Genomic DNA, 277,534 nt, shown 5'->3' with positions numbered 1-277,534 from the left:
AAATCAATTCAGTTTCACAGCATCATAAGAAGTTCCACGAGATATATTTTCAGAGGTTTCTGCCTTGCTTCCAGGTGATGAGATTGAGTCTTAAAATTGCTTTACCTTGAAGATACAATGATTCACTGCTTTCTCAATCTGCCAGATCTATAGCTAGTATTTAGCGATCAGGACTGAGAGATATATGACGCTTTTCCTGCCTGTGCCTCTAGCAATCACTCCATGTTTCTGATCCCCATTTCCCTTCCTGTAAAAGAAGAAAATGATGTTAATCAGGAGTTAGACTGAAGTGTTCTTACAGACTTCACCCGTAGCCACTCATTAGACTTTTCTGTCACTTCCTTTTTGTGTCTAATGGATCTACTTTTCTGCAGAATGCTGCCTCCCCAGTGGTCTCCGTCTTTCCTTTGGGCTTTGCAGTAGTTGGCTCTGCTTTTCTTCTCTGTCTCTGCAGTCAGTGGGCTCCCTGGACTGCTATATTCCAGACTCCTTGACTTTTTCTCTTCTGGCGTGGGGCTGATGGTGCTAGTTCTCCTAGTTCAGATGCTTTTCTTGTTTCTTTTTTTCAGATGATAGAAAATACTGCTTTATTGATCTTCACCAGCTCTCCTTTCTACATACCACTTTTCCTTGGCAGCAGTACTCAGGTCTTGAAGAAACTCAGAAAGTGGAGTGATTATAGTAGATTAAGCAATGCATTAAGATGGCATTGCTGTTGGCAGGAGCCCTGGGAGAAGCGAGAGGCATTAGCCAACATGACCCAGACAGAAGGACTCATGGAGGCAGTGGGTCAAACAGCAACAAATGCACTGTTTTTGCCACTGTTCCCCTGCTAAGTTGCAGGAAATTCCAGCTTGACATTTAAACTTGTGTTTGCTTTTGATTTGTCACCACTGAATAGCCAATGGTAATGGCCACTGCTGGACCAACTCTGCCAAATCTGTCTTTGGAGTTCTCCAATACAGTAATAAATGGTTTGGTTGTGACATTCCTATGCTGGCATTATGCTGGCATAACGCTAGGCGTTGCCTGGTGCTACCAGGTGTAGCCTAGGAAAAGGCCAGACTAGAGGACTGTTTTGCCAGCATAAATTGCATCTCCTGATGTGTTTTGCCTGCACAATTACCCCAACAGATCTTTCTTCAGTGAAAGCTTAACCTCAGAGAGTCTCTATCTTGCAACAGAACTGTCAGAGAGGAAAGCTACTGGAGATGACTTCCAAAAAGTGTGGGCTCACAGTTTATGCCTCTGCCTTTGTAGGGTACCTTGTGAAATTCAGATGAAAAGGACAGTATTTTTCATAGGGTCACCATATTGTTAAGGTTGACCATAGAGTCTGAAGAGGTACTCTTGAAAATCACTCATCATGGAGATGCAGATACTCAGTAAGACATACCACATATTGGTCAACTGAGCTGAAGAGGCCATTTAAGAACTCAGCAACAAACAGACAAAATAACCTTCCTAGTATCCGAGACAAAAGAATAAAATAATATTTCACACCTACAGTCCTTTCTTTCTTTTTCAAATACTTCTCAGTGTCACAGTATAGGTTACTCTGGCTCAAGTGGGTTAGTACAAGAAAATCTGCTTTACTTGCACATATGCTGAACTGGTAATATCCTTGCTCTAGTTTATTCTTTCTGCTAAAAAAATGAGTGATTCCCTGTCTACTCCAATTTCTTGGATTTGTAAATCTGTGTGTGGAGAAAATCCACGTCCCAACTTCTCAGAGAATGTATTTAGTGAGGATTTCAATTGACTCTTTCAACCTCTGCCTCCTCATCTAACAAAGGTTCTTCTCAACAGAGAAGGATCAGGAGAGGTGTTCAAGGCTCAGTAATTTCACTCTGTGGCTTGACTACAGTTCAAGACTTCAATGGTCTTCAACTGCAATTTTTCTCCCTAGGCCTCCTTATTATTACAGAGCCCTTCAAAAGACAGCAATAGAATCTCAGACTTTTATAGATGCTGCATTCTCGAGAAACCAGTGTAAGGCACTTTTTTCTCCCCCACCCCATTTTTTTTTTGGTCTGACCAGCACATCGAGACAAAGAATGGAACATGCATCTGATTGTTAACAATTACTTACATTTAAAACTCAAATCATAAATTTTTCAAATTTATCGAGGGGCAAAGCATTATTCATTTCCCACGTGAAGCCCATATTTAAAACAAAAAGGTGTATACTATCAAAACCTCTAAAGAGCATTGAGAGCCCTTCATTTCAAGGCTTCTTAAAAGCCATTGTCTATTTTTTCTTCTTTATATAGGCCATAGTAACTCTCAGATTATGCCAAAGGTTACAGAAGTATTCACAGATAAAATCTTCACAGATAAGATCTTCTCATTATCCCTTCTCTCATTCATGATCACAAAACTTCCATGTAGCATCTTCAGCAATTCCTTACATGGAAGTATAAGCTTAGGAAATCTAAACATTTCCGAATACCTATAAAAGACTTTTTTTGTTAAATAACCTCGTGTTGCTCTGCTCTGTTTTCATACAATCATAAAAGATGTCTTTGAAATGTGGCTTCTTGCTAAGCTAAAGAACGTCATGTCCATGGCCTGAACGACAGCTAGGTATTTCAGGCTTTGTCCACACTGGCACACTTCACCCTTCACGTCAATACAACTATACAGGTATAATTAAACAAGCATAACCCTACCTGTGAACTCCTGTTCTAACATAAAAATATTTTCTCCAGTGCAACCAAAGCAATGTAAATCAAATCTGGAAAGGGCTCGCTTCTAGAGCATTCACATGAGGGACTATAACAGCATAATTATAGAGTATATTATATAATAACCTCTTTTGTTGACATGCTATGGGAAAGTTTATCCATGGTGTAATGAAGTTGCTTCTCCAATCTTTTTATTTAGCATTTCCATCAAATTAGAACTGAAACAGCAGGACCTTGTTTTAATGTTGTGCTTGTGATCCTTTCTCAAATAATTCATGCACCTTCTTTTCCCCTTTGGCTTTTCCTTTTCTCTCTACTTCCTCATAGCCTGACCCACTGTTTTTCTCCATATTTCTCCAACCATGCAGATTCTCTGCTTCCTTTTTACCTTTTTTTTTTTCTTTATATGCTTCCATATGTCTGGCTTTTCTTATCTCTCCGCACACGATTTCCTGAATTTTGGCTGCTGTGTCCAGTCAGCTGGTCTTTTTTTCCCCATCTTCTATGAGTATACAAAATGGACACGTGATTCCTTTTCCCTCATCCTTTCAGTAGGTATGGCGGTTACTTCTCTTCTCTCGCGAATGCCACTGCATTACCTCCTTCTCCTTATTTCCTGCTTCTTTCAGGCTTACAGGCTCTTCCTTGAAGTGTCTTGTGAAGAATGTCTGTGGAAGCCACTTTCTCTCAACAGACCAGTAACATAGCTAATGGTCTACAGCCTCACTGGTACATAGTCTGTAGTTTGAGAGCCACTATCTATTGCCTCAGTTGGGATAATAAAAATAGGAGCTCTCTGGACATGGCTGTACTACTTTTTATAGTGTAATTGGGCTTTAGGCATTATCACAATACAAACAAGACACAACAATATAATTGCAGAGATCTAATTTCTGTTTGGAGAGCTTTAACTTCTTTTTCAAACAAAACCCTATGTCAAAAAATACCTGTAGAGAACCTAGTTCAGCAAGGTTTCTACCAGCCCAGAGAGAGACACATGGCTGGCAAGAACCTAGTCATTTGTATATGCTTAAAGCAAATCAGAAGAACATGCCTCCTATCTCGGAATACAATATTCAAGGTGTCAGCAAAACTGTATAGCTCTGCAGCACTTTGGGTGGCAATCATACCACACCTGGGAAGGGTTGGTTGCAAAACTGTGGTTGAAAAAAACAGGGCAACGAACAACAGATGTCAAGGAGTCCTTCCTCCACCAAGTATTGTCAGGAGGATGAGTAGAGTTTCTTTTTCACTTGCTCTCTGAAAATTTGCAAATAAATTGCTATGCCCTCAAAAATGAGATTTACATTTCAAATCCCAGAATTTATATGTTGAAACTACAGTCAGTCTTTACAGGGCAGGCTGATGTAAGAGGCATATTCATAAGATTTTTTTTAAAAACAGCTACTAATGAAATGAAATATTGCCATTTTTCCTAGGACTTGGCTGGAAGGGAAAGCTGAGGTTTTACAAAAAGCAGAGAGATGTCTCCAGTACCACTTCTAAACTCTGCCACAATTATTTGTTTTAAACATTTGCTAACCTCAAAATATGCCCATCTATTTTTTGTTGGTATCACAGAAAGATGACACCACCCTTTTAGGTATACAGTGTCACACAGGACAAACAATGCAATATAGTCATCTGCAGTCTGGGAAATTGCAGGCTCATTTATCACACAGTATTCCACCAGTTTACCTTTTATTTAAACTCATCAGGCCTCACACACTGACTGCTGAAGTCAATAAGATTCTTTCCACTAGTTTAATCTATTTCAAGCCGAGCCAATGGATAGGAGCAGATTTTTTGGTAAGAAACTCATTACTGGAGATGCTGCTGCTTTCTGCAGCTCCAAGATTGCCATTGGCAGAATGCCGATAGCTGCCTTAATGTCTCAGTTGCATCCACATTCTGTATTGTGGCCGTGTTACCCAGGTATTGTGAGCTTCTTTAATTTAGCTGCCTTGATCTCCATTCAGTTGATGGTTCTTTCGCCTACTGTGAAATACTATTTTCCTGTCTCGTAGTTTCTGTACTATTGGCAGCTCTTTCTCTCTGCTTATCAGAAAAGCAAGAGAGAGGACAGCGTCACACTTGAATGACTTTTTATAAGGTCGGGATATACTGTAGGTTTCACAATAAGATAGCCTGGCCAGTGGAGTTTGTATATATAGATTTTTCAGTTTCTTTGCAGCTATGGGAATAGCTAGCACAGTAAAAGAAAAAGCAGAGATGGATTCTGATCTTGCCTTGGCATAATTCTATTGACTTCAGTAGGGTTACTCCAGATTTACACCAGAATAAAGGGAGTTCATAGTCAAGCCCAATAGATCAGTTTACCGTGCTTTTGGAGGTGTCAATGTACTCAGTCGTTTGGAAAATCTTAGTTCCCTCCTGCCAAGGATCCAGGACAATTCATAATTCTAATATATTTGGGAGTCTGCTCTGTAATGTGTAGATGTGTTTGCTTAACGGAATTAGGAATCTGTAAAGTAAACTTTATATACCAAGCCCTTCCCTCTCTTGTGCACAAGGGCAAAGTAGAGAACGAGATGGACAGGGAATTTCCTGCCCCTGTACAAAGACAGAAAGTTTATGAGTGCTGGCCTGCAGCAAAGCTGAATATAGCCTTCCAGCTAGTGATCACTTGTTCAGCCCTCAGAAGCAAATTCGAGCTAGATGCAGATCTGAGCACTCTCGTTCATAGGAAAAAGGATGCCATTTCTCCTCAGCCTGCTGTGAGAAGTCCCATCCTGACTGGTGTGATTTCTCAGAGCAGAGCTCACACTGAACAGCACCTTCGCGCCCCTTCACTGCAAGGACAAGATTCAGGTCTCTATTAAATGGCTTAATGCACTACTGTTGGTCTGTAATGAGACAGACTTAAGCAAGCCTATGGGTCTGAAAAGAAGGCTCCTTTTTGCTTAAATCAGTGGCGAGTACATTGAGTAAGCTTATCAAATTTGACCATACGCTACTACCACAATTTTTCTTTTAAGAAAAGGGACTCTATGGTAAGTAAAACATGGAAACGTTGCTGTTCGGAGTTTCGTTGACAGATTTTGTTGTGTTCCGCAAGGTGTGAAATCACACTTGGCAAAAAGCATCTGAACACTAGAACGTGTCATTTAGTGCCCTTGGTGTTTACGTCCAACCCCCTGCCACTGATGACACAGCACACTGCAAGAACAAAAGTCTGTTGGCTTGAATCTGAATTGGTTTCCTAAATCACACCTGTGTATTGGCAGACAGGCATCCATCAGTCACAGACTCCCCTGCATTCCGAGTTCACTATCATAGGCAGGGCTGAAAATATTTCTCAGAGTGTTGATGGGGGAGAGAGGGTAGAAACAGGACAGGAGGACAGTAAGAAACAACAGGTAATAGAATTATAGGAAATAGGGCTAGAGAGGATGTCAGGAGGCTGGATTGATTATACTTGTGTAATTCCTGACAGATGCGATTAAAAAAAATCTCCTTGAAAGGCATTATGGCCACAGAGCCACAGATACAATTTGTGAGAAACAAATCACTCTCTACATCTGCTAAATCTTGGACCACAGTTCCAGAATGGTAGACAGCAGCTTGAATCACTGCACAAAAGTTCATATATCTTGTTTTATTTGAGTATGTGTAAAGTAATTGTACAAAATATCTATCTACAGAAAGGAAGAATATAGGGAGTCATGATTTTTGTAATGCTCTGCCAAGAAATGGAATTTTACTAGAGTAAAACTTGTGCAACACACTTGCAAGTTGTGCTCATAACCAGCTTGTACAGCTTACAGCTTTATGGACGGATTTTGTGTTTAAGAGGTAGAAGTAAATAAAAGAAGAGAAAAAAAGAAAATGAACTCCTATGCAGCTAAATCATCTTTAGACAGCTATCAAGGTCAGGTCTCCTCATTAGTTTCTGTCTTCATTAGCATTGGAAGAACAAAGAACAGCATTTATTTTATATTCTAAAGATTAATTGAAATGGGGGATGAAACACTGAAATTGAATTAGTAAATTATTAACCAATTTCTATGTAATAAGAAATAATCTATTACAGATTCTATCCCTCCATATAGAGATTTGTCTTATGCATTTATCCTTAGGAAAGAAGGTGGAAGGAGTAACAGGACACAGACTAGAGACAATCCATCAAGTCAGCTACTGGAACATTAATAATGAAGACCTTTGAACTTGGCAAATCTTCCAGGTATCTCTCTCTTAAGTGTGACTTACAAATTGTCCCAGGGTTGCTGCTTAATCTAATGGCCTCTTTTTAATTTTTGCCCCCATGTTATTAGAAATGCCCCTGTTATAATCTCAGCAACTGACAGTGAAAGCAACAGTTAACAAAGCATGAATCTGGCAGCCTGTCAGCTCAGAAACTCCCTACAGCCTGCAAATAAAACTCCACCCACTCACATTTTCAGGAGACGAGTCTGGTGCCAAGGCAGCGTTGGCAAAGGTGGTGACTGGGGAAGTGGAGATTCTGGCTTCTTTGATTTCTGAGGCTGCCTATGAACTGGGTTCTTTCTTGTCTTTTGAGTTAAACTTGTCTTTGATGGCTGGAAGGTTTCCCCATTACTTATTTCTAAGATTAAAACTCTGACTTAATTTTAGAAACTGTAATAAGTAACAGAGCATCTGACCGAAACCAACAAACTTACCTCATGTGGCGTTCTGACTAAGAGGAAGGGTCTGGCTCACAGTAGGAATATTTGCAGTGGCCTTGTGGCACAAAGGTGTTTTGAAGCAGCTCACAAAGGGGGAGATTTTTAACTGTCACTCCCTCCTGGCTTGTGGTATACAGGATGCGCTTGCAGCTTGTGTGGATGGGAATGGAGAGGACGAGGAGAGGAGAAGGCATATGGGATACATGCTAGCACCTCCGTCTACCACAGCTGCCTAAAGCTATGACTGGTCTAAATTGTGCCACTACCCTATCCCCTAATTTGGGAAGGGTTAAAACGCTGGTGTAAAGCTCTGTTCCTCTCTGCCTACACGATGGTCTCATTCTGTCCTGCCTCATATAGCATTTCTCAGCTCACAGCTGAATACTCATGCTCCAGCCCGTAATACTTTGCATCCAGTCTCTGCTCAGAAGAACAAATGTGTTTTGTCCTACGGTCTGACTGTGCTCCACAGTCTATAGGGCCCTATGAACGGTCTTTTGGGGTTTTAGAGATGGGAGGGGGGAGGACTGAAGGATTTTTTGGAAAACTTCTACTCTGTGGTACCTGAGCTGTGCCAGAATTCCCTGGCTGGGCTGCAAACTCTGAAAACACACATTGCTCTCTCGCTGACTTTTGCTTAGGATTTGGTGAAAGCTCACAAGTAATGTACTAAACTCTTTTCACTCCTACTCCCAATCTTAAACGAATAGCTTCTTGACTCATTGTATCCTATGCTCAGCTTTAATTAATGACTTCAGCTCCAGGGGCAAGCCTTACTCCCCAGCCTCCTTCCTCGTGTGTCAACACCCCTCTTGCTTCCCCACCCTAGCCCAATTGCGCAGACCATCCTTCAGGCACTTCCAGGGCCTGCCAAGAAGGGGAAGTGGCAGAAGGACACAGGCAAAATTGCCCCCTGCTTGGGTTCTCTTTCACCCTAAGAGATGCTCCTCTTGAACCATTTTAGCTACAGCACTCAGCCCACATTCAAGGGAGGCTTCAATTCTATTTTCCCTCCTCCCCTCCCTCCGAATGAGTGTCGGCTGTGGTTTGTAAACCAGGAAACAGCTTCAGACCTCGAGGAGCTCATTCAGAGCTGCTCCGGAGTACACCCTGCCTCTGAGAGAGAATGACAGAAGACTTCTGGACTTGTTCTGCTCAGCTTCACTGGGTGAACTGGGCTTTAAAACGCACCAAACCTAAGGGCAGGCTACAATGATTGCATGTTGTCTGGCAACACTGGCTGGTGATCATGTCACAGCAGAGCTTTCACTTAGCAAACCTTACCCCTCCTTAAAAGGCTCTCAAGACCCTGTGTATGCAGCACCCACAGCAAATGTGCTTCGGATCTGTCCTCCCTCATCCCTCACTCCTGGAGTATACTGTGCAATCATCTGCTCATCCTCCTAAAACATAGACAGGGAGAGCCTGAACAAATTCTTCTGACTACAATGTATGTGGTGCCCTCTTTCAACACTATTCTGTATTCACTTTTCCTCTGTGCCTCAGGGGCAGCCTTACAGTATCCAAAAAATTCTGTTTTCTCCTCACTAGATCCCAAGTCTTTGTGTTAAACCATTACAAAGGAAGATTCAGAGATAGCAAAGGAACAAGGGATTTTCTTGTAATTTTAGCGTTTATTTCCTTCTTAAAGATGCAATTGTTTAAAATAAGTGATGTCCTGGCAAAGGCTAGCATTGTACAGTGCCAGACAATTTTATCATCCTAGACCATGAAGGCTCTAGTGTACAATATAAAGCTGCTTTGCTTTCTGACATGCTAGTTTTTGAATGATAGACTGTGTCCTCTAAAATGCAGAAAATGGTATGTGCAAATGGGCCAAATCTCAAAGCTTTTACTCAGCCAAAACTCCCACTATGTCAATTGGCTGCTGTTTTTTAAACTCACTCCTCTCACTAAAATCATGACCTTTCTTGGCACTGTCCCACACCTCTCCTGAGTTTTCTTCCCTTCAGTGAATAACCCCCAGTTGTGTGGCCAAATCACCACAGCCAGCCTCCTGCTTCTGCACTGTGTTTGCAGGAGCACAGCAAGGTAGGTGTACATACTGTCCTGTCAGGCACACGCTAGCCCAGCTGCGACTCTGCAACACAGCGTGGGGGGGGAGGGAGGGGGCCTGAGCCTAGCAAAGCCAGAACAAAACTGCGTCAGCGGTGCTCCCTCCAGCGTGACATTGGGACTGCCAAACCTCAACCAGTGCTGCTTCGCCTTTTCTTCTCAGAGGCCGAAGCCACCTTTGCTCCAGGGCTGGTTGTACCATCGTCACTCACGCTCATTGGTAGGGCCTGCGAAGGCAACGCCAACTGTGGGGCCTTCGAAGTCACACCACATAGCTGGCAGCTTGCTACGAGAGGCTGCAGGGGACCCAGGGTCCCTACCAAAGCCTGGAGCCTCCGTGGGCAGCCCCGCCGGGGAGGAGAAAGGCTCCCCGCAGCGCCGGGAGGCCCGGGGGGGTCCCGCCGGGGCTGGGGCTCCTGACCACCAGGCAGGAGGGCCAGCACCGCCCGGCGCCCTCAGCCCTTTCCCCGGCGGCAGGCAGCCCGGCTGCGGCCTCTACGCGCTGCGGCCTCTACGCACGGCGCCCCGCTGCGTGGCCCGGTCGCCGCGATACCCCCCGCCCCGGAGCGCCCGGGCCGGGCTAGGGCGCCGCCGGGTCCCGCTCCCGCCTGCCGCGCCGCCGGCGCCCCCCCGCGGCCATGAGGCAGCTCGCTTTGCCCCCTAACATGGCGGCGGCGGCGGCGGGTGGCGCGCAGGGAGGCGGGACAGGAGGGGGAGCTCGCAGCGCGGCGGCGGGCGGCGGCCCCCGGCCCGGGCGGCCCCGGCGCTGGGTGCGAGGGGAGCGCGGCCGGGGCGGACCCTCCGCTCACCCCCCCTCGCGGCTCCAGGTCGAGGCCCGGCCAAAAACCCCGGCGGCAGTTAGGGGGTTGTTCAGCAGCGCGGCGGAAACAGTCGCTGCGGCGGGGGTGCCTCTTCGTCCCTTGTCGCGGTGCCGGCAGGAGGGGAGGGGGGCTGCGCGTGGAGGTTAAGAGAAGGATCAGGGCGGAGGATTAAATGGAGGAGCGCTGGCAATGGCATAAATCAGCTTGCCATGAGCCAGTACCTATTCCGCGATCTGCAAGTGGGGTTTAGAGCCAATCCAGCTGCCGCTCCGACAGTAATGGAGCAGGTGAATCTTAATACATATTTACGGCGCTAGCAGCGATGAATAAGATACTTCAAACGATAAATAACGCCCTTGTTCTAAAAGACCGGGGCGAGTTCATTGCTGCTCTGTAGGCTCCACAATTCAGCCGAGGTAAATAGGGTTATATCTGCTTACGTGAATACTGAATTTAGCTGTATACCTACAAGAAGACCCCATGCAGGGATCAGTGCCGTGCCAGAGGAAAAGTCTTTGTTTCCAAAAATGAAACAAAAAAAAGATCAATTACATTTAACCAGTGTCATTGTAAAATCACAAGACCGAGGGACCAGGCTCTCTTCTTTCATTATGTCCGTGTGAATTCAGGAGAAGGATATCCAAGTCCGTGGCATTACATGGAGCTGAAGGGACAGAATTTGGCCCACAGTGCAGAAACTTTCTGCCCAGCCTTTAGGGCTGATGCAAAGCTCAGCTGTAGTTAACAGGAAGATTCGTGAAGTTAAGACGATTCCCTGAAATATGCCCCTCTGATGTTGGGGGGGCACCACCAAGAGAAATAAATGTTTGCACTTTTTTTACTCTTGGAGAAGTCAACTGAGGGCAGAATCTGGGAAAAATTCCCAGCCCGTCAAAGAACCTTCCTGCAGTCATTTCTCCCTAAGGATGCAGAGGAAATCACATCTCTCAGATTGCATTTGTCATGACAAAACTAACATCAGCTTTTATGGAACTAAGCCACAAGCAAAACTGGTACTGGTTTCACAGCAGCAGTGAGAGCAGGTTTTTGTGACAGAGTGATAAGACCCAAGTCCTGTCTACACCAGTGTACAGCCTACTGGGGCAGCACTCTTGATGAACCAGCCTTTAAAATGGACATTATTTTTCCTAATGCAGACAAATAGCCCTGGAGAAGGCTGATCTCCTAATACTGTAGTGATACTTTTGAGAGAGATTTATTTTACAGGCCCCTAAGTGCTTGCATAATTCTCCCATATGAATTCCATGGAAATTCCCAAATTTGAAATCCAGCCATCTTGCATGAGATATAAATCACAGGTTAAATATTTTCCTCCTATATGCAAGCTTGGTGAGCCTCTTTCTTACTGCAAGTTGAGTCTACGATTAGAAAAAAAAGGCCTACCTCTTCGGCCTGAGGAGAAAGAATCTAGCCTGGGTTCAAGATATTTAGAGTGTAATTAAAGAATATTCCGAGGAGCTCTCCCAGATAGCAGGCTGTATCTTCCCTTGCCATGGAATAGGAGCAGGGTTCGCTGTGTGCGCAGAAAGCCTATACAGATCTGTGACACACTTAAAACAAAATGAACCCGGTTCATAAGCCCTTCTGACAATATTAGTGGAATATCATCAACACTGACCTTAAAATGAAAAATGATTTGTACCCTTTACAGTGGTGTCTTTATCACAGTGCTGTAATTTAAAGTATTTTATCCACTCAGCTATACAATCTTACCATTCATTTGCAGTTGTCATTTTACCTACAAAGGAATTCACCTAATATTCTCCAAAGCAAGAGAAGCCTACTGAGTAGTAGAAGGGGGAGATTATTGCCAGTATATTATATAGAAAGGCTGTAAAGTTCATACAGAGGCAGTTGTGTGTGCACACCACGTTTCATGCAAATTGTGCTTAATAGTTTAACACTGTGTTATGTTTTGCCTCCTGAATAAAAATGCTTCTTTAGTTATTTTTCTAATAATCTTTGTAACTTTGGGGAACTAATTAAGGCAAACCATTTCAAATGTGCCTGATTAGCTACCTAAATCAGGTGGCCTGATTTTCAAAAGTGCTGAGTATTGAAGCTCTAATAGATCTTAGCATGTCATACTAGCTGGTCAATTTTTATATGATCTGTGTAGATCTGGGAGCCCTATACGAAGTATGTATGTGACCTTTTTGGCTTAATTATTTTAACTATAAGTCCTTAGCTCACAGTAAGAAAATCTAAGAAATATTTCTAGTAAGTTTATTCCTCTCCTCAGCTTTCCAGTTCAGCTGTCGTAAAAGGTGCTTACATGCAAGACTATCAATGTGAAGGTATTTCTATAGCTGCAGGAAAATGCTAATATTACTTCCTGACTGCAAAAGGACACGTGACACATAATTAATCCCTATATGGATGAGAAGATCCTCCAAGACTGGAGATGGAAAACTAATCAAGAGTACATATGACACAGTGGATCCAACACACGTGCTTAAATAGAACTTCTTGGCTGCCTCACATCTGGCTGGCTTGGAGCACAGGCAGAGCAACACATGACTGTCTGCCCTCTTTCACAGAGACATATGCTGAACTGAAGCCTTGCTGCGCCTGCAAGTCTTTAATTTCATCAGCTTAGTGAGTGCTAAAGTACAGTTTAACTTGCCTGGATCAGAGTTTTGAATATACTAATTTATTTCCAGCTAACTAATATTATCCAATAGGAATATTTTGAGCCCTAAACCTTTGGCCTTCTCTGCACAAAGATTTTGTACTGATGTAACCAGCAAAAGCACTAGCATGATTTATATATTTTTTTTTTTCAGAGACATCTCCCATAGAAGCAAGTCCCTGTTGGCAACTGAATTGAAAACTGCACATAGATTCTGTATTTTGAAGGACCAAAGTGACTGTTAATACAGATGCCAAATTCTCATTGACTTCAGCGGGAGATCTGCCTATGAAAGGATGAAGGTATCGTGTTTTATATCAAGTATTGACTTGTGGAAGTAGCTGTGATTTCCAGCTTTATGGAGAATTATTGAGGTCTCAGGTAGGATGCCAAGGCTCCCGTGGCTGAGCACCACAGGAAAGGTTTAGACTTGGTGCCCCAAGAATTTCTTCTTTCCCCAAAACATGGATGAACAAGATGAGAAGTTAATTCCTCAGTGCTGGATGTCATAGCTTATAGAAAGATTTACAGAGCTGTTTGTAGCAGGTGCTGTGGCTATGCTGTTTACTACTTCATTGACAGACCAAGCAAGATTTGTAGATTCCTCTCCCATAACATTTAATGAGCAATGTTTATGCTTATGTCAGAGGGATGCTTTGAGCCATGATTATTGGCTGCAATTTTGCAGTCTAATGCAATGTCCAACTTCAGTACTCACTGCTAGGAGGCACCATTATGAAGCAGCAGGCCTAGTAGCCTGCTCTCACACAAAACAGGGAGCAGTTATGGTTTGGAGGCTGGGAGGGTCTGTGAATGTTAGTAGTGAATTATAAAACTGTCAACTTTTTGTGTCTTCAATTTGAAAAGCAGCCAACCAAAGCAATATGCCTATTACATATATATGCATTTAAATATACATGCACATACACATAAACAAGACAGGTATGGAGACAAAATTCAACTCTTTAAGTATGGCCTGAATCAGATATGTGAAAACAAATCTTAACAACGTTGTCTCAAAAGCACCATAAAAATAGGAAAAGGCTCAGATAGGTTTAGTCCCACTAACAAAGTGCCTTGCATCAGCTGCTCTGTAATACCTCACTTGAGGTATCTGACTCTTCAGTCATCCTACTTCACTTTTACCATAGGCCAAGAGCTTGCAGAGGGATGGGTCCAATCGGCCGTCTCATAGGTGGCTATTTGTTAGGCCCCCATAACGCAGGCAGGAGAGTGAGCTCTATTTCTGAGGGAAATAGCTGACAGAAGGGTAGTTCAAAGGAAGCATAAAGGACAAGACCCAGGCAGGGTCAAATCACTTCAAGTATATCAAAGCTGGTGGAAGTACACAGATTTGCATCAGCTGAAGATGAGGGCTGGTACTTGGAGAACCCAGAGCCTTAGGGAAACACAGGTTCTCTTTTTATATAATCTCTTGCCTATTACAGGTCAGATTAAATGAGCACATCAAAATGCAGCTGTGGGATGAAGACTGCAAAAGAGCTTCAGGCAAAGACTTCCTTTAAATGCCATCTTGGTAGGACTGTATTCTTGGTAGAAAACTTCTGGAGAGGTCTTTACTTAGAAGACTTTAATTCCTCCCATGAAAAACAGGTGGAAGGAAAGTAGAGACTGAGCAATACTCATCCATAGCTTCATGAGAATGGGAGGAGGGATTCTCACACCAAGGAAATTGTCAGATCTGGAAAACAACTATCAAAAAGGACATTCAGAATAACTTACTCTGGGAGAGCTGTTCTTCAAACAAGGGTCTCTTGGGGCTGTATTACACAACGCTTTGGGTAGAGTTGGTGGTAAAGGAGTGTCAATGATCTTTGGAAAAAAAAAAAGTCTAATTTCCACTTCCCATTTTTGCCATACACTGTCAAGAAGGGTTGCACAGTGCTGCTAACACAGGTGTTGCATTTCTCTTTAAAGATGGATGAAGTAATGCTGGTAGATAGCCATCCTCTCAGTGGATCTATGACTATGAAGTGTGATGAGAATGGTCCCCACGTACATTGAGGAATCTAAGCTGGCCTGGATGCTTGCTCTTGCTGAATTCAGGAAATTCAAGTTTTCTTCCCTGGGATACGCCTGGGCTGGATTTTGATGTTTATCTCACAGAGATGGGTGGTGTTACTAACAACTTTCACTTCTGGATGGTTCCAGGTCTGGGTGAGGGGAAGAGGAGAAAGAGGAAAGCAGATGGTGGGAAAGAAGACTGCCTCCAGACTGCTGGAAACAAGATTTTTAATATCTGGTTCTAGCAACTACTTCCAGCACAGTTTTGGTTTGGCTGCTGACAGGCAACTGTTCTGTAGTGGCACCTACACTCTTTTAGACAGGAGACTTGGAAAGGAATTAAGGCAGTATTTTAAACCAGATTTCACTGGCTCTTGTTGAGATCCTCCTGACTGACGTCAGCATAGATGAGAATCTGACCTGAGGGCTTGTAAAAAGCCCCCACATTTCTAAATGAAGTTTTCTGTGTAATTAAAGCTGGCAGAGTGCTGGTGCTACCTCTGAGAGAACCGAATCGTCGATGTAGTTGCTTGGCCCCACATTCCTGCTTCTGGAGGCAGACAAATGACATGGAGAGGGGGAGGGAAGAGTTGTGATGGATGTGCTGCAAAAGCAACAGAGTGCAAGGAGGTGGAGGGAAAAGGCAAGCAATGTCCTGCCTCAAAGCACTACCCGAGGAAGACTTGTAGCACACACAAAGTGATGCAGCTGAGACTGTCAGCCCACATCTGAAGGAGATGTTTTGGGAGGCTACACTGAGCTGCTCAGTGCTCATCCCTCTGCACAAGCCCTGCTGGAGCTGCGACACTTGCATACCTGAGGTGGCGTCAGTGCTGTTGTCCTGCTGACAAATGGTCACAGCAGCAGAAGGGTTGTCCTGCTCAGGTTGTCCTCACGGCAGTAGCTGAAGAACGTATTTTATTGTAAGGCATCACCAGGTACATCTGGGGCTAGCGCATGTTACTGTTAGCTTTCGTTGTGGGAAGCCTGCTGTTTGCCTGGAAAGTGGACAGCTGTGTTCTTCTACGAACTCAGGATCTCCTTTCTTTGTTTAATGTAAAAGCGTTTTAGTGCCTGGGTGCGAATATTATGTATTACTTGCCAAGAATTATAAAGTCTCACAATCATTGCTTTATAGGGCCGACCGAATCTGCATTTCAGGTGCTTCCTTCATCTTAAGGGTATGCAAGAGCAAGTAATGGGACATCTCTACCTCTAATACACAACAAAGATGTTCCAGCACAACAGTGGACTGTGCAAGCTGAGGTGTTAAGAGGAGAGAGTCAGGCTCATTTGCACTGCTGTTGAAAACATACTCTATTTGCACAGTGTAAGGGACCAAATGTTAGTAGGAAGAATCAAGTATATTCAAGGTTCTTAGAGAAATATTAGAAACAAAGGAGAGAAAAAGGAAAGGTGTATAAAATGTATTGACAGTGTCTTTTTAAGTGAGTCGCCATGTGTTATTTTAGCCAAGTCTTTATTCATTTCTACTTAATGCTGTGTGCTAACGGTCTCAAAGCTCCTGGCAATACTCAGTGGAATAATTTGAGAGCAACCTTAATAGAATGAGCAGAATAAAGAACTGTAGAAATACATTGTAGCAAGATAGCTTTTTAATAGAACAAGTTATCCAAAGCACCAATGGCTGGGGCTTGTGAACGGAAAAAATCTCCCCTGTGTTTAATTACCCCATACTGTCTGTATTTCCTTCTTATAATTCTAAACGCAGTTAGCTTGTGCTGGACGCAGTCCAGCTGGAAAGTTGGTATTTGATCAACGGTGTGTCCTGTGCACAGACTGGAGGTCCAAAAAGGATCACTACAGTCAACCATCCTGTCTGACCTCCTGCATAATATAGGTTATAGCCTTCCACCCTCTAATGCCAGCAGTGGAAGGAATTACTCTTTGCCACTATTCAGGATTCAGGAAAGCGTTTCTATTTAGAACAGTACTTAAGCACACACTTAACTTTAATAATGTGCTTAATTCCCATTTAAACATGCAGTTAAGTGCTGCTTTGAATTTGAACCTTTGTGAGCAAACACTATGGGGTCCAGTAACTTGATCATATTGAGCAGTGTACCTTATGACTCCCAGTGCGAAGCGCAATCTTAGTTTATTCGGAAAAGTCAGATGGCTTGCTAATGTGTCTCCAGTGACCAGGTGACCTCCAGAGAGGTCTGATTTGCTTGGTGATTTTCAGGACTACGGAGATTCAATGGCATCTCTAGTTGCAGTATGACACTGCTGCAGGAAACAAAACCGATATTCCCTTCCATTTCACTTATTAGAAATTATATGTGAATCAATAATATTGCATTAATTCAGTAACAACCTCCACTAAACCTCTCAAAAGACAAGAAAGAAGAGAAGCTGATTTTGTCTTCATTTCCAAGTTTTTTTTTAACTTGCTTGGGGAATGGAAGAAATCTCTGCTGCACTATAATACCTTACTTAATTGAGCTCTTAGATTAATGTTTAAACTTCATTTGCAAGTCCATTACCAAATATAATCAGTTACAATGGTACCATTAAGGCAGAGATTTTTTTCTTTCTCAAATCCACTTTTAATTCAGAGTTCCCCCCAACAAGTGTCCAAGGCCCTGGCAGTGGCTGCAAGTGCTGGGTTATTGATGTTGTACTTGCATCAGGAGGGAAAAAGAGAAACCACAGAATATTTTCAGTGGAGATAATAATCTACAAAATTGTGTGGAGTTCATATGCTGGTATGAGCCCAAAAGGGGTAAGTTAAATCTTGAATCTACTCAAACTTTTAATTAACAAAGGAAAACAATACTAATACTTTAAATCATCTTTAAGGTTTATGATACCATCTTTGAGAAGGTGCTAGACTGATTGCACCTAGGGCTTTTGCCCTAGGTCCATTACCTGAAAGAGATGTGCAGCATGGTCGGCATTATCTGCAGCATCCTCCAGTGTACTGAAATCCTGGCTCAGCCCAAATGCTTTGGGTCTGCTTGATTTTCCCTGCTCATGTACTCCTCAGCCATGCTGCCAATAAATCCTTTTCACAGTGCTAGTAAAATGATCTTTTTGAGCTGTGCATCAATATAAGACCACCAACTTCCCAGTATGTGGGATAGTGGACAATATAAATGCTAGCACACAGCTGACCCAACTGCAGTTGAATGGGTGACTTAAAGCCAAAGATTCTCTCTCCCATTACCTAATCCCTGAGAAATCCAGACTCCCATCCCCATCAGCGCTTAAAAAGAATATCTGGATTTTATTTTTATAACTGTTCTCAGAAGATAAACAAAGCTGAAATCGAGATGTAAAAATCAGCAGCGTGATGTTATGCAGACACCACTACTTTCAGGAGAATAAAAATTTTGCTCCTGTGTCTGTGTAATCAGGGAACGTTTTGCCTAGCTAGGGTGGTGAGACCCCAGCTCTGGGAGAAAGGCCATTTAGAGGTAATTGCTAAGGAACTTGGGTTTAGTCACCTCTCCTAAATCTCCTGATGGATATATTCATTTCCTGACACCTCCCCCCGCTTGCTTTGCAGCCTGCTTACCCATTCATCCTAGTACACTGTATAGGCAGCATTCATTGGGAAGGAGTTTTGCAGAGTCTGGACACCAAAGTAACTGCTGCTGCAGCCCAGATAATCCACTGCAATGGCTTGTCCACTAACACAAGGAGTTCTGCTGCTCCCAGAGAACATTGCTATTAAAAAGGATGCCTTCCTGCTGCTGAAAAATGTCTCTGATTAAGGACAAGAGAGGCCTTTCCGCCAAGATGCTCAGATTAAGAAGCACATGCTAGATGGAAGCTGTGGGGTCCCTTCCCCCCTGTATCACTTGCCTGCTGCGTGCCCTTGGGTTTATCTCTTAACCTCACTTCTCTGATTTGACAAACAGGGATGATAATTGTAATATTAGCACTTACCTTTATAGAGCACTTTGAGATCTGTGGATAAAAAAGTGCTGTGTAAGTACTTTTGCCATCTGCATTTCTGTCTTCCTTCACTGAAAAGAACCGGAGCAAAGGAAAAAAAGAGAAGCAGGTAAGAATGATTAGTAAATATGCAGCCTACAATGACCTCTCTCCCAAGATAAATGTAATAGTGACAATGAACGCAGAAGAGGAGAGGGGCCAGTGAACAGGAGAAATTAAAGCGTAGACAATGCCAGCATTACATCCACAGATCGTTGTCTCCCTAGACTTCAGTCACTGCTGTGTGCTTTCAACTGGTCGCAAGAATCCCCAGTAGAGGTATCCAGCTGCACGCCCTTAACACAGGACCATTCTGCTGCCTTTAAACGTTAAGAAAAAGCAAGAGGGAGGAAGAGCCCTGGGGTTAAACGTCAATGCTATCTAAAATGCTTGGCATGCTGGTCCTGAAATGCCAGCTCTTAAATTATCAAGGCCCCTTTTTTTCTTTTTTTTTTCCCCCTGGTGCTCTGTATTTCCCCATGCAACAGCGTGCAAACGTTTTATCAGCAGATACTGGGGGGGGAAAAGTCGGCTATCTAAAGCTGATAAAGCAATTTGGTGCGGAGGCAGCAGCTATCACTTCTAAATGGATATGAGCTTTCTGAGGTTTAACAAGTTCCAGGGATAACATTTGGGGGATTGACTGCTCCGAGGGTGAATGGGAAGCTGTGCTTGCTCGCGCCGTGACATTTCTACCTGCTCCACTGCCCGTATTGCTGGGACCATGCCCTAATGAAAGGAGTTATACTGCTCTGCTGTATAGCAACAGTGCATGACACTGTGCTAACAGTATGTTTGGGGCCATTACTTAAGTGATAATCTCACTGCTCCTTTGTTTTATGAGGCAATAATCTGATTCCCATGTGCATAAAATGAGGCCAAAGGGTAAATAGTTTGTTATAATGAGGGAACAACATTAAGACTGATGAAAACTAGAGGTCAGTGTTATTATTTCTGTTATGACACCCATTCATTTAATAATCCTTGTGTTCATATCCTAACAGCAGGGATCCATGTCCTGGCTTTTCAAGGCAGTATCTGTCCCCTAATAATGGCAGATATTATCCTGCTGTCTCTCATATCTAACTCAGCTCTCTCTCGATGTGGTTCCTCATTACGACTAGATCTAAGAGACTCATAACATATCTATGTGGTACAGAACTACTGGAGGGGGACCAGAGGCACTAAAGAGAAATTCCCTGTGTGGTCTTAAGGCTAAGAGGTATCAGCGGCAGGACGGGCAACTCATTGCATGTTTTCTAATTCAAGGTGAGTTTCCCAGTTCCTGGACTCTCTGTCTATTCTGCTAGGTTATTTTTTCCCCAAAGTATTTGCTCTCTAGTGACAGCTTGTCATTCCCAGCTGAAAAAAATATCCCCTGGAAGAGTTAATGCCTCAGTGATGCATTTCTATAGGGCTTTTTTGAAGAAAATATAGAGAAGAAAAGCATAGCTGGTCTAGCGAGAATGGACCAGAACTTGGTAAAATTTCAGGCTCTTTTACTGTGGATAAGCTAACAGGGCTTTCTTAGTTACAGAATAAAATAAGCAATGCCTGCATTCTGAATAGATAAAGCTTCCTTATTTATTAAATATACATATGTATGTATGTATTTATATAGGTATGTAGTCTCATAAACCAGTTACATAAATATATCATTATTATCTGGAGACCTTAATATGTTATGAAGTCTCCAAATGCCCTAGATCTACCTGTTACCATCCTGTCCTCATGTCTTTCCACCCAGTTCGCCTCCTGTAAGGTAAATCCCTTACTGAGACTAATACATTTATCACTGTTACACATTTCTCTGCCAGTAGAGTGTTTCAAGTATGATTTTTAATGTGATTATTATCTTTATTATTATTAATTATATTACAGTGCTGGCTAGGAGAGTTAAGTATGGACCAATAGTATGCTGAAATAATGTACATGGAAGAGCAGATACTTCCTTTTCACACATCAGCTATAGGCAAGAACATTATAATAATAAAAACAGCCAGGTAATAGAAAACAACTGCTGCAGAATAAAGGCCTTTTCATATTTTTCTAACTCACCAAATGTACAATATTCAGGGTGGTTATTGCTTAACTCAAAAAATTCTTACCAATGTTGAGACAATTTGATCCATAGTTCCCAGGGAAATGAGCAGAAGTAAAGCTGGCTCCTATCCTTTCACATCCAGGTTCTTTACTTTGCTTAAATACATTTTCTTCTAGAGTACCTGAAGGCTAAGTTTTCAAAATTTGATGAAATAGGTGGTAATAAACTACATTTGATGAAGCAGGGAGGGAGGTATGACAGACAAAAATTAACATTCTGGGAAAAGGATATTTTTGTTATAGGAGCTAATTCGAAACTGTAGTGATGAATTTCCTTCATATCTTGTACAATATTGTCCCTGGCTTTTAGGGGAAACAGGGAAGTCTTCAGCTGAATTAGTGTTTAAAAACAAAGTTATTTGGTTGATACTGTGAAATTGAACTTTATGATGGAAGGCATTACTCGCCTAGTTATGGAAAAGATGCTCTCTCTAGAGTAACCTAAAGCCTGGCAAAACATAATTTGCTCTAGAAGTGGGTAACAGAATCATACGTGCCATTTAAAAAAAAAATTCTGGCTGGTTTATAAAGAAAAATGTACAGTGCACAGTTCGAAGCAATGCGGATGAGCTTCCCAGGTGTGCATGCAGATCTAAGCCAGTGTAGCTAAGGAGTATGCTACTCACTGGGTGCAGGTGCCATAAAACTGCGTAATGACTACGTGAATATCAGTGAACCTCATTAAACTTCCACTGGAAGAATTCAGGAGTGACTGTTGCTAATTTTAAAGGACTGTGGACTGGGCTTAGTATTGACTATTTAGGACTGATGATAATAGAGACCTGCAGATGACTTGCTTGTGGGAAGTACTCATAGGAGATATTGAGAGGGAAGGAAATAAGGAAACTTTCTGTTTTCCAAGGTTGCTGGTAAGAAAGAATTCAGCAATGGGAAATGCCACAAAAATATAAATTAATTTATTTCCCTCTAATGTTATTACTGAAATTTCAGAACAAGCTTCTGGTTGTTAGAAGCATCCTTCACTCTTTCCTGGACGCCAAAAGCACCGGTTCATCCTTTCCTAGTTGGCAATACTTCTCCGCAGTATGAGAATTCATTCCTTTTATTCATTGATGCACAGAGGTTGAGGTGAAAAGGGATCATTAGATCATCTGGTATAGCCTCCTGTGCATCACAGGCCATTAAATTCCATGCAGTTACGTCTGTAATGAGGCTAATAATTTGCATTTGGCTAAGGCGCAGCTTTATGCGAAGATGTCATGTGATGGAGAATGACCCTGTCCTTTGGTCATGTGTTCCAGTGGTTGATCACCTTCACTATAAAAAAAAGTCCTTAATTTTCTAATTTGAATTTGTCTGGCCTTAATTTCCAGCCATTAGTCCTTATTACTTTTCTCCACTACACTGCAGAAACCGTCTATTTTCTCCTTATGAAAAGGGTACTTATGTGCTGTAAGCCAGTCCTCTCAATATTCTTTTTGATAAGCTAAAGCACTAAGCTCTTACATCTCTTACAATGCAAAGATTTTTCTCCTTTTTGCAGACTCTTTCCTGTTTCAAATGTCCTTTAAACATGTGGACACCAAAACCTGATGTTGTATTCCACTGTCACTTGCCACAATGTTCTATCCAGTAAAATCACTTCCTTAGTCCTACTCTCTAATTATTGGTTTAAAAGTCCCAGGGTAAGACCGGTCATGTTTTATCACAGAATCGCCTTTAGAATCCATGTTGAATTGCTTTTCCACTATAGTCTTTTTCAGACTCATTCTTTAACAGGATGAAGTCTGTAGCTTTGGCTCAATTCCACGTTGCTAAATGAATTACTTTACATTTCACTGCATAGAAACACATTTTGTTTGAATGATCCCGGACTGCTAAGATCCTGGTCAGTTTGTGCGAGTGCTCTGTCCTCATCATTATCTATATGTCATCTCCAAATTTTATTAGCAGTGATTTTATATTCATTTCCAGAGCGTTCACTTGGAATGTTGAATGCTCTCAATGCTGATTTGTGCTGATGCACGAAGCCACCCGGTACCACGACATGCAGTGACTACTACTTTTTAAAAGTTTAATAATGTGTTTCCCAGTCCATTGTAAGGCATACTCTGGGGAAACTATACAGTGCTAGTTTTTAAACAGAATGGCATGAAGTACTATGTCAAACATATTAGCTGTTAAGAAAATGCTACATAGATGTAATAAATTCAGTTTGCTTGACAAAACCTGTTCTCTACAAAATCTGCAATAATTATATTCCCGTCCTCACATTTACTATCAATTGTGCCTTCTGTTATCATTTTCTTTTTCTCTTTTCTTTTTCTTCTCCCCTGGGACTGAAATCAGTCCAACTAGTCTGTATATCACATGGTGACCCTGGAACTTTGGAGAGGCAGCGCAGCCACTTTGCAATTTATTGTCTGATATGTTTGCAAACATAGCACAGGGCAAAGCTCATTTTAGACAAGTATTCATGAAGCAGCTGCAAAATTCAACTCTGTAGTGAGTGAACTTATAGGTCCTCCTTTCAGTCACTTCAGAGAGTTCAGTCACGGCTTACCATAAAATACCTAATGGCACAAGTACCAACCTTTGGGAAACCAACCAGGGCTGTAGCGTATATGGTCTTGGGATGCTTGCAACTGCTTACATGGGCCCATGTTGCAACTGAGATGGACTCTCCTATGTTGTCCTCGGACCCTCTCCAGCATCTGAAGCAGCCAGGATCAGAGGAGCATTTTGGTAGCTCTCTTTACCCATGGGCAAGAAGTCTTGTGCAGCTCCTTGCAGTACACCTTGGGTGAGTATTTCTGTCTCTGCTCTGCTTGACGCATAGAAGTTTTAAATGCTTGCTTTCAAGGCTGTCAGTTTGGCACTTTTCACTAGGGCTAAGATGATGCTTGTTCTCTGTCCTTCATCTCCAAAACAAGTGACACAAAAAGTTAGCATTAATGATGACAGTGTGCCCAAAGACATTACTGCCTTTATATAACTTTATACACATTATTATAAGACATATAAACAGTAGTCATGGATAACTGACAATATCTTTTGCCTTATCCTATCTATAAATGTTTGCAATTTTATTTCTGAGTCTCAGTTTCCCCACTTACTACATTCCCAATAAATAGCCATTAGCATCTGGGATAGTTTCATTCTGTGCTTGAGACAAAAATGTAGTGTTAAAAATAGAAAGTCCACACTAGGAAATAAAGACTGATGTAATTTAGTATATTGAATAAAACAAGAACTCTTTGGAGCTTATGCAGTGTGGCTACCTAATGTACCAAGAGTACGTTGTGAGCCTCCCTGAGCTCAGTCAGGGTTTTCCTGGTCTAGTTGGAAAGAGCAAAACTTTCTCTTTGCTTATAGCATATCTTCATTACTGGGAGTATCAAATTAAAACTGGTTTGGTCAAGACTGGTCTATTTACAATGTTACTAATGGAAAAGTTCTAACCTGCAATTAGGCCTGAAGCATGGTGGTAGGGAAACACCAAAAAGGTGGCCAGTTCATGTATCATACACCTCCCTAGAGTCTGTATAGCAACAGGAGTTTTGCAAACATTATATGTAGCTCCACAGAGGAGGCAAAACAAAGCCCAGTGGTTCAGGCTGAGAGATTAGAAAACTGGGTGGATAATGGTGAAGGGGCATATTCTACAGTGAAATAGCATACATAGTACGCTCCAGAGGATGACGGACACAACAGGAAGACAAGAAGAGAGCTGTGGCTGAAAGTCATCGGCCCTTATACCTCCCTCGTGTGCTGTGAGCTGGATTCTCTACCACCAGTCTCATCTGAGTTAGGCAACAGAGTTTCCTGTACTTTTAAAGAAAATATAAGTAGTAATATGGTATCACAAGGTCAGCTGCAATCATGTATGTTATCAGTGGTTATCTGGAAACCACATGAAACAATAATCTCTTTCCTCACACCAGCTCTGCACTGCATTCTTGTGAAGTGACAGTTTGCAGATGGGGGAGCTGAAAGTGGTTTTATTTTTCTTCCCTCCCCGGCCCCCCCCATGCAACTCTTTCATGACTTGCCCAGCTTTATGTCTTGCAAAGTAGCTGCAAAGCTTGTCCACTCCCCTGACTGCTTCTGAAGGCAATGTGGGGTGGAGGGGTGCCACTTTTAGCAGCACAGCTGGCCCGGCACCTTCTGCAGGCCTTAGAGAAGAATTCAATGCGATGGTTAGGCAGAAGGTGGAGAAAGGAGTGATGGTGGCATTCCTCAGCAACTTCATGCTGAGCTTCATGCTCCCAGACCCACAGGCATGGTTATAACAGGAGCACCTACCAGGCAAGATGTGGCCTGGACCTGCCTAGTGTTGGGCCAAGGTTGCCTCAAAACAGCAGAAATACCTTCCTGCCTTGGATTTCCTGCTCGGGCACAGAGACAAATCACTTTCTAGGGACAGCTAATAAACCATGTAAAGCATGCCCATCACCTTGCTTCACTGGGGGTAAGGGGAGCCCAGCAAGTATAATAGCTCTAGCTTCTCCTGGCCAACAGCTGTCCCTAAAGGTGAGACCAGTGGTGGGTGGTGGGGTTGCTGGCGCGGGCTTGCACACTGTCACGGCCTGTGGTTTCCGTAGGTGTGCAGCCAGCTCCGGGACTGCCGCAGCAAATTCTTTTCATGGGAGGGGCAGGAAACAGCATTTCTGCAGCACGGGGGAGAGCAAACCATTCACTGCCATCACTGTTTCATCTCCTCACAAATAAGATCTTCGTTTATAAATGTGGCTTTGTAGTTCTGTGAGAACCGTTGTGGTTCCACTTTCAGGAAAATAGTAATGATTAAATATGAATAAGTAAAGAAGGATGAGATCTTTGTGGTGCCTGCTGAGAGATAACAGCATTTTGCCATAGCTTACGTAATACAAAGCCCATGGCCCGCAGATGCTTACTCCAAACTTCCACTTGCATACAAATAAGGCATGCACTACATAGTTTCTCTTCAAACTTACCCTGAAAATTGCTCCCCCCCATGTATAATCCTGTGGATCCTTACCTTGAACCTCCCCTATCCAGAATCCTCCCAGTAAACCAGAGGATAAGTACTCAGAGATTTGCTCAGTTTCAGTGAATGGTGGAGTACACTTAATCTTTCCAGACTAGGGGTCAGTACTTGTTCTTTCTCTCTCCTCTCCAGCCTCACCAGCTGCTACAAAGTGTGATGCCCTATAAAATACTTCCCGTTCAATTCTGGTGCCCTCAGGTGCCCTTCACCTCCCCGCCTCCTTCCAGATGAACACCTGTGAGAGGCAGATGGTACAGATAATCCAGAATATATTTCTTGAGTCCGTGTAGAGAAGCTGCCAAGCTGCTGATTTTTTGGCACCATGCCTTGTGGCATCGATGGCTGGTGAGAGACACAGATGCCACCTGAAAATAACTGAGGAGAAAATTCTCCCAGTGTCTCCCGAGGTCTTGGGAACGTGGCTCCTGCCGTGGGGTTGGCAGGCAGATGGCCCACCGGCACCCCGAACGGCAATGCCTCGGAAGCAGACCTTTGTTGCTCACATCTCAGTCAGTGCTTCCTACAGCTCCTCTTCGATGCGCTTGGTGAGCACCACCTATCCTTCTCATAGGGAAAGAGGAGGCTGTTTTCAGTCGGACAGCACCTAGCAGAGGGAGTAGGGAGACTACAGGGAATTGGGAGCTGTTTTTATTACCTACCAAAGTTGCCTTCACACACACTCAGAGGTTGCAGCAGTAGATGTTTTTGTTCATTTGTTTTCATGAAAGATAAGTACAAGCATGCATTTATGTCTGCCCGACACATATAATATGCACCCTCTGAACTGCTGAGTTTTATCAGACTGGTTGCATGTTGAGGCTGTGTAGCTGTACATGCCTCAAACATACAGGTGAAAGGAGTTCTCAGAGCCCCACATGGTGCTACGTCCTTGAACACAGACAAGACCATCAGCCCTTTGAACTACAGTGAAGGGGTCCCTGGGACAACCACCACCACCTGCTGCTCAGCAAATTTGCCTCTGCCTTCCTGACAGGAGAAGCGTTTTTCTAACATACGATCGTATCCAGGAAGTAGCCTGGTTCAGCCATGAAGAAATTAACTCTAGGGTAAGACTCATGCCCAGGCATAGCTATGACATTCCCACTGCAATTAAGATATTCATCAGAACTTGTCACACTGAAGCTGGACTATTCCAGAGAAATCCTTAGGAAAAGGAGCTGAGGCCAGCTTGCAAGCACACAAGGCCAAAAATAAAAAATACCAAAAAGTCAATACACTGTGCTCTTTCTACTGTGTCGGACTTCTGGGCAATGTAAATCCTTAGTAGTGCATGGCCTGCTTTGAAAGGCATGTTCTTATTGCCCAGACTCTCCCAAAGACTTTCCAGACATGGAGCAGAGCACAGTCCTTGCGTGAAGGGGATGATGGCCAGTGACAGATCAGCAGTGAGGAAAAGAGAGAGACAAAAAATAAAAAGGCATCTGAGTGTTGGAAAGCGTGTGGTTTTCCCCAATATTTTGAATAGCTGGAAGGAAAATGCAGGTTCTTTTAAACACACAAAATTTCTCTCCACCATTTATTATTATTTCCATAATCTTCGGATTTGTAACCGAGGACCTGACATCCTTCATTCCCAGTATTCAGTCTTTTCAGGCACATCATTGTGCAGAAAAATGCCTCCTGCTCCTTGCCCTCCTTTCCTCTTCCTCCAAATGGGACACTAAGTGCAGCGCCTTAAAAATATGTAGGTGCTGAACCCCACTGGGATCGAAAAGGCTTAAGCAGACTTAGGTGCCTAAATACCTTTGAGGATGTGGGCTTTAATCTGCTCGTTTAATGAGCTCCTAAAGTCATAATGCACAAACAAGGTCTTAAAGCCAGTGGCTTTGCGACCTAGTGCAGAATAGGCCTTCCAAAGGCAGGCAAAGGGAGAGGGGAAAGTCCTGAAGAGCAATGCTGGGATGGAGGCATGCATCTGCCTTCTGAATTGTCTGCAGGATAGTCCCTCCTGCCCCTGTTTTTTTAAGGTTCCTGATTACTCAGTGAAATCCAGGTTTTCCAGAAGCAAGAAGGCACTGTGGAGAATTTTTGGCTACGCCAACACATTTTTGGAAAATATTTATTCTTGTTAAAGGGCAGAGGTTAAAAAAATCAGCTAACTGCAGTCACAAGCAACTTATCACAGTGGCACCGAGGAACTGATAGCTGTGGCTTCTCTCACTGCCTTACCACAGAATGAAAGAGCAGCTCCCTCATTTTATTAAAAAATTATAATGTTATTTGCATTACTACAGAGATCATGCACCAATCCCTTTCTGCTACAGAGTACAACTCTGCTAAGTAAATTATGAACAGAAAACAAAAGGAAAAAAAAGAAGAAAGAGGCGCCTTTTGGCTTAAGACATTTAAAAGAACAATAAAGGTATCAGAGAGAGGCTGTGAGGGGCTGTAGCAGCTAAACTGTAAATAAATTTGGGCTGTGGTATTTTTTTGGGAGAGTATCAGAAAAAGAGACCTTTTAGGGAGGTGTTTTAAAGGAAAATAGGCCGTTTTTTTCAGCCGTTCACAGGCAGCCTGCTGCTATGAAAACATAGACGATGGTGACTAACCAGTGCCATGCGATGAACTGTGGCAGTCTCCAGTCCAGGGCTCACTCTGCCACCCTGAGCAGATGGTGGGCATGAGCAGGCAACCACACATGTGCAGAGCACTGAGCGAGTTTAGGAAGTTGCCTATCTGCTACCTTGCTCAGGAGGTCTAACAGAGGCAATACGTACATGGTTTGTGCTTGGGCTGCTGTGTGTCTGGAAATGCAAACAGGTGTTATAAAAATATGAAAAAGTCTGGTATGCCTTTCACAGAGGATGTGGGTTTTGATAAAGGGAAATTATGAAAGGGAAATTATACATTATTCAGAGTATTTCGTGCCCTGTGGATTGGCTGACAGACTTCAGGAATCTTTTCAGAGTGGTGTAGGGTCTGGGACCTGTGGGTCCATGTCTTCAAGTAGCCCTGGACCATGATTGCAGTTTTGACTGTTAAGGTTAGCTAGGAAAAGCCATATCTTGGTATATACACACACGTGATCAGTGAGGTTAATATATAAGTGTAAGTTTGTGAGGAGGCAAATTAGCAATTTCTAAGTACAAGAACTGATTTCCACAGTAATCAAGGAAGATGATAAACATGGAGGCCCTGGATGATAGTATTATTTAGCCATGGTGAGTCACACTTGTGATTTGACTCCTCCAAAGCAATGATGTTAGACAAACTGGAGAGCTACATGTAAGCAAGGAAGTCAAACTTACAGCTGACAGAGAGATCTGGTGCTTCTCTAGGCTCCTCAGACAGGTCTGGACTGTAGAAATCATTTGAATAAGGACTGCAGCGTTACCATGACGAGAGAGTCCTCAGTTAAGCCAGAGCATGTTTGGTTCTAGTTGGGATCCACTTTTACTGCTCTTGACCATGACCTCAGAGAAGCTGCCTCCAGCTTTGGATTGCAGTTCAGCTTTAGGCTCAGGGTCCTTTCTAACCACGGTATAACCCTTCAGTACTGCCTGCTGAGCGTGAACGTGCTTCACTTTCGCATTCACTAAGGGACATGGTTTACGCGGGTTGGTGTTTTATCTCTGAGCAATGGGCCTTGGTCTTATAGCAGTGTCTTCAGTAAGACTAGAAAGAGACACAGAGGGCTGGGGCAACAACTGCTCTGTAAGTGATGGTTATTGGAGGAATCTCCATTTTATTTTATTCAGTTAGTAGTCCCCAGGCCTAGGACAGTACTGAGTTTCAGCAGCTGGCCTCCTCCAAGGCAGCTGTTTCAGAACTCCTTGAAGATTTCTTGGATTGTGCTCTATCCAAGTCTACTCCCCAGCACCCATTGCTCTTCTTAGCACCTAAGTGGTGCTAAGAAGAGTTCAGATCATCAGAGATGGAAAAGATTAACTGGCAGTGAGCACCTTTTCCCACACTCTTGTGGAAACACCATTCAGGCTACAACTCTATGTCAAGGACCTTCCTAGCTCAATTCTCTACCCTCCTCACGCAGCAACTTTAACAAGAGCTGTCTATGTCTTAGGATCCAGTTGAATCCTGCCACAAGGCCCAATTCTGTTTTGGCCCAAGAGGCAGGATTTCTAAAGTTATGTGGTACTGAAAGACCAGCTAGGCATTTTTTGCAAATCCTACTAAGTATCAGTGCAGCAGCAATGCCTAACTCTTGTTGAAATCAAGGAGAGCTGAGGACTTAACCTGAAAAGATATTTTTAAAATATGCCCTCTCTGCATTTTCAGGAACCTAGCCACCTTTGAAGATCTAGCCCCAAGGTTTCTTTACTTTTCTAGCAGAGCACAGGGTGTTAGGGAAATGTTGCAACATTTCAAGTGAAAAAAAGCCTTAGTGCAAATCATAATCAGGCTCAGGGATTCAAATCTTGACTCCAGATATGTTTGTGTGACCCTAGTTTCAGGAGGACCACAGCTCCAAGCATAACGTAGTGAGTTCTCTGACCCACCAGTGTCAAGATGGATTAGAAATTCAACTCAAGCCCAGCACAGCTGCATTGTAACCTACAGAGGAATCCCTGCGTACATGTTCAGCTTTTAGGTTAGCTTTCACTGTTATTAATTTCCTGTTATAATATCCGTTTCACGTTTATCAACCTAGGACCAGATTCTCAGCTGATGTAAATCAGAAGTGATCCATTACTGTTAAATGAGCTGCATTATTTTATATTAGTTCAGGGAATGGCCCTTAGCTATTAATTTTGCTTTGCTTCTCTCTCTTGATAGGAATAATCTCTTTTAGAATTTGAGATTAAATAAAAAAAATCACCCCTCAAATGGCTCAATCTTGTAATTCCCTCCTGGCCTTCCCTCTAATTGCTGCCAATAGAAATGAAGAGTACTTAGCACCTGGCAGGATCAGGCCTCCAGGCAGCTCAATGACTGTGCTAGCCCTCTAATTCTGAGGTAATGATAATAATCAGCCTTGCATATAGTGTTGACACATATTTATTAATTGCAAGGTGCGGCTGGCTTTGCACTCTGCTAAGACAAACACTGGCTGAACAATGTGCACAGAGGAGGCTGGAAACCAACCAGCCGTGTGTCAGCAGCAGCTGAAAGGGGAGGAAACTGCTAACTGTCCTGCTCAAGAATGCAGAGCACTGAAAACCCTGCGAGTGGAGGAAGGATCTCCTTTTGTTTGGTTCAGTTTTCCTTTCCGAAAAACCTTTCCTGTTTCACCAGAAACTCCCCGACTGCACCATGCCCCCAGCCACGAGTGACACAAGAGCAAGATGACACAGTCGGAGCCAGGCTTCATGCCAGCGCTGGCAGGGACTTCGTGACGTTCCTCGAGAGCAGGGGGAGGCAGGCCATGGCCCACGAGCTGAAGGTTATTTGTGCAGAGTCATATGTTTAAGCCAGCAATCGTGCAAGCCCCAGAATGGTAGGAAGGGGAGGGGAGACTGCCTGTCTGGGAGGCAGCTGGACAGGGAGAGACGAGGTGTGAATGCTTCCGGGGGAAAGAAACAGGAGTGCGACTGGGGCAGGGAAGAGTTTTCACTCTTACTTTTGAAACTAAAAAAGATAAGTAATAAATGACTCCACAGCATTTATTTACTGCTCTGTAGACGGTGCCCAGTGACTCACTGCCTTTAGTGCTTTCCTTTATCAGTAAGGAAACTACTCACCCTTGTGAGCTGCTTCTTTCCTTTCTTTTCCTTAGGCCTGTGGATTTACATACGGCGATACTGGATAAGCAAAGACAGCACAAGACTGCTCACTGCGTTCATACCTCCACTATGGCTGCGTTACGCCTGGCAGTACTGCAACTAGCTTCGATGAGTCTCTGGGACAGGGAAGAGTTTTCACTCTTGCCTCTGGTTGCTTTCCAGTAGGGCTGAGAGAACCACAAAGATGCACTAACTCATATCAGAGTGATTTTCAAAGCCCGCCTACCTTATCTGCCCTGACATAGCCATGACCAGTCTGGGACTAATCAGGGTGTTCAAGAAGAATCAGACAGTAACACATAGTCCCCCAAATCAGTGAAGAAAAGAAACTTCCTTTCTCCTTTTAAGCAGCTTCTGTGTGTCTAGAGGTGTCTTACAGAAACAGAAGCTATACCTGATAAAATGCCAGCATTAATCCATTTGATGTATTTAAGCGTGGCTGTTTAACAGCAACATATCAAGTTAATGCAATACTGATGGAATAAGAAATGGCATCAGAGGGTTTCAAAAGATTTCTTATCGCAAGGAAAAAAAGGAATTTGACTTCCCATTTCATTTCTCTGTGAATGAGAACACCTTTGCTATTTACATTATTTACTGCTTACTGTAGTAGAGTCACTACAAAAAAATCAAAGTGATTTGCAGAGCCCTGCCAGTTCTTTTTATATCTCCTTTGCTGACTCAATAAACATCTGACACGCCAGTATTGTAACTAAGTACTGCACTGATTCTACTCTCATTGAAAGCATCTTTCTAAGAGAAAGGAATTGTTGTTCTGCTTCTGTGAAAAATCTGATTTGCCTGGCGAAGCATTTGTAAAAGCTTTTTTCCAAAATGTTATTGTGGCAATTGGAAGTAGTTAGGCATGTACAGTAACTTGAGAAGCTATGTGAAATCTTCTGATATGCAAATATACTGCTATATACATGGCAAAGAAGAGCTTTGGGCACATTTACGTGAAACAGAGTTGCATTAACAGACAGTTCGCTTAAAGGCTATTTTGAAATAAAAGTGCCTTCTAAGAAATGAGGTGAAGTAAATAATCCAAAGCAGCTCTACTGATATGGGACTGATTCTGAATTTAGACCAGTTTTGCCACAGGCTAATTTTGTTTGTCTCAATACAATTACCGTAAATAAAATGGATGAAAATTGAAGCCAAGAATTTGGTCCAGGGCCTAGGGAAGTAAGAGACTGATATCAGTGGTCCATGACAGGGCATTTCAATTCTCAACTGTCACATGGCAGAGCCAAACTAGAAGGAGTAGGAAGTGGATGTCACTACATGAAAAAGTGGCTGTCCGATCTGACGTGGAAGTGCTCCATCTGGCCCATATCTGCTCTTGGATCAAATTTCGGGCAAAGAAGAGACAACAGGAAGCAAGAAAGAACAACGTAACTCAACTCGACAATGGTGTTCTGGATACCAGCCCTAGGCAAGTTTTCCAGGTGGGTATAAAACACAAAGGAATTTATAAGCACATAAATCATAGACGCTGAGGATGGGAAAGACCACTGGAAGACTAGTCAATGCAGGCCTGTTTTCAACAGGGAATTTCCCAGTGTGCTGACAGTTTTAAGAATTTCAAACAATAGGGCTTAACTTTCCTCTGGAAATGATTTAAGGTGTTTAGGCACCTGAATCTTTCAGTATCTTGGTCCATTTCATAAAAAAAGCCTTATGCAGCTTCCTAGCAGCTCTTACTACAGGCCTTTACATTCACGTTTCTTTTTGCTATTCATCTCAGTCTTATTCTATAATGCAGCAACTCCAGAAGTGAAGGTAGTCACTTCAGGGCTGCAGGTTTCTCCAGACCTCCTGCCAGGAAAATTGAGTCAGCAGGAAGAATAGCTGTAAAATAACTCCTCGTATGGACATTCTGGATTTGGATTACAGTGAACTGGGAAAATGCATCGCAATCATGGCACAGGGGCATCTGCATACAGATTTATTGTAGAATAGCTGCAGCACATTACAGTTACACCCTACCATGGAACACAAAGTCTTCTCTATGCAGCCCGTTCCCTAAGATTTTAGCCATTTTTACATATCCCTCCTTGAAACTTAGCCTAGTTTCTACAACACAGATCACACGTGGCTTTGCTGGTCTACACTAGGGCAAACTGTGCATCAGCAGCTGTTCCACAGCAAATTCCCAAAGAAGACTTAAGAAAGAAAGGGCACACACAGAAATCGAGGAAACTGCCTCTGCTCCTAACATCTGAGAGTAAGGCTGTTAGAGCAAGAACAGAGACCTGTTTGTGCTTAAATTCCACTTATATTCTCTATAGAGATGAACAAAGTCTGCTGGCATTTTGCAATGATTGCGAGGAACTTTAGTGGTTGATTATATCCTCTGTCTCTTGCGTTGCTATCTCTATGCACATTCACATGAGTCCTAAAAAGAGTTTACTGTTCAAATGACTAGGCGCTGGGCCAGAGAATGCATAGATAGAGTACTGTGAAACATCTCCTCATGTACTGTGATAAAATGCTCGTGGACATGCTATAAAGAGTTATGAGTATGTCCACAAAGTCATGAAGAATTATGTCATCAGTTCTATGCTACAAGTGCTACAAGGTTGTTATCTCAGAACGGTATATTGGCCGCAGTGGGAGACCAACAAACGTAAATGGCACCCAGCATTCACGAACTATGTCACCACTAGATGGTGGTACTTTCCAATCAGGTGTGCCAAGGGCAGTAAGGATGCGATTGACAAAAATATGAAGTTTAAAGTTGCCACTGAGTGCAATGAGAGAAGTAGAGGATTATCATAATGGGCAAAAGGAAGGAAATAAGAAAAGCAGGTGAAGGCAGGAGTGGCTGGGCTCAAAAACTCTCAGAGCAGTGATGTGCTTAACCATTTCCTCTTGCCGTAGGTTGGCTGCCAGTTTTCACGTGTGAAAGGGGAAGACAGTGGTGTGCCACTGTGGTGTGCCAGGTGAGACTCAGGAAAGGGGGGAGGGGAGAGGGCTGTCAGTGGGTGATAGTTTAGCCACAGCTAGAGGAAGATGGTTTGTGTTAGAGTATAGCTTATTTTAGAATTGATCACTTCCCTTCACCACCGCTTGAATTCAAATGCTAATAAAATTTAGAGAAGGACAGTTACTTCCTACTGAAGTCGCTTGCCCTGGACTGGCAGCCTGCATGCCCGTGCTAACGAGCAGCCTGCCTTCTCAGTACCTCTTTCCATTTTGGGCTGTAAAGGGGTCCTTGCTTCCAAGCAGAGCTGCTCTTGAGGCCTAGGAACCATGGGAAGTTGAGGCCTGGCTCCCTGGGATCCTGCCCTGATGAAGGGAGAATATTAAGCCATATATTAAGCTAAGTTAGAGAGCAGTTAAAAACATCCAGTGTTGAAATGGAAAGAGGAAGAGGTCTACCCCCTAGCTCCTGCCTGGCGTATGAGCAGTCTACAGTTAGGTCTGCTAACCAGCAAGATCTCTTCCTTATCAGAGACGCTGTCAGCCCCAGGGTCTTCACCAGTCTTGACTGACATGGGGCCAACATAATAAAGCTTAGTTTAGCACGGGTGACCCGTGACAAAATCCTCCCTTGCTCATCAGAAATTAGCAGGTAGCACAAACACCGCCAGAGTCTGACTTATTCCCTTACAAAGCACCTTCCCCTCAAAACTGAGGGCTGCCAGGTGTCCTGATATGTTCCTACTCAAACTCAGAAGCTGCGGCTTTCTGCAACGATTGCCATATTGCAATATTTCTTCAGGGCTTCCCGATTCTTTACCTTCCTCAGGAGACAAGGAGATCCAGGATGAGCACCAGGAAGGTGCATCAGGCATGGGCCAGTGCTGCAGCACAGACATATTCACAGCAGAGCATTGCTGCTGATTCCAGTAGTTTGTAGTTAGGAGAGAATTGAATTTCACAGCAAACCCACACTTAAACAGAGACTTGGCCATCTGGCCAACATGATTGCAAATTGGTGGAGGATGAGCAGGTACTGATCAGTTTTGGCATGAAATAGAAGAGAGCGGGAGGGCGACTGGGGGCCAATCAAACTAGCAGAGAAGTGATAATCCTCACTCACTCTGTGCTATTAGTGAGCAGAGCACAGATTGTCTCCTCAGTTAGCATGCACTGGAAATTGCATTGTGTGGGTCCAGGGTATTTTAGAGAGTCTAGCTGGGCTTGCTGAGACTCTGGTGCCAGCAGGCTCTGAGAGTAATAGCAGGTGAGGGGGAGTCAGGAGACATGGGTTTGACTTCTGTAGGGTTTCTTGGGCAAGCTGCTTCCTCGTGGCCTCTTGCCCTCCTTCCTGGCGTTCTCAAGTGGTAAGGCCTTTGGAGTAGGGGCTATCCCTTCAATTGGGTGAGAACGGTTTTGGTCCTTGAAATTATTTGGGTATCTTCATCTATACACAAGTTCCATTTAAATAACCATACTGAGGTCCTCTCTTGCTTAATCTTCCAGCTTTGCTAAACGCTGTTGGCATGAAAAACTACTGATGGTGGTTATGCCTGTGTATCTTTTGTCACAGTGGCAGGAGAAAGTGTGACAGGAAAGCGTTAATTTGTTGCAGGGTGGGGGTGGGGGGTGGCTGCAGAAGGGAGGAGCAGGAGAGTATTTCTGTATTAACATGCAGCTGGTTAATGCAGCTGAATAGCCCTGGCTCAGCTGTTACCTTTCTCAAAGCCAATGGCAAATGATGAAAAACCGTGGTAATATCTATTAAAAGTTTGTGGAAGGGGCCTGCTCAGTGGGAGCTTTTCCATCTCACATAGAAGTGATGATTTAGAACAGAGAAAGATCCCCTCGAGGGGATTTTGTGAACCATGCAATGCTAATTAACTCCATTGTTGTATTTTGTTTTGAACATAAGAGTCCCTCTGGGATTGCAGCACTCTTTCCTCCTGCAATAGATTTCCATTTTGCACCACTGTATAAAATCTCCTCCACATCCCATCAGCAAAGGGGATTAACAATAGGGAGAAGCATATGCGCATAGTTTTATGGGGTTCTAGGGAGAAATGACTCTCCCTTCACCTCCCAGATGTATCCTCAATGGGGGCCATTCTGTACATCCTTGCTTTCGCTGTTTCTTTAACCTTGAATTAAAAACAAGTGTTTATCAAACACTGGGCAGCATCTCCCTTTGATCTTCAGCATTTTCAAGCCACTTCCGAGCATGCTGTGCTGGAGTTTGTTTTAGTGGTTAGCTTGTTTGTGCACAAATGTTAAAAAAGAAAAGCACCCAAAAACAACAACAACAAAAATAATATTAAAAATCCCCAACACCCTAAAACCCCTAAAAGCCCTTCAGCACCAGGAGGGGAAACAATGGTCAAATACAGATTTACTAATTTAGCAGTTAACCCCAAAAGGAAAGGAAGAAAATGAAGGCTCCCATCTGCCTGAACCCCTTACTGTCTTGAGACAGCAAAATTATGAAGGAACTTGACTCACTCTGGGCTGAATCTGCTGTTCATCTTCTCAACTTCTGGTGTCCCACTTCAGCTTGTCCAAATGCTCTCTGCTTAATCCTTTTATGTTGAACAAAGCAGAGCCTGACTCACCCTCAAGCTCTGGTTGTTACAATGCAACATTGACTTCAGCAAGGCTAAAACAAGAACAAGAGCAAGGAGAACCAAGGTGTTTCAGGTGAATCAAATGACTTTCTTCTTCAGCTTCAGTCTCTAATCTCTGTCATTTCTCAGAAAAGTCCAGATTTACATGTGGTGTCTTGAATATTTGCTTTTCTATGCTGCCTTAAATTTCAGCTGTGCTTAGGCCAGTATTTACAGTGTGTTGATGGCCATCTTTTTGCGTTAGGCAATTTGGTTGTTTTCATGCTACAAAACAAAATTAACAAGCTGCCCCAAGGGAGTGGATAGCATACGAGTGTAACATTGACTTACTCTGGATGGAATTAGAGTTGCTCTGAGAGCTACCATGTGCTCTGCCCCACTAATGGTAATGGAGACTCTGCATTAATCCAACCAACGGGATCATGGACTCTGTGAACAGGAGACATTTTTCTACACCTTATGACATTGTAAATCCTTAGGTCTTAATTCTTAATTCTTGCTGGAATACATTTAATTATAATCAGGACAATTTTTGAAAATTTTGAATAAACAACAGGAAAAATGTTTAACAATATCTTCAGAAAAGTAAATAACACAAATCACAGGAGATCTTAAGCAATGCTTGCTTTGCGAGCATGCTCCCCTCACCTTGAACTATGCTGACCGTGATGCTGGGGGCATGACTCTGTGCCATCTCCAGATCCAAGCAAAGGTGCAGCCCATCGAAGAACCAATGTATGAAAATCAAATCCTCCCCCTCAGTCTTCGTCAGCTAAGCAGAATACTAGGCATATTAAACAAACAGCTTTCTCAGGGATACAGTGGGGATATTCACTGAGGCAGTAACGTCCATGGTATTATTGATACTAGACTGATGAAGTAAAATTTGTCATGTAAAGCTTCCTATTCCCCCTAGAACACTCCTTGCTTACTGCAAACTCCTCATTTCCTTTTTCTTTCAAAAGGAGAGGAATTTTTTCCAAAGATATTTATACTGCCTCTACCCTAAACCTTCCTGTACCCGTAGCAGGATAGATTTTTACCTCAGCATACAGCATTCAGTGATCTCAGGAGAAGGTGCTCCCGAGACCCCTCTTGCTCACACACTAGCACATTGTCTTACATTGCAGGGTCTTGAGGGCTTTTACTACAACACTGGGGATGTCTATCATAACAGAGGCCAAAGTAGGCTGTTGTGAATAAAACAACATACTGAAAGGATGTTCAGAGTCATTCTTTTGAAGAGGCTGCTAAATCTTTTCTGCTTGAGAGTTACAGGTCTGTACAAATACATTTTTTTTTCTTTTGAGTACCTGTATAAAAATTAACAGAATTAAGAAGGAAAAAAAAAAGTCAGGAGAAGGGAATTCCCATTCTAAAATCTTCAGCTTACTTCAACATCTTCTAACTCATGTCTGTATTATTAAAAAAAAAAAATCAGAGCAACTCCATAGGTTTACCCCAATCAACATCCAGAGAGAGAAGAGTAAGAGGCAGCCTGTTTTTAAGAAGTATTTCCAGTGCAGTGTTCTCAAAAAGAACACATTTGCCAAGTCCTGCTGTTTTTTTTTTTTCACTCTTTAACACATATAGTTACAAGGGAAGAGTTCTGTGAACAGAGCAAAACCCGCAACTCATTTTTCTAGTCCTTTCTGTAAGCTCATCTCCCTGGTGTGCTTGCTGATCACTGGCTGGCTAACATCATGGCATGGAGGGGGGCAGCAAATGTGCTATCAGCATCCTAGCTGTTACGTCACTTAAGATCACCTTCTCTATTTCTGTGCGGCTCAACACGTTAGGAGGCATTTAATAAGCCACTGCAGATAGCCATTGCCCTGAGCAGCTGAGTCTGGCATACAGCTCACGTCCAAAGGCCAACAAGTAGTTTCCTGGCAAGTGTGCTGTGGGGACACCAAATGCCACGTGAGAAAACTTGAGCCCTTTTATGATTACTGAGATCACAGTGAGCAAAAGTTCAGTGAGGGTTTTCCATAGATACTGAGAGCAAATGTTACTCTAACCCGATCTCACTCCTGGCACAGCGGGGGCTTTGTTCCCCTCACCCCCTCTCCCCTCGACTAAGTATAGAAGATACTTGAACCCTAAGAAGTTTTATTCCCACTCTGAGTTTCACAGGATAGCTCTAATCTAGCAATTTCATCTGCATGCTCTACCCAAAGAGGTCTCAGCTGACTCCTCTGGGACCCCGCAAGGGGCCAGCAGTTCCCTGGTATGCAACCAACAGCTGGGCCTATTCATCACCATTTTTCTTACTTCAGCAGCAGCATAGAGATATTTTTGTAGTTTCCATGATATACACGCTTAATTCCAACATCCTTTTGTCCTCTGTGACCTATATTTTTCCATACCCTTCTAGAATGAGTGAGAAGCAACTCCACTGCTATTTGAGCATCTTTCACACAGTGTTAGGAAAAGGCTAGGTATGGGGAAGCGGAGGACTGAAAGTGGGGTAGGGAGCTGCTTTCACAGCCAGTTTCTGAGCTTTGGATCAGCGCGAGAAAGTTTTCCCTGTGTGAGAAAGAAATGGGTGGAAGGGTAGTTAGCCCTGCTGGTCACAGGGAGCATATGTTATTTGCAAATATTATTTCAGCATGCCCCTTCTCTTGCCTGGCTTGCCCTAATATTTGCAGTGGATAATTTCTAAAGCCCCAATAACATAAGCTTGTGATTGAACATGCTTTTCCTGAATTAAACTCCACCCTGTTCCAAAGTAATTTCCTCGTCTCTTTGAACCTTGTTAAGTCCTTGTAAAAGCAGGGCCGAGATTTAACCTCCTTGTCTCACAGTCAAACTAAAAAGCCCCGCAGTTGCCCAAATGTGACTAGAGCTCTGCGAGCTGCTGTATTACATCAGAAGATATCTTCCGCCCATCCCTCTGCCCTCCACGGACATGAGTCAAGATCCGTTCTTTTCCTGGAGAATGCTAGTCCCCTGCCAAAGCTTGGCAACAGCTCAGAGCTCCTCCTGGTCAGGCCACAGGTCAAATCCTCAAACCACCCGAAATCTCCAAGCTCAGCCTGCCAGCTGCATGCCAGGAGGCAGAGGTGGGCGTCACTTTGGGATGCATTTCAAAGCCAAAGAACCCCTGTTCTAAGTCGGTTGCAAGCTTTGTGCTGTAACCTTTCTCCCAGAAGACTGGAGATGAAGCTTTTAAAATTAATTTGCATAATGGGATCTTTAATTCTTTTTAAATGGAAACTAAAATTGCACTGTTCTCAACCCAGAGACTTTCACAAAAGCCAAAGGATTGGTTGCAAGGTGGAGATGTGTCACTGAGGTGAAAATAAGCCTACATAAATGAAATTTAGACACATAGGAACAAATTCAGATGCCCGATATAGTGGTGAAACTGAGGTGACAGCACTGACTTCAGGAAAATTACTTCATGTTCATATCAGCATAACAGAGGATCAGTCCGCAGTAACACCTTTAACTTTTCAGCTCTGTGGTTAATTAGTAACCCTTTTAATTTATGGCTTTTTTTTTTAAACTCAAAAATTTAATAGATTAATAAATACTTCAGAAATTTTATAATAGCAGGACAAATGTTCTATTTGTGTAAAAGAGCAAGACATCATTTAAATCAATGCAACTGTGATTATTTAATTCAGCAGAAATTTTGGCCCACTGAGATATATTTAAGAGAGCTGTGCATGGAAAAAACAGATACAGTTCAGCTAGTGAAAAACTGTTCTCATATGCTTGTAAATGAAAAGCAATATTTCTAATGAAGTGCAACATATTTTACCTCCCAACCCCCCAAATTACATGTGTGGATTTATATGGTGTTTTCTCCTTAAAATAAAAACAGCAATTTGAATAGTCACAGTCTACCACACTCATTTCTAAAGAGATGTCTTTTATTGTTAAAAATATCAAGATATTGCATGGCAACGTATGAAACCATTCTCCGAAAAAGCTCTGTTTTCTCTCCCTCCTAGTGACGCTTCATTCCTTAATCAAATATGAAGTATCTTCATCAGAGTCCTCTACTCACCGGCAGTGTTAGGTAGCCAAAAAAGCCTCAATACCAGCTAGAGTCTCATGGCTGTAACTTTGTTAGCCTTTCCTTTAAAACAGTAGTGAAATAGAAATACCAGAGCTCAGGAGAGCTGACAGAATACAAATAGGGCATTTCTGTGACTCGTCAGTCCTCCTGGGTGCTCCAATCACTGCTTGTGCCATGGAAACGCAGCACAGGCAGTGCATGCATACCGCAAGTCCACGGTTAAATCCTGCTCTTGGGTACCCCCAGTGTAAATCCAGAACAACTCCACCAGAGCCAGCTGACTTAACTGGAATTTTCACCTGGACAACCAAAACGCCTAAAGAAGTTAGGCATATCTGGGATGTTGCAGATACTACCAGGAATAAAGATAAAGTGGACAAGGTTCATTGCAAGTACTGCTGCTCAGATCCAGACACAGTGGCGGGAGTGGTGAAATATCTTTCAGAGAGCTGTAAACTACCTAAAAAGAGGTATCAGTTTGTTTTTTTTTTTTCCTTTTTGTACTTTTTCAAGAATCCTTGTAAGAATAGAAACTATGCTGCTATAAATTAAAAAGCCTCATGAAGTACAGTGAGAGCAACACATACCACACCCGTGGCACTGGGGATGTGATCTGTTTTAGGAAACACATGGCTTTATGTTTAATGAAGGGAGCCTGTTGAAGGATTGCAGACCAGGAGGGCACACTGGATTTGTTGTTTTATTAGGTTCTGTGTTATGTACTTCTTTTGCTGTGTATCTGACAACATATGCCATTCCACTCAGAACTGAATGAGCTGGGGGGAGGAGGAGAGAAACAAAGCATTTATGAAGAACTGGACCATTTTGTTTTCCACCTTTTGAGAAAAGTGTTAAGGGTAAGAAAAAAAATTGAATCATTTCATTGAAAATAGAAACAGACGGAAAGAGAAATGAAATTTAAGTAGACAGAGGAGAATAATCACTCTCCACAAGCACACAGAAGGAATTGTTAGAAATATATAAAATACACTCACCAACATCCAGTTCGTTGAATTCATGCACTTAAGATGCAACAAAAATCCTCCAGTTTATCAGGGCCAGATCTTGAAAATACCTCACTGCTTTCAAGATGAATTGAAGGCACTTTTCATCACACATGGGATAATTTGTGGTTTATGGGGTCAGGCACTACAGGCCTATGACCACACTGTGCTTCTAGGTACAGCACTTGATGCATCATCTTTGGAATTGCCTGAAACTAGTGGGTAAAGTGTACTGCTAAGGGTGGTGTTTCATGCTACTTCTAATCCAGCATAATCATAGGCTACTGCTGGAAGAGTCAGTCCCAAATTCCTCTCTAACCTTGTTTTTCTTCAGTGACATGCCCTCACTACTTCCTTTATTTTGGATTTTGTGATCCTGCAATCAACATTGCTCAGTGTCAAGTCCGCTCAGCTTAATCTCTCAGAAAACTAACCCACCTGCCCTTTCCACCCACACCCTAGAAGCCAGTTGTCATCAGGTTAGCACGTTGCGCCAGTTTGCCTACAGCTGTACAACAGCTAGATCTGAGGCAGAGCAAGATGAATCAGAAGCCACAGTCAAGGGGCAGAGGGAAGGGCTGAATCACCTCTTCCAGCAGCAGCCCACAACTGCAAAGATGTCATACGAGACCACACTTCAGAAACACGATCCAAAGTACTCTTAAAAAAAACCCAGCCCTCCTGGGACTCGCATCAGTACAGCACAGAGCTGCCAGAATGATTCAATAGAAAATACAGACAACAGAGGTATCTATGAACTCCTTCCCTGCTCCCAAACTTTAATACTGGACAAGGGCTACAGGAAGGTTAATTTCTGCTTGTTTGAGATTCACAGCCCCAAATGGTATCCTGAAGAACATATGTGCATTCTTTCAACCTTTCAGATGATAGCCTTTCAGATTTAAGGCATTGAATCAAGATGCAGGGAGTCTTGGACTCAAATCCCTTCTAACTCAGAAGGGACTCAAAACCACACCTCCTGGAAACGCCCAAGCATTAAGGAATAGGTGGGAGGGAGGAGAGGAAAGCCTCCTCTTGATAGTCTACTAGTATGTGGCAAAGAATGCAATATTCATGGGGTTGGAGTAAGCAGAAGGAAGCATTAGATCTCTCCATGAGCATGGGACAGATGGAAGAGGGGAAAAGGATTTTAGTCTGTGATTCCTGGCCTGAAATTACTGTGGGCTCTGGTTGCTGTTTCCAAGATCTTCTATTTTCCATAATCATCTCTCATCACTGGAGGATCAGGCTTGCTTCTCTCCCTACAAAACTTGTTTTCATGACCACACAATGTGCTAGTATCAACAGAAGTGCGGGGATACCAGGAACTTGCAGGTCAAAAGCCAGAGGTGCCCGTCAAGTTTAAAGATGGTTAAGGGGCCTTCATTTCTCTGGCTGTTATTGTTACATACGTTCTACTTCTGCAAGAGATCTCATGGTGCTCAGTCTCCGCCTTTTATTTTGAATAATGGGCCCTATAGATCCAGAAAATAAACAGCAAACTATCTCAGGTCTTTTATAACACTGTACATCCTCATTCCCCACTTCACGACAGAGTTATAGATTAGGTTCCAGGTAGCCTTCAGAGGTGATTTTTCTTGCTATGTCATTATATCCTTCTCTCAAAACAGTTATGCAGAGCATTCTCCCATGTTAGTCTACTACAGCTCATCCACAGGAGAGAAACGGGTTCCAGTATAACTTACCTCTTCTCTACATGCAAGATCAACACCCAGATTTGCTCATCTCTTTGGAATAGCCAGGATTTCATACGTTCAGCACTTCAGTATTAGCAAAGCATTTACACTGGCATGATTTCATGTAATAATAGCTTTGTTATAGTACTCTAAGCCTGTTGCACAATGAAATCATCATTATGGCACTCTGGTTCCCCTCCACCATCCGTCCTCTGGTAGCAATTTTGTACACTTTCCACTCTTTCCACAAACCCCTTGGAGACTGCTTTCTGAACAGTATGGTATAAACATTTTGCACTGGGAAAAATAGGCTCCAGGATCTTAACAGCCAGGCTTTCTCATTTCCACACAATTCAAATATCTATTTATTGGATGTTAGAGCTACCAGATACCCTGGTGGACAGTGTCTAACAAAGCTCTGGCGTTAGTTCAGTTAATTGAGTCCCTATTTGCAGTCTTCCATTTTAGATCTATAAATAGGCTCAGGCTCTTGGAAGGGAGGACTTACCCCTCCCTGTCCCTGCCAAAAATTAATGAATAAGCTGGTCAGCCAGAAGTGCCGAGTGTGACTAAATCCTCTTCCTGGAGCTCCAGGCTCTCCTCACCAAGGGGAGTGCTGGAGCCTCCCTACTCCCAAAGCTCCCCTCGGCACCCTTCAAGAGGGGCACCTGTCCCACGGGATCAACCCCTAGGGGAACATACTTCCCTTTTCATGGTGGAAGGAGATTTCAGTTTTACCTTCCCCAGCCACTTTTTCTTGCTCAGAATAACAGACTGTATCTCTTCAGTGAGAGAACCAAAGTATTTTAGCATTTCCTTGAAAACGTTAGGAGAAAGCCCCAAACCCATGGGGTTGCGTTTATAATTGTTGCCAGGCTGATAAATCCTAGAGACAGAGGAGTCTATATAAACAAAAAGATTTCCAGTAGCACAGGAAAACTGTGCAATACTAAGCTCTCATCACCTTCTTGCAGACAAAACATTTCTAGTTTATTGTCAGGAGGACTCTGGCTGGAAAGCATTTGTCTGAGCTGGAGCTGACTGACCTTTTGCAGTAGGCACAATACGGCAGTGAGCATGGCTGAACTGTCAGAACTTCGACAATAAACCCAAATCCCTTTTGATAAGGGGAATCAAAAGCACACAGCATCTCATGACCTGCTAATAATGCCCCTGACCTCAACAGTGAGTTACAAATCTGATACATAGTTTGAAAACTGGAGGCAACACCTGCTTCCTGGCAACATCCTTTTGTTTCCTTCTGGATAGGTGCTTAGCAATTTAAAAATCAACTTCCCCAAGCTTTGGCTTCAGAGCTGTAGGAGAGTTTTCATTTCCTATCATGTTACTCCAGCGTGACCTGACCAAGGAGCCTCATCAATATTACAGCAGTAAATAGCTTGACAACTTCCTCATAAATAACACATTCCCACTCTGCTTTGTGCTCTGCATTTAATAGCACATTGGATATTTAGGAATTCGGAGACTCTAGTTGAAAGTATGTAGTTATGAGATAAATGTTTTGCCCATCAAGAGTCAAAGTGCACGTGCTGCTTACTCCTGGCACTTTGTGATTCACTGCGTACTAAAGAAACAACCCAGAAGAGACTCCAAATAAACCTGAAACATGTACCGTTGCTCTTCCCTCACATTGCATTAAAAGCCCAGTGTATCAGATTATGAAGTTTAGTCCTTGCACATACATAGCCCTACTGCAGCATCAAAAGAAACAATTCATTCAAATCTCTTGTTTGATTTGCATTAACAGGAAGCAACTATTATTATTATTTTCCCCATAAAGGTCTATTACAAGGAGGAGGGTTGCGGGGAAAAAAACCCTCAAAACTTAAGGGAAAAATAATACTAAACAAACATCCGTTGAGAGTGAAGTCACCAACATAGGCAGTGGACTTGAAATGCTATGAAGAACCCATGTCTAGGACCCTAAGCCACAAAACACCTGCTCAGCTGCCAACACTAGAGGAGTTGAAAAGCAAAAGAAAGGTTTGTTTTTTTCTGTGTTTTAGCTGTTCTCACAATTGGTTTTAACTGTTTTTTAAACATGAGAGTTCACTGTGCCACTCAGTGCTCACTATGCCAAGCTGTTTGGTGTCTTTCTTATATCTAAAGCCTGCTTCATATTTCAGTCATTCTTCTACCTGTGTGTTTATTCTTTGCAATGAGCCCAAATCATTTATTTGAATGACTGGATAAGGATTCCTGTCCTTATGAAATAAATATGAATTCTGGATCCAAAGAAGGCAGGAGTCCTTCCATGTCTTTGATTCAGGCAGTGAAATGATGAGTACAAGGCAGGCCCCTCTGTTTCACATTTTTTGCTGGCTAAGTAGAAAATTCTCCACTCAGCATGCAAATTTGCTGCAGTTTGCTTCAACACCAAGCCTCCATCTGCTGCAGCAAGATCATAAAACTCTTGCCTAGGGTCTGCCTTCTACCAGTCTTTAGCCTTGCTTGCCTTCTTTCCTTATCTGAGGAGAAGAAATGAAGTGCGGATAATAGCATTTTATTGCTGCACAGCAGGGTTGCAAAGGTAATTAAAGATTCTGAGGCTGAAGTAGAGGGAGCCATATATGTTCCCTAGATAGATATATTTATTTTCATTTAAAAATGTAAATACCAAAAAAATGTCTGGAACAATATACACTTCCCTCCCCCCGCCCTTGAACAACTGAATCTATTTACCTGTAGTTTGATCAAGTTACAGGAGAGCAAATCCCGTTCAGAAACGGGACCCTCTTCTCTAACCCCCACCTTAATGCTTCCCAAAGCAAAACTCCAGACACTTTGAGAGTCACATATCACTACCAAGTAAGTAGCAGAGTCATTGAACGGTGCCTCATAAAGGAGGCAGGAAACAGGAAAAGCTCAGAATAAAGCTGTTTGTAAATTAAACAACTAAGGAGAAGAATGGATAGGAAATGACCTCCTTATTTTTTCTTCAAAATTATTCTGATTAATGAGGAGAAAGATCAACAGCCTATCTGCAGCTGCTGTGGGAAAGAAGGGGCAAAGAGTGAATCCAGACCCAAGTATCCCCATGGCATCACCCCATCACATTGTGCAGAATTGCTATATAACGAGCTGCAGGCTGAGATCTCATGTAACTGCATTAGTTAGCTGTCTATCTCTTCTGCCCCTCTCATTATAGCTCAGTATGATCAGTTATAAGGTACCAGAAAGGAGAGATGCTTGACATATTTGTGAGCAGGCAGAGAGAGGATTACTTACATTCCTGTAATGCTGCTTTCTCCCTGCCATAACAAGAGACCCAAATACTCCAGGTTTCTCTGTGCATTGCTGGTGCATGCAGATCTGAAGTTATCTGCATGGTTTCCACCACACCTGGCAACACCCAGGCTCATGGCCTGGTGCAAAGCTTGCTGAAAGCAGCAAAGCATTCCCACTGATATTTTTGGACTTTGTTTTGTAATGAGGCCCTAAATGAAGTGCCTTGGATACTGTTGCTTCCTTTATTAATATTTGATTTTGCTGCTTTGTAATTCTGTTTAGCTGCTTTTGTGGGCCAGCAGATTCCTAGACAAAATGACCTGGCAGGCGGCTGAGGCCATGCCCACTGGTTTTGCAGCATTGTGTAAGGAGAGAATGGCTGTTATTCGGATGGAAACCCTGGATGAAACAACACGAGCCATTGAGCCATCGTGCTTCCATCCTCTTTGGCTTTCCCCAGTGACAGAGAAGACGTACCCAGCACTATTTCATTAAGATCTTGGCACGTTCCTTGATGGCACCGCTGGTAGCACTAGGCACAAAGGAAGCACTTATCCCCTGTCCTTTATGATCTGCAGCCATTCATGTGCAGATCTGCCCAGAGATGAATCCACACTGGCATGAGCGATAAGAGGCAACCCTGATGCAAGGCTTCAGAGATTACAGCAAAGCAGAGTGGCAGCAAAGTGCCATCTTTTTGAGCATCACCCAGCATACACAGCCTAGCAACACGATCACAGTCAAAATGCTCCAGACTCTGTAGGGTGCTGATGGACACCAGCCACTCAGATATATTTTGGAAGCAGTTTCTCCTTTCTAGGGCAAATGGGAACATATAAAGCAACAAATGGAATAAGGCAAGAGCCATAAAATGTAACTGATACACATTTGTAAGAAAAAACTGTTTCCATTCCCACCTCTCAAGAATAGTCTCCTTTCTGGTCCTGCTCCAAACAAAGGTTTAGTTTCTTTGCTGAAACAAAGGTTTTCAGCAGAAACCTCTCTTAACAAGAGGCATTGCTCCTTCAGCTGCAGGAGTGACTACCAAATAATGGGATGCAATTCTTCCTTTTAGGAGCTGTCTCCTTGACTATAAATACACATAACATTTTAGTCCTTCATGTGAGTATTTGTAAAACAAAGAAAAACAGCTACCCCATGCTCACATTTAGACTTACTAAGGAAAATGCTTTCATTTGCTAAAGCACTTAACAGTATCCTCACACTTGTGCTTAAGCCATTCCTAAAATTGGCTCAGGTTGCCACAAAACAACAGTTTAAACCAATTTAATTGCTGCCTGCTGCAATCCCACCCTCCTTCCCACCCCTGGTTGCACGTTTTCTGTCTCCTTCCCTACACCAGCTCTAGTGCTCGTCTAACCCTGCCCTGAGCAGCTTCAGAAGGCAAGCCAGGCACACACCCCCTGACACCTAAAAAAAAAAAAAAAAAAAAAAATCTGTTTTCCACCAATTTAGCATGCTGAAGTGACTCATCACAAGGCCAGAGGAACATTAGAGCCAGTATAAAGAAAGGGGTGGAAGTACACAGTGGAGGGTGGGCCTGTAGCAATGAGCAGTTCAGAAGTAAATTCAGAAACCTGGCAGCTCATTGCTGCTAAGAGAGGCCCTCCTGCTCCCTCCAACTACACTGTTTAATCCCAGGCCTGCTGAATTATGCCAAGCCTAACCTGACCCTCCTCCCTCCACACACACAATTGGTTTTTGCGAGGTCAGTAAATTGACTCAGCTCAGCAAGAGTCCTTTCCAGCATGGAAAGGCATGACTGGAGGTGAGAAGGACTGCTCCCTTTCCACACCAGGGAGCCATTAGATCAGCTAAGTGGTGCTGTCAAGCCGTACCCTGAGGCTTCTGCATGCATGTGAGTCTTTGCTAACCTAAGGCTGGGCATAGAGAATCCTAAACAAAGCTCTACAATAAAGCCGGCCAGCCACCTGGGGCAGCAGCAATCCCAACAGGAGCGCTGTCTCTCTGCAATGGCGTGGGGAGCACTAGCTACTACTCCTCACACCAGTTATCACATACGGCAATTCTAGTATCTCTGTTTAAGGGGAGGATATCAAGTATTAAGTGAAATTTTAAAAGGGGAGGCTATTTAGGTCAATTTAAGGGAAATTCCAAGACACAAGGTAGACACTGAGTAGCCAGTATCTAATAAAAAAGAATGAAAACGAAAAAAGCAAAAATACACAGCACAAAGACAACCACAGTATACCCTTGGCTCAGCGTTGATTTACAAGTGTTTCATGACATAGAAAGACTCTTAAATATGAGGATAAGCATTCATCCATAATGAAGTTTTCTGCATACATTATGTAGTGTTGTATTTTCCACCCTTCACATATAGCCATCTGTATCTATAAATAGAAATGCGGCCTCATGTGCATTATCATATATTACAACCTATGACAATGTGGTAAAGGAGAGGAAACGAGCAAAGGAAGTGGTGTGCTCTGCCAGAACATACAAATTTAGCCAGGCCCTGCTACGGCAGCTTCATGCAAACCAACTCTGTCAAATACTCCAAGAATGGGTGGAACAGCCAACTGATCATTGGAGAGAGAGTAAACCAATGGGTATGTTGTGTGGCACAGAACAAAAGACCAAGTAATCTTGTGGAAAGGATAAAAAAGCAAAAAGATTCCTTGCACATTTAAAGCCAAGATATTGCACAAACTGGCATGGGAAAGGGGGGGGGGGGGGAAAAAAGAAAAGAATAAACCAGCCAGAGCAGGGCTGTTCAGCACAACTCAAGGTAAGATGACAGATGGAGGAATTCCTGTAATGTTGAAGCAGAAGCCAGAGCAGAGCACCATTCTGCAAGATCAGAGCCTATAATTGCTGATCTTTCTCCTTTTTCAGAGTTTATCACCTTTGCATTGTTTTCTCTGTTCTCATACATTTTATGAGCTGCTGAAATATTCCAAAGATCTGTTCTCATCATTTTTTTTGTAACTTACAAATTCAGTCTGACCACTGTGCCTACAGGGCACAGGACTTCTTACTGGCAGTATAATTCAAGATATATTCAACAGCATCATAGCAGACAGAAGCGTTTTAATTAAACTGAAATAAAATTATTGCTTATCATAGAGTAAACCAGGAGCCCATGCTGAATAGACAAAAGTAAGCCTTCTGAAAAGGAAATCAGTGTCATGTCTAAGGGACTGGGAAACTGAGGATGAGTTCTTGGCTCTAGCAGATTTCCCACTGAGGCAGTTACTTTGGGTCAGAGGGCATTTTGACTTGCCTTTTGGAAGATGTGGACAGCTCACACTCTCAGCCTCCGAGAAACTTCATCTCTTTACTCACACTAAGATGGATTGACCAACACACTCCAGGTATCCCAAATGAGGCTATTTTTTATATGAGGCAAATGAGGCCTCATTGCTTATCATCACTGCCACTTTGTAATTCTCTCCACAACCTCATTTAATAGTAAAACTCAGAGGTCAGTCATGAAAAGGCCAAGCTAGAGCTGAGCTAGCTAGCATTATACTGGAAACCTATGATTTATGAGATCAGTCCCTTCTCTTCCCCTGGTTAAGGCTCAAAACTTCCTTTGACTTTAGGAGGAGTAATGTTAAACTCCCAAGGACTGACATTTTAATCAACTTCAGTTAATTCTCATCAGCTTTGAAAGTAGCATAGTTTTGAGCAAAGCAATCAATACTTCAGCACAATGCCCAATTCACTGTGGAAACACTATATGAAGAGATAGAGGAGGGTAATTAATCAGTTTCTCCAAGACAGAAATATCATGTGCAGGTATTTATCCACTGTAAACAGGCCTGGTAGCCAGCATCACCTATTAACATTGTACAACACTGTTCGTTGATACTATATCATCACTTCCTTCAATTTGGCAACTTTCACTGCTTGGCCTGAAAGCTTTCACTGGATGCCAGAAGTTCAAAAAGATGCTATTTCTAGCATTATCCAAAGCAATTCAGTTTTTCTTTGGCCTTGCCCAAAGACAAAAGAAAAAAAATTAACATCAAAAATAAGTGGAAGCCACTTATTTTTCTTATTGGAACCCAAAAATAAATCAAATATGAAAGAGCTAAGAAAATAAAGTTGTTTCATGATTGACAGTGTAGTCAATGTTTTATACCTTAATGTGTTCACAGTAATTGAGTGTGGAAGGTTGAGTCAGCAGATGATTTACACAACAACTGGAGCTGATTCAAGGCCACCATCATCTCAAGATGTTAATCTTACCTTTTAATTCAGATTAAGAGACCATGCTATTTTACAGGCATCTCACTCTTTGGGGATGTACCTTGGCTGCATACAAATCGCTCCCTTCTACCACCAGCTTTCTCCTGAAGCAGAAAACACATCCTACAGTTTTATTAACTGTCATATAACAATTGATGCACCTCACAAGGCCTCAGTTGCCAGAGCAAAACAGCTTTTATTTTGCAAAAAAGTTCATACATAAAAAAAATTATAATCCTTTCTTTCCCCCCCCCCCCCACCATATGAGAGATTGGAAGCACTGGTACCCTAAATAAGTTGCCTCCCAGACAAATGCAAAGTAAAGCTGAGAATGAACAATAAATCCAGCTGTTAGTAGAGCTGGATGGGGGGAATGAAACAGTAAATAAAAGTAAGGGAAAAGAGGAAATCTGGCAGAGAAAAAAAGCAGGCAGAAGTACTGACAGGGTTGCAGAAGAGCCCTGCAATGGAGAGGAATAGAAGAACAGCACTAGGGAAGCACAGGCTGCAGACAGAGGCTGCACAAGGAAACATAGCGCATGCACAGGGGCAGCAAAGCAGCCAAACCTGTGACCTTAACTGCATAGACAACTTCCAGCTCTTTAAAAGAGGATATCCCCTCCACCAAATTCACTTCAACTCAGGCAGCTACAGCATCTGCAGAGTGGCAGAAGGCATCCCTCCTTCAGCCCTCTAACCTCACCCAAGGCACACAGCCTTATAATCACCCATGACACCATCACCTAAATACACATCCAGAACACACTGTTTAAACAAAGCCAGCTGAGGAAGAAACAACATAAATTTAAGCTCAGAGAGCTAACCTAAAGAAAAAAAAATAAAAAAAAATTCTTACCACCAAATTCCTATAAATAAAAAGGGAATCATGCTTCTTAGCCAGCTTTCTGTAACTGAAGACCTTACCACCCTGACTCTATCACCCCAGCACCCCCCACCTTTCTGGTAGTGCCTTATTAATGACCCAATTAGCACAAGATGTATTCAACTGCATTCCCATTTCCCCCTCACCCTCCCACCTTCATGGCTGGGCGTGATGGCAATCAACACGTGAGAACAAGCAGCTGAAAAACTACTCGGCTCCCTCCTGCTCAACTATAAGATTTCTTCCTCCTGGCAGAGCGTAGCTACTCAGAGCAACAGTGCCAAACTGAAAATAACATGTAGTAAATCAAAAGATTTCTTTGCTTATGTTACTAATGACACCTCAGATTACTAACACTTAATTGAATTTACTTTTCAGTATGCTTTTTACATTCTGTGTTTCTATCAGCTCAGACAATAAAAATCAATTCCTGTAAGGCAATTTCATTTAGGTTTGTACTCTGCTTTATATTCAGTTTTCCAGTGGTGCAACAGTTGAGCGGCAAATCTGTGGAGGACTATTTATAAGAACTACTTTATGAAAATAAAGCAGACCCATACTGAGGGAAGGCACTTTAGCAGGCAAACTACTTTAAAAACAAATATGTACAAAGGAAAAACAACATCCTGGAGAAAAAGTGGTTTGGCCAACTACAATAGATTCATTAATGAGATCTCATATACACACAAGAAATACAGTTACATGTATAAATACTTGGAGAACTGATGACACAGATAAATATATTTAGTAACCATATTTTTTCTGCTGAACTTTGTATTAAGCTTTATATAAGCTACTGCTGAAATATTCCCCCAGGCAAAACTCTACCATAAGAAAGGTCTTGCTTCTGAAAAGAAGTCTTCATATGCTTAGCTTTATGGATCAAGATCAGTCACGCTGATCTATGCACGGTGCATAATGCACAGCACATGAATTTTAGCATGTATCAGGTGTGTTGAGACCTTTGGGGACAGCTTTTATGCTCATATATGGTGGAGCAGTGTGAGGGCTGCTGTATGCAATAAGGGAAAACATTGCTACCATGAGCTGCTACTTACCACTTTCCTGGAGAATTATTGACTTTATATGTATAAGTGTGCGTGTGTGTGCATATATGTATATGTGTGTATATATATTTATATATATATATTCAAAAGGATTTAATAAAGCTCTGAAGATTTTTTTCCTCACTTCTCAACATTAGGATGAAAATGTCAGTCTCACTTTCTGCTGTTGGCCAGAGGGAGGTGGAAACATTACAAAGGCAACAAGTGAAGAGCCAGGAGAGGAAGAGTAATACTCACCTGGCTTTGGTTTTTGGCTTTTGGCTCTCAGCGGAGCTAGGTGAGCCCATAACTTCAGGGTGGTGCACCACATCTCTAGGGGAAGCGGGTCATCCCTGTCCTGTCAAGGCATAGCGCCGCGCTCGACACGATGAAGCTTCTTTACACTTGGGCATATACATTGATGACAGTAAGGTGACATTTTGAGCTTGGATCCACCCATTTGCACAAGCTTAGGCACTTTAGATTTACAGAAGCAGTTTCCAGTGACTTTTCCCTTTTTCCTTCTTAGTGCTAAATGTCCAGAGCCAGTTGCAATTAGCATTTACCTGTATATATGGCCTCATCAGGACCACCTTTTTCTCCTCAGCGTCTCTCTCCTGCCATCCCCCTGGCCCGCTGCCTGCCCCCTCCTCATGCACGATGTTTGCCTGCCGGACATGCACGTCCCGCAGGCGATGGTGGGACAAAGAGGGGCCGGGAGAATAACAGGACCGAGGAGCGCTCTCTCCTCGCCGTCGTCCCCCAGCCGCGGACCTCGAGCGTCGTCCTCGCGGGGCCACATCTCCTAGCGGGCAGGTGTGGAAAAGGCTCCCTGAGGGACAGCTCATACCCGCGGGCTTAAACAAGCGTGGGTTTGTAAATAAGAGCAGGTACAGCATTACCCTTCAGAATACATGCATCCATTGGCTTGCTATACTCTAAGAAAAGACGGAGTATGTCCTCGACAAATCAGGTCCTGTTGTCTGGGTAAGTGTAGCGTGTTGTCTCAGGCAGGCTCTTGAGGAAAGAAACGTCCTGTTTCTCCATATTTTTCTTGCTACTAAGATTATATCTCCCTGTGCCTTGCCAAAAAGTCGGCTCTAGATCAGCGCTGCTTGCAGTGAAGACTCCCGGGTGCCAGGAGCGCCCGCTGCGGGGAATAACTGGTCCTTCAGCGCAGGCTTCCTCCGTGCTCACAGCTGCGAGAAGCAGGACAGGTGGGAAGAGGAAAGGCAAGGAAGAACTGAAGGAGACAGCGCGTGTCATATTTTTTGAAAAAGACAAAGCACTGCTTTACACCAACCCTCCCCCACAAATATTTTCCTAATGTTGCTTCTCAAGGCTAACAATTCTCCAAGTTGTGATGAGAGTGGGAAGTGGTGCCGCCGGGGCAGGGGGCGGTAGTCCGGCCCTCGCATGAAGACACGTCATACAGCAGAGAATTACGTATTAGGAGTTTTGTCTCTACAGAAACTGCATGTGGTTCCCAAATTCTGGAAAAGGCCTTTAGGTTCTGCACTACATGGAATTTGAATACACCAGAGATGTCATTGTTTTTCCAGAGGCTCAATTGAACCAGGGAATTTCTGCCTATGTACCAAAAATTAAGACGAGGATTACGTCTTCCTAGCTCAGTACTTTGATTTGGCCTGCATGGGATACTCTCTTGGCCTTGTTACTAAATTCTGGAGCAAAGGAATCATATTAGCCTTTTTTCTTAAATGTGGTCAGCGTGTAGCTGGCGACGGTCGGTGTGTTCGCAGTTAGCCTGTGCCCCTGTTAGCACCTGCAACCTGGAGCGCGATGGAGCAGCAGCAATAGGCTGACAAAGAGGACTCGTACACAGGCAGCCCTCTGCAGAGCTGTGGGGCAAGCAGCCGGCGGTTTTGCAGAGGACGCAAAGGAAAGCACTGAGAAGACAGCTTACCTGTCACTCTGTCATTTCCAAATACCGAAGGTGAGAAGGCGCGAAAGCTTTCAGTTTGGAAGGGCAATGGCTGGGGCCGCAGGAAAGGCGAACGTCCTGTTGTGCGTTTTCATTGCGGTAGCATGGTAACTCTGCCGAGGTTACGCGCTGCCTCCCCCTGCCCTTGCCCAGGCCGCGCGGCAGGAGGTGGCGGAGGGGGACGTCGGGCAGAGGTCGCCCCGAGGAGAACAAAAAGAGGGTTCCTGCCCCCAAACAAGCCGCGAGCCCGGCGTGAAGCCAGACCTAGGTACGTCAAATGGACAGAAGGAGCAGGGGTACGTGGCGGTAAAGCAAAAACACTGCGCTGGCATCCAGTTCGTTTTGCTTCATTGCAGAGTCAGCAGAAGCAATGTTAAGTTGTGGCGGGCAGGGGCAAGCAGAGCGCAGTTTTAAGGATGCGATTAGAAAGGAGCACAAGGAAGCGACTATGCCAGGGAATTCCTCCTGCACTTCTGCGACCAAGAACAAGAAAAAAGGTACAATTCTCTCCGCTTTGCTATTTAACAGACTAACTTCCTGGGGTTACATGTTTCCATGCGCAACTGTCAGCCTGTTACTGAGTGAGAACTGTAGGAAGCTGGCAAATCTGGAAGAGGTGAATCTTAGTATGTTTTGCTAAAACTCCTCAGTACACTGCCACTAGCGGAGTACATTTTGACCTAAGGGAGATGCTGCAGGATATGTAGATGAGTGGAGGAAATGTGCAGCCTGTAAGAGCAATGTTTATTTCTATAATTAATTTTTTTTTCATTTCCTCTCGGGGTTTGACTGCATCTCTTGTTCTTCTGCCTCCAGTGTTTCAGTGTCACTATTTAAAACTTAGATATAGATATGATGCCTTAACAGTTTTATCCAGAACACTAGCAGGACTCAAGTGGCTACTGTCATTTTTTTGTTTGCAGACTTTTCTCAATATTTTAAAGAAATTCAAAGAAAAAGGTTATAGGTAGGATTACACTTTTTAGACAAGTAAGTCCATGTAGTAATACACTACACAAGTAGCAGTCTTGCTCTTACACTAGAAACCTTTTGTGTAAGGTTATTCAAATCCATATTTATTTTAATAGATCAAATGGCAAGCTTACACAGTAATGAATACAGTATTTCAAGGTCTCTGGTGTATATTACAAAATAGAAGAGAAAGATTATTTCTTTAAGCTTAGCAATTACTAAATTATCATAAAAATGTACGTATATAAATATTTCCATGAGCCTTTCTGATTAAATTACTTTGAGATGATAGAGTACATTTTGATTATTCTTTGCTGCTTCGCAATAGGGATTTAAATTGTGAGTAGACTTCAGGAATATCTTCTTTTAAAACTGTAGCAAAAGGCAGTGGGGTGGACAATAAGTAATGAAGCAGAACAGGAAACACTAGAGACTTCTAATTCACAGAATTACTTTCTTGTGTAAAAGATGATAAAATTCCCACTGCACACAGATTTTTTTTTTTAAAGTTTCATTCCATTTATTTTGTTAAGTAACATTTAGGACATTTAATGCAAACCATTTTGCTACTTCTCATACTACTCCTCCTAAAAGACAAACAAACAATGCTGCTGTGGACCCCGAGACTGTAAGATCTGCAGATAATATCTGTGTCAGTGCAATTACTGAACACCGAAGGCATTAACTGTTCTCTCGCATGAGTGAGCATATAGTGTGTTTTCACTTCCTCTTTTTGCCCAGTGGTTGTAATCGCAGGTGCTGGGGCAGGCTTTCCCGGCTTCAGTGAGATGTCTGCGCCTCACGGTGGGACAGCTATCTGCTGTTAGGAAACTGAGGCAGAGGTGACTTTGTGGTTTGGTGCTGTCAGCAGGCTCGGCAAGAGGGTTTGGGGTGCGGAAGCTGGAGTGAAGAAGCAGATTTGGGGACTGGGGAGCAGCAGAGGAGGAGCAGGGATGAAGTACAGGGCAATCAGAGTGCACATGGTCCAGAGGAGGAGGGAAGGAACAATTTTGAAGGTTCTTGATGATGATTGCTAGTGAAAGTCTCTTATAATTGAGAGAGCTCTGAGAAATGTAAATGGGACCAGTCTGACCATGGGTAAGCACACAGCTAAGCTTTGCTGCAAGCAAGGTGTTTCAGAAGTGCAGTGGGCAAAGGCACTTCCTTTGCCCTGTTTATGACAAGCGGAGAAAGGAGCGGGGCTGTATTGAAATCTGTGTGGTAGGAGCTCCATTCATGTTAAGAGACTCCATTCAGGGGCTTACAAAGGCTATGAGTCAACTGGAGAGAAAAGAGGCATTTCACAGAAACCGAAGTGTGACCCTTTGTTTTTCTTGACCCCCAAGGTCCCCAGCTACACAAAAGGAGACCCTAGCACTGATTCTACAGCAACAAATGCCTGTTGTGAGTGAGTGTATTTGAGGAGCAGTGACAATAAGGAGTGACCTGAGGGGCTTGTTTCCACCCCTTGTTTCCCAAGGGAGGACTCTTGTGCAGCAGACAGAGGTGGGCGAGATGAGGCTCTCAGGAAGCTCTTCACCAGGGAGGCATTTCCCTAAAATGCCTCTCCAGAAACGAGTGATCCGACTGTCCCACTAGCGATGTTTACTGCTGGGACACTTGTGACAGCGGTTTTTTGGATCCAGTTCTGCACAACCCAAGAACCCAAATACAACTTTTATTTGATGATGGAGTGCAATTTTTCTAATCTGAGACTGGCAAGGGATTAGGATGGCTTAGTAGCCTTGTCTTTATTTCAGCCTTCCTTTAACCTGCGACTGCTTTTTTCACAATTAAAGTAGACATGAAAAGGATGTTTTCCTTTGCCTGTTTCATTAATCCTGAAGTGCTGCAGCTCCCTATTAAAGCTAATGATTGAATTAGGGTGTAGAGTGATGGATTTAAAGGTATCATAAAAGTCTTCCTGGTAAATAATAGTCCCCAAATATATTCCAGTTGTGACCTGAGTCAGGCTGCTGTCGGTACCCAAGCAGCCATGCACTGGTTCTGCAGATCGTTTGAGCTGAGGAAATGTATTTGCATATGGATCTCATGCTAAGAAGGTAGTGCAGCAAGGATTTCATTAGTGCTAATGACATCTGTGGGAGAAGTGATTTAGTATATAGGCCCTGCCAGGAGTGGCACAATGAGGAAGTATTTAATTTGTACAAAGTTCTTTTTTTTTGACCTAAAAAGCTGAGGATTTCAAGCAGCACTAGAAGGCCCAGTGTTATGTGACATGGTCTCTTTAGCATGGGAGGAAGAACAGAATCATGACTGAGGTGAGAGAAGGGGGAAGGAAGAAGCTTCAAGATTAAGTATTGATAGTGTGGAAGAAAGGATAGGAGTAGAAACGGAAGGAAATTCTGAACCTGAGAAAAAACTTCTTCACTGTGAGGGTGACAGAGCATTGGAACAGGTTGCCCAGAGAGGTGGTGGAGTCTCCTTCCCTGGAGATATTCAAAAGCCGTCTGGACGTGATCCTGGGCAATATGCTCTAGGTGACCCTGCTTGAGCAGGGAGGTTGGACTAGATGATCTCCAGAGGTCCCTTCCAACCTAAACGATTCTGTGATTCTGTGATTCTGTGATTCTGTGATTCTGTGTGAAATGAAAAGGAGAAGAGAAGAAAGAGCAACTGAGGAAGGCAAATCAGCAGGTACAACTCGCTCTGCAGGAATGATGGCTATCAAGGCTGGACAGTCAAGACTTTGGAGGTAGCAGAATTTTTACTTGTTTTAATGTGCCCAACGTGAAAAAAAACCAAGAAGGTGCGTTGGAACTGGTGCAAAATGTCTGACCTCAAAGAGAAATTTCTCAGAACTAGAAAGGAGAAAAGGACACCCCGGGATAATGCCGAATATGGAGTAACTGGGAGTTGCTGCACTGTCTGAAGCATCACATGGCATCTTCATAGCTCCAGTGGAGCTGTGTTTGCTTCTATTCCTGTAGTAGGCACTGCCTCAGGCAAGGGAGAGCAGAGAGGAGCCTGGGGGCAAATCTGAGGCATATTCTTTGGGGGAGGAAGAAATTATTATGCTCAGGCAACTTCAGGAAGAGCTATCTGAGCGGGGATCAGTATCTTGGGTGGCCTTTCAACTGAGAGTAATGAATCAGGCCAAGAGGAAAGCAGCCAGCGCGAAGGAAGGGATGAGTGAGAAAGGGGAGTAACTCAAAGGGATTAATGACAGTGATAAGCCAGCCAGCTCCACAGGGAGCATGCTACCTGAGGGGACTGGATCTGGCCCCTTACACTGAAATAGCAACCTGCATCATGCACTGCACCCAGAGCACAGGGCCACTGGCATTCTCAGGTTGTGGAGGAGCACTGTTAGGAGCACTGTAGGTATCCACGAGAGCTTATGTTGCAGACATAGCATTTTAAAGGCTGAGAGGGCCTGGAAGAGGGGCCCAGTTCTGGGAATTCTGGGGCCAGACACCTCTGATATTTTATACTTACATAATAGCCTTGCATAGGGTAGCAGGGAAGAAGGGCTATGAGCTGATGCCCATTGTTTGGGAGTGAGATAGCACTGTGTACCTATCTGTGGCACACAGTATGAAAAGCTGAAGAAAAATCTTTCAGTAGGAATTATTCCTGTCTTTCTGATGACACAGCAGCTATTTTTAATGCATTTTTAACTGTTTGGCTGTAATGATCCACAGTGCATGCTAACCAAAAGAGTTATGAGCTGCTAAAACTCACTCATGAAGCAGTCTCTGGAAATCACAGAATCACAGAATCGTTGAGGTTGGAAGGGACCTCTGGAGATCATCTAGTCCAACCTCCCTGCTCAAGCAGGGTCCTCTAGAGCATATTGCCCAGGATCACATCCAGACGGGTTTTGGAACTCTCCAGGGAAGGAGACTCCACCACCTCTCTGGGCAACCTGCTCCAGGGCTCTGTCACCCTCACCTGCGTAAAGAAGTTTTTCCTCAGGTTCAGATGGAACTTCCTGTGGTTCAGTTTCTGCCCATTGCTTCTTGTCCTGTTGCTGGGCACCACAGAGAAGAGACTGGCCTCATCCTCTTGACACCCCCCCTTTTCAGATACTTATACACATTGATCAGATCACCCCTCAGTCTTCTCTTCTCCAGGCTGAACAGGCCCAGCTCTCACAGTCTTTCTTCATAGGAAAGGTGCTCCAGCCCTCTAATCATCTTTGTAGCCCTAAATGCTGTGTTACAGGATGATTTTTGGGTACCTTAATTTAAGATGTGTTGTTCTATAATTTTCTGGAGAGAGAATCAGTTGGTTAGTTGGATGGGGGATGTGAAAGCCACTTCCATGATTACTGAATGAATAAGTACAGTCTGGAGAATTCTCTGACTTCTGCCTGGTCTGAGTTGAAATCAAAGGGTTATGGGGACAGCGACATTTAGCAGGAGTTACTGGAAACTAAATACTTGTTTACTTGATATTGCGGTTGCATCTAGAAAAGCTGTAGATGTCTTTATGGAACAAAAAACAGTTTTAAGCCCCAACAGAATATTGATATTTGATCAAGTGAATGCCTTTATATGCTGTTTTAGGACAATTATATACTACTGGATAGATGATTTACTATGATGTGTTACACAGTCATCAGAATGATCTTCATATGCAGTTGCAGGAAGGCAGCATGTGGACTTCACTATCTGTAAGTTAGAAAGAAGATGGTTCAGCATCAAAGAGGAAGCAGGAATCAGCTAAATTTGCAAAGGATTTGAAAAGCAAAGGCAGGACTGCTTAATGTGCAATATTTTCTAGACGTAAAAGAAAAAAAGAGACTATCCCAATATATTATTGGTCAGAGATGCTCCTCTGGCAAATTGGATTCTGTTGGGAACAGCTCATTTCTCCTTCTCAGCGACAACAGCAGGTTTCAAATAATGCTTCAGATTTCCCAGGTTTAGCAGATGAAGAAAAAGAACTACTTGGGAGGCAAATAGAGAAGATTTGCAAATAGAGGAGAATGTTTTATGGCCAGACTTGCAAACAGTTGACATCTGCAGACACCAGAGGAGACTGCATCTGCTTTAATCAACATAAGTTGATCCTTTCTGATTGTTTCTTTGAGATCCCCATGGTTCTTAAGGCAGTAGTTTTATATTATCTATGACAAAGCCACTGTTCAGCTTCATTCAGAGGGCAAGTCACCTGTAGATTCAAACTGTGCAGCTTTGATCAGTAAGGAAGGCAAGCTAAAGCTGATGGACTGAGAATAGACATTTATTAAGAATTCTGTGCTTCCTCCACTAAGGTACCTCAACTGTCTTTCAGTTACGTCTTCGTTAGTGATACATTAGGCTTGTCTGTTTATATTGCTTTTTGGGGTTTTTTTGGCCAAAAAAAAAAAAGATGGTAGTAGGAATTAAAGACTTATTTTATTTTAAAATGGATTTAAAATGTTTGTCTGTATTTCAGGGAAATATAAGTGGGAAATTAATGCATTCTGTTCAGGTAAGAGTAAATAAAGGCTGCAGAATGGCAGGCACTTAAAGCAGTTCATGGGAAATATCTGAAACTGGGCAATAATTGTTGTCTCAAGGGATACAGATCTTTCATGGCATGAATCTCTTTAGCAGATAGGATAAGGGAAGTAATGCAGTTACTGTACTGGGCAAAATATGGTTTTCCTTTTAATCTTTTTGCTTCTCTGTTGTATTTTTTCAGCAGATAGGTTCCCTTCAACTGTGGGAGTATGTTATGGTAGGTTGTAAGGCGGAAGCAACTTCTGAGGGAAATATATATAATAGATGTCCTCGAGAAGGTGTTCTGGATCAGTGGAGTCTGGGTTTTTGCAGAGGGTTGGGTCGTTTTTTAAAAAAATTGTTACTATTCTTTCTCATCAGCATTTGGGATCTGCCAGCCTCAAAATGTTATATGGCCAGACTTATAAACAGTTGGTTTCTGCAGACACCAGAAGACTCTCCATCTACTTTGATCACAACACACACTATTTTTTGAGATCCCCAGGCTTCTCAGAGCAGTGGTTTTATACCGTCTACGACAAAGCCGCTGTTCAGCTGCTCTTCGTACAGAGGACAACTCACCTGTCGTTGAGATGAGTTGTTCCATTATTAGCAAATGGCTGAAGGAAAAACCAAACAGCCTGGAAGAGCTGTGTAACATAGTGGCGTAGGGGACCTCTGAGATCACATTGATTTTTTTTTTAGTTTTCAGGACAGCTGGGAGTTGGGTTGGAGTGTATTGAGATTGGGTCTCCGTGTATCTTTATGCCGTCTCTATTTTAGCCTGACTTTTTGAAGTCTTCGCTTACTGAACATAAGAGAACAAGGAGAGAGGGAGAGGGTAGGCAACCACTGTATACAGCATCTGTTGCATTTAATTATATGAGACAGAGATTTTCCAGTATGCCTTTGCAACACAAAGAACATTTAGATATTAGCATCACAGTATATATTTTCCAAATCACAACACCCACACATTCCCTTAGCCAAGTAGAAGTTTTCCTTCTATGGCTGCATATCTAAAATTAGCCTGAAGGTCAAATCTGAATAGAAATACCCTTGCCATTGAACGTGCTGGGAATGATTGGTGCAATGGGCTCAATTTTCCATCAAAAACCTTCATTTATTTTTTTAAATAACAGTTGCTTTTACAATTAAAGATGTTGGAGAAAGCCAAAACGAGGCCTGCTGAATAAAATCTTCATCCCATATTCTGCTTTCATTGTAATGATATTTTTTACAGCTAACTATTTTAGATATAAGAAGATGGATATAGTGAAGCCATAATATAAAAGATGCAGAAAGAGGCTTCAGAGTATCTGAGAGCACCAGTGTGTGAAAGCATGGCCTTAAAATTTTGAAGATGTTTGTATACGAAAGATGTACCCATTGAGGAGTTCTGTGTTAAGAAATGTATTGTTGAGAAGAAATGAATAGTTCAGGTCTAAAAATAGTTGCTTGACCTGCAGTTGTATTATGTGAGGACAACAGCACACAGAGCTAGGCTAGTCTACACTGCATAAACGCAAAAGGATCGTCTTGCAAAAACTGCATTTATCAGCCACAGTGTTTTATTGAGTGCTTTAATAATACAAGTGTACATCAACTGATCCACAGTCAAAAGTGGCAGGTCCCTAAGAAATTTACAAGCACTTTTTTTTTTTAAGTAAATCAAAATACATATTAATTTGTTCAACGCAATAGCCTTTTGTGTGGGAAACAGAAGGCTAGTGATAAACACAGTCTTAGTAATGCACAGTGATTCTTGATTTTAAGCTTTTATACAAAACTTGTTCCCAGTAGCATGCACCCACCATTAAAGACTTCAGTACAAAAAAATAACCCTAAACACTACATTTAAGTAGAAACGAGATATAATTCTGAATTTGTTTGTTTTCCCAAAAAACACATGAAAGGAAAAAAAAACACACATTAATACAAAGCTTTGTGACAAAGCTCTATACTATTACAGATCCAACATTCTTTGCACTGATAACCAAAATTCCCTGTCTACATCTGAGGGAAACAGCTTTCAAGTTAACAGAACAAACAAACAAAAAACCCCCAAACAAATAAAAATAAAAATAAAAACAAAAAGAAAGTAAGGACAACCTTTTGTCACAAAATGGTTCAAAATTTAATAAAAAATAAGAATGAAGGGAAGGGCTATTGATGCACTTAGTGAATGTGCTTGCACAGGTCCAGCATATTCTAGAGTAGATTCCTATGTAGCGTATCGCTTGGTCCACTGTCTGGCCATTCTGTCATGCTCTGCTCTGTTAGTCATATACTGAGTGGCAATACTTCCAACCAGGGGGTCAGCTGAAAAGGAAACACAAGCCGTGAAATACTCGTCAGCCTTGGAAGGATCAAAAAACTCTTCTTAGATTCAGGTTGATGAAGTCCTCTTAGGTTTAACTGTAAGAATAAAGTGCCTATATATAACCATTTGTGTTTTGCAAGCAAGCATGCACACGGGAAGAAATAAACAAGAAGATGGGGAGGAGCTGGCTGGGCAATTAGCTGTAAATGTCAAGTAAATTTATAGCTAAAGCAGTTTCTTCAGATTCTGCCTTGCAGGTTTTAAAACAAATGTTCCAGTAATTTTATTCTGAGCTAAAAGTGGCGTACAGACCAGAAAGGTGATAGGAATAAACGTTTATTTATGGTATTAGATGTCCACAAATATCTGTGCTACTACCACCTAAAAAGAGGATGGGCTTTAATCCTAATTAGGTTAAATGGGTTTTATGAATACTTCTAGTTTTAAAGAAAGACCAGGAATTGGGGCAGTGAATACTATTTTCAAAGCAACAAAAGTTAATTACAAACTTTTACAATTGGTATTTGATTTATGGGGCTTTTCTGAGCCAGAATATGCATGAATATGGACAGAATACGGTATGGTTTGGTCTCGTCATGATATTTCTGTATTTCCAAAAAGAAGAAATAACCTGAAAAAGTATTTTTACATTAATTTTGATCTACATATTACTGCTCAAATAATTAAACAAAACAATCATCCCTCTCAGAAAAACAAACTAAAAAAGACTTTTCCAGAAAGGACTGTCTGTAATCAATATTCTTCTCTCTCAGACGATAATATCTTCTCAGTTTAAGACAGATAAAAATGTATAGATTTTTTTCCCTTTTTTGGGGGGCCCATATTCTTGATATTTCTCCTGCAATAGTAGATTTCCTGAGATCGTGTCACATACTGTGTAAGTTCATGTACAACCATGTACTGATACCATTTCTTTGTCAAAGGCTAGATGAACACGACCTCATATTAGATTCAGTTAATAATTAGTTTTGCAGTTGACTCAAGATGGTGCCATTGAACAATATGAATATCAAACTTCCACAGCACAGTTGTAATCTCAGTGTTGTGATTCCACAGCATTATTAACCACTGAGACCCCCAGGGCTAGATGCCAGGTCTTCTGCAAAGCAGAATGGTTCCAGGCCTTCTTGTTTTTCTGACGGTTAGAGTTTATGATAGGATAAATACATTTGTTCAGCCAAACATCGATCCATTGGCTTACTGCCCACATTAGTGAATGTTAGTGAATCATATCTAGTGAAAAAATCTTTTGCTTTGTATGTAACACCCTTTCATGAGCCTGTGGTTTGAATCCTAAATTAGAACCCTCTAAAGTAGTAAGGCAAGTTATCACTGTGAATGTGGTGTACTAAGTCCCCACAGTCTCAGTCCTGCAAACACTTACCGCATATGCTTAACTTTAATATCTTAATACATCCAGAGGAGGTCACTGAGGCGTGGACTTCACTATTTTTACATGCATGACTGTCAAAGAGGCATATCTAAGCTAAGATCCATTAAAAAAATTTCAGAATAGAAAGCGTATCACCTTTATCTTCTCAGCCAAGGAGAAGAACTATATAGGGGATTACTGGAAGGATTTTGGTCTGCACAAATAGAAGGCTAACAGTCTACTGCTATTTAACGAGTGCAAAGTTGTTCTTCATGACCGGAATAAGGTTTGAGAAGAACTGTAGGATTAATGGGTAACTTGGATAATGAGAAAGGGTAAAATGTCTCTAGGCAAAATTTGAGCGAGGGGCTTCAGAGAGACCTTGTCGCAGTGGAATGTAGCTTAAGGATGAGTCTGATAACGTTGCCTCCAGTTCCCCTACCTTCCTCAGGAGTGACACCACTGTGTGAAAAACACTTTCATAGAACTGCAGAGAAATGGAGACCAAAGGCCTGGACATGAAAGGAAGCAGCGGAGCAAAATTTGATGAACGTTTCGGGTTTGATGCTGGTGGGAAGGTGGGTTTTGGCCTCCAAGGAATCTGGTGGTGACTTGTTGCAAGGGTATGATGGCATTATCATCTGTGATAATGAAATATCACAGATGTGATAAATACGGCAAGTGATTAATGAGGTTTAGTGTGTATTTAAAGTGCTGCTGCTAAGATCTTTATAAAACCTTATATCAGTGCCATGAAAGCAATTTACTGTAGTAAATGTTTACCCATTTCGAATCTGAAAAAGTTTTATGTGCAGGGTGAATGTATATCTTTGGAAGGACTGGGCAGCTATAAGCTCTTTCTCTCACCTCCTCCCAGCAAGGGAAGGTGTCTACTTTCTTCTGGGGCAGAAATCAGTGAGAGGAGTTCTTGACAAGAAAGTGAGGAAATCAGTTGAAGCCAAGTAACATAGGGAACTGGGATGTGTATCCCACAGAAAGAAATCCCAGATCCACACATTCATGATGTCCTCCGTACTACTGAAGTGAAGATTGCGGTTCCCTACTGCATGTACATTTGAGAGGAGGAAGGAAGAAAATAAGCCAGTCCAAGGAAAGATAAGGCTCTTTCCAAAGCAGGGACTCTGTATGGTTCTTTAAAATCCTGTCTAAATTCAGGGCTTGGTGGTATGATGTGAAGACACAGAGAAATATTTAGTAGCAAGCAAAGGTCTTTGCAGTGTTTTGTCTGGCAGTTGGGGAAAGAGCGGAGGTGACTACGGGCAAGATGTTTGATGCCTATGTCGCTTTTGTTGCAGGTGATTCCCACCAAGAGAGCAATCTGGATTGGATTTGGCTACCTCCTCAGGGTGCTTCTCTGAAATTAGATCCCCGCTCCATCAGCGTCTGCCTGGGCAAAGGAGGAGTTCTCAAGCGAGGAGAAATACTTCCCTGCCATAGTGCGAGCAGCACCAGCTGCGCTCACAGCCAGCTGCAGCATGGACATTGCTAAAAGTTGCTCTCACTAATAACAACAATAACATTGTTCTTTACAATTTGGCAGTTTGTCTATAAATGTAATTAATTACAACAATATTAAATAAAGAACAAAACCACAGATTGTTAAAGCTAGTCTGAGACTCTAAACTGAAGGAGAAGAAAAATAGTTCTTGCCAAAGAGGCCGAGCCATTTCCCATCTCTGTCAGAGGGTCTTGAGTTGTGTTGTCCTTACATTCAGTAATGTATGAGGACTTTAATAAGGACTCTTCAACAGGTGTTTGAAGAGCTAGCCTATTTCAGCAGTTCCTGTGAAGCCATAAAACTATCAGGAAGCCCAACTGCTTTGGTTGGAAAGTCACAACTGCTGGTGCAGAGGAAATATTTTCCAATACTGAAGCAACTTCATGTTGCTTCTATGGAGGCAAATCCTTGCAAGCCTTTATACTAGGCAACTTACAATAAGGGCTTGCACCAAGTTCAGGGGTCCTACTGCCAAAGCTGTGACGGGTGATCGTGTTGGTTTGAGCAAAAAGCTATCCTGGCATTTGTGGATTTGGGAAATGCTCGCTGCGAGTAAGGAGACACTGAGGCCCAAGGGACGGCAGACTTGCCCATCGTGCAAGGGAAGCCGTGGGGCTGTCCTGAGCTGGGAGAAGAAACGACGCAGCAGAGAAGCACCAGGCAGAGGCCCAGAAGATCTTAGTATTAATCCTTACTTTTCTATGAAGCTGCAATGTTACCTCAGGGAAGTTATTTAACGGTCTGCCACTCTCTTCCTTGCTGCCTCTAATTCTCATTAATTTTAGATTAGAGTGATCCAACTGGTCACACACTGGCCAGTGCCATCCAGCATGCTGCATTTGCACTGGAGACACGAGGACAATGTGTGAACTCCAGAATACAAACTGTCTCTTTTTGCATCTGCATAAGGCCAGGCACTTTCAAGCCGAAGCCGCGTTACCCATGTTGGAGGAGGGAGCAGGACTGCAGGCACAAGCACACAGATCTCTCCAAACTTTATCCTGAGTCACCAGCTCCCTCAAAACTTATATCCTGAGTCACCAGCTCCGTGTAGTTCATGGGGATTATCAGATAAATTGAACCACCCTCATTAAACAAAGGTTTCATTCCCAATATGCTAGAGATATAGCATAAGCCTCCAGGTCCTAGCCTCCAGGTCCTAAGAAATGCCAAGTAGGAGGAAAAAAATAGTTCCCATTTCCTCCCCTATACAAGCAGCGAGTGGCTGAGCACAACCTCATTCTCAGCTGGGCTGCACAGTAAAACGAATATCGTGAAATCTCCATTAGTAAGGCCAAATAAGAATTTGTAAAACAATTGCTGCATAAAATATCTAATTAAAAAATAAAAAGGACCACTGAAGCTCAAAATCCATAACTGTACTTTTCTCATGTTTCCATTTCTCATTACTGTAAAACTGTTTCTTATTTTCCATTTGTATATACCTGTGGTTTTATTATTGTTAGAAATTTGTCTCCAGAACTAATAAATCATTCTTACATTTTCTTTTATTTTTTTAGGAGTAGTGTGATTCATCAGTGAATTACAGTTCATTTTAGAAATTTACTCCAAATGGGACTGTGTCCAAACAACAATGAAAAGCAGGAGATTGGAATATAAAGCTATGCCAAAAATGTATTATCAGAATAACTTAATGAAATAAATGAAACTAAAACCACAATAAATTAATAACAATTACAGTTACAGTTTTACAAAAACTAAACTATATTTCAAAGACACAAAAGCCAAGGCAAAATCAGAACAAAACATTGTTACGGAGAATATCCGCGCATATAAATCCAGGCAATGCCATTCCCTGAAACACGGACTTTTACAACAGTAAATATACCAACCATGAGAAAAGGTAAGTAGGATCCCACTCCTGCAGACACTGAACATGGACCACATTGTGGGACTACCAGCGGGGCTCAAACAGGGCTCCTGCTTTTCTCCTACTCGCACGTGGGGTGACTTTTTTATTGCCTAACTTGGTAACCTCCTCCTTCTGGGCTGGGTCATTCATCCCAAAAAGCAAGACCATATGCAAGTAAGCACTGCAGAGAGCAGTGACTGCTTAGACAGGTAATTCAGACCATCAGAGCAGTTAATCTCCTCCACTGAGTGGGAGATTCATTCTTCTGGCTCCCGCCTAACGCTTCCCCGTACAGGACTCGTGCATCCAAGCTGTTGTTCCCCTCCTGCTCCGGGACATCCCATCTCCTGCTCCGGGACATCCCATGACAGATGCGGTGGCTTGCTCTGATTTGTGTCTCACTGACCAGAAGCAGGACAGCAATTCAGCCTCCCAGTTGGAGGAACCATGCACCTCAAAGGCTTAGCAGTGCTTTGGGACCTCTTTTATCACCAGGTTCAATGTGCCTGTTGTGTGAGCTGTTGTGTTTGTGATGTGACACCACCAACACACAAATCTTCCTCTGTCATGGGAACAAGCACAGACATCCCAGCCTCCAGGACTGTAATAACTCGAGAAGCCTGGGCAATCCTGACCTCTCCTACCCTGCTCTCAGCACTGCCGAAACCCTCTGTGGCCTACCTTGACGGCAGCACTAGACATTGGGTTGCATATTATCAGCTAACCAGAGAAGTTGTGCAACTCTGTCGACTTTGAAAACTTTGAGATCTCATAATTTACTGTTCCTTCTAGTGCCTAACTCTCAGATCTAGAAATCAGCCGTGAGAGGCCTCTACAATGTTTAGCTTGTTTAAAGAAAATCTGTTATCCAATACTTGGATCAGTTCCATGTGAAATTGGAGGAGACCAGGAGGTAAAGCATCAAATTTTATGTCAAAAAAAAGTGCAAAGGTGATGAAAATAATAATAAGGAAAAAAAAAGTATGAAATAAAACAAGCATGGACAGAAGCTAAAATTCGGCGATGTAGAAAATGCCAATCAGGAGAACTAAAATATGAAGAAAAGCTGTTGTATCCTTCATAGGAAAAGTGTAGCTGTTCATTCCTCCCTCCACCTTTAGAAAGATATGTAACCCTTATGTTATATCAGTATTCATAAAATTACTCTGTGCTTACATGTAGTTTTGAAAGCTGGTCGAGGCGGAGTTCCTGCCTAGCTGAAAAAGGTTGGTCAAAAAAAGCTTAAAAAGGATGCTCTACAATGAGTTGTCATTTTCTTTTGCAGTCACTTAGTATGACTATATAAGGAAGAACATTTGTGTCTCATATCTGTTGTAAGGCTAATCAAATTTACAGCTCAATTCTAGGGAGCTAATGCTATTGGGGATTTGGATGAGCTGAGCTTTGGTCATTACAAAATTTCAGCTGTGTTTAATGCTAGTTATACTGCTTTATCATTCAGAAGACACTATAATTCTTCTTTAGAACTACTTTTCCCCCAAATAAATGAAAATATATTGCTATACTGTATTTTTCTCTGCTTGTATTTTTACAGTTATTTCTATGTCAGCAAATAGCAATTTCAGAGCAGAATTCATCTCTTGGGCTTTCCCATGCTCTTTTAAAAATACAGCAAACATACTCCAGTGAAATAAAAAATGGAGATAGTGTGCTTAACAGCTCGATTTCAATGTGCCTTCCCCATCAGCCACATGATATGGAATGAAATCCCAGTTGCTAGTGCCAACATGGTTAGAGACACACATTTTGACTTAAAATCTACATTAGGGGTGTTTGCATGTATTTTACACACACATACATATACATATATTTGTAAAAATATGTATATGCATATATATATTTATGAGCATTTATAAAGTAATATACCATTTCTATTGCCATATTTTACACTTTTAACAGAAAACTGCTGATGGAGCCAGTTATTACAGGATCACAAATGGGTTCTCAAAAAGATTTCTGGAGAACCTTAAAAACTAAAAAAACATAGCCCTACCAGATCTCACAGTCTCTTTAGCCAAATATTTACAACATACTTTTTTCTGGTCTGAGTTTAGATTCAGTTCTGTATCAGGGGGAATTTGGGAGAGCTGGCCAGCAGCTGAGGAAGCAGAATTAAACTGGAAGAATTTCCAAAGGTTAGATGCGAGTTGAAGGTCTTATTCTGGAGGCATCCCAGTGAGAAGCTCTATGTAATTACCTGTATAAAAATATTAGCCACCAAAAATTAAATTTGCTTTCCTTTCTTTGGACAGGTTGTGTGAAATGTAGAAGACAAATGAAAAAACCGTGATGTTTTAGCCATTTGAACTTCAATTACACATATAAAGTGTTTGCGGTCTATGGAATACTAGTTGGTTGTTTAGGCTGCCTCCCTTTCCAAATATTCTGCTGTATTGCTTTTGAATTAAACAACTAGGAGTGCTGGTTTTAAACTTTTTTAGGAAAAATCCAGGTCTTCTGTAAGTCCTCGATCGGATAGCTGCCTTGGAATCACCCTTATACAATGGCATAGGCAGGATTTGGTTACCAGAGTAAGTAAAAAACCCCCCCTAAATTAATATTTTCAATAACTACATTTTGTTTGGTGATTTCAGTGCAAATAGCAGTGCAGTACAGCCTCTATTTCCATATCTGCTTGCCAACTCCTCTGAATCAATTTTTGTGGTTTTTAATATTGTACCAACCTTTAAGAAATAGGTCCCCAAAGGCATGCTAAAAAAACCTAAGATCATGGAAAAAAGGAGACTAATAATTCACTTAAACACCAGTTTTTTTAACAGCAAATGCTGACAGCTTGATGCATGCCAAAAACATCTTTAAATTTAATTTTAAAATATATATTTTGTCTCCAATTATATTCTTTTTTGTTGTATTCAGTGGCATCAGGGCTAGTGTTATAAGAAGACCAGCCAGTGAAAACTGAACACAAAAGCAGTGTGAGACATTCTATACTGAATATGTAATAAAACAATTTAATACTCCAAGAGGAAGGGATTAAGAGAAGATGAATTGTTTGTGAGTAATTTTATTTATAGTGTCACTTTGCCTTAGGAAGTTCCCATAGCTTGCCACTTGTCACCTGTTTGTAACTTAATGAACTCTGAGACGATGAAGTCAAGGATACTGTGAGTCTTGTGGAAAATGAGGTATACGTGAAATGCATCATAGTATCCGTCAGTGATCTTACGGTAGCAGTGTTGCTCTCCCTTGCTATCATTAATAATAACGCACAGATGAAGTAATTCTTTGGAGATGGAGACAGGTGGAGTGGCACACTGAATTACTCCACTAACCTTTCACCTTTGAAAAGAGTGTTCAAAATTAGGGTATGAGCGAAAATGAGTATAACTAATCCCTGTTTGTGCTGCAATAAAACCAGTCTCGCGGCTGGAAGTCTGACCAACAAGAGCTCAGGGACTGCGACAGCAGAATGATTTAAGTGAGAACAAAGAGAGGTATCAGGACTCCAAATGCTTTGCACACCCTACAAGCTGAAGACAACTTACTTCTTACTTTCATAAGATCACAGTTGCAGCTCACCATATATAATGTAACTATCCATCTATAAGACTCTCTGAAAACTGTACAAAAGAAAGATTCAGCAATCAAGAAGTACTTTATGAAAGAAGTAGAAAAAATAAAATGAATTGTTTCATTAAAGAAAAAAGTAACCTTTATAGGAAAGGTCTAATGTTTACTAGGAGAGAAGAAGTCAATGAAGTTAATTTCCATGTTAGCAATTGTAATTTATAGGAGAAGTTGTATCAACCTAAAATTAACTCTGCTTCTCATTTCAGGAACTGGTTTTGCAGATTTGGTTAGGCGCATCTTAATGCTCGATACAAGAATGCAAATGTATATACGCTATGTCAGTGTGCTGAAATATCAAAATACACCTGCTTAAATTGCTTTGGCGCATACATATGTCATTAGGCTGGCTACTATGGCTGACATGGCTTTGATGAAGTGGGCAACTCTATGAGCTTCAAGGCTTGTTACCACCAAAGGAAAGTAACAAGAAATGTAGTAAGACATCCTTTGACATAGTTTTCTTAGATACGAGCTGATCTAACGTGCTAAACAGAGACTGCCTTGCTATCGTCACTTGTCAATTCCAGATGAAACCCTAGACTGCCTTTCCAGGTATAACATGAGAAATAAGGAAATATAGGGCAAATGCGTAACAACTTGAGACATTGTCTTTGGAAACACATCTGAATATTTACACTGAATACCTTTGTTACACCTCTGTATTTAGAGAACTAAGTGAAACTGTACTGAATACTGTAGCTTGAAGACTGTTTAACCTTAGAGCCTAAGTTTGCAAAAAGTGTTTGTCCGTACAGAGGATAGCTGGCCTAGTGGTCACTACGCTAACCTAGGACTAAACGAGACCTACTATTTTGCCTCCTATTAATCTATTTATGTTTCATTCACCAGTACATCCCACAGTTCTGGTCCTTCAGTTATCCTGTCCTTGGCTACCTCTTTAGCTATACACCTACAGGCTTTTTGCTTGGTAGAAATCAGGGTGGGTGCAAGAGGAGAAAGGGAAGGGGAGAAAAATGTTGGATCTGACCATCATTTCTGAAGGAGACCTCAGGTCTGTTGAGCTGTTGTCCAGCCAGGATGCTGCCAGGGTGGGTGCATGGGCATGTGAGCAGGGAGCAGTTATGCCGCACTGCTTGCAAGACGTGAAGCTCCGGAGTGGACTTCACAATCTAAAACTTCTTGGACTTCACAGTTTGAAAGTAGTCATGATGACCTAAAGAAAGTTATGTGCTCTTACTGTGGTGCCTTAGTTTCCCATCTGTAAAACTGGACTAATGCTTCTCTATCATGCACTTTAGTCTGAGAATAAATATGCTAAAAATTGTGAGGTATTTGCATACTCTGGTAAATGTGGCTGTATAAGCACCATAGACAGGTGTTTGCATGTATTGTGAAGAGACTGTTATCTCTGACTTGACTCTAAATTTTGAGTTCTACAGAATGGTCAGAAATGCATCTGACTTCTATTAGTTCATACAAGGACTGGAAAAGTTGTTACACAGACATTAAGGTTTATGTGACTTGATTCCAATGTCCACACTGATGTCTGGAAGAAAATGCTACCTATCTTCAAAAGTAAATGAGCTCTCCAAACCCAATTTAGAAAATATCCACTTACTAAAACATTCTGGATACGTGGAAGGAGAAATTCATCCCTCTGTCTAGGCTTGCATTTGACTGGTGTCAGGCTACCTACCACAGATCTGTGTGAAATATGAAGCTGCCTCAGAAAAAGATGTTTCAGAAATATGGAGTATTATCTGGCCCAATTTTATTAACATGGCTCTTAAAGGAAAGTGTTGGCAGTGATTCATCTCTATATCTTGCCAAGGGAAATCATTCTTGTTTAAAGAGTAAGGTTTTTTTCAATCTTCAGTTTTTAGCAGGGTTTCTATAAACTTCAGTGGTTGACTAGGAGTTAGCTGATGCAATCACCGATCAACGAGGCATAGTGCAGTGATCTTGAAGAGTTGTCTTTAATTAAGGCAGAACATGCACCTATTAGAAGTGCCAGCATGTTGGAACAATTAAAGTTCTGAAGTAACACTCTTTCCTTTGATGTTTGGATGTATCTCAAAATTAAAAGCACTGATACATTAGCAAAGTACCTGTTCTTCATAATAATGAACTCAATTGAGAAACAGTCATTGTTATCAGTAAAAAATTAGCAAAAGTGTTTGAGACAGCTAAGAACTTGATATGGAAGACATTACATGGCATAAGGCCTGATAAAATTTGCGGAGAATGCATTTACCTTATGGAAGATCACTGTGACTGGATGACCAGGGAATCAGAGCACTCTGATCTGAAAAAGCTCTCAACCAACCAAACTGCTAAGATTCATAATGTAACTAGCATATATGCATAGCTTTGTAACTATATTTTCAGAAAAACACTGTGCGTGCTTTTTTTTCTCTAGATTTACCTAGGGAGGAATAGATATTCCAAAGGAATATCAGTGTATTTAAAATTTCTCTTCTTTTAAAAAAAAAGAATCAGTTTTCTTTCAGATTTTTCCTTCTCCTGCTCCCACTGATTACATCTCCAGGCAAAGGAGTGACTTACGGGTCTTCTAGTCCCCAAACAAACCGTCTAATCCCAAAGCAACTAGGTGTAAAGGCATTCCCTGTGGCCATGCTTTGTATAGCGTTAGATCTCCTATAATCACATGTACCAAATGTAGATTACTCTGCAAGAAAAATGGGTGGTTCCATAGGATCCATTTATTATGTGGATTCCCAGGTAACAGGGAGGGGAGGAAGTGTTACAAAGCACCGTGTAGTCTGCTCTTTAGTGGTGTTTAGAAGTTGAGAGGAAAACTAGTGCTACAGGCATCTTCACTTTTAGAAGGGTTTGAACGTGAGTAACACCAAAATCTTGAACTTAGGCACACTGGAGTCATTTTAGGTCAGATGCAGGAATTATCTGAATCCTACTCTTGAATCTATCCCTTTGTTCCTCTGTTGAGATTAATCCATGGAATAACTAGAAAAGCCTACATACCCTATGAATGCTACTTATTTTGGTTTAATCTGATTTTCCCCTTCTTGCCCTATTAAATCATGCTATTAATTCAACTCATGTAAATCCAAAACTGTTATTAGGGATTTCATACAGCATAAAAGACTAAAACAAGCTTTTACTTACAAAAGGGAGGTGGGTGAAGAACTTTATTTCTACTGAAGGCCAGTAGGACTTTCATACATAGGCCAGGTCCTGAACTCCTTGGTTTGCCACACATTAACACACCTCTTAATGTGCCGCATCAGCAGAACCTGGGACACGGATCTGTGGGGTGAGTCTCACTGGTAAGGTGCAAAACTTGGAAGGGCTTCTGACAGTGCTGGCCTGGTGGACTCTTATCCATCGAGTACTGCAGAATTTACAGCAACACTGTCCTACCAAAAGAGGCATCCAAAGGAGATGCTTGCACCAATGCGCACTGGCTCAACAAAGTATGAAACATGGAATGCCATCCTGAAGATGTGCATGTGCCAGTAATAACAATATTTCTAAGAGCTGATCACTGAGGGGATGTGGAATATCATAAAAAAGAAGAGCTGTGCCAGCTCTGCGAATGATTGAGGAATCAGCAGCTGAGTGAGAAAATAACCTCATTTTAGTAACCAAATGGACTTCTAAATTAACTTCAGAGTATGAATATAATTAGGTTTAATTTAGAACAAGATCTAATAGGACTAGAAAGAAAAACAAGTTAAACAAAACAATTAGCATCCATCATGTAGGTAGGTTTAGCGCTAGGATTAGTTGCAGTGAAGTTACACGGCAACCCTGGATAAGGTTTGTATTTATGATATTTAGGGTGATAATTTCATATTTAGTAACAGGTTAAATAACTTTCCTTGGAAATCCTCTTTCTTGTATGATGGATAATACTGGCTCTGTTTTCAGGTCTGACTAAGTGATAGTCAACTTGCCAAGGGACTTCAGGCACTGGCTTAAAAAGTCCTAAGCTCGAGCTGTAGAAAAGAACCACAGAAAGTGGATGTGGAGAAGACAGGGAAGGCCATGCAGGCATTCCTTCTGCTAATATAATACAGTATTATTATTATAATACAGGCTTACAGTATTTTTTACCCTTATGCCACCTTATCTAATTGATATTATAAATACCCAAGTGATGAGGTTTCCAGTCCTTGAGAATTTTCCAAAATCTAACTCATCTGGAAGTTGCAAAAAGCTCCATTCCACAGCAGTGCCTTTTTTACGCCTTGTGCAGATGGAATACTCTACAAACAATTTACTAATCAGAGTTCTATTTCTGTATCTCATATGAATGTAAAATCTTACTGTATAGCCCATCCTTAAATTTGGGACAATTACACTGTACATATTGCTATTTAAGCAACTGTCTGATCCTCCAGCTAATGCACCTGAACCTGATTTGCTGTGAAAATAGGGATTCTGAAGCAACACTGCATATAATTTGTTTTATCTGTTGCTCTTTGATGGCTCTGCAGAACTGTAAAAAACAAACAACCATTTCCTCCTCCTCTGCTGAATAAAGTAGAAAATTAGCCATGCAAAATAAAAAGGACATGTCTTGCAGTAGCGTAAATCATCTCTGAAAGTAGAGTCTGAACCACTCAGGAATGGGAATTTCTGATATCTTACTCAAGAAAGTGAGAGATTAAATGATTTAATAGCTAGAGTATTTATACCCAGGATTATAAATTTTGTGTTGGTGATGATGTTTTGCAGGACTGACTCTTTACTGTTGTGAATCTGCTAGAAAGCCAAATGTAGCAAGCTTCTTTTCAGGAACTTAAAGAATATGGAACGGTGTGATTTCTAATGTGAATAAGAATAATTGTATTTTAAGAAGAGGAGGAAGCATCCTTAAAAAGAGTTGTACTAATCAGGATCTAAATGGGGTTCATACTGAATTAGAAACATGCAGTAAAAAATTTCAAGCTTTGTCCTTGCCTTCATGTTAAAAAAGGTACAGAGCAAAAAAAAAAAAGCAAAACACTTGGCAACATACAACAAAATCTACAAAATTTATAGACAGAATAAAAATTTAGACAGAACAAAAAAATACAACATGAAAAATTTGGGTGAAAGTCATCAACTGGAGTGATGCCAGCTGAGATTTGAGCTATCTGTGCTAACTGAGAATATCGAATATTAGATTAAATTATTATGAGATTAGAAAATTAAGTGTAGGAATACACTGTGATATCTAAAGTTATTTACTTTCTGGTTTTAGTTCTTTTTTCTCTTAAATATATGCAGTTCTTTCTGTTAGTGAGAAAATATATCCAGTAAGGAAGAGAAAGCATTTCTCACCAGTAGAAATAGAATTGGTTAAGCCCAAATGTGCTGTATTGACTTTATTCAAAACACTCCATTGTAATTAAGGAAGTGTCTGTATTGGTTAGACAAAACCTGCAGGAAACAAAGAAAGCCCATATAATGACTGTCAGTGACTGGAGTGAATTTTGAAAGTAGAAGTTATATTAAGCTAGAATTTTAATTGAAAAAATAGAATAACTAATTGCTTTATTCAAATATTTTACATAGCAATATGCAATATTATTATGTATTATAATTATAATAACATTATTTTGTATTTACACAGTAAATATTTTACACAGTAAAATATTTAAAATTGATGTCTTATTTTGGTCTTGGGTCTCGCAAAGATTTATCGTTTATTACATATGTTTACTGGAAGGAGAATGAATTGCAACCTTTTATACTCGTATCATTTTTCAATTAGGCTCTTTCTCAAGCACTTTTAACTTAACTATGGTTAAGATAGACCCCATAAAACCCCCCTATTTCTTGAACAGAGGTGCGTGAATTTTTAAAGACCTTGAATGTATATTTCTTGCATACCTTTCATAAAACTTTATGTAAGAAAATCGTCAAGAAGCAAGATGTATAATTTTTTCGGCTTGGTTGACATTTTTTGAGAAGACTGAATGTTCTATATTCTACATGCCGCTTTTGGTGTACACTAAAATTTAGGATCAGTTAAGGATAGTGAGAAGAATCTTTTCTGTCATGATTGCCATTACATCCCTTTACATTTAACTCGTCACTGATGTACAAATCCTCTTTACTGATTTAGATTTTAGTAGATCACTGACTTAATCAATTGCTATTTAATAAACTGAGGGTTGGGTATTATTATGCCTCAAGTTCAATTTTTCTCACCTAATCTTAAATGAAAACAAAACAGGAGTAGAAAACATATTGAAAAGGACAAGAGGCTATTAGCACCATTGTCAAACCTTTCTCATTTAAGGAATGATTAAAATCTAAGCTTATTTCTTCTGGAAAAATGGTAAAACAAAATAAGATGTGACAGGCAATTTTTTAAAGAAGATTATAAAAAAGTAAGTGGTCTTGCTCATCTTTTCCATAGTAAAAGAGAAACACAAGCAAAAAAACAATACACTTGGAAAAAGTTAAATGGAAATAAATGCTTCACACACCAACTAATTACACACATACATAGAAGAATATAGTGTGGGAATATTATAAAGTAATTAGTTTAGGAAAATTAAAAAAGGATTAAAAGACCCACTAGTCATGGCAGCAGCTAAGTTACCATTGCAAAGGCTATTACTGCTCATGCTTCAACACATAATCTGATCATTAGCTGTGGTTAGGAAGGAATTTCCTCTCAAGTATTACTGCATGAGTAAAGTGCTTTGAGGGAATTTTATACCCTTCACCGAACCACTGAGCAATGAGCAGTTACAGGCAACATACCTGATCGAACGATGTATTACTGTTTTTCTGCTTCAGAATTTCTATACTTCTCAACATTTTTAAATGATTATTGTTTGTAACATTAAAAATACATCAGATAGATAGATAAAAAAAGGATAGGGTAAGCGCGTGTGTGACGGACATCTGGAGCTGTATCTAATGACTACACTATGTCTTACATATCACAAAATCCAGCTTGCACATTTTATTTTTTATAAAGTAATCTGTGCCATTTACTTAAATTATATACCACCCACCAATATTCTCATGTAAATACCTCCAGATACTTCAGAGAAAAAAATTATTTAAACAGATGCTAGACTTAGGAAATCATATTACTGTCATTTTAAAATAAATATTTCCAAATAATCTCATTTCTTATAGTTGTATTAATCTTTTTCATGATGGTTTGTGAATTTTGAATAATATACATCTACATACAGGCAATGCATCAATGCTCACAAACAACGCTCTTCTGCCCATAAGGTGTTGCCAATGTGTGACTGAAAAGAGCAAAGATTTAAGCCAACACAAATAACAATCTTGATCCTAGCCTCCTCCCCCTGAACACATAATTAGGAGATATTCCAAGACATATTTTCTTGAGAACTACTAAAGGGATGACAGTTCACAAATGCTTTTCCTGCTGTTATAATAATCCCCACAATCATTGGTTCATGTTGAGGGGACTTAGTCAATTGGTAAGAAGAAAAACTTATAACATTGTTATCAGTTCTTTATAGCTACGCAAATTAATTCTCTTCCAGTACTTATGTATGTATAATTTTCATAATGTGATGCTGCATTGTTTGCATTTACATGTTTCATTTCTTATTTATAAATCCCAACCACAGAGTTGAACTCTGTGATAGGTGTATATCTGAAGATACAGGTATATGCTTCTGCAAATATATATGACCAGACATATAAAACGTTTTTAGCTGCCTGACAGTGCAGAGAGACTCCTAGCAGGACTTTCAAATGCCTAAATCCCATGGGAAGTACTGAAAACCTTGCCGGTTGTCTGTCTGTATCTTTAGGTGCCTAAGTGCCTTTAGTATATTGCTGCTGTGTGTCCAGCTCTTAATATGAGAACCAGTAAGTGATCCAAACTATAGTAGAGTAGTTAGTGGTAAAAGTCTCTTTTAGAAGGAGTGAAAAAAGAAGCCAGCGGTAGACTATCAAGGATCTGTAAATATCAGCTCTAGAATATATGATACAATCAGCCAAAATATGTATATAGTAATTCAATAAATACATAGCAGATTCTGCAGAACTTGCAGGGAAATATAAAGTATTTAAAAAGAAATAGGTACTTTCTGGCAAAAAGTGTGTTGTCACAATTGATCTGAGGGGTTTGCCCATGTGAACGGAATTGGTGCCGACGGGTTTTTCCCAAGGCAATCCTGTCTTTGGTGTTGTCATTCGGCAGCCACAGAGAGCACAACAAAAAAGATCAGTTCTGTGCGGCATTTTCCTTTCGTGCTCCTTTAGGACAACTTATTATTATGGCCTTTACGCAAAATGATCAGCCACATGCACCCATCCACTCTGCTTCTAGTCCAGTGTCAATGATAGAGCAGAGTGATATAGCATATTACGTTTTATAGTTGTTGAGAAAAAAACTACGGGGATTTATCTCAGGAGCTAGCTAATCTCACGTGGAGACCACCCGAGCGAGAGCTTTTAAAAGGGACAGAGAGAAGATTATGTTGTAACTTAGAACAAAACAAAAACATTACTGTACGAATTGACTCCTAACTCTTTTAACTTTTGCATACTGCCTCTTACTTGTCACCATGTTTGAGGGACAAGGCACAGAATTGTTTCCTGCTCAAGACACACAAAGAGCATTTCCCCGTGTGCCGAAACAAACTAGAAACCATCCCATTTCCTGATAGAAGGTAGTATACAAACTCTGAAAAAAAGAGAAAAATAGCTCCAAGCTAAAGAATATAGATAATCCCAGACAACCACGGAGCAATTTCATAGTTTACGTGACCCTCTGTTGCTTACAAAAAGGATATATGGCAAAATGAGATTATATTGTCATATGCCTGATAGTACTATCCTATGATGGTGCACGTGGTAGCCTATGGGTGCTAAAGAAGAATCGAAGTATCAGTGGTTAGCCAGCCTACTAAAACTGAACAAACTAAATATTGTTTTGCCAATATACAACTATATCAGTAATTTTCCAGCGCATTTATTATAGTAGACATATCTACTCAAAACATGCTGGGTTACTACTGAAGAAGCATTTATGTTTTTCCTGTTTTCTATCTGTTTTGCAAATAAACATAGTTTCATTATAAAACAGTACAAAATACATTTGGACACAGGAAGGATTAAAAGTCCTTTTTGATAAACTGTATGAAGCTAATAAACGGCTAAACGGGAAGGAAAAAAATTAGATTTGATTCTGAAGCAAAGTTTTTTGGTAGTAGCAAACTGTGCAGATTATGACTTTAAGGAAAAAAATTACAGGCATGAGGAGAATGAGAAGTGGCTCATCGCTTGAACTTGCTGTCATCCAGAGTTTCTAAATTCACTTCACAACTAGGGGAGAGGGGAAAAGAAGTCATGATAATTGGGAAGTCTAAAAAATTGCAGAAGCAGCATCTGACATGAACTGGCATTGACAGAAAGCAGCCTCTGCTGTGGAGAAGCACCAGATGAGGAGAAACATCATGCATGCTTCCTGTTAGATCTAGATAAATAGAAGAACGGCGAAAAAAAGACTTATCCAGCCTGCTCAGTGGCAAGGGACGTGGACCTGTTCTTCATTACTCAGGGCTGGATAGCTATTTTAAAGTTGGAGCATTGCAGCCAAACGGCAGAATTGTGACCACAAGTCAGCCAAATCCTTACTCAAAGCCAAATGTTCCAGCATGGAACAGATTTTATTTTTACAGCTATGTTACATTTTCCTTTATTAAGATGCCTTAGATTTATTTTTAAACTTTTTTGGACAGGCTAGCACTTTCAGTTCTCTCAGCAATCCTGAAAATAGACCTATTGATATAGTGGACACCTATTAGTACATTCAAACAGATACAGGTACGGTTGGAGCTTATCGGCTGAAAGGGTAGAACTATGGGGAATTTAAAGTGTTGACAATGCTTGCTTTGTAGATGGCCCTGGCAACTTTGGATGCTAATGCCTCTGTAGCGGAGAGGATTGCTCCTAAAGCAGAGTCAACAGGACGGAACACGTCAGTGGGCATCAAGTCAACGCCTAGTAGCTTAAACTCACCACAGATGCATTTTCCAGTGAGGGCTCAAATTAATCTATTTTACTTTGCCTGAGATGTGCGCAAGACCTCTTCCAGGGGCCGCACAGGTGGCAGTAGCCCCTGGCAGCAGGGCAAGTGGCTTCCTTAACTGGCCTATCTAGATCTACCACTGCCAACATCTTGTGTTAAATGGTAGCGATTGAGAAATTACTAGCAATAAGCATTTAGATGAAGCTCTAAATTTCCCAAACACCAACGCAAATTCAAAACGCACGGGCACTCCAGACTTTCCAAACACCAAATCTATCCATGACATCCATACTTTTCCTTGTATCCTGGGGACTCCCTCGAGGCATGCCAATATGCGCTAGGGCTGGAGAAACTCCAATGCTGAGCTCTGGGGAAGGCTACTAAAAGCAAACCTGCTGCAGGATGGTGCAGTGGCCTTGCAGCACAACACCAAGTTCCTGCGGGCCATAGACAGGATGAAAACCACCGAGAGGCTGCATCGCCTGCAAAGTGCATGCTGCTGGCTGAAAGGGATGGATGGCTGGGAAACCAAGCAAACAGGCCAATGCAGTGCTTTCCCTCACACGTTGTCTGACCTACAGCTCCCCACTGATTTCTGTTTCGCAAAGGTCCTAGAAAACCATAGCAACAATCCCACGAGCCTTGTGGCAGGGCAAATATCCTTCAGGCTTTTAGGGCTTGTATGCTCATGTTGAAAAGTCACTCTCCAAACTGCTGTTTCAGATCCCATTAAGGATTAAAGATATGCATTAAGGTACACTACTGAATCATTTTCTGCAAAGGATGATAATACCAGAATTGTATAATCCCAGGAAAGAAGAAAGAATACTGTAATAGCTGCATCCCATCTCTAAAGTTTTCCAAATACCAGCACCCTCATGCAGGTGCAGATAAGGGTGTTTATGTTTTTTGTCAGAAAATATTTAGGCATACCTAAATCCTGCCAAACCCCATGGATAATCTGTTGTTGTAACCAAAAAGTAACAACAATATGTTATCCACAATTGCCAACACCACCTACTCTGTGATGAGAACAATGACATTTCTGGTAAGGAGAAAAGCAAAACATAAAGGTGGCTCTCATAAAGAAAGCATGAAAGCATGTGTCCTATGTCCTCTAGTGAGACAAGTAAAAATCCCCATAACCTTAGGATGTTGTTCGACTTTGTTCATCCTTATTTAGGTAAATCTAAGTCACTAAAGTGTACAGCCATGTTACTTAATGGGGGTTAACAAGTATGAAACTATCCAGTAAAGTCACGATTCGTGGTAGTACTTGTAAAAACCAGCATATACATTTCTGAGGTATGTTACATTTGAATACCATACAACGCATGTAAGGTTTCTTAACATAAGCAGTCTACTTTTCAGAAGTGCTGAGCAACTGTAAATCCTATTAACTTTGATGGGACTCACACCACCGTAACTTAGTGGTATCTGTCCAACTCATTTATTCTTGTAAATACACTTACTGATAAGGACACGTATGCTTCAATCGTAAACGACATTCAAGGCAAAATTAAAATATATCACTGAACAAGCTCACACTCTCTGGTGTGTTTAAAGGATAACAAGAGATAAGCAGCTTTACACTGCTTATATAATACACCATTGAAGCATCGAAGAGCAGAGTCATACCAGCTAACCTGGCTAGTGCTGACCCAGGTTAAGCAGTTACTGCTGTCAGTTGTTTGCTCATTGCTTTTCCCAGAGATTGATGCCCCTCTCTTATATAAGTTATCTTCCTTTTCTTTTTTTTTTCTTTTAAACCTAGATCATTTCATGGAATTGGGTTAGAAAGCAGTCAGACAAACAGTGAAAATCACAGGGCTCAGAAAGAAATAACCTTTGGCAGGGCTGAGAGTGAGATAGGAACATCCAACTGGGAACAGTAAATATTTCAACCCAGATGATGGTGATCATGAGCAGGTTTGTCTAGCTGTGCGTCATGCACTGATAGACTCCACGCGAATTAGTCACGCTCAAGAACGATGACTTCAGCATGATGCAGGGGCAGAAAAGAGGCATCCTACAAGGATGATCAAAAACAGAGCGCCCAGTTAGTGTGCAGCAAAGAAAAGACCAAGAGGAAACAGGATGGCTCCTCATTAATGTATCAGAAATGAGTGAGAAGAAGAGAAAATGGCCATTTAGACTTTCTTAAAACCAAACGGGTATAAAATTCCCATGAATCAGTTTAGGCCAGAAATTAAGGAGAGGTTTCTAAACAGCACAGAAAGTAAGGTTCTTAAAGAGCTCCTCAGTCATTACTTTTATTGCAGCTGCCAGCCAAATGTTCAATGTAACTGGACACGTTTGTAGGGGGCGGGGGGAAAATACTATGGTTGCTTACAGTATCCAGATGTCCCTTCTTATCCCAGGTGCTGTGCCACTGTACAAATCCTAACCTGCAAGGTGCCGCGTACGGGCACCCAAGTGAAATCTCAGGAGCTCCCCAAATGGACACAGTCTGTCAACGCCGGTAGCGGGGGCAAGGGCAAGGCCTACACGGGGGGTTCGGTGTTCCTGGTAGAGAATGCCAATAGTACGATTAAGGGCAAAATTCTTACGAATTTTACAACTTATATATGGAAAAAAGGGTAAGCAACTAGAGGCAAAGAGTTGCACAAAAAGTGAAGTGTGGTGTGAGTGAGATTTAACAGGATTTGTTCTGCTGTCCTAATCAAGGCTTTGCCATTTGTTATAGAGCAGATGTAATTCTACACTAGATTGTTAAGACACCAGTGATAATCAGGCCAGCAATGTCCAAATTCTTAATGTGTGAAAAAGGAGGATATGCAAAGAAAAAGGTCCAGTGCAGTCTTGTTGGTGTTTCAATTTATTTCCTCTAAAGCATTTGCAAATGAGGGTTTTACCCAGGAACTGAGACCCCTGGGCGGAGCTGAGCTGGGAATGACCAACTAAAAGCAGTAAATGTTTTAACCCAGATCGTCATCAGCAGCTGTCTAGAAATAAAAGTAGTTATTTTGTTTTCACATTTCAGTCTCTGCAAAAATACTAAACTTGCAGGGCCATCTATACTTCAAAGCTATTTTAGATTAAGGTACTGTGGGAATTTGCATTCTCAGAGCTACTCTTGAATACTTAATGTACAGTCAACTTTTACTCCAGAATAAGACAGTTTTTCCTGACTTAACTTAATCCACTTTCAAAGAGGGGAGTCTCCACACATGGATTTAATCTGGAATAGCTACCCCATGTAGGCAAGCCCTAACAGCTAATATTGGAAAGTAAATTTGTTCTCAGTACTCGAACACATAGCCTACAAACACTCGCTCACATATTCAGTTTTATGCAGATGAACATAGCTATCAGATTTCATGGGGTTACTGGCACATGCCAAAATATTTACAAGACTGGGGCCCTGCTTTGTAGAAAGAGATGTATGGCGTGCCCCAAGAGTATCACCTTAAAGAAAAATACTAATCTCTAGACTGAATGCTAGCATATCCCATCATCTCCTGCATCTCTCTGATGCCATTCCAGTTGGCTCTCTTACATTCACAGATAATTCACACATGTTCACCCATACACAAATACTACATCAGCCCTTCCCCCTACTGAAAAAGTCAGCCAGCTGTTACAAAATTCAGACATTCATTAACACAGTTTACTGTCTGATACTGCCAAGCAAAATAGAGACAATTAATAATAATCAGGACTGAAGGGTCTGAGACAGCTTACGAGTAAAGGCTTGCATTAGTTGTTTAAAAAAGGACAAACTAGCTCCCGCCTTGAGTGATAGGGAACAAAGAGCGGTGATGCACAACCAGGGAGGAAGGAGCCTCTCTCCCCGGCTTTTGTAGATTAGCGGGTGAATGGCAGAAGCGGCAGGAGCAAATACCTCTTTTCATTTGCTCAGCCGGTTTGAGAAGAATAGCGACGCTTGCCAACGGAGCTGCAGCTGGGCTCCCGCTCCCTTTAATCACTGTGTATGACTGCGGGTTAATTAGCTGCCATTCTTAGTGCGATTTGTTGTTCTAATGAAGATTTGCATAAATGCAAGACTACTGGGTAACTGACACTTGATTTTTCCCTTCGCAGAAGCCGGGGGTGGAAAACCCCCCCACCCCAAGTGTTTATGTTTGTGGGGGCTTCAGTGTTGCCTTTCCATTTGACCTGATCTGCTTCTGCCTGCTGAACGGTGAACAAAGAGCTCGAAGTTGCTTATCAAATCAAGACCCCTGTTGAGTTTCTGCCCTTAAAAAGAGTCAGACTAGTTAGATGAGGAGAGGACAGAGGGGTTAGAAAATTACAACTGGCTGATAGAGAGTAAAATACATAAATGTATGTTTTTGCATGTGTGTGTGCGTGTGTGCGTGCGTGTGCGTGCGTGCGTGTGCGTGCGTGCGTGCGTGTGTGTGTGTGTGTGTGTGTGTGTGTGTGTGTACACACCTATATATGTGTGTGTGTGTCTACACACCAGATGTATCAAGATATTCATAAGTGTTTTGCCCACCGTGAGAAGGAGCAGTCAATTTAAAGCAGCATGTTCAATCCAGACGGCAAGGAACATCTAATCCAATAATTTGGTAATGATAACATTTCATAAAAAATAAAAGGGACAAGCAGTGCAACCAGACCAGAAAAGAATAGGCTCTAAGGTATTAGGCAATGCGCTGAAAAGTAAGAACTCCTAAATTCATGCAAGCCTTCTATTTGTACATCACTAAAATTCACAGCTAATAAAAGTAAGTATCTAGCAATAAACAAGCAAACTAAAAAGGAAGGCAAAAACAACTCAGTAGTTCACATCTACCTGCCAGCAGCCTCTTATATGAGGGGAGCTCACAACACAGAATAAGAAATTGCACGCATACCTCCAAAATTCATAGGAAGATTTTAATGTGAAACAGTAACAAAATTCACAACGACTATGTATTTACAGGGCATGTTTACATTGAAAATGAAATGTCATAAAATTGGTTAGTTTACTGCAGTCATGACAATGCTTATGGTTACTACCTTGAAGAGATGAAGGAAAAACATAACTTCCCATTTTTAATATGTTTACTTGTTGCATTTGATAATATTTTGTGGGTAGCTGTTTTCAGTGATCCTTTTACATACTCGGCCTACTTAAACTGTTGTTTAATAGGGTCTTTAAAATAGTCTTAGGGAAGGAGGAGGCAGAGGTAGTAAACTTCTAGATTTCAAATCACTACTTGAAACTCGCCACATTTCAGGCTGTGTCTGTTTAAAGACAGGTGAACACAACTGAACAGGTATGTATTTCCAATTTCTGACTCCCAGCACAGCTTTCCTGTTAACTTTGGAAACAGCCATTTTTGCTAGTAGGAAACTACCAATTTTACAGCAGTATTTCTGTAGCTTTTTACCAGTTCTCCTAAGATACCCGAGCGAGTATTCACTTCTTTACTTTAGCTTTTTGTCACCAATCTGCCTGACTTCATGTAGGTACTTTTTGGAAGTAGACGCTACATGAAGTCAATCACCTGTTACGTTAGCGCAATAAGCAGAGAACTTCCAACACACCTGCAATAACCATGCCTGAAATGGTAAGCCAGGTCTCTTTTGCAGCTCCAGCTCTTATCTGGTTATTAATGCTGTACGCAGTAACAAACTCACACAAAATAAAAGTCAGTTGCATTTTGGTCCACCTTCACCTTATTTTGAGCTTTGCAAGAATTTAGTCCTCCATTGCGGCTTTTTACTCAGCCACTGATTACACAAGAATCTCACATTCTGCCCTTTGAAAAGTAATTATTTAGGCTCTCTAGTTGGGGAGAAAAGTTTTAAAATAGGAAAACTTAAGATTTAAAAACCACACGGCAAATTATGAAAAGCAAAGCAAAGTGCAGAATAAACAAACCAAACCAGCAGCATGACTTGTAAGCTGATCACCTAATTTTTCTTTAATAATTCTTTCATGATTTCTATATACTATGGTTTTCCAAGGCTACATTCAGAATAATTCATTGGTAAATAGGGTAAGAGAAAGAGGAAATTACAAATCTTGTGGTCAGGAACAGAAAACAAATCTATAAGAGCTGAGGGAAGAGGTTAAGTGCTATGCTAGTTAATAAGAATGACAGCTTGCTTTGAATACTCATACTGGCTGTCCAAGATATTGAATAAACTTCATTTAAATTAATTTTCACTATTTGTAGAGTCTATGTTAGACATCTATCATTGTCAGTACTATTAACATTCTTTCCAGAGACCATATTATCAGCATATTTGAATGAAACCTTTCCTTTTCAATATTTATTAACTCATTAATATTTCTTGATACTAATATCCTGGTTGCAATATCCAAATTAATGACTACTGCAAGGTATTTCCTACTGATTTAATTTCTTGAATTAACAGATTTTTATTCTCAGGTACTAAAAATGCACTCGAGCTCTGAAAATTGTGCTTTCTTTCTATACAATGCATCCATTTAACTGGATGAAATTTAAAACCTACATTTTTGCCTTTTTTTCACTCATAGCGGTAAAACAGTGCACCAGCCAGGTCCTAATAGCCGACAGACTATGAAGCAGGTACGAACACAAATGTGAAAGTTGTTCATCTTACCCGGGTTGCAGTCTGTGAGAAGGGAGCAGATGGAGAGGAGAACTTTAGAAATGGTTAATGCTGGACTCCAGTTGTCTTTTAAAATGTCCAGGCAGATGACGCCTTGGCTGTTAATATTACAGTGATAGATTCTTGTCCGAAACGTTACCTAGAAAAGACAGTGTGTCACAAAGGTGTTGAAACCAATAATTATATGACTACTAGGCAATTAAAAAATTACATGAAAGAACACTTTGCTTTCCTAGCTGAAATGACAGTATTCTCCTACTTTCAGTTAAAGATGGAGCAAGACAGGAGTATTTATTAGAGTATAAACTCTGCCTCCTCTGTTTATGGCCAGCAGAGGAACTGGTCTGCACGAGATAAAAGCGGGACATGTTTCTCAAGCTTCTTGTTGCCTCAGTTTCTCCAACTTCATGATTTTGGCATGGGGCTAAGAAAGCTTTTCTATCCACTCAACTGCACAGTGTTGATGACTTTACACTTTTAAGGGAGGAAGAAGAAGACACTGTCTTCACCGTTCAGCATTTGATCCAGTAAATTGAGCTGGAAAAAGAACTTGCAGGCAGGCATCACACCAGTCACTACTAGAAAAAATAAAAATGAAATATCGTTGAGGAAGGCAGCTGAAGGAAGATAGTTTTACTTCCAAATTTCAAGTCACAGATGAGTCAGCAGACTTCCTTAGAAATATCGTATGTCTTTTGTGTTTTATTTTTAGGATTTCTCTAACTGTTTGGGGTCACATATTCTCTCCCAGGTGATCCTATACATAACAGAACTGAGGAGGAGACCATTTTACTTCTTTTAGCCTAGAATGGTGTGTTTCTGTTCAAGTCCAAAATATAGTCGAAAATTCTTTTTATTTTAAAACAATTTCAGCTATGAAAGTTGGTGTTGTCGTTCAGAAGAAATAGTTGGACAGGAAGGAGGAGTATAAAAAAATTACATCTTGGGGGTCTCCACCAAGGATTGATTTATCCACAGTTCTATTCAAATGACAAGTCAAAGCAGATGTTTTTAATGACATGTTCATAATACCTAAAATGAAGATGTACAATTTCAGTGGTCTGTCTCATCAGCAACAATAACTTCCTGTCTACAGACAGGCTGCTTAGGCACAAGACAGAGCAGACAAGCACATCGCTAGTCTTAACCAAGCGTCTTCTTCGCCAGAATTGGATAGTTCTAATAACTGGGAGTGCTTACGCACTCCTCCTTACCCCACCATGCCAATAAATTCACTTCAGGATAGGAATGGAAACTGATGATAAGCACGATCATATTCTGAATTTATTCAGTAACAAAAGTCTCAGTGATTTCAGTGGGATTGAGATTGACCATTTATCAGTAAGCAGAACAGAGGAAATAACGTAGTGCCTGTTTTACTTCAATTAAAAAAAAATTATTCTTTAACATACTGAACACTTCTGCCCCTTTTCATTACGTCTTTCAAGCAGCTTTTACAAAATAATGAAAAGAAAAGGTAGTTCTCTACGTAGGATTTCTGGTATTAAAACAGTACATGCAATAAAAAACACTTTTTCTCATAAGTACTTTTTCACATAGATCTGAGAAAGCACTTCTGGAGCCCTAGTGTCATGATCAGTGAGTTATGTAACAAAGACCCCAAAATAGCAGGTTCACCAGCTTTTAAATATTATCTGTGTGTAATAGGCTAATTGAATAGTTTGCTGCTCCATACCCTACATATTTGTAGGTTTTTTCTTTTTTTTTCCTAAAATTGTGGTTTCAATTACTCTTTTTCACTCTTAAGTGCTTTGCTTCTGATACCTTTGTAAGAATCTAAAATATTTCTGGCACAATGATCTCAATTCATCCAGTCACTACAGCCAGAAGATCTATTTTTCCCATTAGAACTCCAAGTACACTCAGCATTTAGAGGGACGAGTGTCTTTTGGAAGATCAAGAAAATAGTATTCAGTGAAAAAATTAAATGTTCGTCTACAAAGGGAAGTTACTGTGAATAAGGAAGGTTATAAATATACAGAAGTAGCAAACTGTCTTACAGAAATTGCATGTAAAGAGTGTAAAGGGAGCTGGCATGGAGGAGCACCCAGTAAATTGTAGTCCGTGCTCATTAAGTCCCCAGATAGATTAACTTTCAGGCGCTCTTAATACTTGAGACATAACCGAATTAGGAAATACTTTAAAGCAAGATGTCCCATGACTCAGGCAAACATTGAGCACCTGCTTGATTTTAGGTATTATAGGCTTGCTTTTCACTACATAAATAGAATAAAGGTTGTTTTGTTTAATTATTTGTCCTGAACAATGGTGCTTTCCTGTACCGATTAAAAATTCGAGAGCTTTTTCCAGTGGTATCTGAATACACTGAGTACTCCCATATATGACGTCTCTCTGAACACAATGGAAACAGCACAGAGTCCACGGCATGAATTAAACTATACCCTCTAACTTGGTTTCAGGTACTGGGTCAGTCTAAGCTTCTAGCTTGCTTATGAGAACACCATCAATTTGAGTCTGTATTTTAAACTGCAATTCTTTTATAATCAACTTAGAGGACAGACACATAGCCACATATTCCCTTGACTTAGTTCCTTTTAAGCACTGATGTTGGGACTATGGGAGTTTGACACGCTTCAGAGAGCCACTGGGATGAATGAAGGTAGCTCATGTCTTTCATAAACTGTTCAACACTCCTTTGTCATCTGAGGCTATCTGTCGGTGGAGAAATGCAGGTAGTATTTTGTCTGTTTGTAGCTGGAAGGCTATTTTTAGAAAATACTTGGGACCTGAAATATTGAGGTTTTTTAACTCTGAGTATATCTTAAACTCATGACATGGAGGAAGGCACCCACTCACAAGATAAGGTTTGCTGCTTATCATTGATAAATATGTCGCCCACTCACCAAACATGCCAGTGCACTTAAAAATGCCTGTCTAAACACACAGAGGCATTTTAACAAGAAAAAATCACAGCTTTATAGAATTGCTGAGGCAGCTGTATTAATGACAGCCTTAATACACTGGGGACTGACAGTAGAAGGCAGTTTTGCCAGCAGATGCCCCAGAGCTCCCTAGCCGATGACAGCAGCACGCACCCTGCTCCCAGGGCTCGGGTTCCCGAGGCGAAGAGAGGACCTCGAGGAGAGGAACACAAGCAGAAGAGCCAGAACTGGCTCAAGAAATTGCCATGTCCTGTGGCAAATGGGGAAATGCCTGCCCTCTACTCCCCTCCCCGTGGAGGCGGCAGGGCAGGCTGGCTTTGTGGCCCGAGTAGCATCAGAGGCGCTGGATTCGGCGTGCGAGGAAGCGAGGCACCTCGCCGCTGTAACTGCTTTATAGCGGCGGCAGCTATAAGGAGACCCGCTATGAAAACACCTAAACAATCCCATGCAGAGGCTCGAGGGGTGTGTGGGTGTATAGCAGAGGTTATCCTCAGACAAATGAATGGCAGAGTTATTTATCTTTTTTTCGAAGATAAGTGTCCTCTATGGATTTACTCTCTTATGATTCTGCAGTTTTAAGAGAGTATCTCATTTTTGTTGAATGCAAGTGCAGGTCAAAGAAATGTGAATTACAGGAAATAGGGAAAAATGGGACTATCTTCTGAAAACTATATCTAAATGTACTGTAAAGAAGCTTTTGAAAGGTAATGATAAGGAATTTAAATTCCATCACTTTTGGAAATAAATAATAGTAAATTCACCTGTTTAGCTACTCAGGGTCACTGAATGCCAACCCATCTGAGCACTGTGAAACAGAATTAAACAAATACGAAAATTTTATAAAGTCTCTGAGAAGAAAATGAGGTTATTTATTTAAAAGGAGAGAGAAAATGATTAGAGAGAAAAGCTATGAGCAGCTGTTTAGGACAGAGACTTTAGGACAGAGAAAAGACTGTTTTTAAAATCCAGGAAGGGCAAATTAAGATGGATTTCAGTTGAGCGATTGCAGGCAAGTGATTGTGGGCAAGAGAAATTGCACCTGGATCTGAGAGACTCACTTCGAACATCAGTTTTCCAGCATGATTTAGTCCCAAAGTCACTCACTCTCACTAAATGTTAGGTTTTGAACATAACATTTCAACGGTAGGTCTAAATGCATCGTGGCGTTAGCAGCCAGGCGTGTGACTTGCTTAACCTCTACTGCCAGGTTTCGGGCACGTCAAGGCACCGCAGCTCTGAAAGGGCTGGTCCCACAGGCCGCTCGTGCACTTTCAGACTCCCCACAATTCAGCTCGGAGCCCACCCGTTGCAATTCCCTTCAAAAAGGTATCTGGAGGAAGAAGCGATTCTCCAGTGCTCCCGCTAGCACACGAGGGCTTGCAGCCTGCGCCAGGAACCGCATCCGGCAGCCTGTTTGGGCTCAGCCCCCACCTCCTTGTCTTCATTCCTCCCAGCGAAGCCGGGCAACGGTGCAGAGAGGGACGAAAGATTCCCGCCGCCAGCAGGAGAATAAACAGAAACCAAACGCTTTTGCAGGGCCAGCCCTGGAAGCAGGACTGCCATCCCAGGGCTTTCAGTCCCGCAGCTCTGCGGAGCCTCCTTCCGAGCGCCCGCATTTCTTACAAGGGCGCAGTCCTGCAGCCTCCGCTTCGATGAAACTTCTGCACTGCTCAGACATGCCCCAAGAGCTCTGTTCTAATAAAACCGTGGTGGCACTACCTGAAGTGGAAGAAGTTGTACTGCATACAGAAAAGGTTATATATATATATTGAAAAATATGATGCCCTTTATAATGATGTTCATGGAGCTCAGGAGGGAGCAAGTAGTTCTCATCTCAGTTTTTCAGACTTCATGAGCAATAGATTTGTCTGCTTGAATAGAAAGGCAATAAAAACAAGATCAGGCCTATACTCTTCAGTAATATAAGAACAACTACTGTAAAACAACCTAAATGAAAAACGTCTATAGCTGTGAGTGACACAAAGTTCTCGCAATAACCTTTATGTTAATTATCAACCTTAAATTTCTTACAGAGTGCATGTCATTTAATCTATACTGTAGCCAGCACTGAAGCTGCATTTCTAAGACAAGGAGATCCATCTCTGTTTTCTAACAGAGAATTGTAGCACACACAAGAACAATCACTGAGATACTTAATGGATTATTATATAAACTGTAAAATAAATGACTGACCGTATGATGCACACTATTAAATTGACCTGGTTAAATATATGCCAAGAAATGAACTTCAGCCAGTTCATAGAAAACTTGCTTACACCTAATTTTGGTAGGTAAAGAGTAGCTATAGATTATTATATCAAAGGAAAATATATCTCATCTGCATTAGCAGGAAATGATAACTTGTAACTACTTTTATCCGACCTACAGAAAAATCTGATATGTAAACCATCCTAGGGTTTCTGTGACAACCTGGACCATGTGAAGCATAGCTCCCAGAAGTGATAACAACTTAAAAGGGTTATAATAGCATTCATGTGAGTTAAACTTTAATATTGTCTAAAATCAAACAGCATCCAATTTGAGTTATCACTCAGTGATAATTCATAATGGTGATTATGAAGCCAAACTTACACCACTTCTTTGAACAGACTGTTGCAGGAAAAAAATTTTAAATAAACAGAATAATGCTAAACATCTACTTTATATAAATATACTTGTAAACATACACGCAGACTTGAGAGCAGAAAAAGCAGAGAAGGATTTTGCTAATATGATGTACCTGAGAGGGCAGGTAAAAAAATTCTCTTAAGCTGTACCAAGTTGTCTGAAAATAACAGAAGAGTAGGACAGAACAAAGGAAATGGAATAGTGCCCAGGTTAGGGAGGCTCAGAACAGAAACAATATTGCAAGATCCTCAAAAACGTCAAAAGCTTTCTGTGACAAAATCAATTTAAATTTTTATAAAGTATTTTAACTTAACCGACATAATCTTTCCTACATTTAGTAATTCTGTATGGAAAGGCAGGAATAAAGTCAATTTATAGAGAGTAAAAATTTTAAAGATTCAGTTGTCATTCAAGTGTTACAAAGCAAATCTCCCCTTTCATAGTTTAAAACATGTAGGCTGCTTCTTCCACCATATATTTTCTTTTTGAGTTTGCCAAAGTGTTCCTTCATGTGCCGTTTAAAGAAATACCACTGTTCTCATCTAAATGTGAGTAAACATACCCCATAGCTCCAAGAAAACCTGGCTTTTTTTAATCCCCTAATTCAACAGCCGTTGGGTATTTGGGGGCTCACTATACATGGGGCCTTCCAGGCAGATTCACCTCACAACCGTAGTGACTTGTTTCTGCTCGTAATCAGTATGCCTTTTCTTGGTCTGCAGTAATAATATATATATAAAATTCTTTCTCTCACGTCTGTATAAATATATGCGTACCTGTGTGTGTAAAAAGGACAAGAAAGAACATTGATACGTGATGCATTTTTAGATCACATACGGATTTTATGCAGCAGGAAAAAGTGATATGATGGAATTAATGCAATTCTAAAAACACTGCCTATCCAATAGAAGTCATACATCGTCTTTTGAAAGCAAATTTGACAGATAGCATGCAAACCACTGCTGTGAGGTAGAAGATATCCCCTGCAAGATGCTGGGCCTCTATAGGGCTTTGGGGGCGCTTAAAATACTGGGTACTCATAGGAAATAGGAAGAAATGATGGAATCTGCTAAGTTTTGGGGAGGGGAAAGAGGAAGAGCGTAGCTGGACAGGCTCATTTTCATTAAGACTAAAGAAATAAATACAAACCACCGATATAGTTAGTATTTAAAAACAGAGTGAAAAAGAAGGCCATTCATTAGAAAAATTGGCAATTCGATTTGGCAATCACTAGAAGAATTATCAGATAACTGAATTCAAAGGAAATCTCAGAGATTTACAAGGTACTAATCAATCAGATGCGACTTCTACATTTACTGATAATAAAACACAGTTCTCGATCCTTTCCTCAGCTTTATATATCTCTGCTTGCATCTCTGTCCCCCACGTCACATCTCTGATTTCGTTATTTTGAGAGACGTTAATGTTTCTTAAGGAGTCATCTAGGTTCAACCTGCACCGAGCTCAACGCTGCACGCTGCCATACAGTATCGTATGTATTATTTGAACACACACGACCTATGGACCAGACAGAGTGACATAGCAAGTGGTGTGTGTGAGCACTGCCCGTAATGGGTTTAATTCCCAGTAAACAGCTATTGGGAAGGGCAGGATGAAGGCTGCTACCTCTGACACTCTCCTACCAGTGCTGGGTTGTTCATTTGTGCCTTTCAGAAGTTCCCACGCATCCCATTTCTGCCTCCAATCGTCCGAAGTTTCCATCGGCTCGGAAAGCCTGCCATCTCCTCTTGTTGTCACGGATGAAGGCTCCCCGGGTCGCTGGCAGCAAGAAGCCGCAAATAGCCAGGCTGGGCGAGGAGGGAGAGCGTGCAGGGGCACGGTGTGCAGCAACGTGGGAGATGGCGGGAGAGGGGACTGTGAGGACAAGGAGAGCGGGGAGGGCGGGAGGTAGCCGAGCAAAGCTGCGAGCAGTACAGCACGGCGGCAAGAGCTAATGGGATGTGACAGAGGCTACGAGAGAAGTATGATGAGGCAAACGCATGTAAGGGATAACCGTGACAGCAGACTATCATATCTGAAGGCAAGTCAGAGGACAGCGATATCTGGGGGGAGGGTGAGGCGAGACAGGCTGAAGCCACCAGGGCCGCCGAGACGGCAAGGAGTCGATCATCATATAGGCTGAACTTAAGGTTATTTTGAGATTGAGAGGTTCACATGTAATTTGTGTTAACAGTGACACAGGCAATTTAAAACAGGCAGAAGAAATATATTAAAGATGTGATTTTTAACACAAAGCATCAGTACTCTAAAAATAAAATTAGGAGGACAAGTGGAGGAAGAGGGGCTCTGCCTTCTGAGGTTGTTAGGTTAGTAATATCAAGGAATGCTTTTTTTTTTTTTCATGTGCCCTTAGGTAATTTGTAAGCACAGTTTTTCTATCACACTGTAGATAAGGAAAAATGTCCCTAACAGCCAATCAAATATAAAATAAATATGAAAAAGTAGAGCAAAAGCCAGGAATAAAAGGAACTACTGCTCATATTGAGACCCAATATACTAAAAAGGTACAAGATTTGTACTACAGGAGAAGGATTCCACACAATGGTATTTTGTGCATCCAGGTTAGTGTTACATATGACAATTAGATATAAAGCACTGAAGAGATGTTTACTATTGCCATCAAGACCAGATTGTACAGATACTGTGTATGACATTTACAAAGGAAGAAGACTCTCCTCACAGTCTAGCAGTTGATTTAAAGCAGCTAAGCTTGCACACACTGAGAACAATTTTTCAGTCATACATCAATAGACGTACGAGATTTACAAGGAGGAAATGGAGTTTTCTGTTATTCTAATTTTGATTTAGAGGTGATTTAGCATATTGCAGCTTTCAAGTCCTGCGAACAATTTTTCAGTCAGCTGAGATTAAAGTCCCTAGCAAGATTAATTGTAGAGTTGGGATTAAGAGATTTTATAAATCACTCAAATTCAAAAATAAAGCTAGCAGAGTACTAGGATAATGATAGACATATTCATATTGTATCAGCTACAGCTAAATTGAATTGACACTGTAATAGAATGAACACAGTCAAATATCTGAACAGAAGTTATTAATAAAGATTGTTCTTGATGAAAATGCAGACACCACCGCAGTGGCAATTCCTGGAGGGAGTGTTCACTTGAAGGGTATTCGTTTTTTCACAAACAACTGTATGAAAGACTGTGATATGGTTTCCTGAACTGTAAAGACTTCCTGTTCTGGAGGGACAGTATGGAGGATAATGAAATTAACCCCCTTCCTTTGACAATTATAGCGTACATAACGTTGCAGTGTTAATTTGTCGTGATGGCTGAACTTCAGAAGATCTCAGATCAAAGAAGTTTGCATACTTAGGGAATTACCGGTTTCTGAGGCGGACCAAAGATAAAAATATGGTGACTAAAAGATGTGATACAGCCTATCCATATGTATAGGTATAGGTATAGATACAGGTATATACCCACCCACAATAGACACACACATACATACAAAGGACATCTACCATGTATGTATAGCTACATACCCCATTCAATACCCTAGTGAAAGAGACAGAGTGAGAGCTTTCCTTTGTTAAAGCTAAAGGGAGAACTGTCTGAATCCATTAAGCATGAAAGGAAGAGAGTTAGCAGGAAAAAGAAATCTCAAAGGTATTTCTAAAAAAGGTTGAGAGGTCATTACGGCATTGGAGAAATATAAGGTTATTTCCTTGGCAGGCCATCTAAGTATTCTTGCTCATTTAAGTGGCTGCTCAAAACAGGCCACAACTTTCTCTAAGTCCACTGGACTACAGGGGAGACAATATAATTATGGGGTGAAGTCAAACCACACCTTATAAAATGTGTCCTGAGTTTGCGAGCCAAGACTGAAGTCTCATCAGCATCTGCTTTTAGCAGAAGGTGAGATCATGTGCATACACTGTGACTTGCTTTGTCTGTGGCACACCTTCTTCTTGCTTGGCATATCAGAAAACCAACGTAATGCTTTAAACATTAGAGGATACAACAGGAAGGAAAATAAGGATACTGTAGGCTGCTTGATTTCTTGCTGACTCAGCCAATTGGGTGCTCAGCTAATTTTCGCAGTGTTGCAGAAGCTTCCTTGCACTGGAAGCTAGGAAATGTTTTTAATTGATTAGAGCCTCCCAAAGAGCCACAGCTAATTTGTCAGTTCTCAGATGAGCTGTTCTAAAAATCTTGTTATCTGGTCATACAGATAAATTGCAGATAGTTTGGGATGACCCTCTGTCACTTCTCTTCAAGCTGCACCAGTCACAAGTACAGAACTTCTTTTAGAAGAAGAACTTTCCCCTCTACATGAGTATGCTGCAGTTGTGGGTGAGGCAAAATGCCATTGATTTAAAAGGAAAGCAGGGCTGAAAGGGTCAGTGACCTCTGGCTGGAAAAGTCTGGAGTCATGTTTCAAGGCATGAGACAAAGTTGAAAGACTGAAATAGATGGACTTCAAAGAGAGGGAAAAAACGAATATCATGAGAGCATATTATACCATGACTTACCACAGTTATTTTGTTGAAAAACAGCTTAATTTGACATTATGCTTATGACTTAACTTTAGAGAGAGGCTGACAGCTAAAGACAGACAGAAAGACAATTATTGATCTGCAGGGGAACAACTAGCTGGTGTGGACTAGAAGGGAAATCTGGTGGCAATGATGTTTAGGTGTACTAAACTAGGAACATAAAATGGACCACCTAGAGCAATTAGAGGATGTGAAGAACAGAGATAAAATTTTAAAATCTTAAGATACTGTTATGTTGAAGGCTAAAAAGGTGTAAAAAAATGAAGCAATCGATAAATAGCTTAAATCAAATTTTTGGATAGACATTTTTTCTTTGTTCAAAAAAAAAACCTGAATGGATGACTGATTTGGCTTCTTTTAAGTGATAAGGATAAGGCAGGAAAGCAAGTTAACTATCAAGAAGAATAAATGAAAATGGATTTCTAAATTTGTTAAAACCTCCAAATCATAGGTCCAAACTTCTTTTCTTCATGTGCAAACGTGCTCTCAGTTTTTCTTTAATTAAAGTTTTCCAGTATGCAACAGGGTGCCAAACAATCAGAATAAGTAACAGCAGGGTTTAGAGAAGGAAGGAGAATCCTTTAGAAAACATTCAAATCTTTGTATAATATAAACCAAATGATGGCTACACCATAAACATATTTCATTTATAATAATAAAAATAAAAGGCACTTAACATTATCCAGAGTTAACTTTCAATATATTTTTCTTACCTGAAAAACTATTTTTCCATTCCCGATATGCAAGTGCAACATACTCACATGACATACACATACACATACATGACAATGGAGTACACAACATCTGAGAATAGGTAAGGAAAATGGATTGTGGAAATCTTTCTGCTGATTTTAATAGGCTTTGGATTAGGCCCTGCAACAGTAACTGTGTTATGTGACATGGGCAATTGCCTTTGGAACCTTACGCTGGGTCAAGTAATTGCATCTGGGAAATACAGTTTCTGTTTCTTCCCAGGTCTTTGTGGTCACATCTTTGGAAGATCAATTTTGACAGTACTTATTTAAATGCTTCCTTACTTCATAGTAAAAGAAGGATAAAAGCGGTCCACAGAAATCTCAGGAGGAATGTATGAATTCAACCACAGCAACAAATTTGGGTTAGACTTTTTCTGTTACGCACTTACATGTTACCTTGCCAACATTCAGGAATACATTTTAAGTCTTTCTCAGTACATTCCACTGCTTTATATTTTTATCTCTAGGTTTTTTAAGATGATACAGCCACGACAAGTGGCAATATACTTCGAAAAAAATCTAAGATTATTTCTTCCCATGACCCTAAGAACTATGATTTTGAGAACAGCACCAAATATCACAAATCTGGCGGTGAAGTGGAAGAGATGTCAACACCCACTGACACAGATAGCACTCTACGGTGATTCCGTGTGTTATGTTCTACCTACTCAGCAAATTTCTTATGCTAGAAATAAGTGTTTGGAGAACATATGTAACTATCATTTTCCAACAATATTGACTGGCAGCAGTTACCTTATGACAAGTAGTCATCTTCCCACACTGGTTTATTCAAGGGACTTCCCAAAGTATTTTAGCTAGGAATCAATTTCATAGGGTCTGGAAAATACGTGTAATGAAATAGCAACAGTTTAGGAGTTCCTATAGCAGGTCTGAAGATAGGGGTTACTTACAGCAGTGACGTCAACCGACTTAAAGAAGAGTCTATGTGTACAAAGTATGTTAGTGAAATATTAGTTAAATCTGACACTAGTCCCCTGTGCACATGTGCTCCTTATTTTCTTACAGATAACAATTTCCCTCATCATAAATACTGGCCTTGTAATAATACAATATGGCATCAGCAACTCTCTTATTCTTTATCAAGCAATACATTTTTATATGATTTATATGCACACATTTCTTACAAAGACAGTTGGAATCAAGATAAGGGCAGACAAAAGATCTATCGCAAAGCAGGATAAGAACCTCCTCTTTGCTTGATATTTCATTAATAAGCAATGCACGGCTGCATTACTCATGTCTCAGAATAATACAGTCACCAAATGCAACTGAGTGTGGACTGCAAAAGTCTTTACCTCATGGTGAAAAAGCAAATTGGACCTTCACCTTCCGCTTTGAAAGGATGCCTATTGCATATGTTGCCTCAAAACTGAACAGCTACAACTGAGAGAAGGACAAAAGTTGCCCTTCGAACTTGTACTTTATATGTAGTCCTTTACAAATTAGGTTTGGATTTTTGAGAGAGCTTCAAGTTGTATTTTATAACCAATAAATCCATTCTGTGGATATGCCAATATCCACTAAATAATTCTCTCTTTTAATTTGCTGGAGGGCTGAGTGTAACTCTTGCACTGCAACTGCTACAAACAAACCAAGCCAAGGAAAGAGGCAAAGGAAAGAGACCTGTCAAGATGGAAATCCACACAGCAAGTGCGAAGGCCAAAATGGTGGGGGCTGGGAGGGAGGATCGAACAAGGCAGGGCAAGGGAGCATCGCTGGATCTCAGCGTACCCAAAGCTTTATCTAACCGAACCAGCAGCTAGGACTTATAAAGTCCAAATTAGTATTTCACTGTGCAATTACACTTATCTAAATCAGAGAATTTGTAGTCACCAAGGTGTACCAACCCCTGTAATGCTTGTCATGACCTCACAACTGCAACACCAGAAATGGGAAAAGAAGTTAGACCATCTCTAACACTGCTGGAGAATGCAGTTTCGTCCCATCTTTAGGTCACTAGTTGGGGAAGTGCAATTTATAGAACGGCAAATGTTTTGAATTCACATCTCTTTTTTGTTTTTGCTTTTTGTTTTTTAATTTTTCTGGCAATATCAACAATGTTAACTGCTATAAAAATTATTAATGCGGTATTAAAATTCTGTTTATAAATGCTTCTCTTTCAGTCGTCTACTCCCAGTAATTAAGTAGGAATCAACTATTCTCTCTTTTAACACAACCCGCTTCTGTCATAGGCAAACATGGCATATTAACCCTTTCCTAAGTGTGTCAAAAGGAATGTAATTTTTTCCTCCATAACTCCTCCTGCAGAACTGTCCCAGAACCTCACTCTCCCCACTTGTAAGATGATCAATTAAACTCTTTTCACTTTGTTTCAGAAGACAGGCCTATCAATTTATCTGATTCTATTAATAGCCCTGCTGGGTAAATTTTCCAGTTTCCATGAGTGTTACTGACCACAGATGTCAAGAATTGCACTGAGTGTTCTCGATAGAGTGCTACAAGTGTTTTGTAGATGAAACTGATAATTCCTTACATTTCCTTACAGGAAATACCACGTGATGCATCTTATGGCTGTATTTACCCTTGTTACAGATGAATTAGACTGGCAGTTTATAATAATCCTGTGATCAACCAATACAGCCCCATTTGACCCCCTCCTTCAGAAATTATTGCTACTGGTAATTGATGACACTTTGCACTACTACATTTCACCCCATTTCTGTTTTGCCAGCCCTTAAAATCCCTAGATTTCTCCTCTGTGCATTCTGAGCCTATCCCTTATGGGTGATGATCTCCCAGCTTCATGTCATTGGCACAGTTCTTTGGTACATTTCTACATTTGTGGTTACTGTCATTACTGACAGCCTTAAAAAAGGAAACCATATGGAATTCTACAAATCATTGTCTTTCCATTCAATTGCTTGTCTTTGCTGCTGCATTTCCGCAATCTTCAAGAAAAATGATGTAAAGCAATCAATTATAACTTCATGAACAGCAGAGTATTTTGCATCTGCAGAAGCAATTTTCATGGGGTAGTGCAAAAAGGCGTGTATTTTGTCAGACTGCCACATTCACATTGGTGAATGATAGGAGTCAACAGGAAAGATTAAGTATCATCAGCTGCTTACAAAGGGTGTAATTCAAGTAATAAATGCTTTCATACTAGAAACAAACCTAAATCAAGCAAATAACTGCTAGAAGTTATGTAACCATTCGCTAAATAAATCTGTACCTGTCCAAGCATACAGGAGACATGCAGGAAAATCTTAGGCAGTTATTCAAAATCTTTCCGTCAAAAAATACTCAGTTTAAATGTTCATTACCTCCTTCAGAGTCTTATATTTCAACCTACAGTTGTACACCAACATACACATTAAAAAATATCACAAGGAGTGGATTCCTAGCAGACTTTTAATATCCTCCTACTAACCTTAGGTGGTTTAAAAGGATAGTCCGGTGAAAAGGTAATGTCAAGGAAGAAAACTCCACCTTCATATACAGACCCTGGAGGCCCCAGTATAGTTGACCTCCATTCATAAATGTTGTCTCCTTTGGGTCCAGCACTAAAATAGAAAACAAAAATATAACATAACAACCACATACAAGTAAGAATATCCATCCATCAGTTATACGCTACTAATAGTAGTGCAACAACACTAGACGTTAAAATTACGTATGTTCATTAAGTCAGCCTGGGATAACACATGTAACTGGTGTCCTTAGCTCTGTCAGTGAACTGATACATTCAGCAGGAAAGAAGTATTAAAATCACTGATTCATAAATTATTCAAATAAATACAGAAAAAGTCCCGATTGCCTTATCTCAAATATTTTAGTGGGCACATGTGCAGTATTTACAGTACAAGGATACAGAGACTTGGCTGAGATATCTTGTCACTGTCTTGCCTTACAAGCTGGCCTATTTTCACCTACCTCCTCATCCACCTACCTCCTCAGTCAGCTGCAGTGTAATTGCACACATTATCATACAGCACATGCTGTACTAAACACTTAGCACTGTATAAATGACCTTGTAGCTGCACTTTCTAAGTCACTATCCTAAGCACTCCAGTCTCCAGTATAGAAGGCTGCTTTACTCTGCAATCGTTATACTAGCTAAAAAAATTATAAATAGAAAGCAGGTTAAACTGTAGGATTATGCTAATTCAAATTCATCATTTAAAAACACAGCACTGAAACAACATTTAAAATGTCCAAAACATAGTCCCATATGTGGAAAAAAAAATTATCTCTCTCACCTGCATTGTTAATTCCTGGAGAAAGCAAAATAAAAACTAATAAAGTTCTTGGGCATTACTCTTCTATAAGCCAAAACCGTCCTTTTTCACACAGTACAATGCTTGTCCAGGGAAAGATATATTTTACTCAGGGTGGCCTCTTAAGGAAACTGCAGATTTCTTTTCAGTTCCCAGCCAACTGATACAAGTCACTGATGCAGGATCCGAATTTTAATCAGGATCAATTGGGATGGTGACTATCTGGCTAATATTTTTCACAGGAAGGCAGTGTTGGTAGATTTTTCAAATAAATGATGCAGTATTTTCTTAAAGCATTTTTTGCGAAACAATTCTTGTTACGTTTGCGATAAAGATTTCCGCAGTATGCAGGGGTTTGTGAAACAACCCTGTGTGCAGAACAGATGAAAGCTCTTGGCTATGCTCCATGCCTCACAATGTACCCAAGGCATACAATTATTATACGACATCATGTCATGTTCACTGCTCAACTATTCATTTTGTTCACTGAAAGTTAATAAAACCCTCTTTCACCTGAAATTCCTTGGGCTCCCTTCATTAAAACTTCTGACTGCATGATTCCCTGCATACAACTGAGTGACTTAGTACTGTGCAGTGTAGTTCATTAGTCATGGTACCTACATCAATTTCCTATAATAGCTGTTAATGCTTCTTGGCTTTCTAAATGACATGCTTTCGTAACAAAAACGGGTTACAGAGAATATAATATTATGGAACATTCATTTTATATCAGCCTCAGTAACAAAACTGGCAATTGTTTTAAAGATAAAATCTGGCTTTTAAAGTATCACAGTGACAAAAGTGCTGCCATCCATTCATCCATCCACATTTCGCAGTGTCTATACTACATCAGGTTGCTAGCTGCCAAACAAATTTAATTTACCCAGCTCTCAGTTTGCGTTAACCTTTGAATAATAAAGCACAGCTCAGACTGCTGTAAGAAACAAACCAGAGAATGAATAATTAAAACACCTCCACTGCCTTTAGAAAGACCAAGCCCAAGTCAACAGGGAAGGTTTAATTGTGACTGAACTAGGCATTAAGGGGCTAATTGAACTCTTTATAAGCCCAGATGAATGCGGGACTACACCACTGCCATGGTATACAAGGTTCACAGAAAGTAAAGCCCTAAAAAATCAGGCAATTAATTCAAACAGAAAGGCAAGAAGTAAGGGCAGTCTAAATCTTACAGAAAAAACCCTATAATATGTGGAAGAAATCCTTTCCCATTTTCTGCAGGAAAACGTTCTAATACTTGGAGAAGCAGTGACTCGGTTGACGCCAGCAGGTTAAAATGGAAGGGATATAAATGTCAGTCCCAGAGAAATGGTTGGAAATAGCAAGTAACCAAAGAAATCTTCGTCAGCATTAGTATTCATTTAGCCAGCAGAGGATGGCTGGGCCCTTTATGGGATTGAGGGAGGTCGACTTTTTTGATCAGATGCTAGAACTGTCTCTGATAGTGGCATTTTCATAACTTATATTAATTTTATTTGTTTTGCCTATTTGTTTAATTGCATTAACATTTGAAATGAGCATTCATTAATTAAAATAGTTGGAAAACGCTCCATCTGCCAGTTGAACTGTTTCGGCACGTCCAGCTACAAGCCCAGTCTGATCACATTCTACGGATGCTGATTAACATTAATTGAAGGTTTTCTTTGCAAATGAGAGATGAAGCTTTATTAAGTATTATTATTAATTTAAAGAATAGCTTGAATTGTATGGAGTGTGGGAAGACTGCTGTTATCGATGTTTGCCTGTTAGAGTGCTTGCTGGCACCGAGGCTGTTCAGCCGATGCAAAATACCGATTCATGTGCGCAGTCAACAGCTGGTATTAAGGGCAACAGCATGCACAAGCGTAACATATTTTCACTTGCACATTAATAATACAAAAAGTTTGACAGGTGTGTTATCCTTGTTTCTCTTCTCTCCTAATTGTTAAACCTTTTATTTATCCACATTATTGGCAACAAGAATGACAACTCTTCAGGCTTCACCAGAGAAAATTCCCATACGTGCAAGCCCTCAGCCAGAGCCTTATTCTATAGGGTTTATAATGCAAGAGAATTTAATTGCCCATCTCGCTATATGGATATCTGCCCGGCACACTGAAGCCCAAATGTTTTACATTCAGTGTGATTTATATTCCAGCTCTAATAATGTTACTGGCAACTAAATCACAGATCTCAAAGAAAGTAAACTAAACATCCCAGTGCCTGAAATTATGTTATCTTTGGAAGGACAGATTCAGATATGCACCCGCTCGGCAAAGGGCAGACTAAATCTGTCTTGAACTGAACTGACCCAGAGCCGGAGCACATACGTGCTGCTCGCCACTAACCTAGTGCTATATCAGCCAGCTTCAGGGGGAGAAATAATGATGGCTCTAGCAGCTTCAGGTGGAAACAGCTGAATTATAAAGATAAGGTGGTTAGGAGAGGGACAGATCTGCTGTCAGATATGCTGGCAGATCAGCAGCTCGGCCTCCAAACATGAGCCCTGATTCTTAACCCCTAGCGACGGTGCAGAGTAAAGAAAACAATGAGCCAAATGAGAAGAAAGCTGTGTTATTCTGGAGCTGGTTCTCCAAACGTTTCCGGCGTATCTTTCAGGTGGGAATTGTAACATAGGACTGAGGAGGTGCAGCTGAGCATGAAGGCTCATGGGACAAAGTTATCAATGGCTTGTCAAGAGATAGCTCTCTCCTGTCATTAATCTCTTAAAACTGATGATACACTCCACAGAATACTGTCTATTTTACCCGTTGGGGGAGCTTTGCTCACTGGAAGAGCTGGGGGTGTGTGGACATCAAGCCAGTCTTATTCAGCCTCTTTTAGAATGACATCAGTGTGGATATACAAAACTAAGGACAAAGAAGTCATCACACGTAAAACAGTCCCCTTTGTATTTATTCTCCTTTGCACCTCCTAATATAGCTCAATTCTATCACTGCTTCCAACACATATAGTTGCAGGTGAAATGTATGCACGTGGGTTATAGTTAGTAGCAAAATACTTCAAATGCTACTATAACAATCCATTTTACTTTAAATATGCTTAATATATTGAGTATTTTCTATTCCCTCAACAACTTTTAGGCAGGCAGTCACTTGAAAGTAGTGCTGCTAAAAGCTGCTCGTCCAGTACAATCTTTATAAACACCAAGCTTTGACTGCATTTGGAGCATACTACAATACTCAATTTAAAATGACGTATCAGTAAATTAACAGCAGAGCTGTACGAAAACTACAGCATCTATGAGACATACTGTTAAAAAACTATCTAGAGAAGTAATGAAAACAGTGTTGATTTTTAGTTTCATCAGAGCTCTCATTTTTATAGAAACGTACTCAATTTCCAGAGCCTAACTCAAAAAAGTGAAACTACAAAAGGCCAAAGAAACATCTCACATGTTTATCAATAAGTCATATGGAATAAATTGATCAAAATAAAGAAATGGAAAGATTCTCCTTGGGCCAGGTGAGTTTAAGTTTATTTTCATCCTTCCCTTTTAGAACAAGGCGATTAAAGCGAAAACAGGATATTATATGGCATTCGTTTTTATTATTGTTTTATCTAATCTGAATTGTATTAACACACAAAAACACATATCAGACCTAGGGCTTCCTTGTATTAAGTGCAGCTCAAGGAGGATGCAGATCCTCTGAACTATCTACAGTAATACATGAAAGCAGAAGGAAGAGGAATACAAGGAAGTCTCTTCCTCTTGCTTTCCTTTTATTACAAGGAGCCTTGACTTCACGATTTAAGAGGTTTCCCTCTGAGGAGAGAAGCTCACCGCAGAATTATCTCCTTTTATACGACATACAACGCAATTTCTTGCAATCCTCTGTTTCTCGCACATCTAACAGTTATGCTGGAGCAGATCCTGCCTCTAGCTGCCCTTAGTGAATGCTTCTGGGAAGCCACTTGCCCAGAGGGCAAAGTAGATACAAAAGTACTGGAAGATGAGTGAAATAATTTAAGAGCCCAGCTGGTGAGGGAAGAGGATGGATGTGACAAAACAGAAGACTGCAGATTCAGGTTTCAGTGAGATATGTCTCCCGAGAAACTCACAGGAAGCCTCATTAAAATAAACCCAACACATATCCCTGCTCTCTGTTTTGAATACGTTGCCCATACTGAAACTGGTCCTGAGCAGGAGTGTGGTGGCTTTGGCTTGTACCACCAGCGTGTCTCAAGTGACACACCACCGAGGAGGAGCTCAGTGCTGTCCCTATGCCTGGGCTTTGCCACCCAACCAGCAGTGGAGCCGTGCTGGCAAAGTGGCTGCTGGATAATCTCAATTTGGGAAGAAGTCAGCCAGCAAGCTGTGCTGAAGCTGGCATCACGAGGTGCCTCTCAGACTCACCGGCACACCAAGGCCAATTGTGTTCAACCAAATGCACAAACAGTACCATTGGGAGGTACTGGCATCATGCCTCCATGAGCAGCTGGAGCTCCCACCATCCACTTTCCCCTCTGTGTCTCCTTGGCTTCAGGATAGATACAGGCAGCGCCAGCAACACTGGCCACCTAGCTAATGGTCACCTGTTGTGCTGCTTCTCCTCTTCTGCCAGTTCTCTCCTCTCTCCATTTTGGAAGCCCACTTGACCTACCACGTCTAGAGTTTTCACCCCCTTCTCTTCCCTTGCTACTGAGAATTCTTCCTAAAAGCCCTCTTTTCTCTTCCCTGCCTGAGGGACTCTCTCTCTGCATGGTGGTGATTCATTGGTCTTTCTTCACGGAGGACCCTTCGTCCCCTTGGGTACATGCAGATCTCTGTCCCCCTGACATGCCCTTTGTTTTCTCTCATCAACAGGTATCAATGCATTCTGCAGTTTTTTAGTCTTTCTCCAGAAAGGAGGAGGGTGTGGAAAGCAGTGCAGGGGGATTTTAATTCAGTACAGCAGTTTACTCATTTTGTTTCTTTCCTTCCCTGTTGCCCTTCTTCTGAGCCATAGAAAATGAAGAGCAAGCAGAGAAAATGAAGAGCAAGCAGAGCGGGTGCTGCAGCAACAGTGGGGTGGAGAAGGGAAAGGGAGTCACAGCTGCTTACCCAGATGCTACAGTGATATCAGTAGGTACTTTTATAAATGTATGTAATAAACAGTTGCCACAGCAGCCAAAGGAATACATTTCTACAAAGCAAAAACAAAGAGATAGCAGCAAGCACTGAGACTGCCTGTGGCAATGGGCACAGTTGTATGGCTAATAACACCTCTGCTATGAATAAAATTATCAGGCTAGTTTCTGAGCAGTAAAATCAAAGAACTCTTAAAAGAAATAAACTGCTTCAGAATTAGGGAGAAGTGCTGTAGTTTGGCTATAATATTGATGGCTTAAACCTTCACCAAGACACAACCCCCTACCCAAAAACGTCACTTTGGAATGTATAGCTTTTTCATTTCCTTTTTTCTTGAAAATCTTCTGAAAACTCCTAAAATCTTCTTTGCTTTTTTTTTTTTTTTTAAATTTATCTCCATCTCACTTCCTTCACCTACATGGTCCAAAAAGTGTCATTAAAAATACTGGAAGATGCTGACAGTTCTTACTGGTTTCCATCTAGACCAGAGCTGGAGATTTTTCAGCACCAAATTCTAGGCCCAAGAACTCTGAATTAGTCTGAGAAAATTATTAAAAAACATATATATTTTAAAAGACTTTTTCACTTTAAATAGATGTTATATGCAGTCCAGAAGCTTGACTTCATAGGATCTAACACTCTCAAATTTGGGTCTATGCTAGATCCAGTATTTTTGGTCATCCCGCAATACTACTGGGAATTTATGTTGTATGTATACTGGAATACCAGCATAATTAGAAGAGATAAGCATGATTTTGAGGTATGTATGCTTCATTAGACTTATTTTTCATAATGGAAACTGAGGGTGAAGTGATAGGTCTTTTTGACCTGTCACTCAGTCTTTGGCAGAAACACAAACTTCAGATAAATCCCTTATACCACTTAGCTTTCATTATAGTGACAGACTTCAGCTGAAAACTGTTGATCAGTCTTTCTTCCAGTTCAAGATTACTTTTGTGATTGAGAGACCACCTTTCCTCAAGAAACTTAAAAAACTAAGAACCTTTAGGCAAGCAGAGAATAAAGATATCAGGATGTTTCTCTAACTGATATTTACAATGCCTTCAAAGTGGTTATATCCTGCTTTCATCAAATGTTATTTACGGATGCTAGTCACCATTTTCACCTACACTTGGGAATCAACCTGTTTGTGGTAAACGCTGTCGGAAAAAAATCTAGGCCAACTGATCCCAATGAACTGTCAAGGGAACAGCAATGCATGACTATGTAAAACTAACTATTCCTTGTTATACTTACTAAGAGCAATTGATTCAGTATGGTATGGCCTTGTTTCATTGTTAGTCTTCTTTTTAGCAAGGTGTTTCTCAGAGCTACATTTGTCATTAAACTTGATATGCAGTTTATACTTTGTGGCTTCCTACCATTGTGACAAACCCACCGTACTCTAGGTCAATGTGCCAAAGGTTTGTATGAGGCAACTTCTCTTTTTTCTTGAGATTCTCCTTCTATGCCTGCCTGTTGCTGGAGCCATTAAAAATTATTAAGGAAATCTGAAGCACAGATTCTCTCCTGCTGAAGCTATGTTGTGTTTAAAATTCATGAGTTTTGGCCACAATAAAAATAACACATAGATTAAGAACAAAGTGAATGTCACTTAGTTGACTTTATTATTCACTTCTAAGCAATACCACTATAAATTATTAAAAGTATTCTAGCATTTTGGTAGACTGGCATTATTCAGAGAGTACTTCGAGGCTTTTATTCTCTAAAGTCCTGCCTTCAGAGCCTCCCTGAGATAGAAACCCTCATGAAGGGAACCATTTCTTAATACATAAAACAGTTATTTATATTATAGTATCTACAGCAATTTATTCATTGCAAACACCATTACACAGTGCATGATCACAGCATGCTGAGTATTCACAATGAGATTTAAAAATGGCAATTTTGTTAAGTATACTCCACTTTGTTCAGCTGAACAAAATTACATAAAACCCTTCATAGAACGCTTTCCTTGTTCTATACTGGAAACAATGCTTTGCCTACTGTTATGTAATATATCATATCTGTTGACCTGATTCCCTTTTGCCGTGTCTTTTTCTTTAAAAAGTAACCATCAGCTGCAGTTACATCTCTTTTACACCATCGGAAACAGACTGAATTGTTTAAATAAGACAAAATATTCATCTATCTGATTTGCTTCTACGGTAAATTCTTTCAAGCATGATTTATAACCATATTCTACCAAACTAGCAACTAGGAATGAAAAAACTACAAATAAATTAATAGATATTTCGGAGATCTCTTAATATGAATTCCAACCTTGCAACTTGTCCCGTGATTTTATTTCTTTGCAATTCCCAACTTGCCCCTCCTTGAATCTTTTTCCTTCTCAATATTATAAATCATTTGTCAAAATGTAATTACTTTTTAATTTTATGACACTTCTCCTTACCTGAAACAGCTGTAATCTAACATTATATCTTTCTAAGTTAAACAAAAAACAACACAAAACAGTGAGGTAACAATATCAGGCATTATATATTAAAATTCTAAAGGATGAGGTGACTGAGTGTGGACAGATAGCACAGAAACCCCATGGCAGCTGGAAGATTTAAGAGCTGTGGTAGGGAAGAAAGCATTCTTTAAAATAGAATTGCCTTTTTCGTTTCTGTGGAAACCTTAGAGGCAGCACAGGAGAGAAAGGTGGTCAGGGCTAAAGCAGACCAGCTCAAACATACTAGAAAGACTTGTAAATCATGTGTGCAATACGTTGAAAGCTTTGGACTTGAAATCCTTTTGATATGTTGATTTGATCATTTATATAAAAATGTTTCCAAATTCCTGCTCATCATCAGAAGTTATTTGAAAATATCACGGACAATGTATTAGCAATGGATGCATCAGCCAAACTGTAACTAATATCTCCTTCACTTTCTGATGAAAAAGTACTTACTCCAGGAATTCACTGCTAAGACAGCTGGAAGACCTCAGGTCAAGAGTTGGCTCGAGTTTTCAGCTTCTGAGGTGAGAGACTCCAGATTGTTTAAGCTGGGTGCATTAACACAGAGCACTGCATCCTGGCTCACTACAAGGGTAATGGGTCCTCTGCACATAACGGAGGTCAAGAGCAAGTAGACGAAATAGGGAAAACAAGGTACTCGTGTCACTAAAAATAGAGCACATCCTCAGTTTCGCATTATCTTAAAATTAAAAATTGTATCAGAAATATTATGGTATGTAATTTCATATCATCTGCTTCATATATTCATGAATATAGGTATTTTACAATAATATTTACAAAATGAGCTTTAGAGAAGAAGCACATCAGGCCCATTTTGAGGCCTATCTATAACATTTATATCTTGCCTGCCATTACAGTATCCAGTGGAATACAGACTGAGACTTTCACTCTTTTTCCATTTATGGTGACGGAATATAAAATGTGAACTGACTTTGCTAACTACTTATGTAAAGCTTCATAAACTGATTGACTGTTCAACTTTCAGTACTCCTGATTTTCTCATACAGCTTATACTTCGTTTGACATATAAATGACAAAGGATTTCCAGGCATGGGAATGGAATTGCCAGCTATTCCTATTATATATAAGCATACACATATATTCCTATAATATATAAGCTTATATATATATTCCTATATAAGCATAAAAAGGAGATATTTTCGTAAAAGTCCATTCATCGTGACTAAGTTAATATTCGCCCTTCTCTATGGAGGCCAATAGGGGAACCTTTTTATAAAGACCTCATTTTAGTAGTCTCCAGAAAACCTGGCGCATATCAGTTCAGACTAATAAGTCTATTAACTTTGGTGTCCAACCTCAGCACAAAAGACGATTTTATACTTTGTTTAATATATGCAATCAGAATATAACTATGCTTTTGGGGAAAATTATTATTTCTGCCACCTCCAATACATTAAAACTCCAAAAGATCTGACTTCCTTTAACATATGGATTTTTTTCTTCTTCTTATTGGCCATTAAATTATAAAATTAAGTAAACAAAATAGTTATGTTCCCATACATTTCTTTATTAAACGCAAAATTTCCTTAGCAAGGCACCATCAAATACTGGAAACATGCAAGGTGGACATATAAGAAATGTTTAAAGTCCTATACAAAAAAGACCTCTAAAGTATCTTACTTTAAAAAAAATTAGAGTAAGGATACTCTGGAGTACTCAGCCATTTCAGTAACTGAGAATTATTCATACAGGATGACTTATAACATATGTACACATACATATTATTATGAATCCTATAAGCAAGACAGTAATATTTGTCAATGTCTGTGTATTCTCTGTTCCTCAGGAAGATGGTTCTATGTCAGCACCAGTCCTTGTGGCTTTCCTCTTTTTTTGAAATGATTTTTCAAACTGCCCATAAAAAGGTTTGATTTGCTCCTGACTGTCATCTTTAATATCATGTCTATGGGTAGTTGCCTAAAGTAATCAAAAAAAGTGGCCTGATTTATTTGCACTTTATTCTGAGATTTCCTTCTGTGAAGTTTTAGAGAAGACAGTCTCTACATATAAGCTGCTTGCAAAACTCTCCCAACATATTAATGAGGGAAAGTAATGAGAAGAGAAAGAATTAAAGAAGTGAGTATTTACAGAGAGTTCTCAAACACACCGTACAGCCAACAATTGTAACCAACTATTCTCCTGCTCTGCCCATCCTGCAAACAGAGGAACAAACTTGAATACAGACTTCCCTAATTTTAGTAAGAAATTCACAACATGCTTACGTGCTAAATGCCTGCTTATATGAGGAAACAACTCTACATTATGGCATAGCTTAACTAACATGATGTTAAACACATTATAAAACAAGTCATTTCCTCCCAAGTAAACAAGCCTATAAAGCCAACAGGCACAGAAAAAGGAAATTTGATTCTGAAATCCATATACTTCAAAAGCAGATTCCTTTTATTTAGTCAATTTAGTTAAGAGGCTGTCTTATTTCTCCAGATCACTGGTAAACAAAAGAAAATGTATTTGGAAATTGTTGGCAAACTAACACACTTTCACATTTGTTCTCACAATTGGAGCCATAGATCCAAGGTGAAAGAAATCTTAGAATGTCTCAACTTTCTACTGAGACAGATCACCCATGCTGCAGGCTACAAGCTGACTTTTTGAAACAAAAAATTACTGGCAATTTTCTTTGCCATGTCTGCGTGGACTGACGAATTTATACCCCTGGACTAACTGCATTAAAGATAGGGAGACCTGGCAGAATCTCAGAGAGGGCTTTAAGGGAGGCTGTGACCCGAGATCGCGGACCATCCTACTTCACAGAATATTTTCAAGATGTTTCAAGAACCCCATCTCTTGGTGTGCGGGACTTATTTGGATCCACGACAGTGTAAACAGAAAAAATAACATGCAGAAGTTTCTCATTTTTTCAGGCTGGATAATTTTCTCATAACATCTTCTGAGAGAGGCTCTGAGGCCAAAAGCAGATTTACGTTGGATAGACCTTGGTATTGTCAGTAAGCTCAGTGTATCTGAGGTTGGGGATAAATTCTCACACACTCAGACTATGGAGTCACCAAGTGACCTTGTCAGATCTGCCAGCAGTCCCAGAAACCCTGACTATGCCACCGCCTTGGCTATAAGAAAGGTGGCTTTCTAACTTGTTTCTCAATAACGGTGAGGTGATTTAGGACAACTGAGGCTACACAGATTCTCACCATGCTCCCAAGATCAGGTCTTCTGATTAGAAAGACCCAGGCCTATTAACGGCTTATTTTCCTTCCTTGTTTTATTCAAAAGTATTAGGATGGAAAGCAGTTCTGGGAACAAAGACGCCAAAACGGCTTCAACAAAAGAAGAACGTTTGCTTGTTGTTTGAAAGTCATAACGAAAGTCTGTATCGCTTGAAGGGGTAAGTTCTCTTCCTTTGTTCTAAGTAAAGGGAACTTTGTGTAATCGAAGAGAGAGAACTGCTGTAAAAGCATCCTTCACGTTAGGACTAGAGTCAGGGAGAATTCAGAACGCTCAAAAATCTGTTTCTAAGTGATAGTTTCATTGCTTTAAGGCCTCATGTATGATCTATTTCAAAAATGATATGTTGTCTAACGAAGAATCAACATTTCTAATTAGCAAGCAAGAAGCAACATCCTAATCTGTAATCAGGAATCTCCTGCTCTATCACAGAAGAGGACTTTAATAATGCATTAATTATAGTTAATTATTACTGCAGTACATGAATCAAACTTCTTATATATAAGATATGTTTTTATATAACTGAATTGTATGTTCCCCACATTACGATGAAACAACAACAACATAGCAGAAACTGCCATTTTAATTTCCTTGGTAACATTAATTTGGACTCCGAATTCACACAGGTATTTTTGCATGATACAGGTTACTTTTATGTTATTTTCTTTCCTGTTTCAGATCCTGCTCATCTCCCTCGTTCAGCTGCCGAGGATACCTTCTCTCGTCACTGTTTATTCACTTGTAATATTACTGTTCATTGCATTAAGTGACAAACGACCACTATGAGTCAGAGCTCGCACTCCGAGACGAACCACAGAACATCATTACACTAGTCATTCTGAAATTCATAATGTGAAAATAACATGTAGCTTAACCCGTGAACATCAGAGTTACATTACTTATCTTTACAGTATGCTATTACTTATCTTTATTATCCTAATCATGCTCGTTTAATTTTTGTGTATTCAAAGCAAACAGCAGATAATTCCAATTACAGCAGTCCGGATTCAAAATAACATGGTTGCATGTATATAAATGATTACTTGCAATATACTCCAATCACATCATGGGATATAACCATGTTCTGCTACCCTCAGATTGCCTCCAACTTAAAGTTTGCACTTACATTAATTCAGAAAGATTTAAAAAGTGAAATTAAAATATGAATTTAAGAACGCGTATGTACCATGTGATGGGAGACTGAAGAGGAGGCAGGACAGAGAGGAATAGGAGTGTAACATTGGGAAACTAGCAAACTATAGGGATGTATACAAAAAGAGAAGGTGTTTCTTCCTCTTTGCGGTATTCATAGGAGGGTTAGTATGACCACACTTGATGGGTGTGAGCTACAGAAATGTCCATCTTGTGGTCTCTGGTTCACAGCTGGCCAGGATGGCTTCTGTCCAAATTCTTAGTGCTTGGAGGCTCTTTGGTGGTCTATGTATAATAAATAGGTTTATAAAAAATCCTTTTCTTAGTGGACAAATGTCCCCAGTAATATCATTGCTAATAACACTCTTGTTGGCAATTCTGACTGGGTGGAGGAAGAAACACTCTTTGGCTGCACGTGCTGCTTCTTGGTTGAGGCACTGAGAACGGTGTGGGAAAACACGCAGTACAGCTGCCTGTTCTTCCACTTATTTACAGTTTAAGTAGAAATGTATCTGTATCAATCTCTGTATTGGTCAGTCAGGTACTTTTAAGCAAAGTGTAATAGTTTTAACAGATGTCCTGCTTTTTTTCTAACGGCAGAGGGAAGGTATGGTGGAGATATTTAAAGCCCTGTTACTGTTTAAATAACTTGGATATAATCAAAATCAGCAAAGGTTCACTTGTATTATTTGTGATAATTGGGTGGAAATCTAGCTGAGAAATATTAAAATATTCCACTTAATATATTAAGAGGAAAAAATGCTTCTCTGTCATATACTGAATCACAAGAGTGTGCATATGTATTCTTGTCACACTTTCAGAACTTTTGCTGTTTTTGTTGCCTTCAAAATAATCTTTTTAAAAATTAATACACTTGCCAATTGTATATTCTGGAAGGGAGAGCAGCTGTTTCCTCACAACTGTATGCATAGCCCTTTGAAGAAAATTTTGTTTATTAATAGTAATCTGTTTTTCATAGCTTTGCAATTTCTTCGATAATAGGGCAAAACACAATTTTCCTTTCAGTACTCTGCATACTGAAGAGACAGATGCAATTGCAAGAGACTACTTACGCTGAGGGCAAAACTTAAAACTGCTTAATGTGACTTAATGACTAAAAAATGTATATCATTTATAGATGTCATGGAGTACTCAGCTAAGATATTATTATGGTCAAGGAGTTCTCTTCCCTGCCAGTTAGTAAAAGGGTTTGAAATTAAATCTGTTTTTATTTTACTTGTTCAAGCAGACATACTGAAAGCAACTGAACTAATCATGAGAGTAGCACAAAAAGGGATTTATCCCTTTTATTATTTTGCTCTTAATCTTCTTCTAGACAGAAGTTCACATATAACAACATATATTTTAATTTGAAACACAGAGCTGAGAGAAAGGGGGGAAAAAAAGGTGACTGAAGAAAGTCTATTATACAGCCATATAGACATATAAACACTTCCAGGAACCTTACTTAATAAGGCCAGCTGCTTTCAGCTCCAGCTCCAAACTCCAAGGCCTATGGCAATCTCTGCGTGACAGCGCTCCCTTCCACCCCCCAGGCATCACTACCACGTTAGCGCAGCTCCCTCAAAATACGTACATGCTTTATTTAAAGCTAAATGTGTAGCATATGCAGGACTGAAGCGACAGCCTGAAGAGAACGCATGCCCGCCCGCCCACCCACCCACGCGCAAGCCCTCCAGCAGGCTAACAAACGTCCCGATGAAATGTAACAAATATGACAGGGAAAATGTCAGCACACAGAAATTTCCTGTAGATTTTAACTCCTGTCAAAAGACACGGTTACGTAACACAGATATCACCACGGCTGTAACTGATCTTGAACTACCTTAAGGTACAATGTGCACAGTGGAACAGTCAACTCGGCAGTCTTTAAAACTGATGTATAAAGCGCTGTTTCCCTTATGCGCAACGTTAGACTTAACCTTTTCCCTCATTTTCCCTAAAAACACCCGAGCGATCTACATGTTCCTTTAAGGCAACCTGTTGCTAACCAAACTAGATGCGTTCCAGCACAGAACAAAGAAAATGTGAGTGACAACCAACTTCCCTAGTACGTGAAGGCTAAAATTCAGTGCACTCGCGCTGATCCCGTCCGCAGTGATATCAGCGATAAAACTCCCATTGCCTTCAGCACGTAGAAGCTCACAACCGCGGGCACTTATGAGCCATTGGTAGGCACATAAAACGTGCATGCCGTTGTGCTTCTAATTTTCAAATCTCCTTATTTTTGTTAGTCTTGCAAAAAAAAAAAGCCTTGCATGTGCAATTGCGCATGCAAATTCTCACTGACCTACTTTAAATTGTGTTCGGCTTAGCATGTTAGGAAACCTACTCTAAAATTGTATCCTCAGATCCCCCAAAAGCCCCCAAACACCCTCAAAACCAAAAAGCCTAAGCTCCCACCGAAGACAACTGAAACTAATGTAGCTGTGGAAAACATAATGTACAGGAAGTTTGCGCTAGAAAGCAGAGGCAAGAAGAAACCTGCACGGCCTTTTCAGTATCTCCTTTCTGTAATACTCTGTCACTCTTTCACTAGCAGCACTCTGAAGCTACGCCTCGTTCCCCTGCAACAATGGCAAAACAGGCTTAAAACAAGCACCTGACTGACACTTCAGGCTCTCCTAAGTTTCATGGTGATTCCTGAGAAGTCTGTGTGCAGTGAGAAGGGCAGTTTTAGTTAAAGATTTCTCCCCTGCTTTACTTACTATTAAAATGTGAACTTCACCCGCACAACGAGAAGGTGCGTTTTAAGAGGGCTGCTCATTACGAAGCTAACGTAGCGAAACGCAATTGTGAAGCAGCGGGGTGAACCATGTCTTCTACACCGCACGTTCATAACCAACATTTTAGATACTCAGGCCTCCAAGGCTCCGGGCCAGATCAGTCCTAATGCAGTAAAGGTGGCAGCAAATAACTAAGCTGTGAAAAACGCGGTGTGCTCAATGAGCCGTTCTTCTGCCCCGTGCTCTGCAGGAAAGCTTTGCCCCGACTGGAGGAGTTACAGGGCGATTTTATGCTTGTGCAAAAACAGGAACCAAACTTTTCAGTTGGCTTATATCACTACCAATTGTAAGAGGGTCTGAGATTGTGCATAACAATTTAAATGTAATTCTCTGAAAATCAGAACTGAAATGCCATTTCTGGTGTGAATATAAGAGAGCGCAGTAATTTGGGAAGTCTACCAACTGACAGAACTAGATTTAGTATGTTTGTTACCTCACAAGTTAATATTCTCTATTCAAAGAATATTTCTATTTTCAAGTATGCTTTTACATTTCTTTTCCACTGATCTTATTTTATCAGGGACAGGGATATTGTTAAATTAGGACTAAAATCTTATTACAATTAAGAAAAATCACAGTTCTACATGAATGTTTTCTCTGCAGAGGCAAAAATTCCAGCTGAGTAGCACTAGGAAATGGATTTGTAAGCCGAAGAAAGACAATTAGTCTGGTTCCCAGGCGAACCTCCTGGTATTTACTGTAGCGTGTATCTTCTTAACTTCCAAGAGTATGCTAACCCAACGCTCTGGCTTTCTCCAGAGTCAGTGAAGAAACAACACATAGATAGAAACAATGTCTAAAAATCACACATCTTTGCAGAAACTCAGCCCTATTCCTCAGTCACTTCCTCCTGGAAAAATCCTGGGAAAAGAAATAGGCTTTTTGTTGAAAATCAGCAAACTGCAGCTCGGGCAAACTGACAGGCGAAGTAAATCTACCTCCCTCAAAAACACGACTGTGTGAATAAGAGGTGGTCACACACGCGAGTGGCCAGCTGTCTCCTCGAACGCGAGCGTAATACTTCATTTAAATTCACAGCCACAATATTTACGCACAGAAATTACACACAGCGTGCCTGTCAGAATCTGCCTGCCGCTGTCCAGAGGCTGTTGTGGTAAATAAACCAGCGTAAACAATGGAGTAACAGGGGTTTAAAAATAATTTTATTTTTGAGACGTAGTACTAGCAGCATGGGCCAAAATCAACAGTTACTACCAGCATATTGATCTTGTTGCCTTAGTTTAATTGGTCTTACTTTAACTTCATAAAGCTGATACAAATTGTTTACTTCACCATCAGAGGAAACACGCAGAAAATAACTTTCTCTCACTTTACAGGCTTTGTAAAATATATCTGAAATATTTTAACATTTAGAAGCTCATACCTTTTAATGTATAAATAATTTTATGTCAGAACTTTCACCTATTTCCAGCAAATGATAGGGCAGATGTAGTGCAAGGTGGGTGGCACTGCCACAAATATAATTTCAACTTATGGTTATAAATTTAGGCAAATTAGGATTTCCCTACAATAGTAATCAAAAGCTTAGTATGGACATATCTCTTGTACAAGAAATCTATTACTTTTTCCATTCCTCTTCGTCTTTGTTTCCGTATAATATCCCCAAGTATTTCTCATTTGCGGGCTACAAAACATCACAGTTATTCATTACATATGGCATTGGCACACTTGTTATAGCTATCTAGTGTACCTTTCAATATCAAAAAAACATTTCCCAATGTAATATACTTCTAATGAATCAAGTAAAATTCAAGTGGTTTGGGGCTTCAACTGACACTGTCACTTATTACCCCAGCAATCGCATCAGGAGGAGAAGTGGCCTGGTAACTGCTACTCCATGCTCATGGAGGGTGTAGGGAAACTCACATAATATTCTCTAGTAACTTATTGCTCTATGGTTTAAAACTACTTCCACGTTTTAGAAAATGTTTCTCTGCATGTCCACTGATTCTACATTTCAGGACAGTTTCTGCTGTGCTAGCCAACACTGAGCCCAAAATAAACATCCAAAAAATATACATCCAAATATACATCTAAATTTTTTTTTTAACCCTTTTTAAACAAAAGATTTTGCTTCTTTAAAGTATTTTGTGCCAGAACTCCTCATTAGAGACTGAACCAGAACCAGACATTTGTAACTGGAGAGCGGGGGCGGGAAGCCTCCTCCTTGCTGAATAGATCGTCCAACACCTTGACAGCCCACGTTTAAAGCATTCTTCATTCATTCAATAACATTGCTTATACAGACACACTGAAGAAAAATAATAAGATCATGAGCAATGCTCAGTCCTATGCGGTGGGATTCTCACCCTTGTTGACAACAAAATGCGGACTCTGGGTGTTAGAGAATAATATTATAAAGTTGCCTCTCTGCACTCACACATACCAGGGCTTGCAGTCGTTGCACTATAATATTTAAAACTTAATAACATGTTGCTGCAAATACTTTCTACTGGGAGAAGCCAATGAAACTATTCACAGTACTATAAAGAGGAATCATTAATTATCTTCAGGTCTTACAAAATGTTACGGCCTCGTACCACAAATACATATGGATGTGAACAACAACATTTTGTGTGCGTAAAGCTACTCAAGGACGCAAGATTTTCAGGACCCAGACTTCTAATCTGCAGTTTGCAGTTTTTAACAACAAAGTGAAGTTTCATTCCAGGAAATACACTATTCTATAGCCTTATTTTTCATGCAACACACTATCAAGAGGCACTAATAAGAAAAGCCTATTTTATTCTGTTAGGCAAAGAATAAACTCAATTATCCAAGGACGGAATATTTCAGAACAAGGGCTAAGAATTTTGTTTTGGATTTTGGGAGGGAGGAAGGGTTAGTAGGCATCGAAGATGAGATTAGTAACCACTAATACAAGGCTTGTTATCACTTCAGCAGGAACATTACAAACAGGTTTTCGACTGTCTGGCAGAAGCTCAGATGTGGGATGTCCTGCGCTGAACACTCATCACACCACGTGACAGCAGCAAATCTCATCTAGAGAGTGGTGAGCAGGGACATACCTCTTCACCGCAGTACCGTGGTGTGCCACTGACAGACTGGTGAAACTGACTCTTTTTTAATATAAAAGCAGGTTCAGCCCCATTGCAATATGTCCTACAGGGAGAAGGAAATAAGGAAACAGACTGTGGTACCTCTCCTGAGCAGAATGCTACAGTCAGTATTCAGTCCACTTCACTGATTCGAAGGGATCTGTTTACTCTAAGCTGGGTGAGCAAAATCCGTCAATGGGCAGAATAAACACTATTCCGAGTGCAACCTTTTGTAATATCCCTTAACTGGCAAATTTTCTTTAATGAAAAATGTAACATCTTTCATACAAGCATTCTGCAGCTCTGTGATTTTTTGTCCCTATACTACAGATGTGAAAATTGATGCACGGAATAAATTCTCTTAATTACAGAGCTTAGGCTATATCCATTATCACCAGGGTCACACCTGTCTGCTACAACCACATGAATGCAACCAGGGCAAGAAACTAAACGTAAAACACCCACGTAGTTAAAACGAACACCTTTTCTTTAGAACATGTTGCAGTATAAAACATGAATCAAGAGTAACTCCACATTAATTAAGGAAAAAGCTCTCTTGAATAGTAAAAGACAGAAATTGTGTTTAAACTTATAATTCTTCTGCTACATGAAGGTATAGCCAGGGGGTTGAGTCAACAAAGAAGGGGTTATATATGTTTTTTGTAGTGGCTAAAGATTGGACAGACTGAAAACACCAACATGTCACTGTGGCTGTCCTTCAAAGGGCCAGTTAAAGGAGTTCTGAATGAATTTAATCTGCTGCTGGGAAAATGTAACTGGAAGCGATGAAGTCCACTAGACTGGGTGCATCCAGGAGCTAGAACACACTCTCACAGGAAACCGCGGGATGTTGAGCAGCTACAGTACGCAGTTTAAAATAACTGGAAAGTCTCAACTGGAGGAAGTCTTAATTCTTAATTTATCTTTTAAGGGAGTTGCTATATACTCCATTCTTCTCATTTAAATTGAGCAGTGTCTATTGTATACAGTCACTCTACATTCAAAAATAAACTGGACAATCATAGTACATCTGACTACAGGGATAGACACACTTCCAAGATTTCATTTTTCACTAGAATAAACGCCATGCATGTTCCTCAGCATGTTCTTATTAGAATATATACTCTTTCAAGAGTTTATTAGCACCAACTACAGATGCTCATAGCAGAACGGAAAAAAAAAAAAAGCACTTCTAATACGTGCATGCATAAAAAACCTCTCTTAAATCAAAGTAATGGGCCAAAATTGTCATGATGTAATTCACTGGCTTCAGTGGAGTTATACCAGCTCACTACAGAATTAAATTTGGCTCACTAAGTTTATTAGGAAAAAAATACTATGGAAATATTTTTTTGAAATCATGAAAGTGAATTGTATAAAATCACACTGGAATAAAAACATAAATACAGGCATAAACATAACTACACAAAACTCTGTATGGGCATCAAAACTGACATTATCACAATGTGGTCTGATGTAAAGAAACAAACATAAACTACCACAAAACAAGAATAAAATAATTTCTCACAGGCTCAAGTCAAAAGACATTTTCCCCTTAGAGCAAATTTTATAAAAGGCTTCCTCTCTTCAGAGAAGGCAACAGAATGGAAAGGAATGAAATGTGGCAGGTAAAACCTTTGCATCTCCAAACATTATTCAAATTCAAAGAATGAAAATGTTTCATTACAAGATGAGGAAAAAGACATACGTGCTCAGAAGTCACTCAACCCTCTGATTTATATCTTATCAAACTCCTAGGATCTGCAGTTTGTCAGCCTGCAGAAAGCACAAGGAAAGGTCTTTCCGTCTCATAAATTGGCAAAAAGTGGATGGTGTATTGATCTACCCAGCTCTGCAGGTACTTGGCACCATTCATCCTGGTTCTCACAGAACTAAACACATTTACCGTGAGCATGATTGCTATGTGGAGTTTATCAAAGTCAAGGCGAAAAGGCCTCATTTAAACAACTGATACGCCACAAGGGTGTAATGTCGCTCCTGGTCTAATTCCCTCACCTAGCCGGACATGGTGACCACTGGATGCTACTATCATAAACTATTCTGCAGCGCTGGGCACGGCAGAGCTAAAGTATAATGAGGCTGGATTTGTAAAGAATCATTAGGAAGACACATAGTCTTATTAAAAAGCTATGAGGAAATGATCTCTTGAGACCTTGTTTATGGGCTGGAGGTTTCTTTCAGCTTCCCTAATTATTTGCTGTTGAACTAACACCACTAAAAGTTGTAATATAGCACTGTCTTTGCACAGAAGCATCTAAAGAGACTGCTGTGTCTAAGCAGACACTAAAGGCTGAATTTGTCCTAGTAGTGTATTTTTCACATCACACGAAAAATATTCATCAAAAATAACTTCTGACAGAAGGTGTGTGCATAGGAAACAAGCTGTTTCTTCAGTAGGCTAAAAGAGATTTTGCAGTATCATGTGCATTCATTCATAGCTAAGTACTTATGTTGGCAAGATCTATGTATGGATTGCATGACTGGGCTGGACTGCAGACCGAATTCACTCCCCTTCATTACTGTAGGTTTGAACGTGACTGGACGATCTTTCCTGTTTCATCTCCCAATTAAAGGACTCCTTCACCACACTGTTTTTAAAAACTGCATTCACTTCAGTAAAAATACGTATCTTGAAGTAAACTCTTTTAAAATTGTCTTTCTAAAGTTTAAAACTCTGGAGCCTCTCTCCCATTTGAACTGGGCATTTGAAAAATACAGTCGCATTGTCTCCTCTCCTCCATCAGACTGTCATGCATACACATCGACAGTCAGGCAAACGTCAGACCTGTTGCTACGGAGGGATAGCTTGTTGCATATATTGTTTCAAAAATCAGTGCAACCGTATCGTACTTTCAATATGTATCACATCTTCAAAACAGACGTTGTAACCACAGACCCGCTGTGGGGTACGTTGTTTTTTTGTCTCTTGAGGCTTTTTTTTTTTTTTTAATAAATATCAGCATGGCCCAGTGGCTCTACTACATTAGCGCCAACTCTAAAGAGACCAGTGCCTGGCCACTGACCAGGTACTTTGACAGGCACCATTTTAAGGAAAAATAAAAGGCTGTAAGAGAAGATGCACCTGCTTTTTATTTAAGATTTCATATTGCCGCTGCACTGGTTTCTGCTTGCTGACAAGCAAACATATGACCTACTCATCAGCAGCTAGAATTACCTCCTTGTTGAAAGTATGCATTTGCTGACTTATATATTTACCATTTGTCACATAAACAGAGGAGTGACAAATATGATCTTCTTGTTCTTACTTAATAATTTTGTGGAGCAAGAAATGACTCAGTCATTTCTTCTTTACTTAACTTGTTCCTAACTATGGTAATGTGTCAAAAAAAATCCTCCACTCACCACCACTTCCCTTCACTAACACACAATGTCAAAGTAAATTTCCAGCTGGCAAAATTAAATGCAATGTTGATTAGGAATGCAGTATGTTTTAAACATTTGGCCTTGAAAGCACAAATACTTACATTTGAAACATAGTAAGTTTGTCACAAATTCACAAAGTCGTATCAAATCAGGAAATACAGTTGTAAGAGCTGATTAATGCTGACTTTGCAGTCCCTTGATTTTTGTATGTGTGTGTCACAGGCCTAATACTGTGAAAGCAACACTGCCAAGTACTTGACTTCCCAAATATGCTCTATTTTTAAACAGCTGTCCTCTTGTGGAAAGTCTTCCAATTATATTACATATAGCTAAGCTTTCTGATTTTACCTTCAAACTGACAAAGTGTACCAAAGCCAAAATTTGAGAACTTCCTATTACAAAATATACATTGAAATACATTCCAAGTCTTGCTATTTTCATGCGATTGATAATTGCTACGCCAGAAGTCATCAAATACTGAACTTCCTTCATACCATTTGGAAACTCATCCACTGAAATACAAGTTCCAGAAAGGGCTTGAAGACTTTTTTCAGTGCTGATAACAAACTGATTTGTGTGCTCTTAAATTGTCTGTCAGTTGCCTAACATTAGAAGCATAAAATAATGAAACATATAATATAAGAAACTTTTAATTATGTACCATTCGATCACTTAACTTCAACTTATTTCCTCATCCTCAGTCGCAGTACAGAGCATAGAACTATGGAATCAAATTCCATCCATGTGGAGGAAGGCTTATTTTGACCCTGTGCTTAACTGATTACTGCACCAATTAGCTCTTCTCAAGACTCCCTACCTGCATCTCAGGGAAGGGTAAAGGCAAAAAAAAGGGAAAAGATATCAAGTATGCAGAACTTTTCCATCCCTTCCTCTTGTGTTACAGGCAGGAATATGACAAATAGGGACTATGCTGATAAAAAAAGAGGTGCAAGACTTATCTTGCAAAGCCTGATTATGCAAGGGATAGGTAGAACATTATTCTTGCTGTATAATTTCCTTTGGTGACTCAAACATATTCTGGGATTAAGATTTTCTCCGTAGAGATTAAAAACATTCACATTTGTTCCAAACCTGTTTCTGCCAAAATTGGAAGGAATTTTGTTCTGACTTCAATGAAAACTAAGCTATGCTTATCTTGCACTTTGCCTAGTTGAATGCACAAACAACCTATATGCCCTAGAGGGGGTGTAGCTCAACTGTTTCTCCCCCTAGAACACGCTATCACAACTGATGCCAATAAGAAGACCAAGGAGTAAACGGGAAAGCTATGTAAATCTATGTGCCCTTAGAAAGAGAAGCTGAAAGGGGATAAGAGTTTCCAGAATGGAAAAATAAAAAAAGCAATAAGAAAATAAATGATAATTTCAAGCTTCTGTAACAGTATAATATAAGCTAAACAAACAATAGAACAAGTCATAAGTATATTCAAATGATTTCAGACTGAAACCTACTCTGTTAAGTATTTTATCTCAACAGTGTAAATATAATACCTATTTTGAATCCTGAAATTTATCACGCTAAAAATTCCAGCAATAAACCCAAGCATCATGTCATTCAATGAGTTTCTGCAGCAGAGCAAAATATGACATTGATCTGTTCTCCCTGAGAAATGATGATTAAAAATCTTACTACCATTACGCGAATCCACTCTAGTTGAACTGGAACAGTTGTACGACACTTTATTATATCCAAATTGGTAACATCAAATGCTGGTGCAGAAAATTCCCTCCCAAAAAATGGAACACACCTCAAGGATAGACAGGATATGCATTTTTATGTTACAAGGTTCTTGGCTGCTATCTAAACAACAAAGCCAAAGAAAATGTTTCAGATTTCCAAAATATGCTTCCAAAGAACTCCTGTTTCCAAAGAATGCTGACAAATATACAAGTTGTAGTTAACAAACAAGTTCAGGACAAAACTGAGTGCATACTGGGTTTCTGAGTAACTATATCAGTTTTTTTTTTATGTGAAGACCTCACAAATACCTTTGAGGCCAAGGTGTGGTTGCCCAGCAGTTCCAAAAATTAGACTGTTAGGTCATGATTCAAGAAAGCTCTTTAAGAACTGCTAAATTACTAATCCAAATAAATATGTTTTATTCTGATCTTCAAGTCAGACTCTGGAAATGGAGGCACCCAACAAAGAAAACTCTTTTTGAGAGTACTCCAGTCCAGCAAGTAAAGTATGCATTACAAAGCTTGCCCAGAAGGACACCTGATCAGTTGTTAATTCTGCAGAAGCTTTCTAACACTTCAGAGAAATATCCACATATTCTCAGTAACCAACTGTGGTACAGTGTAAGATAAAACAACTTCTACAATGTCTTAGGAAGTTAGAGCACTTTGTTATAGACTACAGCAATTTGTGTTTAAAAGGCGTAACACCCTGATACCATATGATTCTCTGTCAAGTTATTCCGATACTGTAAAGGTCAAATGAATTCTAGTGTTGAGTTATACACCTCTTCCCGCCCATGGATTCAAATGGAATCAAAGGGGTGTAATTCAGGACAACCTTAGCTCTGTCATGGCCTCTCAAATTGTATGAGGATAATCAAGATCAGATGAGTATGCATATCTGTTTTACCTACATGCGTAATGTGCTTTTTTTTTTTTTTTAAATATACATTGATTTTGTGCATGTAATGTAGGCCTCTATCAGTTGAAGAAACAATTCTAAGTTTACCTGTGCTCCCTGTATCTCTGTTAATAACATACATGTTAACCCCAAGAGACAGTCCTTCCCACATGCCACCCACTCAAGGGATGGTCAGCCACAGTGCTCCAAACATACAGAGAACTCCCTCTGTCCATAGGAAGGAGTCTTTGCCCAGTGTACACTGCACAGCAGCTATCAGATAGGTAAAGGCTTATAAAACTCAAGTCTACTTTAACCTCAGAGAAACCAAAAGAAAAAGAAAGAAGGAAAGAGGAGGCAACTCAAAAGTAAAAAGCAGAATTCTTTATTTTTTCTCACTAGGCTCAATAGACACAAGTTCTGCCTGACTAACTCTCTTAATCTCCCCAGTTGCTCCATTTTCCCTTTAATCTTTTGTAATTGCATACTCTCTGATAGTCCTCCTCGCTTCCAGTAAACTGTACCTTGCAGCTCACATGCTACCCTGAACAGATAGATAGAGGATCAAAAATAAAGGAGAAGGACCCCCCCTACTACCAGAAAAAGGTCACAGAGATATCTGGACCTTACATGTATATCCACAATAAGCACTTTTGAAGTGCCAGGAGATTAATTATATAATTAATGAAAGTCTTGACATCAAATGAGTTAATTTTGTTCTCCTCTTCATTGGGCATAATATAGAAATTTGAGATTTTTCTCTCAAATTATTAATGTTTCTAATGAGGATCATACTTCTCCCAGGTGAGGGAAGCTGAGCAGCACCACGTTCAGAGCCCAGCCACGCCGCTGCGTAACAAACTCCCAGGGTCAGCGCTGAATGGAGCAACGTCGCTGCCAGAACTAAAGCAATGGTGAGATCTGGGGCCAGTTCACTGCAACAGGTTTACGTGATACTTTTCTGGAACAAGCTGGACGTCAGCTGAAGTTCACTAACACGACGGTTGGGGGTAACGTGTGCAAAGGACACGCTCTGGCTTTACAGTCCCTGGCTGTATACAAACCAACCAGTCTGGATTGCGATTCAAGAGACCTGGGTTAAGTCCCTGCCTCTCACCAGCTCCCGGGTCAGCACGCAGAGCAGGAAAGTCAATTAATTTCCCCGTGTCTCATTCCTCCAGCTGTAAAACGGGAATATGAAGCTCCTTTTATTTATTTATTTATTTTTTTAAGAGGAGGGTAAAATGACGTGAGGAAATATTTAATGATGAGAAATGGAAATCCTTCCCTGAAACTAAGTTAATACACTTTCCGGAAAAAAAAAAAAAAAAGAAAGAAAGAAAGAAAAAGAAAAAGCTCTTACCATTAAGGGAAAGAAAAAAAAGCAGTATATATCTATTTTCCAGCAAAAACTACATAGTTTATGGAAAAAATATTTTTAATAAAAAAAAGGAATGGCAAATTTCAACTAGTTCTACTCACTTAGCATTACTGACAAGTTCAAGGTTTTGAAAAGATAAATCTATAATCTTGATTTAGTCTTTTTCTGACATACAGGCTGCAGTTTCATGAGCAACTTAACCTTATTTACTGCTACTGAGAGCAGCAGCCCTGCCCTCCGCGTTGTCCGTGATCGTGTTTTCCAGCTCCCTTGTTTGTGCTGGCATCAGTGCTTGGGCAGCTGTGCAGCTGGACTGAAAATTAATCTGACCAGAAAAAAAAAAGAAGATTTTTTTTTTCAGCTGAAGCAGCTCTCTGAACTGACAAGCTAGTGCTGACACAGAGAGGGACAGCGATGAATAGCTGAAGGATAAAGCAGAGGGAGGGACAACCTCCTTCAGCGACACGAAGGATTTAAATAGGCTTAAATCAATCATGAAACCACTTCCTCAGTCTTCTGTCCAATGGCCATAGGATCTCTTTATATCAATGTTCACGCAGAGAGAAGGCTAACAACTTACTTCCCACAGGTCCTATCTATGCACACGTAGTAAACGCAAAGCTATTCAGGACAGTTTGGCCTGGAATAAAATGGAGATAAGCGACACAGCATGTACCAAGGGGCCAGACTCTGCCCATGGTCAGGCACCACAACAGCATCTCCGGTGCAGCACTTACGTCCCTTTTGGTAAGATGTGTTTTTACACTGCAAAAAATATAGGATAACCCTATATAAACTATTATACATCTATTTTAAAGTGGGTTTTAAAGTTTTTAAAGTTTCAATGTTTCCCACATGGGGAAAAAAAGATCTCCTTGAACTCAAATTAATGCAGTAAAAGGGATCACATACCTGAATAAATTAGAAAAAAAGAATGTGTTTTGAATCCATACGAAATAATTTGCCCAGGGAAATCTGGAAAAGTAACATTCTAAGAGTAACATTCAGAACATCCTTCCAAGTGACTCCCACTACTACAATTACAGTTTTCCTAGCATTTTTCCCTTTGGAAAATTCCCTTTTCCCTTTGGATCTTTAATACAGTACTGATTTCAATACAAATACTAACATCTTCAGGATAATGCCATGCTTTATTTTAAAAAGACTTAATTTTCCTTAATAGTCAGTTTTCGTAATACACGCTTTGGTCCTAGACAAAAATGTTTATTATTTCTCAACCTCTGGTGAGAACTTAAAACGAGTCTCTAGTGACATTAGCTGCATATTCTTTGCAGAATTATGAAGTATTCTGTAGCAGAAACGCTAAAGAAAGTAGAGTTTCTTTTCATTAAAAATCAAAACATAATTCAGTAACATCTTCAACTTTAATTTTTAATGATGTCAATACCACATTTATGCTTGAGTCTTGTGTTGATTACGTTTCTAATACTCTTTTATGATCAGCTTAGAAATAAAAGAATAAGAGCAATATCTTCCTGTGATTTAAAAACCCCAACAACTGAAATGAATCTTCCTTCTGTGTACTGATGCTTAAATCAATTAAATAGATCCAGATCTTAGGAAAGTTCTCTAATTATACTTCAATTATTACCCAAGCTTTACAAAAGACAGCTAGAAAGAAAAAAGCTTCAAGTTATCAGGTGCCTCATCTTCTTTGTTATTACTTAGAATATGCAATGTTAAAAGACATCATATGTTAAAAGACACCAAATTGTGAGCTCTTCATTTACGCCAAGTGAGCTGATCACTTTCTTATGATGAAAGTATTTCTCTGAGCAGTAGCACTTACTTAAACAGAAATATTCACAATCTTCTTCTCTGGCTAATTAAAAGCACTCCTTCTGATTAAACATGAATCTGAGCAATGTTTTCCATCCCTATCCTTCCCTATTCCATTATATATCAGTGCTCTTGAGTGAGTTGAGGCTCTTGTTTTAAAGACTGTCCCTACACTAACTTTATTTTTATTATTTTAAGAGTTCTTAAAAGTAATAGTCAAGTGAAACATGATTTGGTCTTTGCTTGAAGGCATAACAGGCGTTTGTCAATTTATTGTTTCTAATAGTTTAATGAACGACCGCTTCCATAAAGTAAAAGAAATAACATTTTGTATTATCGCTGAAGAGTCATGTGGGCCACTTGTTAATTGGGAGGAAATTAGCTGACTCTGTTCACAGCGCGTGTGCTCTTCTCAGACCTCACGTAACAATTTGTCCTGCTGCTCAGAGTCGAGGGATATGACAAAGACTAGTTCGAGCAGACTTTAGCAAAGCCTCCATACATCACGCTTGCTTTGCAGCTCCTGTGACCCCTAAATAGATGGTGCTCCAGCAGTGATAGTTTTGTGACAGCCAGCACTGAATTAGGCATGCAATATGCTTTCAAAGGAAATGCTAGTCCATGTGAACAAAACACTACATCATCAATTCAGCTCTCTGCAAAGGGATGTCTGAAGATCCCGGCCCGCTAATGAAATCTTTCTAATCTTGCCCGTGGAACTTCCATTCACTTTATGCAGCTTAAGAGATGACTGAGACACACATCTAAAAAATATGATAATTATTACCTTTTATAAAAGACAGAAGGCATGACTACAAGATTAGTTTTTAAAATGCCTCCAGCAATCTGAATTAGGACTAACACCTTTGCAAGGGTAGGAGGTACCATCTCATAGTACCAGTGGCTGGGAGGCAAAGAAAGGAATTTAAAGGAAAACAGCAGGAAAATAGCTCCCCTTTTTTGAACTTGCAGCCTAAAAAGTTTTAGGTAATTGTAGAGCTAACAGACCATGTTTAATGTCTAAAAGGAGATTTGACAGATCAAACACAGAAGCTGTAAATTACCAGTAATGACAGTAATCTTTTCATTTGACTATCAGTATATAAAACCACAAACTCACTGATTGCAATAATAACTTAAAGATAGGAATCTAAGGAGATTTAGTCTGTACATTTATTTGGTTCTCTGGTATACTGTTACGCTGGAAGAGAGAACCATGTTTGGCTTTCTCAGCAATAATACAGACATAAAAAGGGGCTTATGCAAGAGCTAAAACAGTGCGTGCCAGAAGATTACATTGCCCAGACTTTATAGGTACAGAGCCTGGCCCGTTGCATTACTAAAGAGCATTTTGCGCAGGAACACCCACCTCAAGGGAGCAGCTGAAGGTATTTCAGCAGAGCTATCAAAACAAGAGGAAGCAACTCAAAGGCTGATCTCACCTGTGGTCCAATTTATGCTTCCTGTCTCATCCTGAAGAAAGTGTGAAACCATATATGATATCAAGATCAGTAGAGCTGGGACACCTGAGTAGCTGTACCACAGGGAGCATATATTGGCATATTAATGTTATTCAAAACTTGAGATGTGACCTCAGTACTTTCGAAAAAGGTTACTGGCATCATTTTTAAGCCTGGGAGTCTGGCCCGGTTTACACCTGAAAATGTTTCCTGTACAATTACTTCACTCTGGTGTGCATCATTTGGGTGCCAATGCACTTCTACTTGCAGCATATGGCTACAGGGCTGTAGTGATACCTGTTACAGTATAGCTGTTCCCTTTGCAAAAGGTGAGCATATATACAAGAGTAGGGGACCTTTGTATCAGTACAAGTGAACTACTTTATGGTGACTGTATAATTAAAGTGACATCATTTTATAATGTCAATTAGGCAAAAAATCAATGATAACTTATAATTTATGCTATAATGAAAATAATAAAAACAAGCAGTAAAATTGTGCGCTATTTCAATCCCAATTGCTTCTGTTGTGCCTGCCAGTGAAGCAGTTCTTACAAATGCTGCACAGTGTTAAAGTCTATAAAGGAGAATCAAGACTGCACAACAATCAAGATTTTATTCTTTTCTCTTTTTTTTTCTCTCCCTTGGATTTATTTGCAAAGCAGTATCCTCTAAGATCCTTCTGCATTAATCAGAGCCCAGTGATTGGAATCTATATATTACATTCTTCCTAAGGCATGAATACTGTAACTTTGTTTATGCACTTAACATCATACTACACGTTTACAAAGTCTACATTATTCTCTGACTGAATACCATATCCTTTTCCAATGGATGGGCTAACTTCTCTCTCGCCTGTTTTTCTTCTTATAATGCACACAACGCTGCGTATAGCTTGCGGCCAGTTTATTATTGAGTGAACGGGGATGTTTTCTGCAGCCACAGGAGATCAGCACGCGCTTGGCGTTAATCACGCCAAGGGCTTTCGGGCCCAGCAAGACTGAGGATCATTCCTTTTCATCCCAAATGCCCGGCATCCAGACTGGTCTGCCCAGGAGTGGGTTAGGTGCCTGCCCATGGGAGAATGAGATGCCTCAGAAAGGAATTTGGAGCAGACAGTAAAGCTGAGCGGGGAGCTGTTGAAACTAGCCAAGAGAAACACTGAAGAGAAGGGTGTGCCCTAAATTCTTCTCCTTTTGCGGCTTAGGTATCTTTTTATGGCCTGCAAGGCAGCGCCTGCGTCAGACAGGGTTTCACAGCCCCGAAACCACCCTAACTCCTTCAGGTGCTTAGCTGCTGCTTCTCAAAACCAAAGCACAATTCTATTTAAATACTGTTGTAGTGCTAGACTATGAAGGACATGCGAGCCCTGACATGGCTCAAACCTACTTTTCACTTCCCAGAAGAATGCTCCCACCTCATTACACCAGGGGAAAACAGGGGTGGGAGCAAGGAAGGGGACACGAACCCCTTTTTGCTGGAATTGTGCCAGTACTACAAGGAAGACAAGGTTCACAGATGGTACAGACGAAGCAGGAATCTTTAGTCCAGTAACGAGTTCTCCTGAATTCCCATCCCTGCACCCATGATTACTGCTGTATTTTATTCAAGATTGATTAGTGTAAAAGATATAATTAACAGAAAAGGCACTTTGCAGTAGTCTCTTTTTGGATAAAGTCTTTTTAAAGTATATTACCCTTTATTCTCATATTATTATTCCCTCAGTATGTGACAGTCTCTTGGGATATTTCACACTTCTTTTTAAATTCCAGGGACACACTGCTTAACAATGACTTTCAATTAGTTCTCCATTTAAAAAATAACTGTATATAATTGAATAGCTTTGTAAGTATTAAACACAGAAAATATTCATTGTTAAAATTTAAAATCTTTAGTTATATGCTTGGCATATGAATGGCATTGTTCACATTAAAATAAAATCAAGGGATTATAACATGGAGTGCTTATGTTTAGAAATGGATCATTTGCAACTTAAGAAAATAGATAACTTACGAAGTTTAAAATACAATACATGATTGCATTGTTCTAAGCGTTGAGGGCCTGAACAAAAGGCTTCCGCTTTCTTATCAGCATCAATGATAGCATGACTATGAATAATATGAACTGTGATTGAATCATTACTAATCGTTTTTGCAAAAATTTTTAGTTTCACTTCTCCAATATCACTTACAGTTTTATAAAAGATAAAATTATCATTCTCCTGGAAGCTATAAAGAGAAACCACAGAACTCGATCTGTGACAACTATTAAGAAGATGATACAAATGATTGCTCTATCCCTAAAATCAGTTACAGGTAACAAAACTCTTGGATCATATTTCTTAACCAGTGTCCTCCAGGCAGAAGGCTTTCGCTTCAGTTCTGATGAAGCCAGAACTGGGACAAAACATTTCTTCTGCAGTCTCTTAAGCTAGTCCTCCTTATGTTTTCAAGACAGTCGTGAATTTGGGAACAAGGTCTGACATATAACCTGGACACCAGTTTCTGTATTGGAAAAGCAGGGTTTGCTTGCTTTTCTGAGAAGCCATGGTTTCGTGGTTAAAGAGAAGCTAGCTGTCTTTTGTCATGTGCTACAGGGATGTACCCAGTTACACAGAAAACTGAGTAGCGTTTTGTGGGAGGATGGAAGTTGTGCTGTTTTATGTGTGTGATATAACCAGGCTGGGCACTGCGTTGTGATCTTATTAATATAAGGAAAGAGAGAAGAGTACTCAACTCTGTGTTAACTATGGAGCCAGCAGATTGTTCATCAGCTAATACTTCTTTTGTCTGAAAGGTGACTTGAAATGGTGACAGCACAAGATGATTACTGTATAAAAACTGCGCATTTCCACACCTTTCAAAGGTAAGCCTTAATTTGGACCAGGAAAAAAGATGAGATTAAGAGAATGTTACACTTAAAGCATACGGATAATCAGTCACTCAGAAAAAAATGTTTGATTACGAGTATTGTGTTACTTCAGCGCTCTTTGAAGGCAGATGAGATGAAATGTATGTTTAAAAATGTCAAATGTGTTCGAGGAATATTTTAAACAGCTATTGCACAGAGCTGTTTCAAGGAGTGGGCTCATGAGACTGAAGACTGGGGCCCTGATTTCAAAGTGAGAGACGCAGAGAGGCTGGACTTCAGACTGCATGAATCACTCCACACATGCGCATACGGTGACCAGCGACTGCACCACGGTCACTTTCCTACATTGTCAAGCATAGGTATTGCTTTTTCAAAAAGTTATTTAACATAGGAGGTATCTCAGCAAACTGAAGGAGTATGCAGAACGCAGCAGGAAGCAATGCAAAGACAGCGTTCGATAATGACTTCTCCCCCTATCTGCGCACTTACCTCTCTGAGGATCATCTTTTGTGGGGTTTTCTTTAGGGGAGTCTGGTAGAAAGACAGGCTTTTGTTTTTCTGTTCTCTGATGTTTATTACTTTTGTCATGAATCAAAGGGAGTACTGATGCATATAAATCAGTAAATGAAACCTAATGAAGGACAATGCGGATGTTTAACTGTAAACATCTGCTATAAATCTTTCAAGGATCCCTGAAAAATAAGGGGGCACAGAGACTTATCAGGGTCTTACTTGTGTAGGCATCTTCATTTGAATAAAACTAAGTGAGGCATGAAGGAAAGATTTGTGAGTCAAAACTTCTATTATTATGAGGAGGAGTTTTTTCTACTACACAAATAGAAAAGGAGTGATCAGCATAAGCCAGGTTTCCTGCTTTACTCAAATGAAAACAAAAAGTTTGGTTACTTGACCAAAGCATGGTTACTTGATCACCTTCCAAAGGAAATTTTATATGAAAGCTCCAAATTGCTTTACAGCACACGAAAGGATAAAACAGCCTAGGGGAATACTGAGACTTCTAGCACTCCCTGTAAAAATCACGTTAACTGTGTAAGACGAAAACATTTTGCAGAGTCCTGCATAGTGATAATGCCTCAAGATGCTGTATTGACAATCCCAGTCTACCACAGGAAAAAAAAGGAGAAACCCGAACCTAAGGACTTGCAGAGGACAAGGATGAAACTGATTATGGAGAGATGTTTTAAGCCCTATTTTACAGCACAACAAGGACACCACAAAGAACGCCTGGTGATCAGAATAATCGCATAAATAAATGTGCTGATAATCAGTCAAGTTTACAGCTAAATTACTATGGCTTTCCCGGGGAATTCAGTTGTTTCAAAAACTCAAATTATGGCAGATGGCTGTAGGACGTTCTCCTTAACAGGCCTGTGCTACCAAATGTGCAGTTAAAATACAACCTAACGTTAGGTCCTTCATTTAGATGTATCTGCCGTGGGAGCTGGATGGGATTCCCCTCCAACAGCTAGAGGCAGTGACACAGGCTCTTATTTTCCAGAGCGCTGTCCCCAGGCGTCTGGGCTCTATCCCGTTATTCACCATGAAACAGCCCTCTCCAAGCCTCCTCATGGTTAGCTCTTCTGTACGGCATTTTACTTCCGAATGTTGCTTCCCCGTTGTCCCACTGCAGGCGTGCGGTTTTACGCGGACTTGCTCATTTGTGCTGCAGCCTTCTTGCAGAATAGCTTTTGTAGGCGCTTATGAACCGCTGCTGTGTGAACTGGGGGGCTCCGGTGCGGAGGACACCCTATGGGATACTGCTTCCCACTACTTTCCGCGTACACTTCTGAAACCATAGCCCAGCTGTGTAATTTTCTTTCCAGAAACATTTATTGAGAGATTTTTCAACTATAAACATTCAGTCCTTCTTGGAACTCCTCAAGGCATTAGCTTCTTCAAAGACAGTTTTCAAAACAACTACTTAAAAAGGCAAATTTAGATATCGCTGTAGCCAGCGTCACCCCTTCGCACAAAGGTGCAGAGAGTCAGAGCTTCACCCCACAGCGTTGGCGCGGGCAGGCACGGACGCTTAGCGGCGCAGACCCCGGCGGTCTCGGGAGCGCTCGCAGGTCTCTCCTGCCCTGTGGTGCCCATCGCTCCCAAGGGCCCTGCGATGGGAAAGGGCCACGTGTCCCTGGGTTCCCTCTTCCGTATTCCTGAGTTACCATACAGCCCGGGCTGCTCAGCCCAGGCCAGTGCGTTAGGGCTCACTCTGCTCTCTTCTGCTTTTTTAGAATTTTTTAATCGCTTTCTGCACAATGTTCAGCTCAGTGCTAAGCAGAGATTGCAATGAAATTTTTGGCATGAATTTGTGGACTTTATCTCTTTGTCAGAGCATTCTTTTCTTTATAAAGGTAATGTAAAAATATTCCGTATGTATTTAATCCTTTTTTTGGAACAGTCCTTATTAATCTTAAGAACAACTGCACTGAACCTCCTCATCACTGTTTTCTTTTGCGGATAGAGTGCCACATGGAGATGTAATTTGGTTTTTTTTATATATATTTTTTTTCCCATAACTTTTAAACTGTAATGCTCAATAAATATTTAAGTGCCAGCATGAAGTGGATTATTGTTAACATGTTGCAGGAAAATTGCACAGTGCTAAAGCTTGCAATAAAAATAAGCAGAACGCCCACTGTTAATACACTGTAGTTAAGTGTATTAGCTGTTTTCAAAAGCATTAACTCCCACACAAATAGCAATGCTATTTTGTCCAATATATTACCGTCAGACAGCGAAAATCAGTTGGGGACTATCTAAAGCCTTTATGCCCATATGTATTAAAACAAAATTGTTTCACAAAATTAGGAAATTGTGTGGGGACAGCACTTGAGATTTTACTAGGTGTAAACAAATAATAATAATAAAAATTATGAAATTACATACTAGTCTTACAAATGACTCTTCTCTGTTCCCTACCTGATATTCAAAACCATTGAGAAAAAATTTCCCCCCCCACCTCTTGCTTCTGATTGTATTTTCTGTCTCATTAGCTGGTGAGACTTCATAAATTCTGAGCTCTTGTACTTTTCCCTTCACTGAAGTGAGAGAACTAATATTGGATAAAAATGATGTATAAAAAGAAGCAATTACTAATGATCTTAATGTGGCCCTTCATGAATGTGCTGATTATCCTTTCGTTTCTATTTCCTGTTCATGTGTCTCAACAGCGACATCATGAAAATAATAATAATTTTCACCCAGATTCTCAAAGAGGCTTGCAAATATTAATTAATTGAAAACCTAATTAAGCCTTTGAGACAGATTTTATACTCCTATTGTGCTCTGGAGACCTACGTGCATCTCTCCTTAAAGCATATTTCTTCTCCTTAGGGGCCTATTCAAAACCCTCTAAAGTTAAGAGAAAAAAAAAATAAAGTGGGGAGGAAGGGCAAAAAGGTGAAGGGGGAAGAGAGGGAGAAAGAGAACGCCCTTCTGTTATTAGGCATTGCACTAGGCTCTAACTACCTAAAACAGAAAAAAACCCCGTATTTTCAGAGCATTTTCTGTTGGTAACCGTATTAGAGAAGACTGTTTTGTCCTGAGGTAGTGTTATGTGATAAATATTAAGAACACTACTAAAATGGTAAAACTGTCAAACTATGTCTTAACTGTACACATTCTCAGATGACACCCATCATCTGGCACCCCGTCTTCTACACCCTACACAGCTGCAAACCTCTGCTTCCTGTCTGGCTGTAATTTTGGGGCTCAGACAATGCACTGAGCTGCAGTGGTGTGCTGCCAGATAGCAAGGGCACATACCCTGTCACATATCCTTCCTGGTGCAAAACGGTCACAGATTCAAATAACAACTTTTCAACTGAAAAAGAAAAATTCTTGAAAATGCATCCTCTAGGGAGAAGCTACTGAAGATTTCCCTTTCATTTTGGAAAGCACATTCTGGTAAAAAGGCAGGATGTATGTCCCTTAGAATAACTACTGCAAGAAACACTTTCTTTTCCACCTCTTTTTGTTACGGTGCTCTTATTTCTTTTTTCAGAAAATCCCACTTTAATGTCATAGATACAGTAATTCTACAGTATTCTACAGTAATTCTATCCTGCAAGCATTGTCCTTCTGACTTCAAGAAGTAGGACAGAATCATTTCAGTCCTGTAAAAGCTGCCATTTACGTCCCATCCTGCTACAGTAAGAGCAAGCAGAAGAACAGGCCAGTTAGAGCCAGTGAAAGAATTGACTTCATACCCCTGGTCACCACCAAAACGTCTGTCTGTCTTAATGGAAATGCACATTCTTTCATAACATAAATGGGTTACCAAAGGGAAAAACAAAGACCATGCAGTCCTCTAGATGTCTTACCAAAATGAAATTTTCCCTCTTTAAACAATATAGAGGTTGATGAAGAGTGCCATGGGGACTAGAGCTCAAGTGATGGCAGAACACTGCAGGAGTGCAGAAAATTCAGGTAAAGCCGTGAGGACAAGTGTAAGACATTTTCTTTAAAGCAGAAATCATTAAGAAGTGTTTGAAATCCTCAGATCTGACTAGTGGAAAGCTAAAACATCAATAACTCTTTGAAAACCTCAACCCTATTTCTTTAATTCTTTTCATGAGATTTTTTCTTCTTTCTTTACCTAATAGCCTTAAAAGACATTGAGTGGCATTCAAAGGATTTACAAATAATCTAATTAATTAATTATTCCAAAAGCAGACTATGTAATGAGTGTCTGAGCTTTCAACTGAAAGCAGCTGCTCTGATTTTTCGGTCAAATTTACTAATTTGGCTTACTTATTTTGTTTCTGAGAAGAGTAGTTGAACAGATGACAGTGGTTCTGTTCATACTAGCATTTTCACATTTGCAATACAAAACTATGGATAATGTTTTGGAGGTGAAATTCATAAGACATGAAATATCTGAATGCAGTGAATAATTGAATAAGATGATACTATATTAATAAAAGATAAAACAAAAGCAACTTTCTCACCCAATCATTCCACAAATCTTTAAACCAAAGTTCTATTAAAAAACAACCTACAGATTTACAAATCAGAACTTAACCCCTTAAGAAACTAAATGACAGAGATATGAAACTGTATAAAAGTCTTGCAGGAAGGGAGCTGGAATATGCTGGCAATGATCTCTGGAGCAGCAGATGGCAGGAGAAACTCTGTCTCTTACCTTTATTCACCATATGCCATTTGACTGATTAAACTATATTTATGTAGCAAAAAAATAATATAAAACAACACATGGAAGTATAGCTCTTTAGTGTGTATCGTCTATCCCACCAAATTTTTAGTGTTCTGGAGATCCATCTGCAAATCTCACGCATTTTTGAGTAGGTTTTGTCACCCTGCGTGAACTTGTTCTATGTTTCTGCACCCCTGCAAAACGATACATTCCCCAAAACATTAAAGCTGTGATCTCCATTTCTTGTTGAGTAAACATAGCTGATTTTAGCAAAGGAGGAAAGATCTGCAGAAAGTATCCAGGCATTTTAGAAGGTCTTGGTAGTTCTACAGGTGGCAAGCTCCTTTCTGGGTCAAAACCAGCAGTGCCGGAGGAATACTACCCCATCTTCCATTCAAAAATGAGTTTTATCTTTTTTGTCTCGATTCGATTCCTGCAGGGATCAGCCAGCTGCGTATCAGAGCAGCTCTCCATACATCTCATACCCCCTTACCCAGCGACTTCATTCCTCTTCCCTTTCTCCTCCACATACCTGTCTTGGCCTTCCCTTCTTTCCCAGCAGCTGCCAGGAACGGAGCGGGAAGTCGATGTGCGTTCCTGCCCCAGGCCAACAGCAACTTGCCTTAATCAATGCATGCTCATTTATTACACTGAAGTCTGCCGAGCCTGAGAGGTGGCTCAATATGTTCCTGTTGCTGCTGCCTTAGAGCTCCATGCTGGGACGTGGACTAGGCACACTGGTCCTGGTAATAGTTCTCCCTGGCAGATCTTTTATTTGTAAAAATTGCAATTCTAAATAACAAACTGTAAATGGCCTGTGGATCTGAGGTGAAGATTAATTTGCCTTACTGGTTTGATTTTGTCATTTCCCTACATGAGGTGAAGGACAGTCTTCACCTTGCTACTGAAAACTCCACTATGTCACTTACGGCCCCGAGATAGCTGGGCTAGATTAAAGTAGCCTGGTAGTTAAGAATGAATATAGGAAGATTAAGAAAAAAACAGAGACTACCAGGGCTAACGCAAGCGAAAGGCAGTGGGCCTTAAAAAGTGTGGGAGAAAGACATCAGATATCCATTCAGCTGATTGGGTTTAAACTAGGCAAAAGCTCGGTCTCAAATAAATGAGCTAAGATTTCTCTGCAAAACTGATAGGATCAGCAAACTGGGAACAACTGGTTCCAGTGATTGCACCGGCCGAGAGTCCCTCCCTTCGCCTTCAGCAGAGATTTCCTATTTGCATCAGTTGACAATTGCAGTCCATTGCTAACAACTCTTTCTAACAGCTTCAGACCATTATTCTTTGTCTCGGTATCTCCTCGGACTGTGAATAATTCCTTCATCTATACTGTTACCTTGAAAGTGTTTACAGATGATAATTGGGTCCCTTCCTTCCATCCTACTGTCTTATCATTTGTTATATTATTTGTTATGTTATCCTACTCTTCAATCACGTTACTATTTCAACAAAATGCAGCCTCATAACTGAAGGCAATCAGAACCACGTAATACCTCAGATGATGCAGAATGCAATAATGTGAAATACACATTTATAAATTCTGGAAAATAAAGTCCAGAAAGAGAAAGTGAAATAAAGTGTCTATCTCAGTACATTCAATAGGCTGTCTGGATGGAGTCCCTGAATGTTCATTGCACAGGTTGAAATTCCAGCCAAGAGAATATATAAAGAACAAAACAACAAAGATTTTAATAATGTTCAGCAATCAACTCAGTGTAGCTTCTGCTACGTACTAAATCAGTAAAGGGATTTTTATAAAATACTCCAAATCACTTAAACATAAAATTGAAATGGTGAATCAGAATGCCTTGCCTAAATGTCTCAAAAAATATAGATTGCTTGAACTTATATAGATCTTGTTTTTCCATTTCAACATGTTATTCATTTTCCTTCCTTTACGATTACAGGCAATAAACCAGACTTTTATTTTAGTTAGCCCTGGATTAAATGTGGATTATTTTCACTGAAATTTGTAAATTAAAATTGAGATCTTAAATAGTCTGATTAAAGGGAAAAAAAAAGAATGATAATTTGAATTTTTTTAGGGACTTGGAACCAAATAACACTCTGCCACCATAAGTAAGGCTAGTACAAATTTGAAAGTAGTGTACTAATCTGAAACATACACGTAAGAACTGGATTAAAATTTTCCTGGTTCACATAAACAATCACAAATTAGCAAAGCTAATTAACCTGTCTTTATAAAAAGTTCCTCATTTCTATTTAACATTGCCAACTTTCAGACCGTTCAGCAACTATTTTCAACATTCCCAAAGACGGTTTCATGTTGCCAGTCTTCACCCTCCCTCCCTCCAACAAATGAAATCAGATTCCTTTCCATTCTGTCTTCCAGTTTATTTGGTGATAGATCATTATTACCTATCTTCAAAAGAAGAAAATACTCTTTATTTGCATACATCTGGTAATGATATTCCTGGGTCTAGACAAGTGGAACAGGAGTTAGAAAATAAAGTGTTAGTTAGCAGAAATGTTAGTTCTGCACTTCCAAAATAATGCTTATATCAAAATTAAGCATTAAAATGAAACAAAAGCAAAATGCCAAACACTATATATGCCAGTGAAGGAACAAATACTGACAAACACTTTTTGTAATAAAAACATATGGAAAAAATCTCTTTACCTCCTATTGATAAATCTTGTAAATGTAATATCCTGTATTCAATCCCCTGTCTCTACATTACAAGGCATGAAATTATTTCAGTAAGATTTATCCTGGACAAACCACGGACAGATGAATTCCCAAATCCACTTAAACTATTAACTCCATGAATTACATGTGTTAACGTGAAAAAAAAATTAAAATAAAACAAAACTCAGCCCTCCTGAACGTAAATATAGTATTTAAAGAAGTCTCTGACAGATCTATCAAGTAAAAGAATGTTTTTTCTTCTAAGATTAGGTTAATTTTACACACATAGGTCTTCTTTATCTTGTATAATGAGAAAAATATTAGAGTGAGGTGCTGTCACTATGTATTTTTCTCCTTATTAAAAATTACAATCAGTCTGCTTTTACACCTCCTGTAAAACTACAATGTGACTGAGTTGCTTATTAGCTACCACAATTGTGAATCTTTAATTATTTATTAGTTTTTGATGACCCATACAATAGTTGATTTCATTATTTTAAATACATATATTATTACATGGCTTCAGTATAGTACACACTACTAGGGTTATTTAACTGCATGATTTATTTACGACTTTAAGAATAATGATACTAGATCCAATGCAGTTATAATACAAATTGCTGATTTAACAACAAGTAAACCTCATTTAACATCCCAACTGCCCTCAAGTGGGATAAATAATACTTATTTCTTCCCGTCTGAATCATGGCTTCAGTAAGGGCTCAGGCTGGGAACAAACCCTTCAGATGTAAGCCTATCCCACCAGCTCCAAGTAGGTCACCTGCATAAAGCCCATTTCTTAGGATTTGCCAAGGCAACAAGGATTTTATCATAATATTTAGAATTAAACAGATTATCTTTAGAAATCTCCCCAAATCCTTCCAGCTAGTAATGTCAGACTGTCACTACAGTGTTTTCCCTCCATGGAGGTCTAAGATATCTTGTTTCCCTTTTCTCACAGTTTAGAAACCTCTACAGTGCTTTAGTTCATTTACTTTGCTCCTGCAGTTTTAAATGAAACACTGCCTTAGGCTAAGGAACTTCTGTTAATGACAACATTTACATATGGTTACAAAAATTAGCCTAGATAGTAGAAACCAGATTAACAATGTGTTAATCTAAATACTAGGCCCTAGATTTCCACTATCACATGTTTTTTTGTACGCACCTGTCTCACTTAAAACTAATTACTCTCCTTTTATCATCTCCGCTTTTCTTAGCCAACAGATGACACTCCGTCTAATCAACACAAATTTGTTAAATCATTATACAAAACCTCCAAGAACAGCTACAACCACGTGCTTTAAAGTCTAACAGGAGCAGAAAGCGAATTATTGGTGTGTCCTCAACTGAGTCATATCCCACACAGCAGCTATCTGCAAGTTCCTGAAACAGGCCACAGCGAGGGCAAATATTAGCCGGAAAGCATCTTGCCAGGAACATCTCAAACTTTTCTCTGATAGGGACCATCTCTAACCAAAAATACTGCAGCGAGGAAAGCTTGCATCCTGCCTCAGTGCGAAACAGCCCACCTCCTCACCTGCGAAGATGCACAACACCCATGTGGCCATTACTGCAGCTTTTGGAATATGTAAAATGTATTAGTGAAGCATATCTGCATTTTTAATCATCTTTCAAAGCATGTTGGTAAGGATCAAAGCCAGCAGCAAATGAGCAGATATGTCAATTTGGAACATTACAAGGATTTCATAATTAACAGTTTAGGGGCCTCTCTTCAATTTGGTTAAAGTTTTTGGAGATCAGCAGGTCGATACTTCTTTAATACGCTCTCGTAACGCTGCATATATCAATGAAGTAGGAGTGCAAAACTGGAAATAAGAAGATCTCAAAGTCAGCCCCTGAGAGTGATGTACCATGAAAGAGTATGGGGGCAAGGGGAGCAATTAGTTGGTTACTGTTTAGTAGTTATGGGGCAATACACTCACGCTTACGAAAAATCACGGTCCGTTTGGAGCCCATGAGGTTCAAACACACCTGGATTCAGAGATGAGCAAACAGAACTGCTGAGCTAAAGAGCAACTAAAAAGAAGTTGGTTTATTTCTCTATGAAAATAGAATTTTCAGGAGTGAAGCTCCCGACTCTTGCAGTTGAATTTTGTGCAAAAATAAATTAACATTCATAAGTCCAAACCACCAATTTGTAACAGAATTGTATGTGTTTTATATAGCTACATAAATGAGCTTTAATGTACTGATCTACCTTTCCTCCTGATGATATTGCCATCAACGACGTGATGTGTATCTCTTTCCCTTTATCATTTCTCATGGGAATAAACACACTTTTAAGGAATTAAGCATTTTTGTGCAAAAGAATATTTACTCAATGCTTAAGTAATAGAGTGGCACTTTATTGGATGAATCTGCCTTAGTTTATTTTTTTATTTAGTTTACCATGAATAAAACACTTTGCTGCATGAAGAAGGTGTTTGCAGTTTTTCAGTAAGTACCTTGAATATCACGTTAAATGAAATATTCTGCTGCAGGATGATTATCTATTCTTAAGGGATTAAATTATTTATTTGGACCTCCTAGGATATCCTGCACTTTTTTCTCCTAAATACTTTAAAGTCACTTATAAAAAGCAGCAATTTAAACTTCTTGTGCTCCCATTCATTTATGGCACAGGCTTACAATTCTTTTAAATGTAGCTATTTAATTTTCCTTTGTGGTTATTTTAGTGGTATCACAAAAATAAAAAGCAGCTGACTTCTGTATTATTGTAATTGTGCTTTTCTTCGTTTCTTGTAACGTCAAGTTACCAAATCAGTTGTGGTTAGTCTGAACTATTGACATTGCTTACGTCTGAGGAATTTGCACTATAATTTGTTATGGAATGTTCATTTCTTTTCACTTTTTCTAATTCCTGATTTATATGTTTGAAAAAATAAAAATTGGAAATAAACTGAGCATAGCTTTAGTATTTTCAGCATATACATATAAAACTTGATTTTCAAATAAACTGATGCTGTATATTTTATTTTTTCTATTTTTTCTGAGGCATTTAAAATAGCAACAGTAATATTCAAAGAACAGTACCTGTACCAACTGGGGGAAACTGAGTCTCAACATTATTTCAGAAGAGACTGTCATTTTCACTAACATAAGGTATCTGTGCAGTAGGTATACTAGTCAGTTTTACAACCACCTACAAAGTAAGCAAAGTACCTCACTTTCTTTAACAATCGTAAATCATAACAACGTTTCGTAATCTGAAACATGAAATGTCATTGAAGGTAAATTTTCTCACGTTACACGAACGTCTGTTTTTGAAGTGTGTGGGTAACTCATTAACTCATGCTATCAAGGGCTGAAAAATGCTGATATTGTAAAATGAAGGCCTATGATTAGGCTCCCTAAAGTCTTTAATCTCATTTTTATATTGTTAAGCATATTTTAACAATTAAAGTAGCATTTGCAAAGTAATACCGAGTATTGACTTAAATATGACCAAATCTGGCACTTAGAGACATAGACTTATAATATCGTACAATCTCACATTTGCTTTAAAAAATCCTATAAAGCCTACATTAGCATAAAGAATGCTTTTCACTACTGCAGGGACTATAATTGATCCAGCATTCAAATCACCATTCTTATTGCATCAGTCAGTACCCAAGCACGCGCGATCCTTCAGCAGATCCTTGACTAGCATGTCTACCCCACATCTATCACATAGGGGCGGAGAACCCAAAACACAAATACAAGGCTGAATATTTAACCTATACGATATCATGCTAAACATATTTGGAGTGTTTCCCCAAATGCAGTTATGCTCTTCAAAGTATTAAATTAGCAAAAAAGTCGAAGCATGTCAAAATTACTGACAGTTAAATTTGAAACCATGTTAACTTGTATTTTATTTGCACTTAATTGGGCTAAATCATTTTGAAGATTGGATTTTATTAAATATCTTGGGAAACTGTTTTGTTATAGTATTCTCTATAACTACGAGAAAGGTGAAACAGTTTAAGACATTTACAAATATTTCTGTAATATCTGACGTCTACAACTGAAATGGCTCCTAGAACGGGAAACCAAAGGAATGACTGCCCAAAGAACAAAAAGGGAGTTCCAGGTACAGGTTTGTTATTGCCTTTAGAGATTGTGGGTAAATAAATCTGACTAAACATATATGAAATGAAGAGCTCAGTATTAATTCCTTCTCTTGCAAAATTAGTTTGTTCAGACATTCCCTACTTATTTCCTGCTTCTTCTAGATAGTAAAACACATCATCCTTACTTTCCTGATACTCAGAAACTTTTTCTAATGCTGCCTTAACCTTTAGGTAGTGATGCTCACGAGGAAGCTTAAATGAAAAAAAATATAACTTCATATGACACCCTTTTCCAAAAATATTAACAGACATTTTAAAAAACGTGCACAGAAAAGCATATTATTGCTTTGAACAGTTATACTAAAGATTTTTCTGCAAAAAAGGAACCTTATTAAATGAAATTTTTTCAAAATACCATTTTCTCAGGAACTTTAAGAAGCTCTCTTTTGTGAGATTTAGATGATCTAAATGCTACTGATGAAGCCACTAGGTTGGAAACAGAACACACAGAGCTCAATTTTCAGGCTATAAAAGCAATAAGGCTCTTCAGTATAGATTTTTAAAGACATTCAGGCATTGATGGCTAAGGTAATTTCATTAACAAAGCTCTATTTTCAAAAATGATCCACGCAGAAACGAAAAAGACATAAAAGATGACACAAGCCTAACCTTACTGCAAGCTAAAACATTTTCATCGCCAAAATACTATACGAACAGCTTGCAAGGCTAAACAAAGCAGGACTGAATACTTTTAAAACACAAGGGCTCACTTCAGAGAAGTGATTACAATATCTGAATAATATAGTTCAGAGCGTATTGCTTCAGAAATTCTCTATCCACAACACGGAACAAAACAAACAGCTGCACGACAGAAAACTCATGCATACACATGAATTGAAGAAAGTAACTGTATTTAAGATGCCTGCATTCAGTGCCCATGCTTCCCCCTCCTCTTGTCAAACAATTTTTTCTTGTTTTTTTTTTTTTTCAATACTTCTTAATAAAACCAGCTGTTAAGGAAGTCATAATTGCTATTAGGTTTTGTGTTTCACCTGATCACTGCTGGCAAGCACACAGACGTAAAGAGATGGGTAACATCTTTACAGTCATTTGATACGCAGAAGCTCAGTTCCCCTCCTGCGTTTCCAGAATTTGTCCTTCTGAGAACAATTTGTTTCCCCCAGTATCCTCCGGAGTGGACTTGATTGACTTCTTTGAAATTTTAACTCTAAACATTTATTTGACATACATCCTTTTGCTAATGCTGACTTATCACAGGGTGGTCAAACAGGTTGAGTATCTCATCTGTCCAGTAACTAGAGCTAAACAGAAGGATCTCTCCCAAACCACGAGAGCTGCTCGTGGTTTTTCATAGAGCAACGCCCAGCCCTCCTTCTGGGTACGGTTGCCATTCAGTTGCTCACTGCAGAGCAGAGTTCAGGCAAATGAAGTTGTTTCTACATTACAGGAACTGTCAAAGGTATTTTAAAGTGCTATTTTACATGTGCCCATTAAACTAATAAAAGTAACAAGTTAAGAGGTTAGGGGATTGCTTTGACAGCCTTTGAAAGGACTTATCCAGCTACACGTGACATCCTTAGGGGAAAGATAATGATACGCGCATCAAAGTGACTAGTTCTTACTGGCCTTATTGTATTCCTCATAAACAACAGCTATTTAGATGCCTCTAAGGCTCCCATTATGGTAGTCTCTTTCCTTTAGCAAAGAGGTGACACGTCTTGGCAAGCTGATGAAACATCAGACTCTTCCTTTGCTGTTTTAACTGAGACTATCCTTTTTGTTACAATTACGATTTCATTTCCCCAATATGTAACTGCAATTCAGGTCCAAAAGCACGGACCTTTGTCTTTCCCATATTTTAAGACATGGGACTTTCTGTGGCTCCAATTGACCAGTCTGGGGGAATTTGATTAGCTGCAAACACTTTGCACAAGTCAAATTTTTATGAGTTTAAGAAGATACAAAAATATTTCTCAACCCGTTTTCTGAAACAACTGTTAACCAGTAAAAAAGATAGCTGTTACGATACGATTGTGGTTGGAAAAATGATTAAGTAACAAGAAGAATAATTTTTCTCAACAGTTTCACTCTCTGAATGAGTTCACAATTTGCTGAGTTTTGTAGCAAAAGTACAGTCTTATTTCTGCACTTTCTTTGTGGGTGCTGCAGAATCAGCACAGACATGAGCGATGGAGAGCAGCAACTATTATCACCTCAAATTTTACCAAGTAGGTGGCAGCCATTCAACAAGAGGTCTCCGAACTAGGAAACACAAAGGTGAGTAGAAAGCTTTTAAGTGTTATTATCTTTTCTGTTACCTCCCACAGAAACACTTTTAACGAAATGAGAATCCGTATAAGAAGAGTCTGGTAAATAAAAGAACAGCTTATTTGTTTACCAAATGACTATGTTTTTTCCTAAATAAGTAAAAACTGACCAGTCTGAATTTTTAGAGTATTGGATTTTTTTACATTTTCAAAAACCATGGCAGAACTGCTACTTATAAAACGTCCCATTTTTTTGTGCTTATCTCATACTACTAAAAAGGGTTTTGCAGAAAGAGACTGCTCGGCTTTTGTGGTAGTACCTTTCAAAATATGCCACTTTCTTTCAATTGCCAAGGAGTAAATCACAGAAGACTATATAGTGCTAAACCACTTCACATCACGTTCATTTGCTTTTTAAAGGTATCTTAAATTCCATTTGCACAAAGTGCATTTTTCTCACTTTTTCTCCTTCTTGGTCAGACCGCCATTCTAATCTGGTCACAGGTAGGTGTTTGGCTTTTTTTTTTAAATGCTAACAATAATGACAACACACACATGTCCTCTTTCCTGCCTTTTTAAGCTTTATTTTGTTAGCCTATCTCAAGGTGTCTTTCTCCCTTTTTTGGCTGTCACTGAGACAGACTGAGTGACAGGATAAATCTGGCAAACGTCCCAGCTGCATGGGTAAACTTTTAAAGCTGGAGCAATATAAATAACAAAGAAACATTCAATGTAATTAGAAAGGACAACATTAAAATGGTAGATAAATGACACGTTTATTTTTACACAATTAACTTACGGAGCTCAATTTTTCAAGAAGATCAATAGAGTCCAGTGCTTCATAAGATTAAAAAGGAAAGATGCATAAGGATGATGGGAAACCTGATTTGCCTGTTGTCAGGCATCTTGTGCCTTTTTTCGTGCACCTTTCAATGTGAAGCATTGGCCTCCCAGTGTGGCTGCCTGTAAGTTTTCTAACTACGCAGCAGGATTAAATAGTCAGAATAAATGTTCTCAAAGATTTGGAATACCTCCGTGATACTGGCTGGCTCACAAAGTTCATGAATCTGAATTATTACCACTTTTTTTTTTAATACGTGATAGTATCTACAGGTTCACTTGGAAATCCACTGTGCTAGACGCTACTCACACAGATGCTATGAATTGCTTTCTATCACAGGGAGTTTATGGTTGCAATTTGAAATTAATATGTCTTTCTGGTCCTTATGAAAAAAGTATTAGTGCAAATGAAATAAACAGTAACATTTAAACAGCTATGAAAATGAAAACATTCCTCCACAATAGTTAACTGCCATTGCTATGTTATTTAAATATTCTATTATTTCATTAGACTTTTAAGGCTTCACCTTTTTTCCTTCCCCTGGCTTAAGATACATATATATTTTCTTATAATGCAATCTGAGCACAAAACTCACATAAAAACATAAAACTTTAAAAGCATAAAAGCATAAAAACATTATGTTCCACTACCCCTTATAATTATTCCATCCTTCACATGGGCTTTTCTGTCCTTCACTTTCATTTCTGTCACTTGTGGCACATATTCTTAAACAAGTTTGGATACAAAGCTAGTAATTCATAATGCCACTTTGGTTGAGTAGGATAAGACTTCCTTAAAAACAAAAACAATAACACAAACAAAATCAATAATGTTTTGTTCCTGTTGCTGTACAGAGCAGTTCAGACACAATGACCCTGTAAGGTGACAGAAATAGAAATAAGGAAAACGTCGGTAAAGCAGCAGTTCGGCTTTTCAGCTTTTAGCAGTCCTGCCTTCTCTGGCAGGGTGGCTCCTTCTCATGCTTTTTGATTGGTGCTACTGCAGAAAAATAAAGTATACAAGGACTTGAATAATATTACCTATATTTGAAAAAGGAAAAAAATAGGTAGATAGTTATAAAAATAAAGTTAGCCAAATAGCTGTGAAAGCATCAACTGAACTTAATGTATTGTATTGAAAGATGCTATAATATCTGCAGTTTACAGCATCCTATGATAGAGTTTCTAATCACTGAGATATTCAATCTGCTTAATAGGATCTCAATGCCATAGCTATCTATTAATTAAGCCATTTTAATAACTTGATTTGTGAGATAAGGAAAACATCACTTGCCTGTGTCATGTGATACCAGAAGCTTAATTAAAGCTCTTAAAAAAAACTCCAGTGAATGTCATAAAGGGGCAAGGTGTACAAATCCTTATCTCAGGAGAAAAAGACATTTTCCTGGCCATAAAATCTAAATTTTGCTAACATTAGTACCAATAAACCTTTAATTTAATCTGATAAAACACAGTGCTTGTTAAGGGTAAGTAGAATGGAAGTATTAGCGTGGACAAATTTTCTTCTAATGAACAACAGCATAAAATTAATTGCAAGAGAGCTCATAGTATTGACTGAACACAAACAACTGGAGACTGCAGCTATTGTATAACACCATACTGCAACTTATTACGAAACATTAGGTTTAAATAACCCACCAGTTTATCAGTTCTGCTAGAGCGATTCTACATCCTCAACTCGTATTAAGAAAAAAAAGTGATAGTCCTGTCGTGTTGGCAAAAGGCAACCTGGGACACCCAGTGAAGAATGATGGTAGGAACTCAAAGTCTGTTAGTATAGCTAATAAGTCTAAAGCAATTACTACCTGCTACGGAAACACTCTATTGATTTGACCACTTATATTTGATAAATGGGTGTCATATAGCAGAAACTGTAAGAAGGAAGAAGCTCAAAATCCTGGCGCTGAATCTTAATTGCTGCAAGAATGTCAAAGTCAATATTTTCAAAAATATTGGTATTTGTGTTAATCCAGACCACCTTCAAAAGACACCCTCTTCCCCTCAACATAGCAACATGTCACAGCATTAATATATTACTATAAACTGCTTCTTCTATTAGAGAAGTTTCAATATACGCCACAATTTTCTACAATCCAGAACACGGAAATAACACTTGGCAAACTTTTTTCTACTTATCAATAAAGACTATTTCACAATTTCAAATCATCTGCTGGCAACAGCAACATCCACATGCCATTAGTACTTCTATGTCTTCAGATTATTTCTCCCTCTGTGACATACTACGTATAATTTACATTACTAAAGAGCTGCACAACAGAACTTACACGAAGATGCTCTGCATGCAGTAGAAGCTTGTTTCCAAACTTTAATAGCCTATTGAAATATACTCAAATTACTCTTGGGTGCAGTTGCCTGCTTTAAGAATTGTCACAAATTCTGTGCAGAACTCCCAGGAGAACAGACTGCAAAACCAGAATAAAATTGTAAAACTATTTCATAGTCTCGTCTGAATGCATATACATTTATGAGAAAAGAATGTCCCCAAAAAGGCACTAGACAATTTCTAGATCGCCAGGACACGCACTTAGGATGGAAAAGATGGGAAACTACACTGAAACGCAACACTTAAATAAACTGCCTAACAGTAGAGTCCCACCTCTGTGTAAATTTAGCTACATCCAAGAAGACCAATTAAAGAATTTGCATTTGTATAGTGGCCACGTCTGAGGAACAGCTCATTTTTAAATAGGGGTTTCTAATACAGTTGTACAGCAATCAGTACTAGAGTCAACACTATTCAATCATTTTCACCAGCAATCTGAAAGATCAGGTTTCTAATAAAACCTAAGAATGCCACAAAGATTGGTGAAAAGTAAAAAAGTTAAGAGAACGCTGCAGTTACACAGGGCCTGTCCACAAAGTGCAATGAAAGCGAGAGCTGCACCCAAACCTCAGGACAGCCTAATCCCAGCTGCTAAGCCTTGGTAGCGCAGTGCCGTGCAGCGGGGAAGTAACAGCTCAGACCTTGAAACCGAACAGCCCGTCTCTGCTGAGACAGCAGCGCTGCTCTTACCCTGAGGCTGGCTCACAGGACCCCAGCTCGGGGCTCTCTAATGCAGATACAGCTAGAGAGCATCTGCACTGCCGGTGGAGAAATTACTCCAGAGCAATCTGGATTACATCATAAACTAAGCCCAATTAGATAAGATGTATTTTAGCACGCACTGCATTGAGGGACACAGAATGCAGGCCACGTCTTCAAAATGGGAGACTGTAAAGCAGTATTTCTAAAAAAAATTACACTGGATAAGCAATCCAGCATGACTACTCAGTGTTGTCCTGTGGCAAAAAGGATACAGAGTCAATAGAGTAGTAACTGTAACTATATAGACGGTGCTGGAATACTCTGCAGTATTCCGGTGCTCACATTTTCAAAAGATACTGAAAAAACGGGAGAGAGTAAGGAAAAGAGCCATAAAAATGAGTCAAGGTCTGGAAAAATGCCTTACAGCGAGAGAGATATATTGCTGAATATGGGAGTCTAAAGAGATCTTTATTTAGCAAAACAAAGTGTCGTAAGCATCTAAAAGCTGAAGCCAGATTAATTCAAATTGGAAATAAGACATGAAATTTTAGTAGTGAAAGCAATGATTTGTTGGAATAAATTGCCAAGGGAAGCAGCGGATTGTTTTGATATCTTCCAGTCAAGAGAAGATCTTGTTCTGGGGGCAAACCATGAGATGAGTCTTGCAGCAAAGGTAAGGGGTGGAACTGAGGGCCTCTGATAAACAGGAGGTTTATCAGAGCTAGCACTTAGTGCCCTCGGTCTTAAACCCCGTGAATCTAAAAAAGTGAAAAGCAGATAACAATAGCATAAGGTTTTCCCGTATCCTTTCATTTAATAGCTATATTTGAAGGTATTGATCCCGTTTTTCTCTGGAGAGAAAAGGATCAATAGAACAGGCTCACAAAAACAAAATGAAGTTGGGCTCTAAAATTGGTAACTACGTGTTCTAAAAGTAACAAGCTTGCCTATATGTTTCGACTGAGAATACATGCTACCAATAACTGTAAAGTTTAATAAAACAGGAGATAGGAGAATAAGCACTGACATATTTAGGTAACTTGGGGCAGACCTGGGATTCTGGGACCTATCTTCTATGCCATGAATAGTATTGAATAGAGAATGTATTTGTCAGATTAAGAAAGACAGCATGGCTCTAAAGTGGTCATTAAGCAAGGGAATTATTTCAAAATAGCATGTAACATAGTGAAGGTTCCAAAACAAAAGGCAAGCAAGTACTGACAATGAGAGAAAGGAAGGATGGACAGCTACAGCAGTGAGATATTTGTTCCACTGCTAGCCAGAGGTCAGTAATTACATGGAAAACCCGTTCGCAATGTCACACAGGAGGTGAGAGCGGAAATGAAATATGATCAAGAGTCCTATTTAGCCACTCTGTGTGAAAGGCCTGTCTGTTTGCTACCTCAGATGAAGCGGTTGCAGCTATCACATTGTAAAAAGGCATTTTAGAGAAATACTCTTTTGATTTGAATTTAATGACTATCGTTTCATATGACTGTACTGAGTATGATACCATTAGAAATTTGGCCAGCTTAATGAGTCTTGTAAACTCATCATCTCTCATGCACATCTTTCTTGACCATCAGCTTTACCACTGCTCTCCCATACAGATTAGTAGGAAGAACATCGCTGCGCAGCAGTTTTCAGGCATGGAGTATCATTTTGACCAAGGCAGCCGAGGGTACTTTGGCTGCTCCCAAACTCGCCAGGCGAGCAGGCGGGCCTCAAAGCTGTGCCCAAACAGCGGCTCCTTTTCTTCTTTTCTTCCCACAATGACAAATACACAAAGCTGTGTATTGAAGCTGTTGGAACAGCCAGTATAGTTATACAAATTCACAGTGAGATGGACAGTGTGTGTGCCTCACCCTGAAGGTATATTTCAGATAGCACACGATCTATCTGATTTACACATCAGAAACTGTGATGTTCTACTACAAGTATTTTCTCTGTAACTGCAGGTAGCAGATTAACATGGCAAAGTTTACATATGACTTTTTTTATTGGAAATGGGATGGATTTCCATACTCTTTTTAGGACTTCAAAAAAATTATTTGAAAATTTAAAAAGAAAAACCCAACAACTGTGTAAAACTTCTGAGGATTCATTTTTTTCTTGCTAGAACATCACCGAGTAAGTTCTTCCATTAAAGCACTTCAATAAAGGAAAAAATTGGACTGACTTCAACAGATTTTGGGCCAAGCCTTTTGTCTAAATAGTACATCCATATTGTCAAGTGGTTTTCCTTACAGGCTGATATAAAGCTCATTGAAGTTCATCAGATTCTTTCCTGTGAGTGGATTAAAGTAATTGCACAGAGATCCATGTCTGAAGGGAAAAACACAAGTTTCATATCCCAACTACAAAAAGGGCCAATTTCTACCCATAAGAGTATTTAGAAACAAAAGCAGAATCTTTGGACTGTGAGCACTGGTTAAAAAAGAAGACCAAAACCATCTGGCATTCTTCACTGATGGAACAAATCACTCCTTCACTGCACCAGTATCAATTCTGTTTAGCCAGTGAAGATTTAAGAAGCCCTAGTTTTCAATAGACAAAGGGAAAATCCTTAGAAGTGTTGTATCAGTTTCTAATCATAAAACATACTTAACTACGCTGCAGCTTTAATTACCCAGAAATATACAAGATCACACACTGTTATCACTAACTAATTGTTGCACATGTGAAAAAAAAAAAAAGGACAAAAGACCAATTCCTTAGTAAATCAGCCTGTCTCAAGGCAAAGGCCTGAAATGTGGCAAGTAAAACTAGGCAAGAACTTAATTCAGAGAAGTGGGAAAGTTTTCCTCAGGTAACTAGAAATAAAGGCAGAAATGGAATTCCTGATTCTTCGCTTCACGCTTCGCCCAGCATTCACCTCCGCAACGCCCCCGGTCCGTGAATACACTGAGTGTGTCTCTGGCAGTCAGGTGCCAGCAGCCACCCACCTTCAGCCACTGCTCTCTTCTGACTGACAAAGCTAGAGCAGCAACTCTCACTGTTATTTTCCTAAAGCTACCTTATACTGTACTTTCCGTCCTTCTCCAGCGTGAAGCAGCACTACGGAGGAACCGCGGAAGAGTTTCCAGAAGCGGTCACTACTAGTGGGTCCCTATCGGGATATTCAGATTTAAGAATGTACAAACTCACCCAAACTGGCATAAAATACATGACATTAACACCTACGAGTTGATTCACTAGCTCGCTCTTAACGTATTTCTTTTTCAGCCGCACAAAACAGAAGGTCAACAGAGACAGCTAATGTCTTTATTAGACCAAGTGATGTATCTGTAGAAGAAAGACAAGTTTCTGGTCACTTAAACTCTCTTTCAGGTCTGAATTAAAAGCCGCTATCTTCAAAACCACCTTCAAAACTAAATGCAAGTTGAGAATAACTGCTCTAACTGGATAGGTAGTAATCAGTCACAGCACCTGAAATGAAAGGGATTCAATATCTGGGGAGCAGATGGGGCACCAGCAGGGAGGGGTGTGATAAGGTGCGCACCACTGGAAGAAGGAGAGATGTAAGTTAAAAAAAAAAGGGAAGGGCTTCATTCTTCACTGCCTGAAGCTTCTGAATTTGGAGAAATGGAAAAGAAGCTGGGCAAGAGATATTGCAGGCCGATTTTTAATAACGTATGCCTTCTTGATGTATATGCACGCACAAAAGAAGACTCCAAGGATTAATAGCGTATAATAACTTAGAGACCCGCACAACATAACGAACACAGTCAATGAATCTGAACTCGAATCTGCTACAGCTGGAGCGCTCCATGTACTGTTATGCAATAAATTATGAATTTTGTTTTAAGCTTGCATTTTTAGGCATTTCATGCCATTGCTTAAAAGGGGAACGTAGTAAGATTCTTTGGACAGTGAGCATCTGTGCCTCACTTTCCTGGATAACTTCCCTGGGGGACGATGGTTACTGGAGAAACGCGCCTCTCTGTGTTTCAGCCTGAGAAGTCAAGAGGTATACCTGAAAGTATACGTATCATTTGACTCCTGAATCCAGGCGTTAAAAAGAGCACTCCCTTCATCAAGAAAAATGTCACTGCAGTATAAAGGAATTGGAAAACAGTGCCTTGCATTTTAAGAATCAAAATTAGGTAAGATAGGCCCTCCTTCTTTCATGTTTTTGTCCTAAATGTAGGTATGCAATGTGTTTGTCCTAAACATTCTTCATCTGCACACAAAGCATTTTTTTATATTGTTGTTTAGATAGCTGTGGTGGTAACTCTCAACCTTTTCTATTGAGCAGAGTGTGACACTTGCCACGCATGATGCACTCCGTGATATTTACGGCACAGGTTTTAAAAGTTTATTGGATGATTTCCTAATTCAGATATTTTGCCTAATATTTTTCTCTTTTTTCAGAACAAAGGAGATCATATCCTCACAGGAACTCCTTCACTTCCAATTCCACAATACGTCAGCAGTAGCTTTTTAAAATTATTTTTACATGACTGCAGCTTTTCTTTTTTTAAACATATGATTTTCACTGTCAAATGGGAAAAGTGACTGAAATAGCGCAGACTTACTCTCATAAATGTTATGCTATTTTTTCATGCTTGGAAGTATTGTAATGTTCAAGGGAGCAATTAAAATTGTTCTGCTGTGTAGTAAGAAAGAATATGATTCTCAAGTCAAGCAACAACCAAGGAGGTTTTGTAAACTCAGAGAACACTGAATTTCTGCATAATATGCTCTGTAGAAATTTACCCTGAAAATAATGAACTTCATTATAGTAAAAATATGGAAATATTTTAAACAAACAAATGAGAAAATAATTTAAGCAGTGTCCATGGTGTCACACCAATACAACCGAGAGGAAAAACACTTGAGGAATAAGATTAAAAATCTGTAAATGTAAATAATGTCTTTTTATGGGCGATAAACATTTTCTTTTGGGAATGTTTTAATCTGACATCACATACCATAAAATACAGTTGGTTTCAGTGGATTCACAAACCTCCTGAACATTGTATTTTTCTACTTGCAGAGACAAATTTTATCCTATTTTTCCTTCTATTATATATTAATGTTTACAAAAATATTGTACCCATGAGAGTTATATTTCTAGGATTCAATTTCAGTATTTGAAACAATACTGATTCAGAGGCTTTTATAGAAATAATATGTGAAAGCATTTCTATGAAACTTAACAGCTTTAGGATTTCCCTTCAGTCCCCTCGTGGCACACTTAACAGTATTTCTCACGTTTTCAAAGAGATCTGGTCTCTTAAGAAAAATACAGGCCAAAAAACTGCAAAAAGAGAGCTTTGACAAGTATCAGAATTAAAGCAAAGTGCAATAACTTCAGCGCGTGACAAAGTATACCACTTTGCCATGTACAAACTCTTTTGCAGGAAAAAAAGAGTAAGAGATTAGTATAACTCGTAACCTCCTCCCACCCCCTTTTTATTACTCCCAAGCTCTCAAATCTATATAGCTGCTGAGCTCCATGCTATTGAGCTTGGCCACACACACAGAAGAAGAGCAGTCATGAGATCAGGTATTCCAGACGACAACTCTGGATGGACTGCAGAAAGCTTTTATTCGAAACTATGTGACTTTCATACATGCAAAAGAAAAGTTTTTTTAAATTGTGCAACTTGAATGGGCTGAAAGATGTCAGTGGACTCCGATAACAGCAGCGCTAAGTATGCATAAACAGCTCCAGTGCTATTAACTGGTCTAGTGTGAACTCTCCAGTCACATAGCATGCCTTCAGCCAGGCACCCTTTCGGCTCTTTCTGGGTCCCATTTTGTTAACCATGCTAGTGGGAATGGGCTTTTCTACATAGGTTGTCTTCGTTGTCTGTCTATATGTATATATTAGGGCTGTGCTAAGTACATTGCTAGTGTATGTTGAGCTCCATATAAGATCTAGAGACAGGTTATCCTGGAAGTAGAGAGTCAAATAATTTAGGTGTTACACTTCACAAGGAAAAGTTGTGCAGCACTGCTCAGAGTTATCTCATTAAATAAAATGTTCCAGCGTTCCAACTTCGTAAATGTTTTGTCTGTTACATCTAATTTTGTTCAGGTCATCCTCTTCTTGTACCTAACTGTGGCTCAAATGAGTGGTTTGGGATTATGGCTCATTTTACTTAAAGCAGATATCCCCTCAGCAAGGCACTTGGAACTTGCTTGCAGATAAGCAAGCACTCAAGCGCGTGCAGAACAAGTACGGACGTAAACTCCACACCAGGCTCCAGGCTCCCTCTGCCAAGGGGTGCAAGTGAGATCCAAATTTCAGGGACCTCCACAGAACTGCGCACACTTGCACTGCTCCCTCGCAGGTTGGCAATGGAGACAAGAACGAGGGACGTTCCTGAGGAATGCAACCAGTTGCTCTGCTCGGTGGTCTCCCACTCAGTGGAGCGAGAATCCTGAGCAGTGAGCGTCAGGCTGGGCAATGAAGTGTGCACAGGGACGGGGAGGTATGATATAGTAAGGAAGAAAATTAAGGAGCTTTTCTTTCTAGTATTTTAGTAATACTACGCATTGCAATAATGGTACCTAAATTAGAGTTTTGGAAAAATATATTTCCCTAGAATTAAAAGGCGACGCCTCAAAGAGATTAATTTCTATTTAAAATTTGAAAAAGGTAAAAACGACGGTATCAATAGAAGGGTCTAAAGCTACAGCTACAATATAGCCATACTAAGTGTACAGTTAAATTACTACTACAGACTCAGCACACTGTGTTGTAGTTTGGGAGAAAGCTCACACTTCCTGAACCCTGGCCTCTAAGATCCAAAGGTGAAGATCTTAACATCTGGCTGGTGCTGGGAGAAAAGACAGTTTAAATTTCCATCCTCTTCAAGCTGCCTAATATGTCAAGCTGCATTTTCCGCACGCTAATTAATCTCTTGATTAAAACAAAGTGCTCATGGCTTAAAGAAAGAAAAAGCAAAAACCCCAGAATATTTGTAAAGAAAATGTGCAATTCTCAAAGCAGACAGATCTTTCTTCTGTAACACAGTTCAACTTGAAAAATAAAACAAACTTTAACATAAAGCTGACCTCATCACTTTTTTGTTTAAACACTGGAGGTAAATTTAAAATAGGTATCCTTTGCTGAAAAGATACTCAAGAGTAAGAAGTCATATTTTTAGATACTAAACTAGCTCTATTTAGCATTGCTACACTGCATAAAAACCTCAAACTGAATGTCCATTAGTGTAATTTCACACTGTCTTTTTATCAGTTCTACAGTGGGTCAATTTAACAGTGGGTGAACAAGTAACACCTACAGTGATAAAATCCAATGATAATGAAATAACCATAGTCTTTCATCTTTTCCTTTATAATATGCTTTTGTGTTTACCCAGATTACTCTGTGATTGGAGTAATCAGTGCAAGACAGTGGTGTCAAAATAGTCACCACTTAAGACATAAAATAATATCTCTTTTTCCTTTGAACAAAACAAATACGAGTTGCATCAAGTCAGCCATCCTATATATGCTGTAGACAATGGATAAAATGGATAGGAAACAATAACAAACATTTTTCAATCTTTAAAGATATCTTGAAATGAGAAAACAGAATCAAGTTGGCATACAAATTAAATCAGAGCGCTACACGAACTCACTAGGTACACAGCTGGAATAACAAGGACGACAAAGATCTGGATCTCTGCCATTCTTTATAAAACAATGCTTCCCATGCTTCTGCTAGCAAAGATCCCGTGCTTTTTGAAAGGTGCCTTACCATTATGCAGAGGAAAACCAGTGCTTTACTCTTTGACTTCTCCAGGGTCCCACAACCAAGCCGTTTAGGAAAGAAAAATATATCCCATATCTCTTCTTGCCTATTTCCATGCTCTCAAGTTGTATGCTATTCCACTTCACCTTTCAACACCCATTTCAGATTGCTTAAACTCATCTGTCAGGGTAGCTAGAAAAAATCCTTATCATTATTCCACTACAGAAAGTGAGCTTCACAACCAACAGTACGCTCAAGGAATTAAAGACAGTGTAAGAAAGGCAGAAAATTGAAAAGACAAAATAAATCCTAAATAATGGGCTAGACTAAGTTGTACTGTTGGAATTTTTGAGCCTTATTAGACTCTTTCCTCATTGGTGGTTTTAGAGTAACTGGAGCTCTATCAAAGCCTGCATTAAACTCCTACATTTACCAAAGTCAGGAGAACACAAAAATGAGAAGAAAATTGTATCCCTTTTAAGACTGCAGTATTCAAATGGCATAGCAAGCGCACAGAGATTGACTACATTTCTCGATCTTGCTCAGGTTGGCAGAAAAGAGATTCGGTCTGGGGATCAAAGGGATGGTTTCATCCGGGATGTGACAAAACGCACAGAATGATGCACCTCCTGAAGGAAACTGTTTTTATTTGTTTTTTGGTTGTGTTTTTGCTTTTTGGTTTGAAAGAAAGTGAGGCTGTCATTCAAGAAGAGCTTTTCTTAACAGAAATATTTTTTATTAGGTATAGCTGTTATAAGAGAGTTTTCCACGCCTCACATGTAACTGAGTTCTCCGGGCTGGATCTATTTTGTTCCTTTAATCTAACCTTCACATGACTCTTGCAGTCTCTTTTGCACAGTCTGGATACAAGAAATGGACAGTTTATTGAATAAGAAAAAACTGTAGTCAGGTGAAATTGGAAATTTGGAGCTCAAATTTCTGAGACTGTAAAGGGCATGAAACTCAAGTCTCCCCATCCCTGGAGACTCATTTGTGCAGGTGTGCGCATACACCTGCACAGCAAAATCTGTAAGCAAATGAATGAGGCGGATAGACTACCATTTTTGCTTTTGCTACGGCAAATGATTTTTAACAAGGTTAGAATCACAACACTATCTGCTCCCAGAGATGTTTGCCTGAAGTACGAAGAGTGAAAATGTGAGTACTAATCACTATTCTTGTGAGATTTGGGAAAATAAAAATGAATAAACAAATCAAAAAAGATCAAATATTCAAAAATCTATTGGAAGCATGAGTGAAAAAAATCTTCCAAAATCTTCCAAAAGTTAAGAGTTCTTTTTAGGTAACATATTTTTATCCTTAAAAAAGAAGCGTGGCATAGAGACAGAAATTTAAGCTCTAACAGCATAGGAAATAAATGTTTTTTATGCTTTTTTTTAATGCTTTTTCCCACCTTTTTATGCTTATTGCATTCATGCCCAAGACCTCTATAAGAAGAAGCAATTTGTTGTCAACAACAAAAGTTTAAAAGTCACAAATGAGTTGCCAAGATTATTAATAAAATAAATTATTAATTAATAAAATAAATTATTAATTAAAATTAATTATTAATAAATTATTATTAAATAAAATAAATAATTGTGTTCTGAATCTTTGGATTGTAATTTTCCAGGACTTTTCTCAAAATGTGCATATTTGATGCAGGCATCAGCTCGACCCACGCAGACAAAAATCTCACTGAATTAAACACTATAAATACATATAAAGTGATTGTGTTTGCTATTAGCAATATACAGGTTGCTAGAAATATGACATGGATTTTGCAAAGTCAGAACTAAACAAGGATTGAGCTCATCCTGCACAGAGGCTATGAAAAGCTGGAATGGGCAATATTCAGATAGACAATTTGCAGATCAAAGGCTTGATAGGTCATTAGTAGTGTTTTATGGTATCCAGTCTATTACAAACACTAACTCTGAGGAGAGTCACTGCTTTCTGGAAAGGTATTTTGATCTAATACAAACCTTTTGAAACTCAGGCAAGATCTACTGCTTTTTCTGCATTTGGAAAAAATCTCCCACGTACTTCTTTCATGCTGGCATGGCTTCTTAAAGAAACTACTCCCATTAGTCAGATATAGGTAAAAAAAAAAAAAGAAATGCAGAAGTAAAACATATTTTAAATATTAAATTCAAAGTCACTTTACTATTCCAGATATTCCAAAAATATTCCAAATCTAAAACCTTTCCAATGACTGTTCCAGACTCCTTACAATAACTACACATACTGTGCACTCTCTTTTCCCTCCTTCATGTGGACCATCTAGAGTATTTGAATCACAAAGTTCCTATCCAAAACACACACCTCCTTCTCTCTGTATTTAGGGAAAAATTAAGCTTTGATTACACCTTCAGTGGCAATAGTCCTTGTCCACTGCTGCTCCTGTTTCTGCAGTCCCATCTACCTATGCTGGGGTAACTGCTCATACAGCTCTACAGCGAACTGATCAAGCTACAAAATAATAAGCAGTAAGAACAGTAGAAATAATTTTAAAGGGTAACTTAATGGATGGGGGCTAGGACTGCTGTTGCAGAAAAAACCTGAGCAACCATGGCCTCGCTGGGAGAAAGCCTGCAGCTCTGACTTGTGCACCAGCCACCCCAGATAAAGCACATGCACCAGGGGCATACAAGGACTTGAGAGACAGCAGCAAATGAAGATACCTAAAATATTGGCTTGTAAACATGATGCATTCAAGTATAAGCCCATTACTAGCTCCTACGACCCTGATACATTATCCACGTTCGCCTACCCTAGGATCTTTGCACTGTCTTTTGGAGAGCACGGTTGGAGATAGAAAAGGCCCATGAAGCTGGTGACCCAACGTGACTATTTCAGTTTAAGATGAAGAAGAGTAATTTGATTGACTTTGTGTTAAAGTCAAAATCACAAGGACCTCTGATCTCTGAAAAATTACATAGACGATTTTTGCTGAATTAGGACTCGAATCTCCATGAGCTGATACACATTCGTTATCTGACAAATACATTTTACAACTGATATTTTACTTAAAATACATATAGTATAAAACATAGTGAGGTATTGCAGTAAAATTGAAATAACAACCACAAAGCACCAGAAAAACTCTGTAAAATAACCGTAAGGGCTTCGTTCAAACAACAGAAAACAAAAAATTTGGGTTGAGGCTGTAATATCAGAAAATTCCCTAAACGCATGTGAATTTCAGGGAATTAAAGCGGGTTTCAGGGTATGCTTTGAATTTGAGGGCATCTATCTGTGTAAGGCAGGTCAATAACAATATTTATAATCAATCTGCATGCGAACACGTTGATGCTATAATCAGACAACATTATATAAAACCCCAACCAATGATGAATTTGATGTTCTAGTTTATGAAACAGCAACTGGAAATTCTGTTTCACTTAAGCACCTGACCTTGGCATACTCATGGTGTCTCTTTGCAAAACTGCTGAATATTAATTTTTAAACACACTGTCCTTCAAACACTGTTTTAAGCACCCTCTACTGTACTAAGAGATGAAGCAAACTGCATACAGGATGGAATACATGTAACATATACAATATGGTTAACAAATAGGGCTCTGTAAAACAACGAAGGCAAAGTAAGTCTCTGATTAAGTCAGGTGAAATCAGTATTGTTACATCAGGGTTAAATTTATTTCCAACTTTCTGAGTTTTGGGCTCTATCCATATAAACACAAATGTCTTGAAGAATTTCTTAGCCTCTCAACGAAAATATCAGACAAAACTACGTGTGACCTTGGAGAAAATTGGTAGAAGTGGAACAAAGTGGCAATTAACCCCTAAGAACTGCACTTCTCATTCCATTTTCTACCCTCCCACTGCTGACTGTGTCATTCTTTCACTAACAGAAAGATTTTAAAAATTTCTAGTCCATTAACCAACAGCTTGCGGACACCAAGAGGCAGACGGGAGAACGCGCATTAAAAAGAGGTTTTGTTTAAGAAGGAAAAAATAGAAAATGTTGCACATAACTGCACACAAAGGAAGACCATGTCAGATCAATTCATAGTCTGAAGCTTTTAAAAGTATTTAAGTTTGCTTCTGTGCCTTTACAGAATTCAGGCTCTGACATAGCTTTGGAGCCCTGCTGTTAACTAGGACTAATTTCTGGAGTGTTTCCATATTTTTTACCATGGACAGATTAAACACACTACTTAAAATACTTGGAAAAAATTGAATCACTTTTACTATTTGAAACCTTAAAACTAATAAATACGGATGTACTGAATTTTATAATTTAATCCTACTTTAACACATTACTGATTCAGTGTGTAACGTATCTAGAGATATTAAATTCTACTTAAATTCTACTGTCAAATGCACTAGAAGAATTCATTTGTAAAAACACTGCCCATTTCCCTGGCTTTACTCTATTTATTTATCTGAGCTTCCTCCATTGTAAATTACATTCTGAAGGGACAGCTTCTTACATTTCATCAAATTAACCCTTGGCCAATTTAATGTGTTCACTAAGAGTACTAGTTCTCGTAACAATCAACTAGCTCTCTGAATCCTCTTTCGGATGTAAAAATACATTATTTCTATTGCTAAGCTTTTTCCTGTTGATCTCTCCAGACATAGCCTTGCTCATAATATTAACTATCAGAAGATTAACCTAATGTGTTAAATGCCTAATAAAATATTTTCTACGTTTTGTATTTATAATTCGAGACAATCTTCTTCATCTCTTTATCAACATGGTACCGTGATAAAGATTCTGACAGTGATTCTATAAATTGTCATACATTTGTGATGAGAAATTAACTGAGATCTGCATTCAGGTTGTAAACTACACAGTGTATTCTTCCTGAGGTCCTTGTATGAAAATGACAATGAATAAATAGAAATTCCTCTTAGGTTATAAAGCTTCTGGTGCCCGAAACATGGGGGAGAGAACAGGAACTAGAACTCTTTCTTTTTTTTCTTTCCCCCGCCCCGGCAAGGAAATTCCCCAAGGACTAGGTAGCCTTGAAAGGCCCAAGTTTCATTTCCTGCTCCAGGCAACGACTGACTTTTTTATACAAAGCCAAACTGCACCCTGGGCAAAAAGCAAGAGCCACCATCCTGGAATATGCCACTGCACAGACATTTCCCCACACAGAAAGTGTGCATTCAAACTTACTCAGGCCAGAAGGAAACTAATGGAGATTATCCTGCCTCCGGATGCATTTCTCCCTCTTTAAAGATGGAAGTAACTCCAGCTCCCTCGGCAAAGAGCCGAATATACTTCATCATTTTTTTCTTTTCCTTACCACTTCTTTAAGATACCTTAGAAAATATTTGAATTTTTGTAAAGAAAACTGAGACAAACTGAAAATATGCATTTCAAAGATCTCCACCCCTCCCTTCCCAAACTCTCTTCTCCCACCAAGACTTTGGTTCAGGTATGGCATTACAGAATCCCAACAAGATTTGCCACTCTAACAACTTCTGCATCAAGCATTTTTGAGTGGTTGCATTCCCTAGCGTGTCAGAGCAGAGCACAAACACTATAAGCCTCATCCAAAGGTCCCTGGTCGTGGATTTCAAGATTAGAACTTTTAACTTCCATTTAAATGGCTAGATATTTTTCTGGCCCTCTTTTACAAAGAAATTGCATTTAATGCAGTTACACTGACGCAAATCTGCAAGACAACAGCTTTCTCAACATTACATATGCCAGAAGATTAAGCACAAAGCATTTACCACCTAGCACTGGAGATACATTTCAACTACTAAGTTAGCACTCAGAGGGTTTCTTTTGTAGATACGCCAGCTTAAGGAAATCTGCTTTTTCCAAGAGGAGGAGACTATTGCTCTGTCTGACACAAAGACTCCACTTGCCACTGCTGCTGCTTCCGCTTTAGGAGCTTCTCAGCAGCTCTTGCCTGACTAGCAGAGCCATGAAGCAATGGCTAATCTTAAGACTGCCTTAATTAACCCCGATATCCCTCACTGCTTCTTTCACCTTTGCAATCTAAGAGGCTGATAAATCACTTTCCATCCCCTTCCATACTTCCAGTAGTCTCTTTAAAAGGTGGCTGCTGGTAGCATCTCTTTCCTCAAATTAACCTAAATAGCTTCGTGCAGCTATCTGCTGTCCTATCTTTTGATGTCAGCGGTTCTCTGTATTGCAGGACTGAAATTCCCACAGAAAATGCCCTTTTAGGAGGAACCACTTTCAACCTCGGAAGCATCTCCTTCTGTCCCAAAGGGCACAGAAAGTTACATGCTATGGAGAACCTTCCCCTTCCCCAGCCTCTGCAGCAGCTGCTCAGATAGGAAAAAACTCAATAGTCCTCTTCTGTGTCTCTTCATCAAAGCACAAGAGAGCAGGAGCTCCTTGCACAGGGTTGAATGGAGAAAAAACATCAGCTGGATCCAAACAGCTCAAAGGCACTGTTGACAGGAACAACATTGCTGCTTTTCTCCACACCAGAAAACCACAACCTGGCAGACTAATACTCAGACAATTACTTAACTAGTGAGTCTACATATCAAGAGGCACTCAGACCTAATTATTAGCCTATGCATCAATAAATATTAGAGTTTATAGACCCCACAACAGACAGATTTTTTTTCTATAGACGGATTCATGTTATTCATTTAGTCACATATTTCTTCAGCTTGCTAAATTCTATGTGGCATTCACCCGGATGCATACAAACATGCCATTTAAACATCAACAAAGAACTAAAGTAATTACAGAGCCTTTTTAAATGGTATAGAACTTCCTGTATTATGCAAGCGAGGAGCCATACATCAATCTCACTCTTCTCCTAGTTGAATATAAATGTAGTATCTGTAAAACCCAAGCATTCATATCTCCGACAGATACTGTAATTACTTATTTTGTCTATGCTGCTCTACAATATCTTATAGCAGACAATGAAAGGCATTATATAGGCCTTTGTAACCACTAGCCTTGGACTGTGTACACATTGCATGGTTTTGGGAACCATTCTTAACATCACCTGCCAGGTTATCCTGGGGGTGGGGGGAAAAGAGCTTGAGCAGTGACAGATACGATGTACTCATCAGTATTATGGCTATGGAGAAAACGCGGGAAGAGGAACTGTTAAGAACTCAATATGTACTAACATTTATAGGCAAAAGTAAACAAAAAAGAACTGTCCAATGTTCAAAGAATTCTAATTAAGTTGAAAAATTTGAAAGTTAGGGAATGTCAGATTTATGGTCGTCTGTGCACATGCATTTCCTACTTATTGTGCAGTCATTATTTGTACTACATAAAGCTAACCTAGACATCCTACCATTTTATTTACACAAATACGCAGAAAAACTATCTCAGGTACTTATTGTTCACATTTTCAGTGTATGGGGTTATCAGCTCCACAGACTTTACTCTGCTTTTACCACTAATTGACATGAACGTCTTATACTCGCTAACTTAATGATAATTCAAGGACTATTATAGATAAGGGTAGGAGAGAAAAAACTTAGAAAATACAGGCATAATCTCAGAAACTTTTTTCTCTTTCTCCTTTTTTCTTTTCTCTCTCAAGTGGATTGGAACTTAAGTAGAGTAAGGATTTACTAAAGACAGTCCCTGTTCTGCTAGGATGAATCACTGCACCTCACTCTCAAACCTAATTAGCAATATGTTAGCGGGTAGAAAGAACAGATAACGGGCATCTAATCTGCCAAATGTTGTATCCACAGAGGCCCATTTATCTAACCTGTGTGGTGTTTGGTGAAAGTCTGGACAGATTGCTATGCCCTTAGAGAAGAACGCCTTTATATCAAGATATGACCTTGCAATTTCTGAAACACCGGGTTTAAGTTTCACATATTGAATATTTGGGTATAAAATATGGAGTTTAGAGGTAATATGAAGAATTATTGAGAGATGGAGAGGTATATTAAACAAAAAACTAATCTTCTTGGTCATTTAGGAGGCATTACTGTCATTACCACAAGGAAGTGATTCATCTTTTCCAAAAATTCTTGGTTATAGTTTCGGACCCATTTCACTTTATATTCTAGTTAATGACCTTGTGATGAAAATAAAAATGTGCTTCTGCAGTTTGCTGAGGACACAAAGTCAAGAGGCACAGGCCTCCTAGAGGAGGATTTGAATGTCTTGCAGGAGGAACAGCATGATCCTGAAGACTGGAGTAACAGGACTGGGTAGAATGTAATAGTGCAAAGGGCACATGGGACTAATAACAAGAATTTCTGATATATACTGGGAGCTCATTAGTTGGAAGTAGCAGGCTATTTTAGTCAGTCACAGGATGACTACGAGCCACTTAATTGAATGCGACCATGAAAAGGGCAAGGCAAGGTATTTTAATAAAGAAGGGGGAGTATTCATACCATTGTACAGGCTGTAGTGAGACCTCATCTGAAGTACTTTGTATAATTCCAGTTATACATGTTCAAAAAAAAAGATGTATTCAAATTTGAACAGGTGCTGAATAGAACTATTACAGAGATGAAATAAAAGCCTATCTTATGGGAGGAGACTGAAAGAACTTGGCTTTTCCATCTGAAAAATGAAGGCCAAGAGGAAATATGACCGCTCACAGCAAATGCACCGGGGGCAAAAGATTTGTTAAATCTAAAAGAGAATACCGGCATTAGAACAAACGAGTAGAAGCTGCTCATGAGTAATTTAAGAAGGGAAAATGGCAGGTTTGTAATTATCATTATAGGAGTGAGGTTCTACAACAATCTTCCAAAAGGAGAGACTGGGGAAGGAAAATCTTACAGGTGGAATCTAATCAGTATATAAAAAAGACTACATAATATTGCATGCCATGGCAGAGGGCTGGATTTGGCGGCCTCTGAAGTCCCCTTACAATCCAGTGTTTCTATTGGCTTAGGTGAAAGTCCTAATGTTTCCAAACAGTTATTTGCAGCTGCAAGCACCACGGACACCACAGCCCATACAGTGATTAAATTTATTTTAAATAATCTTCATTCATTCTGAATGATATTTATACTTTAAGATAGCCATTCCTCAAACATTAATTAGGAACAATTGATTAGTCATACTTTTAGCAGCTATTGCAACATTACGGTCATGCAGTTACAGATCAGATTTGGTGTCACTAGCAACGTATGTTTAAACAGTAAAAGCAGGAAGTGTTCAAGTGTTCTGCTTCCAGTGGGCATGCCTTTTTTTGTTTTTGGTTTTTTTAATCTGACTCCCTGTTCAAAATCACAGGAAAAACTTACACCATAAAAGAGAAGTCATCTTAACCTGTAAAGGGGAGGATGCTAGTAGCTAGGAAAATGGCCTGAGGGTACTGTATTTAATTAGTTGTTTCTTACTAAATAAAGCCTCTAAATAAATCAAAAGCAAGGGAAAAAGGAAACTCTCCCTGTAAGACATGAGATGATAACCAATAATTCTACATTGTTATCATTATCAACAAAACTCCTCTTGTTTAACCAGCTACAGTACAGGTGCTTACACACTCTCATGCTCCAAAATATCCCTATAAATCAAGCTAAGTAACCTACATACAACTAACATTTGAGGAAGGCTGATTTCTACTGCTAATCCTTCTTGTCTTACTAACACAGTTTTTAGTGATTTTCTAGGTTTCTGCTATATGAAAGTCTTCAAGATAAAATACAGTATCTCAAGACGGAAATAATTTCATATGAACGTTAAATGCAGTCATTCGCTCCTTTAGAAGTTGTAACGTGGGAGAGAGAAAGAAGCTTCACAGTCTCCTGTAATATTAAGATTTCTAAATGAGTATTTCCATAATGTTGACTGAATCTTTTCGGTTTTTAAACATGCGAACAGTTAATACAGCAACGTTTAAAAGGCATCACGTAGTTTGTGTTCAAATTCAGAGACCATTATAGAACTGCTGCCTCATGCACAAGGAGATTCACGGCAGCCTAAGTAATTTCTCAAGACACACGGCTCTAGTAAAGAGTTGTTCAAACTGCTGTGCTGTCTGTACAACCCTTAGATAAACACAACAGGAGAAGACGAGCGCTAAATAATTTAGTTGAACAACAACGTAATTCCTTCCAAAATAGCTTGTTGGAAACACTTCCATTTTAACTATATGGCAAGGGTTTGTCATTCCATTACTGAGGCCACGCAGAATAGCATAAAGACACAGAAGCTAGTGTTCTTCATATTAATCCAAACTGGTGTAAATTTTCAACAAAGTTATTCTCTACTCAAAGAGTAATTCCTCTTTGTTAGAAGAGGAGAACTGCGTTCTTTCCACAGCACACAGCACTTTGATTCTTGTTCTAACCGTAAAGTAAAGCCCCCTTTTAGCTGTTCAGTCGAAGCTAGCCAGTGCTTCCAGAACAAACTCACTTCAGACAGCTTCAGCCTATGCTCTGAAGACACATTTGGAACTTCACCTAAAAGAAAACTGCAAATACAGAGCCTGTGACTCCGTATCGGGAAGGCTAACTTGTTTTCATTCATCAGAACCTAACACGAACGTTTTAAAGTGCTAAATAAATAAGCAAATGTTAAATAAAAACTAAAAATACATATTATTCATTGACACATCGAGTCTTCAAAGAATTCCTGAAACTAGGGTTTGTGTCTCTAAAAAAGAAAAAAAAAAGATATCCGTAAATACTTATACACAGTCATAAGCCCAATATAAATATTTATGTATATAAATCTGCACATATGGCGAAACTTCGTAAGACATTCAGGGACGTGTAGATGACAGTGATCCTGGTGAACCAGGTTTCCTTTTACATCACGAGGACATACTGTTACATTGGACAAAATTTCAATCCACTTCATAAGATTAGCCCAACTGAGGAAACTACAGGATCATGTCGAATATATGCCTGTCCATACTGACAATAGCAGAAGTTCACCCTCTGCTCTGAGTTACCTTGCAATTGCAAGGGTCAGGTGCCACCCTTATAATCATTACAGTTTTGCCACTGCAAATTGTCTTGGCAACTTATTAATAAAGACATAAAATACATTCACTTGTCACAGTGATTGATGAAAAGACTAACGATATTCTGCTTGCCTATCAAAAAAATTACTCTGGCCCTTCAGGCAACTTGAACGTGATGAAACTGAGTTATCACAATGTAATTTTACAGTTTACATTAGGAGACTTCCTTAGACTTGAAAAATACCAGAAAAACAAGCTATTCAGCGGACAGTGGATGTAACGAAAACTTGTCCCTTCTTGATATCTTACATCCTCCAAAATCTGTTGTCAGAATAATCTGTCTTGCCAGACGCCCTCCACAACTTCTCTCTGCTTCAATGCAATACTCTTAGCACATCCCCAGCCTCCCTCAACTCACCCAGACTATCCTTCAGTGTCTTCCCATTTTTTTCCAAATGCTTTTGGACAAAGGCATCTGAACGTACACGGATTGGGTAGATACTAAACGGGGGCCAAACCAATGTGAATTTCTCAAGCTCATGCTGTGGACTTCCCCCAAGCAGAACAGCGGGTGAGAACTGGTGAGAAATGCTAAGCAGCAGCTCTTCTCAGCTGTCGGTTTTCAAGAAATTTGTAAAACAGATTAATGAACATACAGACAGCAGAATTTGTGTACACCTTACCTCATAAGAAAAACAGACTACAGAGTTACATTTGTCCAGATCAACTCAAAGAAGTTTTAAGAATGCTATGCTGTATTTATTTTGCTATTTGTGGTCAGAATTATTTAATCCTGATAACTTAATTCACATTTATAGCTTATCAATGCTCTTTTTTTGTTTGTTTTTTTCTCATGCTTGAGCTTTTTTTTTGTTTGTTTGTTTTAATTTTAAGACACAGCAGGGTTCCTGTTCAGTTCTTAATAGCTTTCACTGACAAAAGAACACATGCCCATAATACAATAGCGGAAAGATTATAAGCAGAAAGCAACCAGACCAAAGCAAAGCAGCACCCAAACATACACGCACCTCAGCTGGAGAATTCTCGCTGGCTTCAGCTGCTGCTAGTTTTTTCTCTGGCAGATTTCTGTTCACAAGAAGGGCTCCAACCTCATTTAAAACCTAGCTGGATCTTAATAGTTTGTGTATGCTCAGCAGTAATTCCTCTTTCTGTTAGTTTTAAGTGGCTAATAACAGGATGTTTCAATAAAGATGCCTGGAATCTCTGCAATGTCCTCAGGCACGGCTTTTGATTCACTTGAGGAATTGGTCCTGGGAGAGTCAACCTTAAGTCCCTAATATAGAGGTGCCTCATACAAATTAGAGAGGTAAATGGATACCCATTATATCACGGGCCCCTAAGAGAGGCTCTAGGTCAGCCTCAGGTCAGAAGAGAGTGTTTTCTGATGGAGGAAGTCCATCTGCTGTGTTTATGCAGGGCAACATATCCACAGTAGTTCAAATAGGCTAGTTTCTATATTCTGCCACTCTATATAGCTACACTACACAAAGAGCTGCAAAGTTTATATTGCGGTACTACTGACTGACAAACAAAATGCAAATATATTTTTCTGTGTGACAGGCATATAACAAATTTTACGGTGTACTGTCCATATCAGCCGTTTCTCAGTCAGCCATTATAAAAGCACAGATTTGGATTAACTTGAAGCACCTGCTCTGGAAATTCCATGTCAGCAACAAGCTGCTAACGTAAGAGGAAAGGAGACTTCCCTGCTGATAAACAATTTAATGAAACGGATACAATGTGTGGCTATTGTCCTCTCAAGTTGCTTTGAGCACACCTACATAAGTTAAATGCTCCTTTTTTCATTACCACATCTCTGAGGTTATAATATGCTGTATTTTCCTAGTTCACCATTCACTCAAATAATAGCTATCTAACATGATCCTTGCAATTAGTACCTTGTGTATAGTCTTGAACCAAATTCTTCCCCTGGGATTTAAAGAAAACCCAGGGTCTCATCTGAGTCTCTCCTGTAATTCAGTTACATATTACACTTTTACAGTTATGCAAATTAGCTTCAAGGAAAACTGTGATGTACGGCAAAGGAAGCAATCTGAAAATTAAAATCCCGCAGAAGAGAAAATATTTAAAATTTCCTTTACATGTTTTTCTTTTGTTTAGCTAATCCCTAAAGGCATTAGGGCAGCATGTTCCATCTTGAAAGTCCCTGTAGAATCATGTACTATTGAGCATAACTACAAGTGTGATGCTTTGAGCAGCCAGATAATAGTTTTTAATTGGCTCATCATTGCAGCTTCAGCCCAAAAGCACAGAAATGAATTTAGAACTAATATTAACAGGTGATAATTAAATTATGGGTTCTGCTTGCTTAATACATTGGAATAAGGCAGATGAGGCAACTAAGACCATTAACTTTAATAATGAAAATAAGTATCTACCTTAAGTAGTATTTTATAGCACATTAGCAACGGTTGATTAGTGTTAAATCATAAAGTAAATTTTGTTTTTTTACTACAGCATTTTTCATTTATTCTATTCTGCACCGGTGTTTTTAGTGTGCACACTAACTTAAGGATGCCTGTTTAAACCATGTGCCAAATGAGCTAAAACCACATACAAAAAGGTTAATTAAATCATTATGATGACCTGAGTAATTTATTTATTCTCTCCTTAATATTAAAGCATATGTAGATTGGACAAGAATATAGTGAGAAACCGTTTGGGATCAAATAATTTTAATAAAAACATTCATCACTAGGTCAACAAGGTCTGTAACCTAGATTTCACATTCTCACTCGATGAAGCAGAAGTATCTGGACTCACCATTCTTTTCACCCTAAGAAACGATGCCATGTTACAGGTTAACCTTGCACTTCCTCAGCGCAACAGCAACAAACTTCATTGATGTCTCAGCATCACTAGAACTAAACAAAACAAAGCGCTGTTTTCTCTTCTTTAGGTGGCTACTCTACAATATGTCTTTTTCTCCACCTCCACCATCTTCATTCAGTTTACCTTATCTAATGCAGCACTACTGTCACTACTGTCTCCTTAACCTTGCAAAACTCTGTATTATCACCTATTTCGAGTCCCTCATGATTGCTGCCTCCAAATTAAAGCTTTCATTCTGCTCACCTCTCTGTGGCTACCTACACTCTTTTGTCATCTCTGCAATCTATACTGTCAACTCTTTCTTTCCCTTTACACCTGAGTGCTATGCCCCCTTTTTACACTCCTATGTCTGCCTCTCCAATTTGAGCTCAGTACTCAGATTCCCGTATTTCCACTCCTACTTCCAGAGTGTGAGCTATCGAGTGCTTTGGGAAACTTCACTGTTCTGTGAGACTTCTTCACATTTGTGAGGTCTCTCATTTTTGCTTCTCTCCTCCTCCTTGAGCTTTAGTTTTGATCAGCACTTGTATCTTCCATGCTATTGAGGTTTTTCCACTTTCAGCCTCCATCTGAAATAATCTTCTTCCAAACCGAGCCATTCATCTCTGTTTCTTTCTTTTTCTGTCTTTTAACTTTTTCTAGTACCTTTCATTTGGCTTGACATATATGAATTTCCTTCCTCTCTATAAAAAAAAAAGTTAGTATCATGAATCTATAGAGTGGAGCAGCCACACAGTCACTACAAAGCTACCCATTCCTCTTAGTGGGTCCAGGAACATACATAATTTAAGCAATGGGGGAGAAAAATGCAGAAGTAATCAGTCGTTTAGGCAGGTATGTATGAATCCAGAGGCCCATATACCTAAATCTTTGAATGAAAGTATCTATTAAGCTTGAAGGATTGAAATAATCTGTGGAGCATGAACCACAAAGTTATCAGTGGCCCTCGGGGAATACATTCTATAACTCCTCCTAAAAGTGCATGGTTTGTTAATATGTACTCTCAATATCCTAACTACTGAAGTCGGACTCTAGGCAAAATGAAGAAGCTGGAGGTAAGAAGGTGGAAATGGCAATTCAGAATATGAAAATCAAAACCTCAGTGCAATTATCTACAAGCCAAATGTGAGCTACATGAGTGTTTTACGAAATGATAAGTCTGCCCTACTGTCATTAATGTGAAATTCCAATTAAGTGAGATAAAACAACTTAACAAAAACTGAACAAAGATTAAACAACTGAAATAAAGAAACAGTGATTCACCAGAAAATAACACATTTCAAAACGGAAGTCAAACTTTATATCCAAACAACATCACATTTTTCCAACACCTGTGATTTTCACTGAAAACAAAGAAAAACAAACATTTAAACTTGATGCAGCTGTGATGAAGGCTAAAGATAGAACAGATTTGAATGAAAAAAAGGCTGGTCAGATATTTGTACACGATTTCTGCAGGTTTGCACAAAAATTATAGACAGATATATGCTGCAACACATCCTCGTGGCTATAAATTATTATACCCACGCTCATGGATTGTATGGCCAAGATTTAACCAAATATAAGCCTAGTGATATTGCCTTACTTTAACGTAGGTCATCCCATGGGGGTGTTCTTAACACTTCTATTTTGCACCACCATTTACCCTATTTATGCCACATACTTTGCAGACAAGCTATTTTAATTCTGTTTTAGAGACTTCTAAACTTTTTTATTGATAATATTTCTTATATAGCTACCTGCAAAGCCAGTTGATTTTATTACCGCGAGTTCAACTTTACAGGCCTTAAAGGGAGAATAAAATGATAACGAATATATTTCAATAACCTGTGAAAATTATTAAAATATATTCCCTATAAGTCATGGTACTACACTTTTAACAACCAATAACTCAGAACGTACCAGTGATGGAAACAGAATTTTCAGCTCTATAGAATAAAGCTTTCAATGGCTTACAAAATACTGGGTCTTAGCACGGTCAGTAAGACAAAACCTGGCAAAAGCATTTTAGATCTTCTGGAAAAGGTGTATGGTGCAGAGGAAAAGAAAGATTTCTTAGGCAGTAATTTTTCTTCATTTTACAGGCTTACACTTCCAGATAACGTTGAGTCCAAAATTAGATGACTAGTGAGGAGAGTGAAGGTGAGGCAGTCAAAGGTGCGTTGTAAATGAAAATTATCTCATGGTTCCACAGTTTGTCACATAAATGCCACTGTCAAATACACAACGAATGCACAAAGCGTTACATATTCCATATGCTGACGATCCTTTAAAAACACTGTAACGCTCAACAATGAGACAGCATTTGCATCCAACATGGTATTCAGCAGAGGTAATTTATTCTAAAAAAGGTTTCGTATATCTTTCCGTAAGAATCAGTAAAAGCTTGGAAACAACGTTCATTAAAGAATCTCTAGCTACCGTTAAAGAAATTCTTTTGAACTTTCAGCAACAGGATTAAAAGATCTTTCAATGAAACTACTCAGTAATCATTGTACCATTCATAGGCAGAGTATCTTACACGTTACCATGGTCTTTTGTGACCCAATACGAAATAACAGCATTATGGGGCCAGTGATACTTATGTGAAGTGACAGTAATAGAGAATTCACTAAATTCTTCTGCAGTTTACATTGATTTTGACAGCAGTGTCATCTATACTACTGTAAGAGAGACTTACCTAGTTGTTTCATGATTTTTAAAATGCACTTTTATTCTCACTTGGTAGAAGTCTTAAACTCGTCAACAACGTACAACCCAACATAACCAACTCCAAGTACTCAAATAAAATGATAAAGTAATAACATTTGCTTAGCATTACATTTAAGTTTACTAACTTCTGGGGATGCATCCTTGAGGTTTTCTCCACAACCATGAGAATTAGACTTTTTTTTTTTAAATAAAGGCTGAGTTTGTCATGAATCTGCATATCTTAAAGCACCATAAAAAAAAATTAAACTGAAAACTGAACTTCCAATAAAACAGAAAGATTTGTTAAATATAGTGCATGCCTACATATATCTTCTCCAGATGTGAAAATGTACAATGAAGCTAAATATAGATAAGATGAAAAAAAATGTCAGGAGTTGTAGCAGACATGTCCAAACCGATAACAAATTAAGCGTCACTTCCAAAGTCTAGCAAACTGTGCTGCCTATCGAACACTGAATTCCAAGTTGTTCACAAATTCATCTAACTGGAGAAATTCTTTGGACCTTCTGTTCAGAAAACTTATTTTTAAGTCAGAATCAGCTCTGGTGGAATACCACATTAAGAATTCAGCTATGCAGGCAGTTTTCAAAGACTGAAAGCATCCAAGCAAACCCCTTTTTGTTTACACAGAAGCCCATATAAGCTTTATACCTGTAGGGAGCGGAAGCAAGATCTGGCCACTCATGAAAACAAAACCTGGGATATTTCACTTGCCATTTCAGGGTGACAAGGTATGTAAGGTAACTCATGGGTGACTATGTCACCATGTAAGAATCAGTTCCAAAAGTCCTTTCCTTTTGACCTCTTTATAGCAGATCTCCCTTCATATAATCTCGCATGCAATCCTGCAAGGAAGGCAGGGGTACCACAAACCGTGCCTCCAGCCAGAGTGCTCCTGCACAGCGTATTCAGTCCTGAGGCAGCAAATGCTGGAGCAAACTCAGCAGGAAGAAGAGTGAGCAGCTACAAAGAAATCAGAGTAGCAAAGACAGAAGAAGAGCTAAAATATATATTCATATAAACAACAGTTCACTGCTAAAGTACCATAGGAGGAATTCCGTGGTATGTGCCCTACCGGCTTTGGTCGAATCAATGGAATATGTTGCACACAACAAATTACTTCCTCTGTGCAGCTTTTTACTTCAGCTGCTAATAATCTGAGACCCATACTTCTCTTCTATTATTACCTAATATTACTATCACTGATTCCTGTAACAGTGCTACACAGAGAATTTAACAGACGGGGTTGACTTCAATGAAAGGTTTTATTAAAATGACAGTATGTGATTATAAAATAAAACCAACGTTTTAATTGTAAAACATTAAACACATGGAAAATGAGGAATTCATATTTATGAAAAATGGAGATTGCAGTTAATATGGAAAATCATTACAAATCATTACACTCATAAGTTTAGAAATGGAGAATCCCTGGCAGCAAAATGTGTGAAGACAGAATGTTTATTTATTAGTGTTATTTTTAAAAGGATGTTCCAAGTCAAACTCGACAGCTTGTTTACAGTGGGGTCCTGCCCAAGGGTGGCTTAAAAGATATTAAACAGGCATACAACCAGAATATCATGTTACTGTACAAGATACAAGTTTGCCTGTGGCTTGATTTTACCGTGACAGCTTTAGCATTTTCTTATTTATTTTTCAGGAAGTGCTAATCTGTTTTAGTTTCCCCTCCCACCAAAAAGACATAGAAATGCAAGACAAAACTGTTTATTATATATAAAATAGATATATGCAAACATACTAAGGGGCTGACATACAGTATACATGCTAAGCATTGCTTCTGTTTCCAGAGGTTGGTTTTTTTTGACAGATCATTAGCTTCTTTGTATGTGTAATAACGTTAAGGAAAAATAATAAAGATTTTGCAGATCTTTCCTCATTTTCAAAACAAACCTTCAGACAAGACAGAGGAAACACTTTATGGCTCTGTTGGTAAACATAATACTAGCACTTTCTAATTTTTGGAGGTATATGTATTCAAAAACCAAGATTCATTTCATATAGATGATGTTATTTGTAAAATGTACAAGATAAATTTTGTGTACATATGGTGCATATAACCACAACATTCAAAATAAGCCCTGTCCGCAGAGGAGAAAAACTGCAAAAGACATCATATATCGGAACTTCTAAACCACCATACTAGGATTTACTCTTTTCCTACTACACACACATAGAGAAGGAGTGCATGTGACGCACAATACAAATGTCCATACATCCTGAAAATAAAAAATATATACAAAGTCACAGACTGAGCAGATTATATTAAAAGGCATGCATTAATGAATATTTTGTATATAAAGACTAAACTGCAAACTGTCAGACAAAATTGTGCCCTAAATTACTTTTTAATCAGCATCACTGAAATAAACAGAAATACACAGGCATAACTGAGGCACAGTCTAGGCCCTTAGAGCTATGTCTGGGTTTTTTGTTTGAAGTAGAATATAATTTACAATATTATAACAGTGTTACCAGTTATTAACCAAACATAACAGCAGATTTACCACCACCACCCCCAAAATTACCACAGAATTGGAAATCCCAAGTTTAGAAAATGAATTTTGCATTCTAGATCACTTTGTCAGCATGGCAACCTCTACTCTGACAACAACAAAGAGCTTTCCTGAATTACCATTTTAATGCGGGTATTTAGATGTAGCAATCTGTCACATTGCACTGGAAATTTACATTAAAAACATGGCTTGACATGCCTCCATTTCAACAGTATGCTGGCATAAGTTCTCTCTTTTCTCTGCTTTTCTTCCTGCTGCCTCCAGTTCACTAGTATGGGGAATTGATCTAGATTAAAAATAACCTTATTAAAACAAAATGTTTTTTTCTGTAACTTGGCTCAGCTCCCTGATCTGGTTCACTGCATGGCTGCACAAATACTTCTACCAACACAACCAAGGAGCTACAAGAGCTGTGTAAGCCTGAACTGCAGCCAAAAACAATTACATGTCAAACTATGGTCTATGTTTAAGCAGACAGTTTTAATATACTAGATGTGAAGGATGTTGGGATGTCTGTAAATGTTATGATTATATAGCTGGCTGATAGTATTGATTTATGTTGTTTGCTATAATAAGTGTATATGAGGCTAATTCAAGTGGGTTATTTAAAAGGGTGGGCACATCAGCTTCAGATAGGCCCATTTAAGAAAACAGATGTCACTGAGTTTTGAAGTTTTACAACTGCAAATAATTCAGACACAAACTTTTCAAATCTGGCTAATCTCTAATCTAGTCCCTGTCAGAAGAATCCCAGTAGCAAGGACTTGCACAAAGACCTTAAAGATTAATAAAATGCCCGGCCTTCAGAGACAACACTAGGAGGCTGGCAGCAAACAACGTAGCATTTGTGTAGAACGATACTGCCATCCCCAACACTTTTAGTCTTCTTTTCCTGACCACAGCTTCAAGAAAGTCCCCTAAATCTTTTGGGAGAGCGGAGTCAGTGTAAAGAGTGATCCTTTACAAGACTATTTCAGTGAAGACTTGAAAGCAAGCTCATGCCTTCCTACTAGACACTAAAGAATCCACGCAAAGAAGAGACTCGGTCAATGTTGCTACCACAGGAAAAACTCCTACTGTCACTCACTTCCCTGACATCAAGACCTCTTCCACAAATACAGGATACCAATGGAAATACTACCCCTGCCCCTGTGCTTGTGCCTCACTCATTTTTCTGGTGTGCACCTACTGTTGGGTCTAAACTGCATATGGGAGGAGTTTTGGAAAGGTTAGCTTTAGGGTATGGAGGCTAGGTTTCCCTTTTCGGTTAGTGGTTAAGGACTTTAAAAGGGCAATTAAGTTAGGCACCTGCTCTCTGAAACTGCCGTTTGGAAGCATCTCTCTCTCTCTCTCTCTCTTCATGTGTTCTAGAGAAAGACTACAGTTACAATTTTCTTCCTTTCCCAAGGAAGAACATGGGGCTAGGACTGTGCATCACCATATCACTATGTAGTTCATTGTGGAGTGAGCATAGTGAGAAGGCCCATCAGCTTAGCAGTCACAATTAGCACTTACTTGAAAATAAATTTAGAGCCCAGACTCGGAGGCTCCCAGCCTCTGAAAGAGAGAAGATCGCAGCCTCTCCTTTGCAGGGAGACCAACACGCAGCTGGTCTATGAATCACAGGACGCTAAGCAGGTCGATATAGGTGCTTGTGCAGCGAACTAGGTGTGAAACTGCAGTGTGGTGCAATGCAAAGTGTCTGATTTCTGCAAATTCCTCACCTACACTGCTGTGCTCCACACCCCCCGGGACAGCACAGCCCTGTGACGCTAAGTCGGCACGGGAGCCGCTGCGAGGTGCGCTGCCTCACCCTCTCCTCCTGCTCTGGCAGTATAGTCTAGCACTTTAGCACTATCTACCCAGGTCACACTTGATGGTCTTAAGGCTAGATATTGTTACCTGCAATTGCTATATTGGCAGTGTATGGCAGAAATGGATCTGAACAGAGTTTTTTTTTTTTTTCCTTTTGTAAATTTTATCACTAGCGTGCTTTTGAAAGATGGTATTTCCTTAATCTAAAATGATCAGAGGTAGTACATCTCTGTTAGTTTCAAATGTGAGAGCCAGGATTCATGACACCATAGTTTAATGCAGCTCTTATCAGAAACCTGCCGAGATTAGAAACTGTAAGAAACGCATTTGATGGACGTTTTCAGGCTTTCTGGATCAGTTTGGAATTAACCACCATTGACTTGCTTTCTTTGACAGCTCTTTTATAATTGGGCACAGATGGATGAAAATAAACTACAAACACAGTGAGATTTTCTTTAATCATTAATTTTCACTTAATTTGCCAGATGGCTTTGGTTTCTAGTGTAAACTTTATTTGCTGTTGTGTCATTTTCAGGGTAAGTTTTACTTTTTTCATTTAAAAGTCTCATTTCTCCTGAAAAACTTATTTTATTATTGTCTTGCTGTCTCTTTCTAAAAGCTAAAGAAGATAAATGTGTGTATTTGATTATCTTACTGTTATATTCTGAAAGCATTTTAGTTTTCCTTCTCAGAAATAGAGGACTTTTGCATTGCTAGCAAAGTTTTAATGTTGAAAGTTTAACATATGATATGCTGGGTGCCTGATATTACATTCCTCAGCCTCATATAAAATGCAACTCTAGAAGCAGTCTGACTTTAGAAGTGCATGTGCCGCTCCTAACGGTACATGTGTCCTGTCCACATTTATGAAAATGGGGCATTTTTTTTTAACACAGTTATGTAGCTTTTGTTACTTCTCTCTACTTACTCTTCTCCCCCTCTGTGACTGTTGAATTCACAGCCCTTTGTGAGAGTAGTTCCATTCAAAGTATTTGAATAGAAAAATGGAAATATTCTGTTCAGAAAAAGGTGTTTCTAATGCCTGCACTTGTTTCACAGTTAGGAGTGAGTTAAGAAATCACTTGTTTCATGACAATGCATTTCCTGAGGCTTTGCTCATTTTTTGCATGAGCAAAGATGAGCCTTTATAAGCTTTTTGTTAGAAGTCATCTTCTTTAACCAGGATGACAAGATGTTGTTGCTCTTTTGGTTAAAAACGTACACAGCTGTTTAAATTATTGGATAACGTTTTCTGATGTTGAGCTACACATATGGAACTTTCTTAGTCTTTTACAGCCCCAGATTCACTCTGAGCAGTATGCTGCCACACTTCCCCAGGCCGTATGATGTCTGGTTCTGTAAGAACTGTGTAGGATGCCAGGGAGGGCAGCATGTGGGGTTAAAATCTTCTTGTCCTAGGTGAAAGCAGGAGAATCTTTTAAAAAGGGTCAAGCTTCCCATAAGTGAAAGAACTTAAGGAAATGGTAAATATGAACTTGTGCATTTTGCTGAAATGGGCTTCTCCTTTGTGTTTATGCTTTTTTTTTTTTTTTGAGGACTCTTCCTCCAATGAGACTCTTACGAGATTGTATCTGAAGGTCTTTGTTACGCTTCCTGCTGATATATTTGATATAACGTTATTCTGAGTTGATGAATGAAGGCAGAGAGAAGAACGGAGAAAGTGTTAAACGGATATGAAACGGAATACTCAGAAAACAGCCCCTGGCAAACAGAATAGGGCAGGGATGAGTGAACAAAAGAACAAGGTTATCTACTCTCATATGGTAAAAATTCTCAGGGGGCTCTGTGTCAACCTGTAATAAAACAAAACAAAACAAAACAACAACTATAAAAACAAAAAAGGAAGAAAGGAAAAATCCCCCATTTCTTTTCTGCTTGCAAATAAATGTTACTTTGTCTCCCGTTACAGCAATGGTTGCCTTTACAAGGGCAAAAGGAAATGAATAAGAGGTATAATTAGACATTCCCACACTTAAACAGTTACAAAATCCTATTTTTACAAGGAAAAGACTATTCCAGTTTCTTAATACATGGCATTTTGTTTAAACAATATAGGGAGCGAAGCAGCTACAGCGCATGCTCTGAGCCAAGATTCCTTTCTCAGAAAACAGGCAGCAAAATCATTTCGTAGAGCAGTCTATCTGATCGGGAATACAGGCAGCTCTGAAAGTGAGGGTGAAATCTGAACAGCATCAAAATATACAGTGTGCATTTCCAGTGAGATTCCTGAAGTTTTTACTAGAAATTCCCCCTTGATACTAGAAAATCCCCTTTCAGATGTACTCATATTTTTAGTAAGAAAACAAACTCTCTTGGATGAGTTAGAATTACAAATACCAACTTAAGTTTCTACTGACTTTTACATTGTTCATATTGTTTCCAATTTTTTTGTCTACAAATAAAATCACACCGCCAACTCCCCACAGATATAATGACTACTGCTAAAATTCCAATGAAATAATTCAAATTAATGTTTCTGTCAGAATTTAAATAACACATCAGAAGTTCAAGAATGCTTAAAAAAAAAAAAAAAAAAGGCATGAAAAGCATTTGCATGCAGAACCCACATGGCACCGGCAGCTATCTGAAGTGTATTAGTCAAACCGCGCCCTGCGGAAAAGGTAGCGGGTTCTCTTGACATCAGTGGAAGCTCCATATGCAGAACTGAGAAGAGATTTTGGTGTCAGACTGCCACTGATGGCAAATGTTTAAGTCATATCTTATACATTTTTATTTCAACGCATGTATAAATCAAGAATAGTAAGCGTTGAGTTTGACAGTTTAAAGAAGATAATTAATAAGTGTACAAAACGGACAACTGAATTTAAGTAGTTTGGCTTTTTTTTTAATTGAGAGAGGGGGAAAAAAAAATTTAAGGCTCAGCAAACTAACAGAATTTTTGCTTGACTAATATTAGCTTTAAATAGAACGCGTTGTTAGCAATGGCATTTAAGAAAAGGGAAAAACCAGAGTTAGTGAGGCTTAAAAACAGCAAGGGAGTAGAATACGTTCCAGTAAGAAAGCATATGAATCACAGAGAACTGCTTTCTGTTATAGCAACAAGATCAATTAGATCTGCAACAGCTGAAAACCATTAACTGCTGTTGGCTGCTGTTAGCGTAATGGGGTTTTTTTTTCTGCTCAGTATTCTGGTGTCAGTTTATCACTTTACTACCCAAACAGTTCTGCCTGAAGCTCTGGTAATCTTAAATATAGAATTGTTAGGAACAAAGGAAAATCTCCCAGCATACAAATTGAAGTATTAAATATTACTAACCTGTTTATAGATTAAACACAGCTTCAGCTGCCAAAATTGTTCACTACAGTGTCATGGAGATGTCTTTGTTTTATGTTTTCATTTTTTATTTTTCTGAGAGGCAGAGACAGTCGCCTAATGTTAGTCATGTTAATTAATTTCTAGCCAGACACAAAAGGAAAAAAAAGAAAAAAAAAAAAAAGAGGCAAGAAGAGCTTCCCTGAAATAGCCAGCAATAGTACTTCCTATTTCTTCTCCCATTTTATGGAAAATAAACAAAATAAGTTTGTGAGCCTGCTCTTCTCCTCCTTTTTCTTGGATTCTTGTGCTGCCCCCAAACTTCTCTACTAACTATACTTAATCCTTTCTCTTTCAAATTAGCATCACATCATCTTCTCTAAAACCGTGGCATCTTTTTACATAACTATCTATTGAACAATTTATCAGTTTCTGATTTTCAGAAGAGAAAAATGCTACACCTGTTTTTTTTTAATGTTTCCATTTAACTATCCATAACATAACATTCAAAGTGACAGGTGCCCCTCTAGATGAGGTTTGTTGGCCTTAGCTCATTAATGGCCTGACCTCTGGCCGTGCTATTTCTGTATCTTGTCGACTCTGTTCTCCCAGCGCAGTGCTACTCCCTTTCCTCATCGCCTTCCTGGTGGCTTATAGCCTTTCAGATTGTTGGGTGGGAAATATCAGGAACACCGCTGCTTACCCTGGGCTAAAGTAATGCCTCCCATATGAAAAGCCATGTAAGCAGATTTTTTTTTTTTTCTGGTAGCAGGGGGTAGGGGAAATGAAACGCCAGCAACGATTTATGTTTGCAGAGTTCAATTGAGAGATAAGCCTGTCTGCTCCAGATGACGAGGTGTGGTGAAGAGATCCACGAGATAGCACTGAACCAGCTAGAAACGTCTGCACAGGCCGCTCGCACGCCGTGTTGACCTAGCCCAGGTCTGGCCCAACTTGGACTTGGGGGCAGTGCAGCTAACCTTAGCTTACTGCTGCACTGAAACTAATCAGCTATGCCTGTTAGGGTGCCTTAGTTTTGGTACTGCTGTGCCTATGCTGCCACCAGTTCTGGGATAAATCAGCAGCAGCTTGCAGGGGCCCCTGCTGCACAGCATAGGTGTGCTTGGCCGACAATGCCCACGGACCTTCTCCTCTGTCCCAGACACAATTACACTTATGACCCCTTTTGACTACAGTGGCAATAAAAGATTGTTTTCCTCCCCATCTTCACCCTAAGTCTAGTCGTACTATTCTTTCAGCTCAGACAGGGCTCGTCCTACGGCTAGGATGGGACTGACAGGAGCAAACAGCTGAGATGTCCTTTCAAGCACTTAAAGCATATGGCTTTAAAGGAATATCCTGTGGCCCGCCCTGTGCTCCACGGTTTGGCTGCTTGGATCATCACAGTATCCAAGTACACCTCACCAAAAGTTGTATGCAATTATGTTGCCAAGAGCTACCTCTAAACACAAAGAGAAAATATGCAGTGAAGGCCTCCACCTTACCCTTTTGATAATGACAGATAAACACTGAAAGTAGAAAAATCACTACATTTCACATTAATTCATATAGAGACTAACCCACGTTTCTTTGGTTGTCCCAACTTAACGTTCAAACTTACAATGCTACAGCTTCATGCTTCAATGTCATCTAGCATTTGTTTGCATCTTAAAAAGGAGAACCATTAAGGAAAGTCCCTGTGCAACTAAGGCAATGGGGTGGAGAGGAAATCAATGTGCAGACAGAGAATAATGCAACCATCTGTCTAAGGACAAGCTAAATATGACATTTTGTTTTCACCTCGCATGTACAGTTCTGTTAATTAATGAAGTGTGTATTTACAATAGCCAGCCTGGAGTGCAAACAACGTTTCATTTTTTTTTCTGTATGGTCATGGATTGAGGGGAAAAAAAAAAAGTGGGTACTTTCAAAGCTTTCAAGATTTCCCTCTTAAAACTTACCCATACTGCACGAGCCAGTGCTGCTGGAAGGGAACTGTGCTTGCTCCAGTATCAAAAGCATTAGCTACGATAATGTGGACTTAGGCTTGAGCTCTCTGGCATGAAACACAAGAGCATTCAGCTAAGAACAAGGTCCCCATTATCACAATCTGTATGCCTGAAACTAGACGACTAAATACATGTTTAATATCCTCCTGAAGTGTCCTGACTTCAAAATACAGCCTGCAGCTTAGGCGCATAAACACGTATCCCAGGGGTATTTGGAATCCCCCCAAATGGTGATTTTCATCTTTTATGTGGTGCACTGAATAAGCACTTTTGTAGATTTTAAGTCTCAGAATTTTAAAGTAACAGCATCTGTATTTACAGAAATATCACAGATCACTTCAGAGATTCTTAAATGTTATAATGTCTTCATTTGAGAAAGCTCCTGTCACTGAATTCAACGTGGTAAAGGGACAATATCAGACAGACAAATACTAACCCTGTGTTTTTTTTGAAACTTTAAGAGTTTCTCTATTAGCTGTATAAATTGCACAGAAGATAAGCAAGAGTCTTTGTAAGCATGTGCAGAGGGATAAGCAGCAATTCCCCTCCATCCACCCAATTTAGGGAAAATTCTTAAATTCAACTGGTGTGAACAGGGACTTCAACAGCTGCTTAAGTTGCTTTTCTATATAGGACTCCTTGACTGAGGACAGAAGAATAGTAAATATAGAAGAGGTATTTCCTCAAAATAATGTAATATAAAACTCTACATTTTTTGCTGTAAAAAAGTATGCATCTGTCTTTTTTAATATTGAAGGCTAAATGTAAGAACTTCAAGAAGCAATTGCAACCCTTTATATGCAGGTTTAAATAAACTGCAGTCTCTGAGTAAAAACAAAATCAAAAAACTTCTTAATGCAGATGTTACAGATAGGTTTTAATGCCTCCTTTCCTTAATGTAACTGAATCTAGACTTTTATGAATTAATCTCGATCTTTTTCCATGTGCATCTGAAATCCAGAAGGCAGTCCTTAAAATCCTGATGGTGGGCAGTCCTTTGAACAGTATGAATTACTATGAAACAGCTGATAAATACATGTTTATAAATTACCATGAAACAGTAGATAAATCACTCTTATCTAATGCATATTGAAACGTTGTATCTGTTATGTTATATTTGTTAATTGGATATCTGAGTAGCAAGGCGTAAAAATACAGAAGATACTGCCCATATAAACTGGCTCATGATGGCCTGTTTTTAAATTAAAAATTTAAATCTATTTCAACTGAACAGTTACAAACATGAATCCGTGCCATTCTAATACAAAAAGATGTGGCTCAGTGACATATTGGGTTCAGTTTCATTGCAGTTAACAAGAAAATACCAGTTTACTTTAGGAGATGCATGCTCATGGGGCAGAAGTATTCTGCTCTATGGTTAGTTGTTTAAGTTGAACTCTTTAATACAAGAACTAATCAACTATTCAAACATCAATGACTGAAGTTTTAATAAAGACTAATATTTTACATCACATGTTAAACTTTAAATTGTTGGCTTATTTAAATCTAGGAAGAAGATTTTAAACATGAAGTAATTCCGATTTTATTTAATCAGGGATAACATGATTTTTCATTTGCAGAATCCTAGCTGACTCTCATATCTTCTGGTGCACCACTCATCCCCTTAAATATCACTGTATTGTCTAAGAAATTTCACAAAGCCTTCCTAACATTATGAATAGCTTGAATATTGCTTTTGGTTGCTATAACAAGACAAATCTGTTCATCTATTAAAACTGTCATAAGTAGAGGCAAACTACAGGCTTGTGTTTATGTTTGAAAATATATAGTGTGTATCCAATACTTTTAAGCCTTTGACCTCAGGAAAATTAGGTTATACTTTGGCATCAAGAAGCTTGCATCCCTTCAGGTATTTAGACACAAGATGAAAAAAGTGCTTTAATTTGCTCTTTTAAACTCCAGAATTTCCAAATATCCATTGAAGGATAAAGTATGAATCTAGAGTCAGGCTAGAAAATGCCAACAAGACTGGATTGAGATAGACTGGCAGACAGACATATACATACAAAATTAAATAGTCTTCTATTAAACAGTGAGACTTGTATTATTCTAATAGACACATGATAAGTGAATTTTTCCTGCCATCTTTCCTCTTCCAAAATACATAAATGCTGGGAAATCCTTTCTCATCACAGGTAATGCTGTAGTATTACTGATGGACAAGCACTTTCTCTTTTTCTTCCCTTTTTTTTTTTTTTTTTTTAAACCAGAAACAGAAGAAAAGGCAGAATTTCATTTAGTAAAAACTAATTTCAGATTTGCACTGTTTTCAGCAAAATACTTCTTAAGTCAAACAAATACTTATATTTTGAAAGTATCTGGTTTGCATTGCAAAGTGCAAGTATGAAGTAGAGCTGGTGAAAACAAGTATATTTTCTCTGGAGAGAGCCATCAAATGGGAGTCCTGGCCTTGATCCCTCTCGTAGCTCACGGAAAGGCACTACCCAAGTGCAAGAGAGGTGACGGCTCTGGATTGCTCAAAGTACAACGAAAGATGTTACAATGGTTTTCATGGACTACTTACCCTCCATCCTGCCTCAAAGAGCATCTATTGACTGCATAATCTGGTAAACCATACAATGTTGATTAGCTATTTTATCTTACCGTTAGGTTAGGTTAAAATGAACTGTTAGAGGAGTCACACAGTTGACATCCTTCTGCGTATTGTGTTTAAAGGACTGAAATAAATCATGCTGCCAAGATGACAACAGTGAAGAGTGAATAATAAGAAAGTATTTCTGACATTAATTTAATTTTCAGTTCATAATTAAGCTTGGAAGAAAGTTACTGCTTGGGGATATCCAACCTTCTGGCCAATACAATGCTGACTCACTTGTAAGTGAAGTTTCGTATCACTGTATACTTGCAGCTTACATTACCGGTACAGGGTCTGATATTAACCCGTACCGAACACAGAATAGGGAAACTACGTTAATGTCTTTGTTAACTACAAACGTAACCAATAATTTCAGTTAGAAATTTGTATGAGAAGTCATTAAAGGAAAGCTATCTTATGTTTGCCTCTTTCAAAGATTTTACATCTTCCCCTGAAGCACTTTTGCCTATGAATGACATATCAAATGCTATATTTCTACAGCAAAGAAAATATAAGGAGGGGAGTAGAATCAACTGTGCAAAACATAGTAAAAGTCCCTTTAAAAAAAGAAGGAACGGAGAGTTAGTTCACTTTAGAAAAGGGAGCCTGTTGACTTCAGGAGACGGTACTGAATTCTCCACCTATAGGGGTATTGTAGAGGAATTTTAGCTCCCTACTTGTCCCCAAGAGACTTTAACAGGAAAAAGACGACAAGCTTCTTGAGGAAGGAAGATATTATAACTCAAAGACGCAGTTTGTGGCTGTCATTCAGGACTGGAAATGTTCTGGTATGTTACCATTTTCTGCAAGGTTTATTTTTATAAAAGTGAGGATAATCTCATAATGTCTACAGTACCAGATACAGATATCAGGAATAAAGCATTAAACAGCAGTTAAAGTATAGTACCTAAATACTCTTTTCAGAAGTGCAATCACCTTATTACTTTCCCCTGCTCCTATTTTTGAAATCTATGTTTCTAATTTGTATGCAAATGGATTAAACACAGTGCTGAAGCAGTCCTTTCTAAGTGTATAAAAAAGAAATATTAATCTTGATTACTGGTCTGTTTATAGGATTTGAAAAACTACCTGCAATCACAGAAGATTTTCTAAGCCCTAAACTTTGAGAGTTGTGTGAGATATCTTCATTCATAATAATGGAGTGTTGATTTGGTGGTATAGTTTGACTTGGTGGCATTATTTAGTTTTAGCATCTGACTTCATTAAATACCTAGTGTTAAAAATCCTCAGTGGACTTCACAAAACATCATCTAGTTCTTCTCTCTTTTTGGAATAGAAATACTATGCCAAGATCATTTTTATGAATTCTTGGATTTGCCTGTTTCACAGGAGGATATCTTGAGGATGAGAGACTGAGGAATAGGGGAACCACTGTTATGAGCGCTTTTCTATGAGAGGAAGCTTTTTCAAAGGGAAAGGTTTTGTTGAACTTTCCTAAAAATGTTTAGACTCTGGCTTCATTTAATTGCTCAGGATGTTTATTTCATACTGAGAGTCTGTTGGCTCAGAACCTTCATCCCCACTTCTCATGTGCTTTGTCTTGGTATTGTCATTTGATTTGTCCACTTCCATGTAAAAATGAAATCATTTCACTGCTGATCACTTTATTAAAGTTGCCATCTGAAATAAAGTATATCCATGCTTGAATAACTATAGCTTCAAGGAGAGAAAGGAAAGCGTTTTCTTGCACTGGAACTTGCACCAGTGTCTTGAACGGAATATGTTATATCATCAGAAAGACTTTTCTAAGAGTGTTAACTGCAGCAAAACCAAGGGTTTTTGCCATTCGAGTGAAACTTGGTAGTGGCATTATATTTTCCACCCTATGATTGAAACAGTCACAGTGGCAGAACTTTAAAGCATAACCCAGCCCTGAGTCAGTGGGCCTTCCCGTGAGTGAGATCAAAGTCACAATTTATTTTTTCTTTTTCTTCTCTCTCTCTTTTTTTTTTTTTTTTTTGCTTGAAGGCTTTGTTCTAATAGTAATAGTCAGCAGAAAAGCAGAATACCCTGATGATTACTCTGTTTTTAACAGATGACTCATCCTTTGATGAATCTCAAGGGAAAAGGGCACTGGGTTTGCTTATGTCTTTCCTGGAGTAGCTTCAGGCCTTAGTGAGTCAAGCCTCCTGCGCTAAGAAACACAAGTCTAGAGCGTTTACCACTGCATCAGTAATGAGCATGTTTTGCATCAACTAGAATACATTCCTTCTTGAGGTATATATTTACACCATATTACCTCAGCAAACATTAGTTACTTGGAAGCTGTTAATTCTAGTCTCATTTCTTACCTTTTCCTTTAAGTTTTAAAATACCCAGAAATAAAAGCTGTATCTGCTTCAGAGTTGTTCTGTCTCGCATATTGAATTGTTCCTTGCATTATTTCATTAAATTTATCTGTCAGGAATCCACTTAAAGTGTTTGAGGAGCTCCTCATTGTGCTACAAAAGGGTTAAACAACCTAAGCTAAAAAGCCTTCAACAAAAAATACTGCAATAACTTTAATTTCACAGTAGAATAAGATCCTATATTTTCTGTGCTCTAAAGACACAAGATATAATTGGGCCAGGGAACAAATATGCTTTAATCTTACAGTTCAGCATACTGAGTTCTGTAATGTATGTAGGCACACAGTGCACAATTGCATCGCTGCTCTTGACAAAGTCTACACCAGTTCAGATAGAGTTATTATGTATATATGGTTTAAATAGGGAACACAGCTTTTTACAATAAGGAGTGTGCTTATACTAATTAGGCTCTAATATGTCCAAAACACTTCTGTGATTCAGTTATGTAATGTAAATGTTCCTTTTCAGATGTGCCCTCCACATAAGACAACAACAAAGCAGCAAACAGAGGAATCAAGGGAAAAAGTTCTTACTTAAGTTTCCACTATCGCATTTGATTTTTCAGTCCCCATACTTTCAAGATCCCATATTCTTTTTCCTACATTTTGCGCTATACCATCTATTGAATGACTTTAATTGTAATTTTGAGTGCATATTTTGATTGGAGCAGCATTTTTCTGCACAGTCACAGACTGCAGTGACCACTGAAGTCTGCTTTTAAGTATTCTTAAAGAATATTTCAGTTGCTATTTTGTTTGCTTGCTCACTTTCTTCTTAAAGATGGTAAACAAAAAGCCCATAATCTGTGAGGGTCTAATTATTATCTATATTTAGAAAAAGCAGACAGTGAAGTATTTGAAAACGTTTTTTATATAAAGTATTATTGGTAGAGAAGGTATTTATATGGCTTCCTGTGTTACAGCATCACGGCCTATGAAAATCTTCAGGAATCTTTACAACAACCCTACAAGATAGGGAAGCTAATTATTCCCATTTTACATACAAGCAATTAAAACACGCAGGGACTAAGCAACATGCCAAGGTACAAAGAACTTGGAACCAAACCTGTCTTCCAGATCCTGTACTAACACTCTTGCGTCACACAGCCTAATTGCTTCTTCCTCTAGAGATAAATACATGACAATTAGCTTAACTGAAGGAGTATATTACAAAGTTCAACTGCAGAAATTATCTTTCACACAGAATATATTCCTGATTTATGTATTTTTGAGGTTTAACAATTCTCCAGTTAACTACCTTTGCCCTATCCACTTAACCCCCCTCCCAACCATTACCCAAACCTGCAAATAATGCCAGCCAAAACTATCTCAGCTCTCACAGTTATAAACTGACTACACAGTAACTTGGAATAAGGATATTAGCCTTTTCAAATGAAGGAACTGCGAGCTCAAGTGCTGAAGATGTCCTTTGCTAGTTCCTTGATGAATGACTTCATGATGTAAATCCATTTTGTTTGCTTGCATGCAGTTTATCATTATCTACATTGCTCTACATGTAAGAATAGCCCATGCTGTTCATTATTTATCACTCCCCCAATCTCGTGTGAATCAAACTTTGCATGCAACAATTTTATTTCTACCGGCTTATTGATTAAAAGTGTTATGCAATATAGAGCGAAGAACTGATTCCAGCAAGATGCCAGTAGAAATGATTCCTTGTTTACAGTTGTATTGACATCTGTTAGTTTGCCAACTTGTAATCCAGTTAGTATGCCAGATTCATTCTGCATCATTCTTTTTAAATCAAAATGTTAGATAGTACTAAGTAAAGCCTTAGAGAAGTCTGTATAAATTACATTAACAATATTATCTTTACCAACCGAAGCTGTAAACTAATAAAGACGGATATGCAGTTAAACTAATGTTGATTGACATATATTTTACCTCTCTCCTTCACTTCTATACCAATAGAGACCCTGCATCAGCCATACCTTTATTCCACCTAGGACGGATGTCAATGACAGGCTGTAATCACTTCAGTAATTTTTGCTAACTTCAGATATTTATTTACAGACAAGAGTAAGATATCAAATTTCAGCTAAATTAAAAGGACGGAAAAAAGACCTAAGGAAGAGCTTGCTGGACTGAAGATTTCTGAATGTTGGCTGACTCTGAATTAGTTTCCCTGTTTCTCCAGGAACTTATGATATGCCTCATGCAAGGAAGACAGGGCAAGATTTCAAAACTGGCCATCTGTTATACTGAAAAGGGAGCTGCTTGACAAAACAAGAACTTGAGCAATGCAGAACCACAATCCTTTTCACTTCGGCAGAAAGACAGTCCACAGACTAAAAAACTCCTAAACTACCAAAGCCAAACGTACATTTGATCAGCTTACCATTTATGTCTAATTATTGCAAATTAAACAAACATCAGAACCTTCAAGGATCTCAGTCAGCTATTTTCCCACCCTTCTGGATTTCTTGGTCCTGTCATCACAATTATTTCTGACGCAGCATCTGCCAAAATGGTGCAGGGAGTTGTTTGAGGAGGGAGGGAAAAAAGGAGAAAGAGGAGCAGGAAAGGGGAAAGAGAAGGGGCAATAACTTATTTTAAGTCCTCTCTTTACACGGAAGCATGAACTGTTAATGCAGTACCTCCAAGGTCAGGCTTCAAGAGCTTCAGTTACATGCTGACTAGTCTCTCTGTCCATGAACTTGCAAAGCACTCCCTCAGCAGCTGCAGAAGGGAAGGTAACGCTGCTTAAACTTGGATGTGTGTCACTGTTTCAACTGAGGGGCTGACTTCCTCAAATCTGTATTTTTCCAACTTTAAGTGATCAAATTCCCACTGCTTAGAATCATAATCCTAGAGTTTTAAAAATTCCTTGTGGTGCAGAACACAGTGTCATGAAAATGCCTTAGTCTCCATGTTCTCGTCTCCCCCTTGCCAAAATACAGCAGCTTCTGCTGGCACCCATCCAGAAGAAACACAACATCTAGCCCCAACAACCTCACATCCATCATGTTTGTCTTAAAAGCTCAAAGAAGTTGAGGATGCTATGTGATGCTGAAGCAGTGTTTCTATTCTGAAACTGCAATAAAACAGTATTAGTATTAAAATTTTGCTAAAGTTGGACAATTTCAAATGACAAAAACTCAGTTACTCTTTAACACAATGCTCTGATATTGGCAACCTTGTTTACACTCATTCACAAGGGCAGGGAAACATGATTCAGGACTATGGTTACTAAATCAAGATTCCTGAAGGAAGCAACCTAAGGCAAGTAGTAGATTTATCTTGCATTTAATTATCCACATCCTGACACATACAATTCCCAGTTACGCCCAGAAGACCCAGATACAGCTTCCTGAAAAATTCTGTAGAATAATAATTTTACACCTTGAAAAAATTTAAGACGTCCTTCAAACTGAGTGTGCATAAAAAACATACGTTATCCAGAAAACCCTCTACAGAGGGGGGGGAAAAAAGGCCTAGCTGTTCTAAACAGGAGATAAAGTGAATACTTACAAGGATATGGTTATAAGGAATGTGAGCACATGGTCCTCCTTTTTCAGATTCTTACCTCAGAAAAGATGATATACTAGATGTAAAGCGATATTTGGCTAGACTTAGATTCACTGAATGAATCTAAGCTACCATTTCAGTTTATTTAATTTGAAAAGCTGGTTAAAGTGCTGCTTTCAGCAACCTTTTAATATTGAGAGGATCTTCTGGTTATTGTAGTCACGCTCCAAAATGTCTTCAAAGCCATATTAACTTGTATGTCTTGCTGAAAAAAGAATCATGGCTACAATGATTTTTTTTAATTGAAAAATGGAACAAAATCATTACTAATGCTAAACTAGAAAAGAACCATCTTATTGGCTGCGTGATGTTTTCAACGAACTATATCTGCAAACATTACTTCAGACTAATGTGAAAGAAATGTCGCAGTCAATAGATTCTCTCTGCTTCTCTCCCTTCCCTCCCACTTGGTTGCCATTTATTTAATTTGTGTACATCTCTTCCACTTAGCAAGTCGTTAACCAAAGAGTAAACAATTCTGGAAGCACTATTTAAAAGCATGTTCTAACAAAAACTGTAATGGCTTTAAATTTACTTTTAAAATTACAATTAAAAAAAGAGAGATCTTTTTTTAAGTTGAGGTATCATAGAGCAAAACAAGAAATGCCAAAAATTGAGAATTAGCAAAATTATGTCTTCTGTATTACAGAACCTATCCTATAATATTTTGAGTTCCTCCTGCTTAGCACACAATGTACACCAAACAAGCTTAGGGACCAATTTCACTATGTCCTTTTGTCTTTCACACTTTGTTTACAGCAGTGTTAAAATGGGTTAAAAAAAAACAACCTACAGTACTGCCCTAGTAGAACTTGATACACACTTTGTTGCAACTAGTTTGAGGACTGAGAATTGAGAACCTCAGCTACAAGTTGCACCAGAAGTTTCTGCATATCAAATTTGCTATTATTTGATGTCAGTGGTGTAGGCTTCATACAAAGATGAGAGAGTGCGCGAGGGGGAATGACTGAGATTGAGAGAGAGAGAGAGAGAGAGAGAGAGAACTAAGTATTATATCAGCAGCACCTAATCAAAATGTAAATTCCCAGGCTATTTACCATTAACAGTATTGCTTTGTAGAGAGAAGAAACGACAACCATTCAATAATCTTGTAATAATAGTGTAAGTTACTGTTTGATGACAGTAATAGTCTCATCTGTTCAATTTATAACTAACATCAACAACAATCATTTAATATTTTGAAGTGAAGAATTCTATTAAGAAAATGCAGTTGTGTGCAGGATGATACAGGCTATCTATTCACAAATTAATGTTTTCCTTTGGAATTAAACATCACGAGTTGTCCTCCAAACAAGGACAGGTTTGGTGGGGAGACTGAGGGGACCACAGTCCATGTGCTTTAGGTATTTTCCCCATCTATATCACAGGTGCATCCAGCCCCTGTACAACCCCAAATACTATAAGTCTGGAAAGAATAAGGACGAGGACGAGGACGAGGAGAGGAGAGGGACTTTGAACTGTTTGATTTATACAGATACAACAAAAATATACCTATTTCTACTGCAAAGAAAATTACGCATTTTTGCACAAACTCTTTCACTTATTTGTAGCATTAAAAACGCTGAGTATAAAGTGAGCCATACCCAAATGAGTACAAATATGAAACATGTATTTTTATGGGCAAATACAGAAACCAAGGCTAATGCAGATGTGCTTTTGTGCACCTCTGGGTTGCCTGGGCAGAATCTGAGGTGTTGTAGCAGTCCTGGTTTCCTGTATGAAACTCAAGTGAAGTGTGACTACACACACCTTAAAGCAAATGGTTATCATTTTTTAAAGGTAATTTTGAAAGAAATAAAATCTGTTTACAAACTTTAATTTGATATTGTAAGTCTTTCAAACCCTTATTTGGTAATAAGTAGTCTCTTTCCACCAGAAAGGCCAAACTTAAGTATCAAGGAAGTACTTGATAAAGATTTGCAGAATCAAGCTCTAAACTAATGCAAATAAATTCTTCTCAGACAATAGAACGAGTACTAAGCAGCTTGTTGGGCCGCACAAGAGAAAATACATCTAATTTAATAACTATAGATTTGTGAGAACTAGAAGGGGCCTATACTCACTTTTTCATCAGACTGAAAGGTCTTGGTTCAACAACTTATGCTACTGCTTCTAATGATGACAATTTTCAATATATAATCACAGAATTTAACAAATGCACAGGAACACTGTTTCCTTCAAACATTTGAAGTGACAGAACATATTGGAACATTAAATACATTATCTGAAGCAAATTATTACTTAAACATTAAGCTAATGAGACAGTCAAAATGCTGGAAAATTATAATCTCATCACAAATCAGATCACAACGTATCTCAGCTAATTAGCAACAGAAAAGCAGCAATAAATTACTTGCATTTCTTGTTGTCCACTTACTCTGCTTTCAGCATATTCTGAATAGTTTTAAAAACTAAATCATTACTTCTTACTAACGCAGAATAGTTAAAATACCACATTTATATTGTTTCAAAGTGTGTTTACTCTTAGAAGCCTATATAGAAAAATATAAAAGGCTTTTTTTGGGGGGGTAGCTATGGATTTGTTTCAGGGCATAAGGTAACAGAATTTATCTAACAGATATTAGATACAAGCCCATGTTTTATATATAAAGGACTGACCAAAGGACAGCTCAGAGCACAACACTGTTCTAATTATATCATAGGAAAGATTTTACCCAAAGCAAAAGGAATTTTCTGAGGAGTCAGAATAATGCAACTGACACATCTCCTCCGCACCAATGCATGGATAATTCTTAAGGCCTGTTAACAGGAACAGCACTGTGAGGAAGGACCTGGGGCCTCATGCCGTCCTACAGCTTGGGAAATGTAAAGGTCTGCCGCATAAGTCAATCACTGTATCAACACCCCTCTCTGAAACACACCACAGAAACCGTCGCTGTGAATACAGAAAGCTAAAGGAGCGCAAGACACGCTGCTTATCCTCTTTCTCCAGCCCTCCTGAATGTGGTACAAAACCCCAGAGTCAGATCACAGAACACATCTGGAACCCTTAACAGATGCACATACATGTATTCGTGGGAGGTTTGAGTTGAAATTAAACTATGTTTTCTACTAGATACACCTCAAAGCAGAGAAGAGCAGAAGAGAGGTAAGGTGAGAAGTACCAGAATAGAGCCCCCAGGCTTGTATTTTGCATTCAGGCCCAAGCGCCCCCATTTATGCTGCCAACACAGGGGCCTGCACCACTGCTTCTGCCCGTGGGGCCTTCTGCAAAGGAGCTTAGTCACAGAAGGGCTGCTGCTTGCTTGAGCGCTGGCCTAAACACAGTAGGGATATAACTTTCCAAGAACTTAGTCTTATGAACTTGAGCCCAAACTCAAGCAACCCTCCCCAAGGCAGCACGGACTTTATTCAATGTTCAGATCTGGGATAAGGCTGATAGCTCTGCTGTCAGCTTTTTCTTCCCACAGAACGCTCCACATTGCTCATTTCACCCTAAAGTGGGGATTCTCAAATCAAATTATAGCAAAAGTTTTGTTCATTCCAAATCTTGGAGATAATCTTGGGGTGTCATTTCAAGCAATTGTCAAAGGTAGGTTTTCTTCTCATTGCACAGCTGCAGATCGGTGTGGTGATCTGATTACCTCCCTGACATTTCATAAGATTATTTTTTAAGACTTGCATGCTCGTTTACTGCTTTTCACAGGATGGTACAGAAAATGAGGCAGTACTCTCTTAAGAGTTAAAAAAAAAATAAATGAATAAAAAGCAGGTCTGTTTCCTTCTGTGACATTCACCCACAAACACTTCTCCACAGCAATGGATGAAAGGCACTGAGCGAGACCTTTTGGTGAAGCTGGAGGTAAACGAGTAACAGTTGATCCTGATGCTGGGAAAAAAAGTATCTGTGAATTTTCATATTAATTATTCAGACTCTACAAAGTAAATAAATAGGTCAGAGATGCAGAGATTCTTATACAGACAAAGTATCATTTAATTGAGCATGGGAGTGTTCAGAGAGGGAACGTTATGAAAAAGTCTAGTGAGAGTGGGTGTGGTGCAGAAACAGCAAGGCAAAATGTTTTCACTTTGTACCACATATCACTTTCTATGCTGTTCAGCTTTACGACCTTTTTCATGGGGGGTGCCTGCCACGAGATTCATTCTCCAGGCACGCGTGAGAGGAGAGCCCCTACCCCGAGAAGATCTCTGTGGCAGCAGGGAGACTGGTGAAAGAGGAACAAAGATGATGATTATTACTTTTCTGTAAGTGAATGGAAACACTTTACCAGGTTGAATCAAAGCACTAGATACACTTTCCAGTGTATTCACGCTCCCTTCCTTCCACTTTATATTCAGACCCGGCCCCCTTGACTGCAATAAGTAAGTCATAATCAAACCCAGAAAAGTGCTCAGTTACCAACTCAAAGTGAAAACTGCTGTTTGAAATTAATTAGTAGTCCTGTCCTTAGAAAGGCAAGACTTGCCACCCTTCTGCTTGTTAGTTCTGGGCCTCCCTCCCATGTGCCACAACGTCTTTTCTCAGTTTGCTTTCTATATTCAGTCACTTCTAGCCAAAGTATTACCAAGTCTCCAAAGTGGGTTTATTTTCTTCTTCCTATAGGAGAGCTGATATACTCCATAACATTTTATATCCATCTGTCAATGATAAAAAACCCTTCAAAGCATTAGCAACTGATGGGAAATGAATAGTGGTTCAGAAACTCTGAAGAGGTGAGGAGTGCTGCAAGCAAAGAAGGAATTGGAACCAACAACTCAACAGCGTAGGAGGAAATACTTAGTTTGTGCTTTTAAGCTGTGCCGGGCAGGGCATGGTTGCCCCCTGCAAAGGATTTCCCTGGGGAAGGGTTCTTTGTACTAGCAATGGGAAACATGAAGGCAGGGGAAGCATGAGCTCAGCATCAGAGACAATGAGCACAAGGCGCCTCGCAGTGACTCACCCTGCTGCTGGGATAGAGGAAACCGAGCACTCCATAAATCAGCATCTTTTGCTAACTATCCAAGTAGTGGCACTTGGCACTGGGGAAGGCAGCTGTTCACTGCTTCTAACAGCTCACAGGATGGTGCTGGGAAGCAGCAGTTAACAGAGATCGGGGAGGAGAAGACATTTGGTGACACACTGAGAAGGCAATAGTACAATAAGATAGATACTTAAAGGAATTAATTTGCCTTCACATAAATAATAGACAATTGGGTTAAAGTAATATTTCAATAACACTAAGGTTCTGTCAGAACAAAGCAAATTTTCTAACTTGTGGACCACTGAGCATTTTTCTTCTAAGCAAAACCCCATTTTTACATAACTTACGTGCCAGTAATGCAGTTGTCTCATAACAAAGTCCGGTCTAATATTTAATAGAAAGCATAGAGCTAAATTTTGGAAAAACATTTCTCCTCACAGTTACTAAATTTTAAGTAATAAAATTATGGGCAAACTAACTGCAAATAACCCAATGTATATTTCTCAGCTTTACTGCTTTTATGTTTAGCATGGTAATACTTAAGAATATGCAGGAAGGAGGCCCTTTTCTGATGGGCATTTTATGAACAACAAAACAGTAGATATTTCCTGCCTTCAAAAGCCAATGTGCTTCTACTCTTATGGAATGCAAATAATACCCCCGAACACTGAATTAAGTGATGCACCAAATATTATATTTGTTTTAGTATTAATTTATTAGGAGGGGTTTGCAAATAAGTTTCTTTTATTAGAGGTGGCTGCTTTTGCAGCCACACTTAAAGGCTGGAGTTCAGGTTGTCTCTTCTCAGGAGTTTCTCTCATCTCCCCTCTAGTTGCAGAAGGATTAAGAGACTGTTTTATGTTATGCTCATTTTTTTTACTTATTACCTTCTCAAAAATATCAAGAATACAATCTAGAGTAGCAAAACATTTTTCAGTTGCAGTTCCTGAACAGATGTGACGTAGATAACTGAGAGCCTCAAAAGCTCCTCGTGGTTGGGGAGCTGGGTTCCCTCTATCTTGCCGTTCCCCTCAAGCCGTGCACTGCTCCCTGCAGCCCGGCTACACGGCCAGCGGCTTCTGAGGTGGGTCAGGGCAACCCACACCTGACAATCACTGGTTCTACAGGGAGGACCCAAGTGCCAGCTGGGGCTGTTTGATTCACCTATGATCTCATTTTACATGTGGGAGCTAAAGCAAAGGACAAGCAGAGTCTCCTAATATTATATCAAAAGTTTTGAAACCATAAAAATAACAAACAAATTGAGTGAGGTTAGGTTGTGAGCAAGGGATGCTCTTCACAAACTACAGCCATTTTAGAGGTGACTAAACATTCTCAAAACCATTTAAATGGCTCTGTGTTGCAGAAAGGCAAAGGCTCGCTAAGTAAGTAGGTAAAACTATTGAAGAGGCAAAAACTCCCCCTCCCTTGTCCCAAGGAAGTCTCAAGGAATTCAATTTCCTTCAAAGAACTGAGATGACTTATTAAAACAGCAGACTGCTCCTTTAGAAATAGAAGTCCTTGGCTAACAAACCTAAGCCATTTTGGTTAAAATAATCATAGTTACAGACAGATAAAGAACAACTGCCTTCCAGTGTCTCATCTCCAAACTAAGAGAAACACTTGTAATGTGAAAATCAAAGTATCTAACTTTTTTTCCCTCCCCCCATAGAGAGGAAAAAAAGTCAGCTTTGTTTGAGAAAGAACTCATCACTACGAAAAGCACTTCTTCAGCTTTGACAGTCTGGAAAAACTCTAGCCATTATAGTAAATATGAAAGATGAAAATGAAAAAATTATCACCAAACAATCCCTCAATTTTAGCCTTTCATGCATTCTCAGTACTTGAATTTCCTCTACCAGGAGTAGGACAGCCTTCAGAGGATGAACAGCAGTGTCTGAAACCATGGAAACTGTAGTTTGCCTGTTTTTCTTAAGAGTTGGGCAACAGGCCCTGTCTGAAATCTATTTTCCACAAGGTTTTGCAATTAGCAGAGTCAAGTATAAATGCAGCAAGTTAGGGAACAAAAACAAACAACATTTCATACTTCATCCTAAGAGTTTCTCAGCTATTCTGAAAGTGTTTTCAGAACCACCCTTTGAGACTGAAATTGCTGGCTTATCATCTGGTGTTCTGACCAGGAGTGCTTGGAACTTAGAGGAAAGCAGGATAAAGAGCTGTACTGATGTGACACGGGTATTTTGCAAGATAGAATTTATACACCTTCTTTTTCAATATTTGATTTATTACTTGTAATAAAACTTTTATTGAGGGATTACAGAGAAGCCATCTGATTCAGCAATTTGCTCAGAGAAAGACAAGCCGAATGATGGAAAAGAGGATTTAAGGACAAAGCCTTTCAAGACAAAACCTTTCATGAATGTTGACTAGAATTTCCCCCTTCCACCCATGCAGAAAATGGTTACATAGAATGGGGTACCACGGAAAAGACAACTAGCAGATTTGCAGTACTACTGCAGCAACCAAAATGTTTGTAGTTCTCAAAATTGCAAACAAATCCTCCATCACCTTTTGCCCCATCCTCCAATCTTCTATGCTGAATTTTACAGAAGAGAGGACAAAGACGACAGAGGAGACCAATTATGATCTTTAGAGTACTTAAATTTGTTGCACAGCTTCTGCTGCCTTCTCTCTGCACCCCGTACTTTACCATTGATGAGTGAAGAGGTGGTGTGCCACACCGCAACTGACGAGCAAGATCTTAGTTACAGAAACCAGAAAAAGGAATTCCATTTTCTGCTGCATCAAGAAGTTCCTTTTTTGCAAGCATAAAGACTTTGCCATGATGGGTCTGCAACAAGACTTATCAGCCCTGACACACTGGCGTTATCATGCTGAACAGTTCAACCTCTTTGTCTCCCTTCTATTTCTTCATACTTTGTCAGCTTGTTAATATAAGGACTTGTTCTTTTGTTTGTGATGGTACCTGAGAGTCCAAAAGGGCCCATGAGTTCTCTAGTATAACAAGAGTAATGTGCATAGTAGGAGAGAAAGAATAAGCTGCAGGTTGCCTTCCAGGATGTTATGGCCCTGCTAACGTTGGGGAATTCATGCCTTTGTGGGCAGTGTCGCAGTTTCTTTCCCTCTCAAGAACAGGAGATATGCAGATGCATAATTTGCCGAGCTGCTAAGTCCAGAGCATTCGTTCAGGAAAAGGAAAGAGGTAAAGTGAAGAATGCACCTTCTAGCTGCAGCTACACGGTAGATAACTACAAGGCAGCAGACAAGGCAAGGTAGCATTATGGCCTATCTCTTATAATAAGACTTCCCTGCTTCCCCCGTAAGAATGTGTGTCACACAAGATATCTGTTACCATTAACTAACCCCCAAACCAAGTATTATGCCTTGCATTTCCAATACTAAAGTCTTCTACTGAAACCTTTTCCTAGTCCCTAAGTGAACTTGCAGCAAAAAAGGGAAACTATTTGTGGTAACAAAATATGAAGTTATTGCTTCCTTAAAGGAAGGGAGGAAAAAAAAAAAAAACCCTTACAAAGCTGGCATTTTGCTGAAGATCGAATGAATGAAGATGACTCTTTTTAAGAAGCTCTGTAGGAGCAGGTTTATAAGCCTTACCAACTTGAAAGTTTATTTTGAATCACGGTAAAGCCCAGCAGAAAGCAGATCTACTGAAGACAAAAATGTGCACAGCCAAACACAAACAGAACCACCACACTTACTCCTAAAACCATTTATTTTCCTAATACAGGCAGAGAAGCTGAGTTTATCTACCAAACTGCTTATGCATAACTCACAAATTTAGCAAAAGGTATTCATACACCAGTGTTACATTAAAGAATATTTGGATTCCACAGCTTGTTCATCCCCCCATGAGGCCCCCATCTCTCATCTTTGCTGCAACAGGCGCATTAGCCAATACATCTTAACATCTACCTTTTCAGGTAGAAACATATTGTAAGAATATTCACCTGAAGACTAGGAGACCCAAGCCTGTAGTAAAGTACGAGAAACTTTCAGATTATACTGAGTGGATGCAACAATGAATACAACCTCTCCCCTCCCCCAGGATTTTTACTTTCACTCAGAATTTTTAGAAGTTGCAGCAATGACATAGGACATCACTTTTCATATATACCTTAGAGTCAGCTTAACAGACGTTTTGGCCAATTGGAATAAATAGCTTGTAATTTAATAAATACATCAATTGAGATTGAAAGTGTCAGACCTTAAGTGCAAAACTTTGGGGTTTATCACTTTTGCACCCAACAAACTTAACAGACACAGTGAAGACAACACTTGGTTTCTCTTTTCTTTTAAATAATAGCAACAACTTAAGGAGGAAGAAAGCTCACAGACTCAATCTGCAAAGATCCAGGAACAAGAGAGATTTTTACATTCAAACACTGACCTACTTCCTATTATAGCTTTCTTCATAGCTGAAGAACACACAGCGCTTCTTTAGTAAAACTGAAATGCTGTGGCATGTGCTTCTGTAGACAAATAAAATGCTGACAGGCAATGCAGTAAACCAAACCGTGCCACTTTTTCCTCCTGTGAAAGCCCTTTAAACATTGGTATTACATTATGCACTAGGATAATGACTGCACGCTTCATAAATGGGACAGAAAGTCAATTATTCTACACACATTCTCTGTCATAGCAGTGTAAGATCAATGTGCCTATAATCTATTTTATAAATACTTTGACAAAAAAAACAAACAAGAGAATTAAATTCTTAGTTTCTTAACACTTTCCAGACTTGCTAATACATGTACTGCAACTCATGAAGATTATTTATAAAAGATGAAATTCTGTACAGCACCCTTAGAAAATGGTTTTTATTAACCCTCAAATACCATGTTTGTTAAAGCCCTGAGGATGTGTTACAGTTAACAATTGGCATGAAATTTGAAGTTCTACACTGTTTTGTATTATGCAAATATAAAATGCATGTTGACAACTGGTGATTAGGATGATACATTAAGTATTATTTGATTAAAATCAACAAAAGACCAAGAAAAACTACCAGTCCTAAGTACTCCCAGTTCTAAATGCAACACTGTCCCAGTCACTGGAACAAGCAGCATGCATACTCGTTAAGATACCTGCATAGGATGGCTGTTGTGAAGTGATTGGGGAAATTGCAAGTTTAAAATGTCAGGATTCATATTGAAGGAAAGTAGTATAGGCATAATATTAGATACCCTTTCCTTCAGTAGTCCTGAAGTGACTACAGTCACCAGCAGCATTTACCTTCTGCATTTTCATTTGCAAAAAATAAAATATAATTTTTTGTAAAGCAGAACATACCTTAGCTGTGCTATGGAAAACAACACAAGTTCTATGGAGTTAAATTTGTCAGTTTATCCTCATTAGTAGAGTAAAATACGTTTACCCTATTGCTGCCTATACACAAGATTATCCCTACATGTACATAGTAAGCCTAGGAGTGAATGGTTCCAGAAAACACTACCAAATTTCTTTAAACAACTGAAGTGTATATGGGGATTACGAATTATACTGTTGTGATAAGTAATTAATCAGTAAAGACAAGACATGAATCAATGAAATATGCATATGTTTAGGATGACAACTATTCCATCTAGTTAAAGAGACCTTACCAATTTTTTTTTCCTGTAATATTCATGCCCAACTTTTAAAGTTAGACACAGCACAGCCGAATATATTTGGTAGAGAAACATGCCAGAGGGAGGCTTTCTGTTAGCTTTCCAAAAATATTCTGTGCTAAATATTTTTGTCATATACTTAAATTTCACTGGGGCATACTTTTAAGCAATTGCATCTCAACACTTCTTTAAAAATCAGTACTGTACAGTAAAAATATAGCATATTACAATAAAAGATAGTATAGCAAAAATACTCCCTCAATAATATGAAACAAAGATTTAGGTAATTACATTAAATATTTTAACAGTTCATAAACAACTGCAAGAGCATTTTTTGCTGTATTTTATTAAACCTGCACTCAGTCTTGCATATGAAAAAATAAAAGGTAGCATAACATTCCAGTAAAAATCCTTAATAATTAAGTTGAAAAAAATGCTTTCAAAATGGTTTAAGTAATATAAAAGAATAAACCCATGTTCATGCAAATTACTACACTAAAAAAAAAAATCAAGTAAAGTATTATTCAAATTATTGACAGTGAAAAAGATTCCAACAATTCTGAACATATTTTCACTTTATGGGTATGGTTCCTGCAATATGAACACTTCTGTCTAATGATCACAGTATAAATACCTTTCTTTTCCAAAGGTTCCTAAAAGCTATCAGAGTGGATTATTGATATAGTAACTTTCTCACATGGAAGTATGAGAAACGGTCACAAGAGCATATGAAATCCCAGACTATATTAGTGATTCTGTGCTCCAATATCAATAATTAAAAGTGAGAATCTGCAGAACATACTGTTTGATCAGCATAGGTAGCGAAATAATTAGAAGTATACTTAAAAAGCATTGGTGACAATGAGTAGGTAATTTGTAGTTATACTCTCAGAGTTTAATTAATAAGTCTAACTTCAATCTTGTCTGCTTTGATAGTCACTAGCTGCAATCATTATTAAATAAGCTTTGGGAACAGAAAAGAAGGCAGCTTGTACCTGTAAAATCTATCCCTCATTGAGACCATGCCAACACACGCTAGAGCAAACAATATTTTGCACACTAGAGTTTAGCCCAGAACAAACAGCTCTGGTTTAGCTGGCCATAAACTTCTAAACTGAATTTACCCTAACACAGTGGTACTGCACAGAGCTTTACCTTAGCATATGTATATAAGAAGGAAGATGGAATCTGCTTTAAAATTTCACTGTAGTTGTATAAATTAGAAGTTACTAGAAGCAGATACTTCAGCCCTTTACATTCAGGAGCATTCAGAAAGATGAAAATACAATCCATTCGGGAAATATTTATTTTATTTTATTTTTAAAAACAGCTGTAGGGAAACTGTTGCTAAAAAAGACAGGAAAATTCATTACTCAGTAGATGCAGATTTCATTAGAGAAACAGATTTGCTAAAAAGCGCAAATATGGTAGAAAATATAGACTGATATTTATGAAAGGTGCCTTTTTAGGCCTTGCATTCCAAACACTTTATGCATTTTTTTTCAGCTAGTTAATATATTTGCTACATATTTAGTAGACAATATCACTGTATCTTTGGAACGATTTTATACAGACACATGGCAATACTATGATTCACGTGTGGACCACAGAATAATTTGAAATTATAGGTGTTTGTAACTATTGGTCTTCTGGCGGCCCTTGTGGGTTTGGAAGCTACTGAGACAAATTCAAAGTAGGAATAGTCCATCATGACCATTCTGTAAAAGAAGCAACAATTTGCATAACAAAATCAGTCAGAGGACAATTCAAAGTGGAGTAATTCCAATCCAGAATCAATAAAGCATCAATTGGGCTGTTGGTATTAAAACTCCATTATGGCCAAAAGAACTGAATTTGTATGTCTGAAAAGAAAATACATTTTCACAATCTGTGTTTTCCTTTTATTTTAAAGATAAGATTATTTACTCGATTTCTAGAAGTTCATGACTTGGACTTGATCTCAAACTAAAATTAAAATAAAACTTCTCTCTCTCTATATATATATTTATTTATCTCTGTCTATTACTTCACTTCTTAAAGGGTAGATATGCTGATTCCATAACTACCACAGTCAATGTTATAATGACTATAAATCTCGGAGGAATAGTCTGACCATAATTATTGCTTCAATGGGAATTTAGTAGCAATAGTAGCCAAACAGAAAGTCATAATTGCAGGAATAAAATAAGCTACATAATCCCTAATTTTACACCTGAATTTAATAATATCCTGGCTTAAAATACTGTAGATACGTTAGAATCTTTGATATCGTGTCTTGTGATAGTACCCGTCTTTCCGAAGTCTGAAGATATAACATGACACTGCGTCTAACAGGATCCACCACAGGAACTGCTTTGCCACAGCTCCTCGCTTTTATGAAGAAACAGCAAGAGCTTTGTACATAAAGTTTATTTATAGTAGGCTGATGCTTAATATTTAAACTTTCATCTATTTAGAAACAAAACCTGTAAAAAGAAAAATTGTTTAAGGGCTTATTATTAGACAGTTATTTTTAAAATGATCAGCCTTGACATTAGAATATTTTTCTGTCATCATAAGAAAAGGGAGTTTAATACCAAGGGAATCAGTCAGTCACTTTGAGTTCCATGATTCTTTGTTTCCAAACTTAACGAAAGCTGCTAGGATTTAACTGCTCAGCAGTAATTGACTTAAACACCTAGAGAAAATAACAATTAAAAAGGTACAAACAGTTTCCTGCTGTACAAATACATTAAAGTAAGAAAATATGAACGCTGAATAAATGAATTTTTAATATATTCACTCTTTGAAAAGCACTCTTATTCTGTATACATAAGCATCACAAAGTGTTTATGAAAACAACTGTTTTGAAAAGTAAATAAGATACGGGCAAAGAGAATGCTGTGCCCTACTTCTGTTGCTGATCTAAAGTTGATAATTCCCTTCCACACTTTGTGGTTTTATTCTTTTAGCTCAAATTTAGTTTGTGTGGATTAAAGTGTAATCTTCAGGGAGACATGGTATTCTAATGAGTTCTTTCAGTGCACATAATATCCAGAGTGAAAATACTGATGGACAATGGCATGTAATGACATATGTCAACCATGGGAGGGAAGTTTAATAATGCAGGACATGCCATGAGGAAATGTGGCTTCAGTTGCTGGCTCTGATACAGCTTTTCTTTATGTGACAAATCATTTCATCTGCCTAAATTGCTCTGCCCACAATTTAAATGGGGATAATATTTGTTTACTTTTCCAGATATTGTGAGAATTAACTTATCCATACTTGTGAAAGCATCTTAAATTCCTAAAATGGAGGTCTCTACTGGACCTTAACATACAGTTGACCTGTACTCTGCAAGTCTCTCTCTTGAATAGCAAGCAATCAGGCTCCAATACATTTGCCTCAATTTGGCACCCCTCTTATGCCACTTCTGCTACAACTAATAACACAAAATGTTTATTTCTGGCATACTGGCATTAGCAAAATTACACTTACCAGTCTCATATTTGGACACACCAGAACAACTGGATTGTTCATTGTACCTTCGGTCAATACCTGGCCACTCAGGTACAAACACAGCAAGACTTGTTAATCTTGAGCATTTCCCATCCTGCCACCTATTCCTGCTTCATCCCCACAGTCCTAGAGCTGCTTGCTTTTTCCGCCTGGTAAAGACTTGAGGGTCAGGTATAACTGCCCTGACATTTGGTACCACTCTCTTGCTGTTGCTCTGACTATGAATAGTAAAAAGCAAAAATATATCTAAAAATATAAAACTCCCCATAGATGAATGCTAAAGACATTAAGAAAAAATATATATGTATATTTGTGGCACATTGTGGAAACAGAACCTGAGAACTCTCCTGAAACATTTTTAGGAAAAACTGTTTCAGTAAATTCCCTCGGGATTAAGTAGACCAGGAAGGTTTGCTACATGCATATCCCATCGGCCAAAAGGAAGATGAATTTGCTCATAAAATCATAAATAAGTTATCAGTAACTGAGCTCTCAGGAAAATACAAATTAAAATGATGACCTTTGAAACGCAGAATAAACCCAGTTTAACAGCTGCTGAAGAGCAGGAAACATACCAAGAGGCTTACCGGCAAGCAGGCGAAATTACAGAATCTAATATTGTGAGTGCCCTAGCCAATTCCCTTGATATCACAGTTAGGTGCTGCTATAAGAGACAGCTTGATCCCAGATTAATTTTTATTCTGAATAATTGGAAGAAAGCTCTTGATAACTGTCTTACAGTCTGGACAGGAATCCAGACAGTTCCAAGAACAGTATTCGCATCATTCAAATCATGATTCCACTGTTTATTTAGAAGAAAGCATGACTATCTTAATCTACTGAGATCATATATCTATACAAGAGATATTACATCAACTTAGTTCAGAAATTGGAATTAATGCTTGAATTATTTAAAAGGAATCACTTGTTTTCCTAGTAAAGAAAGGAATGAAATACTTGTCATTAAAGCCTTTATAGAAAACATTTGATTCTGAAAACAAAAACAAACTTGCACCTCCAATGAAATTTCAAATTTTTCAAATTCTTTTTCCCCTCCCATCAGGTAATTTTAGTAAAAGTTTCAGTCATATTTCGTTACCTTGAATAGCCTTGCTTTTGCCACTGGTTAAGAGCACGTAACTGGACAGATCAACTTGTGTTCCCCTATTTGTTTGTCTGTCTAAATCCACAGATGAAGACTAGAGAAGAGAAATAGCCACAGTTCAGCGGGCACAAATTTTAACAAGCTTACCATGAAATATGGGTTTAAAACTAAAGCTGCTAGTCTGTATTATAATAAGGGTAAAGAAGTGTCAAGAGAACAAAGTGCTCACTGAAAAAAGACCAATTCTGGTGCAAATCCAATGTTGTTAAATTATAGAGTGACAATAAGGAAGTACAGATTGTCACCTGCTACTGCTTTATTCTCAAAAAATGAAAACAACAATTAATTAATTCCAAATTAGAGATTGATGTTCCAGTCACTGAAGGATTTCAAAAATACAAGCCATAGAAAAAGCAAGGCAGAAACGTCACCAGACATAGGATCCTAGAAGTTGCTGCTGCTTTGGAACAATGTCGTTTCTTCAGAAGGAAACAATGGTCGTAAGTAGCAGTATCACAAGATACACGCTAATAGATGCTATTCTGGACCGTGGTCAGGACTGACGGACACAGAAACAAGCAACGCCTTCTCCAAACTTCAGAACTGAGGGAGATTCAGAGCACTCAGCAGGACAGTTCATCTGAAAAGGTCTAGCCAGTTGAGCCCCAACACAGAGCACGGCCATGGAATTTGTTTTGTTTTGGTCTATAGAAGGACCTACAAATCCAACACAGAGCATTCCCTATGTTATTGTTTAGCTGAAAAAATATTTGGAATCGTGTGTTATACTAATGGTGATTTTTAATTAGTATTTTATGTCTGAATAAGAGGAACGTACTTTTATGGTACGATGGTTGAAATTGGTGTTACCTGTGCAGCAGCTGGTATTAGAAAGTGATAATTGTTTGGAACTCAGACAACCAGAGAAGCAGAATTCTGGGAGATTTCTTGCTCTGAAATATCATCAAACACTTCTAATACTATTAAAACGAAAAGATAATTACAAACCTAACTCTCCTCAATATAGTCTTTTTAAATGTCCTTATATGATTTCCCCATCCAGTTAAGAGTGCTAAAATTCTGCAGAAAAAAAGAAGAAAGAATAAGAAATACTTGGCTGTATATTTATTGCACTTACATAATTTGATGGAAGAACTGATCTAAAGGATAAAGTTAGATATACTTCCCTGTGCTGTGGAGCAGCAGTGGCAGAGTAGCTTTACAATATAACTTAAATTAACATGCATGCACTCATTCCAGAGGAAACATGCCTAAGGGATGCATATAATGGTGGAAGTGGGCCAGGGTCTGATCATAAAAGCTGGGGAGAGGATTCAGTCTAAGGAGCACATTTTGCTTCCCTCTCTCTCAGTCCTCTTTTTCCACTATGTTTTCTATGGCTTTTCTCTACCATCAATATAAACTGTTGAAGTTATTCCCATTCAGTAATAGGAAGAAAGAAGGATCTAAAATCCTAAAACTGATCTGCTCCTGCATTGGATTCTGAACAGGGCCAAGCTCTCCTTTTAAAAATTCAGTAAAGTAGAATTTATATAAAACTTTAAACACTTAGTTTAGATTCATTTGACAATATCAAATGCTTAACCCACACTTAGGAGAATTCCAAAGCACAGTCTTTGTGTTACAAAGGAAATTGAGGAATTTGGAGAAAATAATACAATCTTGCTGCATTCCGGAGAGTTTTTTTAGGATGTGGCAAGAATGACAGGTAGGAAGGATTAACCTTCAAAATTCCTTCATTAAATTACTTGCTTATCGAGATTCAGTCACTTACACCCACACATTGCAAGCTCAAAAAAATCCCTAGATGATTAACATAATTTTAACTCTTTCTAAAAGTTTCTAAATCCTTAGAAATTCATTAATGAATTTAAGTTGTTGTTAGCTTTAAGGACTGTACATGCTGGCCACTTACGTTCTGCAATACTGAGAAAAATAAGAATCTAGTTGTTTATCAAAACGAGATAAAGGCACCATCGTTTTATTACTTCCTTTCATTAGAGTATATTTATTTTCACAAGTCCACGCTGTGAGTTTTTCTTTGTTTCTTAACATAAAAATACTCTCATTGTTTTCCTTACACATTAGCCACCAAACTCTCATGCACAATCTAGATACAGCAAATCCTTATATGGGCAATACAGGAGAAAAAAATCTCAGGGAAATATTTCAATTTTAAACTTTTGTTTATTATAATAAAAGTTACAAAGTTTTGAATCAGTGGTAAAAAAAAATAGTAACTACATCTTCGTTTGTTAGAACAACAAACTGCTAAACAATGATATGTGCATGAGCTAGTGATACCATCAGCTGAGAATCTGATGACTCAGAACACTGTCAATTTTGTTTGTCGACGCTGTTAAGCTTAGTACCCTATGTCACAACTTCTGAGTAGTTTATCTACAGTAACCCTGAAGAATGCTAACTTTATTTTTCAAAATTAATTGCTATGCTTAAATATTTAGGAAGAAATATCAAGTTTCAAACACACCGGAGTATTTCTGATAATTCAAAATCAGTCCTGCAGCTGGAGACAATGTAAATTTGCTACCTAAAGTAGAACTTCTTGCATGAAAGGCTTCTTATGTCATAGACTACTCAGTAGGTCTGGGCTGAGCCATGTGAGCGACTGCTGCCCTGTCCCAAGCGCAGCTACACAATAGTCCCTCTCTGTTGCAGCAGAGTGGAGGAGGGAGCCCGACTGCTCCGCTGCCTGCTGCCTTCCTAAGCAGCACTGCTCTCCCAGAAAAATCCAACTCATTTACCGCATGTGCTTCCCTAAAGTGAGTTACTTCTTACTTCCCCCCACGGCAAACTCAGCAGAAGGCCAGTGAAGAAATTGGAAAACAAAAAGCATTGCCTCTCTCCACCTCAGTCAAGCTGGAGAAGGGAATTATTCTAACTTACATCATCAAAGAGCTGTGGATAAAAAACCAAGACACACTTCTCCCACAGCACCCAGGATTCTGCCTGCTTCTCCACTTCAGGTATGCTGGGTTTGCGCTCTTGGGCTACCCTTGTTGAGGGTTAGGTGTAGCTTGCATTCCTTTTATATTTTGTGTAAAAAAGGAAAACAGAACACGGTAGAGAAAGTATGTCAAAATGCAGTTTGTGGCCTCTTAACCTTTCTGTGAGAGTATGCTCAACCCTCAGGCTGCAAACTGTGAGCATCACTGTGATATATGCTTCACCTAAATATATGATAACATTCTCAGTATGTATCTTTTTTTATTGTAGTTGGAGAAGGGAAGAGGAGGAAGCTGAAGAAATCCATTTAAAAGAATTGCGTATTTCTTTTAGCTGCTGATTTTCCTGACAATTACTAATTAAATACTTCACTTTTCTCTTTTCCTTATGTAAAATATACTCCCAATACAATCTTCTTCTTCAACCTTCTCAGTTATTTTATGCACATGGACAATTATACACTTATATCTTCCTGGTATCTCACCACTGTCTGTATCAGACCAATTTATGGTGAAAGGCAAGGTTGTTGTGATAACAGGCATGGGGAAGACGGACAGATAATGAGTATGAATTGTATATCCTCCCTTTCATGCTCTCCTCCCTTCCTCTACATACCAAGTTCACACATGCACACATTTTCTTCTCTCTCACACACACACTCACTGTTACTTTCTTTCTTTCTCTCTCTCTCTCTCTATCTTCTAACCTTTGCTTCTCTTACAAAATAAAACAGGTCATACATTTTTCAGTAAACAGTATAGAAATAAACTTACCTTTTCACATCCACTTTTCCCCGCAAATACTGTCCTCTGCAATAATACATGTACAAATGATGAAAGTCTTACAAGTAGGGAATCTTCCCACCCCTCTTACAGCGCTGATTTGCATTCTGCCTTTCATCACCTCTAGCCTCTGCCAGTGTCAACAATGACTGATTGGCTGTTGAAATATTAATACTTTCATCTCCTTTCCCATTTTAGTCTTCTGAACTGATGTAAAAATGAGATTGCAGCCCAATACTGTAGGTGACACTTATGACATAACCTATCACATCTCCTGATTTCCTACTTCTCTGATCAGTGTGTCCTTTGGAAGAGCTGCTCCAGTTGGACTCGCACACTGAAGCCTCCCTTCATGGGTGGAAAGAGGATGGGCAGGGAGGACAGATTCTTCAAGCTTTTGTCCAATTAATTCCATTCACTCTTTGTGGATTATCTCTGGATAAACCCATCAAACTCATCTAGCATTTCTGAAAGAACACTTGGAAATCTACCATTCTTTTTAGATACTCTGCATTCATCTGACTACATCAAAATCTCTGCCCCATCTCTCTCAACATCTGCCAGGTCATATCTAGCCACTAGCTCAATCTTCTTCCCTTATCTCTCCAAGGCTATGCTCACTCTGCATTACCCTCAGCCTGTTGTTATGCAAGGTTGTACTTAATGCAAATTTTTTTTTTCATTTGGATCTTCTATTTCTTTGTATTTGAACTGTATCTAACTCCTTTCTTTGTCACTGCCCCGGGATTTACATTTTCCCACCCTTCACCAAGCAGACTCACATCCAGGATCTGATCATCTCACGGGTCTTTACAGCACCTCCTATTTCGCTGCCCTATTTCTTTCTTGTTTCTTCAACAATATAATACCACATTCACATCTGTTCAGAGTGCACCTGCAAGGATCAGTTTCCTAAGCTCTCTGATCAAGATGTAACAATCAAGATGTAACCCTCTTTGCAGGTTTCTCCCACTGACACCTGCTTCTTCATCTTATTAAATACAAACTATTTGTCTTCACTTCGTGACCGATTTCCACCTGATCATTTCTCATTTTTATCAGCTTTCATCTCCTATTGGCTGATATTATTTACCCCTCCATCGCTCACTTGCAAAATTCCTAAATGCTGTTGCCTAGGGGGCTGGTCCGTGATTAATCTTACCTAGTACTGTGGTAGAATAAGTAATACTAACTCTATAACACTCTCTGTGGATTACATCGCAGATGTAAAAGAACAGATCTCAACCTAACAAAAAAAGTCGAACTGACTGTGAGAACTCCAAGCTCCTTGCCCATTTCCTGATAAACCTCTCCTTGCCTTTTTTTTTTTTTTATTCCGGTATTCCAACCAATACTAGTAATCATAACTGATCATTTAAATCTTCCACTTTTGCTTCATAAGCAGGTATGCTGTATTTGGTTAGGTGCCAGCCTATGCTTACCTGAGAATAAGAGAAGATCATTAAATCTTACTCATCCACTCACCTGAATATTGGTTGTAGTATAAGTTCGCTTTTATTATGAAGCCTTTTCAATTGAAATAAAGACAAGCTACTTTCGATTAAAAAGTAGAAATGCATAATGGAAATGACAATAAATATTTTAATACACTTTTTATTTGTGTCTAACACCAAATAACCTTCCAGTAGGTTTTCCGTTGACAACAGATTATTACTCCATGTGTACGAAATTATCTTGAAGTCTTTTAAAAGATTTTTGTACGATATTTTACTGCACTTCCTGCAGCTGTCCTCCAGTATCTCCAAATCCCTCGTTTTCTCATCCTCAACTTTCTTTCTCCCTTCTCCGTTATAATACCCACTTAAACTCACACCTTTGCATAAGGCAATGGTCACAATAATCTTCTCATTTGTTATCTAATCTCTGGATTATCATAATTCACCTTATTTAAGGGTGAGTACTGAGTACCAAATATGACCACTTTTCCAGATTCTCTTTCTCTATATTAATCTATAGCTATGCATTGTCCTCTAGATCCCACTGGCTTTCACTTGCCAAATCTCAGGTCAAGGGTACTTATTTTCAAAGCTCTCAGTAGACTAGACACTAGCTACCAATACATCTATTTCTACCAAAATAAAGTGCATTTTTTTCAGCAAAAGAGCTTAGAAAATTGGGACAAAGCATGGGACAGTGAAAGAAGATATTCACAGTCAAGGGAGCCTGGAACAAACCTTCAAACCAAACTAGATTAAAAATGCTTAGTTTCAAAACATGAGAGAGGATTATTCCTCAAAGTACAGCTTTCCTAGAAATTATACAAAAGAGAATCCTATTTAATTTTTACTTACAAAAAAATACATCAAAAAGAGACATTCAGAACTGGGGAAACCATCATTCCATGAGAAAAACTACTGGTATGCCAAGTCTGCTTAAACTTCAGAATGAAAGCAGTCTAGAAAGTATTTTAAGGGATTTGATACCACTCATTGCCAAGGAGCTATCATGGTGGAGCAGAAGCTCATACAGGCTCCAGAACTGACAGGTCTGAAATCATCACTGCAAGGTCTTACTTAGCTTCTTCATCAAAGCAGATTTCACCTGATTCAAAAATTGGGTTTGTTTTCAGTTACAACATTAAAAAGTGAGGACAAAAGGCTTAATCAAGAAACTTACTTGTGCCATAGCCAAAGCATACTAAATGGATTAATCATCTCTGTTCATATGCTTTTGTTATTTTTGTCAGAACCAGGAGAGTTAATAGCACATTTAGGCATAAACAGTGGGCACATGACAGTTGAGATGTTCTAAAAGACAGCTCACGTATGACCTTATTTGAGACTATGAGCTGGATGCATTTAGCTGATTGAACAGTGCTACAACAAACAACATGGATAATTTCCTGCTTTGTTTTAGGTAGGAGAAGTTGGCAGCTATCTACAGAATGAATCAGAGACTTCTCAACATTACATTTTGGAGCCAAGCAAGTGCAGCTAGTGCGACTGAGCTTTCTTTACTCTTTTGTAAAGCCTTTAAAAATTACTATAAATGTTTCTCAGTAAATAGATAACTAACATTACAGTTATTTAATAGGTCTATTTCTCTTACAGTTATTTGTATTTCTGTATATACAGAAGCTGTATACTTACATTTTTCTTCAGAGGTAAATAAGAAGTACAAAAGAAAGGATTGCCATTGTTATTGAAATGATGTAACATAACGAGCCAATCAGAAAAGATAACACAAATTTGTACTTTAACTAAGGATGAAAAGAACATTGTCTGCAAGTGACTTACGAGACTAAAAGAACCTATGATATTTCTTAAAAACAAACAAAAAAAAAGAAATCTAGCATTTAATGCAATAGTCTCCATTTTTGTCAGACTGCTGAACTTAAATAAAATCAAATTAATATTTTCAGTGCAATGAGAGTTGCCTCCTATTACTCTTGGAGACACCTAAAAATAGGCTAAATGGGATTGGCAGCTGTGTATAAAACTCATTTAATTTTCACAAAAGGTTCTAAGGAGTGTTGCAGTAAGAAAATCAATATTACCTAGCTGACATAACAGTGAAATAGCTGGGTGCAAAGCAAGAAAGAAAAAAAAAAAAAGGTGCAAACAAAGTAAATGAACTGTGATCATACCAACAGGCCTAACAAAATTATCTTTGATCTTGGGAATATTTATGAAGTATGTGTATAATTTTTCAAGATGAAATTTCACCTATGGTTCAAGCATACTAATGAAACATTTTTTGACAGGATACACAAAACGGTTCGATTGGAATTACTCATCTAACAAACAAACTTGTATTGAAAAATAGATAGACTTAGCAACCAAACAGAATGCTTCTGTCTCAAATTCTCTTTTCACATCTGCTTATTAGGACTTTCTCTGACTGAATTAATTATCGTTAAGGAACCACACACAGTCTATCTAGTCCTATTAATAATATCTTTTAAAATAACCCTTCAGGTATCTTAGCAGGCATGGCAAAATTAGTATTTAATATTTCTCTCCTGAACTAATTAGGATGAACATAAAATATGAAATACAGAATTTGTAAAAATATTTTCTTATGAAATTACACATAATTATAGCCTTTTTCAGCAATGTGTATCTTTTAATATGGTACTTAATCTCTATTCTCTTCTATGAAAAATGTGAAATAATAGCAGGATCGACAAAGCTTTTCTTGTACCCGTGAGCTGAAAAAAAACTCATTTGTATTTAGTGTAGCATTCTCTAGGTATGTTTTATTATGAAAGCATATATTTACATATTATAAAAGTAGCACTAGATTAGAGATTACATACAAATTTTCTATACATCATCAGTGAGTTGAATATGTCAGTAATTTCAAGCCTCGCCAAATAATTCTGGGTTTGTAAGAATAAATTTGACCTGTTTGATTCCTTCCTTCCTTGATTTACATCATAAATAATCACGTTGGCTAACTCCCGTTTCATTATACTCATTTTTAAATAAAAACATTTATTCACTGAAGACTAATGAAATACATTCATTCTAAAACAAAGTAGAATGGCCATTACAGCTATAAAAAAGTGCCCTAACCCCGTACATTTTCCTTCACTTTTCTCTTCTTCCTTTTATCCACCTGACAAGCCATCTGCCATCTAAGCTTAGTAGTAGGGTATGTACAACCCTCAAAGTCAATTCACTCCCTAGGGCTTTTACATAAGCAACCATTTTTCTCTGATACAAACGTTCCTATTTCAGTAAGGATCCAAGTCCTCAAGGAAGCACGTGTTGAGAGCAAGATCCGCTTCAGAGAGAAATTTTGGCAATGGAGATAGAAAATGTGCTACCACACATGATAAATGATGATATAGGGAATAAACTGATGAAAGAAAAGAGACAAACAGGCAAAAGTAGGAAAATTTTGAAATTTCCATTTAAAAAACAGTTCTTTTTTTTTTTTTTAAACTAAGAAGGTGACATACACCTTGGGATAAGTATCTTCCAGTTACAAATACGAGCAAACAGAAAAAAAAAAAGTAATTAAGGTAGCAAGAAACAGAATACGGAATAGACACGGAAGAAGGAAACACTGCTTCTTCTGGTCCCAGCATCAGCCTATTCAAATCTACAGTTTGGGGAGTAGCTGTTCCAGTGCCCTGCTTTCAGTGGGTTAGGGGGCCACGCATCCAGCACGCGCAGGCAGAGCAGATGTACGACTTCCTGGAAGACGATGACGACAAGTAAAGAAGGGAGGTCAGAGAATACCCAAAGGAGGCCCTGTGCATCACATAGCAGGCACAAGCCAAGACGGCTTGGCTGGAAGGAGAACAGGAGCCTCAAAAGAACAGGCTGGGCTGAAGGACTTAGTCCTCTAGATGGAACGGGAGAGAGTCTGGTAGTGATTGCTTGTTGACGTTCAGTTCAGATATCTTGTTAAATCCAATACAAAACAGTTTATAATGCTGTTACTGTGGCCAGCCTAGAATTGTTCCAACTATATTACTGCATTCCATGTTTGCATGTTGAATAAAACAAAACAGAGATCTAGCATATCTCACCCGAGATAGTGACCGCTCCTCTTCATATAAACTTCTCACGTGTTTGGTGTCCTTTTCTCCATACTAAAGCCATGCTGTTGCCATACATATAAATATTCTTCCCTCACTGTGAAAATATCATACTACCAGAAAACCATACTAATTGGGAAAATACATTGTTAAAACTGTATTTGGTTGTAGATTTTTGGTATTCTTTAAACATAGAATTCCACCTAAAATAAACGTAAAGCAATATGTGGGAAAATATCTTACATGAAGAAGAAAGCTTGGCTTGCAGAACAGAAGGGAAAATAACAACTTCCTATACATGTTGCAGGTGGAGTTCTGGTAGTAACGCAGTCTAATGTGACCGAGAAGCAGAAGACAAAGGAGCGATGCAAATTCCAAACTTTCAGAAATTTTCTGTCTTCTGATTACTGTCACCTGACCTAATTTCAGTAAGGTTTTGCCTTTGCGGTAGGGGGCAGAGGAGGAGGGCAAAAAAGGAAAGGCATAACAAAGGCATAGCAAAAGAAAAATCTAACTTTCAAAAACTGCAAAATCATCTACTTATCACTTCTGCAACAGATCTGTAAATCTAACCTTCTGTGTTCTGTAAAAACAGAACAAGCAAAAATAGATGCTAGAAACCAGGCAAGATACCACAAAAGTGAAGCCAGATAATCAGTTCATATAAAATCATAGGATATGCTTCATGAATCATAACAGTGTCGAATAAACCTGGGATGATTTAGGACCAAAAAAGTTAGTCTTTCTAGAATGCATCAAACAGAGGTTTTTGGGAGCAAAGAGGTGGCGTGGAACTTCCTCAACGACTATTTTTTGCAGTGGAAAATGTTTGTGCATCATATCAGTGCCTCATCCAGGCTGTCAAGTACCTCACTGTATTGTGATATCTCACAGCAGCTTCACTATTTTCAACTAATCCTGGAGAGTGCATTTGACATTAAATTTTATTACTGCTATCAATCTGACATTAATATTTCTATTAGACTTTTACAGATTTTGTAAACTATGCTTTGTTCCACTAATCCAAGATGTTACATTAAAACTTTCAATTTTTGATGATAATAAGTCATAATAATTGGAAAAGAAAGTCAAATGGTCAAAATAAACTTCAGCCAGGAGCTACTTTCAGCGCTTTCCCTACCCTTTCTCTTGCCAAATTTTTCTAGGTTAACTTCCTTACAGGTTCTCTCTTCTCACAGTTAAGCTGAGTTTGCTTCTCAAAAATAATAAGGAGCAAAACTAAAAAGATATCCCCCCTTTCATACAAATGTCTAGGAGTTGGCACTATGGCTAACCACAGAAGGCCCATTAATTCACAGCTACGAGGAGCTCTGAACAACACACGGGATCGTTCCACTTTAACGATTTGAAGTGCTTCAGCCACAGCGGCTGTTCACAGGCAGTTAAGAAAGGGGCTTGCAAGCCTCCAAGAACATGGCAAAGAGGAGGAAACTTCCAGCGTTAAGTGCTGTACAGACAGTCTAAACACGCTCTTGTATTTGTATACACATAATGCCGCCTGGTCAATTTTAGCATTTGTTGTGTCATTTGGATTTATATAGGATACTTCTTGAGGACTGTCAGGATTTTGCTCTGCTCCCACTCATAACAACAAAAGGCCAGGACTGGGCCTCAATTAAGCAAATCCTTTCTACGGCTTCTATTCTACCAATTTTTTCCACATTAAATGACAGATAGCAAGCCTTTATTTTTTTGTCTTGCACAACAGGATGCAATATCAGAAACCATGCAAGCTAAGTTCCTAAAAGTTTCTGCCCCCAAACCATGAACCAAAACAGAGCTAATATACATGCTACAACAGAACTAAGGGTTTGATTTCATCCACAAAAGTTAATATCTTTAGCAAAAAAGTAGTCTGCCAAATGCATTCAAAGATGGAACATGGCTCTCCAGTTGCAGAGGTTACTACAGTTAGTAGCGTCCTTTTTTCCTAATCAACCCACAGAACTTCCATTGGTGTCAATACCAGGGAAAGCAGTTTGAATATACACCCATTTCTCAGTAAGAGCACAGGAGCCGACATCCCAGGTCAGGGTCTTGTTTCTAACAGTGGCCAAAAGGGCTGTCCACAGAGGAGTACCACCTTACATGGAGGTAACTTCCATGTCTTTCCAAAATGCATTAGGAGAAATCAAAAATTTCACCCAAATTCACAAACAACACAGCACAGTCACCTGAGCACCTATATTGCTAGCAACACACATAAAATTTAAAATAACAATTTAAAGTTGTATTTTAACAGTTGGTAGATTCAAAGCTTTGATTCCTCTTAAATAATCCAAATAGTCAAGTCAAAATTTTATTAATGTCCAGGAAATCATAAAGAACTCTGAAATGGGTTATCCATAGCAGTACAATTTACTAGGGACAGAAATCTCTTAACATGATCAAAACAGAATTCTGTGCAATAGAAAATCCGATAGGTAGGGAGGCGTCAGTTTTCTCAGTGCATGAAACAGAACCAAAGCTAAACGATCCTTTTGCTATTTTTCAGTTTCATTATTCTCATGGCAATAATCAAATTGCAGGCAACAGTTATTGTTGCTATTCTGCAAGTCAGTATAATAACCTGGCTCTGTTAAATTAACTTAATTCTGTAGGACAGAGGATAAAAAAGCTTTTTCAGTTCTGACTACACTTCTGATTATGAAACCCACTTCAAATGGCCTCAGAAACCCAAATATGAATATAAATAAATTATTTCACTCCTATTGGGTCATGATCTCCAATTTGTATATGTTAGAAATGAGTAGCACTTTCATGAAAGTTTTTTCATGCAAGCTATTACCCAAGACAAATTGAAACCTTAAAGGCTTTTCAAAATACATAGTAAAGCAGAGACTTATTTCTCCATCTGGTGAATATGAAACAAATGAAGCTAAGTTTCAAAATTGGAGACTGACATAAAGAGAAGAACATATAGGGTTAACATTCACACAGACAGCTCATAGTAGGTGAATAGCGTTGCGAAACAGTGTTTGAGAAAAACTCTACCCAAACTGTAAGTAATTGCATAATGCGTTCATTGTTGACTTATTAAATTATTTATTCACTTTGCACTGAAAGCATGGATGTTACCTCATTATTACGAAAGTAAAGAGACAGGCCGCACACAACATCAGTTGATTGTATCCTATAAATCTGGTTGCATTCTTTACACAGATACAGACTGCCTAATTGGCTAATTCAGCACACCTAAACATGCCTTTGCTGCAAAGGTGATCAACAGCAACACTCCCAGCCGTTACTTGACAGAAAACACAAAACAGGCTGCAGATGAAGCATTAATCACTTCTGTTTATCCTTTCATTCTGTCTGTACTGGGGGGAAACAGTTAGGAAGCCCTATAAAACCTTCTGAGCTGGTTTCATAATACAGCTTCTAACTTGCATGATAAACAATACTCCCTATTCCAACTTAAAACTGCCAAGACAGGTTTTTGAGCCTGCCTTGAAATTAAGCTTTGAAGTATTAATGTATTTACTTGCTGTACATTCTGCACATGACAGCCTATCTTTTCTCTGAGGTTACAAATACATGCACATACACACAGGTGTATGCCCATCAGAGAAAGAGGAAAAATATTAGCAAGGGGATCTCATGCATTGAAATAATTACACGTTAGGTAAAACAATTAATTAAAAGCTAAGAAAATTTTATGGCAGCAAATGACCTGATGGCACGTTGGCATGACTGCAGGCAGCCTAGCAAGCTCAGCAAGGGAACAAGAACTGAACATAGTAGAGCAGTGATGCGCTTCCCCAGCAGAAGCAAAACAAGAAAGCCAGGTGTCAATACAACACTAGTAGCTTTTCTAGATCGCACTGGCTTTGTCTAAGCGGTTTTCCAAATTTGTTTACTTGCTCATCGTTTTCGATGAAGGAACAGTGGTGTGTTGCAGCCAACTAGGAGTAGTGAAGTTGAGAAAATGTGTGTGCCTGAACATAAATCAATGCCACTTTGTGACAGCAAAGTTTTTCAGAGCAAATGAAATAATTGGAACTTTGCTATTTATCCAGTTCTTTTTTCTTATTGTGATTACTATCCTTTTGGTATGTGAACCTTTTCTGTGAATCAGAATACTTCTGTCATCTGCTGAATATGGATAGTCTCTTTACTTGAATGTATTTTCTATTCTTAATTTACATTTATTTTTCTGCAAATATAAAGGTTGGCCTTTTACTGACAGTAGAATAACTGATGATATAAAATGCCAAAACACCACAAAATGAAATAGGTCATTTGGTGCGCATGAGTGTTATCAACAGTGCAGATCTATGAAAAGATTAGTGGTAAATTCTTGGTGAGAGTCTAGCTGATTATGGGTTAACAATTGACCTTGGGTGTATTTAGTAGAAATGGTTGGAGATGAACTCATCCACAGCTCTCTGCCCACCACCTCTCCTAGATATTATCAGTCCCACAGGAAAATAGGATACGTGTCTACACACTGGCTTCTGAAATTTAAAGCCTGGCATCTTGGTGAAAAAACCTTTTTTAATCAGAGGCCTGCCGTCTCCCAGGTGGCAAGTGCCAGCAGAGAGATTAGAAGCATCTGTGGATGGTAACACCTTAGCCTGTTGCACTAAAATCTGCCAGAAGTCATTTGTCAGAGTCCTGAGACAGCAAGCAGTCGTCTCTCAAGGCACGGGGCAGATAAGGTGTAAAACTCCATGGGCTTGAGGAATACAGAGCATCCTTCTCAGGGCTGTTTTTTCCCCCTCAACCTCTTAGCTTTCAGTGTCATTTACAAAAATTAAAAGTTAAAGTAGGCCCTAGTAAAAGGGTCTCTCTCAGGCAGATTTCTACTTCCACCTCTAGAAAAAGAAAAGGAAAGCTATGCAATCCATTACAGATTACAAGTTGCTCATTTTCACCCTCACAACTATTTTAAGTAATTTGCACAAAGCAAACACGTTCTGAGGGGACCAGTTCTGTGAGCAGACTGCAGCCACAGTCAGTGCAGTGCACCTCCTTTCCATCATTGCCCACCGCCCTCAGGACCACTGCAGGAAGCAGCATAGGAGTGGGCTATCCGTACACCCCCACAGCCCAGGGGGCACGGCCAGGGGGCAGGTCAGAAAACACCTACCACAATTTTATAGCAGTCTGCGAAACTGTCCACAGGAACATCTGAAAGTCCCAGAACACAGATTTGTGAAAGCGTAGCGTGAAAGCGTAATGTATTCTTTTCTTGTGTAGATTTAAAAAAAAAAAAAAAAAAAAACAGCTGTTAAGATTCCTCTGAGAGAAAAGCAGGGAAATTATAGCAGATTTATTGTCAGAAGTCAGAGGATGTCCACTTCACAGTAATCTCTATCATTCTGTCAGGCAAGTAGGATATATTTTCCATTCCTAGATAAACTGAATAATAGACTAATATTAAAGTATTTTAAATGCAAATTTTGTAGGACACACTTTAAATTATAAGCAGTAATCACAAGCTCTATTCTGAAGTTATACCCATTTAAGCAAAGATAAAAAGAAAAGAAGAGAAAAATCAATTACTTCTGCCCTAGCTGTCCGTCTTTGAAACTACTGTACTCCATAAATGCACACCCTTAAATCACTTGAGCTTACAAACTAGGTATTTAGGAAGTATGAAATGTTTTAAGAGTCTGTTCCACTAGCACTACTAGAGATATATACTAAGGGGTTCCCTGGTTTTGTTACCCTAATGCCTTCACGATAAACACGAGGAAGAGAATGAATGGCTTGTTATAGGTCCAGTAAAAATGTGTCATCTTCAAATTACACCACTACGTGTTGTTGTATTTTTATTTCCCAGAGGGCATCTACTCTACAAATGGCATCTTTAACGATGACTGTACAGAGAAGGCAAGTCAACAAATACTTCGCAACTGATAAGAAATAAGGTTGTTTGATTTAATACAGGCTACAACTACATTTTGTAATACAGAACCAAACAAAATAAGCCTGAAACTTGCAATAGAGAGAATATTAACATGGAAATGAATTGGCAAAGGCGCTTTTGTAATAAGCTACAGTTAATAGTTATATTTAACTCATATATTAACTATAGTTAAGGTATATATTAACCATGTGTAATAAATATATCAGCAAGTGAGCTGCTGAGATATACACACACATGTATATAGATATACATGTATGCACCTGCATGCAAATATCAACAGGATGCATTTGTGAAAGGAAACATCTAATTCTTGTCTCCCTACTCCAGTCAATACGTTTAATCCCACCCCAAACTGATATTCAGCAGTGTTACAGACCCTCTAACGCACCTGTTCAGAGCAGCAGAGTAGTGGCGCATAAAGGGGAACAGTATATTCTTCATTGTACGTATTTCCAGCCCAAAAAACATATCTGAAAATTATTCTGATATACACCAGATGACAATGCCCTCCCCTCTCTTCCTCCTCTCCAGCCCATTTTTGAACCAGGCAGCTAAAAAAATCACAAGCACTACAGACACATTTGCACCACAACAACCATGTAAGTGGGGTTGGCAGCTTAGAAGACGGTTTAAAGTCTTCTTCCTCCACCAGGGTAGGCAGAATATGCAACTAGTCAAACCCAATTGGATTCTATGTGTCACAGAAGACAATCTTGCCTTAAATTATTACAAATACTAAGTTAGTATGCAGAAAAATAAATTACTTGACTGGAAAATGATAAAACCAAAGAACTTCCAATGTGCAATTTGTAAAGTAAATTTGAAGGCTAAAAACTAGGAAGCAAAAAAGCTCAGTTTTTTTTTTTTTTTTAAATAAATTCATTCCAGTGGGGGTTGAAGAATAGATACAAACCTACATTTATATAGGCACCCTAATGCAGAACAGGGCATATTTATCACTAAATTAGAAATAGTTATTTTGGAGTTGCCTGTACAGAGAAACTATGCACATGTACAGCACATCATGTGCAGTCATTTTTGTCTGTTACTTGAGGAGTGATTCAAATCAGAGTTAAAGTTTGCCACATTATGTGACATTTGTGATTGGCATTCAGAAAAGAAAGAAAAATCTTAGTGGATTAGTTAAGCAAGAAAGCCAGCTGCCTGGAGTGGCGAACAGTGTCGTATACAAACTGAAGCAATTAAATACGTGTTGCTTATCAGGTTGGCCATCTTTTTTATACTTACAATCCCATCCAAAGCATTTTCCTCATGAAGTAAAGGCGAACTTAGAAAGGCCTGCTTAATCATCTTGAGAGGTGCAAAGCTACTGAAGTAAGTAAACAAATTGCAACAAATTCAGAAGAGAGATACTACCTAAACTGTCACTTTAAACAGCTAGATAGTTTCATAGGGGAATAAGGGAGAGAACAGAGGACTACAGCATGATGCAGGCCTTGCAGGAACACCAACAACTGGCCAGCAATTACAAGGTATTAGAGAAGTCCACAATATCACAGATATCAGTATACAGGGAAAAGTACTCCCCAGGAGAATGGATGATATTACTTACACATCCAAGTGCTTGCTCATTAAACACGTCATTCCTATTTTCTCTCAAAGGACAAAATAATTGGGGGAGAATATTTGTGCAGGCCAAAAGTAACCAGTATGCAAAAGTTTACTATTAATTTACACTGTTTGTTTTAATTCTTCAGTATTTATTGTTTTTTAAGAAAAGAGCAAAAAAGGCTAGGCAATACACACCTGAAGTACATGAAAACTGTTTTATTGGCCCAGCTGATCACGCTAGTTTGTTCACTCTAAACATCTACTATATTTACATGATACCAAAGCCTTTGTAAACTATTTGAATATGTTATATAATTTGGTTCGGAAATGTCCTTACAGAAAATTTACAGAAGCCAATTTTGAAAATTGGATGTTTCTTTTTTCTGTTATTTTTCTGGAAATACTAAGCAGGATAAATTTACATTATGGATGTCTAAAATATCATATATGCATTTTAATCACAGTACAAAAAAAAAATCAGACACAGCAAGTTATTTGCACTTTGTTAAACCAGCCTGAAGCCTAAGATGGTAAACAGCTGAATCGCAAGTATGAACATGCAACTCTACAACATAGTGTACGCTACTGTTTATTAATTAGTTTTAAGGATAACACTCATAACTGTAAGAGTGCAACATATGGTAAATTTAAGGAATCTGTTCTTTGTTGGAAGTTTAAAATACACTTATATATACCTCTACCTATATGCCTACATCAATTTTTTTATTTTTATTACACTAAAATAACATGTAGTACATCCATTTTTTTATTTTTATTACACTAAAATAACATGCAGTACAATGTGGTATTTTAGAGTGACATTTCCATTGGTCTGAATCAGTTCTTACTGACTTAAATCCAAGATAAGTGCTAGTATAAATAGACAATTATGCTTTCAGTATTGTCTCTGAAAGTACGACTGAGCCCAATCTCCAAAGTATGGGAACAAGGGCTTTAGTCCTTCGGTTAAATTGCCTCTCTCAAAAGTATTAATTCTGTGACCTTTATTTGTTCAGGCAATCTTTTCTCAATCCATTAGGTTTAAAAATATACATGAATACAGGTTGCAAGATCAGGACCGAAGACTGCAGCAAAACATGCAATTGCTGCATCATATTTTAAAACTAGAGTGTATCAATACTAACTTTCACATCATATAACTGTAGCCAGAGTTTGAGCTACCCTTTGCAAAACTGACACAAAGTTTTTTTAATATTTACATTTGTCCTCTCTACCTCATTTCATTTTGTGAAGCACTTAAAATTCAGACCAAGTCTGATGAGGGATGCTTAAACTCCTACCTGATTCTAAGCCTAACATGAAGTGATAAAAATAATGTTATACTCAATAGAATGTCTCTAGTTACTGAATGCAAGAACTAAGCTTTTTTAAAATAGCATGTTTATTGCATGAACTAGAAATGTCATTACTGCTCTGTTGTCTTGAAATCCAGCTGAACATCAGCAGTATAACTTGCACAAAAGAATCAAACTTAAAACATTATCTTTGAAGAAGTGGATTTTAGCGTACTTAGCCCAGACCACACGAGAGACTAATGCAGTAAAAAGGAATCTCTTCCATCTGAAGGTGTTCTTGCCTCACTAGACAAACAGATACTTCATTACCTTCAACTATAATGCCTGGAGTAATTTTTACATTCTCAAAACATATTGGTATGGTGAAAATTGGGTAAAATCGTGTATGAGCTGCTGGGCATGGCAGACTCTTCATTTGAAATAAACGTGAAAGAGTTTTAAGCTTCCTGAAGGGAGCAATTCAGTGGAACAATATGAACCGCTGCCTAAACCACAGCCCACAAAAAGCCACTCAGAAGTGCAACTGCAAGGCCTTTTGCTGGAGGCTAAATGTTACCTTAAGGATCCAGGTGCAGTTTGACATTCCTCTATTATTGTTGGCATTGGCAAACAGAGAAAAATGTTGGAGTGCCAAGGATACTCCGAGAAAAAGCACAGATAATGTGGCTCCAATAGTCCTGATAAAGCTTCTTTGATGGCAGCTGAGCCCCAACAGACAGGGGCTGCGTGCTCTGGCCTACAGTATTGATTCGTCCTCTCTGGCATGCTTCCTAGAGTCATGGGCTCTATCTGAAAACCCTTCAAGAAAATAAGACCTTGGATGCTGGCTCCCAGATGCTTCAGCAGTCTAATCACAGTTTCCCAGAGCTTCATCCTTGTGGGCTCTGTGCATTTATAGCTCATCTCTCCAGAGAGAGAGAGACGGGAGAAAGGGAAGAGGGGAAAAAAAGGGGGAGGAGGGAACAGCTGTTTTGGGTACTATACAGTCCTCTAGAAATCCCTCACTCTGTATTTTAAGTAGTACAAGGCAGATCTAGGCAAAGCACTGAAACACACGTTCACCCGTTTCACCATTTCCCTGCCACTATTTCCTATCTGAATAGTTTCAAAGGTTCAGAAAGCGAGATCCCTCCCTCTTTGCTGCCAGGTTTTCCTTGTGTTTGGTTATGCAATTAAAAGCACTCATATGCAAAGAAAACACTCCTATCTGCTGCTTGCTTTTGGCCATGCTTTGTCCGTCTCCAGCTTCTCCCAAGATCTCATTTCTTAGCTGAGTCTCACGACTAGCCTTTTCACCGAGTGATCAACACTTGCTTTACTTACTTTACTTCTCCCTGAAGATGCAATTTAAAAAGCTGATTTGTACAAGATAATTGACACCTTTTTGTCCACTAGTACTGCACTTGAACCAGGATCACACAGGACTAAAGTTTAACAACTAAACTAACCTCAGTTAAAGCATCCCTTGCCTACCTGCCCCCTCTCCCCCATCACAAAACGTTACCCTACCAGTCCACACTGACACAGGCAGACCTAGGCAGTCCTCAGTATTCAACACAGTAACAATTCTCAGGATTGCCACAGCAGCCCAGAGAGAATGTCAGAGAACAAATTTGTGGAAAAAAGAACGAAACAGAGAAACTTGAAATCAGTGAAAGGGATTTCCTCACTGTCAAGAAGCTGGGTAAATGATTTGTAAATAAAGTCGTGTCAGATAAACATGTTTTTTTTCCCCCCAAAAGACAACATCTGGGCAACCCAAAGCACTGCCAATTGTTCAGGTCAAAAAAAATCTGGTAACAATGTGATTGAAAACATGTTCTTAAATAGCAGTATTATATCAGTTGAGGCTTAGAATATTAAACCGTTTAATTAAAATTATTTGAACTTGGCTAAAATATATTTTTAGAAGCTGTAACTATTTGAAACACTGTTGTGAGCTACTTTGATCTGCATTTACAAATGTTACTTCCCAATTTTCACCAGTGTGCCTTTTGGTGTATAAAAAAATTCATTAAAAATTTCAAATTATTATTTAAGGCTGGGTTTATTTTCTTCAGTATTTAAAACAGTAGCATATAAAAACTGAGCACTTTAATTGTTGAAAGAAAATCAATTAACTGTACTATAAATTACATAATTGCAAGCCAAAATATTCTTTTAAAAAATACTTGTGTCAAGCTATGACAACAGAAAACTAGTATGATGTTAACATCTAGTTAACTAGATGTTCCCATATAGTTAACTATTTTGAATTGTCCACAATGAAGTGTGCTGTTTTAAGATAAAACGTTGATCAAAATACAATTCTGATCCTAGAACTCTCATCTAGAACGTCTTGAAAGTTGCAGGGAAGTCAGCTGGGATTTGTATTAAAAAACGGATACACAAACAAAAAAAAATTTTTGCATATATTAGACATTGTCTCACCTACTACAGAATTCATTTGCTTAAAACATTTTTATTAGTATATATTTGGAGCAGCCACCATTAAAATGGTGATCAACCACCTACACCTGTATCCCTCTGAATCCTTGTTCAGTCCCAACATATGACTTAAAAACAGCAATTGCTTCCTATAGGGACACAATTTTTAGCTCTATGAGAACTCTTGCATAGTCCAAGACTTTTATTAAAAAGCATATAAACATAAGTCCTCAATGCCTAGCTAGCTATGTCCCTGTTCAAGCATTTGAAATAGTCTTCTCACCCACACAGTTTTCCTATTGTTTATTTTGCTACAGTTCCAATCTTTCAAACATGTCATTTTTCATTTTATACAATGACAAGATCACATCAGCTTACTTTCACGTAAATTAAGCTAAATGACCTATCCATTGAAGGAAGGAACCAATTATTTGTTGAGGTAAAATGCCATCGAATTCTTCATGATACATCTTCCAAGAGGTGAACAATTTAGCACATTTTTTGCTAATACAACATAGTTCCAATGTCCTTCTTACAAAATTAATGAATATTAATGAATATATGACTGATATTACAAGCCGTTTTCTCTCTACTGTATTTTAAATATAGCTTTAAGGACACAGAATTTTTTTACATCCCGAGAGAGACTCCTCCTAATCTGTGGTGACATTCCTCCCAAAGATCTGTAAACATGTGAACAGATACATAATTGAGTCTGCTGTCCCGTACATTAATGGATTTTCAATAGTAGTCTACAAAACCATTAACGGTTTATGTTAAGTAAAAATTAGCAGTTTAGCTTTAAGAATTTCATGCTACCAAAATAAAATTAATTCTTCCCTCTTCCCCCATCCACCCAAAACAATAGCAAGTTTTTTCACTTTCATTCAGTGCCCAAACCTGAGGAACAATGTTTGACACAGTAATGACTGTTCCATTGTTTTGCAAATGTAATGTGGATTCTGAAAGTATTTCTAAAAGAGTATTAAGATTAATAACTCTGATGTAATGGTCTATCTGACCCAAATTACTAAAATGAATTCTAGTAATATTTCATTAGAGATATAACTCATATCAGTAGGAAAAAACAGTTTTCTTTTGATGAAAATCTACTCCAGTAGGAGTAGATTTTCAATGCATCTCTTTTTGTATTCACTTAAATACTGGAGTGAAAATGCCATTTTCTTCAGAGGACTGATGATCTATTCTACACATCTACCAGCATGCTGAGTTCACTATAACACATCTATTGATGAGAGCTGTTTGCTCTCATTCTTTGTCCTTTCATATTCAGTTATTTTCCCCCCTGAATCTTATACAACAGACTACTGTTGCTATCTCTGACAATTACAAGCTTTGTCATCAGATATAAAGTTCTGCTATTTTTAAGACACTAAATAAATTGAGACCTCCATCCTACTAGAAAGTGTATGATCGCCTGCATGGGATTACTTTTCCAGGATTTATTTGCCCTGTCTTTGAATCCCGACTCAACTGCCTTGAACAAAATTTGATGGTCCTCTGCAATAGGGCTGTAAAAATCCACTCTTCTGTCCGTGACAAGTGGAAAATAGTTTATAACCACTTTGTCATCTAACTCAAGAATTGTTTTGATGAAAAATAATTCTATTTTGCAGCAAAAATAACTTCCTCTCTTTCTACGGTAAAGGGAAATTTCCAGTTATGAACTTAATAACCATCTGTAAAACAGTAAAATCTCAAGTCTAAAGAAAATTCTAACTGGCTTCACACAAAAGCAGAATGAAAAAAAAATTAATGCTGCTTTTCCCCAATCATATGCCAAAATCAAACTGGCAAATAGGTGAATCTCAGTCTATCAGTGAAAAACTTACCATGAGTAGTAGCAATGACTCATTGGAAAGAAAGATAACACAGGATAACCCAGATAACCTGTGGAACTGTGTGAACGACTTTAAAAATTCTCTTTAAAAGCAACAGCAGGCAGGCCGCAACAGAAGCGAGCAATCTAATCCTAGCATTCAGGCTCACAGCCTCCAAAATACTTCGATCAGCCTGTTCCTTCCAACTGCTAGAGGCAGGTGAAGCTTCAAATTCATAAGATACTTTGTGTTCAGAACCTGATATAAAAGGCAAAAATCCTTTTCAAAATATAAGCAGTACGGAAGGAAAATCTCTAACTGGGCATTTCCTTAAAATCTCTTAGTACAGCTAATGCGTTATGTTTCAGTAATTGTAAATAGTAGGTTAGTTATTCGGCTGGTCTGATGCATACAGGAAGTTCTTTTTGCATTAACTGCTCAATTTACAGTTCTGTTACTGACTTGATTTTTTTTTCCCCTTCCTGGTAATGCATTTTATTTTATTTTATTCTCTCCAGAGCAGGTGAAATTCATGGGGACACAGTACAAGATATCTACCAAGAAACAGAAAATGCAACTGATCTATCTTCAATTCCCACACATGATGTTACAAAGTAGTGAGTGAATCTTCGGCATCCCTTCCGAGAATCTGTTCCTGCTTCTACCCTACAATATACAACATATATACAAATATATACAAATAGACAACTGAATCCATGCTATGCCACATTGGATTGTCTGGACGTGTTCAGTGTAGCTTCCTGTACTAAATGAAATAAGTTTGACCCAATAAAGATACTGCATACAGATACCAGTGAGCAGACCCTGAACACTCAGGGCTATCCTGAACAGCTTGAAACACTAGCTACCAAAACTGGAAGTGCTGACTTAGGCATACCAAGCCCATGTGATTTCATAGGTAGGATACATATCTATAAAAGGTTTGTTTCAATCACTACTGTTATTTGTATTATTTTATTATCTGGGAACTCAGACCCACAAATTAATTTCATTAGGCCCTGAATAAAACAAAGAACTAAGACATGAAACAAAGAATGAGAACTATAAATAATTTTTTTTTTTTTCTAGTTCACAGGAAATATATGTATGCATTCTCTATAGGTCTCCAAGAGCATCACATTGATAACAGTTTTATCTATCATAAAAGTGCTGTGGATCTATAATTTTCTGTCACATGCGAGGAAAACCACCTGTAAAAGCATTTAATCCAACAGCAGTTTCAGAACACCCCTGTGAGCTGCAAGGCAGCCCCAGAGGTACTAAACTGACAAACAAGGACAGACGCGATTCCCCCCCCCCATCACACACACACCCATTTTAATGCAAGTTTTTATAACCTGCTGCCTTCTCGGGCAATTACTATTTAAATATACATTGTCACAGATTACACAGCCTGCCAGATGCCAACATCTATGGCAATGTTAGTTACATTCTGCTTACACATTTGCTTGTTCTCAGTAGTGTTTCCTCTTTGTACCTGATATTTTCGCCAGCTTACTACCCTCCCTGCCTCTCTCCCTCTCAAATATGTAGAAATACAGGAGAAAAATCATTTTTTGCACTTTTGATGGTTCTTACTGCATCCTATTGAAGTCATATTTCTGAACTGCACATACGTTTGAGTTGTCTGAATGCACATTGATATTGATTCTCTTTCACCTCTGCTGTAATCAATGCTAATCTATTTTATAGGCCTCAGACTGTTTTCCTGTATAATTACAGAAGATATTCAAAACACCTTGCCAATGGTTGCTTACATTATATAAGCAAAATTTCTCTATGATATATAGTGAAGCATATTGCTGTCATTGCCTGTACGCTCTTATTATTAAACTCAGCAGAGCAGCAAGTAATTCTTCAGTAGTTACAGTATCACTTCAGTAATCATCACTACCACTTGGAATAAGAAATTTGGTACTTTGGAAAAAGACTTCTAAATTAGATTTCTATATATAATAATTAGAATATTTGGTTAAAATGTATTATTTATCTATGAATACTTTTAATAATTTCCCCTCTCAACTCAAAATAAATGATTTTGTCCAGTTTCAACAATGATGATAAAGGTATTTGAACCTTTCTGAACTTGATGATTTGCCAGCCCCTCAAAACACAAATAAGAATATGTCTAAGCAACTGTTAACCCTGTCACCCTTTCAGTAAAGTTCACTCATAGCAGCTATTATCTAGAATCTAAGACAGATATCAGAAACAGACAGAACATTTAAGACACCACAAATTAGTTAAAGACTAAATTATTCTTCCAATTATTTATTTTAAATAACGTGAAGACTATTTATAAGTGAGTTTTCCACAAAATTTTGAATAAAGATTCTAATGAGGAAGTGATTCTTTAAACACAGCCTCATCAAGCACATCTCTTAAAGGCCTTCAGTCACTTAAGAATGGGAAATCTGGAGAACAATATGAGGTGAAAAGGAAGAGAAAAGGCCATATTCTTCCAGTAGTCTCGTGATATAAGGAAGGAAGAAAATAAGACAGCAGGGCTTTTTGTTCAGTCAGAAAAGAAGGAATTGAAACACTACTAGAAAGATGTCAGGTCTTGGTCCTCTGCTGTTTAACATTTATATCCATGACCTGAAGTTAACCAAATCATCACTGATTACAGCTTAGAGAGAGATGGAAGAAATGGAAAACAACGAGTTACCTACGTAAAGCAACCTGAGCTTCTTTGGTAAGATGATTACAAGCAAATAGCACGATATGGAGAATCACGAAGTCTTACATGAAAGATCTAAAAATGCAGGCCATACTTCCAGAATAACATGAAAATCTGTTTTGGGAAGGGAGACTCATTTATGAGTGAGGACAACCAGCCGAATAGAAGCACCTTGTGCGATGAAGAGGACTGGATGGTCTAATGCAATTTGATTTTTAAGAATGGACTATCATGGAAACATCAGCATATTACATCTCTATCAGCATTCCCAATAACAGAATACTGGGTTTTGTTCTGGTGTTTGTGCATCAGAAGGAATCATGAGAGTAACTAAAAAGTAGAAAGCATGCTTTATAAGAAGATTTAAGGAACTTAAACTATTTTGCTTTCAAAGAGCAAGTTAATGCAGATACACAAAGCATTAGTACCAAGAGCAGAGTCAGAAATCTCCAGAGAAGTTTTAGTTATAGTAGAAAGATGTAAGGACAAGTGGAAGTTCCACAAATATAGGCTGAAATTTACCTGAAAGGATAATTGACTGCTGGGACAAATAACCAAGGACTGTGCGTGTCCCCTTCATTAATCTGTTTAAATCAAAACTCAATCTTTTCTACAAGATATGCTTTAGTTTTGTAGAGAAGTCTTCTGTTCAAACAGAAATTAACTCAGAAAAATCTTAATGTTATGCAATAGGCAGAAGGTCACTCTTGATGATTACAATCGTCCCTCCTGATCTAATTGATTTATGAATGAATGAATGTTAAATTAACATATTTGAGGCCTGCATTTTATTTATTAAAAACATAAACATAACTTTCATTACTTTGTCATATACACACATGCTTAAATCTGCAACTAAAAATGTTGTTATTTTCTGCTAAGTCATTCAGTCCTAAATGGTTTATTGTTCTTTGAATCTTAAAAGCAAATGATGGCTGTTTAAAATACAAACCCATTAACTATCAAAGGAGAATCTAAAGAAGGTCAGTGTTTGGAGTTGCTGACAACAGAAAATTTGGGAAAACATGATCCAGAAGAGACTGTGGCTATTACTGGGTGGAAAATATATGGGTTTCACTTTTCATTGCTTTAGTACTACAAATAATGATGATTTTTATGGTACATTTTTGAGTTTCATGTTTAATACAGCTTATAAAAGAAGTTCAGTATTATTCCCTGATGTATTACTATTCTGCTAGTGTACAGCTGCCAACAGTAGTTAAATCTGATTAAGGCCCCCTGCTGAGTTAATCAATCTGATAATGTCAGACATTATTAAGGAAGCATACATGATACGGTCACACTGTCTATTATCAGTGCCATGTACACCAATGCCTTTGTCTTCACAGCGCATTGAAACTACTTGAAATAGATAAGCATTAAAAGGATAAAAAGCATTATAAACTTTCAGTTTCAAACATTTGTATGCTAATTCCTGCTAAAATACAATTTAATATAAGATACCTTCACTATTTTAGGCTTTGGAGGAGAAACAAAAAAAAAAAATCAAATTTTAGAGCAACAACGTAGAGTTTAAGATTACATTACATCATTCTAATCAATGCAAACTTGTTTCTAAATAAGAAAGTCTTTAATTTGTTTTCCAGAAGCCATAGAAATGTCTCAGTTTGAGACATAAACATACAGAAAAAATGCAGGTCTTTGCAACACTTGTATACTATCTGACCTAGTCAAAAGAACATTGCTTTTACACTGCTCTTTCACCAATACATCCTAATGGTGAAGACACTTGTGTATTCAAAGACGGTTGCTTCTTTTCTGCTTACATTAAAGGGCAGAATCCTATGTGTTTACAATAAGCTGCATTTGGTCTTTGGATCTGAGCACTATCAGCAAAAATATCTATCCTTACTATAATGCAAATCAACTCCTCTATTGATGAAGGCTTTATAACACCTGACCCAGTACAGTAACTTTGCAAAACAGTGTGAAAAATCAGAGAGGACAGAAAGATACACTGTGTTATTGCAGGAACTTAAATCATACTTGCATGGGAGGGAGCAGGGAAAGGGCAAGATAAAGCTGGCCAATGGAACATAGGCTGCAATGATAAGGAATCAATACCCACGTCTAGCATAAAAACAGGGGTCGAGGCAAACTCCTCTCATTAGAACTGCCAGAAAAGCAATTCCTTTAGTAGCTTATGGTCCAAGAGAAGCTGGAGGCGAACCCCTTTTCTACCTACAGACAAATTCCTGGGCACTCGGTTGAAGTACTTGAGTCCTAAATAACTTGTAATGAAATCTACTCAACCGAACCTGACTTGGTTAGCAGTGTAAGTAACATCAATTATGCCTTCTATCTATGTTAGACTGATACCCCCAATGTTCAACCAAGAATCTAATGTTCATCCCAGAATAAAAAAAAAAAAAAAAAAAACCAATAGATTCCAAGACACCTACCACTAAGAATCATAAACGTAGGTAAGATCTACTCAGAAAACAGGTTACCTAACCTGTTACTTGAAAGAAGAAAGGGAATAAACAGACTATTACATCGCAAACATGAAGACTGAGTCATATATAGTTTGGTAAGAATTCTACACAGCATCTTTTTATGCTCACTGGGAAGAAGAAATGATCTGAGATAATGCTATGGGTTATGCATACAGCGGTACGTTGCTTTGTTCAATTCAAGATCTCCAGGTATCAAGGAATACTTTAAGAAAGAGTTCTTAGCTTTGTTGCAAGACAAAATACTGATTACAGATAAGTTCAAAACATACCTGTATGTTTGTAAAGATATAAGCAGTGGCTTTAATAGCAGCTAGTCACAAGCATAGAGTTCAGCAGCACAATATTTCTTTTTCCACTGTTTTTCAGTTTACAAGGTTTTTTCCCCCGTTTGTTTCTTAATGTTTCAGCAGCACTTTAATTGCCATGATTTTTTTTCATTTTAAAATAAAATGGGAATAATAAACCACAAAGCTGCTTTATTGCTGGATTAACGCTAGTTCAAGAACAGATATGCGGCAGTTTTTTATTCCAATTACAACTGTCAGAGGAAGGTTACAGCATAAGATTTTTCAAGGCAAAAGAAAAGACTGCAACCTATATTTACCAGGGACATGCAATACTTATCATACTGCCTTCAAAAAACATAGCTCTTCAAAAAACAGCAAAAACATTTCTAAAGCTTGCTACAATTTTAAAAGAAATGCTGAATTGAAATGGAAGGGTTTTTTTTTTTTTTTTTTAAAATGGAACATCATCTTTTCCTTATTTCTCCCTGACCTTCACAAAAAAAACCAAACAAACTGAAAATCAGCAGGTAAAAATATGAAATGAGCAAAATGGTGCCAGTAACCATTTACTTATGGGTTTGTGTCTCAGGGCTGAGGTATCATGTGCATTCTCTAATGTCTAATAAGGGTTGTATTTGCATGGTAATATTCCCAACAGGGAGAAAGGGTGAAGGTCTCTTCTTTATCAGCCTGCTAATTTTCATGAACCTTATATGAATTTAATATATCTGAAATATATCTTTTCCCTGTTGACTTGGTTGAATTTGGCTAGTGATTGGGGGAAAAAAAAATTGTACTGGGAGGAAAGGAGCAGTTGACAGGACAGACAGGAATACATAGGCAAGTAAGACAATAAAAAGAGAATCAGGGACTTTCCTGGTTTAATACCAGTAGTTTGTTGCTGTGAAACTGTTTCCCCTCACAACAGGCTAACTAGGAAGCATATTCTGACATTTCAGTTGCCCCTATAATACTAACAATAAATAAGCACCTTGCTGTTTCTTCTTCCTTCTCCAGGACACACCAACTGCTGCAACATAATACCAATTTTTGAATTCTTTATTCTACCATTAAATGCAGTCTGTGCTGAAGTGATACAGTTATATCATTTGGGAGCTGAATATTCATCCCACACACCTGACAGCTAAATTAGTAACAAATGCAGTTTTGAACATATGCTCAAATATAGGGAAGTCCTCTACTACTTTCACTTAAGAGAAGTACTAAACTCATTTTATTTTGGAGGGAAAGGCAGGAGGGCATTTTTGTCTCATTGGCTACAGTGTGCCAAAAGATACAGAACCATTTGTCTTAGATCCAGACAGACATTGCGAAGTTTTTTTTTTCCTCCAAAAATCACAGTAGTTTGATTGTTTTTTTCTTTTTAAGAATGGTCATAACCTTGTAGAAATTAACATCTTCCCTTTCTTGTCCACCAAAGGAAACTTGAATCTTATCATAGGTAAACACAGCGTTTCACTGACTGCTGCCTCACTACAAGCCAGTTTGGAGTCTAATCCTACAGTCACAGAAGCACATCTTCTCTTAAACTTACTGCCTGAATAAGAACTGCACTATCATGTCTTTGAAGAATAAAGTTCAAAGCAAAACTTCATAATACTTAAAGAATGCCAATCAGCTCATTGCTCTCTCAAAATTCCCCATATTTGACAAGGTGGGTGGGAAGGTCGGACAGAGAAAAGGTACCAGGGCAATTCTCTGTTCTAGCTCTCTCCAAAGCAGCAGTTCCCTCACTGTGGTACACACAGATGGAAGAATTTCCAAAACTTATTTTTCTTTTAATATTAAACATGTGCCAAAACAGCCAAAGAGTGTTGAGAAGCATGCTGAGAACCTTTGTGCTGCCACCAAGCTCTTTTCACTGGAGAAGCTGTTGGGTGAAGTCAGCTCTCTGGTTTTCTGGGCAATTCTCTGACTATATGATGAGGGAGAACATGTTGCCCCCCGGCCCCTGGCATACGAAAGCAATAGCTGCAAGTATTACACGTGGGCTCTGGGCCATATGGTGCGTAGGCTTATTGTAGGAATTTAGCATTTTTGAGACTCCTACTTTCCTGTCAAATTGGTTGAAATTAGCCACTGAGCTTCCTCTCTAAAAACTTTGGAAACGAGACTGTGATTACATAATCTTTTACCACTGAAAATGAGATTAAAAGGTAAACAAAAATAACATCAAAGCTATATTTCTATTCTTCAGAAAGACAAGAAGGAGAAGTTAGGAGAGATGGCTTCACTAACAGGAATATTTACTGGAAGCTGAAGCTTTAATATATGTAAGCTTAGCATTACAGAATTGAGCATATATTACAGAGTACAAGCTTATTGCTATGAAGGTTTAAAATAGAGTTCAGAAGCTAAGCCAATTTAAACCATAGAGTGGTATTCCATTATCCTTACAGAAAATAGTGCAGAGCATATATGACTGACATACAAAAACATAATCTTATTTGCTGTTTAGCTACTTCTAGAAACCCACTATTATGCTAGAATGTCTGCAGATTATACTAATGCTGGTTTTTGAATGAAATAACAAATCAGGTAAAATAACATAGCATTAGGCTCTACACTTGGTGAAAATTTTTTAACTTCCAGATAGTCACATTAGAAATGAATTTATTTTAAATGCATTATGACTACAATTTCCTTGCCTGTTATGTTTTATACACACGCAATCTGCAGAAGATATAAATCACCATTGTAGACAGAGTTGAATAACTATGGAGTGTTTGTTTCGTTTTAAACCAGGACACAGGTCGTTATCCACTGATGTGACCAGCATATGCCTGGCATTTTGATTCAGTTGGAAAAGTTTCATTCTGGAGCAAGCAACTTAACAGTACTATCCATTCATTTGTGCTGGCGTTCCACATTATCTCTGTGGACCTTCAACTGTCTACCCAAATACCTTCCTGTCCTGTCCCCCATCAAAAAGTCAAGCCTCACTCCAGAGATTTCTCATTAATGTAATTCAAAACCTAATCCTGAAGTTCAAACTTCTTTTGGCTTTAACAGAAGTCTTGCAATATGCTCTACTACTTTGCATCCCTCATGGTGAGCTATCAAGCCACTTGGACTACAAGATCTCTGTTCTCTCTCTGTGCTAACTTACTTGTCTCTTCTGTAACACACGTATACAGAAGAAGTTAAGAGTTACAAACAAACAGAAGCACGCTGTGGCATTATACAATCCTGTAAGACCAAGTTTGCAATTGAAGATTTCTCAGTTAATGCATCACAAAACACACAAAGCATGTATGCACCTGTTGCAGGCAGTTCATATATGCCAGAGATAAAGTACTTCATTTTGGAGGCAACATGGCCAAACTGAAGAAAAAACACACAAACAGGCCAACAAGAGACTTGCAGGGATGTCACAGAGCAATATGACCTCCAGGATATCATTCCCTATTGCTGATGCTTAGGAGGAGGAAAGCTCAGCACTGGGAAGGAAAGGGGTAAGAGGGCAAATTGAGAGCTCACAAGCAAGGAGATTTCTACACTTAAGATCTCCCTCTTCATCCTCCAGAGGATAGTCTTATATCCTGTTCCACTGAAGTCCTTGCCCCTGAAGCTGAGGCTTAATAAACTGGCTTCGTGCCTGATAAATGATGTCCACGAAGACCATATGACCAGCCTTCTAGGCACCAAATTAGCAGACTTCACTTGGTATCTTGGTATCTGTGTAACACCTGGAGAGTGTTTGGGAAGAACTAGCCTCTGTGGCTCCTATGAGTACCAGCAATGGAGGAAGGGCTGGGAGCAAAGTTTAAAGAGTGAGGTGGAAGGCTGAGGAGCAGACTGCAGAATTGTATGCTCTGGAGGGCTCCCAGTGCTATCTGTAAGGCTGCAGAGAGACAGCACAGTTAAACACATGGTGTAGCAAAGGTGAGTTTAGATTTATTTTGACAGGGAGAACTTTTGGGATAGATGAAATTGATATAGGAAGAGAGGCCAAAAATAGAGAGAAAAGAAATCACTCAATATGCAATCTTTTGGAAAATGGAAGAAGCCAACCTTTTTACTTCACATTTCAAGTAGAGCTTCTCTTTTCTGTTTTGGGGAAATATGTAAAAGTACATTAAGCTTCTACTGCAACTCTCTGATCATATCAGCTTCAAAAAGTAGTAATAACATTATCAAGTAGTAATAATGTATTATCTCTCAAAGGAGAGAAATAATTTGTTTATTCTACTCACAATTAGATGATGTTATCACTAATTGATCTACTTTAGGTTAGGAAAAAGGCAGATAAGCGCAGAGACAAAATTTACCATGCTACAGCCACATTCAGGGCTTAGCGAACCCTGAAAGAAAGGACGATAGCTCAAAACCTCCAATGGAAAACAGACAAGAAATACGGTGGACGGAAATGATCTCTTGCTCTCCCTACACACACCCAAATAAACACCTAGTAATACTTTGATTTCTGGGTATAACCACAGGAAAAAAACATGTGTCTAGGAATCGAGCACAGTCTCTCAGAATTCCTATTTAAACTGAATATGAACATAAAGTGGAAGAGACTGAGAGCTGATGAATAACGAACTACAACTGAGGCAAAAAAGAAAGGAAAAAAATAGAGTAGTTTGGCAGAATCAGTCAAATTATCCAAATGTAGTTAGCCTTATGTCAAACAGAAACACACAGAAGAATAAATGCTATTATAAAGCTGAATTTATTGACCATCTCATTTCACTATATAAAGCATTCATCATAATTATCAGAATCAAATAATCATTTCATAGAGTGAAAAAGTGTAAGTACATTTTGACTTTGGAAAAGTAAATGCACTTTTTTTTTTGGCTAAACTGCAAAAAAAAATTAAACTCAATGAAATTCAGAATTGAAAAAGTAAATTTCACCTTCTCCTACTGAACACCTATCCATTTAGAAAAGGAAATTCATTAAGGCCAACACTAGAGCTATGTAGCTAGCATTGGTTACTTCAGGCACACAAAATTTAGTAATTGCCTTTTAGTCCACACACAGTGAGAGAACAAATACGCTGTGGGATGGTCAATAATTCAAATTCAATTTTTATATGTGGTAAAAAGTGACAGGATGGATAGCAATATGCCATCCATTCTCATCAGTCACACTTACTCCTCAGACCTCTATTATCCACAAATCCTGCTATACAATCAAAGAGAAAGAACTGATGAATTATTTATTAAAACTGACACCATCAATTATCCTCCCATGTAAAAAGTCACTGAGCAGCCATTTAAAGAATTATAACGTACGTTTTGGTAACTTTTGACCAGGCTAACAACAGCTCAGCTTTTGGAGAGGTTGGAAGCTTTTTTTCAAACATTTTACATCTGAAGAGTTAAACTTGTAGAAGAATTATTTTCTGCCACTGCAAAGTGAAATCTCATAGGCTTTTCAGCCAGCGAAAGCTAAAAGCTTCATACAAATATTCTTTTGATTAAAACATCTTTTCGTATCACCTTTTAACATAATTTGTGAAGTCTACAGACACATATGTGAACTGACAGCCTTATTCTTTCAGCTATGCAAGGCTAGCAACAGTGACCATCATCAATGGCAACGACTCTGCATAGTAAAACTGGCTACGGGTGATATTTCTTGGCAGCTAGCTAGAATCACATGCCAAAGTCCTGACCTCTCAGTGCAAGGCTGGAAGGCAATTACTGTGTGCCCTTTCGGCATATAGGGTTCTTTTAAATTCACATAGTTTCCATGAAATCTGCATCACCTTTTAACATCAGTGTTATTATGTTTTAAGATACATGAATTGCTACGTAGCAACACCAAAATACACCAACACACTAACACAACATTGCATTCAGAAGACCAAGTTACATTCCAAAAACATCCTGTCTAGACAATTATGCAAACCACAGCCCACTGAGGTATTTCCCAGAGTCACCTGGTGGCTCTCACTCTGAGGCAAATAGAGCCCAATCACAGTTATAAAAGTTGGTCTTTCAACAGGACCCAGTGGTAAGGTGAAACCTGGAAGCAATCTAATAGACAAATGATATATATCCCCTCATATATATGATATATATCTTCAACATGGAAAGGTGCCCAGATTAACACAGTTTCTTTTCATGGTGGTGTATAAGGAATAAAGACTGTGCCTACAATAGTAAATTAAACATGCCAGGACTGTCTTCTGGCACTAAGGCCAACTGGCACAGAACAGCCTGCGTCCATATCCCCTCACTCTTCAAACTACGCATCCGGCTGATGGAAACGTCCTTGAGCTTTCCCTCTCCCTAGCCAGGAATTGTTTGGGAAAATACTAGCTGATGCTGGCCAAAACCTTGACAGATTGGTCTAATAATTCAGTGATACAGACAATTGAGTTTCGCAGTCCAAGAATGCACTCTGGCATTGTTCATTTTACCAATAAATAAATAAGAGAGAGAGAGAGAGAGAGAGAGAGAGAACAAATTGAAGAGGCTATGATGAGCCACGAAACAACACAAAAGACTGAAATCTAGTTACTAAAGTTAAAAGCATTACAAGGAGTATTTTTCCTCAAATCCTACTGCAGATAATCTACAGTCTAAACGCAATTACAATTCAGTGCACACTCAGTATACATATGTTTTTTTCCTCTCATTTTTAATACTTAGGCAGATAACTATATACATAGTTTCTTTTAGCTTCTGTGGTATGAAGAGGCCATTGCTATGTCACATGCTCTGTCACTAGCATTTTTAATGATGAACAGGTTCACTAATGCACTTTACATAGAGTTCTTGCTTAAACATATGACTATTTACAATAGGTATGTTTATACAAGAACAAATTGGCAGCAAAGGTATTCTTGTTAAATTCATCCCCTGGATCGGTTACTTCAAACTGGATGGTAATTTAAAAGCTATTTTCAAAAGCTTTTTCAGAAATCTTTACCTCTTAAATGAGGAATCTTGTGGCTCTTCAGACAGAGATAACTCAGGAAAATACTTGTTTTTAAGTGGACTGTCAGCAACAGGAACCCTCCCAGTTTTTAAACTCATGTGAAATAATACTGAGATTACTCTGGCTGCTCTCCGTTAAGCTATAGCTATAACGATACAATTTCAATAATTTAAATTCAATACAACTTAAGTTACTGTAATTTAAGTTTACCATAATTTAAGCTCACTATCATATAATTTCAATTTAATAATAAAATTATTGGGAGCATGATAATCAGAAGTCAGAAGCATTAACTGGTTCTCCAGTTTTCAAGTTTGAACAAGTCTTTATAGTCATAAGAATGGATCAAATTGTCATAAATGAATCCCAATGGTTTGGAAAGTCAGCAGACTGCATAGAACTTTTTTTTTTTATTTTTAATTTTATAAAACTAATTTTAAGGAAGGAAAAAAGTGATGCAAAACTGAAACACTGTAATCCAGAGTGATCAACGCATCTAGCCTTAATCTTCAGCCCTTCAAAGGCATTCTTTAAAGGATTAAAATGTTTTAAACAAAAAAAATTCTGAAACAGAAGAAACATATTCTATCTTTAAAAAAAAATACATGGATATCATTTAAAAAAATTTTTTTCTCTTTGACTGAAACTTTTTACTAAATTTAACCCTAACTTGGATGTTTCTTATATTCCTCTGAAATAGTCTTTCAAACAAATGCACATGCAGTATTTATCACAAAAAATCATTGCATAATTCTATATCTTTTTTAATGTGGTCTATATGCTACATTAATGACTCCCAACCTGTTAGCAGCTGAGCCTTCCCCCAAAGAATCAGCAGTGTTCCACATATCCCCAAGATGATTTCTCCTTCCCTGTCTTGGGCAAGAGTTGCTTCTACCTTCTGCCTCAGGAATTCCTCTCCTGCTCCCTCAGATTTATCTTCAGCAGCTTAGTGCAGCAGCACCTGAAATGAGTCTGTACAGAGTCAGTACTGGTCCTGATTTTTTATTTTCTTTTTCAGTCCCAGTTCTTCATCTTATCTATAACATGCTCAATGTCTATCAGTAAGGCTTTTCTTGCTGGCTGAAAACCATTAGAAGGCATGTAAAGTTTAGGAGTATCACGTGCTCCTTTTTTTTGTTGAGCTATTTAGTTACTGCTTTCAGGAGCAGAAAAAGGACTGGAGTATTTACTGCTGTAGTATAAAAGCAAGTTTTGAATAAAATAGGATTGTTTGAATGCTTATTACCATTCTACCATGCTGGTGAGAGAGAATGCTAGGGGAGGCAGGAAGCTCCAGTCATGCAGACTAGGATCTACACTGCTGCTGGTAACACGTAGCTGGCAACTCTGCAGAATCGCTCTAACGTTAGGTGTGGATCAATCACTTCCTGTATCTGAGGTTAGATGTGTCTGACCATATGAAACGGGTTACATGTTGAAGAGGGATTTGAGCTGCATGAATTTAGACAGCCTTAATGAAATGGCTGGCTCTCTGCTTCTGATACAAAAGGAAATGCAGTAAATGCAAAGGAATTCAGTAACTTCTAAGCGTGGAAAAATTTTGTTCAAAATAAAGAACCGAGTTCTTCATCACTTTACAGTTAGTTCATTGAAGTAAACAAGTGAAAGCACTTCACAAAATTTAATTTTACTGTTAAAGAGAACAGTCAACTAATAATTTTATTGTTTAAAAGGCTAAAAATAAAACAATACAATCTGGGAGAGTAAAAAAAAAAAAAAAAAAAAAAAAAAAGAGTTGCACGTTGCTCCAATGAAACAGTTTCGCAAATTCTGAAGTTCACTCATTAACTCGTAGATTGAAACATCAGGCCAAACTTAACAGTCAATTCAATTAGGGCAAGATTTGCACATCCATTCCACTAGTTCTCTATGTTTAAACTTCAGTTTCCATCAGTTTTCTGGAAACACAAGATATACTTCAGGTCTAACAAGAAACACTGTTTCAAATGACTCAAAAATACCGGAATATTCATGCTTTCATCAACAACAAAAAAATGTTATAATGAAAACTGTACACAAGATTCCATCAAAAAAATGTTGTTGGATGACTTACAGTAACCTTGCCTCAAAAAGTACCTTTTGTGGTAAAATAAGGTTCCCATCAAATAAGGTCATCGAAACCAATCACATTTGTAAAGACAAAGACGTTCACTATGGTTACTTTATACTTTTCCAGCAGACTTACTTAGTTTCTGGACCATCCCCCTTTTTGTCACGAGAGAGTAGCAAAACAGACATTTAACTGAAGGCTTGCCTATACTCAAACAATGCAAATCTATGTAAAATACATGATTTAAGACTACTTTTAGTTAAACCAGTCAAAAAGCTGCACAAACGTTTAGAAACAGGTTTTACATTGATTCTGTTTAAAGTCAATAGACTTAATATAACCCTAAATAAGACACAAACTAAAGAACGTAAAAATCTATCTGTACACTTTTTAAATTATTTTTGAACCGATTTTAATTAACAAATTCATCAGCTTGGCAGCCTGCATATTTAGATACAGCTAATGATTCAAGTCACTATACCAAGGAGTATGAAAGAACGCAGAGCAAAAGCTGGAAGAAAATAGCATAAGGCTTGCAAGCCAATTATTTTACTGCAGAGTAAGTAGAATAGTCACCAAAATGAATCTGTAAACTCCATGAAAGTTTTAGGATTGAATGGCATTTACTCTTGAGAAAATGGACACTAATATATTGTCTCTCCAAAGATATGCAGCAAATTTAGCTTTTTCTATTCACTATACAAGCAGTCTATATTTGATACTGAATTCTCAAGTGACTGACCGCTTTCTATAACCGAGATGAAGGCAAGAATTTGCAGTGGAATGCTATCTTCACACTTGCTACAGAAGGCCACAGAATATTATCTGAAATATTAGTGATAATGAAAGTTCTAAAAGTGAATAAATTTAAAACTTCTCATATTTCAACTGACCAAGCAGTAGCACAGCATTATACGAGTCAAATATTTTTTGATTCTTGTGGTAAACTATCAGTAACAGTTTTTTCCCCGGTTGTGTTTTGGTTTCTTGCTTTGTTTTTCTAAAAGCTTGCTTGCAACAGTTTCTGCAAAATAGATTGAAAAGCAATAATAATAACAACTATTATGCAATCGACTCTTCTCTCCATTACTTATTGCACTGCATTGCTATTTCCAATTTCATTTCTTCATTTCAATCAATATGCAGTCAGATGGTATGCCCATTCTGTAGCCATTCTAACTGCTACAGTATAAATCCTGAAGTTACTTATCTATACCTTTGATGCATATCTGATAAACATTTTATTGCTTGAAAATAAATGCCCTCACACCACACATTTTTCACCTTTTTGCATTTGCATAAAATAATCTCCAAGTGGTTCGGTAGCTGTACAAACTAGCAGATGGTATTCATTACACCTGTACACCACATCCATTTACCCAAGCAAAACCTCCCATTATTTCTTTATAGAATCTCAGCATAAATGGCTACTGAAGTTACACACTACCAGTGCCCATCATGACAAGAAAACATTAAGAATATACTTAAATACTCATACAAATAACCCAACTAGAATGCTTCTGTAGTTGGGCAGTCTCACATCACTGGGGTGGTACTTGCTAATCATCTCTGCGTGTTTTCTCTTTGAAACATTGTTCTACTGCTGAGCTATAATAAACAAACCACGTATGGCTGATTATGCTATGCACTAACAGTTACAAGTTGGCCATTTTCCATTTTGTTTGTTAAAAACTTCATTAGTCTTGGAAAGATAGTAAAGCCATAGAGAATCTAAAAAGGTTGCAAAAACATGTGAAAATGTTTAGGAGTGGAAAAAAACCATATAAGAATTTATGTTTCTTAGACACAGGAGTATAATGCATATTAAGTATCAGAATTAAATTAACAAGAAAGCGGTCTCTTACAAGTAAGTAATAAACTGTCCTCCTACAAAGGTAACATGCAAACACTTTAGTGAGGAAGCTATGGATGGTCATGGCAAAAAAATCATTCCCTTTACATGAAAAAACTAATAGAGTTACACCAGTTACAAGTTAGGTCCAAAACCAGCACCAAATTAACATCCAAAAAAAAAAAAAAAAAGAAAAGGAACAAACAAAACTCACCTCCATGAAACATTAGCAACAACAAATAAATCACTGCACATACCAACAGAACTTTTCACATGTATGAAGAAGAAAAAGTCAGTTTGGCAGCGTGAAAAGGAACATCATTACAAGTATCTAAACACAACCACTGCTACACCAAAATAAGTTATCAATTCTCAAGGCTAGAAGACCATTGCAATTGGTAATTTTTAAACTGTACAGAGAAAAAAAAAAAATCCTCCAGGGTGGCAGCAGGTGGAACAAAGCTCACACATGCCATTAAATTAAAATATTTTGAAAAGAGGAAAAGCTGCACGGTAAAACCTTAATTCTGAAGACCCTAAGGCGAATGGAGATATGAAAATTGAACATAGCCAGTCCCAGAATGCAGAACAGCACAACGGCTCCGGGAATATAGGGCTATGCAGGTTTTATACAGCTGACGCAGCTCCCTTTAAAAGTTGTGTAGTTACCAAGGATACCAGCAAAAACAACCCACCAATTGACAGTAATATTTGCATGTATCTGCATTACTTCCCTGGCCACTGGGCTTCTTATGAATCCCAGAATCTGGAGTGAAAAAAAAAAAAAAAAATCATCTTTAGAATTAATGTGAGCTACGTGGAGCACAGAATAACCCTAATAACTTGCAAGGCTTAGTACAAATTCTAAAGCTCACAGATGTGTCAGTACGGTTGGGTCACAGTGTATAAAGGAGTCATATATAAGCTAGCAGTACAACTGGTAAAAGCAACCACAGACATAAAAGAATCAGGACGTGTTGACAAGAGGAACTCAAGTCTAAAGTATTTCCCCACAGCCCACGCTGGGGGAATCCCAATCCTTGTAGTTCTGTAAACACTCAGCATGTTCGTACTACAGTGTCCATTAGTGATATTTATACACAGTGATGACCTCATTCTCCAGTACAGTGAATGAACATGAGAGAAAAAATAAAATATTTTGGTTGTGTATTTATCAGCATTTGAGCTCATTTAAATACTACTTGAATAACAATTATCTTTTTCAGCTGAGCAGAGCATCAGGTTGGCAGACTGTGCTTCACTTCTTCTCAAAGTGACAATTAACCTTGATATCAGTCTGCAAAGTGCTCTGTACTAGCAGCAGAATAAAATTATCATTATCATCCAAATCATAAAGATTCTGCTGAAACTGAGATGGCTGTCATCCCTCAGCTATTTGTATTCAGCAAGGAGCAAAGCAGGTTGCTGCAGAACATCTTATAAATGCATCATCCGAGAGCCATCATGTTGTGGGCTTTTGAGGCCATATTTGTGGCTACCTAAAAATGTATGCCACACGTATACGGCAAAACACTCACTATTAATATACATTATTAATAAAGTATCTCTCAGGGAGCCTTGTAATGCACAAGGTCATTACACTTGAATCATGAATTTAAATTTGATTTACACTACAGTACTTCCAGACTCAAATGACATTTTCAAGTTGCTTATGTGATACCTTATCAGTTAGACAGTCTCCCATCCCAGTGATACTTGTGATCACCTGATCCCATTACTTGAAGGCTACAGTTTACAAAGCAAAAACCTATAATTCGGTTAATGCTGGATCCAAATTCAAAATAGCCCTCTTGCATTAATGCCTAATCACTGTGTTGACAAGCTGCTAAGGAATGCTCTCAGACAAACAGGGTTCCAGTAGCTGTGCCCAAAACAGCCCATTGAAATGCCATATTAAATAGATGTTTCCTCCCTTCTAGGCAGTCAGGCACGCAGGCAAAGAAAGAAAATTGAGTCATCTTCTCTAAAAATTTCCCACCTTCAAACTTGCAATGACAAGTGACTGTGAAAATGTTTACAGCCATTTTTGATATGACACTTCATTTTTGTAATGCGCACACTGTGTGTCAAAGTGTTTTACTGTTCTTGCTGCTACCGACAGGACATTCCTGTGAATAAGATATGGCAGTGAAGCAAGCCCTCTTTTAGGAATATTTCTTACAGACTGACAGGTCTTATTTTATCTGCAACAAAACACAAATAAATAAGATAAACAGCTAATTATGTGGGCTTTTTGTTTTTCCTAGAGATGGCTGTTTTCTCTGAGCCAGATTATGGCTGATCTTATACAAGTACCTCATGAAAGGGAGAGGCAAGATGAAGAACCTGCTCTTTGTACCCTAGGCACAGAGTGACTCCAGAAGATAGTTTTCAGCAGGCAATATGGCAGGTTGCATGCAAGAGATACAAGAAGCCGTAGCCAAGATCCTGAATTAGCCAGCAGATTTGATCTCTTGGCATGGCAGAGGAGCAACGTGCGCAATGCTATCCCACAAGTTATTTTCAATGAGCCGGCCAGAAGGCTTCCCGCAGTGCCTGCTGCAGAAGAATGATCTCACACCAGCGTCGCAAGGATCATGGCTAACACCTATCCCATACTCGAAGGCCAGACACTCTTCCACAAGAAAATCTAGGCAAGATTGTCTTTCTTTTCAAGCTATACAACAGAATCCAAAAACAGGAACAGGCCATTTTTGTACCAGACTCATATTAGTCAAACTTCCGAAATTAAATTCAAACCCAATTAACTCTAGCCAACAGTTTTACCCGGAACATTTAACAAATGCAATCCACGGTTACTTTCAGTTACTGCACATACTACCATTGCATTAATATTAGTGGTTCTTAAGCCAGTTTCCCTGTGATCTGCATCTGAATTTCTTTCAGGGTTGCAATCCTAGTTTAAATGCCACAGCTATGAGCTTGGTAATCAATTATTCATATCAAAAAAACTGAAGTTCCATGCTAGACAGACGTCTAATATTTCATTCATAAACTTCTCTGAAAATTAAATGCATTACTCACATTCCATCCATCTCCTTCATGCCTAATAACATGCCCAATTTTATAGGCAATATATATATTTAGCCCACTTAGTATACTTAAGACACCAAACAGTGACAGTGTATAGCATTTTTAAGTTTCCTGAATCAAATCTATGGTAAAATGACATTGTGGCTAATAGTATATAGTTATTCTAAGCATATTCTAATTACCTCAAAAAAAAAAACTATTTAGCTCAGAACTACAGGCACACAGGAATTCTTAAATGTTGTAACACACTAATCAAACCAGAGTGTAATGAAACACCTATATCGTTTTGTCACGTGAGAACGCTTAAGATATAAAAGAAAAATATCAGCATGAAGTGAGAAATTATATAGTACCCATATAATTATGAAAGATGTATAAAATACTGCACTGGTGTCATAGAAGGAAAAGAATTTCCTTTTGCAGTTTTAAACTTCACGATGTGAAGGATAACCACCTGTCTGAATCTCTTAGATTTATGATGTGTATTTCCAGTGGTCATTACTGTCAATACTTCCCAAACAAAAGTTAAACTGAACAGCTGGTAACATCAGCTAATCTTGAAAACAAATGGACAACAATCCAGCCTGTACTAAAAGGAAGGCAATCATTTTGAAAGAATGCAATTATTTACTATTTTTCTACTGAACGTTATCATTTTCTGATGAAGAAACTTCGTTAAGAAAAAAAGGTGCAATTCATGACTAACTTTAAATCTTTGTAAGAAAAAGGAAAATCTGCACCAGTATAGTCAACAGTTGCCTTTGAATTAGATATTTAAAAGACTATCTAAATATAAACCATCCATAACAAAATGCCTTTAAAACCTCCAAAATGACGATAGTAAACTCTACATTAAAAAAAAAAACCTCAAAATCTTTAGATTTAAGTTTTAAGTTGTCGTTTGTATCAAGCTTTACTCAAATATTAACAACTGCTCTAATTGTGTATAGGCTGTTCTTCAAGCAGAGCTTAGTCTCCTGAATTAAACACAAAGCCTCATATTTTAGTCCTAGCTACAGAGTCAGTCTAGGCCTCCATAATATTTACAGTATTGAAAGGCTAAAAGTGTCAAGAAAGTATATTATCATTCACCTATAGCCTTCTCAAGTCACAGTATGCATCTCAAATTAATAAAGGCCACATAAATATGGCTTTTGTGCGTAGCAGAGAGTAAATTATGTATTTAATTACATATTTTTCCCCTAAAAACAGAAACAGTTGGCTGTCTGCTATTTTTGTTAACGTTAATCAGAGGAAACTTCAGATTCTGGCATAAATTTGACTATGGTATAAGAGGTAATATTTAAAATACATGATGCCCTACCACACAAACACGAGCTGCCATATGTGAGGCACTGCTAAGCATGGTTTCTATTAAGCCGATACACAGTAACTGGCTCCTTTCCAAGCAACATGGAAGTGTTTAAAAAAACCCTGTTTAATCCAATTCCACAGCTTTGAAACAAAAATAAATTAAAGTGCTGGAAGAACTGTTAAAATGAAAAATTAAAGGCATGTAAATAAGTGAAAAAAATAAATTGTCAGAGAAAATGAAAACAAAGATTATTTCAAGTAGATATCTTAATTGTAATTAGCAACATTTGGCATGTGTTATGATATGATTCAAAGCTGCAGCCAATTAGATACCCCAAAAAGCTTGTAACAAAGCTGCAAATGTGTAACTACAGCATAAATAAGTTTTATTGCACACCAAGAAAACAGCAACCAGATCAATTTCATAGTTTGTTTCTGAAATGCTGTAAAGCATGCTCTGTTATTACTTCATGGCTTTTTATTCTTAAACTGCAGCTTTTCTTCCAGGACATTTTGGAAAACATTCCATTAAATTCAGGCTATTAATTGTAAATTTCTACCCATTCAGTATATACCAGAAATAAAAGATAAGTTACAGCATTGCCTTCAACTGTCATGTTCACGTAAAAAAAGAAAGAAACCCCAAACAACAAAAAAAGGCACAAAAAATTAACAGTTGTTAAAAAGCTACAGAAGTGAAGTATTCACACTGAGAAGGAAAATAATTTTTAGATTTCTAAGAATAGAGGAAAAAAACTAGTTTTTCCTTGTCCGGAGTAAGAGATGCACAATGTTAAATCAGGAAAGAACATAACTTTTTCAGATTTTTTTAAAAGTTTTTTTAAAAAGAAAATACTTTAAAGTATTACATTATAGCTCTGAGTTCAAATCCGGATGAGATGTGGGTGTACTGAAGTCAAAAATCATTAGGCACTTCTGAGATTGTGCCATTTATTTAAGAAAGCAAATACTTCATTACCAGTAATGCTGTCAGTCTTAACCAACAGACAGAGTAGCTTCTATTTATTCAATAAATGTAATTTACCAAAGGGTAATGAGTTGCTAATAAAAGTATGTTTCTTATATGATTATTATGAAATGGCAGTGACTGTTTGTTCAGCATGACAGTACTTTCTATGGTCACACTTTCAAATAACTCTGCTCTGTTGCCTCTCTGCGAAGAAATTCATCCTTAAGTAGTTTTCACATATGACACTAGTCTACATTTAGCAAAAAAAATAAAAAATTGGAAAACCCCCCCATAGAGATAGCTAACTAAATCTTAAACCTACAAATTTAAACATTTCCTTGCAAAGTCCCAAAAATGATGCAAAGTTTCAGCCAGTATGGTTTTGCTTGCCTTGCTGGCTGGCAGGCAATGGCTGTTTAGTTAACACATTTATTTTAGGGTTTGATGGGGGGAGGTTGCTTTTTGGTGTTTTTTTTTTTTTTTTTTTTTTAAATGAGGGCTGCATTGAGATAGTTACAAAAACATACATATATAACATATAAACCATGTTCAGATAGGGAGGAAAAGTTTTTCTTTAGATAGATAGAAGAGGTCAAAAGAAGTGTCTACAGATGATATTCTGAAAAAAATTATGGACGAGAAAGCATTAGGGACTGCTTTTATTATACTTCTTAAGAGATTGACTTACAAAGACCAGTTGCAACTAGATATAAAGCTAGTGGAAGAAAACTCCTCTGTCCAGAATTATCTAAACTCAAAATATCAGTGCTTCTTTCTTTTTATCCTTGCTATAATCCCTTACTTACAATCTAAACCAGAGCTTTACACGTACTACAAATACCAGGGATCCCTGGATTCTTCCATGTCCATCACAAACTCTTTTTGGGGCACTTTCCTACCCTTCCCTTTTTCAAGGGGAGGGTGATCATCATGACCCCCTCCTTATGGAAAAATCTCTGCTCATATCCCGTGGGACAGCTGAATTGGGGGTAAGGTCCGACATCCCCCCCCATTCTTCCATATCTGCACTAGTACAATGCTCACCAAAGTAAGTACTCTTATTCTTCCCTAAAACTATTTTCTCTTTTCTTTCTGGGAGGAAAGTTATTATCATTTGAAAACTGGGAGAACTGGCAGAAATAATATGAAGGTATTGTTATGCTGGGAGATATTAATGAGCGTTGTCAGCGAGTTCCTCACTTCATAATCAGTGAGTGAAGTTGCTGGTTCTGCCAAGCAGCCAGTAGCAGGCTCTGCTGTCCATTTTTTTGATCCCCCCCCCCACCCCAATCCCTACCCATCCCCCCAACCATAGTCACTGATGTTCCAACTACCGATACCTACGATACATCTCGAAACTTTTGAGTGCTGCATCTAATCAGTCCCAAAGTCACACCACCACAGCAAGCAGAAATGGAAACAAGTGGGGATTCAAACTTCATTTTACTCAAAATATGTATGTTTGGTTCTTAGCTATCTTCCAACTATGCAAGGCAAGGTGGTATCCAGTTCAGTGCTGCCATATGATTTTTTCATATCACATATACTTTTTCACAGATATCATATCACTGCAGAAACATCAGCTACGTTTCAGATGGCCATCTAGCGTACAGTGCATCTTGACACATGCAAGACCCACAGAAAGAAACAACTGTGCGTTATTTTAAAAGACAGATGCTTTGTGACCAATGTCATCAAAAGGCCCTAGGTCACTTTTACAGTGAAAATAAACACGTGCTCCTGAAAAACGTTTTAGTATAGTTATGTGCTTTGGACGTTAAAACCCAAATGACACTGTCCTGCGCTATCGTAAAAACAAACAAAAAACAGCTAAAGGAATTAACAGACTGCATATTAAGTAGTAACTTGACACTTTTCACCCAAGGTACTTTAAACTTCCAAGGTAATAAATCTCAAATAACAGTCAGTTATAAAAACCAGGTAAGCTAACTCAAGTGATAAAATATACTATAGCTGCCATTGTAAAATACAATCCCAGTGTGATAGTAAACTTGCGTGTTTTGGGGACATATTCCTTGCTGCTTTGAAGCAGAAAGGGAACCAAAATTTAAAAATAAAGCAGTTGTAACATACACACAGGTAGGTTTTACATTCACTCTTTTATCCTCAAATAAATGTTGACACATGACAGATTTCAAAACAGCAGGATTCTGCACTTTAATACCACAACTCCTACACATACCTTTTTTGATTAATTTTTGCTATTTGCAGTAAATTCTTAAGAGGCCTAGGCAGTTGCATGCAGTTTTCTACGTCACGTTTTTACTAGAAGGTTATACAAAAGTAGCAGATCAAAGTAAGCCTGTACAGGTAGAAGGTAAACTCCATGGGTAATGTAATATAATGGGAAGAGAGCCCAGACTTAATACCAGGGAGACTGAAAAAGGTGGTGGGGAAAAGCATTCAAAGAAAGCATTCCTTATTCTGGTTTTCATCTTGCTCACACATTAGCATCATGTGCATCACAGCCACGTGCCTATGGCAACAAACAGCTGCATGCCTAACTTAAAACAATCAAAATCACTGATTCTTTCTTTTAAAATAGAGATATGAGCTGCTAGATCTTGGGGCATTTTTTTCACTTGAAACTGGCACCCAGCTCGTACTCCAGTAAAATCGCTATCAGCGGAAATGGGATGAAACCTTTCTTTAGCCACAGAAGCACCCATAATCCTGCATTCCTTTCAAGTGACACGACAACCATTAGTATGATGCAGACCATCCTTTATGCCTCCAGAGTTTAATAAGGGAACCAGCAAATAAAGACATATTGTTCTGTGACTACACTGCTTTCAAGTTTCCTCTTTGGTCACAGAGGAAGGAAGCACCTCACTGAAGTAGCATGTGCATTGCAGACAAGAGTAGGAAGGACAGTGAGCATTCACTTCTAAAATAATTCAATAGGCAAATAAAGGTAGTGAAATGGGCTGTGGTCGCTATCTGAGAGGATTCAGTATTACTGAGCAACTGCTTAAAGCTACCAAAATCATTTGGTAAGTAAACTCTCAGTGCAAGCTAAAGGAGATCGACCAAAATAGAAGCAAATCTGAACTGAGCAGAGTGCTTCAAAAAGAATCCTTCAGCTCCCAAACTGAGATGCTTTTACATTAGTATTGCCCTCTCCAGACAAAATATTTAAATAAATATGGAATTAAGGAAATATATAAACCAGGATTATTCATAAACGTCCTGAAAGGCAAGCTGATGTAGTAGGCATATGATCCAAGAACAGTAAGATATCTCTTCATTCACATTGAAAAGCTATGCGTGTGCGTACCCGCACACACATATGGGGAGAGAGGAAGACCTCCTTACAAATTCCCTGAGTGAGAGGGAAGGAAGGAAGGAAGGAAGGAAGGAAGGAAGGAAGATTTGGGTAGGCCATAACATGAGGGCTTGTTGCACCTGCTTCTCTAATTCCCTACAACTCTGCATTGTATAACAAGGCTGGCAATCTCTTCCTCTCCACCCTGTCTTCCCATGAAATTGTGCTAATGTTTGTTTTCCACTCCTTACTTGTGTCCGTCCCCTAAGCTCTAAAGTGGTACTAGGCAACGTTTAAACAAACGGCCACAGGAAAACTATTTAAATTGACAGAATCCACATAATCCCTTTACAGTTGTGAAGATCGTGGCCTCACCGTTTTAGCAAAAACGGAGCCACAATAATATTGAATAGGAACGCTGACTTAATGCAGCGACTAACGGTGCAAGAAGCATCCGTAAGACAAATTCTCCTCTCTCCTAAAGCCGAGTTGCAGGATTTTCCATCCACTTTGACCTCTCTCCACATCACCCCAAGAACTGTGCTTTAAAAGCATTTTCAGTGGGATAAATTTTCACAAGCAAAATACTAGGATTAGATGCGTTGGTCATTTATATTTATCTATTATGAAAATAGCATAAGCAGCAGTGAATTAGCATAATGGTTCCAAACTAATAGAAGAGAGAAAACTACATTCAGGGTTTAAAATTATTTTGGAATAGGAATCAGTCAATTTATCCACTAAGCTTCATAACAGTTTAAAGCATGTTTCTCAGCCTTAAGCATCACCCATATTGCTACGGGGAGAAAGAAATAAAATTTATGCACATAAAAGGAACTGCAGTAAACACACAGAACAGAGAAGAATGGTTACAAATATGCTAGAGAACATCAAAAGCAAACACTGTAAGACGGAAAAAAAGATAGGGGACAACAGTGACTTAATAGGAAAATTTTGAGCAGTTGTTCCAAGTGGTGTCCACAGAGAGCTGCTATTCACTTTGTGCTGGCTCTCCTTGTTTCCAGCTGCTAAGCTGACATTGAAAGAAGCTAAAAATACATGAAATACTTTCCAAATATTATTTTCCCATGTAAGCAATTGGTGTGAGTTGCCACAGAGATGTTGTTCTCTTGCCAGCAAGAAGGGAAACAGTATACAACACTGACAACAGGAGATACATTCTATGAAATCTATTGTCTTTGACAAGATGCAGTCCAAAGCACAGAAAAGTTTGAAAAGGCATTCTTTTAGCTACAAGAGTTCCTGACTATTCTTATACTTTCCAGAAAAGAGATCCTTGAAGTTGAGATGTTACCAAATCTAAGAAAAGGTATAGCCTGTATTCAGAGGTATACTATGAGCAGCAACATTTCTAGCAATCAGGCTTTAGTGTTTCAATGAACAGGGCGGGGAAGAGTAGAGTATCTCCACAATTGAGCCACGCTGTCCCCTCATATACTAAGGCTGCACAATGCTGCACATGTGAAATACAAAAGGTACCTGTTCAGCATTCACGATCTTCTTAGTAGTAAATAAAGCTCTGAATGAAGGTAAAGAGGGGAACATATACCCAAAAACATCTAATTATTTCTGTTAAAAGTGAAGTATTACAGATTTTTTATGACATGCGTCCCTCTGAAAATAGCAGTGATTACAAGGCCTGTCTCCCACCCACCTCCCAGCTTGGCTTCTTGACACTTAACGTTCTCACTGGTGGGGAAAGATCCAAAGTTTATGAAGCCATTATGAGTCTTTTCATTGCTCTGAATGCAAACTACAGAATATGAAATGCAATGATACCTAGGAAAGCAGGTAACTTAGCTTCTTGTAATATTGAAACCACTTTTACAGCCCAAAGTGACGGGTTATTTTTATTTTTGTTAAGAAACTCCGAAATTCACAACTTTCTGCAGTTTTACATAGAAGCTTCCAGTTGCAACACTGATAATCTGCCAGCTACAAAGCGTTAAGCGTCAGCAAGACTTTTTTCCGTCTTTCATACGAACAAGATTATACAGCCTATTCTCTTTGTGGGGATGAGTGGGGTAAGTGTTAAGACTGCAGCTGCTGCAGAAGCGGAAGCAGCAACTCCCTTGGAACTTGTATTGACTCCACAGCACCGCATGCCATTAAGGGATGCTACTGTATTACAGATAACGTTTCACTTTGTTTTTTTCCTGGATGAGACAAACTTGAAGTTTGGCCTGCTGTAGTTAACTAGAAGTCTTGCAATATTTTTGCAATATTCCACCCAAGTTCCAATTCCGTTAAATATCCGGTCTATCAGAAGTTCCTAAAAAACTACTTAAGATAGTATTCTTGAGCATTAACAGTTATACAGTTTTCCTCCACATCTTGTGACATTTACATTTGATATTGATTCCTATTGCCCAGTCATGATTTATTTTATGTACTCAATCCCCCCATTGAAATAAAAGAGGATGTAAAGTGAAGGTGGACTGGCATTGCAACCGTTTTAAGTAGCTTATATTTTTAAGGAACTTATCTTGATGAAATATGATGTATTTTTACAGAAGACATAACATGTTTTATAAGAGTGATCTAAATTGCACTAAAACCAAGAAACTAAGAATCAATACTTTAGGGTAACGTATTGGTATATACCGTACTACAACCTAGCTTTCTTCATTATGCTGAAGAATCATGTCTGGCTGATGTATTTATTTTGTAATGTTTAACTATAATAGAAAATAGATGAAGTTCAAATGAAAACACTGTTTCAGCTATGTCAACAGAGCATAAAACTAAATGAAGTGATTCCTTATTGACTATAAAAATATATTTGCTAATAGTAAAGTTACTAATGGTTATCTATCAAGATCACAACATGAAATAATTCTGTATCTTAAGAACTGGGCTGAAGCAGCAGACACATGAGGTTAAATGTAATTTTTTGATTTTGCAAAACAGCATCATGCAGTGCGTTTTATTGCTACTTTTTCATTAGTGTAAATAGTTCAGAAAATAGAAAAATCCCAGCTCACTTTTTTTAATTGCAAGTCACCACGGGGCTTTCCACTAAGCCAGCCAATGCTCACTTTACACTTGCTAGTAAAAGAAAAGCAAACAACAGTATCTTGTACACTGAAACAACTGCTTTGTTACAAAGGGAGGATACAGAAAACTAAAACAAATGACTGCTTTAAAAACGAAGCCTTACACTCAGTTCAAAGACTTGTGCATTCTTCTACAACAGACTGAAGTTTTATATTCATCTCAGCAAATCAATCCACTAACAGGCATCAGTCATCAACACCTAAGTAAAGATCTGCCATTTGAAAACAGCTTTGATGTGATTGAAGACTCGCACACAGTCATAAGTATGACAGAACAGCTTAGCTATTAACATGTTTTATCTAGCAAAGAACTGTTCATCCTAATTGACTGAAATCCTCTTTGAACACTACTATTGCAAGGCTACTTCACTACGCAGTGCTTCAGTACATAGCCACTTGACTTATATCTTGAGATCCAGCACAACCACATCAAATCTTGTTAGAATATTTTCTCACACATACTTTTGTCAAGAGACCAAAACAATAAAGCTGACTGTCATTTTTACTACCAGTTGCTTGGTTAATTTGATACTGAGACGTACTGGGATTCATTATAAAAGCTGCATGCAATCAGCTATTTCTATCAATCTTTCTTTTTAGTGCACTAATAGAATGAATCCTACTAACCACATCAGTTGAAATCAGTTGGCAGAACTGGATGGAAGCTATTCATCTGCATTTAGTCTGACCTCTCACTGCGAGAGGTACTATTGCGGGGGCTCCTTTAAGCAGTGCCACACAACCCTGGCGTAATTCCAACACTGACCATATGTCAAGCTGACGGATCTGGATCCTGGGACAGCCATCGGAAAATAACTGTATGAGGCCTGGGCCACAAGGTAGCAAGGTTTTCTAGGCCTACCTTATTACTCATTCCAAAACAAATTTTAAAAACATTGCAAGCAAACATACCAAAAAAAACCCACCACACACACACATGAAAGCAATTGTTTCAAAAGGATATAGGATGGTATACTCTATTTCAGTAAGTTTCCACTGAATGTCATAACTGATCACCAGAAATATACTCAGAAGACTAATAACAGTTTGTCCCGTTAACATTTTTTTCTCCATCACATTAACAGCATGTTAACAATTTGCAAGAAAAAGGAATCAACTGTACCAGTAACTGCCACCAAGATTACATTTTAAAGAATCAAACAAAATGCTATCGATTTAATACCTCGGGTTGAAGGATGAATCAATTTTTGCCCTGTATGTATTAACACATCATATTTCAGTGCTGTTTTTACTGTTACTTTTGTTACCAAAAGGTATCTCATCAATTCTTTGTATGTAGGCAAACACGTTATCTGCCAGCTTTTATTCCAAAATTACTAAGTAGTTAGTGCAAAGGAATAGCTAAAATTTACCCCAGTCCTCTATGAAATTTCCATAAATATTCCAAATTTTAAAAAAAGAAAATTTCATGTGAACTTACCTACAGTTTGGAGGAGGGTCTAATGTAATTTCTGCAAGTTCTTTCTGAATTCTTAGGAGGAAAAAAAAAAAAAACAGAAATTATCAGGACTACTTCTTTCACAATGTTTCCTTCAACTTTATGAAATGTTTCTACAGCAATCAATGAAAATAAAATACAATTCTTCTCATTCGCAATGAAAAGCTGATGCTATAAACGTACGTGCAACTGCTCAACAAAACGTGGGACTAAAAACCAAGTTCCCAAATCTTTTCTGAAAAACAAGCCTCCAATCCAGAATAAGTTATTCCATAAACAGCTATTAAATAAATCCTGAATTATCTTTAAACTAAGGTTCTTCCTTTGCTCACTTACACAATAACATCTCATATACTCTCCTTCTCTATTTCCCCCTCTGCTTATATGCCTCAGGCCCTCCACCTTGCTCCCCAGAGTACTTAGCTTCTTACACCCCTTAACAGCGGCAGGGCAAAAACCCCAACTTTACTGAATCAAGAGTAACTCAGGTGGAAGAGAGCTTGGGAGGGATCCAGTCCCATGCCCTGCTCAAAGCAGAATCAGCTGTGAGATCCGACCAGGTTGCCCAGGGATTTATCCAGTTGGGTCTTGAAAATCTTCAGGGGTGGAGCCTGTACAACTTCTCTGGGCAGCCTCTTCCACTGCCTGACTGTCCTCGTGGCAAAAAGTTTTTCCTTATATTCAGTCAGAACCTCTCTTGTTTCAATTTATGTCTGCTGTCCCTCGTCCTCCCCTCCCCCTACACAGCTGGCTCCACCTTCTTAACAACCTTTTCAAAGGTATTGGGGGCCTATTTAGGTCTCCCCTGAAGCCTTCTTTTCCACCAGGCTAGACAGGCCCAGCTCCCTCAGCTTTTCCTCTAAGTGCAAATACTCCAGCCCCCTGGCCAGCTCAGGGCCCCTCCACTGGACTTGCTCCAGTTTAGGTCTTTCTTGTATGGAGGGCCCCAGAACTGGATACGTTACTCCAGATGCAGTCTAATAAGTGCTGAGTAAAGGGAGATAATCACTTTCCTCTGTTTACTGACTACGCTGTTGTTAATACAGCTCAGGATGCAGTCAGCTTTCCCTGCGGCCTGAGCACATCGCTGGCTCATGTTTACCTTGCTGTTTGCCAAGACCCCCCATGTCCTTTTCAGCAGATCTGCTCCGCACCCAGTCAGTCTCCAGTCTGTATTGCTACAAAGGGTTATTCCTTCCCAAGCGCAGGACTTTGCATTTGTTCTTGCTAAATTTTAGGAAGCCCCTGTCAAACCCTTCTTCCAGCCTGTCTAGGTCCTTCTAAATGGTAGCCGTGCCCTTGTGTGTACGGACTGTTCCCCCACAACTGTTGTCATCTGCACACGTGATAAGAGTGCACTCTGTGACATTCTGCAGGTCACTGATAAAGATGTTAAATGCGACAGCTCCAGTACAGACTCCCAGCGTCCTACTAGAGTTCTACCGCCAGGCAGAGTAACTAAGTTGTTAAAGTATTTTTGGTTATCCCAAGGCCTACGCTCCTGTGCCAAATCAATAGAATTCCTGCCCTCTGTTACATCTGGCAATACAAGGCTCTTTTCCTTCCTACCAGCACCTGCACAAAAGTCAGCATCTCTCCCTCCAAAGAAATTTAAACATGCAGAGTAGGAGTTTACAAATGAAATATTCCTAAAGGTTTGCCAGAATATGATGCCATAAGCAGGAGGACTGTGTCTGCATTCCCTATGAACCTTACTGTGTCCAAGGCTTTATTACAGGCTACTTCAGTGCAAAAACAACATTTGGGAGCAGGGAGGAAGGAAAAACAATTTAATGTATCCTCAATATTTCCTCCTCTCCCCTTCTCCTACATAAGATTTCTTGTGTGGGAACAGATTACTATTGCTTTTATTCCCTCCACTAAGAAAGAAAACCTGCATGGTAATACAGCTCGAATTCCTGGGACAGATGCTAAAGCCACAGCCCAAGAGCTCAGGCCCAGCCCGAGGCACACAAATTCATCTTGCTAAAAATGACTGCCACCCATTTTGCATGTAGATACAGGCACAGAAACTGGTATATCAAAATAAACGTTCAGGTGTATTGGCACATGTAACATAAAAATGAGCAATTTACTCTAATTTACTATATAATGTTAAGATCCAAACACAATCTTACCCACTAAAGAGTCTCACAGCCACTATCAAAATTCCCCTTATGCCATTACGAGTTGATTTTATGGCTATAATGAATAAATGAACCAAAGGTAGAACAGGAACGGGCCCAAACCAGAAACTCCATTCCTTAAACATTTTTATTCTGAAATAATTAGGGCATATACGGAAAAGAATTTGCTGGGAGAGGTAATAATCTTTTATTAGTCCAGCTGATATGGCTGAAAAGACAAAAAACAACCTTTCAGACACTTTATCTTTTCTTCCAACCTCTATCCACCCCAACTATATATACGCATACTAGTGATTCCTACAGAGGGGTAGAAATTCAATGTTTATTTGCTTATTCTAGTCATCGACATATTTACGTCTCCAGTAAGTAGAACTGCCCCAATAAACATTATTTCTTTCTTGTACAATTGTAAATGTATGCTGCTTAACCAATGTTTGCAAAAAGTCACTGTAATAACACTGAAAAATTCATCACATTTTTTAAAAGGCAAAATATGATTAGTGAAGTCTAAGCGTACCAAACATTATGGTCCTTTAAAAAAATCACTCCATTTAAACAATTCTAACAATTCGTACCTTTTGGAAAGGAGAAGATTTTAGAGCATGCAAGAGGCTTACGATATTTCTTCTGTCCATGGCAAAGTTTTACTGTGAATTTGAAATTTATACTATCACAAATTCAAATCACAGAAAGCCTAAGTGGCATGGAATCTCCTTCAGTTTCATGGTTTATGGGTTAGTTTGCTTTTTCCGCTTCTTGGGAAGCTACAGAATGACGACATTGAAATTCTATAGTAAGGGATTATTCCCTTGCTTTGAGCCCTACGTATAATAACAACAGCAGTTAATATTTCATTACACTACACTGAGTCTGAGAGACATCAAGAATGGATTGACAACAAAGGTAGCTTAAGTCCTAGATCAAAAAACCTTCCTTTCTTCCTCTTAAATCCTAACTCCCGCCCTCTCCTTTTCAGAGTCAAAAGGGTATAGAGTTCTTCCATTTTCTGCCTCTGTTCCAGTTCAACCTGAAATTTCTAATTTATAATGCCAAGAGCATTAAAATGATCCTAGATTAAGCTCTTCTGTGACTGAGTAGACAGAAAAGCAGCACACCTTGCTGCTTTAAGCGATAAAATTAATTGGATGTTACTTTGCATTCACGTTCAAAAGTCCCAATTGCTCTTACAAGCATTCAAGATATAGATGTTTCATTCACAATTATTTTTATACAAACAAGCTACAACATATTAATATAACATTACTCATCAATTGTTCCTCAGTAAGCTGTCCATCTTCATTCTCCAACCCTGTGGCATCCCAAACTAAAAGTAACATATACACCTTACTCCTCTTTCGTTAAGAGGTAAGCTGCTTTAATTTACCTTGCGTTTATTCTGAAAGCACATTCAAAAGGAGTTTCTTTAGAGCAGCTGACATGCAATAGCTTGCTCACGTGTCACAGCATTCAAAGTTACAATTAAATCATCAAATAATATCCCAGAGAGCCTTGCCTTGATAGAGACTTCCAATGTGAAAGTTAGCCGCTGTTTGAACGAGTTATTCCACTGCTGTGGTGCTTGTTCTTTATCTCCGTCGAGCTGCCCTCAAAATCTGGCACAGGAGAGGATGTGCCTCATTTCCTTCATTGACCACAGAGGGTTCACCGTGAGAATACATGGCCTCTGGCAACAAAATATTTTTTGTCGGGTCCTTTCTGGGTCTCTTTCTTTGGATTTTCTGGCTCAGTACAGCTACTTTCAATTATATCAGAGAGCAGAAGGGACTCATTTAAAATCTTTTATATCCATTTTATACTTAAACTAATGATATGCTGGCTTAGTTTGTTACTATATTATTGGGGAGAGAGGGGAGGGAGAAATATTCTCTAGTAATCAAAGCCCTGGGCTGTACACACAGGACATTTAATTTGCAATGTCAGGTCTGATGCTCTTTGTTTAGTCTTAGAGAAGTCATTTGACCTCTCTCTCTCCCTCCCTCACTCCGTTTTACTAATGGGAATGAACGAACAAACTTGCCTTCTAGTAAAAGCGTAAAGGTTAATCTATCCCTAAATTTTGAAGCATGAAAGTACATTGTGGATTTCAACCATTATTAATTTGCACAGGCACATGTTTACTACTGTTCCCAGCCTTGGGCTAACGTCTGCTGTTTCTTCTTGAAACAGTTAGAGTTCCCTAAAACTAAGAGAGAACTGAACACGTTAGAGGATTTTCCAGTATAATTAATAGGAAAAGAAACAAAAAAGTACTCTTTAGCAATAAGCTAATTTTAACATGTCTACTTTTCTCAAATATATGCCTCTCTACCCATAAAAGTCTTGTGAACCAATAATCCAGACCGAAGAACATGTTATTTATAAAATATTAAGAAACACAATCACTGGTATATATTTCAACCTTACGTCTGGTATATATTTCAACCTTACGTAGACTTTGACTGAGCAGGAAACTGATCTAAAGATGGTTAGATTCATGCTGAAGGAAGATAGTTACTTCCCCTCTTCAATATTAGATGCACATATATATGACAAGGATATTTTCTTAAAAGAAAAAACAGTCCATATTTTTTCTGTCATATTCAACAGGCTAAATATCATTCCCTGGTTCCTTGAAAATAGTGCTATGATAACCTGCTCTGAGGGAAAAAAAAATCGTAATAGAAATTCAGTAACATAAAAATGAGCTAACAAATTAAATCCACTACTTAGTTGCTATTCCTTAGGTTATAATGTCATTCAACGAAAAAAAAGAGACAACAACTAAATTTTTAAAATTCACAACTGAGTGCAGACAAGACACATTCCAAAAATACCAGGACTGGACACAAAGGTTGACAGATTTTAAACTACCAGCTTCAGGAGCCCAGCAAAACAATACATTTATTTGTTGAGCTCCTATGCTAGCCAAGAATGGTTACACTTCTCTCAATTCAAAGGTCATGCTAAGATTTGCTACTTAAAAGGTAACAAGATGCCTGCTGTTTTCAAGGACAGCAATTCAATTCCAGGTCTGAACTGTAATTGTGATATGCACTGAGTTTCTCAATCTTGACATGTTAGGTAAGAAAGGTTGCTATTTAAGGTGATGCCCTCTGGGTGAGGAAAACTGAAGGACTGGTACACTGTACGACATATGCTGTAAGCTATTACACCTGTAAAGCAGCTAGCCCTACAAGTATTAGCACAGAGGAACTACACGCGAAGGCATTCTGCCTTCTTGATGCCACCTGTAACAATTCTAACAGAAGAAATTCTATTTTAAAACAAAATCACTGCTGCTTACTCAAATATGAAATCAAGTGTCTTCATATTCCCTCCTTAATCAAATCATTTTGGAAAGCATTAAATTGCAGAAGTACTATATACACCACTGAAGATATAAATAAGACACAGTAGCCGTGTACTTTCACACAGGCAAAAGTAAGCGCACTGTTAAATCCTGATTTGTTTAAAAACTAATATTAATGAAAATTCTTTAAAAGTAAATCTTACTAATTGACTATATAAACATACAAATAAAAACCAGGACAAAGGTATTCCAACTACAAATGTACAAATCTTAATTCTAACCCAAGATATCTACTATGCAGCTTGATATAACGCAAAAAATACTATGACTACAATTCCACGTGCATGAAAAGGGATTTCAATTGTGACAACGTGGCATCCAAACTCAGATTAGAATCAAATCTTCAGTCTGAGCGCCCCAAAAAAAGATTTAGCTCTAGTACTACATTCACTTATTAGCGTTATCTGTTCTACACATAAATTAAGGCATCTTGATCAAAGCCTCAAATATAGTACACTGCGTCGTTACTGATTTTAGCAGAGTTGACTCCTTTAACTATAAGAGTTATGTGAAGCAACTACAAAATGAAACACTTATCTTGGTTAAGTGAAAATTATTGGGATTTTAGGGTAATGCCATACAAGCCCACAAAATTCAAAAGTTAACAGAGGAAAAAGTTGCTAAGTATATATTCAGGTTTTTCACTAAGAACAGCTGAATTACTTCAATTTGTTTCAGTTAAGAATATCTTTTTTTAACCTGGTCAACGACTTTCCTACTGAAGGGCTATAGCCTGCAACAGATTTCATTTCTAATGGACAGGAAGCATTACAGAAAAATCTCTCTATAAAATATCTTCATAGATGCATAGTCCTCAATATGTGATAATACATTACATTTTTCCTTCCTTGATATTACTCCCCTCCTTTTTATCTTCTACTTTAATTTCAGACATTTCTTTCTTGAGGCATTACTACTCCTAATTAAAACACTAAAAAACAAAATCAACCATAATTAAAAACTAGCCGGATTAAGAATGTTTATAGAAATGTCATCCTAATTCTAACTACTGAATGTAAAAAACATATTAATGTAATTCTTCTATGAATAGTGCTATGACAACCCGTGCTCTTAAAAATACACTTTTCAAAAATATTTACAGTGTACATATCTACAGAACTCTTAAAATATTTTTAAGTCATCTCAGCATTTAAAATGCATAATCAAAGGTTTTTATGTAATATTAGTACACACGTGCACGCTCTCGCTTTAGACTCTAACTGACAAACGTACTGTTGTCAGCAACTGCATAATTAGTTTCAGCAGAACCATAAGCAGATATGATTAAACTTTAAAAGGCTTAAGTAATTTTATCACTGCAAAATGCATGTTGATAAAAGCTCTAAGCTTTGAAGACACAAAGCTAAGATTAATAGACTAATTTCTGACATATCATTATTAATTTTTTAATAGGATGGTGTCCATAGGCCCTTGCCAGAATTGTGGCATCATTACGTTAGACATTGTACAAAGTTTAGAATACGTGGACTCTTTTCTAACGATATTAAAAACTGGATTTGATGACCTTAGAAATCCTGTCTAGTTCAATATTCTTAATACTAAAATACATATATATCAGGAATCAGAGGAAAGACAACAAGGCCAGAAACGATAATGGCTACAAGGACTACATGAATAACTTGAATAACTTCACAGTTTGAAATGAAAGTTGTTTTTTCTTTTCTCCTTTTAGTCATAAAAAGAAATATTGGTAAGCTCTGCTGGCCATCCTGTAACTGATATGACTAGGCAGTCTCCCAATAGTGTCATAGTAGGTATAGTTCTTGAGAAAGCATTTTATTGGAGAAGAAAGAAAAAAGAAAACACAGAGAGAAAAAAGGGCTTACACAGGCAAGCTATAAGGAACGTATCTATGACAAAAGAAAAGCATGACGACACCTCACTGGAAAGATGGAAGAGTGTTCAGGACAGAAAATATATGTAAATAGTAGGATTAAGTGAAGATAACTTTAATCTTGAGAGGATGTACACATGCATGCTTATACTGGTATTTACAGCCTTGTAATATGTGTATATGTTATAAATCATGGCAATAAAGCCTTGATCCTTCTCCTTTATCATAACGACATACTCATACAACAACTACAATGGTTTCCCTTGTAGTTTACACTGACTTAAATTAGATAAACATCAGGATCTAGGAATTCTGCATCAGGATAGCCTGCAGAATTAGGCTCTGGTCAGATTCTTTTAAAAGTATATTTTAACTACATTCACTATAATATCATTTAAATTGTGCTGCCTAGATTAATACCACTGTCTGTACTGATAGAGCAACACTAACATATCTACTCCCTCTGTCCAATCCAAGCTTGACAGTCACTATCTAGAGATTGACACGATAGCATAGAATAATTTAAATAGCTTTTCTCCAAATCTACCTTTTCTCTCCAGCAGAAAAGAGAAAGAAAGAAATGGAAGTGGGTATTAAAACAGACTACAGTTTAAAGCAATGAAACTAATCTTCTTTTGTTGTTCACTCAAATATTTCTGACTTGACCATCTGGGAAAAGGCAATGTAGTACTTCATACATAGCAGTAGGTACTACAGTAGTCTCCTAACATGCTGAGTTACTGAACTGTCTGCAATGTTTATGGTTAATTAACTGTAAGTTACACTGACAAGTTTCAACATCAGTTGTACATACACATACAGAGATATATTTTATACGGCTACAAAACTGTCCGAGTTTTACTAGCAATAAAAAAAATGTCAGCTTTTATCATGCAAGCTATTATTAAAACCATGTGAAAGAAAGCCAATCTGTCAAAGAATGGAAAAAAGTACACAGGTCTCATTATTGTGACCAGCCTCAAAAGACTATTACATTGACATAATCGTGTTGCAATAAAACAGTAAGAAAATGAATATAGTGAATCAATACATACATCTGATGGCCAGCTGAAAAAGAGAGGAAAAGAAGCAGCCAGAAAGAACACTGTACCTTTTAGCGCTAGTTGACAGTTTAGCAGCTGTTTTGCTTGATATTTTGCCTTCTTTTTTCTTGGGTTGAACTTGCTCCCTTTCTTGTTCCTGCTGAACACCTTCCCGCTGATCTCCATCAGAGCTGCCTCCACTAGTGCTTGGACTATCATCAACTCTCTGCCCCTCTGTAGACATGGCAGATGCTGCACTAAAACACAAACAACAGAAGTTAAAGCTTTTTCAGAAGAAACTGCCTGAAAGTATTTTTATGTGCCTTAAGGAAATAAAGCAAAACAGATTTGTGTCTCACAGAGATGAGATATGTAACTATCTCATCACTATGCCACCAGTTCAAATCTAACACAGTTTGTTAAAAATTGAAAGCTATTACTATCTCAAGACTCTCTGTTATCCCATATGAAATAAATCTATGGGCTCTTTCCAAGACTATAGTGCGAGTTTCCACATTACAAAATCCACATCTTATTTGGCATGCTTGATGGAAACATTAATAGAACCAAAAGGCACTAGCACAGAACTGTTTGTATTTACTAAAACAGCACACCTCTAGAACGGTAAACACATCGGTAGAGGATATAAGGACATTTTCTTCCGATGAATTCTGTTCAAGTGACATCAGGCAACAAAGCCACCAGAGAATACCAGCTACAAGACATTTCAGTATATTTCATAAGTCAAGCTAATGCATTTTTTGCACACTTCTGATACGAGTTAGCTATTTTGATTTTCTTCCTTCATTTTAAGTAACATAATAAACAATATGCCGACAGATGAAGAATTGCAAACCCACTGCTACAGCTGTCGTGACTTCTCTAACTATTCTAATGAAAGGCAGACGTCCATGAAAAACTCTTAGTAAATTAGCAAATATGGTGGCAATGACTGTTAGAAAATTTTACTAAAAGTAAAGTATTTTCTTTAACTCCAAATCTGTACTTTATATAAATATTTTATATGTCTTCCTCTAGAGATTTTAATGAAAGAACCACTTTCACAGCACATAGGCCCAAATGTTACTTGCTTAAACCCATGCACTGCCCATATATCTGGGTCGTTTTCTGATTGAATCAGTCTGAATCAAGAATTTGCTCTTTCATACACAGAGTTTTAAATTGCTGCTAACTTCAACTTGCTTATCCTTCTATCTCATGTACAGAGACCATCACGTTTAATAATAAAACTATTCACCTTGATTATTACGTGTTTTAATACTCTATCAAGAAAAAATAAAAGGATTGCAGGCTCAGATTTAACCATGCTCATTTAATGAATTAAAAAGATCACCATCTTCCTGCATGTAGTTATGGAAAGAGGCAGCAAAGGAAAAGCAGCGTCACATCATTGTCAACAGGGTTATGCTAAAAAGGATACTTTTAAAAAGGCCATAAGCTTTTTTGGTAGAGTTGCATGTAAGAAAACAAATTTACTCCTATCTTGTAAAAGCCTTACCAACATCTGATACTATCAAGTAGTATGCACTTTAGAGTGGAAGAATCAATCTTTTCAGGCATTATTCACATAACTCAATCCAATTGACTTAAGCAGGAATTAAATCTTTCCTGTCTAATTTATGAGGCTACACAGAAAGGAAAGGAAAATCTGGAAGTATGAAATGCATTCAAAATAGTTAAAAGGTTAAAAAAAATAGCAAGTGATGGATGTGGGACTAGGTTATTCTTAATCAACTTACGCTACATTTTGAGGTTCATAAAAGCAGTGTTTTATAAATATATATTCATATATAAATACATGCAAAAGCACAACACCTAGGCTGCTGCATGAACTGAAATAATATATCGTTTGATTTCTAAAATTAAAATATAAAAATTGTTCATTATTAGCAGAACAATTTTCCCTGCAATATAGATACAATATCATATTCACCGTTATTCACATATTTGCACAGGTTAATCTTTAGATATTTATAACCTGGCTGTCAAATGTTATGATGAAAGAAAAAAAAGACTTAGAGACAATAAAAGACAAGAGTAGCATACTTTGATAAGTCATAATATGAATTTAATAACTGTAATGAAAATTGGAAAGCAGGGACCCGCTTCATTTGCTTCTATATGCAGCTAAAATACAAACTGATTGTTTTTATCATGTTTCTGATGGCCTTTATTTACTCTAGATTCTATTTCTGATCTTTGATTAGTGCATCTAATTTTAAACACAAAATTATCTTCACAATGTACCTATCATTTAGCGCTACTGGTCAGAAAGTCAAAAGCGTATTTAATGAAGCCTATATACATAGACATCTGCTGTGAATAATCTTGGCTATAAATATTACTATTATCCAAAAACAACTGTATTCACTTCATAAGTTCAGGTTGCTATCCAGCAGATAAACACTGTAACAGTAGCCCAGAGCATATAATTACTGTAACATGTAATGCCAGCATTTACAACAGGAAAACGCTTAAATCTGTCATTTGACGTCTGGCTAGTTTCTTATTCTTTCTCTCTCACAGCTCTGTGTCTCTCTCTCTCTCCCCATCTCTCTCTGTTCGCCTTTCTGACATCCAGAGACAATTATTTCCATGCCCTCCGCTCCTAATGCCTGCAATTTTAGAAATTTTGCATAGTTAAAGGGATGTTCAATACTGTGAAAAAAGTGTATTTTAACAGCCCTGAAGTCAGACACTTCAGATGTGGCCAAACTTAGAAAACAAGCACATGAACAAATAAAAGAATGGAAAAGAAAAATCAGCTGGGGAATGACACTGTAGGAAAACATTTCCGTGCAATCAGGACAGACAAATGCAAGATATTTCTTGAATCTAGACAGCCGTAAGTGTGTTTGCAACAGTCACACAGAGTAAAAAGAGAAACACGATGTCCAGTTCCCTCGGCTGCCAGACTATTCTACATGTGGAATAGGACAAGGGTTTTTAACCTTCCTGCTGTTGTGCTGAGAAAATTGTGTGTGGTGGGGGGGGAAGGACTTAAAAGTCCTTCCCTTAACATGAGATGATTCAGCATCGACAGAGACTACAACTGTTAAGTACAACTATAAATTCTAAGTGAAGCACGTCCAGAAGACCCTGCTTCTGTCGTATATATCCACTGGCACCTTCCCCTCCCTTCTCAAGAGGAAAAAAAAAAAAAAATCCAGCAGTCAGGGAAAGAGAGATCCTGGCAGCGCGCAGATGGGTCCCAAGGGCAGCAGAGCTAGTGATGATGCCCTTCTAAAGCGGTCTTAATTTCCTATAAGCAAAGATAAATTGAATATTTCTGCAGGGGTCCATGAAGAGACAGGAGCAGCCGCCTTACTTCGTCTTCATTAGAAACCGTAAAGGGCAAGAGGATCACAACACTACAGGGCAGAGAGGGGAGCCCGCTCGCTGCCCGGCCCGGGGCGGCGGGGGCACCGCGGCGGCTGACACGGCCCCGCACACGCACACTCACACGCGCGCACACACACACACACACACACACGCACAACACACGCACAACTCGCCTATTTTCCTCCTGCCCGGAGGGGGAGGGGGCGGCGCATGTCACGGAGACACAATGTGCAGTAACTATGCAGTCCTGGAGGACGGCGTGAGACGGCCACGGGCACTTCCCAAACCTGACACCCGCCCCCGCCGCCCCGCTCCTCCGTGGGGGGGGGGGGGGGAGGGTGCCGCGCGGGGGGAGGAGGAGGAGGAAGAGGAGGCCGCGAGAGGAAGGCGGGGGGGATGTCCGGGGGGGGGGGTGCCCCGGCCCGGGTTGCGGAGCGGGGCCGGGGCGGGGGGAACAGGGGGCCGCTGGCAGACGGGGCAAGTAGCGGGGCCGGCGGAGTTGTGCCTGGGGTGGGGGGGGGGGAATGGCGGCAGCAGGGGAGGGGCGGCGGGGAGATGCTGGGGGGGGGACAGGGGGTGACATGGGGGGGGGTGAGGGCAGAGGTAGGCACCGTGGGAGCGGGCAGGGCCCTGGCGTGGGGGAGGGGAGGCGGACGGGACCGGGATTTGGGTTGGGGGGGGGGGAGCAGGAGGGGTCGCCGCTACCTGCGGGCGAGCGCGGGTCTGCGGCGGCGCCGGGCTCAGGCTGCGGGGCGATGCGAGGCGGGCGCCCCGCGTCCGGCCGGGCGGGGGGCTGCAGGGGGGCTGCGGCCGGTCACTGAGTCATGAGCCCGCTGCGCTCGCCCTTTCTTTCTTTCTTTCTTTCCTTCCTTCTTTCTTTTCTTCTTTCTTCCTTTAATCCCGCCGCCTCTTCCCTCGCTCCCTCAGCAGCAGCGGCGGCCACTGCTGCTGCTGCTCCCACCGCCGCTCCTACCCCTGCTGCCCGGAGAGAAGTGAAGCCGCTGCCGCGCGCGCGCGCGCTCGCGCCGCCGCCGCCGCCTCCGCGCGCGCGCGCGCACTCGCGCGCGCCGCCGCCCGGCTAGCTCCGCGCGCCCGCGCCTGGCAGCCAATTCGCCCCAGCGCTGGCGGTCCGAGGAGGGAGGGAGGGGCGTGCGCGCGCTTGCGGCGGCGGCGGCGGCGGGGGGGGGAGTGACAAGCGAGCGGGGCGGGCGCGTGCCCGCGGGGGCCGGCCGGGCGGGAGGGGGAGGGGGGAGGGCGCCGCCGGCGGGAGCGCGCGTTAAAGGGAAACGCGGGCGGGGCGGGCTAGAGCGGAGCCGGGCAGGGAGGAGGAGTGACAGGATGGGGGGGGGGGGGCGGCGGCCGTTGGCGAGGGGGGGCAGGTTAGCGCTTCTCCCCCCCCCCCCCAATTCCTGCCGCTGGCGTGCCCGCCGCCCCCGAGCAGCTCACGGAGTGAGCGTTAACGGGGTGCGGCGGGGGGGGAGGGGGGGGCAGGCCGTGAGCGGGGGCGGGGAGGCGGCGGCGCCGGCGGGGTTCACTTTCTTAGCTCTTCTTTTGCCCTTTTCGCGTTTCTTTGTTCCCTCGGCTTTCAGCCCCGCGGCTTTGCCTGCTGCGGTGCTGCCAGCCGGGCCCGTGCGGGAGCCCCGCACCACCGCGCTGCCTTTGTCCTCGCCCACCGCCCCCCCCCCCCCCCGGGCGGGGAAGGCCGGTGCCCGGCGGGGGGGGGGGGGGCAGGCGCGGCCGGCGGCCCCCCGGCCGGCAGGGGGGCACCCACGCGTGGCCGGGCAGGGCGCAGCAGCGGCGGCAGGGCCAGACCTGGTACTTTGTTGTCATAGTTAAGTGTTCGCCGTGGTCGTTTTGGCCGCGGATACGCGGCTGGGTGGTACAAACAGCCCGGGGCGGCTGAGAGCAGCCGATGACGTAAAGCATCCCGGCTGGAGATGGGTGCTGCAGCGTGGCTGCGCTCAGGTGAGCGCATCTGGCCTCCCACGCCGGGAGGGAGGCCTTGCCTTACGGAGTGGGAGAGGCCAAGGCAGAGCCACGCTTAGATGTTACCTATTCGGTATTAATGATATTAGCCTGGAACGAAACAAACCCCTGGCAGGGCTGGCTGTGAGGTAACCAGCTCTACCGCCCTAGCTGAAATGCTAGTTCTGCCTAAAACGCTGTACTGGCATTACTTCTTCAAGCTTCGCCTAACATGCAACTGATGCTTAGCTGGGCTGTGCAAATATATTAATTCAAACGTTTCTTCGGCCAGCAGGGAAATACACCCACCCTGGGTAAAGGAGTAATGGCAGGTCATAATGTTTTCCCCTTACTGATGACTGAAGGGAATTAAAAAAAAAATGCATTCATGCTATTCCACATGTACAAGGAAAAGTTTCTCCCCATGTGAGCTGTAAAGTACTGTACTTTTTCTGAGTTGCGGTTATGGTGTAGATGGAGTCCATACTGCTAAACACATGCAAATCAAGAACTTGAACCACTGCTGCGATATTTAAGGATTAGAAACACCATTGCCACCTCTCTCTCATATTATATCCAGACAACAGAAGTTACTTTTGCAGTTTCCATCTACATAAAATTAATCTTTCTCTTTGTTGAGTAATTGCTTTGAAATAACTTGTTTTATTGTGTCTTCCCATTTCCTTATTAAAGTAATCCTAGTCACGTTTTTCACATAGGCTTAAAAACACTGCAGTCGGCTAGTTCTTCCTATTTCACGTGCATTTACAAGATACCTTTTCCTCCTTCTTCTAATGAACTCATGAGGAAAAGCTCCTGATGCTCCAGCTAGGTGGGTTTCTAGCTGCTGGC

The 277,534-nt window shown here is 39.1% G+C and overlaps 1 protein-coding gene across 4 annotated transcripts; it reads right to left on the bottom strand.

The window, feature by feature from the left end:
• Window positions 1-62,460: 62,460 nt before the first annotated feature.
• Window positions 62,461-275,786, bottom strand: LOC104142724 (ubiquitin-conjugating enzyme E2 E2). 4 transcript variants are annotated; one of them, XM_068935414.1, is made up of 6 exons: window positions 275,423-275,786; window positions 271,423-271,611; window positions 262,922-262,972; window positions 103,274-103,406; window positions 89,006-89,153; window positions 62,461-64,073 (listed from the first exon to the last, which is right to left on the bottom strand). In XM_068935414.1, the coding sequence occupies exons 2-6, from the start codon at window positions 271,596-271,598 to the stop codon at window positions 63,976-63,978; spliced, it is 606 nt and encodes a 201-aa protein (XP_068791515.1). In that variant the 5' UTR covers window positions 271,599-271,611; window positions 275,423-275,786; the 3' UTR covers window positions 62,461-63,975. The 4 variants fall into 4 exon arrangements, with proteins under 4 accessions (XP_068791515.1, XP_068791516.1, XP_068791519.1 ...); XM_068935415.1 differs by having other exon boundaries at window positions 63,300-64,073; window positions 271,423-271,606; XM_068935418.1 differs by having other exon boundaries at window positions 63,308-64,169; window positions 271,423-271,606; window positions 275,423-275,773.
• Window positions 275,787-277,534: the final 1,748 nt, after the last annotated feature.

This window comes from Struthio camelus, chromosome 2, assembly GCF_040807025.1.
Source record: "Struthio camelus isolate bStrCam1 chromosome 2, bStrCam1.hap1, whole genome shotgun sequence".
NCBI lineage: Eukaryota > Metazoa > Chordata > Aves > Struthioniformes > Struthionidae > Struthio > Struthio camelus.
This window is presented reverse-complemented; position numbering and strand designations above follow the sequence as displayed.

What these genes read in the sequence shown, in the direction of transcription:
- LOC104142724 (XM_068935414.1), bottom strand. Translation starts at nt 271,598, where the DNA reads ATGTCTACAGAGGGGCAGAGAGTTGATGATAGTCCAAGCACTAGTGGA. An exon ending in GACCCTCCTCCAAACTGTAG is followed by an intron (nt 103,407 to 262,921) that starts GTAAGTTCACAT and finishes TTTCTATTTTAG; the next exon opens with TGCTGGACCCAAAGGAGACA. An exon ending in ATCCTTTTAAACCACCTAAG is followed by an intron (nt 89,154 to 103,273) that starts GTTAGTAGGAGG and finishes TGTCTTTTCTAG; the next exon opens with GTAACGTTTCGGACAAGAAT.